Source organism: Pyrus communis, chromosome 9 (assembly GCF_963583255.1).
Source record: "Pyrus communis chromosome 9, drPyrComm1.1, whole genome shotgun sequence".
NCBI lineage: Eukaryota > Viridiplantae > Streptophyta > Magnoliopsida > Rosales > Rosaceae > Pyrus > Pyrus communis.
The window spans coordinates 2,688,608-2,971,789 of record NC_084811.1 but is presented as its reverse complement, the minus strand read 5'-3'; the positions used below and the strand labels follow the sequence as shown (position 1 = coordinate 2,971,789).

General features: G+C 37.6%; 25 protein-coding genes, 4 long non-coding RNA genes, 1 other non-coding gene and 5 pseudogenes across 41 annotated transcripts in view; 17 read left to right on the top strand and 18 right to left on the bottom strand.

Moving 5' to 3' along the window:
* Positions 1-14,640: 14,640 nt before the first annotated feature.
* LOC137745900 (uncharacterized) lies at positions 14,641-17,962 on the bottom strand. 3 transcript variants are annotated; one of them, XR_011069735.1, is made up of 6 exons: positions 17,144-17,764; positions 16,908-17,028; positions 16,340-16,370; positions 16,152-16,220; positions 15,114-15,175; positions 14,641-14,842 (listed from the first exon to the last, which is right to left on the bottom strand). It is a non-coding gene; the product is annotated as an uncharacterized lncRNA (long non-coding RNA). The 3 variants fall into 3 exon arrangements; XR_011069733.1 differs by having other exon boundaries at positions 16,908-17,962; XR_011069734.1 differs by lacking the exon at positions 15,114-15,175 and having other exon boundaries at positions 14,641-14,835; positions 16,908-17,764.
* Positions 17,963-21,096: 3,134 nt separating this feature from the next.
* On the top strand, positions 21,097-24,884 carry LOC137745485 (uncharacterized; annotated as a pseudogene).
* A 14,958-nt stretch (positions 24,885-39,842) lies between these two features.
* Positions 39,843-41,876, top strand: LOC137744120 (uncharacterized). The gene is made up of 6 exons (XR_011069588.1): positions 39,843-39,889; positions 40,062-40,401; positions 40,970-41,029; positions 41,184-41,245; positions 41,630-41,716; positions 41,809-41,876. It is a non-coding gene; the product is annotated as an uncharacterized lncRNA (long non-coding RNA).
* A 3,727-nt stretch (positions 41,877-45,603) lies between these two features.
* Positions 45,604-46,730, top strand: LOC137745484 (zinc finger BED domain-containing protein DAYSLEEPER-like). The gene is made up of 2 exons (XM_068485440.1): positions 45,604-46,564; positions 46,651-46,730. Exons 1-2 carry the CDS (start codon positions 45,604-45,606, stop codon positions 46,728-46,730), a joined length of 1,041 nt encoding a protein of 346 aa, XP_068341541.1.
* Positions 46,731-48,846: 2,116 nt separating this feature from the next.
* On the top strand, positions 48,847-57,644 carry LOC137744073 (ankyrin repeat-containing protein ITN1-like). Its single transcript, XM_068483936.1, has 2 exons — positions 48,847-49,515; positions 56,447-57,644. The coding sequence occupies exons 1-2, from the start codon at positions 48,913-48,915 to the stop codon at positions 57,443-57,445; spliced, it is 1,602 nt and encodes a 533-aa protein (XP_068340037.1). The 5' UTR covers positions 48,847-48,912; the 3' UTR covers positions 57,446-57,644.
* Positions 57,645-79,378: 21,734 nt separating this feature from the next.
* Positions 79,379-82,592, top strand: LOC137744222 (ankyrin repeat-containing protein ITN1-like). Its single transcript, XM_068484083.1, has 2 exons — positions 79,379-80,110; positions 81,599-82,592. Exons 1-2 carry the CDS (start codon positions 79,505-79,507, stop codon positions 82,580-82,582), a joined length of 1,590 nt encoding a protein of 529 aa, XP_068340184.1. The 5' UTR covers positions 79,379-79,504; the 3' UTR covers positions 82,583-82,592.
* A 19,600-nt stretch (positions 82,593-102,192) lies between these two features.
* On the top strand, positions 102,193-104,921 carry LOC137745479 (ankyrin repeat-containing protein ITN1-like; annotated as a pseudogene).
* A 348-nt stretch (positions 104,922-105,269) lies between these two features.
* On the bottom strand, positions 105,270-107,481 carry LOC137746295 (uncharacterized). The gene is made up of 4 exons (XR_011069801.1): positions 107,200-107,481; positions 106,772-106,855; positions 106,122-106,190; positions 105,270-105,619 (listed from the first exon to the last, which is right to left on the bottom strand). It is a non-coding gene; the product is annotated as an uncharacterized lncRNA (long non-coding RNA).
* A 4,797-nt stretch (positions 107,482-112,278) lies between these two features.
* On the top strand, positions 112,279-119,991 carry LOC137744869 (ankyrin repeat-containing protein BDA1-like). The gene is made up of 2 exons (XM_068484678.1): positions 112,279-112,892; positions 118,831-119,991. The coding sequence occupies exons 1-2, from the start codon at positions 112,296-112,298 to the stop codon at positions 119,764-119,766; spliced, it is 1,533 nt and encodes a 510-aa protein (XP_068340779.1). The 5' UTR covers positions 112,279-112,295; the 3' UTR covers positions 119,767-119,991.
* Positions 119,992-123,869: 3,878 nt separating this feature from the next.
* On the top strand, positions 123,870-127,025 carry LOC137744138 (formin-like protein 11). Its single transcript, XM_068484003.1, has 4 exons — positions 123,870-125,491; positions 125,568-125,758; positions 125,878-126,113; positions 126,266-127,025. The coding sequence occupies exons 1-4, from the start codon at positions 123,870-123,872 to the stop codon at positions 126,992-126,994; spliced, it is 2,778 nt and encodes a 925-aa protein (XP_068340104.1). The 3' UTR covers positions 126,995-127,025.
* A 1,545-nt stretch (positions 127,026-128,570) lies between these two features.
* Positions 128,571-131,960, top strand: LOC137744868 (luminal-binding protein 5-like). Its single transcript, XM_068484677.1, has 7 exons — positions 128,571-128,714; positions 129,028-129,295; positions 129,725-129,936; positions 130,071-130,790; positions 130,878-131,032; positions 131,142-131,224; positions 131,319-131,960. Exons 1-7 carry the CDS (start codon positions 128,657-128,659, stop codon positions 131,809-131,811), a joined length of 1,989 nt encoding a protein of 662 aa, XP_068340778.1. The 5' UTR covers positions 128,571-128,656; the 3' UTR covers positions 131,812-131,960.
* Positions 131,961-133,716: 1,756 nt separating this feature from the next.
* Positions 133,717-133,787, top strand: TRNAG-CCC (transfer RNA glycine (anticodon CCC)). The gene has a single exon. It is a non-coding gene; the product is annotated as a tRNA-Gly (tRNA).
* Positions 133,788-136,566: 2,779 nt separating this feature from the next.
* On the top strand, positions 136,567-137,381 carry LOC137744870 (histone H2A.1-like). Its single transcript, XM_068484679.1, has 2 exons — positions 136,567-136,835; positions 136,941-137,381. The coding sequence occupies exons 1-2, from the start codon at positions 136,632-136,634 to the stop codon at positions 137,184-137,186; spliced, it is 450 nt and encodes a 149-aa protein (XP_068340780.1). The 5' UTR covers positions 136,567-136,631; the 3' UTR covers positions 137,187-137,381.
* Positions 137,382-137,722: 341 nt separating this feature from the next.
* On the top strand, positions 137,723-138,670 carry LOC137746140 (histone H2A.1-like). The gene is made up of 2 exons (XM_068486221.1): positions 137,723-137,978; positions 138,157-138,670. The coding sequence occupies exons 1-2, from the start codon at positions 137,781-137,783 to the stop codon at positions 138,547-138,549; spliced, it is 591 nt and encodes a 196-aa protein (XP_068342322.1). The 5' UTR covers positions 137,723-137,780; the 3' UTR covers positions 138,550-138,670.
* A 960-nt stretch (positions 138,671-139,630) lies between these two features.
* Positions 139,631-142,949, top strand: LOC137745543 (putative protease Do-like 14). The gene is made up of 10 exons (XM_068485501.1): positions 139,631-139,756; positions 139,838-139,922; positions 140,215-140,469; positions 140,585-140,712; positions 140,919-141,130; positions 141,341-141,422; positions 141,524-141,666; positions 141,773-141,893; positions 142,322-142,414; positions 142,608-142,949. The coding sequence occupies exons 1-10, from the start codon at positions 139,742-139,744 to the stop codon at positions 142,722-142,724; spliced, it is 1,251 nt and encodes a 416-aa protein (XP_068341602.1). The 5' UTR covers positions 139,631-139,741; the 3' UTR covers positions 142,725-142,949.
* A 61-nt stretch (positions 142,950-143,010) lies between these two features.
* On the bottom strand, positions 143,011-145,676 carry LOC137745542 (autophagy-related protein 18a-like). Its single transcript, XM_068485500.1, has 4 exons — positions 144,741-145,676; positions 143,736-143,943; positions 143,397-143,538; positions 143,011-143,311 (listed from the first exon to the last, which is right to left on the bottom strand). The coding sequence occupies exons 1-4, from the start codon at positions 145,575-145,577 to the stop codon at positions 143,221-143,223; spliced, it is 1,278 nt and encodes a 425-aa protein (XP_068341601.1). The 5' UTR covers positions 145,578-145,676; the 3' UTR covers positions 143,011-143,220.
* Positions 145,677-148,283: 2,607 nt separating this feature from the next.
* On the top strand, positions 148,284-149,448 carry LOC137745868 (uncharacterized; annotated as a pseudogene).
* A 1,347-nt stretch (positions 149,449-150,795) lies between these two features.
* On the bottom strand, positions 150,796-151,894 carry LOC137745870 (protein SRC2-like). The gene has a single exon (XM_068485903.1). The coding sequence runs from the start codon at positions 151,718-151,720 to the stop codon at positions 150,908-150,910; it is 813 nt and encodes a 270-aa protein (XP_068342004.1). The 5' UTR covers positions 151,721-151,894; the 3' UTR covers positions 150,796-150,907.
* Positions 151,895-154,315: 2,421 nt separating this feature from the next.
* Positions 154,316-159,087, bottom strand: LOC137744853 (PWWP domain-containing protein 1-like). Its single transcript, XM_068484661.1, has 2 exons — positions 157,758-159,087; positions 154,316-157,164 (listed from the first exon to the last, which is right to left on the bottom strand). Exons 1-2 carry the CDS (start codon positions 158,824-158,826, stop codon positions 154,748-154,750), a joined length of 3,486 nt encoding a protein of 1,161 aa, XP_068340762.1. The 5' UTR covers positions 158,827-159,087; the 3' UTR covers positions 154,316-154,747.
* Positions 159,088-159,977: 890 nt separating this feature from the next.
* Positions 159,978-165,914, bottom strand: LOC137745173 (acyl-CoA-binding domain-containing protein 4-like). Its single transcript, XM_068485077.1, has 18 exons — positions 165,666-165,914; positions 165,063-165,133; positions 164,245-164,308; positions 164,084-164,155; positions 163,716-163,910; positions 163,559-163,636; positions 163,295-163,405; positions 163,091-163,157; positions 162,746-162,807; positions 162,496-162,635; positions 162,094-162,220; positions 161,894-162,008; positions 161,673-161,761; positions 161,395-161,478; positions 161,136-161,315; positions 160,894-161,049; positions 160,625-160,684; positions 159,978-160,470 (listed from the first exon to the last, which is right to left on the bottom strand). The coding sequence occupies exons 1-18, from the start codon at positions 165,825-165,827 to the stop codon at positions 160,285-160,287; spliced, it is 2,019 nt and encodes a 672-aa protein (XP_068341178.1). The 5' UTR covers positions 165,828-165,914; the 3' UTR covers positions 159,978-160,284.
* A 1,064-nt stretch (positions 165,915-166,978) lies between these two features.
* Positions 166,979-174,678, top strand: LOC137745058 (E3 ubiquitin-protein ligase JMJ24-like). 6 transcript variants are annotated; one of them, XM_068484928.1, is made up of 14 exons: positions 166,979-167,150; positions 168,006-168,577; positions 168,947-169,089; positions 169,183-169,282; positions 169,412-169,544; positions 169,643-169,697; positions 170,168-170,855; positions 171,032-171,361; positions 171,927-172,355; positions 172,448-172,520; positions 173,108-173,193; positions 173,511-173,657; positions 173,803-173,873; positions 174,410-174,678. In XM_068484928.1, exons 2-14 carry the CDS (start codon positions 168,062-168,064, stop codon positions 174,507-174,509), a joined length of 2,871 nt encoding a protein of 956 aa, XP_068341029.1. In that variant the 5' UTR covers positions 166,979-167,150; positions 168,006-168,061; the 3' UTR covers positions 174,510-174,678. The 6 variants fall into 6 exon arrangements, with proteins under 6 accessions (XP_068341029.1, XP_068341026.1, XP_068341028.1 ...); XM_068484925.1 differs by having other exon boundaries at positions 168,002-168,577; XM_068484927.1 differs by having other exon boundaries at positions 167,990-168,577.
* On the bottom strand, positions 174,618-176,039 carry LOC137745059 (psbP domain-containing protein 7, chloroplastic). Its single transcript, XM_068484931.1, has 3 exons — positions 175,618-176,039; positions 175,157-175,388; positions 174,618-175,073 (listed from the first exon to the last, which is right to left on the bottom strand). Exons 1-3 carry the CDS (start codon positions 175,967-175,969, stop codon positions 174,761-174,763), a joined length of 897 nt encoding a protein of 298 aa, XP_068341032.1. The 5' UTR covers positions 175,970-176,039; the 3' UTR covers positions 174,618-174,760.
* A 1,664-nt stretch (positions 176,040-177,703) lies between these two features.
* On the bottom strand, positions 177,704-181,707 carry LOC137745815 (zinc finger protein GAI-ASSOCIATED FACTOR 1-like). The gene is made up of 3 exons (XM_068485827.1): positions 181,164-181,707; positions 179,723-180,119; positions 177,704-178,790 (listed from the first exon to the last, which is right to left on the bottom strand). Exons 1-3 carry the CDS (start codon positions 181,390-181,392, stop codon positions 177,845-177,847), a joined length of 1,572 nt encoding a protein of 523 aa, XP_068341928.1. The 5' UTR covers positions 181,393-181,707; the 3' UTR covers positions 177,704-177,844.
* Positions 181,708-184,637: 2,930 nt separating this feature from the next.
* Positions 184,638-186,129, bottom strand: LOC137745478 (uncharacterized). Its single transcript, XM_068485434.1, has 3 exons — positions 185,943-186,129; positions 185,537-185,599; positions 184,638-185,446 (listed from the first exon to the last, which is right to left on the bottom strand). The coding sequence occupies exons 1-3, from the start codon at positions 186,127-186,129 to the stop codon at positions 184,638-184,640; spliced, it is 1,059 nt and encodes a 352-aa protein (XP_068341535.1).
* Positions 186,130-194,803: 8,674 nt separating this feature from the next.
* LOC137746046 (uncharacterized) lies at positions 194,804-199,719 on the bottom strand. Of its 2 annotated transcripts, XM_068486098.1 has the most exons (4): positions 199,610-199,719; positions 199,399-199,444; positions 197,898-198,734; positions 194,804-197,254 (listed from the first exon to the last, which is right to left on the bottom strand). In XM_068486098.1, exons 2-4 carry the CDS (start codon positions 199,402-199,404, stop codon positions 195,293-195,295), a joined length of 2,805 nt encoding a protein of 934 aa, XP_068342199.1. In that variant the 5' UTR covers positions 199,405-199,444; positions 199,610-199,719; the 3' UTR covers positions 194,804-195,292. The 2 variants fall into 2 exon arrangements, with proteins under 2 accessions (XP_068342199.1, XP_068342198.1); XM_068486097.1 differs by lacking the exons at positions 199,399-199,444; positions 199,610-199,719 and having other exon boundaries at positions 197,898-198,882.
* A 3,009-nt stretch (positions 199,720-202,728) lies between these two features.
* Positions 202,729-205,326, top strand: LOC137745477 (uncharacterized; annotated as a pseudogene).
* Positions 205,327-213,877: 8,551 nt separating this feature from the next.
* On the bottom strand, positions 213,878-215,560 carry LOC137745066 (uncharacterized). The gene is made up of 3 exons (XR_011069661.1): positions 215,467-215,560; positions 215,326-215,389; positions 213,878-214,088 (listed from the first exon to the last, which is right to left on the bottom strand). It is a non-coding gene; the product is annotated as an uncharacterized lncRNA (long non-coding RNA).
* Positions 215,561-216,516: 956 nt separating this feature from the next.
* LOC137745065 (cyclin-H1-1) lies at positions 216,517-220,284 on the bottom strand. The gene is made up of 14 exons (XM_068484939.1): positions 220,128-220,284; positions 219,723-219,773; positions 219,288-219,354; positions 218,947-219,059; positions 218,752-218,825; positions 218,428-218,548; positions 218,276-218,344; positions 217,987-218,028; positions 217,722-217,790; positions 217,582-217,640; positions 217,350-217,434; positions 217,144-217,232; positions 216,943-217,026; positions 216,517-216,709 (listed from the first exon to the last, which is right to left on the bottom strand). Exons 1-14 carry the CDS (start codon positions 220,185-220,187, stop codon positions 216,706-216,708), a joined length of 987 nt encoding a protein of 328 aa, XP_068341040.1. The 5' UTR covers positions 220,188-220,284; the 3' UTR covers positions 216,517-216,705.
* Positions 220,285-224,353: 4,069 nt separating this feature from the next.
* On the top strand, positions 224,354-229,803 carry LOC137744726 (sucrose nonfermenting 4-like protein). The gene is made up of 13 exons (XM_068484516.1): positions 224,354-225,111; positions 225,241-225,328; positions 226,144-226,320; positions 226,406-226,513; positions 226,626-226,685; positions 226,891-226,980; positions 227,612-227,746; positions 227,876-228,020; positions 228,087-228,260; positions 228,409-228,472; positions 228,570-228,639; positions 228,999-229,116; positions 229,211-229,803. Exons 1-13 carry the CDS (start codon positions 224,987-224,989, stop codon positions 229,300-229,302), a joined length of 1,446 nt encoding a protein of 481 aa, XP_068340617.1. The 5' UTR covers positions 224,354-224,986; the 3' UTR covers positions 229,303-229,803.
* Positions 229,804-230,098: 295 nt separating this feature from the next.
* On the bottom strand, positions 230,099-240,378 carry LOC137744725 (protein ALWAYS EARLY 2-like). 4 transcript variants are annotated; one of them, XM_068484511.1, is made up of 20 exons: positions 240,150-240,378; positions 239,347-239,464; positions 239,150-239,248; positions 238,832-238,894; positions 238,648-238,725; positions 238,152-238,323; positions 237,119-237,378; positions 236,668-237,025; positions 235,904-235,978; positions 235,263-235,546; positions 235,113-235,169; positions 234,260-234,583; positions 233,998-234,176; positions 233,629-233,911; positions 232,765-232,971; positions 231,927-232,091; positions 231,420-231,563; positions 231,106-231,315; positions 230,609-230,899; positions 230,099-230,521 (listed from the first exon to the last, which is right to left on the bottom strand). In XM_068484511.1, exons 2-20 carry the CDS (start codon positions 239,446-239,448, stop codon positions 230,357-230,359), a joined length of 3,516 nt encoding a protein of 1,171 aa, XP_068340612.1. In that variant the 5' UTR covers positions 239,449-239,464; positions 240,150-240,378; the 3' UTR covers positions 230,099-230,356. The 4 variants fall into 4 exon arrangements, with proteins under 4 accessions (XP_068340612.1, XP_068340614.1, XP_068340613.1 ...); XM_068484513.1 differs by having other exon boundaries at positions 231,453-231,563; XM_068484512.1 differs by having other exon boundaries at positions 239,150-239,245.
* Positions 240,379-249,983: 9,605 nt separating this feature from the next.
* Positions 249,984-253,041, bottom strand: LOC137746174 (receptor-like protein EIX2; annotated as a pseudogene).
* Positions 253,042-257,851: 4,810 nt separating this feature from the next.
* On the bottom strand, positions 257,852-262,166 carry LOC137745339 (uncharacterized). Its single transcript, XM_068485283.1, has 5 exons — positions 261,485-262,166; positions 261,083-261,200; positions 260,529-260,881; positions 259,997-260,095; positions 257,852-259,822 (listed from the first exon to the last, which is right to left on the bottom strand). Exons 1-5 carry the CDS (start codon positions 262,108-262,110, stop codon positions 258,400-258,402), a joined length of 2,619 nt encoding a protein of 872 aa, XP_068341384.1. The 5' UTR covers positions 262,111-262,166; the 3' UTR covers positions 257,852-258,399.
* Positions 262,167-265,347: 3,181 nt separating this feature from the next.
* Positions 265,348-266,190, bottom strand: LOC137745476 (uncharacterized). Its single transcript, XM_068485433.1, has one exon. The coding sequence runs from the start codon at positions 266,188-266,190 to the stop codon at positions 265,348-265,350; it is 843 nt and encodes a 280-aa protein (XP_068341534.1).
* A 4,682-nt stretch (positions 266,191-270,872) lies between these two features.
* On the bottom strand, positions 270,873-273,604 carry LOC137746329 (F-box/FBD/LRR-repeat protein At5g53840-like). The gene is made up of 4 exons (XM_068486414.1): positions 273,464-273,604; positions 272,513-273,377; positions 272,253-272,426; positions 270,873-272,164 (listed from the first exon to the last, which is right to left on the bottom strand). Exons 2-4 carry the CDS (start codon positions 273,317-273,319, stop codon positions 271,904-271,906), a joined length of 1,242 nt encoding a protein of 413 aa, XP_068342515.1. The 5' UTR covers positions 273,320-273,377; positions 273,464-273,604; the 3' UTR covers positions 270,873-271,903.
* A 460-nt stretch (positions 273,605-274,064) lies between these two features.
* LOC137745856 (DNA polymerase zeta catalytic subunit) overlaps positions 274,065-283,182 on the bottom strand; it is a 12,201-nt gene continuing 3,083 nt past the window's right edge. The window contains exons 10-23 of the mRNA XM_068485886.1: positions 283,074-283,165; positions 282,623-282,991; positions 280,934-282,326; positions 280,444-280,668; positions 279,901-280,169; positions 279,460-279,602; positions 278,556-279,147; positions 277,989-278,135; positions 277,565-277,840; positions 277,323-277,430; positions 276,593-276,798; positions 276,087-276,390; positions 275,198-275,815; positions 274,065-275,026 (exon numbers count right to left, since the gene is read on the bottom strand). Of these exons, the coding sequence (XP_068341987.1) occupies positions 274,853-275,026; positions 275,198-275,815; positions 276,087-276,390; positions 276,593-276,798; positions 277,323-277,430; positions 277,565-277,840; positions 277,989-278,135; positions 278,556-279,147; positions 279,460-279,602; positions 279,901-280,169; positions 280,444-280,668; positions 280,934-282,326; positions 282,623-282,991; positions 283,074-283,165 (4,916 nt within the window). The 3' untranslated portion in view covers positions 274,065-274,852. The remainder of the gene's footprint in view (positions 275,027-275,197; positions 275,816-276,086; positions 276,391-276,592; positions 276,799-277,322; positions 277,431-277,564; positions 277,841-277,988; positions 278,136-278,555; positions 279,148-279,459; positions 279,603-279,900; positions 280,170-280,443; positions 280,669-280,933; positions 282,327-282,622; positions 282,992-283,073; positions 283,166-283,182) is intronic.

Genomic DNA, 283,182 nt, shown 5'->3' with positions numbered 1-283,182 from the left:
ATTTTTTAAAATTTCATTTGTACTCATAATTTTTTAATCTTTTATGTGTACCCTAATTTATTTATAATGTACCCATTCTTCTTTATTAATGTACCACTTTGTTATATGTGAAATGTACCAATTTTTTTAACACTATGGCTACATTCTTTTTGCCATTTATTATTTCTTATTGTTACATAGTTTTTATCCATTTATTCAATTAAAATGTTTGAATTTTTTTATTGTAGCCATTTCTAATAGTATTATAATGAGAGATTTTAAATTTATAGGATTATAAATCTTATAAAATATCAAAAAATTATGTCAAAACTATAAAAATATAAATATTAATAGTAATATAATGAGGTGTACAAAGTCAAGGGACTTTGATCAAACTTTGAATACCATTAAGGTTTTAGTCAAAGAGTGTTAAAGACTAATGACTGCATCCAAAGTATTCCTCAATTAAAATAGCCATTCATAAGCACCATCGCATCATAAGTTCATAACCATTAAAATATTTTTCTTGCAGCTGTTGAGATGTTTCTAATGCTTTGTCTTGCAGATTCATCTCTTCCATTGTCAAGCGATGAGTCATGACTTCAACAGCAAAGTACATTTAAGCCGCTTCAATTTCCGACCAAAACGAAACTACATTGATCAGTTTTTTCTTTTTTTTTTTTTCTTTCTGTTTTTTACTTGATTGTTCATTGTTCCTTTCCATGTTCACAACAAAGTGGTACATGAAGTAACATGGTAAGGTAAGGTCCACCGTTGCACAGTGTTTATTAAATTCTAAGCAACCACTAAGGTTAGCCACATCACGTAGTCTCTATGTTGTCGGTTTGAGTCCTCTCTCTCTCAGGTTAGGTGAAGGTGACAACACAGAAGCTAATGCGCATAGTGAATTAGGTCATGAAAACCAACTTTAATCCTACCAAAATTTGGATGCAAGTTCAAAAAGGTTAACAACTAGTGAGCAGTACGATTTAGCCATTAGTGCTTTTTTGTACCAGATTATCTCGAAGTGTAACAAATTTAGAGATTATCCTGAACAGGTGCTACACTCACCATGAAGGTGGTACAAATGATGGACCAACACTCACTGATTTTTATTTCAAAGACCAAGCTCCAATTGTCGAATCAAGGACTATTTTTCTAATTTTCTCTTTCATACAATACAAAACAACTATTATATCATTCTCTCTCTAAAATTCATTTTCTCTACCTTTCTCTATTATTTCAATAAAATAATAGATAGCAAGTTCAATATCAATTTATTCATCTATCCTTTTAATATAATATTCGTTGTGTCAAAAAAAAAAAAAAAAAAAAAAAAGTACTCAATCCCCCTAAAGGTACATTTACAAGTCAGTTCACAAGGAATTGAATCCCCTCATGAGCAAATGGTGGGGATCCTCATGACCACACAACACGGGCCGTTAGATTTTGATCCAACGGCTACAAACAGGGGGCCCCTCTAAAGTTATAATAATTATAGCCGTTGGATCAAAATCCAACGGCCCGTGTTGTGTGGTCATAAGGATCCCCACCATTTGCTCAGGAGGGGATCCAATTCCAGTTCACAAAATCGAGTTGTTCCCTTAGACATTTTTGTCAACCATTCGTACATTGGATCATCGTCTTTTGCATTTGGGATGACACTTAGAGCAGTTCCACCCCTAAAAAAATGCGGCAGCACCCATCCCATTTAATCCACTCAGTGAACAGTGATAGACCCCAATGAACAGTAATAGGCCAAATGTATATCCACCCCTAAAAAAATGCGCTGGCACCCAGCCCATTTAAAATATTTTAAATTTTTTATAAAAGAATAAATAAATAAAATATTTTAATTTTGGATAGGATTTTTAACCAATCTCGTCAAGCCACATGTCATGATCTGAACGTACTATTTTGTGAATAGATTTTCGCTAAGATTTTCAACCAATCCCGGCCACGTGTCACTATCTGTTTACAATAATTTAGCCAAGATTACGATAAGATTTTCAACCAATCTTGTCACGCCATGTGTCATTATTCGAACGTACTATTTTGTGGATAGATTTCCAATAAGATTTTCAACCAATTTCAACTCGCCACGTGTCACTTCCTGTTTACAATAATTTAGTCAAGATTTCAATAAGATTTTCAACCAATCACGTAATGCCACGTGGCATTGTCCAGAACCTCATTGTTTCTTTTTTTGTCCATATAAACCCTACATCCCTACATCCATCCTTTCTTTTTTTATGAAAAGTCAATTAATATTTATATCCAGAATTCCCTAATTAGTAGTAATAAACATTGAAAATGTCAAAAAAACAAAAACAAAAATACAAGATATCTAATTATATTATGAGTTAACTTCAATTTACTACTCTGAACTTTTTTGATTTTCAATATTTTCTAATCAATTTTTTTTTTAGTACTAAAGTGAATTTTGGAACAGTTTCATACATCGGTTAAGTTTTTTGTTAGTTGTTAACCTATAATGTGACATCCATGTAATAATGTCTGGGCTTCACGTATCAATTTGTGTCTAGTGGATATTAAAATATTGAAAATTAAAAAAAAACAAAAAGAATAAAAAAAACAAAAAGAAAAATAATTGATAACCCATAATATACGAAGAGGGAGGGAGACCTGAGGTCGGGGAGTTGGAAATCCAATCAATTTCTCTTTCCTTCCGATTAATCCCTCCGTCTTTATCTTTCCTTCTGCAGCTCAATCAATTTCTTGACTTGAAAATTCAATACGAAGTCAGTATACTTAGCGCATCACCGCAACTTGAGGAGTTTGACTTAGTTCAAACTCCTTATTCTTATCCTTTCAGCCATTCCTAGTTTATAGGACTTGTTTTTGAATCTCTATTGTAATCTGAAGCTGCGCATGCAATCTGTTTGTGTTTTTGTTTTTCAAAAGCTCCTTGTATCTTGGGTTTTCAAACCCAAACTGTAATCATGAAACTACTATAAATACATGCATCCCACGATTGTTTGGGTATGCATTTGAAGTGAAACACTGAGTTAGTAAGTTTTGCAGTTCTTCCTTTCTTGTTTCTGTTTTTAGAGAGAGAGTTGTTTTCTGCTTGGTTGATGGGAAAGTTGAGGGGAGTGACAGAAAATGGGAGGAATGAAATTGAAAATGGTCTTTATTAGTTGGGTGTTTCGGGAAAAATGTGGATAAAGTCAGGTATCCGAAATTTGTGATTTTGAATTTTGGGTTTCAAGATTTGAGGCAGCTTGTTCTATCTTTTAGAGAGAGAGGAGAAAGCAAGATTTGTTTAATGTCCACGGGATGCTCTGCAGGCTTAGGTCGCCGCCGTCAAATCTGGAAATGGGTCCGCTTGGGGTAGGGTGGAGAGGGAAGAGGTGGGTCGTCGTAAATCCCTAATTGCTCGAAGATTTCAGAGAGCTTGGAATGGTCAGGGACGATCTCGCTTCTGAGGCGGTCGAGCATGGAGCAAAACTCGGGGCGGAGGGCATCGTCTCTCGGATCGACGAACGATTCTGTAGTGCTGCATGAAGACGAGCTCCTCACCACCACCTCCCAACTTGAAGAGAAATTTTATTAATTTTTTAGTTTTTTAATTGACACGTGGCGTGTAATTATTGTCCACATGGACGTTAACGACTGTTTTATATTTTAACCTAAAATTTAACAGATGTATGAAAATGTCTCAGAATTATCACTTTAGGCTAGACCAAAAAAAAAAAAAGGTATGAAATCTTTGAAAACCAAGAAACTTCATAATAAACTGAGATTTAACTCTTATATTATTAATAGAGTATAAAAACTTGGGAAAAATATGAATAGAAAACCTCCAGGTTTGCATAGAAAACCTCCAGGTTTGCATAATCAAGCCAAAGAAAATTGTGACGAGAAATTTTATAAATTTTTTAGTTTTTTAATTGACACGTGACGTCTAGTTACTGTCCACATAGGTGTCCCGTCAAAAGTTAATGGTTGTTTTAACAAAAAACTTAACATATGTATGAAAATGTTCCAAAATTATCACTTTAAGTACATATGTATGAAAATATTCCAAAATTATCACTTTAAGTACCATACTAAGATGAAAAAACTTGAGATTTGAAATGTTGAAAACCAAAAAAAAATTAGATTAGTAAACTAAACTTAACCCTTATATCATTTAAAGAGTATAAAAATTTGGGAAAAATATGTCCAGGAAACCTCCAGGTTTACATAATCAAGCCAAAGAAAACTGTTATAAAATGGGGAAAAAAAGGATTAACAAATAATCGGCCCATGCATGATTGCACTAGATTAAAAGCCATTAAAAACGACAGGAACTTCAAAGTTTGTTCTTAGAGCAGTTCCAGTGTTCAAAGGCTCCTTAGAAAATAGACAACTCAATCCTCTTTATAAACAATGACTGTCTGTAGTGAACAGTAGATATTCAAGTGTATCTCCACCCAAAATTAAATAACCCAAGCAATTCGTATTAAAATATTAATATTTTTTATTTATTTTATAAAATAATAAAAAATATTTTTATTCTTATTTTTAAAAAGGATTTTTTATCAATCTCGTCGCGCCAAGTGTTATTATTCTTAAAGTACAATTTTTGTAGATAGATTTTCGACAAAATTTTTAACTAATCACGTCGCACTACATGTCACTAACTGTTTAGAATCCTTGGGAATAGATTTTGATAAGATTTTTAACCAATCATAACGTGCCACATGACATTATCTACAACCACATTCTTTTTTTTTCCCTCCATATAACCCATCATCCATCGTAAGAAACACACACCAAAATCAAAATCTCTTTGAATCCTTCTTCATAGTTTATAAATCTTGAGTCCTTACAGTATCTTCTTTAAGGATATTGTGGGAAATTGATGAGCAAGGGAAATAATTATTTGAGCAAGGGGAAGAAATGTTCAATCTCCAGGAGGGATAAAATGAGGTGGAAGAAATGGAAGAGGATGAGGATGAAGAACATAGAAAGAGAGATGAAGAAGCGAATAAGCCTCACATTCCCGTTGTGTCATGCAAGTTGTGGCTGAGAACTCCAAGCGCAAGCGTTCAATAGAATGAGGCAATAACGAGGTAATGGTCTCTTGGACGATCATTTTGTCCATAACAATGCATACCTTGAGCGTACCTTAGGCATCGTTTTAGAATGCAACGACATTTATTTAACAAAATCATTATTGATGTTTGCAACCATGATTCATACTTTGTGCAAAAGAAAGATGCTTTTAGTGTTATGGGTCTCTTTGCTGAGCAAAAAATTATAATTACCTTGTAGATGCTTGCATATGGAGCATCTACAAACCAATTGGATGAGATAGCGAGGATGGCGAAATCAACCATTCTTGGTTTACGATGGAGTAGCTCTTGCATTTTGCATGGGAGAACTTAATGAGTTTTGACAATCCAAGTCTCCAATCTTGTGGACACACTCCCAATTTCAAGTCCCTCAAAGTTTTTCACTTGCAACAATTAGGGTCGATGATGAAGTTCTTGAGTACCTTTTATCTAATTGTTCAGTTCCTAAACGACAAGTTAGAGTGATTGTTGAGATCTTTGGGGTTTTGATTGTGGGTGGTAGGGGAGGTGGCAATGGGGAGTTGGGGAGGGGTAGAAATTGGGGGTGGTTATGGTTTGGAGAGATAAAGTGGTCGGAATTTTCTCTGAAATTTTATTTTTGACTTTGTGTTCATTTTCATTTTGGATGTAGAAGGAGAATTGTTGGGCACATTCGGAATTTCAAGATAAAAAAAGATAAGTTTGCTATAGAAAGAAGATAAGTGGGTATGAATAGAATTTCCCTAAATATACCCAGAACTCACTAATTAGTAATATTTAACAAATGTCACACACATTATAATTAATTACAGACACAAGATCTAATTATATTGTTAAACAAACATGGACTGGAGCTGATCTTAAAATTCATTTATCACTAGTAGAAAAATATGTTTGCGCGACGGAAACTTGCGCGACGAAGCAAACTTTGTCGCGCAAAGTATGTTTGCGCGACGTAAAACACAAAACGTCGGGCAAAAGACCTTTGCGCGACCAAACTTTGCGCGACGAAGGTTGGCGTCGCGCAAAATCGCTTTGCGCGACGCAGATACATTTGGGTCGCTCAAAACATCTTTGCGCGATGCCAACCTTCGTCGCGCAAAGTTTGGTCGCGCAAAGGTCTTTTGCGCGACGCCAATCTTCGTCGCGCAAAGTTTGGTCGCGCAAAGGTCTTTTGCGCGACGTTTTGTGCGTCACGCAAGATTTTGGCGGCAAAACATGAATGTTTTACCATTTTTTCCTATTTTTAATTTATTTATTTTGTACTCATAAGCAAAAGGGCAAAAAGAAAAAAAAAAAAAAAAAAAAAAAACACACACACACACACACACACTTTTTTTTTTTTTTTTCTTTGCTTTTCTTTTGGGTTTCTTCTATTGCATTTTTCTCTTGTGGTATCCACTTGTGTAAATGTTTTAAATTGACGATCGAATTAGTTCATTGTATTCATGTAGGTTTAAAGAGTGTAGCTGTAAAAAATCATCAAAATCAAAGTTAAAATGACCGTTAAATCATGATTTTTCGTTTATACCCATCGAAAAGGTTTGTCCCATTACATAATCTCTGAATATTTGTTTTTTGCGATTTTTGACGTATGCGATCTCGAAGCATATACAAACAAGTTTTACGGTTGGATCGTTGAAACTAGTTTCATACAATGGGTATCCCATCAAAACAATAGATTCACCAACACTTGGAGTTTATTTATACTTTCATTAAGTATAACATAAGATTTTCTAGTATCCATTTGTTTAAATATTTTAAATTGATGATCAAATTTGTTTATTGTATTCATATAGGATCAAGGAATGTACGTGTAAAAAATCATCAAAATCGGAGTTAAAATAACCGTTAAATCGTGATTTTTTGTTTATACCCGTCGAAAAGGTTTGCCCCGTTACTTGATATCTGAATGTTTTTTTTTTTCAATTTTTGGCGTATGCGATCTCGAAGCATATACAAACAAGTTTGACGGTTAGATCGTTGAAACTAGTTTTGTACAATGAGTTTCCTATCAAAACGATAGATTCACTAACACTTAGAGTTTATTTATACTTTCATTAAGTGTAACATAAGATTTTGTAGTATCCACTTGTAATATTTTAAATTGACGATCGAATTCATTCGTTGTATTCATATAAGGTCAAGGAGTGTAGCTGTAAAAAATCATCAAAATCAGAGTTAAAATAATCGTTAAATCGTGATTTTTCATTTATAACCGTCGAAAAGTTTTATCATGTTACTTGATCTTTGAATGTTTTTTTTTTTTTGTGATTTTTGACATGTACGATCTCGAAGTATATCCTAACAAATTTGACGGTTGGATTGTGAAAACTAATTTTGTACAATGTGTTTCCTATTTTTAATTTATTTCTTTTGTACTCATAAGCAAAAGGGCAGGAAAAAAGAAAACACAAGTTTGCGCGACGTAGGTTCAACTGCGTCGCGCAAAACAGCTGCGCGACGCAGTTGTACCTACGTCGCGCAAAGTTGTTTTTTTTTTTTCCTGCCCTTTTGCTTTTCTTTTGGGTTTCTTCCATTGCATTTTTCTTTTGTGGTATCCACTTGTGTGAATGTTTTAAATTAACGATCGAATTAGTTCATTGTATTCATATAGGTTTAAAGAGTATAGCTGTAAAAAATCATCAAAATCAAAGTTAAAATGACCGTTAAATCGTGATTTTTCGTTTATACCCGTCGATAAGGTTTGTCCCGTTACATAATCTTTGATTTTTTTTTTTTGCGATTTTTGGCGTATGCGATCTCGAAGCATATACAAACAAGTTTGCGATTTTTGACGTATAAGATCTCCAAGTATATACAAACAAGTTTGACGGTTGGGGTTCTTGCATTGCCTTTTTCTTTTGTGGTATCCACTTGTGTAAATGTTTTAAATTGACGATCAAATCAATTCATTGTTTTCATATATGTATTTACTGAGTAGATTTTAATTTATTTATTTTGTACTTATAAGCAAAACGGGTTTTAGTGTTTTAGGTGATGTTTGAGTCTTTTGGTTTGTTTTAGTGTTTTAAGCGTTTAGTTTCGCATTCTTTGAGTCTAGTTTAGTGTTTTAAACTTTATTTTATTCCAGATTCTTAATCTTGTTTTGTTTCTTGTTTTAGGTACTAGTTTATGACTCGGAGTTCTCATCCGATTCGTGAACATACCCTGGAGTAAAAATAAAAAAAATAAAACAAAACATGTTCATAAAAAATAAAACAAAATAAAAAATAAAACAATACACTGAATAAAACAAAACATGTTCATAAAAAAAAAAAAAAAAAAAAAAAAAAAAAAAAAAAAAAACATGGCAGAATGATGGAGCCTTCACAAAGGTTGTTTATGTGAAGCCCCACTACGTGGCAAAACTCTAGAAGCGGAAGGCATCGGAGCGGAAGGCATCGGAGCAGGAGGCATCGGAGCGGGAGGCATCGAAGATAGAGCATTCGAGGCCTCAATACTAGGTGGAACGCTAGATGACCCAGGAAAAAGGTGCCTCTGGAGATAAGCCGCAAACCTTTGACGGTCACTTTGAATTCGACCTTCAGATTCTTGCAGCTCATCAAGCTTCCTCTTCATACCCGTCGAATAGTTATTTGCAAGCACATGCAAACTTCTATTCTCGTACTTAAGCTGTTTGATCTCTTGCTTAAGATTTTCCACCTCTGCCATCAATGATTCCACTTGACGGGATCGAGCAAGCAGGCGTTGGCCCATGTTGGACACAGAGCCCGCACACTGAACACTGAGAGCGAGGGACTCTTGAACGACCAACTCATCGGACCGTCCTGAAAGCAGCCTACTATCTTTGGGAGTAAGGAGGTTCCTAGCTACTATCGTAGCTGTTGTTGCATCCGTCATCATGGAGTCTTCACCTGTAAAAGGGCCATTAGAAGATAAGAAAGACGGGCACCATACATTACCTTGACGCGGCGCAACCGGATCACTGCTGAGACTCAAATCTAAGCAAATGTTAGATGGGTTAGCCATTTTCAAAGATGTTAAAAGAGAAGGGTTGGATGGAGTAAAATCTCAAAGGGCCGGAGACGATTTTCACGGATGGGCAATCTTCAAAGTGTGCATGTTAGAGGTGATCGATCACCTCTATAAAGACTTTGCGACACAACCACCGGATTTTCCTGCGTAAATTTCGTCAACACTCTTCAGACACAATCTCGGCTTTTCATATCTCTGACAAAGTTGAAGACGCGTGGAGGTTTGAAATGAGAGTAGTGAGAGATGTCTCTCATTTTTCTAGAGAGAACAAAGGGCTTCGGGGTTTACAACAAATAATATTATTATCCTTCTGCACAGGGGATGTGAATGGACAGAAGAGAGCCGTTTGGCTCTGGGCTCGAGAAATCGAAGGGCCGCTTATTCAGAAATCGAAGGGCCGCTTATTCAAAGATCGAAGAGTCATCACTATTTGAAGTTCAGAAATCGAAGAGGCGTCGTTCAGAAATCGAAGAGGCGTTGTTCAGAACTTTTGTCGACAAGGGTAAAAGAACAGTACCACCACTTGCTATTGAGAAATCCCTATATATGTCGACCTTCATCTTTTATGGCAAGGCAGACCTGAAGAAAATGCCCAACTCTTCCTCACCTTTGAAGGCGCACTCCCAGCAAAGCCTTTCGAAATACTCAATTTTTTCTTCTTCCCCAAAGAAGATACCAGATGCCTGGAGTACAGATGACCCAGGAGGAAACGGTAGATTGAAGCATGTAGAGACAAGCACAACAAATATATGTGCTGATTCATTCACCGCTTCTTCAAAAGCAAAGGTATCTCATATCATCAAGGTCAAAAGCAAAAGTATCTCATATCATGCTCTTTCCCTGTCTTTTTCTTTGTCCTTGTTCTTACTTGCATGGCAAAGTGAAAGAAGCAATCAGCCGGCACTTGGAGTCAGTCTTCCGATCTGGGTCCGACTGCCTGGAATCTATTCCCTGGTTGCTTACCTAGCGTTGCTCTCGAGTAGTCATCTTCAACGGTTGATACACTTCCAGAGAAGGGACCACTTCTGCAAAGGGGAGCAAGTAAGGCAAGTGAAAATGTTCAGTTGTAGCATGTGGAGACAAGCAACAACTGCATATGCTGAGCTATCCTCTAACCCTCTTCAATACGAATTGGAAAGGTTGAACAAAGAAACAGATAAAAGGAGGAAGCTCAGACCTTCGGGGGAGACCAAAAGAATCCTGCTACCCAGTTCAAGAGTAGCACAAAGGAAAATCAACGAGTGGAGGAGACCAAAAGAATCTTCCAGCCCAGTTCAAGAGTAGCCTGTGGAAAATCAACGATTGGAGGAAACCAAAAGAATCTTCCAGCCCAGTTCAAGAGTAGCCTGTGGAAAATTAACGATTGGAGGAAACCAAAAGAATCTTCCAGCCCAGTTCACGAGTAAGCCTGTGGAATCACCAAGATCAAGCCTCAATGCAATCACCAAGGAGAAGATGGAATTGAATAATATATGTAAAAAAAATTATTATGGGTTTATGTGAAATAAAAATTGAACTTGAAAGGAGTATCACATTTTTGGTAATTTTTTTAAAGTTAATTCAATTAACTAAAGTTGATTCAATTAACTAAAGTTGATTCAATTAACTAAAGTTGATTCAATTAACTAAAGTTGATTCAATTAAAAGTTGATTCAATTAACTAAAGTTGATTCAATTAACTAAAGTTGATTCAATTAACTAAAGTTGATTCAATTAACTAAAGTTTTTCTACAAATGTTGTCCCAAAGGTTGGACATAATCATTACTTCCTATTACAATTATTAAAGTTAATTCAATTAACTAAAGTTGATTTGAATGTGATGATGATGGAGATATTTGCATAGGTGATAGAATCTTGCTGACAACTTTCGATATTCAGATGGAATTTGCGATTAGCATCTAATATATTTTGAGATTAGCATCTAATATCTTCTTTAAGACAATTTTTTATATTATATTATCAAAAGCTGTAATATCTTCATGTTCTTTAAGACAATTCTGCTTCTCTCAGGTTGAAGAAGATTTCTCAAGCAGCTATAATTTATTTTGAGATTAGCATCTAATATCTTCTTTAAGACAATTTTTTATATTATATTATCAAAAGCTGTAATATCTTCATGTTCGTTTATCTAATTTGAATTAGCAGCAATGCGATTTTGTTTCTGGTTTCTTCGTTTACATTTTTGTGTTGGTTTGGCTGTTTGATGATCCTCTTGTCTGATGCTTGATTTGATTTCCCGAGAAAATTATATTTAGAAAGCTAATTAATCGAGTTATATATGGTTTGGATGATTGTGTGAGCCCTTGACAACTGTAACCGGACATGAAGCACTTGATTTTCCCTCTTTCTTTCCCTCTTTCCCTCCCGTATAAACCTCTTTCCTTCTTCCCTTTTTCCCTTTTTCTTTCCCTCTTTCCCTCTTTCCCTCTTTCCCATATATTGAATCCGAATTTGATTTTTAAGACTCATCTTTCTCCCTCTCGTTCGCAAGGCAGTGACGCCAAACTCGAAGCCGACGCAAATTAAGTGTATAGATGTCGCATTTGATCACTCGTCGTCGGAGCGTGACCAATGAGCCTCCTACACCCCTTACTGAGGCTACTCCTATGGGGCCCCAGGTGCCTGTCTCATCGACGTCATCAATATCCATTCACCCGCTCAGTGCACGACGACCTCACCGACGTCGTCGTGAGCCGGACCCTTCTGATCACACTTCCGCAGCATCCAGAGCCGAGGGTGAGGCCTCCCATCCAGGTAGTTTTTTTTCTAATTCTTGATGACTACGTTGTATTTTTTTTTTTTCATTTTAAAATTATTATTTTTATGATGCTAAAAATTTGTTGGATTGTGAAATGCTATATTATCATTTTGGGAAATGCTATACTATTAGGGGAAGTTATGTTGGATTGTGAAATGCTATATTATCATTTTGGGAAATGCTATACTATTAGGGGAAGTTATGTTGAATTTTTTGTGAAAATTTAAGCTTTGGGTTTTCACCATTTAAGTATTTTTGGCTAGCTAAAAAAAAAACTAGGGGGCCTAGTCGAATGCTGAAGCCGGCACAGAGTGTACGTTTGACTGGCTCCAAGATCAAGATTGAGTATGACCCACTACATCGTGGAGCGGCTACAGCTCAACAACATAGCATCATCGCTAGTAGCTGTGGTGTTGTTATTAAACAAATTTGTCCTATGCAGTGGGAGAAATGGGCAGAAATTCCAGATTGTACGAAGGATTTGGTGCGAGACAAGTTGTCGGTTAGTGTATTAATTTTTAACCTTTAACTACTTGGTTCTGCATAAAAATATTGTTCTTCTTGATGTTCTGTATATTCATTTTGACTCACTGGATTACTTAGGTATGTATCGAATCTAGTAATGAAATTAAATCATCCAACTCTTGTATCTCGTTATTTAATTCATTTTGATCTATTTCATCAATTTTTGAAATTACCTCTTCTGTTTCTTTTTCAAATTCATAAGCTAATCTTATCGATTCTTGTTTATTATAATCTTGTACTTTATGCCATGTCTGAGTTGCTTGTTCATGAATGTCATTGGGTTCATAAATTATTTTTCCGATTCTTGCATTCTTTTCTTCATCTAAATAAACAAATTCGGATTCAATATCATTTTTTTAGTTTTGTTTACAAATATTAAAAACCAAAATATATTATCTTAATATTATTATATTTCTTACTATTATTTTATTGTTTTTCATATTCGTAGGTAATTTTCGATCTTGATGATATATTTCCCGAGGTCAAGGCCTACTTAGATGAGACCTTAGCAATCCGGTACAAACATTGGAAGAACTATCTTCACACGCATTTTAAGCTATGGGATACTCCGGAGATTGCTCGCCTACATGGTTGCCCAAGCGAGTTGAAGGACCGGCCAGAGGATTGGGAATGGCTTTGCAATCATTTTACGGACCCAAAATTTGTGGTATGTACATAATATTTGAATAATAATTTATTATTGCTTTAGTTATTTTTTAAATCTTTTTTTATTAATTTATTTCAAATAGTCGCATTAACATGTATATTGTGTGTTTAACAGAAGAAATCTGTTGCTGGCAAGATAGCTCGGGAGTCAAAGACACTGCTCCACCATTCTGGTTCGAAGCCCTTTTCATATAGGCTTCAGACACGACGTCAGGTAAAAGTATATTAATTTAGAAATTTTATACAATTTATTTATTATTATTGATTAATAAAATTTTCTTAAATGTTTTTTTTTCTTTCTTCAGGAGGGTTCTAAGTTCCCAGAGATCGACATGTTCGAGGACGTTTACGTTCGACCTGGAGATGAGACCGATGGGCAGCTTCATGTAAGTATATGTAATTGTTATTATTCTTATATGTATGAATCGTTCAAATATTATTTATATATATGTTTTTTCTTTATTATTACAGGCTCTTATGGTGGAAAAGAGCACTACTGTTCTCCAAGAAGCAACATCGCAACTTCCCCCGGAGACCCCAATTGAGGACGTCACAGTACCTGATGATGCAGGTTTTCAGATTTTGACTGATGTCCTAGATCAGAACTTCGGTCCTTGTCACGGCAAGGTTGTTCGGTGCATGGGGAAAGCGCGACTTCGTGAGACTGGTGCCTCTTCTTCCAGATCAAACACCACAGAGGTCGATTCATTGAAGGAGGAAGTGATAACCCTAAAGGGTCAGCTTGAGGTCCAGGGCGAGCAGATGAGGGCCCAGGGTGAGCAGATGAAGGAGCAGATAAGGGCCCAGGGCGAGCAGCTGCATAGTTATGACGGACAGATGAGAGATCTTATACGAGCCATACAGATGACCGGCCTCCAAATCTCACTACCAATACTTGATCTTGCTACACCTTCAACCTCCGAGCCACTTCACCCTGCCGATACCCAGTAGCCACTTCACCTAGAAGATTACTTGTAGGTTTTTCTTTTTTATTTGGACATCTTGTATGTACATTTTCATATATTGTATAATTAAATACTTTTCTTTGGTTAATTATTATTTAGAATTTAATTACAATATTATTAAAAATTAAGAAAGTAATATTTTTTACCAAAACCAAATTTCCACTTTGCGCGACATACAATACATCGTGCAAAGCATGTTCCCAAGTTACGCAAAGTATCTTTGCGTGACGTAGACTGCGTCGCGCAAAGTATCTTTGCGCAACTTGGGAACATGCGTTGCGCAAAGACACTTTGAGCAACTATAGTCTACGTCGCGCAAGGATCTTGAGTGACGTAGGTTGGGTCGCGCAAAATACGTCGCGCAAGATCCTGAGTGACGTAGGTTGAGTCGCGCAAAATACATCGCGCAAGGATCTTGGGTGACGTAGGTTGAGTCGCGCAAAATACGTCGCGCAAAGACACTTTGCGCGACGAAGCCTTTACATGCGTCGTGCAAAGAAACTTGCGCGACGGATGTTGAGTCGCGCAAAATACGTCGCGCAAAGTGTCTTTGCGCGACGATGGGGTTACTTGCGTCGCGCAAAGCCTTCTGTCACTGCCTTGCCGCGACGGTTTATGCGCGACGTTTTTTGATTTTGCGCGACGAAGGACCTGCGTTGCGCAAAGTGTTTTTTGTACTAGTGTTAAAAGAGAAGTGGCAAATACAGTTCACTTGAGATGCTAACTTAATGTTTCATCATTCAAATGATATTGCTTTTGAACCAAAGTATGTGGAAAAAAGAGTGGAAATCTGATTAGCAATTACCACTTTCGGCGGTACCGCACTGCTAAGTTTTACTCTTCAAATCTCCAACAAATAAGCTCCTCTGTAATTTCTACCTGAGCACTAAAATAAAAAAAATTGGTACATAGACGAAGAGTTAAGACTACCTACCATAAATCAATTGAGAACTACAACAATGTGACAATCCGCATGTATAACCTATGTGTCCATCGTCATAGGTTTAATAAAAATACCATTATTTTAAAATCATGGATGATTCAATTTTAACCTTAAAATCGAGACCATCTCCAGTTCTTGACAAATCAAATTTCAATAAATAGCCACACATGTGAAATAAACAAAAAGAAACAGATCTCAGAGAATAATAGCTTACCATCAACAAAGATCTTGCTACTGTCTTTGGAGGTTTGGGGGCATTTTTTTTATGTTCGTATACTATTAAAAACAAAAAAACATATGTTATTAAGGAGTGCGTTCTAAAGCTTTTATTTCTCCTGTCATACGAAATTGATAGTGTATCAGATCTTAGTGTTTTTCCCTGATATAAGATGTACTGTTATTCACTAAGACAAAGATCCAACCTTGACAACCATTAAATAGTGCCTGACCATTTTGTTATCATGGGTAATCTCTATCAGAAACATTCTATTCATCTTTCTATTTCAACACAATTTTAACACGTATTGGTCTATAATGTGATTTGTTTTCTTTTCAGTGGACATCTGATTAGAGTGTTCCTTCTTTTTTTATTTCACATATAATATAGGAATTGATCATGATATCTAGCAACTGATAATATATGCATGCTCTAACCCAAAAATAAAATAAGAACATAGAGTGTTGTGCGCAAGATGCTCTGGTACAGATCCATTTGATCTGCACCAATCGTGCTCTCAGGATGACACAACAATAATTATTCAAAGATTAGAAACAAATTATATAAGGTTTATTATTTACTTTAATAATTTTATTTTCATCTTTGACTGAATTATTTTCCCTAGATTACCAGTGACAACTGCCTATTTTGTAGAGAAACGGATTTTCTACTTGTCTTGACATTGTTCCGACTTTTAATTAGAGAAAACTCAAAGACAAACAGAGACATGCTTATTTTCGTTCACAAAACTATCCAGAGGGGTGATAAGAGAAACTTTACAAGTTAAATCACACATGGTTTCTAGTTCACATAACTGAAAATTATTGTACACAACCAAGAACATTAAAAGAGATTAGCTTCTTAAACCGGTTCTATTTTTATATTTTCATTTTCATGTACCAGTAAGGAAATGATAATATATTCCAAAATTAGCAGGTTACAGAGAAATATAAATATTGTGTTCAAGGAATTAATATGATTGCAAATGTAATAGTTCCATATATAGTGAGGTTGGAGAAATGATGGAAGACGCACTGAGATTTGAGGTCCATAGGTTGCGAAGAGTCCATTGCACTGATCCATATATGGATATTTTGCACAGATCTACGGTTCAAGTTTTTAAACAAAGAATCAATTTATCAGCAATTCCGACATTCATTATTTGCCAAAAAGTTATTGATTCACATATAAACAAATGAAAGCAATTGAAAATAAAGGCTTACCACAGGCTGGCTGAATCCGAGTTCAAAATGACTGCGGATTTGAAAATTGTATTAAACATTGTGTTTGAAAGATGTAAAAATGGTATCAAAAAATATTAACATTATTGAGAACATAGGGGTTAGAAAACACAATCACACAGTTGGTATTTGGCGGAGAAACTTAAAAACCAAAAATACACTTAAACATCCTAGAGAGAACAGAATTGTAAGCAAAATGTAGAATATTGAAAGAATATTGTGATAGTCACGAAATAAGTTTATAGGTTTGCTAATATTGATTTATTAGGTTTCAAGTTTGTCTCAATTTATCATTTTCTGTTAAACTGAAAGTGTAAACGTTTAAGTACTCACCAAGAAAAAAGCAATTGATTGATGCTAAATACAAAACCGGCTGACCTTGAAATATAAACCAGAGAAACTAATTGAAATAATCAAAACCCAAATTCAATTTCAAAGGTATATAAGAGTCATGCAAAGGTGTGGCAGATGACTACAGACCATAGTGAAGCTACTTTTATAGTTATTTACTTCCTTACATGATAATCAAGGTCTAGCTAAGCTTCTATACCTTTTTAGTAGGAATTAACTCTACTTCCAAGGCATCCACCCGACAAATAACAGCATTCGGCAATTCCAAAGGGAGTCCTACCACAAAATCCTTAAAACAACTCAATCAAAATGAACGTAGACTGAAAGTCAAAAGTAAAATCAAAATGAATGTAGAATCAAAATAAAACATTGGATTTAACATTATAGAGTCTAAAAACTGAAAGGGTTAAAATAGTCCAACTTCGAACTGATTACCTGAGTATAGGTTGAGCAGTGAAATTTGTGAAGTGTAAGATTGTGAATTTAGGACAATAAATTGTATACCAGTATACCACTCAAATAGAAGGAGATCGAAAGTGTTAAAATAAAAAAAAATAAAAAAAACACAGTCAGTAACAAAAACTGACCCAGCAAAATTGTTAACGTATTAAAAACTAAATATTTCAACAAATTATATACCCTCAGCAAAACCCCAAAATAAGAACACTAGCGTTTGCTGAAAGCAAAAAAAGAGCGAAATCAGACTGCCACACACAGCATCCGAGCACATAAACAAAACCCCCCAAAATTATAAAATCAAAATTTAAACACAAAATCCATCTGTAAATCGAAAACAACCGAAAAAAAAAAAATTTAAATCAGACACACTAAGAACGACGAAAAACTCATCAGGCGACTCTAGGTTATGTGGGTAAGAAATGGATTTCGATCAAATTAAGAAAAAAGGCAAAAACTTCTAGGAGCTCAACGATTTCCAATGAAAAGTAAATTAATTTCTAACAGAAAATAGAAAAAATAAAGTACATGCATAAAATCAAACATATCAACTTCCACACTAATCGAAAGCACAATTAATTGCATGAATATTAAATTAAAAATGCAAATAATGAGATTGAATGTGCGAACCTGAACAAAACAACGAAATTGACGGCGGCGTGAGCATGGCTGAGATGGCTGAGATCACAGGCGGTAATTCCACAGAACTACATGCTGACCTTGCCGGGTTCTATCGGCCTGCCGATCTGGAGAAAGATGGCAACGCTAAACAGCAAGTAAAACGACAATGCAGGAGAGAAAAAAACCTAGATTCCAAAATACCCAAAAGGTGAGAATGGCGTGAGAAGCGAAATTGGGAAGAAGTCGAACTGAAAGGGCCATCGATGATGGACGCGTGGGCTAGAAGGGAAACGTCGTCCGAATCAAACCACACGGACAAAGGATGATCAACGCGTGGCAATCAGGGCCATAACTAGGGGTGGTTCGGTATGGGATCCCATACCGAAACCCTTGTCCCGATTCCCAAACCGAAATTTTTGGGAATCCCAAATTCAATACCAATCCCAAACCAAATTTTCGGGAATCCCAATTTTCGGGAATCCCAAAATAATTTCGGGATTTCGGGACAAATCGGGAATCCCGAAATGTTTTTGGGCTTTTGGACTAAAATTTGACATATTATGTTTTTGGGCTAAAATTTGACATATTATGTTTTTGGGCTAAAATTAAGTTTCAATCTACCCACTACCCATTTGTGCACAAAGTTTTTGGGCTAATGCCATCTCACCCCACATTCCAACTTTGATTCCTCCTCCACATAGTTGTAATTAAATGAAAATTTTGGCGGCGCCCATGTCTGAAAGAACAACTACATAGTGTACTCGAAAAAAAAAAAAAAAAATTTGAGCTCAACTAATTGCATGCCCTGTACCCACCTTGTCCGTGTATATATATACAATATATGTATACTGATATGTTCATGCATGCATAATGGTCTTTGCTCCTTTGTTTTCTTGATTTGCCTAGGTATGCAAGAAACTAATATCTACATATTAATCACACTAGTGGCTAGGTATGCAGGAAACTAATATCCAAAGATTAATCACACTAGTGGCTAGGTATGCAGGAAACTAATATCCAAAGATTAATCACATTAGTTGAGACAACTGGAATATAGAAACAAACAAATTGAACAAACAAACATTAGTTATTTAGTTGAGACAAAGATTAATCACACTAGTGGCTACCAATACCATTAATTAAAAAATAATTCTCTTATAATTAAAAAATAATATATATATATAATATTTATTTCTATTCGGTATGGGAATACCGAAAAAATGGAGATGTAATCCCGAATCCCATACCGAAAATTTCGGTTTGGTTCGGGATGACAGATACATTAAGTATTTTTGGGATTTTTGGGATTTCGGTTTGGTTCGGTTTGGTTTGGTTTGGGATTTTTGGGATTTTTTTCCAGCCCTAGCCATAACAGATATTTAAATGTGCAAAGCAGCAGCAAAACGGCTAAGCAAACAAAAAATTAGGAGCATTACTGCTCTTTTACTATTGCTGAACAGTGCCGGAACCAAACTGGGTTTTAGTATATATAATAATAATGTGGTGTAATGGTTAAGAAGAGTTTGGTTATACATGAGGTCCCCTCTTCGAAACGTGCTGACGCTAATGATTTTTCAAACTCCCAATAATAGATGTCCATAGCCAACAACCTTTTATCCTTCTTCTGTTTTTTTAAAACTCCCAATAATATGTTCACAGCCAAAAACCTTCTGTCTTTTTATCAGTTCATATAAAATAAGGTTTATACATTCGAGAGTAAGATCCAGTTATGTTGAAAGAAATATCTTATAATATTTTTAAGCTAGTCATAACCTTAAATTTTTACGTTATGTTGAAAGAAATATCTTACAATATTTTTGAGCTAGTCATAACCTTAATTTTTACTTGAATCTAACATATGAAATCTTTTTTTACCAAAACTTGTAAACATGCTCTATTTTTAGAACATAACCATCTCAATACTAAATTTTATCTAAATTTTAAGGCTCTGGCTTTAACTAAAAAGCTAGAAAAATTAACTTTTAATTGTTCTCCAATTAACTATATTACTATATGTTTTTTTTTTTAATTTCTTTCATTTAGCTTAAAGGCCCCTCCTAACATAGATTTCTAGCTTTGTCATTGTCACAATGATATCTGAAATCATAATTTTAGGACACTTTCATACATCTATTAAGGTTAGTGTTAAATCAGCCATTAATTGGTGACATACAATGACTGAGCAGTGAGCACTACGTGGCAAAATGGAGCCCCTCCCCTCATGAGAATCATAGCCACACATCATAGTGCATACGTGGACAATGACTGAGCACTACGTGTCAAAATGGAGCCTCTCCCCTCATGAGAATCATAGCCACACATCCCTTAATCAACAAACCAAACCTCCAATTTCTCTGATACAAAACCTAACCATGCTGCTGATAAAGCTTCGATAAAAGCTCAAACCTTCACACTTTGGTTTTAAGAAGACTAAACCTAGAAACTTCAAAGCCAGCCCCAGATTTGCTAAAATCGTCATTGCTCCGGTGGTTCAGGAACTTGGCGTTATCCAACAGCCTAGCAACGACTGCCATGGAAATGCAACGATGTTGTTCCGGGCATCGCCCACACTACCGACCACCGATCTCACTGCGATCCTGTTCATCTTCGCCGGTCCATGAGGGTTATAGATCGTGCAGGTTTTAGAGAGGGAGGGTTGGGTGAGCGCAGAGGAAAGAATGGAGGGAAGGTTGGTTGGGATTCGGGGAGGTAGAAGACGATGGGATTTTTCAAAATTTTCTATTTTTAAAATTTTTAATTTTCACATGGGCTCCATTGACACGTGGCCTAGTCATTGTCCACATGATATCACGTCACTAGTTAACAATTGATTTAACAACAACCTTAACGGATTTATGAAAGTATTCCTAAATGATAACTTCATGTACAATTTTGAGTTCAATTAATAGGTAATGGTAATTTTATACATATCTTCATGTGTATATTTTCTTTTGTTTGTTCCTCTTTTTATATACTTTATGAGAATAATCTCAGTTTACTACTCTAAAGTTTTTTTTGTTTTCAACATTTGATACATTAAGTATTTTTCGTCTCAACTTGATACCTAAAATCATAATTCGAGGACACTTTAACATATCCATTAAGTTTTCGTAAAAATCTCCGTTAACTGATGATGCAGCATTCATGTGAATAATGACTAAGCGCTACATGTCAATATATCACATGTGGATATTAAATAAATTAAAAAAAAAAAAAACTAAGTTATCTGATAAACATTGAGGATGAATTGCAAATGAGCAAATTTGAGCATCTATCTCCCTCCGTTCGACTGCACATGGGGTAGCGGTAGAATGAATCCACTCATTTTTGTGCTGCATATGGGTTTCCGTTCCCCAGATCTGCAACCTACTCCCTTCCCTTACCTCCCCTTCAACTGGAATAAAAGAGAATTGCGTCCATCTGCATCTCAAAAAGTTGCAAGACGTATTAGCAGCAGAACTGTTGCCAGTCATCGTTTCGGCATCTTCCGCCATCACCAACTTTGAATCCGAAGACAACCCATCGTAGCCAAAGCCTAATCTGAAAACCCCAGTTGGCTGGCCGGCCAATGGAAAGCTTAGTCTCGAATGGGTTAGGAACCTCAGGTTCGTTTTTTATTAGGCATCTAGAAATCTGGACCCGACCCAATTGCCCGACGTGTTTCCCGTAAGAGCAAGCCCAGCGTTGGGTTTGGCTCGGGGGACAAGGGAGAAAACAAGGGCCTGAGGGCCAGGGGATCAGCTCCAGCGTGGGCCAGCCCGACCGAAGGTGGAGGCCAGAGCTCCGGGCCCGTGGGGGATTGCTAGCCCGAGAGCCCGAGGTGGACGTGACGTCAGGCTGACGCCAGGGAGGCGTCAGCGCAATATTTAAATTTTTTTGTGTCAAGCGCGTGCACCCCACCCGCGCGTGGGGGTGCGTCGCCGACACAAAAATCAGAAGAAAAAAAAAGGCTGTCAGTTACCGTTGGGAAGCCACGTGGCTTCCCACGGTGCGTTAGATCTCAACGGTCACTTAATTTGGACCGTTCGATCTCAACGGTAAAAAAAAAAAAAAAAAAAGTCAGATTTAATATCCACCGTTCGATCTGAGATCAACGGTGGATATTAAAATGCTTTATAAATAAAAAAATTAATGAAAAAATAGTTTTAAAAATCTGAAAAGTTACCGTTGTGACACGTGGCACAATCTGGAGTGTTGGAATTCAAATTTTTTTATATCCAACGGCAGAGATTAATTAATTGAATAAAAATTAAAAAAAAATTGTAAAAAATTCAAAAAAATTCAAAAAAAAATCTGAAAAAAATTGTTTTTACTTTTCTATAAATACCTTCTTATTATCATCTACCTTACACAACAATTTCATATTTTACTTTCAATCACATTCCTTTCTTTGTCTCAACTATGAATAATGATAGAGATCTTGAGAAAATTGGTGTGAGATTTGTGAGGATGGATGGTGGATTATATAGAGGATTCAGAAAGGATTAGGTTGTACATAATGCCACGTGGCATGCCGTCATTCGTTAAAAATCTGATGGAAATCTATCCTCAAAGATTGTGAACAGATTATGACATGTGGCGCGACGTGATTGGTTAATAATCTTATCAGAAATCCATCACCAATAATTGTATTTTCAGATAATGACACGTGGCATAACGAGTACGATTAAAAAATTTATAGGAAATCCATCCCCAATAATTGTCTTTTCGGATTTTATGACAAGTGGCGTAACGACAACGATTAAAAATCTTATCCGAAATTACAAATAAAATTATTTTGTATTATTTAATAATACTTCAGATAATGACACGTGGCGCAACGAGAACGATTAAAAATCTTATCCGATATTACAATTAAAATTATTTTGTATTATTTTATAAATAAATAAAATACTAATATTTTATTGCCTATTGTCATGGCTATTGAAGTGTAACGGTGGAGATGCAAATTCTATTGCCAGGGCTATTTACTGTTCATTAAGGGCAGTTACTGTTCATTAGGTGGATTGAATAGTGCATTGCCAGGGGTAGGGCTCCAACGCTGGAGTTGCTCTAAAGGTTGTCGATAGCGTGGTCCTCTGCACATCCAAGATCCTTCACAAAGAGGCAAACGTCGATCAGCTAGGCCTGGAATCTACCATGGTGGTCGTCGGAAACCTTCATGGTCAGCTGCACGACCTCCTTTTTCTTTTAAATGATCTTCACCCTCTTACCATCTCCAATGGTTGGGTTAAAAGTCAAATTTTTTAACCTGAAAAATTTAGCTTTTAACCCAGAAACAGCTTTTCTGCTCCAACCATTTTAGCCTAAAATTTTAGCCCAGGATTATTAAAGAATTAACTTTGGCTATTTTTTTTTTGTTAAATTAATTTTTTTTAAAAATTAAATACGTAGATTATCGTAAATTAATTTTAAGAACATTTTAATCTAAAAAAATTTAAATTCCGATAAATATTGGGTGGAGTCCACTCCGATTTTTGGGCTAAATTTTGGGGAGAATTTGACATTGGTTTAGCATTTAGCATTTAGGCCAAAATTTCTTCTTGGGTTGGAGTGGGTTTGGGGGAAAATTTTGGTGGGTAATTTAGCTTTTAGCACACCATTGGAGTTGGTCTTAGGTTTTTAGGTTAGATAATGGAAATCAATTTTTTTTTAAATCAAAATGATGATTGAATAATTAATTAAGTATCGATGAACGTGTTTGTTTCTTATTGATAACATATTATTTGGTTTAAAAAAATTTGTCTCCTTAGCATTATTCTTTTAGGTTTGTACGATTTTAGTATTTAAATTTTTTTGTTTTTTTATAAATTTTTTAAATATCTATATGGACCTATATGGACATGTGACATCCAATCAATTTTCACATAGAGGTCATGTCATCAGTTAACGGAACTTTTGACGAAAAACTTCACAAATCTATAAAAGTGTTCCAGAATTATGACTTTAATTAAGGACCAAACTGAGACGAAAAAATATTAGATGCATCAAATATTGAAAATCAAGAAAATTCAAAGTAGTAACTTTCTCTTGTTTGTTTCCCTAGCAGCATAATTTCCACCATATTAATAAAGCGTATATATTATTTACAGACTATACGTTACCTGCTTTCCGTTGATGCTATAAGAGCAGAAGCAACTGGTGTACATGGAATGTCTCTGACCATGTTAGATATCTTAGAGTACAGCAGCGTTGCAAGAGAGGACTTTAGCAGAAGCTTAGAAATTCAACAGATTTTGATGGACGCAGGAGTAATCAGGAGAGAAAATAATGAAAATGATAATCCTAACTCAGCTGTTGCCGCTGCTGCTGCCGTTGTATCACCAAATCCAAGAAGGGTAAAGAAGAAAAAGAAGCTTCACAAACAAGTAGCACCATCGGAAAAGGGATCAAAGCCAGCAAGGTGGTGGATGAAATGGTTGAGATATCCGAATAATTGGGTGGTCGAGACACGTGGCATGCTGATGGTTGTGGCTACGATGATCTCGACCATGACTTTTCAAGCCGCAGTTAAACCACCCGGTGGCGTTTGGGAAGATAATAATACCAACTCTAGTTACTCTACACGTTTTTCTCCTCGAGTCCCATCTTCTTTAACAGTTTGCACTGAAGAGAGGACGTTTATAGCTGGAACTGCAGTGTTAGACTACGTTCGGCAAGCTGGGTTCCTCACTTTCATAGAATACAACACCGTCTCGTTCCTTGCTTCTTTGTGTGTCACCCTTTTGCTAGTTAGTGGATTTCCTCTCCACAATCCGTTCTTCACGTGGCTCTTATCGACGTCCATGGGCGTCACTCTCACATTCATGGCATACACCTACCTAAGTGTGCTGTCTCTGATCGTCCCTTGGTACACTAGTTCGGGTTTTTCAACATTTCCTATACGCATTTACGGGATATCCTTTTATATTTGGTTTCCCTTGCTGGCCATAGTCGGTGCAATACACACAGTATTCGGTTTCTTATTTGGGTGATGACGTGGTTGAGGCCCATGTACTTCAGGTCAAAATCAGGTCTCAAGAACATGATCACTACTGGCTCCTTTTCATATAACGATCCAACGCGTTTTGAAGAGATTGATGCGCCTGCAATTGTGTGATTACTCCGCCGCAGTGTGTTTACTTGAGAAAATAATTAATTTCGTTAGACACCCTGGATGCATGTAGCAATTAGGGTTTGGGGTAATGAACTAGGTCAATGACGCTTTCTCAATCTCTATTGGGTTGGTAATTCAAGAGTGTCGCTTAGTTATGATAAATAATCCATCTGCTATGCAAAGTGGAAGTGTTTGTTGTCATTGATGCAAGATACTAGCTACTTATAGAAGTAGTCTTGTCTAAGGAAATAATCTCTCTTAAGGTTTAGGAATTAATATTGTAACTTGATTTTGATTGTATTTCTGATTTGTAGAGATCTTTAACTGTTAAGTATAAATGCTTGTATATATAATCCTTTGTGATATGAATAGAATTATCACTAGCAAAAATGCCCGCACTTCGCAAGCGGGTTTTGGAATTGTAACCCACAATCTATCAAAGCCACTTCTAAATAATTTAGAAATTAATCAAAGCAACTTAATTCACATGGTATAATAAGTCTTTCAGTTTCATCTAGATTTTATTGGATTTGCATTAAGAGCCTATGTACCATCAAAATAACTAATTTCTAAGTCTTAACTGACATGCCCCGACCCCGATGTCCTCGGGACATCGGGATGGTCACGTGCTGGCCAACACCCGAGGGGTGACGAAAACCATTTAATTAATGCAAATGCTAAGAATATGTGAAACATGCATATAAATTGAGATTAATCGTGCAATAGGGACGAATAACACAATACTAAAGTTCAACTGCTAACAATTTAATATTAAAATAATGCATGACATGTTCAGAGCATACGTCTAATATAGAGTACAAGTGGAAATTTAAGGTAGAGAAGTGTTATTACAATAGATGCCAAATAAGAAAGAATATAGCACGATATCATTGATAGAGGAATGCCTCGTAGCTCAGATTGTAATCCTCGTTCCTAGGTCCTGAAGGGGGTGCAAAACAAACATGAATGGACCAAATTTATATATATAGTCAAACAATTATCAACATACTAACCCTAGACTCTGATCTAGGTATTGAAACATTGGTAAGTTCGAGGGGAAGAAAGGATTACCTGAGTTTTGCTGTGAAACGGCCGAGAATGGCCGTGATTCCTTTTGACACCCACGGGCTTGCCGGAGCTGGGTTTTACTTCCCTGAGCCGATATTGTGTTAAACCTTGCCAACAACGAGTGTATATCTCAACAATCAAACCCAAACATCAACCTAAAATAGAGAGAATGAATCCAGAGGCTTACCTAGCTGGAAAGACAAGGAATCTCACTGGAATGTTTCTTGGGTTTCATCGTGCCTCACAACGACGAGAGAGAGAGACGACGGGGTGATGATGATGATGATGATGATGTCGTTGACGTCGGGGAGGGTGTGGATGCTCGAGTGTGTGTGGGTTGAGGGGTGAGAGAGTGAGAGGGTTTTGAGAGAATGAGAGTGAGTGCGAAGAGAGAAAGTTGAAAGTGAGGGTGAGAGAGAGATCTCAGGGTGGGGGAAAGCGAGAGAAAAGTGGGGACTGTTGGGGTGCTGCCATGTGGCAGCTTGAGGGTGGAGAAAAATCCCACTTTTAGATCCGGATTAGGTAATAAACTAAGGACTAAATTGATAATTCCATTAAACTTTTGGGAAAATTACGGAATTATACATATAATTAGGGGTGGAGTATAACACTAACTATATACGATTTACATGATTTTTTATGGATTCTACAACGTGCTTGTTTAATTGTCCCTAATGTGTAGTAATAGCTGCTAGTGATGTGGCAAAATGCACCTGCACAGAAATTCAAAACTAAATCCTGATTTGAGATTGTGCTTGTTTAATTTCTAAGTTGTAAGATCCCACATCGATTAATGGAGATGGGGTGATGTGCCTTATATGTACATGCCCCTCCTTATAGCACAAGGCCTATTGGGGACTCACTGGTTTCAAATTCCATCAGAACTTCGAAGTTAAGCAAGTTCGGGCGAAAGCAATCCTATGATGGGTGACCCACTGAGAAGTTCTCATATGAGTTCCCAGAAAAAGAAAAAAAAAACCGTATTGGTGTGGCTGGGGCCCAAAATGGACAATATCGTGCTACGACAGAGCCGAGACTGGGATGTGACAGAATGGTATTAGAGCCACTCAGCCGTTCGGTACGGATGTGTCAGCGAGGACACCGGGTTCCCTTTAAGTGGGGTGGATTGTAAGATCCCACATTGACCAATGGAAAGAGGGTGATGTGCCTTATATGTACATGCTCCCCTCCCTATAACACGAGGCTTTTTGGGGACTCACTGGCTTCGGATTCCATCTGAACTTCAAAGTTAAACAAGTTCGGGCGAGAGCAATCCTAGGATGGGTGACCCACTGGGAAGTTCTCGTCTGAGTTCCCAGAAACAAAACCTTAAGGGCGTGGCTAGGGCCCAAAACGGACAATATCGTGCTACGGCAAAGCCGAGACTGGGATGTGACATAAGTTCTTCCAGTTAAATCATGGTGAATCAATATGACAATATCATAAATACCTTTTTTAAACCTCTTGGGATTGAAGTCAAGTCGAGTCATTTGTGACGTTGCATAAAATTCTTGCAGTTTCAGCAATCTAAACAAAGCATGTATAAGCAAGGTTCTACAAGACGCTAGACGCTAGTCGGACGGTAGGCTGGGCCTTAACGCTTAGACGGCTAGGTGGGGTCTAGGCGGATTTAATTAAATCTATTATATTTCGTGTAAATAAGTGTCTATTTATACTAAAATATATATAATTTCATCATAAACTACAAAATAGAATGACATATATATTATGAGCTATTGAAACATAATGAAAATATGGGCAACAAGCCTATAATGTGTGTTCATTTAAGTATTCAACAAGTCTTTTACAATTTATTAAAAAAATAAAATGCAAAATGAAAGTTATCTATTTTCGTTTTAAGTGAGTCGCAACCTAGCCGGGTGCTTAGGCGGGTCTTGGCGGGTTAAGTGGGTGCCTCATTAGGTCTAGACACCCTTTCTTAATTTTCAAATGCCTAGGCATTAATTGGGCGGTGACCAAACGCCTAGCGCCTAGGCAGGGCCTTGTTGGGTTTTTTCCAGCCCATGATAAGTTGTCTTACGTCTATAAGGAATTATATTCTTAGAGGATTAAATTGTTTTCCCAATTGGAGTTGTTTTCCCGATTGGAGTTGTTTTCCCAATTGGAGTTAGCTTCTCAATTGGAGAAGGATTCATAACTAGATTCCAATTAGGATTAGTAATCCTTATTGAAGAAGACCTTTCTTATGTATACATAAAGGGACTATTGTACTAGTTTTGAGAAGGGAGCAAAACAATAAATTGTATACCACCCAAGGGATTAGAGTGAGAGAATATTGTAAAGTGTGTGCGAGAGAAAAGAAAAGAGATAGTGTATTTCTTGTTCTTGTTCTTTTAGGTTTTTCGTCAATTCCTAGTTCTAGAGATATGGCAAGATTATTAGTTGTACTCATTATTGATATAATGAAAGATTGTTGTTGCTATCCCATGGACGTAGGCACATATTGCCGAACCACATAAATTCTTGGTGTTATTTACCTTGGTTATTTGTTTTTCGATTTCCGGAGTTTGTTCTTGTTTTTCCCATTCTTAAACACGATATTCTCAACAGGCCTAGGTGGGGATTTTAGAACAGTGTGTATAAGCATAAATAATAAAGTATTTGGGATCAAAAAAAGTTTGTTCACACTTACAACGAGGCCACGGGAGCCAAGTCAAAAAAGAGCAATTGATGATTCTTTTTTGGTTTTGTTACATTTAAAGTGGCACCCAAACCTGATGTTGGAAAAAAATAATTCAGTATTACATTAGAATTGGTTTTAATAAATATGTATGTTACAGGTAAGATTATTAGGTAGTTACGCGATAAATAATTAGAATCGATTTTAAGTCAACTAATATTTTATGTGACTTGTATTCAACTGTATGAAAGTGAAAGTACGGAAAGCAACATAGATAGTATAACTACACGATTTTCTCACCATATCATTAAGTAATATGCTTAGAAAACCACCTATTCGATCATGAGATCCGATTACTTTGGGTCTCAAAATCTTCATACTTGTACTCTAATCTTCTTGTTCGAGTGAAAAGGTTTTAAATAGTGAATCGCAATTGTAAGATGTACATTGTTAATATATAAATGTGTGCATGTATGTATCGAAATTAAAGTTTGTTCTAACTTATAATGAAGCCAACATTGTCAAATCCAAAAACAGCAACTGAAGATCCTTTTTTCCAATTTTCCTACATTTAAAGTGGCACCCAACCTGATGTTTGGATAATTAGAATTGTTTCTAGTTCAACTAATATTCTATTTCATTGCATTGTATGCAAGTGAAAGTATTATAACTAAATATAGATAGTATAATGAAAGGATCTTCTGACCATTTAAGCAAAGCAATATATGCACTGGAAACCACCAAATTGATTATGAGATCCATTTACTTTGGGTTTCCAACTTCATCACACTCGGTTTCTAATCTACTTGTTTGAGTAAAAAGATTCCAAATAGTGGATCGAAATACGCTCATTGTATTGCAAACGTGAAAGTAAAATATACTTATTGTTAGTACATAAAAGTGTGCATGTGTGTATTGAAATTAAAGTTTGTCCAAACTTATAGCGAGGCCAACAACAACTGAATATCTTTTTTTCAATCTCCTACATTTAAGTAGCATCCAAACCTAATTTTGGAAAAGAAAATGTTCTTTAGTTTTGCATTGAACTAAATGTTCGTAATGAAGAATAAATTGTCTACCTTGTACTTAATATTTCTACAAAACAAAAGGATTGCAACAAATATGTAAGTTAAAGGTGGGATTATTAAGTATTTACGTGTTGGATTATTAGGAACCTACTCAAAGTCGACTAATATTGAGTTGGATTAAGTTCGATGAAAGGGAAACTACTATAACTGAATTTAAGTAATATGATAAAACAAATGTAACCTATCAGTAATAGAACAAAACAGTTATAAGTTAATAGACAAACTGTAAGCGAAAATGATGACATTCTTACCCTGCTTCTGTGAAAGAAGGCTTGACCACCCCTATCCATCTGATTAAAATTGTCATTGGATCTCATCTACAGTTGCTTCAGCTGTATTCATATTGCTGCAGGATGCGTTTTCTTTCTCTTTATTTTTTTTTTTTTTTTTTTTTTTGTCTTTTGTTTTAGGCTTCAGAAAATTTTTTAAGGCCTTCTATATGACCTCCAGTGGAACTGGTACCCTTTGTAATTATGTAGTTGGTATATGATTTATCACCTCAGATTTTGTTTGTTGACATTATGCTCACTTAAGCTCCGAAGACATCCATCAGATTTATCACCTCAAATGAGAAGGGTGACTCAATGGACAGGACACCAACAGGGACCACGACAAACACGTACCCAGGAACATTATTTGTAATTGCTGCAATATGGATTGATTCCAAAACTTTTTCAGCTCTTGAGCCATCAATGCCCTTGTCTCTTAAATTCACCAACACTAAATGGTTCTCTGTTCCAACAGAAACAATATCATAGCCCTTCTTGAACAAGCTCTCTGCAAGTTTTGAGAAATTACTAGGTGACTTGTGGGTTGTGGTTTTAACCATATCTGCATACTCAAAAGGAGAAATGTCCCCTGTATACAGAGTCTTGAAGTGGAAACACGCAGCAGAGTCTTCGCCATCACAATGCTTTCCTGAATTGTTGTGATTGTTGACATCCTGAAAAATGACTTCCAAGAAATTAAGGGTCTGTGCAATCAGTGACTTCCTCTGATTAAGTGGCAAGGCATCAGACAAATTGGCATTATCAACATAATATTGTTTCGTCTCTGCCAAACGCACCACCTCCTTGAAAAGCATTCCATGAATTAATAGAAGTAAGATTGAAGCAGGTGGTAGTGCTATCCATCTGACCCCTACTCAATTGCCTTCGCAACATGATAGAACTCCACATTTTGAAAATGGGAAAGCTCATTCCATTTGTATTTAGAATTTGGGGTTGGCTTCTAGGGAATAGCAAAGGCAATTGGTGGTATACTTGTAGCACATTGGTGAAAAGTAGCAGACCTTCCTTGTAATTTACTTACAAAAAGCTCAACAAAAAGCGTCCTCCAAATGAATCCCTTCAAAGAATGGTCTAGCCTACTCAGAAATGGACCAAGCATCGGAGGAAGAATGGTAATTTGAAAGATACTCCCACAAGAATATATATCAGGAAAATGATGGTCAACCCAACTCAGAAACTTATCGCTGCTAGCAACTTGGATATAGTCTATAGGGGTTGATTCATCCCTAATCCGAACAATGTTCCACAAAGGCTTGAGCAGCTGCAACAACGTGGCAGTCTGAAACTCAAAGTTTCCACGAATAATCAAGTCCAAGAACTTAGACAACATACGTTCTGCATAATCTTCTCCTAATTGCATCATATGTGGTTGCTTTTCCGAGAAGAGTTCTCTGCCCAAATTATCACATGGTTGTCCTCCATGGGTCTGCAACTCATCCATGAACTGCGAGACCATAATTGTTCCATCACCCGACCTCAACTTTGCAAGCTGGGACACATACTTCTCATGAGCATAATGGGATGACCCCAACACCGTAATAGAAGAACCTGCAGCAAGCCCACAAGGAAGATACATCAACTTATTGTAAATCTTAAGAATGCTCAAGAGTTTACGTTAATTGCATACCCCTTTAATGAGAGGCTGCATGTATTTATATTCATTTCAAAGTACATCAGGGAAAGCAATCCCTATTTACAAGGCTTTTCAAAATTCAAAGATTACAACAAACTGGAGGAAAGATATATATCCGAGAGCCAACAAACATTTGTGGGAGTTGTAACCTAAGCTAACTCTTCATGGATAAGAGTTTAGATCAATCACAACTTCCTGAAGTCTCGGAAGTGAGAGTCACAGACTGACGTGGTCTATCATCCCCCCGCAAGCTAACAGGTGGAGGAACAACGGAAAGCTTGGAAACAAGAAGCTTGAATCTTGTTGATGACAATCCTTTTGTGAACAGATCAGCAACCTGATCTTGAGAACAAATATAATTAACAAGTAACTGACGACGTACCACCTTCTCTCGAACGTAATGATAATCAACCTCCAAGTGCTTTGTCCGAGAGTGAAAAACGGGATTAGATGCAAGAGCAATGGAGGAAATATTATCACACCAAATTGTGGGTATGTCAAGATGCAAGTACAAGTCTCTAAATAAAGACCTGAGCCACGAAATTTCTGCAGCAGTGTAAGCAAGTTGCCTATATTCAGCTTCAGAACTGGACCTACTAACAGTCTTTTGTTTCTTCGAACTCCAGGACACGAGATTGGACCCAAAATAAATACAGAAACCACCCGTTGAATGTCGAGTATCGGGATTTCCAGCATAATCAGCGTCAGAATAAGCCGTGAGATTAGTAGAACCAGGTTTGTAGACAAGGCCATGATTGTATGTGGCCTTTACATACCGAAGAATCCTCTTGACTGCCTGCCAATGTGTAGTTTTGGGAGACTGCATGAACTGACATACCTGGTTTACAGCATAAGAAAGGTCTGGTCTCGTGATAGTCAAGTATTGTAGGGCACCCACAACACTCTTGTACATCTCGGGATTGTTGTGTGGCTCACCATCATACGCACTAAGTTTGTGACCACTAGGAACTGGAGTAGAAACTGGTTTTACATCCAAAAAATTTGTGCGTGTCAGCAGATCCAAGGCATACTTTGCTTGATTGAGATGCATTTGTTGACCAAAATAATGAACTTCGACCCCCAAAAAATAATGCAGAGGACCTAAGTCCTTCATTGAGAATAAAGTACCCAATTTCTTGATCAACCTGGACATATGGCAAGGGCTATTTCCTGTCAACAGGATGTCATCCACATAAATCAATAAAATCAAATAGACCCCACGGTGATTGAAAACAAATAAACTGTAATCACAAGTTGACCCGTGAAACCCTAATTGAAGAAGAAACTCTGAAAACCGAGTGAACCACGCTCGAGGAGCTTGTTTCAAGCCATAGATGCTTCGTTGTAATTTACACACATGATTAGGATACTGCTGATCAACAAAGCCAGTAGGTTGCCGCATATATACATCTTCCTGTAAAAAACCATGCAAAAATGCATTTTGGACATCTAGTTGTCTTACATGCCACCTTTTGGAAACTGCTAAACTGAGAATAAGTCGAATAGTGCTGTGCTTGACCACAGGACTAAAAGTCTCTGTATAATCAAGACCAGACTGTTGATGAAATCCATTTGCAACTAACCTGGCCTTGTGCCTCTCCACCGAGCCATCTGCCTTCTTTTTGATCTTGAACACCCATTTATTGGGCAACAAATTCATAGTAGGTTGATAAGGAACAAGTTTCCACGTACCACAACGTTGCAATGCATTAAACTCTTGGACCATGGCATCACGCCATGCTTTTGTCTTGACTGCTTGACTATAGCACGGGGGTTCAACAAAAGAAAAATCAGTAGAAACATGCAATGCATATTTGGGATTAGGTTTGAGTATTCCTGACTGCGAACGAGTGGTCATACGTGACAATGGCTCAGAGAGCGGACGGATCTGAGTATGGGCAGTATCTGAAGATGATACGGACGGATGGTAGTGTGGTTCAGAAACTGCTGCTTGCTCATTTAAATTAGGGTGAGGAGAGACAGGGGTAGGTGAAGATAAAGTAAGTGGCAGGTTTGTAGGGAGTGAGAGGTTTGGACTTTGGGGAGGGTTAGTCAATGGAGTAGCAGCGGGATGTGATGGAGGCAAACTGTCTAAGGTATGGGATAAAGGCAGTGAGTTGGTGGAAGATATTAAATTAGGAAAAGTAAACAAAAGATCAGGAGATGTAACAATACCTATTTGATCAACGTTTTCCAGTGGAGATGTGAGTTCCTTAAATGGAAATGAGTCCTCATCGAATAGAACATGGCGAGACAAATAGATTCGCCTCGTGGACAAGTCCAAACATTTGTACCCTTGATGATTCAGTGAGTACCCTAGAAACACACACGGTTTTGACTTGGGTTGAAGTTTATGTTGGGAATAAGGCACAAGCCAAGGAAAACACTTACAACCAAAGACCTTAAATGTCTCGTATTTGGGAAGTTTGCCAAATAATTTTTCATATGGTGATTGATAAGACAAAAGCCGAGTGGGCAGCCTGTTGATTAAATAAGTGGCTGTTAAACAAGCATCAGGCCAATATTTGTTGGAAATATGAGAATGAGAAAGCATGACAATTCCAGTTTCGACAATGTGGCGATGTTTTCTTTCGGCAATACCATTTTGCTCAGGATGTTTAGGGCATGAAAATCTTTGAGAAATTCCATGTTTGGCAAGAAAAGTTTGAAACACACGACTCTTATACTCTCCTCCTTCATCACACTGAAAAATTTTAATGGAAGTATTGAACATATTTTCCACTTTAGATTTAAATGTGACAAATATTTCAAACACTTCAGATTTGTTTTTAATGGGAAAGATCCAAGAGTATCTAGAATAGTCATCCACAAATAAGACATAATATTTAAAACCTTCATGAGAAACAACGGGAGAACACCAAACATCCGAATGAAAATTTGCAAAGGAAATTGGGAAACAGACTCAGAAGCACGAAAGGGGAGTTTAGTACTCTTTCCTAATGGACATGATTGACAAAACATTGCATCAGAAGTACCATGAATTGGTACTCGCTTATTTGAAACTAAATACTTAATAATAGACGATGAAGGGTGACCAAGGCGTGAATGCCATTTTTCGGCCGAGACTCGGACGCCTACACACACTGAAATAGGGTAATTGGACTGTCCACCGCCACCAGAAAATGGGTATAAGCCATTCTCACATCTCCCGTGGAAAAGCGTCTTCTAGGTCTTGAGGTCCTTAACAAGGAAAAAATGAGGAAATATGAGTAAATAACAATTATTATCTAGGGTAAACCTATGGGCAGAAATAATATTGGTTGAGGCAGTGGGACATCTTAGAATATTTTGTAATTCAAATGAGCAAGACGGAGTTTGAATTGTATTTGAACCAAGATGAGAGATAGAGAGACCAGTATCGTTACCTACACCACCAACATTTTCATTACCATGATACTCTTTTGGATTGATCAAGCTTTGAAGATCTGGGGTGACATGTGCATTAGCACCGCTGTCAAGCAACCACTGTCCATTAGATTGCTTGTTGATGGTGACCGGTGATGTTGCCATAGCAGTAAGTCTCTTAGCTGGAATGCGCCCTTCATATGCTACATTCATCCTTTGATAACAATCTAGGGCAGGATGCCCTTGTTTTCCACATATTTGACAGGTGAGTTTTTCACATGTAGCCGTGAACTTCTCACCATTGCAAGCCGAGTTTAGGCGTTGAGTATTACTGCGAGGAAAGAAACCTCGCTGGTTGGCAGCACCACCACCTCGTGCAGACGGAGACACACCACGTCCAGCACCTCGAAATCGTCCACCACGACCTCGAGTAGTCACAAATGCAGTCACAGGAGCAACCTCCATAGTAGGAGCAGTTTGCTCAGCCATCCTTCTCTCCGTTGTCAGTAAGAGAGCCTCAAGTGTAGGGTACGTGATTGGAGTATCACGTGCCTGTGCAGCACTCACAATCATTTCATAAGCAGCACCTAGATTGTTCAGAATAATCTGGACAAGCTCATCATCATTCACTGGTTGCCCAGCAAGGGCAAGGTTGTCAGAAATCGAGTTCATGCGATCAAGATAGTCTGCAATAGCCATATCTCCTTTTTTGGTTTGCATCAGTTCATTCCGAAGGAACAAGATACGATTTTGGGACGAGGAAGCATACCTTTGCTCGAGAGCCTCCCAGGTATCATGAGAGCATCTCTTGCTTGCCACAACCGATAGCACAGATGGCGTGAGGGAGCCATTTATCCAACTCAATATCATTTGATCATGATGAACCCAGGTTGTGTATGCAGGATTGATGTCAGTTGCACCAGGAAGCTGTTTGGGAGGACATGCAATGGACCCATCTACATAACCCATCAAGTCACGACTCCTGAGAATGGGGAGAATCTGAGCCAACCATAGAGGATAGTTGGTTCGATCCAGTTTGATATTGACGACTGTCGTCATGGACGAGAAGGAGTTCGTAGCAGGTAATGCTGGGTTGGGACTGGAGATGTTTGGGGTTGCAGCACCGTTGGAACTATCAGCCATTAGGAAAAAAAAATTGGATCTGTGTCGTTGGACTTGCTAAGGCTCGTATACCATGTAAATCTTAAGAATGCTCAAGAGTTTACGTTAATTGCATACCCCTTTAATGAGAGGCTGTATGTATTTATATTCATTTCAAAGTACATCAGGGAAAGCAATCCCTATTTACAAGGCTTTTCAAAATTCAAAGATTACAACAAACTGGAGGAAAGATATATATCCGAGAGCCAACAAACATTTGTGGGAGTTGTAACCTAAGCTAACTCTTCATGGATAAGAGTTTAGATCAATCACAACTTCCTGAAGTCTCGGAAGTGAGAGTCACAGATTGACGTGGTCTATCACTTATCTCTTATTGCCAATACTTCCCCACTCATTGATAACCATGAGGGACATGACTCTGGGTTTCCTCTCAAATCTCCTTCAACTTAGCCACATCTTTATCATCTTTATAGCTTGACATTGGCAAGATTTCTTTCCACGAACCCAGTATGAATGTCAAGACCTCGGTAAACCCATTCCTTGCAATCTCTAATCTGATGAGTTTAGTGTATTCATAAGCAATTGCAACATCCTCCACAATATCCCAAGCATCCAGGTTGCTACTCAAAGATATTATCTGTATTCAGTCTCTTAGACATGTCCTCAAACAGTTCCAGTATAGCATGCAATTACACCAAACAAAAGCAATACCTCAGATCCAGTTTTTGTGGTATCGGGGAACGAGTGCTTAAGGATTGGCCACGGATCAATGGTCATCGTAGAAGCATGAATCACTGTCTTCGATGCCGGAAGAGAAAATGTGGTTGCAATAGAATCGTTCGACTGTGGCTTGACAGTCGAAGTTGCCAGTGCTCGTAACAACGGTGAAGATGAGAGCAGCGGTGAAGCTTCGATTGTCGCCGGAATACGTTGCGCTTGGACTCCTCCAACACAAATTGGGCTCCGAGGTAGCTGGATAGGCTCAATCACAGGAGAAACATAATGATCGGTGGCAAGAGGGGCAGAGATGCCTTCCCCGACGCTTCGAGAGTGCAGCTCATTACGAAATTTATCGAAATAGGCAGGAAGCTTGGTTGCAAAGGCCTTTTCGATATCAGCGTCAATGAGAGAAGGTAATGAGGCCATCGTAGCCTATAAGGAAGCAACACGATCTTCCAGGGAAGAGAAACGAGGGGCAGCGGATCCAAGAATCGATATGGGTGATACCATTGTTAAAACCCAAATCTCAACCCTAGCTCAACCTTAACCATTGCACATAGAAGAAAGGGAAGGAGGAAGATACAAGGAGCAGAGCTCCAATATTTTTGTACTGATTTCTTTTGTAAAATTCTGATCTGTTTACAAACCAAAGAGCATGTGCTCCAATACATGAAGTGTGACTACTGCCGGCTGCCATTTATAACAAATCCCCCTAATGACAAGTAAAACACTCAATTACACTCTTAATTAGAGCATAAACCTCAATTACAAATTGTGTACATAAAAGAAGACAAAACTTAAAAAAATTGAATTTCATGAAAATTTTGATAAGTAAAGAGATTGAAACTAAAACGAGAAAAAAAAAATTAAAATTGAACAAAACCCTAACCCAATTTAAGGCCCTTTTCGAAATTCCTCATACCTTAAAATTTAAATTTCAAAAGTAAAAGAGGAAGGCAAGTTATGGGTATATTCAAGATTTCTTGGCAAATAAACGGGAATTAAACAACCAATTTCAAATTAGAAATGTATGCAATCATTGGAGAAAATTTACTCAGTCTTTTTCCTGTAAATACGTTTACTAACTTGTACCATGTACAAAAACTAATCACATAAGATATGACTTGAAAATATAATAATATTCAGATTTACGTTATAGAATTGAAAGAGAGTTAAACTCTCCTTTTACCCAATAAACAATCCCTCTCTCTTTGTAAACCAATCCAACCAAACCTTTCTTATTTATCTTAAACATATAAAACCAACACATTGTGTGATAGTAAAGATAAAATTTTTTTTTTTTTTTTTTTTTTTAATTTTATGAAATGATATGGGTTTGTCAAGTCAAATTATATATAAGACTTTGTTGTCGGACTATATTATAGATGAATGATAATTTATTAAAGTTAATTGGTGTGGGTACTAAACACGGCGAAAGAACATGAATTTTTTTTAAAATGAAGGTACAAAGTGTTCTTGGTGCTTGAAGATGATACGAGTGAAATCAATGTTCTAATCATTGACAAATCAGGTAAAAAGGGTTTTTAGCATGGCCTGTAAAGATTTGGTCTTCAATCGATCATCAGATCAAAAACAATTGCCAAGTGAGTTTCTCAGACTAATAGGCCAAAGAAAAAATTTTCACCTCCAGTTTGGAAGCAAGAGAAATTCATTGAACTCAAACGATTTCCTCATCTACAACATTTCTGAAGACCTTAGCATCCAGCCAGCAACTCCACAGTCCATTAGCAGAGAAATTGCAATCTCTTCTATAACAGTTTCATCTTCCACTACACCTATTGAGACAACTGGGGAATCACATAAAAGAAAAAGAGAACCAATTAGAAGAACTCTTTTTACAGATTCTGAAAAAAGGTTATACAACTTATGCTCTGTATAACATTATTTTTAACTACATCTAAAATTAATCTCAATCTAATCCAAATTTAATTTTCTGATTTTTTTGATATCTTAACACAGTGAAACAGAAGAGATCTCTGAAGCAAATGTGCAAGATTTCGATCAAGTTCCGATTAAACTGTTGAAAAAAAAAATCCTCCCCAACTAGCTCAAAAACAGACGTTGCTGCACAGAAAAAAAATTAGTTTTCTTACTGCTTCTTTCATACTATAAATCTATTCATGTACAAACCGTATTCCATGTGTATTAACATTTGCTTCTGCTTTTGTATTTTTTTTCCAATTACCCAAATTTTTTATCTGCAGTGACTGCTCCAAGGAAAAAAAAAAAACTTTCGCTGCTCTACAGAGGATATTATCATCTGTTGTCCAAAACAGAACAGTGTTGACTAATATTTTTTGTCTGTAAATAGTCCTTGCTAACATGAATTCCCCATTTTTTGGTGTATAGAAACAATCTGGTGATACCAATCAGCATCTAGGGTAGTTATCAAGGGGGAATATCAGGATAACCACTTTTGTATGTGTATGTGGAAGAAATTTTAACAATCCGAATGCTTGGGTTTCCTGGTGAGTTCTTTGATATATTTGTTTCGAGTTTGGTTTTTGAATTCTCTTTTCTTTGTTGAAATTTTTGTGATTTTAATTTTAAAAATCTGGGTTTTTTTGTTCAATGGTTTGGTCCATCTTATTAGCTTTCTCACTAGAGATCTCTGCCATTGTTGCTCCACCAAACTTCCGTCCGCTCCTTCGAATCAGGTACAGCTTCTTTCATTTTCTTTTGTTTCCGGGCAAATTTAGGGCTCCAAAGTTATGTTGGTCTGTATACAATGAAATTGAATTTTGATTTTGTGTTTCGGCATACCCTTACTGGAATTTTGTGATTTGGGATTTGTAGAAGTTAGTGGCGATTCAAAACTGTTAACTGGGATGAGAATTAGAGTGATTTGAAATCGGAGAGCAAGGAATTGCAGGTGGGTAGTGATAAATGATAATGGTGAGGATACTATGATGATAACACAAATTCACTATTTTGCAGAGTTTTGAAGGTTGATTTTTTTTCTTTTCCTTTGTCATTTTGATTTTTGATTTTTGTATTTTTTGTATTTTTGAACAGGTGGTGTTCTGGTTTTTCATTCCTTCTCATCACTTCTACAAGAGGTTAGTTTTCTTTTCTGCATTTAAAGAGTGTTTACAAAAAAATTGTATGTAACTGATTTTCTGCTATAATGTTTTGAAATTCCTTATTTTACTTGAATGTATTAGTGCTTGCTTTTGCTTTCACCCAACTACCAAATTCAGTTTTGTTTGTATGGTAACATGGATTGCTCAGGTTAGGTAGGAGAGGATGGAGGTGAGAAATACAATTGAGAAAGATATGCTGAGAGGTTTACAAAACACCTTTGAAGCTGTCAGTGAGGATTCTTCTGTTTAAAAGTAGGAATTTTTGAATTTTTTGTGGAATCGATGTTTTGTTTTCGACCGAGTTTATAAAGGATTGCTTGGACAAGTACAAGGTGTTTGGGATTGAAAGGTTGGGAGAGGCCACAGATGGGTTCAGAGAGAGTAGCTTGATTGAAGGGTTTGTGTATAAAGTTTTCATTAATGGGGATTTCTATGCCATCAAGAAGATGAAGTGGGACGTGTGTGAGGAGCTCAAGATCTTATAAAAGGTATTTTCAGCTTCTTCTTCTCTTTTTTTCCTCTGTTTTTTGTTTCTTAATTTTTCGGTCTTTCGTAAAACTTTCATCTTTTGTGTAGCACACCATTTGTGGACTTAATTTTGACTGTTTATAATTTCCTTTCCAAATATCTGATTATGTTTTCAATTTTTTTACTACAATGTGTTAATATTTCTAATTACTAAATCAAATGATCACCATTCTATTTAACTGAAGAAAAAAAAAATTCCAACATTAAATTATCCTTATCATTCACAGAAGTGTGCTTCTCAAGCTTTGTTCTATGCAAATTTTAATGCACTTGACACTCACTTCAGGATCACTGGCATTAATCAAATAAGGTGACCAAATTCTTATTATTGATCATTCAATACCTTCTCTCTTTGCTAAGTTTTTTTCACCCCTCTTAAAACTTAATAACTTTGATATGCTTCAAGTTATTCCTTGGTATAGAACCCATCTCATCTGCTTTCAAAATTATAAGATGTTGTTTTACATAATTATGTGAATTATTGAATTTTCGAGAGAAATTGATTTTAATTTTTTTTATTTTATTTAGGCAGGCAAGAGAAAGGAATTGACAAAGCAGAAAGTTTTAGAGAAAGCTAGAAGGCTTCAGGTAATAATCGTGAATGTATTTTGGGTTATTCTTCTTTTCATAGGCTCGAAATGCAGTGCTTATTTTGTGGTTGACAATTTTCCTCGAAAGGTATTAAGATAGTTTTTTTTGTCAAATTTTCCTTGCTTTGTGGTTAATGGTGGGAATAAAACAGGTAAAAAAACTGCATGCTTCAAAGGAAAAAACACAGCAGCGCACACTTGGAAATAACTGGAGGTATTGGCAAACCTCACTCTGTACATACATGCTTTACAATTCATGGAAAACCACAGCTCCTGAAAATGAAAGTAGCAAATATGATGTATTGGACTAATATTTTAGTAGCATGTTTCTTGCGGTGTTGGAGTTATGTCAGGATGGGTAGTTTACCCTTGGGTGTGGGTTGATGGTTGTACACACATTACATTTGTGTTATGATACTTAAAAATAACATCTTATTTCGGGGATGAATTTATTTCTACTCATCGTTTAGGCATTGAAACTGATGCAATCTTAACTTCTTGATAGAATAGAAGTAGATATCTGTTTTGTATTCTCCACACTTCTGTCTAACTTCTTCTTGAGTGATAGTTTAGTTAATTTTTTATTACTTTCTTGCAGGTTACATACATATGGTTTATATGAACTAAGAGTTTTTGGTGATGGGAATTATCAGACATCTACAATAATGAGGATGCAAAGTAATAGGTTTGTCATTTTTTATTTATAATTTTATATTAATTTCTTATTGTTTCGTAGGTTAATAATTATGCGACTGATTATATTTTATTGTGTTAAAGTGTAGCAAAATAGAGCGGGAGTGAAAAATGAATAAGGGTAAGATTTTCAAGCTATCCAAGGGCTTTAGTATAACAAAAAGTCTTGACATTTTAAACTTTTTTTCCTATTTACTTTTAAATTTTTTCAGCCTCTCAAATCCATTTTGTGCATTAGTTTTAAATTTTCGCTTTAACTTCATTAGTTTGATTCTAATTCAATAAATTTGTGCAACATACAATTTTCTATTAGCAAAAGAATTGACATTTGAATAGAAGCTGTAGTCTTGCTTGATATTACTAGACTCGCAGGTAAAAAACTCAACCTTTTCCTATCTCTAAATGTTGATTCCTCACCATTCAACTTGGAGTAATTCCTTTTTATTTCCAAGCCTTGAATGTTATAAACCATTACATTTTTAAAACTGTAAGTTGATGATTACATCGGTCCATTTCTTGAAAAATTTAAATTATCAGATGATGTCTCATGATACCAACTCCGCTAATAAGGGCATTATGAATCCACCCAAATGTAACCTTCTTATTCCCTTTTTCCAACATTTAGAATATATATTTTTTTTATCATGCATATTACCGTTCTTCATTCTAGATTTGATTCGTTTAGTATTAAAGCTGATGCAAGGATTAATATCTCGTTGTACCACTGCAGCTTCTGGGGTGTGAATATTTTCCATTTTTAGCTTATCCTTGAGTAGGGAATTTTGATGAATTTATATTTACTCCTCTGTTTTTTGGTGTTTTCAGGCGATTAGAGCTGAATATGGAGAAGTTTTTGAGACTTTAAGAATTAATGGACCTCTCAAGGTTGACGTGGTAAAAGAGTTTATGGATTTACACGTATAGTATTCAAATTGTTCTCTATGTTCTGTTGAATATAATTTACTGGTAATACTTTCTGCTGGTATGACTTATTACTATTAATTTTACTCTGAGTAGGAGTTTTTGAACGATAAACTGTAAGAAGGTTTTCTTAAATGAATACGATGTGCCATGAAACGAGATGAAGTTTATGGTCTTGTATTCTTTTTTGACGATGTCATTATAAGTTTCTATAACACTTGTTATTTAAACAGCATTTGATGGTCTTATATTCTTTTTTGACGATGTCATTATAAGTTTTTCCGGTTAGGGTTTTCAAGTTACTTGACGATGTCAATATAAACTTACACGAATTTTGTTTTTTCATTGTTAATCTACTGATGCTAGGGATAATTTGAGTTGAGCTTTTACATTCTTTTGAACATTTTTCATTTCTAACTTGCAGGGTCAATGTCATTGTACAACTTTCAACAATTGTTTGTTCTGTCCTTCTCCCTTTTGTGTAATTTTAGTCAATTGAACTACTCTTTTTAGCTTAAGATTGAACTGAAGTGCTAAGAACTTAGTTAAATAAAAATTTAATTTGGTTTGATGACATTTTGGTGTTTGGTGTTGAATGCATGGTTATTAGTTACACAGACATTGGATACATGATCTTTCATATGTTTTTACCATAATATATTATAGTCTCGCAACAACGCGTGGGTCACATTTTCTATTTACAACTACACGATCGCAAGGACAACATTTGGAACAGCAGGACCACAAGGACTAATCAATTCCAGTCCAGCTGGCTTGGTAAGTACCAAACGACGGATATTACTCCAATCAATCAAGTCCCATTCAGTCCAGCACTACAAGTCATATTCATGCCAGTCTATGGCCCACCATCGTACCCCTCTCTCTTCTGTGTCTCTCTGCGCAATGCCACACCTTCATTGCACACCACCTTCTTGGTCTTTAGTTATTATTGTTCAATAATTAAGATCTTATTAATTTTTAGATTTTAATCGTAGCTCTTAATATTAATGAATTTACATGTTTTTGGTTGGAGCAGAAGCAATTTGCTTAGCTTTACACTAGTCCCAAGTATCGTTTCTAATACATTTTGCTTTCCGTACAAATTTCTCCAGCAAAAAATAATTTTGCTACGTGTATGGGGTCTGATCATGGTCGTCAATAATTTGCGAGCTCCCCACAAGCGTCGAACTGTTAGAAATTTAGCAGCAGTCCATGCAAATATACGCGAATCACCTTAGAGTCTGTTTGTAATTGCTTTTTTAAATTGATGTGAGCATGGGATGTTTATAAAAAAAAAAATTTTGGAAAGGTTAGAGCATCTCCAACAGGGCCTAACTAAATGAAGTTCTTTGCTATTTTAACAAAAAAAAATTGCAGAAAAAAGTTCTATTAAACTACTTAATTGACTAGCTAAATATATTTAGAAAATTTCATTTTAATCTTTAAAAATTGTGAGTTTTAAAATCTTTTATATATAAAGCCAGAGCCTCAAATTAGGGTCACGACCTCAACAAAAATGATTAAGATCAGAATGCCCCTCAACCAAAAAAATAAAATAAAAAGAAACAAAGAAGAATGCGTAAAATAATATAAGGGTAATTTTGTAAATTTACTTTTTAATAATTTTGTCTTAGGACAAGTGAGTAGGCAATCTGACAGAGGTAGGAGCAATTAAGTGTGAACGGTCATTGTTGAATATATCACTGCCAACTCATCTCTGCCAGCTCATCAAAACAGTTGTAAAGGATTGGATGATGTAATAGTTAGTTGAAAGAGTTAGTCCTCTAGTCAGCTATATATAGCTATTGTAAACAGATAGTAAAGTGAGTTCATTGAGTTTAATACAAAAGCTTCATTCATTTCTTTCTCACATTTCTCTTCTCTCTGTAAAACTTCATTTCTTGATTTTATAATTGTTCATCTCTGCTACTTCTCCAATGTAGGTAACACATATCATCAAAATATACGAACATAACATCTTAAGAGGCGTGTAATGTCAGTTATAAAAAAAAAAGTTTTTCGCACGTGGATAATAATGTGATTAAATTAGTTATCAAATGATTGTTTTTTTTTTTGACAAACGATATTATCTACACTAAGGGGTGAGGTTGGGCTTAGCCTCACAATGAGCTAGTAATATTGTGATTCAATCAATTGTTTATTCAATATTATTTTCTTTATTTTTAATATAAATTCTATAGAGATCAATTTTATTATGTGAATTCAATTGCTTTAATTGGTTTATGAGAGATTTTTTCTAGCATGATATAATATTATTTATTTATCATGTAAATGATTACTTTCTTCTCTGGGCTTTGGCTAACATGTGGCTAAAACAGTGGGCCTAGATACAAGCTCTCAACTCTCGATCATTAACTGCAACTTCAATGACTCACATGTATGCAGTGCAAGTTCTCTGAGTGATTACGTTTGGTGTGAATTTGTTGCCGGAGGTTCTCGCTCACTGTGCCTTTGTGTTAGTCCACACAAATCCAACAGGATTTTTTTTCAGATTCTTTTGGTGAGGATCCAAATCATAAAGGAGAATCCATCGCTCAACTTTTGGAGGAGTGTTTAGTGGAGTGGGGTATAGAGAAGGTGTTAACCATTACGGTTGACAATGCTTCCGCAAATGATTCCGGTTTAAGGGACTTGGTGCACCGAATAAGTGGGTGGGGGATTCCTAATGCATTCTTGCATGATGGAAAATATTTGCATATGAGGTGTGTTGCTCATATCCTCAATTTGGTTGTGAATGATGGGATAAAATTGTTGAATACGGCTATACAAAGCATTCGTAATGCGGTTAGGTACGTAAGATCTTCCCCTCAAAGGTTGGAAAGCTTTAAAAGGTGTGTTGAGAAAGTGAGAATAGAGAGCAAAGGGCTTGTGATTTTGGATGTCCCTACTAGGTGGAATTCCACATTTTTAATGTTGGAATCGGCTTTAAAGTTCAAGATGGCTTTTGATAGATTAAAAGTAGATGATGGTCATTACCTTCCGTACTTTGTTAAAGACAATCATGATAATATGAGGGAGGGGCCACCTTCGATGGATGATTGGAGTGAGGCGGGGATATTTGCAATCTTTTTGAGACCTTTTTATGAAGTCACTTTAAAAGTATGTTGTTCTAATACTCCAACCGTTCATACTACTTTTGGTGATTTGTTTAAGATCAAAAGTCTCTTGCATGAAAACAAAGATGATGAACTTTTGTCTATGATCTCCAAGGTGATGCAAGAAAAATATGACAAGTATTGGGGTTCACTTAAGGACATGAATCGATATCTTTTTATAGCACTTGTGCTTGATCCTCGCCACAAATTAGATAAAGTTGTTGATTATTTTGAGATACAATTTGGTGAGGATGAAGAAAAGGTTGAAAGTGCCACAAATGGGGTGAAGGACTTATTGATTGATCTTTACAAGATTCATGAAAATATGTCTTTGAGTACACAACAAAGTATAAGTGGTGGTGGTAGTTCTCAAACGACAAGTGGAGACTCTTCATCAAGCATGACCGAAATAGAAAGAAAGTTGAAAGAAAAAAGTGAAATGAGAAGAGCAAAGAGAGCCCGGGTTGTGCATAATGATGTTGACAAGTATCTTTCCGATCCTAATGAAGGAGAAGAAGAGGAGAACTTTGATGTATTGAATTGGTGGAGAGTGAATGGGGTTTCTAAGTACCCTATTTTGGCACGTGTTGCAAGAGAGATCTTAGCTATTCCCATATCAACCATTGCTTCGGAATCCTCCTTTAGTACAAGTGGACGGATAATTGATCCATATCGTAGTTCTTTAAGTCCAAAAATGGTGGAGGCTTTGATATGTACTCAAAATTGGCTTAGGTCCATTCATGTTGCATTACATCATGAGCCAACCATTGAGGAGATGGAGTTTTGTGAAGAAGTTGAGAAAGGTAATTTTATTTATTGCATTTGATTTTGTTAGATTATTTTAAATAATATTTTAATTAATATCTTTTCTTTTATTATTTGTATGTAGAAATGGCAAGTGGAAGTTCAAAAAAAAGTGATATGTTGCCCCCTAAGCCACCCAAGCGTTTGCAAGCAAATTATCATTGAAAAAGTTGGTGGATCACTCTCATACCATTAAGGCATAAGAAGACTTTTGGAGGCTTTGAACTTTGATGTTTATTTTAAGTTTGGACTTTTGGAAGCTTTGAACTTTGATGTTTATTTAACTTTGGACTTTGGAAAACTTGATTATAATTGAACTTTGAATTGAATGTTTATTTTCATTGTCTTTGACGATTATGTTTGAATGATTATATTAGAAATTTGGATGATTATATTAGAAATTTGAATGATTATTTCATTGTCTTTGAATGATTATATTAGAAATTTGGAATGTTTATTTTGACGATTATGTTGAAATGGGACTTATTACAAAATGGCTGCAAGTTGGTTTCATACAATTGTTTTTAGCTACTTGGAAGAGAAAAAAAAAAAAAAAAAAACCGAACCGGGCCGAAACCGAACCGAGAAAAACCGAACCGAACACAAACCGAGAGAAAACCGGACCGAACCGAACCGAACAGTAATTTCGGTTCGGTTTCTGATTTTGGCAAAAAACCGAACCGAACCCACCCCTATTCTAAAGTGCATACAAAAGCACTTTACCAAATCGGTGAATTTGTTAATTATATTTTTTGAAAGCAGAATCAAGAAAAATGTAGTTCAAGTGTTCTGTGATGTGTAAAGGTTGTCAGCAAGTACTGATGTTCACGTGACAATATTACTTCTTAATTCATTTGAATGTTAATAGATTGTAAGTTAATTGCAAATACTGTTGTATCAATGCAACAGAAGGACTTCACCTACTTAAAAAATAGTTGCCCAAAAGCATGTAAAGTTTTTAATATATTTGTGCATATATTTAAAACTATACAGAAACATGCTTTCAAACTAATTTCCAAATGCCAGAATCCAATTTTGCAAATTAATTTCATTTGTTTATTAGCTACAGTATTTGAATGAGAAGATTCATGTATGGTTTTATATCAATCAGGGAAAGCGTACACTGAAGAATTGTATAGCTAGAGTAGACAATCTAACTTACGATTTTTGAAATACAGAGTAGGATAAATTTGCTATATGGAGATCCACAACAGAACCAACTTATAAATATTCTAAACTCTCATTCAAAATTCAAACGGTCTGCAATTCTACTCAAAAATATTTACGTGTATGACAATTACTACAATTTGAAGTAAAATTTAACATATGCAATAGTCGAATTTAATAACTAACAACAATATTAATATTATCATGAGAAAAAAAAAACGCAGAAAAAAAGAAACCCCACATAAAAATCCAAGACTTTGTACAAAAAGGTAGCAGCTATACCTTTCTTCATTGCATTTGTTGGGGAGGAGTACAAATTTGGGGTGGTAGGGGTTTGGAGAGATGGGGTGGCCGGAGTTTCCTCTGAAATTTTATTTTTGATTTTTTGTTTTTTTTTTCACTTTTGAATGTAGAAAAAGAATTGGTGGGCACATTAGCAATTTCAAGATAAAAAAAAAGATAAGTTGGGTGTAGAAAGAGAATAAGTAGGTCTGAATAAAATTTCCCTAAATATACCCAAAACTCACTAATTACTAATTAGTAGTATTCAACACGGAAATGTCACACAAATTATAATTAATTACAAACACAAGATCTAACTATATTATAGAAAATCAAAATCTGGGGAAAATGAGAACGAAAACTTTGAGGTTTGCATAAAAGAGCCAAAGAAAATTGTCATAAGGAAAAAAATTTAACTAAGAATCTGCTCATGCATGGTTGCACAGTAAAAACAACAGGAAAACTTCAAAAGCTTGTTTTTGGTACTACCAGCTCCGGTCTATCATGAACAAAGACTTGTTGGACGACTTCTGGAGATGCAGACGGCTACCTTTATTGTTTTCCGTACAAATTTCTCCGCGAAAATAATTTTGTTACGTGTACGTAACAGATTTTAGCCACTCGCATGCAGGATGGGGACTGGTCTTGGTCGTCGATAATTTGCGAGCTCCACACAAGCTTCAACGTACGGTTAGAATCAATCCATGCGGACATACGCGAATCACCTTAGAGTCGTTTTGTAATTGCTTTTATATTTAACCTTATAAGAGTCCTTTTGATATACGCGCATTTTGTTCGCTATTACAAATAATCGATTGCTCTCTGAAAATTTTTCTAAGTGAAGCAAAGTTCAGAAAGAGAGAGAGAGAAAAACAAAAAAAAAAACAAAAAAAAAACAATGGAGATCACACGGCATGATGAAGATGAAGTGTACGAGGCATCACGGACCGGGAGTGTAGAATCCTTAAACAGGTTGATCGAAAAAGACCCAGACATTCTATGGAGAATATCCCTGCAGACCAGCAAAACCGGAACCCCCTTGCATGTTTCGGCTTTGCACGGCCACGCTGAGTTTACCAAAGCCCTTTGCACTAACAATCCCAAACTTGCAGAGCGGGTAGACGCCGATAGACGCACGCCCTTGCACTTGGCTTCTGCTGAGGGCCACAAGGAAACCGTCAAAGCTTTGTTATGTGTGTATGCTGATGCGTGCTTGCGTTATGATGAAAACGGAAGAATCCCTCTTCACTATGCAGCCATGAGAGGAGAAGTTGAGGTGCTCCAGAAGTTGATTGATAAAAATCCTGAGTCCATTTATGTCAAAGTTGAAAACAAATCGAAAGAAACAGTTTTGCACTTGTGTATTAAACACAACCAGTTAGAGTGCTTGAAAATGTTGGTTGAAAGAGACGACAGCAATGGTGAGTTCCTCAACTCAAGAGCTGGCTGTGATGGTGGTGTGACCATACTGCACTTAGCTTTGATGCTAAGGCAAATTAAGGTACGTATATATATTTCCATTTTCTATACTGGATATTCTTAGTTTTTTACTATATTAATTAATACTAGCAGATGCCCACACTGCGTGAACAATTTTATTTTGTTTAGTTTTTTATTATGAAGTGTAACTTGTTTTTTAAATTTAAATAAAAAATTAGTTACGAAAATTAGGATAATAATGAGCAGTTTTTTTTTATTATTTTATTTTATTTTTAAGTTTTTTTTTAACAAATTTTATTTTTGAATTTTAAATACATCATGCTATACTAACTTGGATGTGAGGTTGCTGTAAAAAAGAGAAAAATTTATATTTATGTAATTACTAAATTGTCCAAATTTGAGTTAATCTCAGTTTACTAACCCAGAAATTTCTTAGTTTTTAAAATTTGGTATATGACGTTTTTTCATCCCAAAGTACAGTGGCGGAGGTAGAGCCCATCCTGGAATTGCAGTCTTATAACTGTTGTCCACTTAACCTTAATTATTACTTGAATCTAACATATGAAATCCTTTTTTACCAAAACTTATAAACAAGCTCTATTTTTATAACATAATCGTCGCAATACTAAATTTTATCTAAATTTTAAAGCTCTAACTTTAACTAAAAAGCTAGAAAAATTAACTTTTAATTGTTCTCCAATTAACTACATTACTATATGTTTTTTTTTTTAAATTTCTTTCATTTAGTTTAAAGGCCCCTCCTGTGACATCCCAAATCGCCCAAGGGAGTGATTCGTAAATGTATATTCTCATCCCTACCTAGCACGAGACCTTTTGGGAGCTCACTGGCTTCGGGTTCCATAGGAACTCCGAAGTTAAGCGAGAAGGGGGCTAGAGCAATCCCATGATGGGTGACCCACTGGGAAGTTGCTCGTGAGTTCCTAAAAAACAAAACCGTGAGGGAATGGTAAGCCTAAAGCGAACAATATCGTGCTACGATGGTGGAGCGGGCCCGGGAAGTGATCCACCCCGGGCGGGGATGTGACATTTTCGTCGGCATACACGCGGTCAGGGTTAGGCTCTGATACCAAATGTCACATCCCGGCTCGAGGTGGATCACTTCCCGAGCCCGCTCCACCACCGTAGCACAATATTGTCCGCTTTAGGCTTACCATTCCTTCAAGGTTTTGTTTTTTGGGAACTCACGAGCAACTTCCCAGTTGGCCACCCATCATGGGAGTGCTCTAGCCCCCTTCTCGCTTAACTTCGGAGTTCCCATGGAACCCAAAGCCAGTGAACTCCCAAAAGGCCTCGTGCTAGGTAGGGATGAGAATATACATTTAAGGATCACTCCCCTAGGCGATGTGGGATGTCACACCTCCTAACATAAATTTCTAACTCCGTCACTGCCAAAGTGGTATATGAAATTATAGTTTTAGGACACTTTCATACATCATTAAGGTTAGTGTTAAATCAGCCGTTAATTCGTGACGTGGTGCATACGTGGATAATAACTGGGCACCATGTGTCAAAATGCACCCACGTGGAAATTAAAAAAAAAACCACCATCTCCTATCTCTTTCCCCGAAAAGGGATCATCTCCAGATCCCTTCCTCCTAAGACCATCTCCAAAGGAGATGTCAAATATGCCAAATAGGATTAAAAGACATTTAAGTGCTCTCTAGTGGATATGCCATATATGACGTGGCATGTGGGTCATTTGTGTAACATCTCACATCACCCAGGGGAGTGATCTTTATATGTATATTCTCATCCCTACCTAGGACGAGGCCTTTTGGGAGCTCACTGGCTTTGGGTTCCATAGGAACTCCGGGCTTACCATTCCCTCACGGTTTTGTTTTCGGGAACTCACGAGCAACTTCCCAGTGGGTCACCCATCATGGGATTGCTCTAGCCCCCTGCTCACTTAACTTCGAAGTTCCTACGAAACCCGAAGCCAGTGAGCTCCCAAAAGGCCTCGTGCTAGGTAGGGATGAGAATATACATATAAGGATCACTCCCCTGGGCGATGTGGGATGTTACAATCCACCCCCCTTAGGGGCCCGACGTCCTCGTCGGTACACACGCGGCCAGGGTTAGGCTCTGATACCAAATTGTCACATCCTAGCCTGGGGGGGATCACTTCCCGGGCCGGACTCCACCGTAGCACGATATTGTCCGCTTTGGGCCCCGACCACGCCCTCACGGTTTTGTTTTTGGGAACTCACACGAGAACTTCCCAATGGGTTACCCATCCTGGGAATGCTCTCGCACGCTACTCGCTTAACTTCAGAATTCTCATGGAACCCGAAGCCAGTGAGCTCCCAAAAGGCCTCGTGCTAGGTAGGGATGAGAATATATGTCACATCCCGACCTGGGCGGGACCACTTCCCGGGCCCGACTCCACCGTAGCACGATATTGTCCGCTTTGGGCCCCGACCAAGCCCTCACGGTTTTGTTTCTGGGAACTCACACGAGAACTTCCCGATGGGTCACCCATCCTGGGAATGCTCTCGCGCGCTACTCGCTTAACTTCGGAGTTCCTACGGAACCCGAAGCCAGTGAGCTCCCAAAAGGCCTCGTGCTAAGTAGGGATGAGAATATACATATAAGGATCACTTCCCCTGGGCGATGTGGGATGTCACAATCCACCCCCTTAAGGGCCCGACGTCCTCGTCGGCACACCACGGCCAGGGTTAGGCTCTGATACCAAATTGTCACATCCCAACCCGGGCGGGACCACTTCCTGGGCCCGACTCCACCGTAGCACGATATTGTCCGCTTTGGGCCCCTACCACGCCCTCACGGTTTTGTTTCTGGGAACTCACACGAGAACTTCCCGATGAGTCACCCATCCTGGGAATGCTCTCGCGCGCTACTCGCTTAACTTTGGAGTTCCTACGGAACCCGAAGCCAGTGAGCTCCCAAAATGCCTCGTGCTAAGTAGGGATGGGAATATACATATAAGGATCACTTCCCCTGGGCGATGTGGGATGTCACAATATACATATAAGGATCACTCCCCTGGGCGATGTGGGATATTACAATTTGACTCATTGCTTTCTAGCTGCCTTTTTTGACATCAAATAAAGAAGGAGTCAAATATATTTAATTTAATTTTTAATGCATAGATCTCATTAACAACCAATAAAATAAAAACTAAAACTAATTTTGATTATTTCTTAATAGTTAATGTAACTCTAGGCCCAATAAAATAATAAAATAAATATTTGACACATCCATTGGAAAAGAAGATAATTTAGCACTTGTATTCAATTTGCCACATCAGCCATTAAATAATATTTTGACATACTATATTTGACATCTCCTTTGGAGATGCTCTAATACACCAAATCAAGGGATCCGGACCATTGAAATTTGATCCAACAGTTGAAGTTATTATAACTTTTAAAGTGAGCCCCTGTTTGTAACCGTTTGATCAAATTTCAACAGCAAGGATTCCTTGATTTGGTGGATTAGGAGGAAGGGATCCAAAGAGGATCCCTTTCCATTTTCCCTCACCCCCACCCCAATCCCAGCCAACCTTCCTTCATTCTCTCTTACCTTACCCCCTCCCCTCATGAGAATCATAACCATACATCCCTTAATCAACAAACCAAACCTCCAATTTCTCTAATACAAAACCTAGCCATGCCGCCGACAGAGCTCCGATTGAAGCTCAAACCTTCACACTTTGGTTTTAAGAAGACAAAACCCAAAAACTTCGAAGCCAGCCCCAGATTTGCCAAAATCGTCGTTACTTCGGTGGTTCAGGAACTCGGCGCTGTCCAACAGCCTAGTAACGACCGCTATGGAAATGCAGCGACGTAGTTCTGGGCTCCGCGCAGACCACCGACCACCAATCTCACCGCGATCCTGTTCATCTTGGCTGGTCCATGAGGGTTCTAAATCGTGCACGTTTTAAGGAGGGAGGTTTGGGTGAGCGTAGAAGAGATAATGGAGGAAAGGTTGGGTGGGATCGGGGGAGGTAGAAGACGATGGGTTTTTTTTAAAAATTTTCTACTTTTTATTTTTTTTTTTAATTTTCATGTGGCGCCTAGTCATTATCTACATGGATGCCACGTCATTAGTTAACGACTGATTTAACAACCTTAACGGATATATGAAAGTATTCCTAAATTATGACTTCATGTACCACTTTGAGACGAAAAAAACTTGTTATACCAAATGTTGAAACCAATAAATTTCAAAGTAGTAAACTGAGATTAACCCTTTTATTTTTGTTTAGTTTTTATAAGTGGGTTAAAATAGTAATTTCATAGAATTTTGGTGGACAACTAGGGTTCTATTAATAGGTAGTTTAGGTAAGTTCACGTGTAAATTTTCTTTTGTTTGTTCCCCTTTTTATATAGTTTATGGGAATAATCTCAATTTACTACTCTGAAGTTTTTTTAATTTTCAACATTTGATACATCACGTATTTTTCGTCTCAATTTGATACCTAAAATCATAATTCTATGACACTTTAACACATCCATTAAGTTTTTCGTAAAAACCTTTATTAACTGATGATGCGGCACTCACGTGAATACTGACTGAGCGCTACATGTCAATATGGCACACATGGATATTAAAAAAATTCAAAAAAATAAAAACTAAAATATTAAAAAATAAAAAATTAAGGGGGTGTAGTCAATTTGGATTTCAAAGGATTTTAAAGAATTTTTTTAAGTGACAAATTTCAAAAGATTTTAATAGATTCTACAATTCCATATGAATTATGACAAATTATTATGAATTTCTATTATAGATTTTTATGGATTTATGAGGATTTCTTTCATGTATTTCTTAGGATTTCTTTTTTGACTCCTACAATATAAATTCTTTTCTCAGTGCACAATCTGAAAAAGACATAAACATATATATATGGAAATATAAACCAATCAAATATGTGTTTTATTTCCCTTTCTCATTTGAATTGTGATTTCTTTATGAAAAATAATTTTAACTAACCAAAACAAGTGATGCTTCTTAAATCAAATGTCTCAAAATTAATCATTTTTCCCCAACAATTGATTAGTTCATAATGTTTTGTTTCTAAGTACAACTACCAATATAAGTACAAATATAAATAGGCTTTGGAAGACGCTTGCACCCTTACACTAATATGATCACACGAAAAAGACCAGAAAGCTTGAATTGATAATAAGATTCTTAGTAGTAATTTCGAAGAGTTCAATTAACATGGTAAAAAATAAACACCTTCAGATAGAACGCATAATCATTACAAGAACGGTTAGTAGCCATTAACACTTCCCATCAAAGCATTACAAGAAATACTATTACACAATCCAAAATAAAGAAAATATAAAATTTTACAAGTGTTGTAGTTTGCCACTGGGACGGTGACGGGTAAACATGAAAGGAAATCAGATTGGCAGGTTCTATGTCTGGAAGAAAATAGAGAGTGAGAAAGAAAGATCGAGTTGCAGAATGGAGAGAGAGAAAGAGAGAGAGGGGATTGAAAAGAAATCCTAGGGTGGAGGTAGGATTTTGTTATGCTTATAATCCCTTTTCAAATCCTACAAAATCTCTTATTGAAAGAAATTCTTCAAAATTTATGAATTTTTTAATACTTATAGATTTGCATAGACTCTATAAAAATCTTTTAAAATCCTAGTTAACTACATTAGGATTCTAAAGTCTTTTAAAATTATTTAATTGACTACCCTGTATTTGAATGAATTCTTTGAAAATCTTTTAAAATTCTAGTTAACTACACCATAATTTTAAAATCTTTTAAAATTCCTTAAAATTCGAACTAGGATTCTCTTACAACCTTTTTCCATCTCTTTCTTTGACATTCTCTATTTTATCATTTTATTTTAACAAAAAATTAATATAAGATATTATCATGAATAACCGTAACGGTTTAATTAGGAGAAGAGGCAAAGGAAAAAAATAAAATAAAGGGATGATCCCTACTCCTTAAAATCCTGATTTGATTACACCCCATAAGTTCTCTGATAAACATTGAGGAGGAATCGCAAATGACCAAATTTGAGCCTCTATCTCCCTTTGACCAAAAAAACAAAAGCCTTTATCTCCCTCCCTTCGACTGCACATGCGGCAGCGGTAGAATGAATCCACTCCTTTTTGTGCTGCATATGGGTTTCCGTTCCCCAGATCTGCAACCCACTCCCTTCCCTTACCTCCCTTTCAACTGGAATAAAAGAGAATTCCGTCCATCTGCATCTCAAAAAGTTGCAAGAAGTATTAGCAGCAGAACTGTTGCCGGTCATCGATTCGGCATCTTCCGCTATCACCAACTTCGAATCCGAAGACAACCCATCGTAGCCAAAGCCTAATCCGAAAACCCCAGTTGGCTGGCCGGCCGACGGAAAGCTTAGTCTCGAATGGGTTAGGAACCTCAGGTTTGTTTTTTATTGGGCATCTAGAAATCTGAACCCGACCCAATTGCCCGACGTGTTTCCTGTAGAGGTTGTCGATAGCTTGATCCTCTGCACATCCAACATCCTTCACAAAGAGGCAAACGTCGATCAGCTAGGCCTGGAATCTACCGTGGTGGTCGTCGGAGACCTTCATGGTCAGCTGAACGACTTCCTTTTTCTTTTAACTGATCTTCACCCTTTCAGGTTTTTAGGTTTGTAGGTTTATATTATTTTAAATTTTATTTTTCTAATTTTAGTTCTTTTGTTAATTTTTATTTTTTTTAATAACCAAGTGGGCTCATACATGGTATTCAGTTATTATTCATATGAATGCCACATCATCAGTTAACAAAATTTTTGCCGGAAAACTTAACGGATCTGTGAAACTGTTTTAGAATTATGACTTTAATTAAGGATCAAATTGAGACAAAAAAATTTTAGATATATCAAATGTAGAAAATCAAGAAAATTCAAATTACTAAATTGAGATTAACCTAAATTTATGTGTACTTTCTTTTGTTTGCTCCCCTTAGGAGCATAATTTCCACAAAATTAATAAAGTGTATATATTATTTACAGACTATACGTTACCTGCTTTCTGTTGATGCTATAAGAGCAGAAGCAACTGGTGTGAATGGGATATCTCTGACCATGTCAGATATCTTAGAGTACAGCAGCGTTACAAGAGAGGACTTTAGCAGAAGCTTAGAAATTCAACGGATTTTGATGGACGCAGGATTAATCAGAAGGGAGAATAATGAAAATGATAATCCTAACTCAGATGTTGCCGCCGCTGCTGTTGTAGCACCAAATCCAAGAAGGGTAAAGAAGAAAAAGAAGCTTCACAAACGAGTAGCATCATCGGAAAAGGGATCAACGCCAGCAAGGAGGTGCTGGATAAAATTGATGGAATGGTTGAGATATCCGAGTAATTGGGTGGTCGATACACGTGGCATGCTGATGGTTGTGGCTACGATGATCTCGACGATGACTTTTCAAGCCATAGTCAACCCACCAGGTGGTGTTTGGGAAACTAATAATACAGACACTACCATTGATTCTAAAACAATTTGCACTGAACAGAGAACATGCATAGCTGGAACAGCAGTGTTAGGCTACATTTGGGGAGATGACTTCGTCCCTTTCATAAAGTACAATACCATCTCGTTCCTTGCTTCTTTGAGTGTCACCCTTTTGCTCGTTAGTGGATTTCCTCTCCACAATCGATTGTGCATGTGGCTCTTATCGATGTTCATGTGCGTCACTCTCACATTCCTGGCATTGACCTACCTACAAGTGCTGCTCATGATTGTCCCTCCTTATTTCGATTTTTCATATATAAGCATTTACTTTAACTCTAATATAAGCATTTACAGGAATTCCATCTATCTTTGGACTGGGTTGCTGGCCATAGTCGGTGTAATACACACTATTCGGTTTCTTATTTGGGTGACGAAGTGGTTGCGGTGCATGTACTTCAGGTCAAGATCATGTCTCAAGAACATGACCACTACTGGCTCCTTTTCATGTAACGATGCAACCCGTTTTGAAGAGATTGATGCGACTGCAGTTGTGTAATTACTCCGCCGCGGTGTGTTGGCTTGAGAAAATAATTAACTAGGTCAGACACCCTGTTTGCATGTAGCAATTAGGATTCGGGGTAATGAACGAGGTCAATGACGCTTTCTCGATCTTACCTGGGTTGGTAATTCAAGAGCGTCGGTTAGTTATGATAAATAATCCATCTGCTATGCAAAGTGGAAGTGTTTGTTGTCATTGATGCACGATGGTAGCTACTTAGAGAAGTAGTATTGTCTAAGGAAATACTCTCTCAAGGTTTAAGAATTAATATTGTAACTTGATTTTGATTGTATTTCTGATTTGTAGAGATCTTTAATTGTCAAGTATACATGCTTGTATATAAAATCCTTTGTGGTATGAATAGAATTATCGCTAGCAAAAATACCCACACCAGAAATTAATCAAAGCAACTTAATTCACATGGTATAATAAGTCTTTCAGTTTCATCTAGATTCTATTGGATTTGCATTAAGAGCCTATGTACCAACAAAATAGCTGATTTCTAAGTCCTAACTATATACAATTTACATATTTTTTATGGATTCTACAACGTGCTTGTTTAATTGTCCCTAATGTGTAGTAGTAACTGTTGGTGATGTTGCAAAATGCACCTGCACAGAAATTCAAAACTAAATCCTGATTTGAGATTGTGCTTGTTTAATCTCTAAGTTCTACCTGTTAAATCATGGTGAATCAATATGATAATATCATAAATACCTTTTTTAAACCTCTTAGGATTTAAGTCAAGCCGAGTCATCTGTGACGCTGCATAAAATTCTTGCAGTTTCAACAATCTAAACAAAGCATGTATAAGCATAAATAATAAAGTATTTGGGATCAAAAAAATTTGTTCACACTTACAACTGTAAGAATTGCAGAAACCTTAAAGATGAAGAAAGAAGAAATGACGCAAAAGAAAGAAGAAGAAATGAGAGAGAGAGAGTTAGGAGGGAAAACAGATTTAGAGAGAAGAAAAGATTTGTTATTTTTCACACACTTTTCTGTTTACAAAAAGGACTGTTATATGTAGTTACAACACCTTCTTACTAAGCTTAGGACTAACTGCTATCTAACAACCTTATAACAAACTATGTAGGATCTTGACAAGTGTCATTTGTTTCTGCCATAGATTTATCTTTCACTTGGGGGTTGGTATTTCTTACTTCACTATTCTTACATCCCCCCTCAAGCTCATGCGTGTAGGAGATGAGCATGAGATTGCCACAATGCAACTGGAACAAGGGCGCAGATAGACCCTTAGTCAAAATGTCAGCTGACTGATCAGAGGAAGAAACATGTTGAATTTGGAGATCTCCTCGTGTGACACGTTCTCGCACAAAGTGGTAATCGATTTCAATGTGTTTAGACTTAGCATGAAACACTGGATTGGTGGATAGAGCGATGGCAGAAACATTGTCACAATGTATCATGGGAGGCAAAGGTAAAAGAATGTGAAGATCACATAACAATTGGCGTATCCAGGCAAGCTCAGCTGTAGTGATGGCAAAGGCTCGATATTCAGCCTCTGTGGAAGACCGAGAAACAGTGTGTTGCTTCTTTGAAGCCCAAGAAATGGGATTGGAACCAAGAAATACAATGAAACCAGATGTAGATCTGCGATCGTTGGGATCGCCGGCCTAATCTGCATCACTATAGGATTGCAGATAGAGTGGTCCTGATTGAAATCGAATCCCATACCCCGAAGTGCCTTTGAGATATCGAATTATGCGTTTGACTGCAACTACATGGGATTCCATAGGATTGTGCATAAACTGGCAAGCTTGATTAACTGAAAACGCGATATCAGGTCAAGTAAACGTGAGGTATTGCAGTGCACCTACAATACTGCGATACTAGTCAGGACTGTGATAAGGTTTCCCATCATCTTTGATCAGTCTGTGATAGGGAAGACAAGGAGTGGCACAAGGTTTACAATCTTGAAGATCAACCTTGTCAATCAACTCCTTGGTGTATTTGGATTGAGAAACAAAGAGACCATCAGAAGTGTATTGAATCTGAAGCCATAAGAAATAGTTCAGAACTCCCAAATCCTTCATATCAAATTCCATAGTGAGAGCTGAAATAACATTGGAAACCAACTGGGAATCACTCCCTGTGAGAATCACATCATCCACATAAAGCAAGAGAATAACCGTGCCATCTGATGTATGTTTAACAAACAAAGAAGGATCGGCTGGAGACTGTCGAAACCCCAATCCAGGCAAAAAACTTGTAAACCGTTCATTCCAGGCTCGAGGAGCCTGTTTTAGACCATATAGAGATTTTTGAAGCTTGCATACATAAGTAGAGGGATGACTAGAACTTTGAAAGCCTGGAGGTTGTTCCATATACACCTCTTCATTGAGTAAACCATGTAAGAATGCATTTTTAACATCCAGTTGGCGAAGAGGCCAATGAAATTGTGCTGCCAATGCTAGGATTAATCGAATAGTTGTAGGTTTAACCACTGGACTGAACGTTTCACCATAATCAATGCCTTCCTCCTGACTGTACCTATTTGCAACAAGCCTGGCTTTGTATCGGGAGATGGAACCATCTGCATTTCGTTTGATTTTGTATACCCACTTACAACCAACCAGATTTTTATGGGGTGGAAGAGGAACAAGGGACCAAGTTTGCTGAGAATTTAAAGCAGCAATTTCCTCTTGCATAGCAGACTGCCACTCTTTCACTTTTGCAGCTGCTTTGAATGTTTTGGGTTCTAAAAGTGGTGAGGGGTGAGCCACTGATGCAGAATAAGCCTTTCTTTTGACAATGCCACTTTTGGAACGAGTCTGCATTGGATGCAGATTCATATGGATAGGAAGATCAACAATTAGATAGTCTTGTTGGAAATCAGGATCAGCAGGGATAGGGAACTGTGTAACAGCATGAGGGCTAGACACTATGGGTGAAGAGGGTGACAGTGACATGGAATTATGCAGTGAAGATGATTGAACAGATGCTGAAGCTGTACATGATTGTGGTTGAAAACACTCTGAGGTTGTAGATGCAGACAAGGAATCTGTGGCACTAGATGAAATTGGACTCAAGGACTCTGAGGCTTGAGATGAAGATGAATGAAGATGTGATGATGGTAAAGTGACATGATTATGCAATGAAACTGATGGTATGAGTGGTGCAGATGAAGGAAGGAAGGACTTGGATGTGGATGAAGGCATTGGAGATATAGCAGATAGTGTGGTGGAGTATGGGAACAGTGTTTCATCAAAGAGAACATGTCTAGAAATATAGATTTTGTTTGTGATTCCATCTAGACAGATAAAACCTTTGTAGTTGGCTGGATATCCCAAAAATGTACAGGTTGTGGTTTTGGGTTGGAGTTTGGAGGTGTTATAAGGTTTTAAGAGAGGGTAACAAGCACACCCAAATACTTTGAGGTGTGTAAGAGGTGGAGAGTGACCAAATAATAACTGGTAAGGAGATTGCATTTGTAAGGAAATACAAGGTATTCGATTTATCAGATAAATGGCTGTGGAACAAGCAAAAAACCAGAATTTGGAAGAAAGTGTAGCTGTTTGCAATAAGGTGATGGCAGTTTCCAAAATATGTCTGTGCTTCCTTTCTGCCAAGCCATTTTGCTCTGGAGTGTAGGGGCAGGATTTTTGATGCAAAATACCTTTGGTTGTGAGAAAATGTTGAAATTGATGACTTATGAATTCACCACCACCATCACTTTGGAAGATTTTAATATGTGTAGAAAACTGGGTATGTAAGTAGGCATGAAACTTAACAAAGATTTGAAAAACTTCTGCTTTATTTCTTAATGGAAAAATCCATGTATATCGAGTACATTCATCCACAAAACTAACATAGTACCTATACCCTTCAAATGATATCACAGGGGCAGGGCCCTATACATCACTATGAATAACCTCTAATGGAGTTACAGACTTAGTTGCAGGAAAAGAAAAAGACAACTTTGTAAATTTGCCTTCCAAACAAGGAGTACAAATGCTGTGACAGGTATCTGTGAATGCAGAAGGGTTGATGTGTTGAAGCATTGCAGAGGTGACTTTATTGAAGGGATGCCCTAATCGTTGATGCCATAAGCTTGTAGTAACTGGTTTGGCTAGATAACATGCATGAAATGTGGATGATGCAGGTGATTTCTGCTGTGGAGACTTAAACGGGATGGGGTAATAGCCAGCTTTACACAGCCCCTTGAGAAGAATTTTCCCTGTGATTTTGTCCTGCATCCAAAAGGAAATATCATCACATATGAATCTACACTTGTTATCCTTGCAGAGTTGATATATGGATAATAAATGTTGTGAAAGTTTAGGAACGTGCAACACATTGTTCAGTGTAAAGATGTGGCTGGGAGCTTGCAGTGTAGATGTACCAATATTAGAAATTGTCAAACCTGCACCACTGGCAGTGGTTATTGTATATGTGCCTTGGTAATGAGTAGCCATGTCAAGATTCGCAAGTTCTGAAGTCATATGAGACGTGGCACCAGTATCCGCAACCCAGAACTGTTCAGATGATGAAGAAGGATTGTGACTTGCTTGCATCGCAGTGAGATTAACTGAGGGTGGTCTCCCTTGATATGCAAAGTTGTTTCTGTGATAACATTGAGTAGCAGAGTGTCCAAACTTCCAACAAATTTGACATTGAATAGCTGCTCCATGTCCAGCAGTTGATGTATTATGCCTTTGAAAGCAATCTGCAGCCACATGACCTTTCTTGTTACAGATTTGACAAGTGGGAATCGCATTTGGATGATCAGAACAGGTGTGTTGAAAAGCCTTTGGGGCGCCAAGAATTCCAGGACTCGAATTGTATGATGGAGAGTGAAATCTGGGACCATTGTTATACTGGAATCTGCCTCTTCCTTTACCTCTGTAATGTGTCCCCTTGTATCCCCCAGAAGACATTGTATTGCCATAACTACCATTAATATGTTCAGAGCCATTTGAAGAAGATGACCCTTGTCCAGAGTGAAATCCATTAGAAGTAGATCCACCATTAAAGCTGTAGTCTTGGCTTGAACTGTGATCAAGACTAAGAGCTTTGCCTTTTTCAGACTGAGTGCTTGCAACCATTGCAGTTCCAAAAGACAAGGAAGATTCACAAGATTGTCCAATTATAACTTCTTTAGCAAGAAGCTGTGATCGAAATTCTTTCAGAGAGATCCTATTCTCTCGGCCTCTAATAACACACCGAAATGTATTATAATCAGCAAACAATCCTTTTAGAGCAAGGATGATTATGTCATCATCATCAAATCGAACACCAGCTGCAGCAAGATGATCTCTAGCATCCTTGATCCTTTGCAGATAGACAGACACTGAATCAGACCCTTTATGTATGTTCTGAAGCTCTGTCTTTATCTGAAAGATGGTTGTTTTTGTAACTGTAGAGAACCTTTCTTTGAGATTTGTCCACATGGAATGAGAAGTTGTACTGCCAAGCACACAGGAGATCGCAGTGGAGGACAATGTAGCGATGAGAAGCTGCATAAGAGCCCGATCATGCATTTTCCAAACCTGATAGGCATCAGTTTCAACCCCTTCAATATTCGCTTCATCAAGAAACCTTGGTGGACATTACTTGGACCCATCAACAAACCCAAGAATTCCATGACTGTCAAGCAGAAGATTGATCTGAAAACTCCATACAAGATAGTTTGAATCATCCAACTTGACTGTAACAGAAGACGACACTGTAGAGATGAGACTTGTAATGGGTGACTGCACAATATGCAATTGCGCTGCTGTAACCATTGGTGAAACAACAAGAGAGTATTTGACTTCGAACTTTTATCGAACAGTTGGTGGGCAACTGTATAGGAGACGAGGATCTTGAGTATCGGGACTTTGATGAGCCCAGAAATCTCAGAAAAGTTTACAAATTAGAGGATTGAGAGAAAGAAATATATGTATTAGATAGTATGCGGAAGCTTTGGATCGACCTACAGCGAGGATACCATGTAAGAATTGCAGAAACCTTAAAGATGAAGAAAGAAGAAATGACGCAGAAGAAAGAAGAAGAAATGAGAGAGAGAGAGTTAGGAGGGAAAACAGATTTAGAGAGAAGAAAAGACTTGTTATTTTTCACACACTTTTCTGTTTACAAAAAGGACTGTTATATGTAGTTACAACACCTTCTTACTAAGCTTAGGACTAACTGCTATCTAACAACCTTATAACAAACTATGTAGGATCTTGACAAGTGTCATTTGTTTCTGCCATAGATTTATCTTTCACTTGGAGGTTGGTATTTCTTACTTCACTATTCTTACAACAACGAGGCCACCGGAGCCAAGTCAAAAAAGAGCAATTGATGATTCTTTTTCGGTTTTGTTACATTTAAAGTGGCACCCAAACCTGATGTTGGGAAAAAATAATTCAGCATTACAATAGAATCGGTTTTAATAAATATGCATGTTACAGGTAAGATTATTAGGTAGTTCTGCGTTGAATAATTAGAATCGGTTTTAAGTCAACTGATATTCTGACTTGTATTCAACTGTGTGAAAGTGAAAGTATTGTAAGTCAACATAGATAGTATAACTGAACGATATTCTCACCATATCATTAAGTAATATGCTTAGAAAACCACCAATTCGATCATGAGATCCGATTACTTTGGGTCTCAAAATCTTCATATTTGGACTCTAATCTTCTTGTTCGACTGAAAATTTTCAAATAGTGAATCGTAAATGTAAGATGTACATTGTTAGTATATAAATGTGTGCATGTATGTATCGAAATTAAAGTTTGTTATAACTTACAGTGAAGCCAACATTGTCAAATCCAAAAACAGCAACTCAAGATCCTTTTTTTTCAATTTTCCAACATTTAAAGTGGCACCCAACCTGATGTTTGGATAATTAGAATCGTTTCTAGTTCAACTAATATTCTATTTCATTGCATCGTATGCAAGTGAAAGTATTATAACTGAATATAGATAATATAATGAAAGGATTTTCTGACCATTTAAGCAAAGCAATATGCACTGGAAACCACCAAATTGTTTATGAGATCCATTTACTTTGGGTTACAAACTTCATCGCACTCGGTTTCTAATCTACTTGTTCGAGTAAAAAGATTCCAAACGGTGGATCGAAATACGCTCATTCTATTGCAAACGTGAAAGTAAAATATACATATTGTTAGTATATAAAAGTATGCATGTGTGTATCGAAATTAAAGTGTTTCCAAACTTAAAGCAAGGCCAATAGTAACTGAATATTCTTTTTCACACTCCTCCATTTAAGTAGCATCCAAACCTAATTTTGGAAAAGAAAATATTCAACATTACATTAGCTTCGGATACATAAGTAAAGATAGTAATGTTCTTTAGTTTTGGATTGAACCAAATGTTCGTAATGAAGAATAAATTGTCTACCTTGTACTTAATATTTCTACAAAACAGAAGGATTGTAACAAATGTGTAAGTTAAAGGTGGGATTATTAAGTATTTACGTGTTGCATTATTAGGACCTACTCAAAGTCGACTAATATTAAGTTGGATTAAATTGTATGAAAGGGAAACTACTATAACTGAATTTAAGTAATATAATAAAACAAATGTAATCTATCAGTAATAGAACAAAACAATTATAAGTTAATAGAAAAACTGTAAGCGAAAAAGATGACATACTTACCCTGCTTCTCTGAAAGAAGGCTTGACCACCCCCATCCATCTGATTAAAATCGTCCAATTCGATCTCATCTACAGTTGCTTCCCTGCGTTTTCTTTTCCTTTTTATTTTTTTTTTTTTATTTTTTTTATTTTTATTTTTTTTTGGGCTTCAGAAATTTTTTTAAGGCCATCTATATCTGAAACGTGAGAATCGCACTCTTGTTGCATCACAAAACTTTGTTCGGCAAATGTAAGGCTTTCAGGTAACATATGCTCATCATCAGTATGACAAACATTTTCAGTAAACATTTCAATTCCAATTGGAGTGCCAAAATTACTATCATTTTGTGGCATCTGATTCCGTTTGTTATTCCTAGTTCTTTTTTTGCATCATGTGTAGGAATTGTAAAATCCAAAGAACAAATCGATAGCTACACCAGCCGAAAACCGATAGATTGATATTTGAGAAGAAAAAAAATGAAACACACATAAATCAAATTTAAAATTTTCCATCAAACCTAAATTATAATTAAATAAAGCGAATACCCAGTATCATATCAGAGTCACGGAAGTAAGGACTTTAAAATGCCACAGTATTTAACAAATACTATGCATAGTTTATAAAAAATGAGTATACGGTTAACCTGTACAACGCATCTATGAGTTGCTTCTAAAAAGAGATGCACAAAATTTGACAAAAGCACCCATTCAAATAAATAAAAAAACAAATTAAATAACAATTAGGCAAGAACCACAAAATGCAACCCAAAAAAAATTGAACCAAATCCACAATCCAAAAGCAAATAAATCACAAAAACACTGACTAATTTATGCTAGTTATTGATTTGACATACTAATCTGTGATCATAATTCTATCACTCAGAATGGTGACGTCAGTCACCTATCATAATGGTCTGGAAAATATAAAGATTTTTGCTCTCATATTTTTCAGTGTTATACCTGCTCTGCATACGAAAGTTAGTTCTGATACAGTTCTTATTATCTCTTCTGTTTCTTTAGGAAGAAAAAAAGTTATTTCATTCCAAAACCTTGAAAAACAACCTAAAAGCATCGGTATGACCTCCAGTGGAACTGGTACCCTTTGTAATAATGTAGTTGGTATATGATTTATCACCTCAGATTTTGCTTGTTGACATTATGCTCACTTAAGCTCCGAAGACATCCATCAGTCCCAAACCACATATTTCTAGGTACTTAAGGTTTTTAAACCCTGCAAATTGAAAATACAATGGAAAAATAATGAATCTTGGTAAAAACCAAACTACAAACTGTTTTCGGAACTTAATCCTCTACACTATGACCAACAGCCTCTACGATGAAAATTTAGAAGACCAGGCAATATTGTTTCCACGTTCTGCAAATATTATCAGTACAATTTAGCATGTTAGTTATATACTTTATCTAACATAATAATGCAACTATCATACCCAAGAAACGTAGAAATCCAAGTTATCTCTATAATTACATTCTCCAGTATTTCTCATCTAATTTTCAATCCAAAAAACACATTAAGGTCAGTTACATGACCTTTCAAATGCCACAACTATTTAACAACTACTATGCATAATTCTTGAAAGATGAGTACAAAATTAACCTCTTTTGAAAAAAGAAGGAAGAAAGATGAAAGCTTAAGCCAAGGAATATAACTATGTTGAACTCAATTATATGCCCACTGAGAGGGAAACGCTTCTGCAAGTGAAAAAAATGTATTTATATAAAACAGGCCTGTAGCTTTAGCTTAAGGTCGTGCACCATCTAAAAGAAACTCTTGTATCCATTCCAATTATAATCATGTGTACCATATCCCTCTACAATTCCCCACCACCAATCAACCATAACTGGTTTCAAATTATACTCGTATACCATATCCCTCTACAATCACCCTTGCTGAGTAATGATTCACGTACTTCCTCATACTTGTTTATGGGTTCCTATCCAACAAAATTTCGGCTAAGTGCCCAAAAACTGTATTAGCTCACGAACCCAGAGAGGTTTATCAAATTCAAAGCAAAACTCACATATATTCTGAAGATTCTAGAATTAAAGAGGAGCAAGGAGGTTCGGTTACGGAACCCAAAACGCCATTTTAATGAGTAAATGAATATCTAAACAGAGGTTAACAATTTTCAGCAATAAAAACCATGGCTTTCGATCAAATTTGTATAAATTACAGAACTTTGGATAAGGACGTATAAAAAGCCCATATTCCAATCAAGAAAAATTAAAAAAATTGTATGTAAATTTAACCTTTACCTATAGATTGGCAGCAGCTAAAGCATACTGAATACAACGGGAGCCACCTGATCGATCATAACACCATCGCAAATATGAAAAACATAAACAATTAAGTCAGCAACATGATATGCCATCCCTTTCATACAAACACAGATTGCAATTCAAATATGTCACATTAATTACAAACAATTACGAATCGAGAAACAATTAAAGCATCATCATGAATCGCAGTGTAACATGAACACTCATCAATTAGAAAAGGCAGAACTACATGGCAATAAGCATACAGAGAGTAAACTTACAGAGAGGAATTGCTTTAGATCCTTCCCAAAAGCAATCTTCCGCATGATAACAAAAGATCGGTTGATCTTTGATCTAATTGCAGACACAATCTGCAGAACCGACTTCTATGGAATTTGAACTTGTTAAATGTGGAGTGGACCTGAATGTAACAAATTGGTGTTTAGTGAATAATTCCAAACATATAAAATTTAGATCATCACACCCGAATGCAAACAGAACAATTAAATAAAGAATTGAAGGCATACACAATCTAATTAGAGAAATAAGTGAACTTTCGCATGCCGAAATCCGAAAGGCCAATAGAAATCTCCCATTACAGCACAGAAGATGTTGGAACCTAAATCTCAACCCTAGCTCAACCTTAACTATTGCACATAGAAGAGAGGGAAGGAGGAAGATAAGGAGCAGAGCTCCAATATTTTTATATTGATTTCTTTTGTAAAATTCTGATCTGTTTACAAACCAAGGAGCTGGTGCTCTTATACACGAAGTGTGACTACTGCCAGCTGACATTTCTAACAAATTCCCCTAATAACAAGTAAAACACTCAATTACACTCTTAATTAGAGCATAAACCTCAATTACAAATTGGGTACATAACAATACTTCCCCCTTGAAAATTAGCCTTGTCCTCAAGGCTTAAAAAAGAAATTGTGGGGACTTGTTTGAACGCAGCAGCACTCTCCTTCAGCTCTAGAAGCACCTCAGTTCCAGAAATGGCCATTAAAATCCCGATATCAGCAAGCTTCAAAGTAGATGCACCATTCATTCCATCAACAGTTATAGCAGCAACCTCACCATCCTCTTTAAGCAACCTCACAATGTGCTTTGGTTCGACCCTTGAAAACAGAAGGCCATCATCTTGTCTCAGATGGGCTTTTGGATCACGTATAGTACTCATAAACTCTTTTCTTGTAAGGCTTCTTGAATGTACGTCTTCATCAGTACTAAACACACCTATTTCACGGCATATTGCTTCTGCAATGTTCTGGTTATCTCCCGTGATTACCATAACAAGAATTCCAGCTGCTCGGCAGTCTTCCACTACTTTAAACATCCTTGAAATCTTCTGGTCAGTGATCGGAACTCCAGCATTCTCGAATTCAACAAACAATTTCTCAGGGTTTGTAGCAAATTGAGGGAAGATATATCCTTTGTCAATCTCCAATCCTTCCACCCCGACGATAGTCTCAAATGAGAAGGGTGACTCAATGGACAGAACACCAACAGGGACCATGACAAACACGTACCCAGGAACATTATTTGTAATTGCTGCAATATGGACTGATTCCAAAACTTTTTCAGCTCTTGAGCCATCAATGCCCTTGTCTCTTAAATTCACCAACACTAAATGGTTCTCTGTTCCAACAGAAACAATATCATAGCCCTTCTTGAACAAGCTCTCTGCAAGTTTTGAGAAATTACTAGGTGACTTTTGGGTTGTGGTTTTAACCATATCTGCATACTCAAAAGGAGAAATGTCCCCTGTATACAGAGTCTTGAAGTGGAAACACGCAGCAGAGTCTTCGCCATCACAATGCTTTCCTGAATTGTTGTGACTGTTGACATCCCGAAAAATGACTTCCAAGAAATTAAGGGTCTGTGCAATCAGTGACTTCCTCTGATTAAGTGGCAAGGCATCAGACAAATTGGCATTATCAACATAATATTGTTTCGTCTCTGCCAAACGCACCACCTCCTTGAAAAGCATTCCATGAATTAATAGAAATAAGATTGAAGCAGGTGGTAGTGCTATCCATCTGACCCCTACCTTCTCAATTGCCTTCGCAACATGATAGAACTCCACATTTTGAAAATGGGAAAGCTCATTCCATTTGTATTTAGAATTTGGGGTTGGCTTCTAGGGAATAGCAAAGGCAATTGGTGGTATACTTGTAGCATATTGGTGAAAAGTAGCAGACCTTCCTTGTAATTTACTTACAAAAAGCTCAACAAAAAGTGTCCTCCAAATGAATCCCTTCAAAGAATGGTCTAGCCTACTCAGAAATGGACCAAGCGTCGGAGGAAGAATGGTAATTTGAAAGATACTCCCACAAGAATATATATCAGGAAAATGATGGTCAACCCAACTCAGAAACTTATCGCTGCTAGCAACTTGGATATAGTCTATAGGGGTTGATTCATCCCTAATCCGAACAATGTTCCACAAAGGCTTGAGCAGCTGCAACAAAGTGGCAGTCTGAAACTCAAAGTTTCCACGAATAATCAAGTGCAAGAACTTAGACAACATACGTTCTGCATAATCTTCTCCTAATTGCATCATATGTGGTTGCTTTTCCCAGAAGAGTTCTCTGCCCAAATTATCACATGGTTGTCCTCCATGGGTTTGCAACTCATCCATGAACTGTGAGACCATAACTGCTCTATCACCCCACCTCAACTTTGCAAGCTGGGACACATACTCCTCATGAGCATAATGGGATGACCCCACCACCGTAATAGAAGAACCTGCAGCAAGCCCACAAGGAAGATACGTCAACTTATCTCTTATTGCCAATACTTCCCCACTCATTGATAACCATGAGGGATGTGACTCTGGGTTTCCCTCAATTATAAAACTCTCTCAAATCTCCTTCAACTTAGCCACATCTTTATCATCTCTATAGCTTGACATTGGCAAGATTTCTTTCCACGAACCCAGTATGAATGTCAAGACCTCGGTAAACCCGTTCCTTGCAATCTCTAATCTGATGAGTTTAGTGTATTCATAAGCAATTGCAACATCCTCCACAATATCCCAAGCATCCAGGTTGCTACTCAAAGACATATTATATGTATTCAGTCTCTTAGACATGTCCTCAAACAGTTCCAGTATAGCATGCAATTACACCAAATAAAAGCAGTACCTCAGATCCAGTTTTTGTGGTATCGGAGAACGAGTGCTTAAGGATTGGCCACGGAGCAATGGTCATCGTAGAAGCATGAATCACAGTCTTCGATGCCGGAAGAGAAAATGTGGTTGCAACAGAATCGTTCGACTGTGGCTTGACGGTCGAAGTTGCCAGTGCTCGTAACAACGGTGAAGATGAGAGCAGCGGTGGAGCCTGGATTGCTGCCGGAATAAGTTGCGATTGGACTCCTCCAACACAAATTGGGCTCCGAGGTAGCTGGATAGGCTCAATCGCAGGAGAAACATAATGATCGGTGGCAAGAGGGGCAGAGATGCCTTCCCCAACGCTTCGAGAGTGCAGCTCGTTACGAAATTTGTCGAAATAGGCAGGAAGCTTGGTTGTAAAGGCCTTTTCGATAGCAGCGTGAATGAGAGAAGGTAACGAGGTCATCGTAGCCTCCAAGGAAGCAACACGATCTTCCAGGGAAGAGAAACGAGGGGCAGCGAATCCAAGAATCGATATGGGTGATACCATTGTTAAAACCCAAATCTCAACCCTAGCTCAACCTTAACTATTGCACATAGAAGAAAGGGAAGGCGGAAGATACAAGGAGCAGAGCTCCAATACATGAAGTGTGACTACTGCCGGCTGGCATTTCTAACAAATCCCCCTAATAACAAGTAAAACACTCAATTACACTCTTAATTAGAGCATAAACCTCAATTAAAAATTGGGTACATAACAGAAGACAAAACTTAAAAAATTTGAATTTCATGAAAATTTTGATAAGTAAAGAGATTGAAACTAAAACGAGAAAAAAAAAATTAAAATTGAACAAAACCCTAACCCAATTTAAGGCCCTTTTCGAAATCCCTCGTACCTTAAAATTTAAATGTCAAAAGTAAAAGAGGAAGGCAAGTTATGGGTATATTCAAGATTTCTTGGCAAATAAACAGGAATTAAACAACCAATTTCAAATTGAGGACAAAAATCTTACCAGGCAAAGGAGCTATCTAGCTCGTTGATGTCGGAGTTGTAGAAGACACACCAGAGGCAGTTGCGGGAATCGTGTTCGCCCATAAGTGGTTGCAGGAACCGGGAATGGTCTAATATACATCGGATTAGAATAGAAGCAAAAATGTATGCAATCATTAGAGAAAATTTACAGTCTTCTTCTAGTACATTTATTAACTTATACCGTGTACAAAAACTAATCACATAAGATATGACCTGAAAATATAATAATAATCAGATTTACGTTATAGAATTGAGAGTTAAACTCTCCTTTTACGCAACAAACAATCCTTCTCTCTTTGTAAACCAATCCAACCAAACCTTTCTTATTTATCTTAAACATATAAAACCAACACATTGTGTGATAGTAAAGATAAAATTGCTTCTTTTTTTTTTTTTGTCTTTTTTTTCATTTGTTATGAAATGATTTGCCTTAGTCAATTCAAATTATATATAAGACTTTGTTGTCGGATTATATTATAGGTGAATGATAATTTATCAAAGTTAATTGGTGTGGGTACTAAACACGGCGAAAGAACGGGAATTTTTTTTTAAATGAAGGTACAAAGTGTTCTTGGTGCTTGAAGATGATACGAGTGAAATCAATGCGCTAATCATTGGCAAATTAGGTGAAAAGGTTTTTGACATGGCCTGTAAAGATTTGGTCTTCAATCAATCAACAGATCAAAAACAGTTGCCAAGTTAGTTTCTCAAACTAAGAGGCCAGAGAAAAAAATTTCACCTCTGGTTTGGAAGCAAGAGAAATTCATTGAACTCAAACGATTTCCTCATCTACAACATTTTTGAAGACCTTAGCATCCAGCCAGCAACTCCACAGTCCATTAGTAGAGAAATTGCAATATCTTCTATAACAGTTTCATCTTCCGCTGCACCTATTGAGACAGCTGGGGAATCACATAAAAGAAAAAAAGAACCAATTAGAAGAACGCTTTTTACAGATTCTGAAAAATTGTTATACTCTGTATAACAATATTTTTAGGAAGTTTTAGCGAAAAGCCAGCGGTACTGTTCACTTTAACAAAAAACCACATTTTAACACTAAAAAGTCAATTCTGATACTATTTACTTTACTCTTGATTTTGTCCTTATCATTAAAACTCAAAGTTTTCAAGCATTTTTCATTAGTTTTCCTTTATTTTTAACTACATCTCAAATTAATCTCAATCTAATCCAAATTTAATTTTCTGATTTTTTTGATATCTTAACACAGTGAAACAGAAGAGATCTCTGAAGCAAATGTGCAAGATTTCGATCAAGTTCCGATTAAACTGTTGAAAAAAAAATCCTCCCCAACTAGCTCAAAAACAGACGTTGCTGCACAGAAAAAAAAAAAATTAGGTGACTTTGTTTTCTTACTGCTTCTTTCATACTATAAATCTATTCATGTACAAACCGTATTCCATGTGTATTAACATTTGCTTCTCTTTTTGTATTTTTTTCCAATTATCCAAATTTTTTATCTGCAGTGACTGCTCCAAGGAAAAAAAAAAAAACTTTTGCTGCTCTACAGAGGATATTATCATCTGTTGTCCAAAACAGAACAGTGTTGACTAATATTTTTTGTCTGTAAATAGTCCTTTGCTAACATGAATTCCCCATTTTTTGGTGTATAGAAACAATCTGCCGTTTTGAAACATTTTATCTTCCAATGGTGATACAAATCAGCATCTAGGGTAGTTATCAAAGGGGAATAACAGGATAACTACTTTTGTATGTGGATGACAGAATAGTTGATAATGCCTTCTATGTATGTTGTATAAATTTAGACAACTATGTACAAATATTTGCTATATTTCTATCCAATGTTTATTTCAATCTCTACATATTTATATGTTAATGACATAATCTATAGCTATATTTTCTTTTTGCTTCCGCAACAACGTGCGGGTAAAATTTACTAGTTATTTTATGTACTAAAACCTGGTGGAAAAGTACTGTGCATTAATAGTGTTGTTCCGGTTTCGTCCCTCATTTTCTTCATGGTTTTCCGGCTTTAGTGGGATTGTGTTGTTAAGTGGCGATTTTGCCCTTCTAAATGCGTGTTCCCCGCGTCCTCATCGTGCGCCTTTTCGTTGGATTTCCTTCCTCCTATACTGTTATACACGTGTTGCTCATCATGGAAGGGAAGAAATGGACCCGGCTTCTCTGCCCTTCCAATTTCCATACACTCTCATCCCCTCCTATTTTGTGCGGTCACGGTTAAGCTACGTCAACATTTTGTATTGATTTTTTTATAGAGATAATAAGACAAAAAACAATAGTGATATAAAATGTTGACGTGACTTAACCATTACCTCACAGATAGGAGGGGATGAAAGTGCATGGGAACTAGAGGGCAGAGAAGCCAGGTCCCTTACATGGAAAAGCATGCTCTTCCAGTTGCTTCCACAAATTTGTCAAGCTCTCTCTCAAGCTTCGAATCTCTGGCCTCCGCAAGAAGGTATGTCTCTCCCCCTCTCTCATTTTTTTTTTTTTCCAATTCGAATTTTCTTTGAATGAATGTTGGATCTGTTGCCGGGAAGAAATTTTAAACCTAGAAAAGCTTGATTTTTAGGAAATCGGTAATCCGAAAGCTTAGGTTTCCTGGTGAGTTCTCCGACATATTTGTTTCGAGTTCTTTTTTTTTTGTTGAAATTTTTGTGATTTTAATTTTAAAAATTTGGGTTTTTTATTTGAACCAGGTACAGCTTCTTTCATTTTCTTTTGTTTCCGGGAAAATTTAGGGTTCCAAAGTGTGTAGAATTGTAGAAGTTAAAACATGTCTCAATCTTGATGTTGGTCTGTATACAATGAAATTGAATTTTGATTTTGTGTTTCGGCATACCCTTACTGAAATTTTGTGATTTGGGATTTGCAGAAGTTAGTGGCAACTCAAAACCATTAATTGGGATGAGAATTAAAGTGATTTGAAATCGGAGAGCAAGGAATTGCAGGTGGGTAGTGATAAATGATAATGGTGAGGATACTATGATGATAACACAAATTCACTATTTTGCACAGGTGGTGTTCTGGTTTTTCAATTTGATAAATGATGATAAATGTTGACGTGATTTAGCCGTGACCACATAAATATGAGGGGATGGGAAGGGTATGGGATGGGGAGGGCAGACAATCCAGGTCCCTAAGTGTACAACTCTGCACTTTATACTGGTTGACAAAAGGTGAGCAATCATTATTTAATGATTTTAATTAATAAACCTTTAGTATTGCCCATTGAAAATTTGTTAATTGTTTTAATGCATATGATATAACGTTTCTGCTTTTTGTAATAAACACTATCTAGGATCTGATTATCATCTTTAGACATTGCTTGATTTTGTATTGTCAAATGATATATATTTTCATACCCACTGTGTCTATAGTATATGGATTTCTTTTTATAATATTCAGAGCCTTCTATTCTTTGTATTAGATTTTTGTATACGTAAACAATTTTTTAAAAGTGTTAATTAAAATGGTTAATTGATAGTTACTATTTACCTATGCATATTCTTTCTTAGTATTTACCATCCACATGCATATTCATGTTATACTAAATCTAAATGTAATGTTCACTGTTATTCACCGGATATTTAACAATATTTTTTTCCTTGCATTTTTTTCTCACGCTTAATTGTCAAGCAACAAGCAATATAAACTTATACAAATTTTGTTTTTTCATTGTTAATCAACTGATGCTAGGGATAATTTGAGTTGAGCTTTTACATTCTTTTGAACATTTTTCATATTTAACTTGCAGGGTCAGTGTCATTGTACAACTTTCCACAATTGTTTGTTCTGTCCTTCTCCCTTTTGTGTAATTTTAGTCAATTGAACTACTCTTTTTAGCTTAAGATTGAACTGAAGTGCTAAGAACTTAGTTAAATAAAAAATTAATTTGGTTTGATGACATTTTGGTGTTTGGTGTTGAATGCATGATTATTAGTTCCACAATCATTGGATACATGATCTTTCATATGTTTTTTTACCATAATATATCATAGTTCCGCATCCACATGTGGATCACACTTTCTGTTTACAACTATACGATCGAGACAATGATTGTCTATCCTCCCATTTTCGGTGCCCTACCGTGCCTTTATATTTGTGTGGTCACAGTTGCCACATCAATATTTTATATTACCATTTATTTTTGTCTTATTATCTCTATAAAAAAATAATATAAAATATTAACGTGATTTAACCATGATCACATAAAACAGAAGTAAAAAAATAAACAATCCTTGTTCATGCGATCGCAGGGACAAATTTTGGAACAGTGGACCACAAGGACTAATCAATTCGAGTCCAGCTGGCTTAGTGAATACCAAACGAAGGATATTAATCCAATCAAGTCACATTCAGTCGAATCAGTCCAGCGCTGCAAATCATATTCATGCCAGTCTATGGCCCACCAAACGCACCCCTCTCTCTTCTCTCTATCTCTCTCTCTGCGCAATGCCACACCTTTATTGCACATCACCTTCTCTGGTTCTTAGTTATTAATGTTTAATAATTAAGATCTTTTTAATTCAATACAAAGACCAACGAAGATGGAAGCCTTTCGACCCATACAACATCTCCTTGGTGGGGGGGGGGGGGTCTTTGTGGTATCTCCATTATCACTGCTTGGCTTTGTTTCTGCTGTTTGCCTCTTGTAGGCTTCTTTATAATATTTGGTTCATTGGTTTTCAAAAAAAAAAAAAAAAGATCTTTTTAATTTTTAGATTTTAATCGTAACTCATAACATTAATGTACATATTTTTGATTTGGTTGGAGCAGAAGCAATTTGCTTAGCTTTACACCTGCCCCAAGTTTCGTTTCTGATACATTTTGCTTTCCGTACAAATTTCTCCAGCAACAAATAATTTTGCTACGTGTACGAATCAGATTTTGGCTACTTGCATGCAGGATGGGGTCTGATCATGGTCGTCAATAATTTGCGAGCTCCCCACAAGCTTTGAACAGTTAGAGATTTAGCGGCAGTCCATGCAAATATACGCGAATCACCTTAAGAGTCTGTTTGTAATTGCTTTTTTAATCTCATGTGAGCATGGGGTGTTTATAAAAAAAAATAAAAAATTGGAGAGGTTAGAGCATCTCTAGCAGGGCCTAACTATATGAAGTTCTTTGCTATTTTAACTAAAAATTGCAGAAAAAAAAAATCTATTAAGCTACCTAATTGACTGTCTAAATATATTTAGACAATTTTATTTTTATCTTGAAAAACGGTGAGTTTTAAAATCTCTTATATAAAGCCAGACCCTCATTTTGGGGTCACGGCCTCGACAAAAATAAATAGGACCAGAATGCTCCTCAACCAAAAAAAATCAAAAGCAACAAAGAAGAATGCATAAAATAATACAAGGGTAATTTTGTAAATTTACTTTTTAATAATTTTGTCATAGGACAAGTGGGTGGGCAATCTGACCGAGGTAGGAGCAATTAAGTATGAACGGTCATTGTTGAATATATCACTGCCAACTCATCTTTGTCAGCTCATCAAAACAGTTATAAAGGATTGGATGATGTAATAGTTAGTTGAAATAGTGAAGTGAGTTCATTGAGTTTAATACAAAAACTTCATTCATTTATTTCTCACATTTCTCTTCTCTATTTAAAACTTCATTTCTTGATTTTATAATTGTTCATCTCTGATACTTCTCTAATGTAGTTAACACATATCACCAAAATATACGAACATAACATCTTAAGAGGCGTGTAATGTCGATTATAAAAAAAAGTTTTTCGCACGCGGATAATAATGTGATTAAATTAGTTATGAAATGATTGTTTGTTTTGACAAACGATATTATCTACACTATAAGGAGAGGTTGGACTTAACCTCACAATAGACTACCAATATTGTGATTCAATCAATTGTTTATTAAATATTATTTTCTCTATTCTTAATGTAAATTCTATAGAAATCGATTTTATTATGTAAATTCAATTACTTTAATTGGTTTACAAGGGGTTTATTTGATATAAGATTATTCTTTTATTATATGAATGATTACTTTCTTCTCCGGGCTTTGGCTAACACGTGGCTAAAACAGTGGGCCTAGATACAAGCTCTCAACTCTCAAGCACTGCAACTTCAATGACTCACATGTGTGCAGTCCAAGTTCTCTGAGTGATTACGTTGGAAGTTTGGTGTGAATTTGTTGCCGGAGGTTCTCGCTCATTGTGCCCTTGTGTTAGTCCACACAAATCCAACAAGATTTTTTTTCGCATTGTTTTAGTGGGGATTCTAAAAATTCGTAAATTGTATTCGTTTATCATACATTGTACAATCAGTTTTTATCAAATTTTAAATAAAAATTTTAAATCGTATTCTGTTTGTGTTTAATTTTAAATAAAAATATTTAAAATAATTTTTAATCACATAATGTACGATAAACGAACATAATTCACAAATCTCTGAATCCTCACAAAAAAAATCGGACGATAATCCAGATTCCACACAAATAGTCATGATACATAATTAAAATTTTCTCTACCTTCTGAACACAAAAAAAAAAAAAAAAAAAAAAAGCCGAGCCCTGTTGCCGTGTAGCACTTGCAATAGGAAAGTCTGCTGAGAAAGTCAGTCATTGTCTTCATCAAATTGAGGTCGAAGAATTAAGGTTTTAGATCTGCGAAGATCCTAACTTAATCAGACTCTCCGAAATTAATCAGAGAAATGGAAGCTCAAGCAAAAGAAGGAGACTCTCTAGAGAAGCGGCCCGGCATCGTCTTCCTTGGTTCCCCCGGCGTCGGCAAACGCTCTCTTATTTCTCGTAATTAATAAAGCTAATGGAAATGATTGAGGCAATAATAATAATTAGACATGTAATTAATTTTTCCTATATTTTGTTTGGTATGTCTTAGCTGTATATGCTCATGATTAATTTGTTCGAGGAAAAAACAAATCTCATATTTAATTTGTGTAGTATGATTGTGGTGGGTACGTTAGTACTATAAAATATGATATTTGTCAAAACGGTCTTTTGTCTTTTTCGTCTTCCTAATAATTATTGAAAGCGTTGTTAAAAAAAAAATTTTTGAAGTTTTAAAAGTATTTTCTACGAGAAGTTAATATGTTTTTTTTAAAAAGTATTTTAAGTGTTTTTTTTTTCAGAAATTACTTGTATTTTCATCAAAAAGCTTTCAGCAATTTTAGAAATACTTCCAAATGATCTCCTATATTAAGATTCGTATTTTTTATCTTGAGTCTTGATATATATATATATTTTATTTATTTATTTATTTATAAATATATATAAAGAAGATGTGTTGTGATCCAAGAAGGTAAGAAATTCTAAGAGAAGATGCAAGTCCTATATACGTTCAAATCACCCCAAAGGAGGATGGAAACTTTTGCACTTCGTATTTGGATAAAATATATAATGCATATCTTTTGATACGCTTATCAGTTCGGGGTGCTAGTGTAACTTTATGCTCCTGATACATTTAATCATCTCATTGATTAATTGTATTTTAATGTTTTATTTCTCTTTTTCTTCCTATTTTTATTGTATTAATTACATTTAAATTTTCATTTTCATTTTCATTTTATTCATCATAATATATTTTGATTACATTTAGGTAAACTAATTTTTTTAATATAATATATTCCCGTGCAATTTGTATGTTCTTCATTCAGGTACATTAATTCATTTGATGGGGTAACACTGCGGAGACTAAATTTATGGATAATGCTTGGGAGACCAAATTTTTTAAACCAAATTGCAAACCAAATTTTTTAAACTAAATTTATAGACTCTGTGTCACCTCATATTTTGGCACAATATTTTATAATGTTAGCACAAAAATCGATATTAAATTGTAAGATAATAGAGAGTCCATGCATTTCACTTTTGAGAGACTCCCCCCTAGTGTTTCTCAACTATAAATTTGCATGGTTTGGTGACTCCAATTGCTACCTGTTGTCTGCGTTTGTTTTGGCATTTAATTTCTTCTAAGTGAAGCAAAGTTCAGAGAGAGAGAGAGAGAGAGAGAGAGAGAGAAAATAATGGAGATCAGACCGCACAATGAAGATGAAGTGTACAAGGCATCACGGACCGGGAGTGTAGAATCCTTAAACGGGTTGATCAAAAATGACCCAGACATTCTATGGAGAATATCCCTGCAGACCGGCAAAACCGGAACCCCCTTACATGTGTCGGCTTTGCACGGCCACACTGAGTTTACCGAAGCCCTTTGCACTAAAAATCCCAAACTTGCAGAGCGGATGGACGCCGATGGACGCACGCCCCTGCACTTGGCTTCTGCTGACGGCCACAAGGAGACTGTCGAAGCTTTGTTATCTGTGTATGCTGATGCGTGCTTGCGTTGCGATGAAAAGGGAAGAATCCCTCTTCACTATGCAGCCATGAATGGAGAAGTTGAGGTGCTGCAGAAGTTGATTGATAAAAATCCTGAGTCCATGTATGTCAAAGTTGAAAACAGATCGAAGGAAACAGTTTTGCACTTGTGTATTATACACAACCAGTTAGAGTGCTTGAAACTGTTGGTTGAAAGAGACGACAGCAATGGCGAGTTCCTCAACTCAAGAGCTGGCTGCTGTGATGGTAGTGTGACCATCCTGCACTTAGCTTTGATGCTAAGGCAAATTAAGGTACGTATATATAGGTTTCTATACTGGATATTCTTAGTTTTTTACTATATTAATTAAATATGTTCATGTGTAAATTTTCTTTTGTTTGTTCCCCTTTATATATAGTTTATGGCATTAATCTCAGTTATTATTATAAAGTTTTTGGTTTTTTAGTTTTCAACATTTAATGCATTAAGTTTTTTTTGTCCCAATTTAGTACTTAAGTCATAATTAATTCTGAAATATTTTTATACATTCTTTAAATTTTTTGTCAGAATTTACGTTGATGCATCTACGTAGACAATAATTAGACGCCGGCAGGGCCCACCCACGTGAATATTAAAAAAGCTAAAATATTAAAAAATTAAAAACAGAGTTATCTGGAATCGCATATGAGGAGGTATTGCAGAGCTCTATCTCCCTCCCTTCGACTGCACATGGGCGGCGGTGGAATGAATCAACTCCCTTTTTGTGCTGCATATGGGTTTCCCTTCCCCAGATCTGCAACCCACTCCCTTCCCTTACCTCCCGTTCAACTGGAATAAAAGAAAGAATCCCGTCCATCTGCATCTCAAGAAGTTGTAGAAGTATTAGCAGTAGCACCGCTGCCGGTCATCGGTTCGGCGTCTTCAGCCGTCACCAACTCCGAATCCGAAGACAACCCATTGTCGCTGCGGGCTAATACGGATACTCCAGTTGGCTGGCCAGCCTACGGAAAGTTCAGTCTCGAATGGCTTAGGAACCTCGTGTTTGTTTTTTTATTGGGCATCTAGAAATCTGGACCCGAGCCAAGTGCCCGTGTTTCCCGTAGTGGTTGTCGATAGCTTGGTCGTCTGCCCATCCAAAATCCTCCCCAAAGATGCCAAACGTTGATCAGCTAGGCCTGGAATCTACCGTGGTGGTCGTCGGAGACCTTCGTGGACCTCCTTTTTCTTTTAAATGATCTTCACCCTTTTAGGTTTTTAGTATTTTAGTTTTTAAAAATTTTAATTTTTTTAGTTTTTAAAATTTTTTATTTTAATTTCTTAAAACGTTTTAATATCCACGTGCGCCCATATTGACACGTGACGTTCATTTATTGTCTATGCAGCTGCAATATCATTAGGAGGTTCTGATGAAAAACTTAACGAATGTATAAAAGTGTTCCAAAATTAATTATGACTTTAAGTACCAAACTAAGACGTAAAAACTTGATGTATCAAATGTTAAAAACTAAGAAACTTCAAAGTAGGAAACTGAGATTAATCCTAGTTTATATGCGCTTTCCCTTGTTGTTCCCCCTAGGAGCATAATTTCCATCATATTAATGAGAAATTTTTTAGTGTGACCGAAATACGCATAGTACACCATGTGTTTTTATATAAGTGATGAGAAATTATATTTTCTAAGTTATTAACTTTTTAACACACTTATTCCACTATTTATATAGTGATACGTGGTGTACCACTCCGTGTTCCAGTCACATTAAAAAATCTCCCCATATTAATGAAGTGTATATATTATTTACAGATTATACGTTACCTGCTTTCCGTTGATACTATAAGAGCAGAAGCAGTTGGTGTGAATGGGATGTCTCTGACCATGTCAGATGTCTTAGAGTACAGCAGCGTTGCAAGAGAGGACTTTAGCAGAAGCTTAGAAATTCAACAAATTTTGGTGGACGCAGGATTAATCAGAAGAGAAAATAATGAAAATGACAATCCTAACTCTGCTGTTGCCGCTGCCGCTGTTGTTGTATCACCAAATCCAAGAAGGGTAGAGAAGAAAAAGAAGCTTCACAAACGAGTAGCACCATCGGAAAAGGGATCAAAGCCAGCAAGGTGGTTCTTGACAAAATTGATGAAATGGTTAAGATATCCGGATGATTGGGTGAAGGACACACGTGGCTTGCTGATGGTTGTGGCTACGGTGATCTCGACCATGACTTTTCAAGCCGTAGTCAACCCACCTGGTGGTGTATGGGAACATAATGATACAAACACTACCTTTAATAATATAACAGTTTGCAGTGAAGAGAGTGTATGTAGAGTTGGAACTGCAGTGTTCGGCTACGGTAATGATCCCGATGATTACTTCCGCACTTTCATAGCATTCAATACCATCACGTTCCTTGCTTCTTTGAGTGTCACCCTTTTGCTCGTTAGTGGATTTCCTCTCCACAATCGGTTGTGCACGTGGCTCTTATCGATGTCCATGTGCGTCACTCTCGCATTCTTGGCACTCACCTATCTAATTGTGCTGTACGTGATGGTCCCTAATTACCGTTGTTTCGTTTCATCAAGCTTGTACCGGATATTCTTTATTCTTTGGATTACGTTGCTGGTCATAGGCAGCGTACTTCAGACTATCCGGTTTCTTATGTGGGTGATGAAGCGGTTGCGACCCATGTACTTCAGGTCAACATCAGGTCTCAAGAACATGGTCACCACTGGCTCCTTTTCACGTAAAGATCCAACGTGTTTTGAAGAGAATGATGTGCCTACAGTTGTGTGATTACTCTGCCGCGGTGTGTTTGCTTGAAACGATAATTATCTGGGTCATACACCCTTTATGCATGTAGCAATTAGGGTTTTAAGGTAATGAACTAGGTCAGTGACGCTTTCTGGATCCGGGTTGGTAATTCAAGAGTGTTGCTTAGCTATGATAAGTAATCCATCTGCTATGTAAATTAGAAGTGTTTGTTGTCTTTAATTTGATGCTGAACGCTAGCTACTTTATTATTATTATTCATTTATGTCATTTGTTATCACATTAGCAAACTAACAACTGTTCTCATTCTCTCTGCTAGTAGTTTGTTATTAGTTAATACAGTATAAATGGCTTCCCCCCCCCCCCCCCCCCGCGGCCTCCCCCCAAAAAAAAAAAACAGCATAAATAGCTAAACATTGTCTCAGGATTTGTTTGTAAGTGAGTGCTTTTAAAATGATTAAAAGTGTTTTTAGAGAAAAAATTTTGAGTTCCAAAAGTAATTGAAGTGCTTCATGCTTCTTCCAAAAAGCACTTCATGCGTTTTTCCAAAATTCACTTGCGTTTTTATTAATGATTAATTTCTAAAACACTTACAAACGAACGCTTTCACAAATATTCGCTTTTAAAGGACACTACTCGACTCAAGTAACAAGACATTCCTACTCACCGTCTGAAATTAGAATCTTAACATATATAAAATAACTCATTAAACTCACATAAAATAAAGGTAATGCACACACGTTAAACTACATATAATTTGTCTACGAATATAAATAACTTCTTACGTGTAACAATTTCTATGTTAATTTCAATAACTTAGGTTAAAAAGTCGGTTGCAGCCTTGCAGGCTAATTGTTCACAAAAAAGTGGTACATGAAAGTAACATGGTAAGGAAAGGTCCCCCATTGCACAGTGTTAGATTCTAAGCAACCACTAAGGTTAGCCAATTGCTAACGACATGCAGGTAGTCTCTGTGTTGTCGGTTTGGAGAAATTTTTAATTGTGATGGGAATACAAATGGTACATCACGTGTTTTAATAGAAGTGGTAGAAAATTTTACTTTTCAAGTTATTAACTTTTAGCACATGTATTACACCATTTGTATAATGACATGCGGTGTACCACTCCGTGTATCAGTCACACCGAAAAATCTCTTGTCGGTTTGAGTCTCCTCTCTCTCTTTCTCTCTCTCTCTCTCTCTCTGTGGTTAGGTGAAGGGGACAACACAGAAGCTTATGACATGGTGAATTAGGTCATGAAAAACCAACATTAATCCCACCAAAATTTGGATGCAAGTCCAAAAGGTTAACAACTACTGAGCAGTGCGATTTAGCCACTAAAAGTATGAGAGAGGGACACGCAATCGCTAATCAACTTTTAAGCATCCCATAACTTCGCACGCATCAAGATCTTATGATTCTTCACTTTCTTTATGTTTTGCTTTTGGCTTCCGAATATCACATGGGAAAGTGATGGTCCCCTCTCGTTGTACATTCCTCTCTGCAATTATGTCGGTTGGAGATCTGGTGCCATCACCCTCTACATTGGGTAAGACACTCGCATGAAATGAGGACGCTAAGATATCGATGTCCCAAATTCGTCACGTAATGGTTTATTTCATATAAGTCATTCTTTATTACTGATTTAAACGATTTAGATTAAAGAATTCCACAAAGAAATGTAGCAATACATTGAAGTTATGTTCTCTAGGTCACTTGATAACTAACGGTTTATGGTCATCCATCCTTAAATTTGATATTAAGAATTGAGATTAAAACATTAAACGCACATTCATTTATTATCCACCATGCATAACCCAAGGATAACTAACCATACATTCTTTTTAATCACTTGAGGACCTATTCAACATTTCTACAATAAGTGATGCCATGGAGATCATATTTTGCAGACAATATCTAAAGTCCACAATACAAGTAAGTCTACCTCTACTCGAGAAATGATTTTGATGTGTTCTACAAGATATAGTTTTCTTAGCATTTTCCTTCTAGACTACATCAATGCTTAATAGAATCTTTACTCTATAGAGAGTTAGGTAGGGGGCAACCAAAATGGAACCCACCAAGACTTGTTTGATTTGATCACTTTTATGTACTAAAAAAGCCACATTCAACTGCAAATCCCATTGACTCATTTATCGTGTAGAGTGGCATTCATAACTCATAAATCATCACAAAAACTTTGACGAAAAGAATGATGATCTTCATGATTGGCAATTGATGAGTATATGGCAGAAAACATCTTCAACTTTCCTCACATAAAAGACAGTTAAGGAGAGGAAAAAAAAAAAAAGACAAAATAAATGGTGTCAAATTAGGGTTTAGATTGAACATTGTTTGTGAGACATATGGGAAGCAAATTAAAGGTGTTTTTGCAGAGGGATTAATGGAGGTGAGGAGAGATAAGTGTGCATGAACAGAGAGGTAAAGAATGGCCAGTCCAACTTCAACTACCAGGCTCAGGGGTTCCTCGGAATGGCTTCAAAGTCTCTCTCTCTGCAATACCTTCATTGCACACCACCCATTCTGCTACACCCACCCAAAGAACATTTTCTTTTTCCTTTTCTTTTCCAAATAAGTGAACAAAAAGAAGATGATTTATAAACAGAAAGTTAGATTGCTGCTTTGATGATTTTTGGGTTGAGAGAGAGAAAAATGGGATAAATTTTCTCTCAGATTCTCCTCCTTATGATTTTTTTCATCATATCTTTTCTCCTATCATTACACAATGCAGAGGAGGACTACTTAAATGTTCATGGCCTACAACACCACCTGCATTTCATGGAGGACAATGCCAAGCTCCCCAAAACCTACATAATCACAAAGGTTCCAGGGAATATGAAGTGAATGCAGCTTCAGTTGTCTAAAATTTCAGAGCTTTACTTGGTTTGAACAGCTTCCACAAGGGAACGCCGTCGGTTGGTGACAGTAGAAACGTTTCTCCTTCTCCTTCTCCAATTCCCTACAGCGAGGAGGACGCTCCTAGTCCAGCTCCTGCTCCTGCTCCGGCGCCTCACATCCACGCGGGTTCGCATCATCTGCATCGCTTGCGCTCGATCCCAAAGCCTCAAAACATTCACAGAGAACATAGAGGGGGAATCACGAGGATACTTGTGGCTGTTCTTGTTTCAACAGGAGCTGCAGTAGTTATCTGTGTGTTCGGAATTATTTGGGGTTGCAAAAAGCACAGAAAGCATAAGAAGAAACCCACGAGAGTGATTTCTGTAGAAAATGATTTTCCCTTATTTTATTCATTCCCAGAATTACATGATATATAGAACACATTTGATACAATAATTAATTACAACTGAAATCACCAAGTCAACCCTATGCAATCATTCTAAATTTAATGCAATCAAGAGGATTGGGGAGAGATATGTGGAGATGATGGAATCTCGCTAACACCCCCCCCCCCCCCCGGGAAACTGGACGGCCTCGGTTGTACAAGTTTGGAGCAAAGAAAGGTGTGACGCGGCTTGTGCAGCGTTTTAGTAAGAACATCAGCTGGCTGATCGATGGATGGCACAAAGAATACGCGATGATTACCAACAACAACCTTTTCACGAACGAAGTGGTAGTCAAGTTCAATGTGACGAGTGCGAGCATGGAAGACGGGGTTGGCAGCCATGTAGGTGGCGCTAAGATTGTCGCAGTAAAGATGAACGGGAAACTGTATAGAGACACCTAGCTCATAGAGAAGATAGGATAACCATGTTGTTTCTGCACAAGAGTGAGAAAGGGACCTGTACTCGGACTCGGCACTGGATCTAGCAATAGTGGGCTGTTTCTTTGAGCACCATGAGACAAGGTTCGAACCCAAGTAAATTAAGTAACCACTTGTAGAGCGGCGTGTATCAGGGCACCCCGCCCAATCGGCATCGGAATAAGCACAAAGGCGTGCGGTTCGTAATTGAGGAGTAAATACAAGACCATGATCGAGAGTCCCTTTGACGTACCGAAGAATACGTTTGGCGGCAACAAGATGAGGAGCACGAGGGGCACTCATAAATTGAGAAACTGTATTCACCGCATAAGCAATGTCGGGACGTGTCAAGGTGAGATATTGAAGGCAGCCAACAAGTTCGCGAAACTCCGTGGGAGAAGAGAGGAGAGGACCATTAGTATTGGACAAAACCACCTTTGCAGCGATGGGTGTAGTGACGGGCTTGCAATGTTCAAGATTGTGCTTTTGTAACAAATCATGAGCATATTTTAATTGATTGATGTGTAGGGAATCACCATGAGTAAGAACCTGCAATCCCAAAAAATATTGAAGTGGACTAAGATCTTTGATGTCGAAACCACTGCCCAATGCATCAATAAAACGTTGTAGCAAAACATTATCACTACCAGTGAGAACAATGTCATCAACATATAGGAGCAAAAATATGGTGTGATGACCAAACCGATAATTGAAGAGGGATGGATCAGCAACACTTTGTGTGAAACCGGCAGTGATGAGGAAGGAGCTAATGCGATGGAACCATGCTCGGGGCGCTTGTTTGAGACCGTAGAGAGATTTGTATAACTTGCATACATAATGGGGACGATCAGGGTCAACGAAACCAGGAGGTTGAGTCATGTAAACATCTTCTTGGAGGAACCCGTGAAGAAATGCATTTTTGACATCGAGTTGGCGTAGTGGCCAACCATGAGAAATGGCAACACTTAGAACCGTTCGAATGGTGGTAGGTTTTACAACGGGGCTAAAGGTCTCCCCATAATCAACTCCGGGCTGTTAATGAAAACCCTTGGTGACTAAACGAGCTTTATAACGCTCAATAGATCCATCAGGCTTTCGTTTTATCCGGAACACCCACTTAGAACCAACTGTGTTATGATGAGGTGAAGGAGGAACGAGAGACCATGTATTATTTTTAAGTAGAGCATTAATCTTTTCGGACATTGCAGAGCGCCACTCATGACTCTTGGAGGCTTGAGAGAAGCAGGTGGGCTCAAGGTCAGAGAGTGTTGTGATAAGGGCTTTGGGCAGAGGATAGCGTACGGTGCCATCGATGAGATGCTTGGGCTTGGTGATGCCAAGTCGGAGACGTGTTACCATTGGATGCATAGATGGGGCAGTGGTGACATGTGTTTCGTGGGCCATGGGACTAGCATGGGAAGGCACCATGGGATCTGCATGGGTTGCATGCGGTGAGACAATGGACGGTGCAGTTAGTGCATCATCATATGATGCTTGCGGTGGAAGTGGTGTTGTCGGTGAAGGGGGCAAGATATTTGAAGTCTGTGGAGCTGCAATAGAGGCAGCAACTGGGGCCTGCGAGTTGGGTGGTGAGCTCGGCAGATCACTGGGGGGAGAAGTAACCTGCGGAGGAGGAGAAGACAATGGTATATGAGGGCTCGGCAGCGGGGGCTGCAGAGGTGCGATAGGTTGAATGTCCAACAAAACTGTTGGAGATTCATGAGTGACCTGCAAATTAGTAAAAGGAAAATAATCTTCTTGAAAAATTACATGACGGGAGATATAGACACGACCGGTGGAAGGGTGGAGACACCTATAACCTTTATGACTCGGACTGTAACCAATGAAGACACATTCTAAAGAACGAGGGGAAATTTTTGTGGGATGTATAAAGACTGAGGTTAGGAAAGCATGAACAACCGAAGACACAGAGATGAGAGTAAGAAGGAGAGCGATGGAAGAGTTTGGCATATGGGGATTCCCAATTTATGAGGGGTGTAGGAAGAAGGTTAATGAGATGAACCGCGGTGAGAGCCGCTTCAGTCGAATAGGAAGATGGTAAATGAGCAGTATGAAGAAGAGTGCGAATCATGTCTGCAATATGGCGATGTTTGCATTCGGCGACACCATTTTGTTGAGGGGTGTGAGGACATGAGAACCGTTGTTGGATACCTAAGGTGGTACAAAAATTGGCGAAGGCATTGTTCACATATTCGGTACCATTGTCACTTTGTAAGATTTTAATACTAGAGTTGAAGAGATTATGTGCCATGGAACAAATGTTTGAAAGTGTGTAAACACTTCCGATTTACGGCACATGGGATAAATCCAAGAGTAACGCGAAAAATCATCCGTAAAAAGAACATAATACCGAAAACCACTAATAGATGGCACAAGAGACATCCAAACATCGGAGTGAATGAGTTGAAAAGAAAATGAGACTGAAATAATACGGTTCGAAAACGGTAGTTGAGTGGATTTGCTTATAGCACAATCCGTACAGAATGTCTTATTAAATTTTATTTCTTTGCCTAACAATGGTCCTAGGTGGGAAAGAACAGAAGATGACGAGTGACCGAGACGACGATGCCAAGTAGTGGAGTGAAGAGTGGAAAGAGCGTGAGGAGCAAGGGGTTGACGGATGGAGGAAAGTTTAAGAGGATACAAGCCATCTTCACATGGGCCCTGAAATAATAGTGCACCGGTGAGCAAATCATAAATTTGATAAATCTGGGGCAAAAAGGAAAAATACAAGATTATCTTTGGTGAAATGAGCAACGGAAAGTAAATTTTTGCGAATGGCGGGAATGCGAAAAACATCACAAAGAGTGAATTTAGAAGAGCCCAAAGAAAATGGAAGAGTACCGGTGTGGGTAACATTCATGGAATCTCCATTACCCATAAATACATGTTGATTACCATGGCAGGGATACGGGTTTTGAAGAGATGTGTCGGGACTCGTCATGTGATGAGTGGCGTCAGTATCAGGATACCAAACGGGATCGGCCGCAGTAGCGGATTGGGCCATATGTGCACCAGCAAATGGAGGGAATTGGGCAGAGCCAGTGTACCTGTGTGGGCAGTGGGCCTGGTTATGTTGATTGGTGTTGCAATTGGGACACCAGGTTGGAGGAGGGCCCAACAAGCCGTGAGTTGAAGCAGACCAAGGAGGGGGGCGTGGAAGCCATGGTTGCTGACCTTGCGTCGGGGGAAGAGGAAAGCCATGATTATTGTTGTATCGGCGTTAGAGATCCGGTTGTTGCGGTAATTACCACCACGTCCAGTATGATTTCGATGGAAACCCTTTGGATTATGAGGCTTATATCCAGGGAATTGTTGAGGTGGGGTTGGGTTTTGAGGAGCCGATGGTGGGGGGTGGTTATTAAAGAGAGCATGGGAGGATGGAGATGATGCGGTGAAGTTGGGGTCTTGGGCTTCAAATGCGAGAATGCGAGAGCGAAGTTCAGTGAAGGTTAGAAGGGAAGAACTTTGAAGAATGGCGGTTCGAAGCATGAGATATTCGGGACCAAGGCCTCGAAGAGTGAGAGTGACTAAATACTCAGGATCCACGGGTTTGTTGATTGCAGCCAAGGAGTCAGCAATGTGTTTGACTTGGAGCAAGTATTCATTAAGGGATTTGGTCCCTTTTGTGATGTCGAGGAGTTGAAACTGGAGGGATGCGGAGCTAGCAATAGAAGTTTGGGAAAAGTGGTGATGAAGACATTCCCAGATGGCCTGGGCTGTCTCACAACCAATGGTAAGAGAAATAATTGGCTTGGTCAATGTAGTAGTTATGTAACTGACCACAAGTTGGTCTTGTTGAATCCATGTGAGCAAAGCCGGATTAGGTATAGGAACAGTAGCAGCAGGAACATCGGTGGGGGAAGGAGGGGTGAGGGGCACGGCAAGAATGGTAGCTGGAGGTTTTGGGTAAGAGCCATCAACGAACTTGTAAAGTCCTTGGCCAATAAGGAATGGTTTCATCTGGCGAAGCCATTCAGGATAATTGTCTTCATCTAATTTCAGGAAGCTAGCAATACTAGGGCCAGAAGAAGGAACAGAGGTAGCCATGGGAGAAGAGGCAGGGATCGGCTAGGATTTTTCGAGAAAAAGGAGCCTAGACCTAGGTGATACCATGTAGAAAATGATTTTCCCTTATTTTATTCATTCCCAGAATTACATGATATATAGAACACATTTGATACAATAATTAATTACAATTGAAATCACCAAGTCAACCCTATACAATCATTCTAAATTTAACGCAATCAAGAGGATTGGGGAGAGATATGTGGAGATGATGGAATGATATGTGGAGATGATGGAATCTCGCTAACAATTTCAGTTGTCGGCAAAAAGGGAGGAGCTAAATCAGCAAGCAAGGTGAGGTTAAATCGTGCCACTGCTGCTACTGGTCTCATTTATCTTGAATCGTTAGCGATGGATTTAGAGCAGCAACATCAGCAGATTTCTTGTTCCAAAGAAACTTGTGAAACTGTAATTTCATCACAGAATCATACATTGCTTGAGAGGGAAGAAACAAATCAAGAAATGATAAAATCGGAATTCAATGATGCTAGTAGTAGTTCTTCCACTAGGGAAATTATGTCCATTCATGAGGATATGATTGCAGAGTTAGTGAAATATGACTCTGATTGTGCTAATTCCGCAACCGGTGACAAAATTACTCTCGTTAATTCTTATTCTTCCGATGATGAATCTATCCATTCTTTCGGAGATTCGAATTCATCAAATGTCCGCCTTTCGAATGCTTCAGCTGGTAGCCTAGATGAGTCATCAGACATTCTCTCCACAAATGTGTCAAATATAGAACCAACCAACAACCCTAAACAAAAAATCAATTCCGGCTCTTGAATTGCAGTCTCCGAGAAATGGAGAGCGGCGGAGCGCGAAATTCTGAACGCACTGCGATCTTCCAATTGCGAAAGAATGTCACTTTCCCCTCCAGCACCACCTCCTCCACCCCCACCACCAATCAAACACTTTCCTCATTTCCATTCTTTTCCTAGTTCAGCTAGAATTGCGTCTAAAGCCTTCTACATTCCGAAATCTGTCACCGCCAAGAAAATCAGATTCTTCTTGTGAATCAAACCAAACCCAAGAAGGGGGATTTTCTGCTTCGCCTCAAAACTCCTCTAGGGCTTCAAAACATATATACTTACCTATATATCTTCTTGTTTAAAATAACATTTTATTCAAGGTTTATTTATATATTATATAATAAATTCAATTAATTTTATATGATATACTTAAATCCCTTTCGGTGCTAAACTCTTGCTTGCTACTGGACTAGCGGTTAGCGTTTTTAGAACCTTGTATTATCGAAGGGATCTACAAATCCTAACTTGGTCTTGGCCCTTAGGCAAGTAATGGTATTTCCAGTTTATCTATGTATACACTCGTAGAAGAATTGAGGCCATGTTGAACTTGACGATGCCTTGAGGAGGCCCGTAGTGAAACAATCGTTTGGAGGCGAACAATCATAAAAGTCCAAGAGCTGAGCCTTTGGTCTCATCGTGTCTTTAGGCCTCATATCTTCTTTAATTAAAGGAGAAATTAGATTTACATCCCTTCTTTTGCTACTACATTAACTAAAACTTTATTTCTTTTCAATTTTTGATCAAGGTTTTTGGGTATTAATAACATCATTAATTATTTCAATAATAAAATATTTTACCTAAAAATATTCATTTAGTTCTAAAAGTGTTACAATTAGTATATTTATATTTATGGCTAAATTTTTCATCATATATTTTTATTTTTAGTTTGTACCCATTTTTAATTTGCAAACCATTTTTTATTTGTACCAATTTTTTTTTCAGTATTAATTTGTACCCATATATTAATTTCTTTTTGTGCCCATATTTTTTAAAGTTTTATTTGTATTTGTGCCCATGTGTTTACCGTCACGTGACATTGTATAATTAAATCAATGATAGAAAAATTACATATGGTATATTTATTTTTTATGGCCAAACTTTCTATCATATATTTATATTTTTAGTCTGTACCCACTTTTAATTTGCAACCTTTTTTTTTTTTTTTTTTTTTTTTTTAATTTGTAGTATTTTATTTTTAGTTTTAATTTGTACCCATGTATTAATTTCTTTTTGCGCCCATATTTTTTAAAATTTCATTTGTACTCATAATTTTTTAATCTTTTATGCGTACCCTAATTTATTTATAATGTACCCATTCTTCTTTATTAATGTACCACTTTGTTATATGTGAAATGTACCAATTTTTTTAACACTATGGCTTCATTCTTTTTGCCATTTATTATTTCTTATTGTTACATAGTTTTTATCCATTTATTCAATTAAAATGTTTGAACTTTTTATTGTAGCCATTTCTAATAGTATTATAATGAGAGATTTTAAATTTATAGGATTATAAATCTTATAAAATATCAAAAAATTAATGTCAAAACTATAAAAATATAAATATTAATAGTAATATAATGAGGTGTACAAAGTCATGGAACTTTGATCAAACTTTGAATACCATTAGGGGGCGTTTGTTGCGCCGGACTATCTCGGACTGGATTAGCTTCAAGGACTAAGCTGGACTGGCTTAGACTAGACTAAACTGGACTAACTTAGTGAAGCGTTTGGTGCATTATTGGACTAAGAAGCTGTGACAACCCGTTCCAAATTTTACGTTTTTATTTTATTTTAAAAGCGTGAATTTACAAAATTGCCCTAGAGGCAAGGACTTTGACTTCTGTTGACCATCGACTCGAGAGATGTGGGACTTATTCTTTTAGCATATTCTCGTAGTACTTATTGGTACGAACGTATAGGCGAAAGCTGTTTGCGAGTCCGGATTATAACGGTATAGTTACGGACGTTCGAAATTGGTTATTCAAGGTTTAGCATTTATTTAAATTAAATTCCCCCTTGTGGGGAAAGCCCAATCAGAATTGGAAGAAAGAAAAAAAAAAAAAAAAAAAAAAAAAAAAAGTGGGTTTTCGTCCACCCGCACCCACCGCGGGTGCCCATTTTCCAAGGCCGATTCCGGCCAACTCCGGTGGATTTTTTCGATGCCACCACCACCATCTTGAAGCTCTCATTCCCCTCTACAAAACCCACCTAAGAACCACCTTGATTAACCATGGTATGGGGCGGTTTGAGGCCACGAAAGTTGACGAAAATCAATGGTGCTCCGGCCACCCTTTTCGATTTTCCGGCAAATCGGCAAAGCAATGGCCGATGCCACCACTTGGGCTTTGTAGCCCATCACCCCAGGAGCAAAACCCAACCAACCTTGACCCCGTTGGACCACCGTAGACGACGAATCGACGTCGGGAAGTTTTAGGCACCCGCCGGCTTCGTGGGCAAAATTGACCATCTTCCGTCCACTTTTGGACTTCGTGGCAGGTATGAAAGTTGCTCCACTCACTGAGATCTTCATTTCTGTGAAGTTTGAGAATTTTTGGAAATAGTTGAATTTTCCGGCGAGTCGGGGCGGCCGACCGCCACCCGCAGCGGCGCGTTCGGCGGCGCGTGCGGCGGCGCGTGGCCAGTGGGCCTCCAATGCTATTTTTAGGCTATGTCAAATGTCTTGAATTCAGTTTTGTCTGACGTAGGTTGATAGTTGGAACCTAAATTCGTTACGATACTTTACTTGATAAAAATGTGAATCGACGATCTGACCGTTGGATCGTTGATGCGAGAATTATACGCACACAAATTAAACCCTCTTTTTATCAATTGTAGTGAAGAATGTAAGTAGGGATCGTTCTGGACCGGGGATTAGGAGGGATTGTTAATCACTTGGAAACTGACTCAAATACGTAAAAACAAGTTTAAAACACTATACTAGACTCAAAGAATGCAAAACTAAACTTTAAAACACCAAAACAAACCAAAAGACTCAAAACAGCACCAAAACACTCAAAACTGCCTTAAAAACACAATCTGGGCAGTTTTGAACACTAGACACAACTTTGGACGAAAATTGGTTTTAACTTGACCTAAGACACTTAAAAACACAAACTAAAGTGATTTCTAACTACTATGACTCAACAAAGTAAAGGGGGATTGGTTTTGGACGAATTTAAAAACAAAACAAATTTTTTAAATTAGAACAGATTGTAAAAACGAATTTTGATGGAATTGAATGGATGGGAAGCTAGCTAGGGGGTTCATCTCCACACATGTTATACTTGCATATAAAACGATTTCCAATTGCTTTTCAATTACCCATGAATTCTCAACGCCCCAAGTTAATTAGGTTCGCTTAAATTAACCTTCAGATTTTCCTAACGTTATTGAATTGGATGATTGCATACGACAACCCAAAACATTCCCCACAAGTCCCCTACATGATTGCATAATAGAGATACAAGCAAGAATCATTAAGTTCTATGAAAACCATAAGCATTGACGAGGCACTTGTTACTATGATTGCATGAAACTTATGCCAAGAATTTACTTAACGCGATTGAGATCATCAACCTTTACTACTTGTGAATATAATTCCATAACGATTAGGTGAAATTTCCTTATATCCTAGCATCCAATTTATGCATGATAATTAAGCGTGCACTCTCAACCAACACACACAAATCAATGTAATTCACATAGATAAGTAAATTGAATTCACAACTTATGAAACGCAATTAGAAGTAATCAATTCATATAGCAAGTATGTTCATGGTTTCGAATCCCCCCCTAGCCAAGGGGGGGTTTAGTTCCTCATACGCACAAAACAAAGAGAATTGAATTTAAACATTGAAATTAAAGGAAAAGAAACACCTAGAAATTCCAGCGACGCGAACTTGAATTGCATGAACTCCCGAGCTTCCTTCTCCTCCTCCTTGGTGCGGCAAGGGTCTAGGGACAGTTTTAGGGCCTTAGGTGTATGGATGTATGGTTATGGAGGGATGTAGTCGTGTTTAGGGGAAGGGGATGGTGCGGCAAAGCTTAAAACTAAGGAGAAAGGTGTTTGGTGGCTGCGGCAAAGGTGTGGAGAGGTTTGGACGAATTTCTGGAATTAATGAATGTGTATGAGAGGTGGTGATCTGATCTAGGGGTTAATATGAGTATATATAGGCACTCAAAACCCTAGGGTAATCAGATATGGACTTGAATAACCCAAATCCACAAGGAAATAAGCTTAGAAATCAGAAATAGAAAGGGATAATAATGCTTCCTAGGTGCGGCAGGTAAGGAGATAAGGTGATAAGGCTTCTAGAATGCCTTGCAAGGCAAGGGAAATCAGCTTTCTAGAAGGATTTGGGGCGCCACTTTTGTAGGAGATAAGATAAGGTTCCTAGAATCATGTTTTAAGGGCCAAATTTGTAGGGAAAAAGGGATAAGGGTGCGGCACCTTTGTAGGGATAATGTTAGGCTTCTAGAAAGCCTAAAAACTAAGGGGATTTGGATAAAACCCACGGCAAAGATAGGATAGGGCATCTAAGGCTTCTAGAAACCCTCCAAGATAAGGTAAAGTGCATGACATCCCTGTAGGATTAGGATAAGGTGTCCTAAAGTGTTTAGGACTCCTCTTTGTGGCTGAAAACCTTGTGCATTAGGATTAGGAAAGCTAATCCTTCTTCATCTTGGACTTCTTCTCCTTCTTGGACTTGGAAAGCTTCTTTGTTGCTTCACTTGAGACCATATGGATTTTGACTTTCCTTCATCAAGTAGGAAACCTTATTTGAGTAGGAATCTTCATTCTTTTAGGAATCCTAATTCAACTAGGAAACCCATCTTCTATTTAGGGACTTTCCTACTTCAACTAGGAAACCTTGCTCAAGTAGGAATCATCATCTTCAAGTCTTCAATTTCGTCCATCCTCTTGGCTCCAAGCATATGATGTCCATTCCAAGCTCTAATTTGCTCCAAAAGGCTCCAAAATGCATCCTTTTGCATACTTTGCCCTTAAAACCTGAAAACACATAGAACTAGCTTAAAAGACTACTTTACTAAGGAAAAACACTATAAATGCACAAAAACAAGCTAAACTAAGGTGCGTAAATATGCTCCTATCAATCGTCACCAAAATTGGATACATTATAATACGTAATATTTAAAGATCATATGAATTTACGGATCGGGAATCCGACTTACGGATCTTCCTAAATTGGATTTGTAAGTTAGTAAGATAAATGTTCACGGCCACTTGTTTTAGGCAATTGGCGAAGATCTGATCGTTGGATCGTAATGAAATTTTAATATGTTATTCTAGAAACATATTGTGGATCGTTGGAAGTTGCGGATTGGAAATCTGATATGCGGATCTTCCGGGTCAAGTTATACAGGGTTGCAAACCCAACCGTCGATCTTTGATCGACGGTTGACTTGTGATCAATGGGTCTCAAACTATTTTAAAATGTCGTTGAGGTTGTGTTTTATGTGAATCACGTATTCTTCGGATAAGAGTTCTGAGATGTGATTTGATAATTGGTCATAGGGACCAATCATTCAGGACGCCTCGATGTGTGCGCTAGAGAATCATAGCGTGGACTTCAGGTAAGTGGATCTTTTCCTTTTTATCGTACATATTGTTGAGAGTTCTATCGACACTTTTAAATTGATTAGGCATATTACTTTCATATATAATTATTGTGAATGTTTGAAGTACCTATATGAACTACGAATGGCTTGATCCCTATTTAGGGTACGTAGGCAGTCTAACGAGACGTTAGATGCAGCCATAAAATATTTGAGACAAAAGCCTTGCTTGGGAAATTGAGTAATGCGAGGGAAATTGGTAAAGGCAAGTTTTAGTTTTATGAATTAGTTAGCTAAATTAGTGTTAATTGGGTTGTCATGGATAATTATCCCTGAAAATAAGTAGTTCGGGAGTAGGACGTTATTGATTGTACACTTCACACCGTATTGTTTATAATTGAGAATGTTACGACATGGTTGAGTGTTAGATTGCATCATGGTATATCAATATGTATATTACTTGCGTATAATTATTGGGAATGCTTTCAAGTGCAAAGGTGAACTCAGGACACCCAGGTAAGTTCAGGTGAGTTTATGGTACTAGTTGAATCGATTGCGTTATAGCATGACTACAGTTATGTGTTAGGCAACTTCGATACTGTCGTACTGGTTGCCATGAGTTGCACATGTTATATTGAGATGCATTGAGAGCTCATAAACCTGCACCCCGGTGTTAGTGCTCCCGCCCGTGGCCAGGGCACAGTCCTTCACGTGATGTTCACCTCCCGCACCTTACGCTCACCTTGGATCCAAGGTAGGTGCACAGTCCTGTCGTACAGACCACTTTAGGTGGTTCCGACTCGTAGGTGACCCGCGATTATTCGCCCAGTCTTCACGTGATCGTAGCACTTGAGCGTATTTATTTACACCAAGTCCTGTCGTACAGACCACTTTAGGTGGTTCCGACTCGTGTGCAGGTATACTTATTGACTTATATGCTAGCCAGGATTGATGAGATATGGATAAGTCGTACAGGTCATTATAGGTGACTCCGACTTATATGCTAGCCAGGATTGATGAGATATGGATAAGTCGTACAGGTCACTAGAGGTGACTCCGACTTATATGCTAGCCAGGATTGATGAGATATGGATAAGTCGTACAGGTCACTAGAGGTGACTCCGACTTATATGCTAGCCATGATTGATGAGATACGGATAAGTTGTACATGTCATTTTAGATGACTCTGACTGATATATCACTTTGTATTGATTTAGTTCATTTGGCCTACTTATTAATGTATGGTGGAGTTAATGGCAAACCGTGGTTTTGGTCATTTCTGAGTATGGTTTGGATATATGTATATATGTTGTACTGTCTTATGGAAAACGATACGAGTTTTACATTTAGGGGCATTACTTTTAGAGAGGTAATAACTTTGGGAAGCTTGGTTTTATTGCTTACTCACACCTTCTGTTTGGTGCCCTCCAGGTTTTAGCTGCTGAATTTGTATCGACAAGAATCTGTGGCGAATCTAAGTATTGATGGATATTTTTGTGGGTATGATTCTTACCCACATCACTGTACCTTACTTATGCTCTGACATCGCGTGTGAAATGGGTTCGCTCCCACTCGTAGCGCACTCTGGTATTTTGACACTTTTAGATTCAAATTTATTCACTTTTTGTGCACTATCACATTTTATGGCTTCGTCACCTTCCAGGTGTCGGCCAGCACAGCTCGATTCAGGGTCCAAGTGGACTTTCTGGGTCGGGGTGTGTCATTTAGGTAAACTAATTTTTTTTTATATATATAATATATTCTTGTGCAATTTGTATGTTCTTTATTTAGATACGGGGTAACGTTAGGGAGACTAAATTTATGGATAATACTAGGGAGACCAATTTTTTTAAACCAAATGATATGTCATCAATAAGAAAGAAGCACGTTAATCGACACTTAATTAATAATCCAATCATCTTCATCCACAACCACATCATTTCGTTTAAAAAAATTGGTCTCCCTAGCATTACCCCTAAATTTATAGATAAAATTTTCAAACTTAATGATGTTCTACTAATAGGAAATGAGCACGTTTACCAACACTTAAACAATAATCTAATCGTCAACTTCTATGTCTTTTAGTTTACAAAATTTTGTCCACAAATTTAGTCTCCCTAGCATTATCTCATTGATATATTTCAGTATATAGATCGATACAAATAAATAGGTACATTAATGCAATCGTATACATTTTGGTACGCATATTTCGGTATAAACTTTTAAGTATATTAATTCAATATAAATATATTTTGGTCATACATTTTGGTATTGACTTTTACGTACATTAACTCAACATAATACATTTCAGTATTCGGTACAAAGAAGTCAATGTTATATATTTTAGTACAGTCATTTATGTACACTTATGTATATACATATTTCTATGTCACTAATTTCTTTTAATATTTTCTCATTTATGTTCATTAATTGATAATTGAAAGAACTAACATGTGCATATTAATAAAATTTTAATTTTAAACATTAAATAAAAATACACATTAAATAATCAAAGAGTGCTACTAGACCCACTTCATTGTCTTATTTCTCCACACACCTTATAATTTTACGCACTATAAAAAGTTAAAAAATTAAAATGTTATTTCTTCACCCACTATCATTCCTAAAATATCCTCTAATTTATATCTAAACTCATTCTATTTTATTTCATCAGAATGTCATCACTCTGGCCACACCAACCCCCTCAAAACGTCACCCACCCTTGTCAACAATGAAAACATTTACACTTGCTTGGCGGCATCTCCTTTAGGAAGGAAGAAAGAAAAACGGGAGAGGGAAGTAGAGAGAGAAACGGGAGTGGAAGGAAGATAGAAACAGAATGGGAGGAAGAGAGAGAAGCATGGGGAGAGAGAGGATTAAGACTCCCTCTCTTTTAGTGACAAAGCCAAAAATTCATGTTAGGAGGAGCACGCTTTAAATCAAAATGGACATAATATATGTAGAAACTATCTCATTCTTTTGGTCGCCTTGGTATCAAATTTAAAGGTGAGTGACCATGCATTTATGCTTCATTATAAATGATCAACTATATCAAGAGTTGAAAATAAAACATTATTAAAAGTACATCCATTTATTCTTCGTTCTTGATATCAAATTCAAAAGTGACTGGCCATGCATTCATTTTCTCATAGTGACCAAGGGAACATTTTTCTAAAAACATGAAGGTATGAGAGCATTTGAAGGGTTTTTTGTGCTAATTTGGAAAAAGGAAATATTTTTCTCTTCTTGATTTTATAGACGATCTAACAGAGGTCAATGAGATTAACCAAAATAATAGTCTACAAGCAAAGGAAAGAAATGTAGATAGGCAAGAAACAGAGAATATGATAAACTAATATTAGTATAGAACTATAATTTCGAATCTTTAATGCAAAAAAACTTAAGGCTTTGTATTTGTTGGGTTGAAGTTAATTGGACTAATCAATACAATTACAAATTCAAGTTGATAGCGGTATTATAAAACTAATTAATGATAGTAGATGTCATTAGGAAAAAATAATTTGAGGATAGGCCCGAGCCTATCCTAGTCTAAAAGTGGCTCAGCCACTGCTCTCTTTGTTAGTGATGGTTGAAATTAATGCAATTTTGATGGAAAATGGGTGGACAACAGTGGTGTAGGGGCCGGGTTATGGAGTGGTGGTGCGTGATGAGGAGGGAGATTTTGTTGTAGGGCCAACTGGGAAAAAGGAAGAAATTAGTGTCCATTTTGAGTGGAGATTGTGGCGATGAAAGAATCAGCTAAATTGGTAAAGGGTTGGGTTTGATCTTTTTGTTGGCATGGTGGCTCAAGTTATTGACCTATTTCAGTTTTCCTAGTTTGCGAGGGAGATAGAGAGACGGTGGGGGGAGAGAGAAACGGGGTGGAGGTAGGGGAAAGGTAGCTGGTTTATTTTTATACGTTTTTTTTTCTTTTTTAAGCTATATTATAATAAAATAAATAAGGGTTAAAAAGTTGTTTTATAAAAGGATAAACATGTCATTAATATTTTTACTAAAATGTGGGTGAAAATAGGATTTTTTTTTTTTTTTTTTTAACATTTAATCTTTTGCAAGTACTAAGTCTCAAAACTGCTAATTTTAAATAGGAGGAGAGAGATAGTTACATTTTTTTGCTAAAGGAACTTTCTCAAAAGTGAGACTTCCAAAAGTGGGACTCTTCATGTACTATGTGTTACCTCATGTTTTAGCATAATATTTTATAATGTTAGAATAGAAATCGATTAAATTGTGAGATGAAGAGAGTCCATGAGAAGTTCTATTTTGAGAGAGTCCCCTAATTTTTCTTAACTATAAAATTGCATGGTTTGGCGACTCCAATTGCAACATGTTGTCTGCGTTTGTTTCGGTATTTAATTTCTTCTAAGTGAAGCAAAGTTCAGAAAGAGAGAAAATAATGGAGATCATACCGCACGATGAAGATGAAGTGTACGAGGCATCACGGACCGGGAGTGTAGAATCCTTAAATTATAAGATGAAGCAAAGTTCGGTATTTAATTTCTTCTAAGTGAAGCAAAGTTCAGAAAGAGAGAAAATAATGGAGATCGGACCGCACGATGAAGATGAAGTGTACGAGGCATCACGGACCGGGAGTGTAGAATCCTTAAATTATAAGATGAAGCAAAGTTCGGTATTTAATTTCTTCTAAGTGAAGCAAAGTTCAGAAAGAGAGAAAATAATGGAGATCAGACCGCACGATGAAGATGAAGTGTATGAGGCATCACGGACCAGGAGTGTAGAATCCTTAAATTATAAGATGAAGCAAAGTTCGGAATTTAATTTCCTCTAAATGAAGCAAAGTTCAGAAAGAGAGAAAATAATGGAGATCAGACCGCACGATGAAGATGAAGTGTACGAGGCATCACGGACCGGGAGTGTAGAATCCTTAAATTATAAGATGAAGCAAAGTTCGGTATTTAATTTCTTCTAAGTGAAGCAAAGTTCAGAAAGAGAGAAAATAATGGAGATCAGACCGCACGATGAAGATGAAGTGTACGAGGCATCACGGACCGGGAGTGTAGAATCCTTAAATTATAAGATGAAGCAAAGTTCGGTATTTAATTTCTTCTAAGTGAAGCAAAGTTCAGAAAGAGAGAAAATAATGGAGATCAGACCGCACGATGAAGATGAAGTGTACGAGGCATCACAGACCGGGAGTGTAGAATCCTTAAATTATAAGATGAAGCAAAGTTCGGAATTTAATTTCTTCTAAGTGAAGCAAAGTTCAGAAAGAGAGAAAATAATGGAGATCAGACCGCACGATGAAGATGAAGTGTACGAGGCATCATGGACCGGGAGTGTAGAATCCTTAAATTATAAGATGAAGCAAAGTTCGGTATTTAATCCTTAAACAGGTTGATCGAAAAAGACCCAGACATTTTTCTAAGCAAATTTCTGAAAGAGAGAAAAAAAACAATGGAGATCACACGGCATGATGAAGATGAAGTGTACGAGGCATCACGGACTGGGGATGTGGAATACTTAAACAGATTGATTGAAAAAGACCCAGAAATTCTAAGGAGAATATCCCTGCAGACCGGGAAAACCGGAACCCCCTTGCATGTTTCGGCTTTGCTCGGCCACGCTGAGTTTACCAAAGCCCTTTGCACTAAAAATCCCAAACTTGCAGAGGGGGTGGACGCCGATGGACGCACGCCCTTGCACTTGGCTTCTGCTGAGGGCCACAAGGAGACCGTCGAAGCTTTGTTATCTGTGTATGCTGGTGCGTGCTCGGATTTTGATGAAAATGGAAGAATCCCTCTTCACTACGCAGCCATGAGAGGAGAAGTTGAGGTGCTCCAGAAGTTAATTGATGAAAATCCTCGGTCCATTTATGCCAAAGTTGAAAACAGATCGAAAGAAACAGTTTTGCACTTGTGTATTAAACACAACCAGTTAGAGTGCTTGAAACTGTTGGTTAAAAGAGACGACAGTAATCGCGAGTTCCTCAACTCAAGAGCTGGCTGTGATGGTGGTGTGACCATCCTGCACTTAGCTTTGATGCTAAGGCAAATTAAGGTACGTACATATATTTCCATTTCTATACTGGATATTCTTAGATTTTTTACTATATTAATTAATAATAGCAGATGCCCACACTATGTTAAAAAATTAAAAACTGAGTTACCGCATATGAGGAGGTATTGCAGAGCAAATTTGAGACTCTATCTCCCTCCCTTCGACTGCACATGGGCGGCGGTGGAATGAATCCACTCCCTTCTTGTGCTGCATATGGGTTTCCCTTCCCCAGATCTGCAACCCACTCCATTCCCTTACCTCCCGTTCAACTGGAACAAAAGAAAGAATCCCGCCCATCTGCATCTCAAGAAGTTGTAGAAGTATTAGCAGCAGCACCGCTGGCGGTCATCGGTTCGGCGTCTTCAGCCGTCACCAAGTCCGAATCCGAAGACAACCCATTGTCGCTGCGGCCTAATCCGGATACTCCAGTTGGCTGTTCAGTCTCGAATGGATTAGGAACCTCGTGTTTGTTTTTTTATTGGGCATCTAGAAATCTGGACCCGACCCAATTGCCCGTGTTTCCCGTCGTGGTTGTCGATAGATTGGTCGTCTGCCCATCTAAGATTCTCCGCAAAGAGGCCTAACGTCGATCTGTTAGGCCTGGAATCTACCGTGGTGGTCGTCGGAGACCTTCGTGGACCTCCTTTTTCTTTTAAATGATCTTCACCCTTTTATGTTTTTAGTATTTTAGTTTTTTAGTTTTTTAAATTTTTAAATTTTTAGTTTTTTAAATTTTAAAAAAAAAATTATTTAAATTTCTTAAAATGTTTTAATATACACGTGCGGCCATATTGACATGTGGCGTTCAGTTATTATCTATATGGTTGCAACATCATCAGGAAATTCTAATAGAAAACTTAACAAATGTATGAAAGTATTCCAAAATTAATTATGACTTTAAGTATCAAACTGGGACGAAAAAAATTTGATGTATCAAATGTTAAAAACTAGAAACTTCAAAGTAGTAAATTGATATTAATCCTAGTTTATGTGCAATTTCTCTTGTTTTTCCCCCTAGGAGCATAATTTTCCACCATATTAATGAGAAATTTTTTAGTGTAAACGAACACGGATGATACATCACGTGTTTTTATATAAGTGGGGAGAAATTATAGTTTTTAAGTTATTAACTTTTTGACATACTTATCCTACTATTTGTACAGTAACACGTGGTGTACCACCCGTATTCCTGTCACATTAAAAAATTTCTCTATATTAATGAAGTGTATATTTTATTTACAGACTATACGTTACCTCCTTTCCGTTGATGCTATAAGAGCAGAAGCAGTTGGTGTGAATGGGATGTCTCTGACCATGTCAGATATCTTAGAGTACAGCAGCGTTGCAAGAGAGGACTTTAGCAGAAGCTTAGAAATTCAACAGATGTTGATGGACGCAGGATTAACCAGAAGAGAAAATAATGAAAATGATAATCCTAACTCAGCTGTCGCCACTGCTGCTGATGTTGTATCACCAAGTCCAAGAAGGGTTGCGAAGAAATGCTGGTTCTTGACAAATTGAAGCACTGGCATGGATATCCGCTTGATTGGGTGAAGGACTTACGTGGCTTGCTGATGGTTGTGACTACGATGATCTCGACCATGACTTTTCAAGCCGTAGTCAACCCACCTGGAGGTGTTTGGGACCATAATGATACAAACACTACCCTTGGTAATATAACAATTTGCAGTGAATCGAGAGTATGTAAAGCTGGAACTGCAGTGTTAAGCTACCACGGTAATGCTTCCCACGTTGACTTCGCCGATTTCATAGCATACAATACCATCTCGTTCTTTGCTTCTGTGAGTGTCACCATTTTGCTCGTTAGTGGACTTCCTCTCCACAATCGGCTCTCAACGTGGCTCTTACCGATGTTCATGTGCTACGCTCTCTTATTCTTGGCATGCACCTACCTAGCGGCGCTGTCCATAATCGACCCTAAATACTCTTGGGTTTCTTGGGTCGCGCCATTCAGTTTTCTTTCGGCTGCGTTGGTGGTCAGCGGTCTACTTCTGGGTACCCGGTACGGGTCCTGGTTAACATCAGTTCGCAATAATACGATCGGCTTTTTTTCACGTATCGATCCAACGCGTTTTGAAGAGAATGATGCGCCTGCAGTTGTATGATTACTCTGCCGCAGTATGTTTGCTTGAAAAAAATAATTTACTAGGTTATACACCTTGTATGCATGTAGCAATTAGGGTTTAGGGTAATGAACTAGGTCAACGACGCTTTCTGTATCGGGGTTGGTAATTCAAGAGTGCTGCTTAGTTATGATAAATAATCCATCTGCTATGCAAATTAAAAGTGTTTGTTGTCTTTGATTTGATGCTGAACGGTAGCTACTTTTTCTATTATTATTCATTTATGTCATTTGTTATCACATTAGCAAACTAACAACTGTTCTCATTCTCTCTGCTAGTAGTTTGTTATTAGTTAATACAGTATAAATGGCATTCAAACATTCAACATTCACGTAAAAAAAATGATAACATGTTATCCATCAATGTTTTGGTAACAAATTCCCAAATTGCTCTATCTACCAAACATTTGCAAATCTATAGTACAGATGTTCGCTTTTATGATATTCAACCCAATGGGCCAATACCCACATTATTGGCAAAATCATATTGTATAGATCTTTTGAGCACCCGAGCCAATGACAATAACATTGAAGGCAACTACAAAAATTGTTCGTTATATAAAGAGGCAATCTCAGAATCAGAATGCATTTAAAAGAAAAGTAAAAAGAAAAAAATAGTGGTTTTTGTCTAACCTCCATGTGAGGATCAAATTTTTAGTCACAATTCACAACCCAAGAGCCCTATAAATCAAATTTACATGAAAAGATAAAATAAGAAAGGTAAATTACAGTTCTCAAGTCAAAAAGTAACATTTATTTGAAAAGATAATTATGGAAATAGATAAACAAACAATGACATTAAAAACCAAATTGATAAGGCATTCAACAATCAACATAACCCCCGAACCCAAAAACACCAAACCATCAATCATGGATCTTTACAAATCATACAACCTTTTTCTAAATAAACAAAAATGTCAAAATCAATAATTTATGGCAACATTTTTTCATCAGTCAATCAATACACACACAACATAGAATCACATACCCGACAAAACTTCAAACCCATAAATCCAAAATTAGCAATGTTATTTCTTACCTCCCAAAAACAATCCAAATCTTAGTGGTTACATTCATTAGTCAAACACTCAACCACTCGGGCACATCAACTACAACTTGGGAATGTTATGCAAATCTTAGGCAGCTTGAATCATTAAATTTGAGTTGGAAGAAGCTCTGTTACCTGCTCTGCTAGTTGAGAAGTGTCACTAAATTCGGCACTATCATCAGCATCAACACATTTCACGTACTCCTGCTTCCAAAACATTTCACAAAATCGAAAACCAAATGAGATTATGTAGCATAAAAGAGTGACGGAAAAATAGATTAACAAAAGCAATTAATATGAAATATAGAGGCTGAATGATGTTGTCCAATAAATAAGACAGCTGTATATATTTCTCGACCATAAGAAAACATCAAATTAATAGAGGCATTAATCCTAAGTTTGCCATTCATTGTTGTCGGTCTAAACTTGATGACATATTGTAAAGTCCTCTTACATACAGATTAATCAAATATTAATTTATTTCCATGAGTTATTTGATTTTGCAAATTCAAAATAATTGAAGAATACTGAAAATTACTAAACCCCATCACAACATCCCATTAGTGAAAAATCAAAGCCAAAAGTAAATTACAGTTTCTTATAGAGCATATCCATATCTTTCTAAGCATCCACAGATAGCATACCCAAAATACCAAATTCAACTCCAATATAATAAAAAATTAAAAAACAAATTAGCCAAATTGGAATAGTTAGATCAAATAAAGATTTAAGTCAACAAATTACACAAAATAATTCATGCAAAGTAGGCTCCTAAAAAAATATACCACTATGGTTGGGGAGGAGGCCCAGGCTCAAACAGTGGAGGACAATATCATTTAAATATACCGCAGCAGCACAGAATCCACGAACTGCATAATCAAATCCGAAATTTTAAAATTTATATTTAAATTTAAATTTGAAAAAAAAAATATAGTGGAATTGTATAATGAGAAATTCTCCAATGAGGATAAATTAATCTTGTAGGATGAGATCAGTTGTATTGGGCTGGCAACCAGCTTATGCTCAAATCCCACTAAATTTATCATACACCCTTCCAAGTACAATTCAAAGGTAGAAGTTCCAAGTCCATGCGTAATGTTTGCTCAACTAAAATAAATTGCTTTTCATGATTAAAATAGCCAACCAACCAACACTCATTTGATAAAATTGAACATTTGGAGTTACACATCCACATATTTAAGATCGAACAAACCTTCTCATGAAGACCACCCAAAGGTCCATTACTGAGTTGTGTGACCAAAGGATTTACTGCACTTGAGTTTCCTCGTGCAGCTGCAAGAGCTATAAGCTTACGTTGACCGTCAGCCACTTCTCCGCTTAAGGTTTGAGTCACTGATGATGCAGAATTAATAGCTTCCTGCAAAGAAGTGAAATAAGAAACCTTAATTTGTTAAAATGTGAGTAATTACAGTTTTCTCAATTGATTAAAACATCATACGATGGTGTTTTCTAGGCTTTTTTTTCCTTCCTTTCGCAGGCCTTTATTTCATTAGCCATCTGCAGAATTGCAATTGATAGAATCGGTGTTCTTTGAAATAATCATAACACTTCACAACACAATGGCAGCAATTTATACAAATTCTAACAACAAATTGTCAAAAACACTGAGAACAATTACCAGAAATTTCAGATCTTTTGGGAGTTCAGAGTAATTACCAGAGAAACGAAAGCTAAAATCAACAGTAGTCCAATAAGAACAGCTCCGATCTGAGAAATACAGTGCAATTTCTGAAGGAAAAAAAAAGAGCGAGAAAACCCTAAAATCCCTAAGAACCCTAATTTATAAACCCTAAACAAACGCAAAAGGAGAGGAAAACAAATAAAGGGAAAATCGAGAAATTCAACATACCATAATTGGGGCGATGACGCTTTCCGACGGCCAAATTCATCGACACTGGAGGCGGTTGTCGACCGTCACTGTACGTCCATTTCACCACCGCCATGTTTGAGGCTTTCGACCGTCACTACTTGGTCTGTGGGCTTGATATCGAGATATATGCGGAGCTAAGAAAGAGGAAAAGCAGAGGAAGATGAAAGATTGTGGGTTTTCCAATAGAGAAAAACAGAAACAGGAAGAGAGAGAGATGAGAGACGTCCTAAACCATATGGACAAAATTCCCCTCTCAACTTTTGAGAATTACCCTCCCAACCCACCCCCATTTGGCTGGCATTGTTGTAAATAGAGTGAATAGACTAGAAAATACACCCAGACGTTGCTGCGGAAACCAAATGTTTCAAGCATAATCGGATAAGTTGAATAAATTCAATACAATTATGAATAAATGGAGGGATACATGAATGAATGAGGTCGATAAGATAAGCAGTTTTGCTTTTATATACATTCAAGTAAGCTGGCATATAAACACATTGTACAATGAGTGAGAAGAAACTAAACATCTTCGCTTAGAAACAGATGGTTTCCAAAAAAAATTTGTTTCCTTAAGAAACATGTAGTTCACACAAAGAATATGTATCATGCAGTGTAGGTAGCCATTTCAACAAGTAATTAAAAACAAAAAATGTTGAGGACTTGTTCAATTAGCTAATTTTGTAACCAGACCGCCTCATATCATGCCCCCACCCTGCAAAGGCACCGACACCAGACCACCTCCCTAGAAACCGGCCTTAAAAGCCCATACCCATACTTTAAACATCAACTTTAGATTCTAGACTGCACAGGTCAACCTGTGTGAACTAGCTTTGAAGCGATTGATCCGTAATGTGAACACCCACATAACTTTAGATTCAGGATTTATCCTTCTTCATCATAAAAATTGCTCAGAACTGCAATTTTCAATACAATTTGAGCCAAAATCCAATTTAGTATCTGTCATCATCAAAATCTTCTTCCGAGTCAAAACTCATGATTGGGGGAGTTCAATAAGCAACAGATAATTACCGAAATGGTTCATCCACCAACAACAATCCCTTCCTTAATAGCCGAATGAAAAGAAAAAAAAGTTTAAATTTTGATGGTGCTTTATGTGCCAAAGATAAGATATGAAAGAAAACTTAACATGTGTACATGTTCAAGTAAAGTGAACAAAGATTTTATACAAAACAAAAAAAAATTAGCAATTTGTAAATTTATTTTGTCATGCCATACAGTTTTTTTAAGAATCGAGTAACATATATTTTTGGACATACTGGTTCTTTGCGCGAATAAACTGAAGGTGTAGCCTCGCCTTCTTCTGTGGAATGCTTCTCTAACTGCAATAGCAGACAAACTGATGATGATGCGGACTACTGAATTCCTGAAAAAAAACATGAAATTTTGAAGCTTTACAAAGTGTAACAATAAAACTGCACCCCGTGGATTCACTGACTCATAATACATTCCAATTCTAACAAATATATATGATAACTATACTGCAAAAAAAAAAAATGAACTTCAATGAAAAACAAAAGCAACACAACGAAAAATCACCTTCGACAAACAATCGATCAAGTAAGGTCAAACCGAATCAAAACCTTCAAAACTAAAAAACAATGACTGCAAAAAAGAAGAACAAAGTCTAAACCAAAATAAATTCAAAAATACACAACACTTCAAAAATCTAAATCGGAACACATAAAATTCAGATAGATAAACTTGAGAGAAACACTTCGAAGAAAACTTGAATGATTCGAATAGAAATTATGGCAAGAGATAATTGAGGGAGATGGCGAAATATAAATCAGAACATATAAACTTCAAAGAGAAAGAAAAACAGCAGAGAAACGAAAATATAATTTGAATGATTCGAATCACCGCCGATCGCTAGTTAACAGAATACATAACTCCGTTTCTAACGAAAAAACTGGACATGATGTCATCTTTCGCGGATTTAAAAAATGTCCTTTCTTGAAATGTTTAAAAAGTGTTGTCTTAATATATAATTAAGTATTGAAAGTATACTCTAAGTGTAATTTTTCCCTAAATATATGAGTACAAATTTAATTAACAAGAAAATTGGTAAAGATTAAAAAATAGGTGCAAATTAAAAATACAAATATATGATACAAAAACTTATCCATGTAAATATACCAAAGTGTAACGTTTTGGAAATGTTTAATAATTTTAAATTATAAAATTTAAATATGCTAACATGTAAATCTATTATTATTCAAATTATAACACGATAACAACTAAGGGACTTTGATCAAAAGTTGAAAAAGAATAAGGTTTCAATTACTAAATTGGAAAAATGATATATTGAAACCTATTTCTTTTTTTTCTTTTTTTTTTTTTGTATGATTTTTATCACATATGGTCTCTGAAATTGGATATTTTAATCAAAATGTTACCTGAAACAAAAAATCCATCAATTTGGTATTTGAAACGAAACCAACAGATCAAATTGATCTTTTTGTCAATTTTTTTGTTATGTGTTAATGTGACATGCAAATGGATCCTACATGTCCAATCATATCAAGCAACATGGATTAATAATAAAAACTAAACTTCTATAAATATTTAGAAACTAAAATTAACAAAGTGTACATGATATCATTTGTTAGAAAAAAAAATAACAAAACTAGGGTTTAGGGTACCCTCTCCTTTTAAGTGACTGACGATTAAAAGCTAGGGTTTTTTTTAGGAAGTTTTAATGAAAAGTCCTCTATACTGTTCACTTTAATGAAAAATCATATTTTTACACTAAAAAATCAAACTTGGTACTATTAACTTTACCCTTTATTTTGTCCTTATCGTTAAAACTCAAAGTTTTCAAACCTTTTTCATTAGTTTTCCTTTTTTTTTTTTTTTATCTTTGCTGCCGATCCAAGAAGAAGGCTCTTGAGAGTCGTTGTATCAAACATACCATAAAGTGAAGCCAAAAAGCCATACTGGGAAGGAGATTGCCACCAAGATCGATGTTGCAACAACGAACTGCGGCAGTAGGATAGCCGGAATAGCTGATGGAGGATAAAAGAGGGAGAACACACGAGATTGAGTGCCCGCACTGCAGCATTATGGCGTCCATGGAAGCCTGAAGAAGTGAAATTTACAGCAAAATCAAATCTTCTAAATAGAGTTGCGAGCACTCTCTCTATCTCTCTCACTGCTCTTTCTTCGATCCGACAATGAAATTGCCGATGCTTACACTTTTAGAGATCCTTTACAGAAGAACTAAAATAATTAACGATAGACAAATTCAAAAACCAAATATCAAAGTAAAGAGTTATATTAATTTCAATAACTATTTTACCTAAAAAAAAAAAATACACTTTATCAGCGCATGTTTGGCGCGTCTTTCAAAGCTGCAGGGTAGCTTCCCATCCATTTCACGTGGTGATATTGTTTCCCACTCAAAAATTCGTCTGGGCTCCACTCCATTTTGAGTCACTTACCGATCCTTATCTGTGGGAATTTTTATTAGGCCACGTCCTGTCGATTTTCTGACCCATTGGAAGGCTTCGGACATTTATACGATTGCAGGGACAAAATAGAGAACACCATTAGAGATGCTCTCAGTGTCAGTGCTACCAGCATACATGTAGGATGGGGACTGGTCTTGTTCGTCCATAATTTGAAAGTGAGAAGTATCAGATTATGGCACTTTGCATGCAGGATGGGGACCGGTCTTGATCGTCCATAATTTAAAAGCTCCACACAAGCTTTAGTGGTTAGAAATTTAGCATCAATCGTACGCGAATCATCTTAAAGAGTCTTTTTGTGATTGCCTCTGAAATAGCTACACGTATTAAGTCATGTGAGAATGCACGAATCACCTTAGGCTGGGTGTTATAAAAAATTATTTTTTTGGAGGGTTAGACAATCTCTAACAATCTAGATGAATGAGATTTTTTGGCTACTTTAACAAAACAATGCAGAAAAAATAGCTAGCTAAATTTAGCAAGAGGAGAATAAAGACTTAACTGGATTGTTAAGTTTAGGGGTAAGATTAATTTTTTAAATCAAATTTGTAAAATATGTGATATGTCATCAATAAGAAATAAATAAGTTAATTAACATTAAATAATAATCTAATAATTAACAACCACGTCATATAATTTATAAAATTTGATCTAAATAGATGGTCACCCTAGCATTACTCCAAGATTTAGAAATATTTTACCATAAGTTAAAATAGCTAATATTATTGGAAGTGGTGACTAGCCAAATTAATATTTGAGTCATTTAATTAACTACAATAACAAAAATTTAACTAGCATTATTGGAAATACTTTTAGAAGTGCTCTTCTAACAACCAAAAAGGCGTTTTGTTCGCTATTATAAATAATTGCTCTCTAAAAATTTTTACAAGCGAAGCAGAGTTCAGAGAGAGAGAGAGAGGGAGAGAGATAATGGAGATCAGACGGCATGATGAAGAAGAAGTGTACGAGGCATCACGGACTGGGAGTGTAGAGTACTTAAACAGATTGATCGAAAAGGACCCAGACATTCTAAGGAGAGTATCCCTGCAGACCGGAAAAACCCCCTTGCATGTATCGGCTTTGCTCGGACACGCTGAGTTTACCAAAGCCCTTTGCACTAACAATCCCAAACTTGCAAAGCGGTTGGACGCCGATGGACGCACGCCCCTCCACTTGGCTTCTGCTGAGGGCCACAAGGAGACCGTCGAAGCTTTGTTATCCGTGTATGTTGATGCGTGCTTGCGTTATGATGAAAAGGGAAGAATCCCTCTTCACTATGCAGCCATGAATGGAGAAGTTGAGGTGCTCCAGAAGTTAATTGATAAAAATCCTGAGTCCATTTATGTCAAAGTTGAAAAGAAATCGAAAGAAACAGTTTTGCACTTGTGTATCATACACAAGAAGTTAGAGTGCTTGAAACTGTTGGTTGAAAGAGTCGACAACAATGGTGAGTTCCTCAACTCAAGAGCTGGCTGTGATGGTGGTGTGACCATCCTGCACTTAGCTTTGATGCTAAGGCAAATTAAGGTACGTATATATATTTCCATTTTCTATACTGGATATTCTTAGTTTTTCACTATATTAATTAATATATGTTCATGTGTAAATTTTTTTTTTTTTTGTTTCTTCCTCTTTATACATAGTTTATGGGATTAATCTCAATTTACTACGTAGTTTTTTTGTTTTCAACATTTGATATATTAAGTTTTTTTCGTCCTAATTGGATAAAGTCATAATTAATTCTGAGATATTTTCATACATCTTTTAAGTTTTATGTTAAAACATCCGTTAACTGGTAACGTGTCACTCAAGTAGATAATGATTGAACGTCACGTGTCAATATGAGCCCACGTTGATATTACTATCTCCCTCCCTTCGACTGCACATGGGCGGCGGTGGAATGAATCTACTCCCTTTTTGTGCTGCATACGGGTTTCCCTTCCCCAGATCTGCAACCCACTCCCTTCCCTTACCTCCCGTGTTTCCCGTGTCGATAGCTTGGTCCTCTGCACATCCAGATCCCCCACAAAAGGCCAACGTTGATCAGTTAGGCCTGGAATCTACCGTGGTGGTCGTCGGAGACCTTCATGGTCAGCTGCACAGACCTCCTTTTTCTTTTAAATGATCTTTATTAGGTTTTTAGGATTTTATTTTTTTAATTTTTTTAATTTCTTAATTTTTAGTTTTTAATTTTTTTAATATTCATGTGCGCCCATATTGACACGTAGCACTTAATCATTGTCTATGCGGGTGCCACGTCATCAGTTAATGGAGGTTCTGATGGAAAATTTAAAAGATGTATGAAAGTCTCCGAGAATTAATTATAACATTAAGTACCAAACTGGGATGAAAAAAACTTAATGTATCAAGTGTTAAAAACCAAGAAACTTCATAATAGTAAACTGAGATTAACCTGTTGGAAATTCAAATCAAAACAGGTTGCTATTGTTGAAAATCAATGTCAAAGTTAGGCATGGAAAGTTAGGCAATGTTAGGTATGGTTGAATAAAAATTATTAGGTGAAATTAATGTGTTTTGTGTGGTAATAAATAATCTTAGTTTAATCATTTGGTTTGCTATAAATACCCAAGTTCTCAAGCATTGTAAATCATCCCATCCGAATCCCACTTCCAATTGTGAAGAAGCTTGTAAGCTTTCTTATTCCAACAGTTTGTAAACCTTTCTCATATATCAAAGTCCAAGTGTTTTGCCAAAGCTTGTTGCTTCCCTCCTTTCTCTATTTCTTTCTTTGTCCAATTTTATTTGAGAGTGCAAAGTGAAAGAGGTGTGATAGAGTTTGTAAACTTATCACCCACATATTTTGGTATTGAGTTAGTAAACTGTCAAATACCAACAATTGGTATCAGAGCCAGAATACCATTCTGGCAGGTGCAGCAGTTATGGCGTCCAACTTAGTGCAACTCCAAGTTCCCACATTGAAGAAAGAAAATTATGAAAGATGGTGCATCCAATTCAAAGCATTGTTTGGATCACAGGAGCTATGGGAAGTTGTCAGTAGTGGGTATGTTGTACCCACTGCCGAGCAAGAAGCCGTATATACTGCGGATCAAAGGAACACTCTCAAGGACTTACGAAAGAAGGACCAAAAGGCGCTGTATCTTCTATACCAGGGTTTGGAAGATTCAACGTTCGAGAAGGTTGCAGAAGCAACAACGAGCAAGCAAGTATGGGATACACTCAGTACAATCTACAAAGGAGTAGATCGAGTCAAGAAAGTGAGGTTACAATCACTTCGAGCAGATTTTGAAACTGCTCATATGAATGAAGGGGAGAGCATCTCCGACTATCACTCAAGGCTCATTGTGATAGTAAATCAGATGAGGAGAAATGGCGAGAGACTCGATAAAGTACGAGTTGTGGAGAAGGTACTCCGGTCACTCACATCTAAGTTTGAGCATGTGGTGACTGTCATTGAGGAATCCAAGGATTTGGAGGTGATGAGCGCAGAAGAGCTACTAGGATCCCTCCTAGTTCACGAGCAACGCATTCAGAAGAATGCAAGCCCCACAACGCTAGAGCAAGCTTTGGAGTCAAAGTTGAATATTGACAAACCAAATAAAGGTCGTGGGCAGTGGAACTCACGTCGTGGGAGCTCATCCAACCGTAGCCGAGGACGAGCCCGAGGAAGAGGTCGAGGCTATGCACAAAATCAAGGTCAGTCTCAGGAGTGGAGATCTACTCGAGGAAAGACGCATATCCAGTGTCACAACTGTAAGCAATATGGACATTATGCCAATGAATGTTCACATAAAAATGGTGAGCATGTCAACATGGCAGAATCAAGTGGAAATACTGATGAAGAACTTACAGTCTTACTAGCACACCATGATTCCAGTAGCCAACAAGATGTTTGGTATTTGGACTCTGGTGCAAGCAATCACATGTGTGGAAAGAAGGAGTTTTTTGCCGAACTCAAAGAAGGGGCCTATGGATCTGTAAGTCTTGGTGACTCCTCAAAGTTGCCAGTTGAAGGCAAAGGGAAGATCAAGATCATCCAGAAGGATGGAAGAGAAGAATACATCTCCGATACCTACTACATACCAGGTATGAAGAGCAACATTCTGAGCATTGGTCAACTGCTCCAGAAAGGGTACATTATACATATGGAGAACATGCTTCTCACTCTCAGGAATGCAAGGAGAAAGCTTATTGCACGTGTTCGAATGTCAAAGAACCGGATGTTTCCGTTGAATTTGAACACAAAGATTGGAAGCTGCAACATCGGTGTAATGGAAGATGGGTCATGGAAATGGCATCTTCGATTTGGCCATCTTAATTTCAATGGCCTAAAGTTGCTGTCAAGTGGAGGAATGGTTCGTGGTCTACCCCAGATTGAAGCCACACGCCAAGTATGTGAAGGTTGTGTGCTTGGCAAGTAAGCACGACTATCGTTCCCTGTTGGTGATACATGGAGAGCAAAGGCACCACTGCAGTTGGTGCACACAGATATATGTGGTCCATTGGATCCCATGTCTTATGGAGGTAATAGGTATTTTATTACCTTCATTGATGATTTCAGTAGAAAGACTTGGGTCTATTTTCTCAATGAGAAGTCAGCTGCCCTAAAAATTTTCAAGGAGTTCAAGGCACTCACAGAGGCAGAAAGTAACCACAAGCTTGTGGCTGTGAGATCAGATAGAGGTGGAGAGTACACCTCCAATGCTTTCCAAGCATACTGCAAGGAGCAAGGAATTAGGCATCAACTTACTGCTGCCTATACCCCACAGCAAAATGGGATAGCCGAAAGAAAGAATCGAACCATCCTTGACATGACAAGGTCCATGCTTAAGGAGAAGAATTTGCCAAAAGAGTTATGGGCAGAAGCTGTAGCTTGTTCGATTTATTTGTTGAATCGATGTCCAACAAAGAGTGTCAAGAGGATGACACCACAAGAGGCTTGGAGTGGATACAAGCCGAATGTTACACACCTAAGAATTTTTGGGTGTGTTGCATATGCTCAAGTTCCAGAAGCCAAGAGGAGGAAACTTGATGATAGAGGTGAGAAGTGTGTGTTTGTGGGCTATAGTGAAGAGTCCAAGGCATACAAGCTCTACAACCCACTAACTGGCAAACTAGTGGTTAGTAGAGATGTCATCTTCAGTGAGGAAGAGACATGGACGTGGAACAACAAAGAAGTCAGTAAAGAGAAGATCGTCTCCACTGATTTTGAAGAACCAGAAGTTGTACCACCGATTGAGCAACAGCCTGCTCAAACAATCACAACAACTCTAGTGCACATAATTGCAAGGAGTGGTCCTACATCTAGTGAGGAAAGCAGCTCCTCAACTCCAGTGAGGTTAAGGAGTCTCACAGAGATTTATGGACAAGAAGAAGAAGAAGAAACCAACCTTTTCTGCTTGTATGCAGACCACGAGCCTTTCTCATTCAATGAAGCTGTGGAAGAAGATTGTTGGAAGAAAGCCATGGAAGAAGAGATCCATGCCATCGAGAAGAATGACACTTGGGAGCTGACAAAGCTCCCACCAAATCAGAAGGCTATTGGTGTCAAGTGGGTTTACAAGATCAAACGCACTGCAGATGGGAGTGTGGATCGATACAAATCAAGGCTTGTAGCAAAGGACTACAAACAGAAGTATGGAGTGGACTATGATAGTCTATGCTCCAGTTGCGAGACTTGACACGGTAAGATTGCTAATCTCTCTTGCCGCACATCATAAATGGAAAATTTATCAACTAGATGTCAAGTCAGCCTTCCTTAATGGAGTACTTGAGGAAGATGTGTACGTGGAACAACCGGAAGGCTTCCAAGTACAAGGAGAAGAAGATAAGGTGTATCGTTTGAAGAAGGCTTTGTACGGCCTCAAGCAAGCACCACGAGCTTGGAACTCAAGGATCGACAACTACCTTCACCAAAATGGATTTCAGAAATGTCCATACGAGCATTCAGTTTACATGAAGAATGGTGAAAAAGGGGAGTTCTTAATTATTTGTCTCTATGTAGATGATTTATTGTTTACAGGAAACAATGAGGCAATGTTCCATGAGTTCAAGCAATCCATGTTCAGTGAATTCGAGATGACTGACAATGGATTAATGTCATACTTTCTTGGCATAGAAGTGAAGCAAGAAAGTGATGGTATCTACATCTCTCAACAAAGGTACATGAGAGACATATTGAAGAAGTTCAATATGGACAAGTGCAACACTGTCAATACCCCAGTCGCAACTGGATTGAAGCTGTCCAAAGGAGGAGAGGGTGAGTTTGTAAACTCAACAGTGTACAAAAGCCTCGTTGGAAGCCTAAGGTACCTTACAATCACAAGACCTGATATAGTTTATGGTGTTGGACTCGTGAGTCGATACATGGAAACACCAAGGGAGTCTCATTGGCTGGCCGCCAAGAGAATTTTGAGGTACATAAGAGGTACTCTAAACTATGGTCTATTTTATAATTTTGGTGAAGATGCAAAATTATTTGGTTATTCAGATAGTGATTGGGGAGGTGACCAAGATGAAAGGAAAAGCACAACTGGCTATGTGTTTTTTCTAGGATCAACAGCTTTCTCATGGACTTCAAAGAAGCAATCAATTGTTGCTTTGTCATCATGTGAAGCCGAGTATGTTGCTGTAGCCTCAACCGTGTGTGAGGCAATTTGGTTAAGAAATCTGTTGAAGTCAGTGTGTCATCCACAAGTGGAATCGACTGTGATTCACGTAGATAACGTGTCTGCAATCAAACTTGCAAAGAATCCTGTTCAACATGGAAGGAGCAAGCACATTGATACCAGGTTCCATTTTCTAAGGGACCATGTGAAGCAAAAGACAATTGAACTTGTCTACTGTCACACCAAGGAACAAGTGGCAGACATCTTCACAAAGCCATTGCCAATTGAAACATTCCGGCTACTGCGTGAAATGCTAGGAATGAAGGCGTTTTGATTTGAGGAGGTGTGTTGGAAATTCAAATCAAAACAGGTTGCTATTGTTGAAAATCAATGTCAAAGTTAGGCATGGAAAGTTAGGCAATGTTAGGTATGGTTGGATAAAAATTATTAGGTGAAATTAATGTGTTTTGTGTGGTAATAAATAATCTTAGTTTAATCATTTGGTTTGCTATAAATACCCAAGTTCTCAAGCATTGTAAATCATCCCATCCGAATCCCACTTCCAATTGTGAAGAAGCTTGTAAGCTTTCTTATTCCAACAGTTTGTAAACCTTTCTCATATATCAAAGTCCAAGTGTTTTGCCAAAGCTTGTTGCTTCCCTCCTTTCTCTATTTCTTTCTTTGTCCAATTTTATTTGAGAGTGCAAAGTGAAAGAGGTGTGATAGAGTTTGTAAACTTATCACCCACATATTTTGGTATTGAGTTAGTAAACTGTCAAATACCAACATAACCTTGGTTTATGTGTGCGCTTTCTCTTGTTTGTTCCCCTAGGAGCATAATTTCCACTATGTTAATAGAGTGTGTATATTATTTACAGACGATACGTTACCTGCTTTCCGTTGATGCTGTAAGAGCAGAAGCAATTGGTGTGAATGGGATGTCTCTGACCATGTTAGATATCTTAGAGTACAGTAGCGTTGCAAGAGAGGACTTTAGCAGAAGCTTAGAAATTCAACAGATTTTGATGGACGCAGGATTAATCAGAAGACAAAGTAATGAAAATGATAATCCTAACTCAGCTGTTGCCGCTGCTGCTGTTGTTGTATCGCCAAGTCCAAGAACGGTAAAGAAGAAAAAGAAGGGATCAAAGCCACCAGGGTGGTTCTGGAGAAAATTGATGATCTGGTTAGAGTATCCGCATGAATGGGTGAAGGAGACACGTGGCTCTCTGATGGTTGTGGCTACGGTGATCTCGACCATGACTTTTCAAGACGTTGTCAACGCAGCTGGTCATCTTTGGGTTGATAGTCTTACAAAAACTTCTAGAACAGTTTGGAGGGAAAATAAAGATACAGTCACTACCTTAGGCCAAGGTAAGGATCCCATGGATTTTTTCCCCAGTTTCATAGCATACAACACCGTCTCGTTCCTAGCTTCTTTGACTGTCACCCTTTTGCTCATTAGTCGATTTCCTCTCCACGATCGGTTGTCCACGTGGCTTTTATCGATGTCCGTATGCGTCACTCTCGCATTCTTGGCACTCACCTACCTAAAGGTGCTGTCCATGATCGGCCCTAATTACGGTATTCAGGAACCATGGAGCTTGTCAGCAATATTCATAATTCTTTGGATTGTGTTGCTGGTCATAGGCGGTGTACTTCACACTCTCAGGCTTCTTATTTGGGTGATGAAGTGGTTGCAGCCCATGTACTTCAAGTCAACATCAGGTCTCAAGAACATGATCACTACTGGCTCCTTTTCACGTAAAGATCCAACGCGTTTTGAAGAGAATGATGCGCCTGCAGTTGTGTGATTAATCTGCCGCGGTGTGTGTGCTTGAAAAAATCATTAACTAGGCCATACACCTATATGTATGTAGCGATTAGGGCTTAGGGAAATGAACTAGCTCAATGACACTTACTGGATCCGGGTTGGTAATTCAAGAGTGTTGCTTAGTTATGATAAGTAATCCATCTGCTATGCAAATTAGAAGTGTTTGTTGTCTTTGATGCTGGACGGTAGCTACTTTTTTATTAGTATTCATTTATGTCATATGTTATCACATTAGCAAACTAACAACTGTTCTCATTCTCTCTGCTAGTAGTTTGTTACTAGTTAATGCAGTATAAATGGCTTTCTCAAACAAAACAAAAAAAATACAGCATAAATAGCTAAACATATGGGTTGGTTTGGTATTGATGTGCTTTGAAAAAAAGCTGCTTCTGCTGTGCTGTGAGAATAAGCAGCTGTGAAATAAAGCAGTAGAGTGTTTGGTAAACTTTTTTGTAAAAGTGTTTTTGAAAAGAAAAAAAAGCAGTATTAGAGTGTTTGGTAAACATTTATGTAAAACAGATGTGAAAAAAAGCCGGTTTTTCAAAGCTGGGTTTTGCAGCTTCTTGTTTTTGGCTTTTTTCACCCAAAACTGTGAAAAAAAGCTGAAGCTGAGTGTTTACCAAACACAAAAACAGCTCCCAGCTTTTTTTGATAGCAGCTTTTTTCAGAATCACCTCAGTACCAAACCAGGTCATAGTCTCATGATTGTTTGTAAGTGCTTTTAAAATGATTAAAAACGCCTTTAGAGAAAAATTTGTGAGTTCAAGAGTATTTGAAGTGCTTCATGTGTTTCTTTCAACAAGTACTTCATGCACTTTCCCAAAATTCACTTGTGTTTTTACTAAGAATTAGTTCCTAAAACATTCACAAAAAACGCTTTCAGCAATTTTAAAAGCACTTCCAAATAAGCGCTTTCACAAATATTCACTTCTCTTGTATGGTCACTGAAATTCCAAGAGATCACCTAAAAATTTTCACAACATATCACATTGATTACATAATAGCATGTATACTTACTCATTAGATTGTTCATTAAACAACTTCCTACTACTTAATTAAGAAAATCGATAATATCATCAACGGAAACTACAAGCCCTAACTTGGTCTTGCTCCTTAGCCAAGTAATACTACTTCTAGTTCTAGTTTCTGTACGTAGTACACACCGGTAGAAGAATTTTGGGCCATGTTGAACTTGAGGATGACTTGAGGCCGGCCCGTGGTGAAAGAGCTGAGCCTTTGGTCTCACAGTGTCTTTATGCCTTATATCATGGATAACCACATCACACGATTTATAAAATATTGTTTAAATATATAGTTTTTATAGCATTACCCATTATTTTGTAGGGTATATGTCCTTATTTTCCTTATATTATTTTCTTTAAAATAGCCATTCATAAGTACCATCATATAATAAATTCATAACCATACAAACTTCATTTTTCTTGCATTGTTGAGATGTTTCTAATGCCTTGAATCTTGCAGATTCATCTTTTCCAGCTCAAGCAATCAGTCATTGCTTCAACAACAAGGTACATTTGAGCTACATCATCTTTCCGACCAAAACTAAACTACATTCATCAGTTTCTTTTTGTTTTTATACGTTGTTTGAGCAAAAGAATAGTGATTCGTATTCTAAGTAAAAGTTGTGACCGTACATCATGTTTATCTTGAAGGACAGACGTGATATGGCCTAGGGGACAATAATGGTGGAATATGCAATGTAGATATAGGTGAAGCCACCAGTCTAAATTGCTCGAGAGTAGAGGAAATATGTTCAAGATCAAATCACATTGAGCTGAGGACAAGAGCTAAAACGCAACTTGAAATTTCGACTAAACTTCGTTTTTGAAGGATACTGCTCGAATCAACTAAGGGCTGGTTTGGTATTTTTGTGCTTTGAAAAAAAATTGTTTCTGCTGTGCTGTGAGAATAAGCAGCTATGAAATAAAGCAGCAGAGTGTTTGGTAAATTTTTTTGTAAAAGTGCTTTTGAAAGAGGAAAAAAAAAACAGTATTATAGTGTTTGATAAACTTTTATGTAAAACAAGTGTGAAAAAAAGATGGGTTTTGCAGCTTTGTGTTTTGGCTTTTTTTCACCCAAAACTGTGAAAAAAAACTGAGGTTGAATGTTTACCAAACATAAAAAAGCTCCCAGCTTTTTTTTATAGCCACTCTTTTCAGAATCACCTTAGTATCAAACTAGGACTAACAAGACATTCATACTCACCTTCCAAAATTAGAATCTTAACATATATAAAATAACTCATTAAAATCACATAAAGTAAAAGTAATACACAGTTAAACTATATATAATTTGTCTCTGAATATAATTAACTTCTTACATGTAACAATTTCTATGTTAATTTCAATAACTTAGGTTAAAAAGTCGGTTGCAGCCTTGCAGGCTAATTGTTCACAAAAAAGTGGTACATGAAAGTAACATGGTAAGGTAAGGTCCCTCATTGCACAGTATTAGATTCTAAGCAACCACTAAGGTTAGCCAATTGCTAACGACATGCAGGTAGTCTCTGTGTTGTCGGTTTGAGTCTCCTTTCTTCTCTCTCTCTCTCTCTCTCTCTCTCTCTCGCTGTGGTTAGGTGAAGGGGACAACACAAGCTCATGACATGGTGAATTAGGTCATGAAAATCCAACATTAATCCCACCAAAATTTGGATGCAAGTCCAAAAGTTTAACAACTACTGAGCAGTACGATTTAGCCACTAAAAGTATGAGAGAGGGACATGCAGTCGCTAATCAACTTTTAAGCATCCCATAACTTCGCACGCATCAAGATCTTATGATTCTTTCACTTTCTTGATGCTTTGCTTTTGGCTTCAGAAGATCACATGGGAAAGTAATGGTCCCCTCTCTTTGTACATTCCTCTCTGCAATTATGACGGTTGGAGATCTGGTGCCATCACCCCCTACATTGGGGAAGAGACTCGTATGAAATGAGGACGCTAAGATATTGATGTTTCAAATTCGTCACATAATAGTTTATTTCATATAAGTCATTTTTCATTGCTGATTTAAACGATTTAGATTAAAGAATCCCACAAAGAAATGTAGCAATGCATTGAAATTACGTTCTCTAGGTCACTTGATAACTAAGGATTTATGGTCATCCACCCTTAAATTTGATATTAAGGGTTGAGATTAAAACATTAAACGCACATTCATTTATTATCCACCATGAATAACCCAAGGATAAGTAACCATACATTCTTTTTAATCATCTGAGGACCTATTCAACATTTCTACAATAAGTGATGCCATGGAGATCATATTTTGCAGACAATATCTAAAGTCCACAATACAAGTAAGTCTACCTCTACTCGAGAAATGATTTTGATGTGTTCTACAAAATATAGTTTTCTTAGCATTTTCCTTCTAGACTACACCAATGCTCAGTAGAATCTTTACTCTATAGAGAGTTAGGTAGGGGGCAACCAAAATGGAACCCACCAAGACTTGTTTGATTTGATCACTTTTATCTACTAAAAAAGCCACATTCAACTGCAAATCCCATTGACTCACTTATCATGTAGAGTGGCCTTCATAACTCATAAATCATCACTAAAACTTTGACGAAAAAAATGATGAGCTTCATGATTGGCAATTGATGAATATATAGCAGAAAACATCTTCAACTTTCCTCACATAAAGACAGTTAAAGAGAGAAAAAAATAAGACAAAATAAAAAGGTGTCAAATTAGGGTTTAGATTAAACATTGTTTGTGAGACATATGGGAAGCAAATTAAAGGTGTTTTTGCAGAGGGATTAATGGAGGTGAGGATAGATAAGAGTGCATGAGCAGAGAGGTAAAGAATGGCCAGTCCAACTTCAACTACCAGGCTCAGGGGTTCCTTGGAGTAGCCTTAAAGTCTCTCTCTCTCTCTCTCTCTCTCTCTCTCTCTCTCTCTCTGCAATACCTTCATTGCACACCACCTATTCTGCTACACCCACCCAAAGAACTATTCTTTTTCCTTTTCTTTTCCAAAGAAATGAACAAAAAGAAGAGGATTTATAAACAGAAAGTTAGATTGCTGCTTTGATGATTTTTGGGTTGAGAGAGAGAGAAAAATGGGATACATTTTCTCTCAGATTCTCCACCTCATGATCTTTTTCGTCATATCTTTTCTCCTATCATTACACAATGCAGGGGAGGACTACTTGAATGTTCATGGCCTACAACACCACCTGCATTTCATGGAGGACAATGCCGAGGCTCCCCAAAACCTACAAATTCACAAAGGTTCCGGGGAAGATGAAGAGAAAGCAGTTTCAGTTGTCGAAAATTTCAGAGCTTTACTTGGTTTGAGCAGCTTCCACAAGCGAACGCCGTCGGTTGGCGACAGTAGAAACGTTTCTCCTTCTCCTTCTCCAATTCCCTACAGCGAGGAGGAAGCTCCTAGTCCAGCTTCTGCTCCTGCTCCGGCGCCTCACATCCACGCGGGTTCGCATCATCCGCATTGCTTGCGTTCGATCACAAAGCCTCAAAACATTCACAGAGAAGATAGAGGGGGAATCACGAGGATACTTGTGGCGGTTCTTGCTTCCACAGGTGCTGCAGTTGTTATCTGTGTGTTCGGAATTATTTGGGGTTGCAGGAAGCATAGAAAGCATAAGAAGAAACCCACGAGAGTGATTTCAGTTGTCGGCAAAAAGGGAGGAGCTAAATCAGCAAGCAAGGTGAGGTTAAACCCTGCCACTAATACTTCTGATCTCATTTATCTTGAATCGTTAGGGTTGGACTTAGAGCAGCAACATCAGCAGATTTCTTGTTCCAAAGAAACTTGTGAAACTGTAACTTCTTCACGAAATCATACATTGCTTGAGAGGGAAGAAACAAATCAAGAAGTGATAAAATCAGAATTCAATGATGCTAGTTGCAGTTCTTCCACTAGGGAAATTATGTCTATTCATGAGGATATGATTGCAGAGTCAGTGAAATATGACTCCGATTGTGCTAATTCCGCAACCGGTGACAAAATTACTCTCGTTAATTCGTATTCTTCCGATGATGAATCTTTCCATTCTTTCGGAGATTCAAATTCATCAAATGTCCGCCCTTCGAATGCTTCAGCTGGTAGCCTAGATGAGTCATCAGACATTCTCTCCACAAATGTGTCAAATATAGAACCATATCAACCAACAACCCTAAACCAAAAATCAATTCGGGCTCTTGAATTGCAGTCTCCGAGAAATGGAGAGCGCGAAATTCTGAATGCACCGCGATCTTCCAATTGTGAAAAGAATGTCACAATCCCTCCAGCACCACCTCCTCCACCCCCACCACCAATCAAACACTTTCCTCATTTCCATTCTTCTCCTAGTTCAGCTAGAATTGGGTCTAAAGCTTTGTGCTCTTCTTCTACATTGCGAAATCTATCACCGCCAAGAAAATCAGATTCTTCTTCTGGATCAAACCAGACCCCAGAAGGTCAACTTTCTATTTCACCTCAAAACTCCTCTAGACCTTCAGAAACTCCACCTCCTGTTCCTCCACCACCCAGCCCACCTCCCTTTCTGAAAGCGAATAATAGCTTTTTAAAGGGTCCACCTCCTCCACCCCTCCCTCAAGCTACGCCATTGGGAAAAGATGGAACTCCGTTGCCTAAACTGAAGCCGTTACATTGGGACAAAGTCAGAGCTGCACCGGATAATTCCATGGTGTGGGACAAGCTGAGATCAAGCTCATTTGAGTAAGTTACTTATGTTTTCAGATGTGTCTTTTTTTTTTTCTTTTTTTCTGTTTAAAACTGTACTAATCATGAACAGGCTGGACGAGGAAATGATTGAATCGCTTTTCGGATACAATCTACAAAGCTCAATGAAGAATGATGAAGCAAAATGCAAGAGCCCTTCTCCAAGCAAGCATGTTCTTGAGCCAAAGCGACTACAGAACATAACCATACTCTCAAAAGCCCTGAATTCTACTGCTGAGCAAGTATGCGAAGCACTAGTACAAGGTATATATGAAACTCCTTAAATGTATAACTTGTATACTTTTAGAAAGACATGACATCCTGCAGAAAGTGGGACTAGTACTCTAACCAACGAAAACCTAACAAGATTAATACATTAACAGGAAATGGCTTGTGTTTGCAACAATTGGAAGCACTTGTAAGGATGGAACCCACCAAGGAAGAAGAGGCTAAACTCACCGGCTACAAAGGAGACATCAACGAACTAGGGTCTGCAGAGAGGTTTGTGAAGGCGTTGCTTAAAGTGCCTTGCGCCTTCCAACGAGTTGAAGCAATGCTTTACAGAGAAACATTTGAAGATGAGGTGGTTCATCTCAGGAACTCCTTTTCAGTGCTAGAGGTAGGGCATGTTCAGGAATGCTTAAACATGAAGCACTTCTGTTTACAAGCGTTTCTGCCAGATCTGTTTTTATCGTACATCAAGAAGCATATTTGAAACGAAATTCTAATCTCGTTCTTTTTGTAAAAATTATGGTTTAATTTGTACTACAGGAGGCCTGCAAGGAACTGCGATCAAGCAGGCTCTTCTTGAAGCTACTTGAAGCCGTGTTGAAAACAGGAAATCGAATGAATGTAGGAACAATCCGAGGAGGAGCTAAAGCATTCAAGCTAGACACACTGCTCAAGCTCTCCGACATAAAAGGAACAGATGGAAAAACCACCTTGCTACATTTTGTTGTGCAAGAAATTATTAGGACAGAAGGGATTCGAGTTTCGCATAGCATCATGGGGAGGATCAGCCAGAAGAACAAAACCAAAACCGTAGAAGAAAAGGAAGAAAACTATAGAAGAATGGGGCTTGACCTAGTTTCCGGCCTCAGCACCGAGCTCTACAACGCGAAGAAAACAGCCACATTGGACTTGGATGTTCTTGCAAGCAGTGTTTCAAATCTCTCAGATGGAATGGAAAAAACCAAACATCTGGTGCACAAGGAGTTGTGCATGGATGAGAAGAGTGGCAATTTGGTCGATTCGATGAAATCGTTCATATCTTATGCAGAGAAGGGTTTGAGAGAGTTGCAGGGTGATGAGAGTAGGGTTTTGTCACAGGTGAAGGAGATTACAGAGTATTTTCATGGAAATGTGAGCAAGGAAGAAGCTAATCCGCTTCGGATTTTCGTGATTGTTAGGGACTTTTTGGGAATGTTGGATCATGTTTGTAAAGAGCTTAGAAGCTCAAAAGCTTCACGCACTCCAAATCCTCTTGCTCCATTCAAATAGGCTGTAGATTTTATGAGGTTGTTTTGGTGTGTTTATATGATGGATTTTCATTCACTAAGCAAGAATGTATAAGCTGGTTTTGAATTTTGTACGTAGGGTTTTGGCCTTCAGGCTGTGCTGGGTTGAATTTCATGGAAAGGGATGCTCTCCGGATCTCTTCCACCAAATCCACCTAATCAACCCATCCGAACGTTTGAAATTTGATCCAACGGCTAAAAACAGGGGGCCTTTAAATGTTATAATAACTTTAGCCGTTTGATCAAATTTAAAGGGTCCAAATGGGGTGATTAGGGGGATTTGGTAGAAGGGATCTGGAGAGGATCCTTTTCCGAATTTCATTACCTAATTAAAAATGTGTCAATTCATATTGTCATATCTAGGGATGGTCGCAGGCTGAGTGGGGTCTATTTTTAGTGGATGTGGACTTGACTATTTTGTTTGTAAATGAGTTCAAGCCCGTCCGAGTTAATATATTTTTATTAGTGGAACCAGCTCATTTGGATCCATTTGATATGGTCTAGTTCTTATGAGTCAAACAGATCTGTTTTCAATCATATGTAGTATAACAAAACAACAATATAAAACAATCTCTATATGTCTCCGTTAGGAAAGAATTACGTCTAACAAAGTCAATACCAACAAATGTTCTAAAAGAAGTTTGATAGTTGTCGTACTTCTTAGGGTTTGATAGATATGTTATTAGATCATGAGCTTCATTGTGGACCATTAATAAAATGGCAAGTGCTAAAACAACTCTTAAAACAGTCCTGACCAGGGTACTCGCACATGAGAAATATAGACTTAGTTTTACAGAAGTTAGGTCCAACTCAAACCGCTTTGAAAATTAAAGATAAAGACGGAATTGTTTTACATCGGTTCAAGTAACACGGGTCCAAAGATCTGTATGCCCATCCTTGGTCAAATCTACTCTGCTTTATGGTGTGTGTCATATTGACACGTTTTAAAATATTAGAGGAGTTCATAATGAAATAAAAAGCCAAACTGAAAAATCAAAAGAAAATCTTCGGTGACGCCACTAAAACTAAAGCTTGATTAAGAGAATCTCTCCTTCATTGGGCTTCCACATGGTCTCATTTTGGTAGACCCGAATGCTGGGGTCCCATGTGTCTTGAGAAGACGGATTACTTGGACGACTGCCGGCAACCCGTCATGTTGGATGGGCTTGGCCGCGAGGTCATAGTGATAATGGACCAAAACAAAGCAACTGTGGTCCAGAATAGCCCAGACTCTGAAACAAAGAGTCAAATTACCATCTCACCCTCGTTCGTTTATTGAATACCCGATCTACCCTCCAACCGCCACGAATCCCCGCGCGCCTTTTTCCCCTTCTTCACAATTCAAGAAGCATCCGGATTCCAACAGAATCCACGCGGCAAACGCATACGGGCTTTGACATCATGTCCCAGTAAGTAGCCAACAACGAGCTCTGACGCAAAACTGCCGACGTGGCGCATCACCATTGGACGGAAATACCAACGAACAAACATTAACCGAACGGAGCCAAACAGTATATAAATAACCCCCTCACCCTCAGCTGCTTCACTCAGAAATCAAATTCACAAGCTCACAAAAATCTCAACAAAAAAGGAGAAGATTTACAGAAAAAGCTCAAATTACAGAGGAACTTCGAGAAGGAAATCAATGGAGGTGAAGAGGATCCATGCATTGTCGTTCGCGTTTCTGCTTCTCTTTGTTTCAGGTACCAAATCATCAAATATAGTCCGACTATGGAACGAATGTCTGTTTGTTATTAAATGGCGAATACTAATACACCAACGTTAATTCTATCACCGATAATGTGTCACATATTATTGTCGTCATCGATAATGTGTCACATGTGATTGATTTCAAAGTCTTGATCAATATATGCTCGATTTTAAGAATATACGTACGGAAATTTTTAGTTCATTTATTTAATCAATAATTTTCGACCTTGAGTTTGAACTTTGGATTATTTTTTATTCGTATAATTTGCTGAAGAATTTGGTGTTTTTAATTTTTGTTTTGGGTAGAATTCCTGTGTGGAATAGCAGTAGCAGCCGAAGATTCACCGAAGGTGGGGACGGTGATAGGAATCGATCTCGGAACAACGTATTCTTGTGTGGCAGTTTATAAGAACGGTCATGTGGAAATCATAGCGAACGATCAAGGCAACAGAATCACACCCTCCTGGGTCGCATTCACTGATACGGAGCGTTTGATCGGAGAGGCGGCGAAGAATCAAGCTCCTCTCAACGCCGAACGCACCATTTTTGACGTCAAGCGACTCATTGGGAGAAAGTAAGCAAATTTACTTAGTAATTTGGCTGCTAAGAGACTTTTTTTTTTCTTTTTTCTTTTTTTTTTGTTTTTTTTTTTTTTGTTTTTTTTTTGTTTTTAATTCGGATTATTAACTTTTAAATGGGGAAAGTAAGCAAATTTTTTACTTGCTAAATTGGATTAATTGGAAGGGGATGTGGTTTATCTATGTGTTTAATTTGGATTATGAAATTAGATGGATAAAATTAAGAAACTTTACTTCATGTTTGGGCTGGAAGGAGTTGTGGCTTATCTGTGTGTTTAATTTGGATTATGAAATTAAATGGGAAATTTAAGAAAGTTTACATGATAATTGCGTTGGAAGGGGATGTGGAATTGTAGATTATCTGTGTGTTTAATTGGATCATGAACTCAATTGGGTTCTGTTCGATTCGGTGTTTTGATCTGTAGGTTTGATGATCCAGAGGTGCAGAGAGATATTAAGTATTTACCCTATAAGGTTGTGAACAAAGATGGGAAGCCTTACATTCAGGTGAAGGTTAAAGGTGAAACCAAGGTTTTTAGCCCTGAGGAAATCAGTGCTATGATTTTGGGGAAGATGAAGGAAACCGCCGAGGCCTATCTCGGGAAGAAGATCAAAGACGCCGTGGTAACTGTTCCAGGTAACGCTCGAAAATCTCTTTTACAAATCTTATATAGCCCTGTGGATGGTTGTTAGATAATACAATGAGAAAACCTAGTGTTCATGTTATTGTGTTCATTGGTCTGATGGGTTTGGTTTGATTGGTTCTTGTAGCGTATTTCAATGATGCGCAGAGGCAGGCTACCAAGGATGCAGGCATCATTGCCGGGCTCAATGTGGCTCGGATAATCAATGAGCCCACGGCCGCAGCCATTGCCTATGGTCTAGACAAGAAAGGAGAGAAGAACATACTGGTTTATGATCTTGGTGGCGGTACATTTGATGTTAGCATCTTGACCATTGACAATGGCGTGTTTGAGGTGAGGTCTACAAGTGGAGACACTCACTTGGGAGGAGAGGACTTTGACCATAGAGTGATGGACTACTTCATCAAGTTGATCAAGAAGAAATATAACAAAGATATTAGCAAGGACAACAAAGCTCTTGGGAAACTTCGAAAGGAATGTGAGAGAGCTAAGAGAGCGTTGAGTAGCCAGCATCAGGTTCGAGTGGAGATTGAATCTCTTTTTGACGGCATTGATTTTTCGGAGCCATTGACAAGGGCTAGATTCGAGGAGTTGAATATGGACTTGTTCAAGAAAACCATGGGGCCGGTGAAAAAGGCTATGGAAGATGCAGGCTTGAAGAAGAAAGATATTCACGAGATTGTCCTGGTTGGAGGGAGTACCCGAATTCCTAAGGTGCAACAGATGTTGAAGGACTACTTCGATGGGAAAGAGCCAAGCAAGGGGATCAATCCTGATGAGGCTGTTGCATATGGTGCTGCAGTTCAAGGTGGAGTTCTCAGTGGCGAAGGCGGAGAAGAAACCAAAGGTAATCATATAGTGAGAGCACTTATTTTGAATTTAGTTTGCTGATCTCAACATAATTTGCAACGGACTAAAATTTGTTTTTCCGCAGATCTTCTTTTGCTTGACGTCGCTCCATTGAGTCTTGGTATCGAAACAGTTGGTGGCGTCATGACAAAATTGATTCCAAGGAACACTGTCATCCCGACAAAGAAGTCTCAAGTCTTCACCACTTATCAGGACCAGCAAACCACAGTAACCATCAAGGTGTGTTTAACAGATAAATGCAGAGACTAGTTAGATGGGAATTTCGATATTTTGCATAGCGTGTGCTTTTCTAGTACTTTAACTAGTGTATGTGTTTGAAATTAATCAGGTGTACGAAGGTGAAAGAAGCTTGACGAAGGATTGTCGTGAGCTTGGAAAGTTTGATCTCACCGGCATTCCACCTGCTCCAAGGTAGTTAATTGTTTAGGGTAAATTTGGTCTTGTCCAACATTTGCAAAGACGAATTGTGTACTGAAAGCTGCATGGTTTAACTTTTTTGTTGCAGGGGAGTGCCCCAAATTGAGGTGACATTTGAGGTCGATGCAAATGGCATACTACACGTAAGGGCTGAGGACAAGGCCGCGAAGAAGTCTCAATCCATAACGATCACAAATGACAAAGGGCGTCTAAGCCAGGAAGAAATAGAGAGAATGGTGAAGGAGGCTGAGGAGTTTGCCGAGGAGGATAACAAAGTGAGGGAAAAAATAGATGCCAGGAACAAACTTGAGACCTACATTTACAGCATGAAGAGCACTGTCAATGACAAGGAGAAGCTGGCGGATAAGATTGATTCGGATGACAAGGAGAAGATCGAAAGCACGCTAAAGGAGGCGCTCGAGTGGCTGGATGACAACCAAAATGCCGATAAGGATGATTTCGACGAGAAGCTGAAGGAGGTGGAGGCAGTGTGCAATCCGGTGATAAAGCAAGTGTATGAGAAGAGCGGTGGAAGTTCTGGTGGTTCACAGGATGAGGAAGAACCAAATGATGAGCTGTAGAAACTATGAAACGCCGAATGTTTGAGAGTTTCATTGTCTTTTTTCTTCTCCTTTTCTTTTTTGGCGGGTGTTAGAGCTTAAAATGTAGCATGATTGATAGTGTCCATATAATTGTATGTGTATTTGAACATTAATTTCGAACTTTTAATTCCGAATGAAAATTAAGAGGTTTTTTGGTTTCAAGTTTCGTTGTTCAAGGATAAACACGAGAAAACATAACAACCCGTGCGATGGTTAAATCAAGAGAACTGTGGCCCTCAAGAAAATTAACACAAGACCACAATTTAAGAAGTAATGAGTGAGAGGCAATGGATCGTGTTCGAGTTTACCTAGCTATATTTGTATAATTTTCGTTTTAATTCACAAGTTGATCAGTACATTGAACAATATTACAAATAATGACTTATAAACTAATTTATCTTTAGCAGTCGTTATTTAATTTATTTTATCCATTGAAACTTATTTTATCTCACTTTGTTATGTGAAGCTATTATTTTTATATTTTTATTTATTTATGGAGTGTTTTCGCACCAACAAATCCTTTCCAAATCATTTTGGTGAGGATCTTGGAGATCCGTAAATCGTGGGGTTAGTTTTTGTCAAGTACTATTTTTATTTAATTTTAAATAAAAATTTAAAACGAATTCTTACTGCACGATGTACAATAAACGGATGTGATTCACGGATCTTCCGGATCCTCACAAAGAGGATCCAACAAGGTTTTGGATTTGTTTTCGCATATTTTGGTATGATAGATTGTACGAAATATTCTTAAATAATGGAGAAATTTTGGTCCATAAGTTCGATTGGACGTTGCATGGTGGAGCAAAAGTAGAGGATTTAGACATGACTGAGGTTTAACCAGACACCTTAGTTAAGGCCATCTCCAACCAAAGGCTGGCCAGAGGGTTCGTTTTGGCCCTCTGGCTCTCCAAGAAATTAATATTTTAATGAACAGTGTAGGGCCATATTCCTTACCATGTCCAACCGAGGGCCAAAAGGCCATAGGGCTCGTTTTAGCCCTGTCACAAAAAAACCGTCTCCAACCGAGGGCCAAAGGGCTATAGTATGGAATGTGAATAATTGAAATAAAATGAGGTAAGAACGGAAAAATGTGAAAAATGGTGTAGGAAAAAAAATAGAAATTAAAAAAAAATGCCTCCAAAAAAAAAATGATGTTGGGCATAAAAACAAAAAGTGGGCAGGGACCATAAAAATAAAAATAAAAAAGTAAGCCCTAAGCCCTAAAGTGGGATGGGCAATGGAAAAGAACAAAAAAAAAAAAAAAAAAAAAGAGGTCTGGGATAATGGAAAAGAACAAAAAATAAAAAATTGAAATTGGGCTAGCCAGCGAGCTGGCTGAAAGTGACCAGCGAGTTGGCCCTTTTAAATTATGTGGGGCCCACGAGCCCTCTGACCTAGCCCTCGGTTGGAGACGTTTTTCGAGCCTTTGGCTCTCTGGACTCTTCAGTTGTAGATAGCATAAGTACCCTCTCGAGACCATTGTCATCCCTTCCATCTTTTGTTCTTTAATTATTAATTTATTACACACAATTATGATTGGTATACATGAGAGATTCTCTCCATGAGCTCTTGCCTGCTCCAGAAACCGAGATATTGATAACATAGTTGAAAAAACATCTATGTTCTTAGGTGTACTAGGTGATTTGTACGTTATAAATTTAAGGGGACTATAACGAAAAGCTCCCGGTATTTTTTACTTTAACGAAAAACCATATTTTTACACTAAAAATTCAATCATGGTACTATTCACTTTACCCATTATTTTGTTCTTATCGTTAAAACTCAAAGTTTTCAAGCCATTTTCAATAGTTTTCCTTAAATTTTATTAGCCACAGTTTTTATAGAGGTTATGTATAAACTGGAGAACTTAAAAAACAACAAGCGCATCTGGTGTAGTGGTATCATAGTACCCTCCCACGGTACTGACCAGGGTTCGATTCCCTGGATGCGCACCAGTGTTTTACATTTTTCACATTTATTCATTGCCACTTAGTATTACGTTTTAATAGTATTCTCTTTTACTTGTAAATTAGGCGTTTTGGACAGATCGAATATAAAATAACAACCAGTGGAAGCGGAACTTTTAGAGAAAAATTATGTCGAGATTTTCAATGCATTTCAAAGAATAAAAAGGCTTCGCATAATTTCAAAGATAGTGTCACACATTATTTGTCTTAAGAGATGGTGGGCAGTTTTCTTAAAATGCAAGGCAAAACAAAAGGAAAGGTTAAATTTAGGCTAATTTTTTTAAGTAATTTAAAAATAAAAAAAAATTATGTACACTATCCTAAATTAATTTCATGAATATTTTAATTTAAAAATATTTAAATTTCGATAAATATTGAAAAATCACTAAATTTGGATGAATTTTGAGTTAAATAAATTTTTTTTTAATTATTTTAGGAGTTAGATTTAAATTTGGGCTGTTAGATTTTTTTTATACCATTTGATTTGATCATGTTAGATATTAGCTGTTGGATTCAACGAAATTATAAGTATATAAAAAAAAACAAATATAAACATGGACCGTTAATCCATTTGAATTGTGGTCGTTGGATCAGAAATAAAAGTTGTTGGGCTCATTGTTACAATCGATAAGAAGGGGACATGCCCACGTGAGTGGGGTTTGGCTACTGTTGGGCTAGCGCGTCCGAGCGTGGGTCTTGGGCAACTGGGCTTCACATACCGTTTTCCACTCTCACATGTGGGCTCCACCACTAACCTTGGTCTAAATCTAACCTTTTTTTTTAGTTTTAAAACTTAACTCCATTTTAGAACAAGCATTGGAATGATTTTTTTTTTTTGGGGGGGGGGGGGGGGGGGGAGGGGGAATAGAAGGAAAATTTTATAACTTACTCCAAGGATTGGAGTTAGTCTAATAACCTCGGGCTAAAAAATTTAGGGCATAAGATATGTGGCAGAAAAACTGTTTCTGAGTTAAAACCTAAACTTTATGGGCTTAAAATTGTAGGTTTTACTCTAAAGGTTGGAGATGGTCTTAAGGTAAAAAAATGTTTAATTATGTTCCTTCTTTCTTCCATTGTTCTCATATCTCCTCTTCAATTATTTAGAAATCCAACTCCATGGATTTCGGTCGTGTAATTTTCCCCCTAATAGGCTTCTCTTCCTTACTCTTCTTCTTCTTCGTGCTGAATGCAACGAGTTTTGCACATTAACTAGCGAACTCAATGGGGAAAAATATAAATTCGGGACATTATTTACTTTTATTTTCGGCTAAATAGCCAAAATGGTCATTGAGATATGCATAACACATTACTTTGGTCCCTGAGATTGAAAATCAATAGAAATGGTCCTTGAGATTGTCCACCATCCATCATTTTGGTCATTCCGTTAAAAACTCTTTAGGCAATTTTCAAAGCTTCGTAATTCAATTGTTTCTTAACCAAATTCGACCTATAATATATCAAAATGAAGATAGGAAAGTGTAGAACAATTTTATATCTATTTGGAAGGCCAATGGTTGCCGGAGATAGCCGGAAAATAGCCTCAAAGTTGATTGGTCCGTGAAAAAACTGGAAAACTCGCTGGAAACTAGATAAACTTTAAACGTTCATAACTTCTTCAATACTCAACGAAATCGAGTGATTCAATACCAAAAATCATACTTCTCGACGATACGAAGAGAATGGTACCTTTCTTGATGGCTGACTCACAATGGTTTGCCCGGAAAACGGCTTGAAAATGGTTAGCCAATTTCGAGCCATTTTTTAGGCAAATTACGGCGAATTAGCCATCAAGAAAAATACCATTCTCTTCGTCTTGTCGACAATTATGATCTTTGTTTTTTAATCACTTGATTTCGTTAAGTATTGAAGAAGTTATGAACGTTTAAAGTTTATCCAGTTTTTGACGAATTTTCCAGTTTTTCCGCAGACCAGTCAACTTTGAGGCTATTTTTCAGTCATCTCTGGCAACTATTGGCCTTCCAAATAGATATAAAATTGTTCTACACTTTCCTATCTTCATTTTGATATATTATAGGTCGAATTTGGTTGAGAAACGATTGAGTTACGAAGCTTTGAAAATTGCCCAAAGAGTTTTTAACGGAATAACCAAAATGATGGATGGTGGACAATTTAAGGGACCAAAGTGATGCATTATGCATATATTATGGACCATTTTGGCTATTTAGCCTTTATTTTTTGAACAAGCGAGATGTACCTCATAAAATGTAAGTTTCATATACATTTTACATCTTTCGTTAAAAATAACTAGATGAAACAAACACACTATGCGTGTGCAATTAAGTACTAGCCTAAACGCGTACATTTTGTATGAAACAATTTTTTTTTGGAAAAGCGGGAGCGACTTATATTTTTATCTTTTAAATTAGACATATGTTATGATCATATATGAACGATGAACGTTAAAAAGTTAGCAAAATTTTAATTTATGCGAAATTACATAAATTGTTCATAATTTTTTTCTGTGACATGGACTAAATTGTCATTTAATGAAAGACAAAAAAAGTCTCACAGCATTGATCTAAAAGCGTATGCAGTGCTCCAACTAGTCGCCACACCCAAAAGGACTTGGATCGCCAGCATGTCATTAACTCACAGCCGTTGATCGTCATAAACATCATAACCATTCCCTTCAATTAAAACTCATCTCATTGGCCGCACCAAATCCGCACGGATTGCCAGCGTGGCACACCCCCATTATAAACACCACGCACCGAATCAGTCCTGACCAAATTCAAATCCAAGAGCGTCGAAACATCCACTTTCCCTCCTAAACGCATCGTTTTCGTTTCCCCAGAAAACTCAGAGAGAATGGAGACCACGAAAGTCACCAAGGGCGCCGGCGGAAGAAGAGGCGGAGAGAGGAAGAAGTCGGTGTCTAAGTCAGTAAAAGCCGGCCTCCAGTTCCCCGTCGGTCGTATCGCACGTTTCCTCAAAAAGGGCCGCTACGCCCAGCGCACCGGTACCGGCGCTCCCATTTACCTCGCCGCAGTCCTCGAATACCTCGCAGCCGAGGTAATTTCACAATCCACATTTTTCAGATCTAAACCTTTTCCGTTGATATATGTGTATGTATATTCAATTTTCGCTAATTAATTTACGGTGCCGGATCGAAATCAGGTGCTGGAGTTGGCGGGAAACGCGGCGCGTGACAACAAGAAGACGCGGATCAACCCGAGGCACGTGCTCCTGGCCGTGAGAAACGACGAGGAGCTTGGAAAGCTCCTCGCCGGAGTGACCATCGCAAGTGGCGGCGTGCTCCCGAACATCAACCCAGTCTTGCTTCCGAAGAAGACCTCCGGCTCCCAGGAAGGCGAGAAGGCGCCCAAATCTCCCAAGGCAGCAAAGTCGCCCAAGAAGGCATAAAATGCATGCCGTTCTTAGAGCTATTAATTAATCTAGCAGGAATATCTACAAAGCCTAGGGGTATTTTGGTCTTTTGGTTAATCTGTGTAACCATGTGTGTAGTTTGTTGTGCAAAAGTGCAGTAGGGGTATATCTGGAATTCAATGGAACAATTCTGGTTTTGTGATTAAAATTCGGTTTCCCATCCTAACTTGGAATTTCATTTTATTTATTTAAACGCAAAATTCCAGCAGTGCCCTTCAAAATTTATTAGGAAAAAGAGATGTTTATCTTGATTTATTTGCAAGATAATTGGGTTAATCCGGGAAGAAAATACGGAAATTGGTTCCTAAATGTCTTTTTACCAAAAAAAACCCTTGGAAGGCACCCATGAACCCTAACTCCTCCAAATCCGCTCACAGTAAATCTGGATTGCTACGTGTCTGTTTTTCAGCCGTTGATCGTATAAAATCACGGATCGCCCAGGTGGCGCATTTCCCTATAAGAACCACCGGCCAAATTCCGCAATTCCGAAATTCAAAATCATAGCGCTGCGAAGCCCTTGAACTTTCCCTCCAAAACGATCGTTTCACTTGTAAACCCGTGAGCGAAGAAATGGTCGCCGCGATCAGCGGAGGCTTCGGTGGCAGGAAAGGCGGAGGGAGGAAGAAGGTGACTAAGTCGTCCCGGGCTGGCCTGCAATTTCCGGTGGGTCGGATCGGCCGTTTTCTGAAAGCCGGTCGCTACGCCCAGCGCATCGGCGCCGGGGCTCCGATTTATCTGGCTGCTGTTCTCGAATACCTCGCTGCTGAGGTAGCCTTACATCTAATTTACATTTTTTATCTCAAAAATCAAAATATTTTTAGTCTGGTATGGTTATTGTGTGAAAAATTCTCTTGAAATCGTTCTGTTTCTATTTGCTGTTTGGTTGCCGAGAAAATTCGGGAAACGAAAATGAGAGCTGAGATTTTTGGGTTGGGTGTCGAATCAGGTTCTGGAATTGGCTGGGAATGCGGCACGTGACAACAAGAAGAGTCGAATCACCCCGCGGCACGTGCAATTGGCAGTGAGGAACGACGAGGAGTTGGGAAAGCTTTTGAAAGGAGTGACCATCGCCAGCGGCGGTGTGCTTCCACATATAAACCCCGTTTTGCTTCCGAAGCCGACCTTCAACGGCGGTGATGCCAAAAAGAAGGCTGCCAAGTCTCCCAAACCCGCCAAGATCGTCGCCGATATCTCTTCCGCTCCCGCCGCTGAAATTGCTCTCAACCCGCCTGCGGCGGTTGCCGATTCAGCTTCTGATGTTGCGGAAAATGTCCCCAATTCCCCCAACGCCCCGAGGAGCCCGTCCTCTGGTGTTTCTGGTTTATCAACAACTACATGATCATGAATGTCAGTGACTGAGTAGGGAAGTTAGGTAATTTGGTCTGTGTTTTGGATTTTGGTTAATGGGTAATCACTGGTTTAGTGAGTAGTGCTCAAATGGGACTTGTAGAGGGTTGGATATACTCCGGGCAGCCTCCAATGGATTTTTCTTGCTTTTGTGAATGGAAATGGTGATCAAAATGCAACCTTTTTGGTGAAAAGTTGACTTTTCGAAGTGCAAGTGGTTGGACACATTGCCCTGTCAAATTAGCCTACCTCACATATGCAACTAATAACGTTCTTCTAATTTCTCCTTTGTCTTTGAATTTGGCTTCGAGACCCAATTTTCTAAACATGCCAATATGTTTCAATGGTCAATTTGATCTCTTTTTTGTTATTTTCTCCTTGTGAATAGATGAAAATAGAATTCAGATCCTCTTCGGATCTCGCAGTCCAGAGCCGACTGATAGTGTAATAGGGCCCGTTCAATAGATTAGAGAGATTCGAACCCTTATGTTTTGTAAAGTGAGCTAGTGAGATGAACTAGTGGGGGTCGTAAGATTTGAAATGTGTGGTTGGGATTACTCGCTTTGTCGACTCCAAACTGCGAGATGCAGATAAAATCTTGATTCATAAAAATAACCTTTAATGTGATATAAAAAAATTGACAGTTGTAATGGTAGATGATTGATTGACGCATCTTAAAGGACTCAAGAATAGCGTAGGCAAATCCAAAGGATGTAATTAATTTAAAATCATTGCTCAACTGAAGCGGCGGGAAGAAAAAAATCGTGCATGGGTCAATATTTCAAAAGAAGTAACATTTTTCTAAAAATTGTTGTAGATGGAGCTTTACCGTAGTAGCGAAAGAAATCATGTTTATGCAAAATAGTGTGGATTCGATTCCTACTAATAACTAACAACTAACTAACTAACTAACTATTTAACCCACCTAAGCTTTCGTTCATTTAAAAGAAAAAATATTTGAAGAGGGGGTAGAGAAGTTTGTTGTCTTGGGCTTCATATGGGAAAAAAACCCATTTAAACTTGATTGTTGGTTTGTAGAGCCCATTTAAAACTTCTAGTACGGTCTCTGAGATTTAAGGCGCCGTCAACAAAAGCGAAAGGGCGGGTTTATCGCGGGGTTTTGGTGTATTTTGCGTTCCACAACTTCCATCCACATTCCAGAAGCATTCTTCTTCCCTCTACTCATGAGCCATTTTCTGGTATTCTCGCACATTAATTCAAATTAATTTCAAATTTTGTTACTTCCAAGAAACTTATGAATTTCCATCTGATTTCGGCAGAGAAAATTTTCAACTCGGAACCGGATTGCCGCCATCGCCGCTGCAGGGTCTGCTTTTTTGTACACCAACGGCAGCAGAAACTCCGGTGAGCTCCAAGTTCTTTTTTTTAGTTTGTTCCAAATAGAATTTTGATCTTTGCTTGTAGTCAAACACTTTTTGCTTGCTGGGCAATTGAGGACATGAGAAATCAAATGTTGGGTTTTGATTGATCAAAATTTGAAGTGAGATCGTGATTCGTTTGAGATGTTTTTGCGCTTAGCATTTATAAACTTTGATTTGAGGCTAAAAATTAGTGTGTTTTTAATCGATTAACTGTGATTGTAGACCATTATTTGTAGCTGTAATACTCATATCATTGCTCATGAATTGGGTTTTAGACTATACGGCTTCAGTGTCAATCCCTGCGCCATTGCCCGAATCGCTGCGGCTTCCATGGCAAACGGAGGTATTGGCTCCGCTATTTTCTGTGGGAAGTAGACCAGTTCCACCATCAGATATAAGGAAGGATATTTATGGTGTTTCCCCATCTGAAGAGACCCCAAAGCCATGTTCTGGATGTTTGGGCAGAGATTCTTTCGCAAAGGCGGCTGCGAAGGTTGGTCCTGCTGTTGTCAACATCTCTGCTCCACAGGGTAAGCGTACATTTGTGGATGTTTGTTTTTCCTCTTTTGCATTTTTATTTTTGAGGTAGTTGTGTATTATATTGTGAGATCGACGATGATCATAATTGTCAACTGAGTCTTGTAGGTGCATATGGGATCACTCCGGGAAAGAGTATAGGCTCTGGAACTATTATTGGCGAGGACGGTACAATTTTAACATGTGCTCATACTGTAGTTGATTTTTATGGCCTGAGAGCTTCATCAAAGGGGAAGGTTAGAAACTGCTTCCCAGTTTTCGTCATTTAAAATATCACATTGTTACATATACGAAGGGCATGTATTTCAAAGTTTAAAATCATATTTGAAATTGAAAATAATTCATGTTAGGACATTATTAAGGATGTTGTAAAATGGGGTAAGAGTCGTAAGACTGAGTTATGAAATGCAATAGGTTTGATGTTTGGTGTAACTTGGTACAGGTTCATATCACTTTGCAAGATGGTAGAACATTTGAGGGCACTGTGGTCAATGCAGATTTACAATCCGATGTGGCTATAGTAAAGATCAATTCTAAAACCGCACTGCCAACAGCAAAGCTCGGCAGTTCGCGTAAACTTCAACCTGGGGATTGGGTGATTGCTGTTGGTTGTCCACTTTCACTTCAGAATACTGTCACAGCTGGTATTATAAGGTAAGTTATAATAATTTTGAGTAATAAGGAGTTGTTCTTTTCTTTTACCAGTTATGAAGTGGAACTTCTAGCAACACGAACAATTTCAAGCCTTCCATGTGATGTAGATGATAGATGTTGAGTAAGAAAAGCTAGCGTTGTGTCTTAAATTGACAATGGTAAGCACTAGTTCTTGCCTTTTCCTCATTTTGTTTTCTTCCTGAAATCTAGTTGTGTTGACCGAAAGAGCACTGATTTGGGTCTTGGTGGAGTGCGGAGAGAGTATTTACAGACAGATTGCGCAATCAATCCGGTATCTCTCTCACTCTTCATTGTGTGTGTCCCTTAATAATGACTATGAAATGTGTCTAAGACTCGGCTCCTTTTTTCTGGTCTCTCACTTGCGTGGTGCAGGGCAATTCTGGGGGGCCTTTGGTGAATATTGACGGAGAAGTTATTGGTGTTAATATTATGAAAGTACTTGCTGCTGATGGATTGAGTTTTGCCTTCCCAATTGATTCAGTCACCAAAATCATGGAGCACTTCAAGAAAAGCGGGTATACTTGTTTCAGCATGAAACTCATGAGTCTTAAGTCATAAGTCTTTGACAATTTGGTTTCCTTTATCACAATATCTGTGAAGCTAATCGGTCACCTTTGGCAGGAGGGTTGTTCGGCCTTGGGTTGGACTAAAGATGATCGATCTCAATGAGATGATCATCAATCAGCTTAAAGAAAGAGATCCTACATTCCCAAATGTGAAGAAAGGCATTCTAGTGCCTATGGTACGTATATAGTTGCTTCCTTCCTTTATGCACATTTATCCAAATAGTAGCTGAATCTACCCGTGTAGAAAATATATCAGTAGATTCCATCCTATGGCAGTTTCTGAATTGCAAGATTTTTGAATGGCTTCCTAGCCAATCTGGTAATGTACCTCAGTTGTTTTCCCTACCTTGATATGCATCAGGATTGTCCAAAAGGGTATGTGATGTACAAACACAGACACGAGGCTGTTATAGAACGTTGGAATTCAACAAATAACACATTTATTTTCACTGGGTGCTATGAAACGATGAATAAGATTAATGCACCATGCTCTTACTTTTACTTCATCATGAATACCTTGACATTGTACATCCAGAGGAACGAACGTATTCCTGCTTGAGATGGCTGGATCGCTTGTCTGATAATCTGCCCAATGTTCGTGTAGGTAACTCCTGGATCGCCTGCTGAACGAGCTGGGTTCTGTCCTGGTGATGTTGTTATTGAATTTGATGGAAACGCTGTTGAGAGCATCAAGGAGGTATTGCCATATTGGAACCCGTACAATAATATCGTTACAGTTTGGATTGAAAGTGAATGCTGTAGTGTGAAATATTTAAGAGTCAGTTTTTTGTTGCTGAAATTTGTCTGAGTAGACATCGATAGTATTTGCTCCAAATTTTAGCATATGACTTGGTTAATGATGGTTCATATTATTGGTGAAACCGTGACAGATCATTGAAATAATGGGAGACCGGGTTGGGGTGCCCATCAAGGCAGTCGTTATACGAGCAAGAGACGAGATAGTGACTTTAACGGTGATCCCAGAGGAGTCCAATTCAGATATGTGATTGGAAAGCGTTTAGGTTTTATACAGCCGATCTCATTTAGCGGTTTAAAGCTTTATTGTTGTTGAATGAAAAGCGTTTGTGTACAAGATGTTTGCTGTGTCCGATTCCTGTAAGCCCGTGACTAAAAAGTACAAGAGTGTATGCATTAGCCAGCCAGTTTGTACGTGTTCATGTAAGCTCGAAAAAACACTCTCTATATTGATGCGAATCGTTTTGTCACTCAAATATCGTCTATTTCTTCCTTCATTGGACGAAGAACGTAGCGTGGACTTGTATCTAATCTTACGTATGTAAATCTGGCAGAAACGTACAGTAAGGTCAAAATCGAACTAATCAACGCTGCGAACCAGAAGTTTGGAGACAAGTTTATTTACAATGTTGAAATGTTGAACAATCTCTAGCACATTCCTTATTTCCTCAGATATTTACAATGAACTAATTTCAACCCTAAGCAATGTAAGGGACAAAAGGACGTAATGTAACAATTTAGACTACTTCAGGAGGTTTCTTCTGGCTTAAGAAAGTTATGGTATTCAATCTGAGTCATCCCTCCTCCGTTTACGGGGTCAAACTGGCATCGGTAGAAGCTGCAACGGTAATCCGATAACTGGATTAGACGAGTAGTATTCAGAAGCGGGAAAGAAAAGAACAAACAATATCAAAATCGCTTACCTTCCGTCCATGCCAAGAATCACCACCGTGTTCTTCTGGTGGCCAAAGGCAACAGTGTACCTCAGACCTTCCGGCAAGTGATATTTAGCTACTGACCACTCTGAGGTGAAATACTTTGGCAGCACACCGGAGAAGGATAAACCTAGAATGAAACCGAAAGAGACCACGATCAGAATCCGCAACTGCTATTCATTTACAAATTTACGTTAATCTAAAGCTCCTGCGGATTTTGGAACAAATTTCCTTGCCACCAATGCAGCAGGCATAGGATATTCCGAGCGACAGCCTCTGCAAGTTAACCGAAGAGCCCTCCAGTATAAACTATGCAAAGTATATTACCTTTCATGAAAGAGAGAGATGAAATGCCCAACGGACTCGGGTGACTGGATTCTGATGAACTGCTTGATCTCTCACCCCCCAAGGATCCCGAATCAACCTTAACGCTGAAAACATGGACGGTGCCCTTGTCACTTGACGCAGCTAGCCATTGTGCACCAGAGGAGAAGGCAAGACTGAAAATCTCCGCTCTCTCGGCTCCTCTCCTTACCTACACAAGATACCAAGTAAGCTCTCAAATATAGCACACAGCTCCACAGCTTGTAATGCCACAGATAACACCTAAATTTATGACAAATCGGTTCCCGAATCATGCTTGGTTTTCGGGCTTCGCTCAAACTTCGGTTGCAAGGAAACCGCTACCATGTCGACTTTGAGCCTAAACCCTTAATCAAGCATGAACCAAATCCTATCAATCATGAATGTCAGACTCATTACTGAGACAAATTGTTCCCAAAAACGAAACTTTGACAAAACTTGATAGGACAGTAATTCGATTCGGATTCGAATAAACTTTATAGGCATGAACAATGGCACCCAAAAACACATTAATTTGAAAACATTGAGGGGGTGTATTCAATTGAGAATTTGAGAGACTTTAATGGATTTATAAATCCATGGATTTTTATAGAGTTTAATTGATTTGTAGAGATTCCATATAAAATTTTGATTCAATTCTTTCGAAATCTCATAGGAGAGGTGGGATTTGTGGATCCTTAAAATACACTATGAAATCTCTCTAATTCCTCAACTTTCTCAAATTCTTTAAAATCAATTTCTAATTGAATACATTTGGAATGTTATAACTTCTTTAAAATCCTATTTGAACGCACCTAGATTTCTAAAGATTTTAATAAATTATCTTAAAATTTTAATTGAATACACCTTAAATTTCAGATAATCACTTAAAATCTTGATTGAATACTTCTAAATTCATTAAAATAAATAAAAGCGCTCAAAATCCCAATTGAATACAGCTCCTAAGAAAAATAATTGAAATTTAAATACCTCTTGCAGTAATGAACCATCCAAAGCATTGAAAATCCGAATCAATGTCCCTTTACTGCTGGCCGTAGCGAGCAGCCGGCCGTCCTGCGTGAGCCCCAAGCAAGAGAGCACAGAATCGTGGGCGGCAATAACCTTGGTCCGCTTTGACCCGTAATGGTCGACCCGAACTTGACCCTTATGGAGCCCCGGGCACACCAGCACGGGGTGACCCGAACCCTGCGAGACCTCGCAGAGTCCTTTGGGGTTCGAGATGGTCATGATCTGATGCTCGAGCGTTAAGCCGGTGATACTGTAGAGAAAGATTTTGTGCTCCAAAACGACGACGATTCGGTCGTGGCGGAGCCTGACGCTTCTGACCTCCGATCGGAAAGCGAGCTCGGCGTAGCACCGCGACTCGTTGTCGTCCCACATCATGACTTTGTTGGGCGGGTAAATCGGGTCGGGACCGCCGCCGACAAGGGCGAGGATTTGGTAGCGGAATAGCATTTGGACCATTCCGACGCCCCGCTGACCGGAATCGCGGCGGAAGAGCTCGCTGACGGGATCGCAGTTATAGACGCGGAAGCCGGAGTCCGTGGCGACGGAGAAGCAGCAGTGGTCCTGGTTGAAGGACAGGTGGTGGAGCTTGGGGATTTGGTTCGGGTTCAGGTTCAGGTTCGGGCCTGGGCTTGGGTATCGGGTGGAGACAGAGTGGGCGTCGCCGGGTTCGGAATCGGGGGCCGAATTGGGAGGCTGCTGTGACTGAGGCTGCGGGTGCGCCATGTTGGGTGTGTTGAGTAAATCAGGAGTCCAGTCTAGAAGGACGAATTGAAAAGGCGGGGAGGAGACGGCGGTCATGGATTAATCAAATTACGGTGGCCGGCGAAGTGTTGGAAATTTGGGATTTTTATACAAATTTTAGGACAACTGAAGATTTTAGTCTGGTTTTTGCTGTAAAGCTTTGAACTTTGAAGTGTGGAAGGAAATATTTATAGCTCATGCAAAATAAATAATTTTTAAAATCCGAATTTGCTATGAACAATATTTGCTTTACCTTCTCAGTTTATGACACGTAAAATGTTTTGACAACAAACCTTGTTTTCAATTTTTTCAAGGAGACTAGCTGCTACCTTCACTGAGGTAGTTAATTATTACGAGGATTGCAAAGTCTTACAAAGGCATTTCAGTCTTTCTCTGATCATCATCGAGTGATTCACGAGGGTCAAAAATTAAACAAAAAAAATGTGTTGGTGTGAAATACAAGCCTGAAATTTATCCTCAAATATTGGATCACCTATGCCTATTTGGTTTAAAAATTATTAGCAGTGCATATTTTATAATACAAGAGATTATATTCACATACCTCAAATTACTTCTCCCACATCTTTTTAATTTTTTAATATTTTCTACACACCACTAACATTTGATAAAAAATATTAAAAAATTAAAAGGGTATGGAAGAAGTAATTTGGGATGTGTGAATATAATCTGTCAAATTATTACATTATGAAAGTTACTAAAGAGTATTTTAGGTATAAATTAGAATAAAATAAAGAGCTGGTTCGTTGGTTACGGGTTTGTAATTACGTGCTAAATTAGCAAAAGACATTATCTATGTCGTAGGCTCTATAGCGATAAAGAGAGATCTATCAACTACCAACTAATTATTTAATCAAGTATCTCACAGTGGGTTTTATATTCAAACGGTCCAAGACATCCACTGTTACGTGGTTTCGTTTTGTTTTTTTTTAATTTTTTTATTAAAAGGATCAGCTGATGGTTTGGTCACAATAATTTATTTTTTTAGAAACGGAGAAGACTCACAGATGTATTTCAGTTTTTCTCTAGTCACTATCGTGTAATTCACCAGCTACAAGAATCGAACTCAGGACATGCAGTGTGAAATAGGAGTAAGAAATTCGTCTATAACCACTGAGTCACTTCGTAGGGGTTCTATCACGTGGGTTAATTATTTGAGATTTTCCTTTTGAAAAAAAATATTATTATAATAATTTTCCTACTTTTACTAGGAAATTCTCACTTTCATGGATCTAAATCCTACACGAGTTGGGAATTATATAAGTATTCAATTTTGAGGGTAATATATAGATAATATATGAGACTGATAATATGTGCATAAGCAATTTAGGGTAGAGATTATATTATATTTAGGTTGAAACTTGATATGGATGGGCAAACCATCAACCAAATCTAACTGAATAAATAATGGGGTTGAGGTAGGGTTGGGTTTGGACGAATTTTTAGTTTGTTCTAACTCGTCTGTTTAGATTTAAAATCAAGTTAGGCATAGATGGATTCAAGTTGACACAACCCAAAGTTGCACCCTTAGTGAGGAGCATATTTTTACTAGGAAATATCCTCTACGAATTTCGCAAAAGATGATAATAGGCAGACCAATTTTTTAGAACAAATTTGCAAATTATATGATGTGTCACCTCTTTGAAAGAGAATTATTATTAACACTTCTAAAATGTTTTTATTTTATTTTTGAATATAGAGAGTTTTAAACGAACATAAGATTTTTAAAATACTAATAATAATTTCTATATGAAATTAGCACGTTAAAACACTTAATTCAATTATTAATAATCACGTCATATAATTTATGCAATATAATTTAAGGGGCTTTTAGATCCTGGTCCAAAAACATAGATGGTTTTTGAGAGTGAGTCCAATTACCTAATTATATGTATTTATTTTTTTAATGCTCATTTTATATTTTCTAAAAATATTAAAAATCAATTAAAATCTTCTAATATTATGCATTTTCAACCCCAAAAAATATAATTAATATCATATAACAAATATATATATATATATATATACATATATATATATTGTCATAAATCTATCTGCAAATCATTCTATCCTAACTCAAGTAACAAAAATATGAATGTATATCATACCTATAAGTAAGATATGAAAATTAACTAAAAGGTAGAAAAAAACATAATATATCTACAAGCAAGACACATGAATCTTATTTGATTATAAAAAAGAATATGTCATATAGGTAGATAAATATAATTAACCTATGATATAGGTTGATTATAAAAATAAAAAATAAAATCTATAAATGGAGTTTAAAACGAGATAAAGAACAAGAAAGAACAAAAATAAATAAATAAATAAATAAAATAATAATCAAAGAGATAATTAGGAAGAAATTTGATTTTATAATAAATATTATCATTGAAGAGATAATTATTGATAATAAAATAATAAGATTTAAGGAATTAAATTTATTTTAATAAATTAGACTATTCCTATTATTGGCTCAAAAAATAGGACATATATCAAGTTTCCCCTTAATTTAAATAGGATAGGACCTCCAACATTACCCGCTTGACAAATATGTCTAACACTTATGCAAGCGACCATTTTTTACCGTGGTGAAAATGTATTGAGCCCCTTGTATAATAACATGGTTCAAATCTCGTCGGTAACTAATCAAATATCTAATATGACAAAATCTATCATTTAACCAAAAAAAAAAAAAATGTCCAACACTAACAAATTTTCACGTAACAGCCACTATTTCACTCTCGAGGTTGAACAAAAAATCCCAAATTCTCCAAAACTATCTCCATCTAGGGGTTTTTTAGGGTTTAATCAAATTCCATCGACGCTTCTCGCCTGAATCAATCTCTACTGCAAATCAATCGCAATGGCTCGTAACGAAGAGAAAGCGCAGTCGATGCTCAATCGATTCATTACCCTCAAAGCCGAAGAGAAGAAGAAGCCAAAAGAGCGACGCCCATACCTCGCCTCCGAGTGCCGCGATCTCGCCGAGGCCTCCAGATGGCGGCAGCAAATCATGGGGGAGATCGGCCGGAAAGTTGCCGAGATCCAGAACGAAGCCCTCGGGGAGCACCGGACCCGCGACCTCAACGACGAGATCAACAAGCTAATTCGAGAGAAGGTCCATTGGGAGCGGCGGATTGTGGAGCTGGGAGGCCCAAATTATGCCAAAAACGCCCCTAAGATGACCGACCTCGACGGTAATATTGTCGATGTTCCAAACCCCAGCGGCCGCGGCCCAGGGTATCGGTACTTTGGAGCGGCGAAGAAGCTGCCCGGAGTCAGAGAGCTTTTCGAGAAGCCTCCGGAGCTGAGAAAGCGGAGGACGAGGTATGATATATACAAGAGGATTGATGCTAGTTATTATGGGTATAGGGACGATGAGGATGGGATTTTGGAGAAGCTCGAGGTGGAGGCGGAGGAGAAGATGAGGGCGGAGGCGGTGGCGGAGTGGAAGAGGATGGAGGAGATAAGACGTGAGGCGAGGAGGGCGGTGAAGAGCGGGGAGGTGGTGTCTGCAGCAAAGGTGAAGGAGGTTTTGTTTGAGGAGGAAGAGGAGGTGGTGGAGGAGGAGAGGCAGAGGGAGAAGGAATTGAAAGAGAGGAGTGAGCAGGAGAGGGAGTTTGTGGTGCACGTGCCGCTGCCGGATGATAAGGAGATTGAGAAGATGGTGCTGGAGAAGAAGAAGAGGGAGCTGCTGAGTAAGTATACCAGTGATGAATTGATGGAGGAGCAGACTGAGGCTAAGGAGATGCTTAACATTAAGCGCTAGACTTTCGACCGCCAAGACAGAGTATGTTACTCATTCACTGATAGAAAGTTGTTACCTTTTCGCTTATCAAATAGTTGTTGCCTGTGTTAAGTATTTGTAAAATTTTTAGATGATGAAACATGTTCAATTTGTCACCGAGGAATTATTTTTCGAGAAGCTGCAGTAGTTGTTCATCCGCTGACCACTTTCGTTCTATGCTATAAGAAGCTCCGGAAACCAAGAGCATATCGAATGTTTAGTTTATATGAATGTAGTTTAGGAGTACAAGTATAAGGTTTAGAGTGTCTAAAAGTGTGTAGGTTTGGGTGCAAGTTCTTTGAAGAAGCAACTACATTATACTCATGTCAGGCATGGTCTCTGCTTTAACTATGTAGGTTATATAGGTGTTCTGATGGTTGAGAAACTTCGTTTCCTCTATCGGACTTAAGACCTTACGAGCTTCTTGAAACAGTCCAACCTCTGAAATAGAGCAGTAGAGTCGGAACACCTTTGCGGTTTCTATGTAAGTTGAGGAATATGCGTTTGAGATTACCGTGTTTTGGAACTTGAAATAGCATATGCTTGGAACCAAAATGGAGGTTTTATGAATTGTTTAAACTATTGTGTTGGATTGACAATTTTACAACTGCAAGGCATGATGATAGTCGTTGCCGATTTCATCATTTACCTTGTTAATTGGTTCTGTTACACTCTACTCCCTAATAAACTGGGTGGTTAACAGATAGACTGACGGGTAAACCGGGTGGTTAACAGATAGACTGACGAGTAACTGAGTGGTTAACAGATAGACTGATGAGTATGCGGTTACTAATCTTCCGTATTGTTTATCACCATGTGAACTTAGTTTAAGTTGTGGTTGGTTAAGTTATGTTGTAATTGATAGAAACCGATTCGGTTTCTTTGTGCGTTGCTGTTAATTTTACGCGTATGAGGTTATTTTGTTGAAATTGTACATTGCATCGGTAGTTCGTAGCCAAAGAAAGATGTAAATAACATTCTCTGCTTCTTGATCCCCAGCTCCGCAAGAAATAAGTCTTTAATCTTTCTGCTCAGATTGCTACCGCATGCATCACAGAGACGCTGTACATTGGCAGCAGTCCTTCGTTTCACATCTTTCGGAGAAGACCGGCCTTGGCCTGCATCGAATCCTGCTCACCGGCGATGCGATTGTATGCCTGATCGTACTGATCCTTTGATTGATTCAATCTAATGGCTAAAAAATATATACAGCTAAATGCGAAAATCATTCACCAGCAGAAGAATTAAAGAAAGAATTGGTCCAACGATGAATAAATAGGGAAATGAGTAAGCCTGATAATTTCTTGCACGATTTGGCAATTTGACAAGAACAATAGGTTTCTGGTCAATCTATTAACGAATCGAGTCATTATTAAGTCACTTGTTAAGAACTCGTTAATGATTTGGATCGTTATCAGGTAAACCCGTTGGGATAAGGAGAGTAAAAATACGCTTTGTTCGGCATCACAGACGTTAAACGCTAAAACCTCCCCAAAAAAAACAAAACTACAAGAAAAAAGAAAAAAACAAAAAAAGTTACAAATTAAACAAATTTAAAACACCAACAAAAAAATTACTAGAAATCAAAGCCTCCACCAAAGTCACCACCACCGAACCCGTCACCCACATCACTAATCATATCCCCAATCAACAATCCACCCAGCAACCCAGCTCCTACACCCAGCGCCATGTTTCCTCCTCCCCTCTTAGGCTTCTGCGGCCGCACAACTTGCTGCGGCGGGTACCCATACCCGGGCTGAGGCGGGTATCCGTACGCGGCCTGTGGCGGTGGTGCGTACCCGTAACCCGGTTGCTGATGAGGCGGTGGTGGGTACGCACCGGGTTGCGGGTATGAGTAAGCTTGGGCAGGTACCCGGGAGCTTGACCCGGGGTGTCCGACAGGGTAAGCCATCACGGGCTCATGGGATTTCTTCTGGGGCTCCGGAACCGAAAACTTGTCACCAAATTTGTACCCGAAATTGATGGTCCCCTTGGGCTTTCCGCTTGACGATCGGACGCTGTAGCTGACGTGGTTGCTCTGCTTCTTCTGAGCATCGCCGCCGCCCATGCTGTCGAGCAGCTCCTTGAGCGGAATCTTGACCTTGCCGATCTTGGTGTCTCCCAAAGTGCGCTCGGAGACGAGCTTGATGTTGAGGGTGAGGCGGTTGTGGAGGAGGGCGGCTTCGTCGACGGTGAACTTGATGGGGTAGCTGTTCCATTTGGGGTTGGTGCCGCCGTCCTTGACGACGGGGGTCTTGGTCTTCTGCTTCCTGTTGCGGGGGTCGCCGGCGACCGAAACGACGGCGTAGACGTCCATCTTGGAGAAGAGGTTGACGTCCTTGAGGCCGTTGGCCGAGTCGATGATTACCTCCAGAGGCCTGCAATCCATGGCGATGGTTCGATTGAACTGAATTTCTTGAGAGCTGTAGGAAATTGGAAGAAGAAAATTGAATTTATGGAATTGAGAAATTGGAAATTGTGAATCGCTGGATACAAATCCTGAATTTATATAGGGAGGGAGAGAGGTTAAAGACGAGCAAGGGAAGTTTCTACGAGCAAGGGAGTAAAGGAATTTAGAACGTTGTAATATTTGTTTAATTGCTGTTTCTGGTATTTCCTAGAATATTTGTTTACGCGGATCTTGAGTTTCTCCGATGCGCGTGGCCCGCGTGGGGTGTTGATTTCTTTCTTTCTTTAATTTCAAGGAAGCGTGACAAAACATTAAAAACAAGTATTTTCATCAAGATTATCGGATCAAGTGATTCAGATTTTTAAAATTTCATCCAATGATAAAAAATTATTATAGTTTTTAAGATATCTAAACAGATAGATTGTTAGATAAAATTTTAAAGGTTCGGATCACTTGATCTGATAACCTTGGTGAAAGAGATCCATAAAGGATCTCTTTCCTTTCCAATCTAAGTTGTTTTATGGCGTGCCATTTGGCTAAGATTCATAGAAAAGGGTTCATGTGATTTTTTTTGTTTTTTTTCGATCAAGCAAGGTTCATGTGATTAGTAGTGAGGAGATTGGACTCGAACTCCGTAACAAATCGCTATTCTGATCATTTGTGGAAATTTGAACATGTAATTAGAGAAAAATTTGAATGGAATGAATGAAAAACTAACGGTATGCGGGAAATTGGCCAAAAAAATTAGTTTAAATCTTTAAATTTTCAATTGAAAAGTTTAGAGGGAAAATTAAAAGCTGAGTGAAAGTTCAGGGAAAATCGACAGTATACAAAAAAATTATGAAATGACATTATAACTTAACATATCGGGTGGACAAAAAAATTATACAGAATGTCAAATTACCACATAAATAACAAATGTTATTTTGGTGTTTAAAATTTAACGTATTATTTGAAAATGCTCTAAATAGAGAAATCATTTTTCACTGATAATCATAATATAATATTATTAAAATTGAACATCGCATTATGATAAATCCGTTTTATATAAATCCTCAATTCATGAAAATAATAAATCAAATACAAAAAATCCCCATTGGAAGGCCATAACTTAAAAGTGAAAACACATAAAATAGAACCATGAGCTGGTGATCCAGTAATAAAGGACGGATTGTGAGACTTCCTTCAAATTAAAAACTAGAGGTTTTGGGTTAAAAATCTGCTGCTGGTGTGAAAGCTAGACTTATGACCATGAGAGGTTGAAATGTCTCTGTGAGTCTTTCTGATTTCTAAAAATGATGAATAACGTAGCTTAAAAAACACGTAAAATGGGGACGTGGGAGTCGCTTTGGTCGATGCTATCGTCATATATCATCGTCATCCAAATTCAAAGGATATTTTGATGATATGGCTGCTGAATGGAACTGGAATACAATTCTATGCTATAAAAAGACAAAAAAATGGTATTTAGGATAAGCTTTCACCTCCACCGCCCACGCGTAATGTGATGTTGGTCCTTTTCTCATTATTCTACCCTTTTCCACATCTCCAACTTTACAACTTGCACCTTTCAATTTATAAGCACCAAGTAATTCAAATTGTTTGGAAAAATAATTTTTAAGCTTCCATTTTCTTTTTTGCATTCTTATTTTTATTTTTATTTAATTTATTCAATACAATGGTAAAAAAAAAAAAAAAAAAAAAAAACAAAACTAATAGAAGGATTTGCAAATACCAAGGCTTCGTTAAGAATACTCATTATCGCATTCGAGCACTTTTGAGTTTTATTTCCTTTCCCCTATATCACCTGTACTCCACAAAAAAAAAAAAAAAAAAAATAGTAAACCATAACGCATACCACGTAAAAAACACCCTTATCCATCAACATGTAACATCTAAGAATCTCTTTATATAATGGCATCCACTATGTCCTCTTCAAGTTTCTCCTTTTGTCCACCCAAATATAAAAGTTGGTGATGGGGTATGACCAAAAGTAAAGAATTTGGTGGATGCTAAGATATTAGAAACTAGTACTGTACTAATTAATTATTAATTGAGCATCTTTAATAATATAAGCAATCAAAATGCATAAAATTGTATTGTAGACGTAGACGTGGCCTGTTATACACTCAATTGTCTCGTGAAAAAAATTTGTCACTTTAGTGATCTTAACATTTATTTTACCTTTTAATTTTGTCATCCTCATCTACATAGAATATTTTACTATAAAAAGAGACGTAAAGCTCCATTTGCTTACTCATGGCATTGTAGGCAACATTGTTTACTTTAGCAACATAGGCAAAATCTGTAAACTCAATTACCTATACTATACCATTAGGGCTATTTTTTGTCTATGTGACTCGTCAAAATAGATCTGCCTACTCGATTGCCTGCATCATTTGCGATGCTTAGAGCTATTTGGAATAATCCCAAGTCCACAATGTATAGCTTAATTGGTAACCATATATTTTAATCAAGTCACTTTCTTTCGTACAAGAAATTTTCTTCTCCTTTTGTTGTCTTTTACTAAGTTCTATACACTTCTATGCCACTAAAAAGTGCAGAGAAAATTCCTTGGTTAGTCATTTTGCAAAACGCTTCAACCAAATTGTCAAAATCATTACACGCATGAACAAACTTTCGACCACACACACAAAGCATCCGACCCCTTTGTATTTTGGTCCCACGCAATCCTCTGTGTCGGGTGCCTAATACGACATTCGGACACAAAGCTCTTTCGTTGGCCGGAATGCTATATTCCGGCAACGGACCAAAAGGCAAACCCACCCTACCCAAAAAAATGCAAACAAGATGGCACTATCAATATCATATCATCAGTACAATAGAGTATTCAACTTGCAAAAACTACATGTAAAGTTGACGCTGAGTCTACAATTCGCTTCGTATCGTTGGCTTCTCCCCCTCTAACAGCTTTCGAGCCTTAACGCTGCGTTCAAATCTCGTTGTTGCGGTCTTATAGCGTAATAATTTTTCGAGGCTTCTTCGTCAAAGAGGATGGTACGGCAAATAGCCAAGCAAGCCCTGCACGTTGGATACAACGTCGCTGCACCTTATCAACAAGCTAAGCATCTGCTGCGAAATATCGACGGTGCTGGTGGGTGTGCTTGGAAATGCGGTGGGTGGTGCGTTAAGATTGTAACTAGTATTTCTGGGTGGTGCCATTTCGGAATGCTGCGGAAAATTACTATGGGGTGGGGGTTTTGCATATTGTGGAGGTGGACCTGGAGGATTAGGGAGGAGAGGAGGCAATGGTGATGAAAAAGTTGGAGGAGGATTGGCCTTTTGAAAGTTCCTAGAAGTATCAAAATCCATAGCAACAGAAGTAGAAGACGGTGCACCGTCGACGTCCGCAAAACTAGCACTGTTGTTGTTCTTGTTGAAGTTGTTATTTCTATTACCAGGCATCATGAATTGATCAGAAGTAGTAGTCCTACTAGTTTCTTCCCTACCCAACATGAATTTTACACGTGCAGTCCCTTTACTATTTCCATTCCCACCGGTTACCTGCCCTCCTGCCGACTCCTCGCCCGACGACTTCTTCAGAATCGACTTCAGCTGCACTGCACTCTGTTGAGCCTGCCGCTGCTGCTGTCTGAGTGCCGATGCCAATGCTGGTGATTGCCCAACCAATGGATCCTTGGCCCGTGGGGTGTCCCTGGGATTGTCCCCCTTGTCGAACTCTGGAACTTCAGGACCGCCCACTTCTCGAATTTGACACCTCACACTGAAGTTGCCGAAAAGGGAGCTGTTTGCGGTAGCAAACTTAAATGCTGCATGTGCATCAGATTTGTACAGAAAGACAACCCGGCATGTCGAGGACTTCCAAAAGACACGGAGACCAGACTGATCCATCGGCCCAAATCGAGCAAACTTTGCCTTCAGTTCTGCAGGTGATGGGAGAGAGATTTTGGGAGGGAACTTCAACACCAGTATCGTGGGCTCAACTGCCTTTGATGCAGGGTCCGCTTTCTTTGCAAAACCTGGCTTGAGTGACTTCCGCATAACCGGTGTTGCTGATTCCTTTGCCTCTACACGCTTGGAGTCTATAGGAGGTCTCTGAATGGCCTTCTTTTCTGCAGCCAATGTTCTTATATCAGTAATTTTCTTGTTCCTCTTAGCTGCAATATCTCCTTGACGGTCAGATGGAGCACGTTTCCGCCCAGCTATGGTAGGATCGTCAGATCTGAACATGGGTTTTGCTGGCTTTGAGGACGATAAATCTCTAACTTGCTCAGTAGGAGATATATCAGAGGCTTTGACACCAGATGAAGATTTAGAGGAGCGACCTTCAACAGGTTCAGTCTCTGAGGGTGGTGACAGAACCAAACTTTTCTGGTAGACAAGGGACCGGAAGTGCAGAAAGAACTGCCGAACGATTGTAGGGCTGTTTGTCTCAATACCGTGAAAAGGATCAAGAGCAAGGGCTTTCAAATCACTTACCAGTTGTGATAGTTCAAGCTGCACATTTTCCAAGCCATGAATTGGCAATTTTCCAGCAGATTCAGACAAGTTACCACTGGAAGTGACATCTTTCTTATGTTCAACCTGGGTATCCTCTCTCGGAGCCAAACCTACATGGTTGGCATTTCCTGCTTCTTTACTCCCTGAGGGCAGTGCCTTTCCAGAAGTCAAAGGCTTCTGCTGATTTCTAATGCTTGCTTCCGCACTTAACTCTTTCTTCTTTTTCTTCTTCTTTTTATCCCCCATCATAGAGTCCTTGGTGTCCAAGTCCTCTGCAGGCCGTTTAAGAACCTTCAGTTTTTTCACTCCACCAGCAGCTTTCTTCCCACCTAAACTCTTTGCCTCAATTGGCAAGGGATCTCCAACACCACGTTCATAGCCTCCTTCCACTTTTTTCAAAGAATTTGAAGGTTGTTTAAGTTTTTCAAATGATCCAGACAATTTTTCACTCTCTTCATATTTAAACTCAAACACACCCTCACCTTCCTGCTTTAACGGTTGTGATGTACCATCTATTGTACGTTGCTTGGTCCCCTCCCCCAATAAATCAACATATCCTGTAGTTGTAGGACCTACATCTCCATCTCCCTCTTTTACTTCCTGCAGAGCCCCCCTTCCCTTTGCAAGAGATGGCTTTGCATCAACGGTAACATCTTGGGTGGTGAGAGAGCTATTTGGTGCCTGATCAATGATTACAGCTTCTTTTCCAGATACATCTGGAACCCTCTTTTGTAACATATAATTATCATCCGCTAATGCTATTGATCCCTCCAAGACAGCAGATGGGGCTGAGGAACTAGCTTGGCCCGAGTTCCCAGGTTCATCTCTCCGTTTAAATAGGTATTTGTCTCTCTTTGAATGGTCCTTGACTTTCATCGGTTTTGTGGCAGTCTTCCGCCCACCCAGAACTTCAGCAATCACCAAAGGACCACTCAAAGCAGCTGGTTAAGGAAACAATCCAATTAGAAAAGCATGTTCAATGAATTCAACTTGCATTACAAATAGGAAATCATCTAATTTTGCTTTTGCAAAATCTAAAACTAAAAAGATGGGCAAAAGTTTCAGCGAAGTTGTAAATTTTACTACTCAATTATTCACTAGTGCAAATGGTACTTTGTTTCAATATTTGCACAATGTTATGGGTCAAACCAAATTCCAGGTTTAAGATAAATCATCCCACAAATACCAATCAACAAAACAAATAGTTCGGGTTTAGGTCCCATACTTCACTTAAATACCACTACAACGGCACTTCCTGTGAAGAACGTATCACAACACATCACCCTAAACTGATTAAGCATTTCATTATCCACTTAAACCAACAAATATACGCATTAAAAGCTACAGCTACAAATACAAATGGAGATTAAGGTAACTGATAAATTTGAGTTCAACATCTAAAATCCAAATTACTAAACCTATTTATTGAAAGTTTTGGCTACAATGTGGTCGCACCCTACTCAGGCATTCCTTGGACTAGCACAGACACAAGTTACAACACGAAGGTCCAAAAATGATAACATTATTAATATACCTCGTGTTGGAGCTGGAGCCAGAGTACGAGAAGGGCGTCCTGGAAACGCACCAAATGCCTGAGCGTACGTCTCATCATACTCTTCAAAAACAGCCTTGCGAAACGAAAAAGCAGTAGACTTGCTCTTATTAAAGCTGAGGCTCTTCTGATCATCACGGAGTGGTGACAAAGCCAACTGCTTTACAAATGACAGGATCTCAATCGGCTTAAAACTTTCTCTCGCCTTCCTAATCTGATTCTCCGAATACACTGCTCCTGGCTCATAATCCGGCACATCAACAACAAAGTACCCTTGCACACTTGTGTTCCGAAAATTATAGGCATTCCTACATTTACAAGCCAGACCAACTCCACACCTACGATTCGCCTCATCAACAGCCTCCTCCACAGCCTTCAGAAAACCCCTGTGACTTGTCTGCCGAGATTTCTCAGCATAATGGGGATCAAATGGTATGAGTTCAGCCGGGTCGAACCACCCGTAACTATTATCACCAAAGAAGGCAACCAAAACATGACCTTCCCTCCGTGTCCGCCGCACCTGAGACGTTGCTAACGCCTCGTTAAATATGTGCCCCGGCCACCATGGATGAGATTTTACCTTCCCCCACACCATATCACCCACTTCGAACCCGTAGCTAAGCGCCCTCGTGGTTCCAAGCGCCATCCCACTCTTCTCATTAGCCACGAACTCATCAAACTCAGATAACAAAGACGGGTGCTCACCATTGTGAGCCTCAAATTTATCAGAATCGTCATCAATTTCGACCCGCGAAATGTCGAAAACATCATCTTCATCATCGTTGAATGAAATCTCCACCCTAGTTCTGTCGACCTGAATTCCAGAACCCTTCGATTCCATCACTTTATCTACATTTCCAACTTCACTCTCCGTACTAACCCTAGCCCTATCCTCCTCAGATCTTCCGCCAGTCTCACTCCCCGAATCGAGCTCCATTGGCGAAACCCTAGCTCCATCTTTACCGACGCCGCCTTCGGAAACCCTAGCTCTAGCTTCCTCGGCCTCTCCAGTGGCATCCGATTTTCCGTCCAATCCGAAATCGCTGTTCATCACAGAGATCTCCTTCTCCGAACCGGCTGCGATTGAAATCCTTTGGAAGCACTAGACGAACGGAGTTGGCGGGTCCCAATGAGGCGGCATACCTTTCTATGCTGAAGATTTGAAAGTGAAAATTTCCAGGAAAGCGCGAGAAAGTGTGGGATATGAGGGATACAAATAAAACCCCAGAGAGAGGGGGAAGGAGAGGGTGTTTGGATGATAAGAAAATTTGGGGGGAAATTTGTGATTTTTTCTGGGTTTCGAGAAATGAAATAATACTTCGGTTCACTCTACTCTCGTGAAGGAGAAAGGGGAATATTATACAATACAACAACAGTGCAACGTATAGCCATTAGGATGCTGCCACGTCAATAAAATAATGTTTCTTTTTTGTTTTTGCTTAACCAATTTTCACTTGTTTCAGGAATTAAATCGACTCTAGATTTGCCAGGAGTATGCGAACCGAAAGATTTTGACCGCTCAATTCTAATTATATGGTCCATATTTCAATGGCCCACTTTACAAAAACCGTAAAACCGAACGGTTTGTATCTCTTGATCTCGCTCTTGAACGATTTAGATCTTTCGATTCCAGGACTGAGGATATAAAAATCCAGAGTGAATTTTATTCCAGTTTTAGCCCATTTCTATCGAAGAAAGATATTTGAACTTTTAAAATGCAAAATAATATAAGTATTGTCAAATTAACTAGCTACTTACTACTATGATTTACTGGTATTCTTCTTTATATGTAAGTGAGAGGTCTTAGGTTTGATTCTCATTAAAATCGAATTTGAATCACATTATTGCTAGCCCATTGTGAGGCTAAGCCTACTCCCTCTCCTTTCGTGCAAATAATATCGTTTGTTAAAAAAATAAAAAACTAGGCTAAGTCACATCTGTAAGAAAATTCTTTGAGAATACTGCCTTAAAAGTTTTTGTTTTTCTTTGACAACCGTTAAATTGGATCCAAGAGCTTTAAGTGGAGTATTATAGAACAATTACAATGAGCAGAAAGTAACTCAAAAGCCTCTAGGGAAGAAAGATTAGAAGGTAGCTCAACTATATTTTCATTAGACGATGACAACAACAAAGCTTTATCCCATTAAGTGGGATCGGCTGTATGAATCTTAGAATGGCAATACGCTTGGTTTTGCATACAAATTATAACAAATGAGATCTACACTTCCATTTAATATGTATTCACTTGAATACAGACTCCAACAAAAATTTGTGACCCAAAAGAATAATATAAGCACTCAGACATGAAACTACATGTATGTATTCATGCAAAACCCCCGAAGGGGGTTCCCGATTCCGTCCCTCTCTCGCCGACAACAACCTCGTAACCTATTTCTTCTATCCCAGGAAAGAACTTTTGGTTGAGTATATCAAAAATATGTCGAATGGTACTAAGAGGTCTGAATCTAACAAGTAACAAACCCTATTTCCAATTGGTTTCGAAATCTACTTAGGCGTCATCAGCTTTTTCATTAGCAGGGGTTCCCGCGAGCCAGCCCCAGACGCCACCTGAGCCCTGCCTTTTAGCATTTAACGCTGCTTGTTCGGATGCAGCCTTCTGTCGCTGGAGGAGTTCGAGTTCTTTCTGCAATGTCTCCATTGTTTGGAGCTTCTGTCGTAGTTCTGCAAGTTCAACCTGCAGGTTCAAAGAGTAATTAGCAGAAAATTTGAACCAGAAGTGCAGCAAATCTTGTTTGGCGACGGAAACATCTTGATGAACCAAGAATCAAGTGATAGTTGTCCACATTTGCGAGCCAAAAGGTAAACTCAGTTCAAACAGAAAAACATACCTCGAGTTTGAAACATCTTGACTGCTCAGATCCAAGTTGACCACGCACCGATTGAAGCTCCTACAAAATCAGTATGAGAAGATCAATGGCAATTCATAAGAGGAAAGATATACAAGAATTATGTGTGCCCTCGAATAATTGGACAATCACAACTGCCAGTGGACAATAAAAAAAATCTCCATCTAATCTTAAACGTGGAGAGAATTGTACAAGAATTACAAGTGCCGTTGAAAATGAACAATCATAATTTCTTTGTGAACATAAAGTACCTTGTACAGGTCAGTGTTACGAGTCTCTGCTTCGGCTAAATCTTCCTTTAATTGGAGCGTTTGCACTTTCTCCTTGCTGAGTAATGACTCTAATTCTTCTTTCTCTGCTTTGAGGGTTGCCATAAGATGTTCATTGGTAACCTTGCCTCTTGATTTCTGCATGAGTCCAGATGTTTAAGTAAAATAATACGTAAGACGCAACATTCTGGCTAAAACTCTACATGATTTTTAATAATACGTACCATGGGATCTGAGTCAACATCGTCCATAACAATTTCCCTAATTTTTCCTTCTTGCCCTATTTCAGACTCCACATCTCTGGTAGCACTTTGATTAAGCACAGCAGAAATACTGTCAGGAACAGGAGTTTCCATCATCTTCGATTGCAAGGTTGACTTGTGGCTTGGTTTAAGAACATTAACCTAACAGGAAGAAGCAAATTTAAGATGACAATAGAACAGAAGCAGTGTACGCTACAAAAGTATGAAACCTGATCCTCACCTCATTGTTGTAACACCCATTGTATCCTCCAAATGATACAAGAACATCTTCACCATTGTATGAACCTACGGCCAAACTTAGTCCCTGAAAAAGGAGACAATGAGATCGTCGTTCTGCTACATTACTGCTGGCGGTGAATAGTCTCAACTATTACATGGTATTAATCGCTCATGGATGCAAAGATCTTATCATGATTTATAATTAATATGATACGAAGAAATGTAGCTCAAAGCCATTCAAGCTAGGTTAACTATACAGAGTTCCCAAGAATAGAATACCTCACTAGCAACAGGAATGCGCCCTTCAACGGTAGTTACAACAGACCAAACAAGTGTGGACATATTTAGGACAACAGTTTCTGAAGCGCCTGCAAAAGTAAAAATTGAAGAGATCAATACCTAAGTGCATAGAGTACAGTGGAGTCCAGTTAAAAAGTAGATCAACCAGAAATTTTATGAATTCCAAAACAAGCCAGATGCAAAAATTATAGCTTACATACCACTCTTGTTGTCACCACCACCAACTATGAACCAATTCTCTCCAACAGTAACACCTGCATGTCCAGCCCGTGGAGTTGGTATTTCACCTTGTTGTGTGGGTCTTGACCACTCCATCTATACAGTCCAAATATATGAAAGACGTGAGTGATATTTTTTAGTAAACACAAAAAGAAATTTCAGAATAGACAACTTGTCTTACACTTTGCAAATCAAGGACATGGAGATCATTGTAACAAGTGGCATGAGAACCACCACCAAATATAAGAAGATAGCGGTCAGCATGGACAGCAGCAGCATGATCAGACCTTGGAGAAGGAGGCACCCCTCTGTGAAAGATTGAAATAATATTAACAATTTAACATCAAAAGTTGATCAAAGAACATGCATGTCTTGAACATATATTTTCTAGTCTAGCCCATTCCAAACCCTAATAGAAATATGTGCCAACATTTGTCATTATCATTAATGCAGAAAAATGACTTTTTTCACATACCGCAGTATACATCCTTTTAACAAAATTTGCCAATTATGTGAGTACTACCATCAAAAGAGAAAAAACAAAATGTTACTAGTGCTTCTAAAGTTTCAAGATAAATCTTACACAGCATCAATCTCATCCCACGTCATTGTTTCTAGGTCAAGAATATGCAGGTCATTCAAGAGAGATCTCTTTGCATCTTGTCCCCCGAAAATCACCAAGCTGCCTCCAACAAGAGACACGGATTGACCTCCACGTGATGCCTGTAAAACATGAATGGGAAAGGACCATGATTCCTAAAATTCAAACCCCACCCTGGTGCTAACACACAGATTTTCACAAATACGAAACAGAATAGCAAATAAATAAATACCGGTGGTTTCCCATAAGTCTTTAAGAATGACCACGAGCAAGTTTGTAGATCGAATGCCTTCACTGTCATGCCAAAACATGGGGAAAAGCATAAGAAAGCAGTAACCGAATCAAGGTAAAGAAAATATGGCAAAATAATAAGTCTGCACGAATGTGAAATGAGTTTTTCTTACTACTTTGAAAGCACACATTCAATACAAAAATGGAACAGTCCTGAAAAGCTTTAATTGAATGTAGACAGAGGTTCTATTAAGCAATGGTTAAAGCAGAAAGACCGAGATATCACCCAAGGTTTGATGTCATTAGAAAACGAAAGAGCACCATGATAATAGTTATTATTTCTTACCCTGAATAGAATCACTAGGATTCTTTGTATGTCCAGCAATTGAAATAAGTTTATTATCCCAAGGTATCTACAGAAACAGAGACATGATTGCACATTAATGTAGGTATTCATAATCATTACAGGAAAAGTCAGCAAAAAAAGAGGGATATTCATGTGTTTGTAATAGAGCCTTGACTCTAATATTAACTAAGGGGCAATACTAACCAACGAATGACCCGCACATGGGGTTACTGTTACTGGTGAGGGTGCCTCAGCTGACTCAGCCACAGATTTGGCGTCGATCTTTGACCAACTCCAACTCCTCAAATCCAAGACCTGTATTGTACTTCCAATTAGCAAGAACAAGAAAAAGTATCTATAAAACAAAAACCCAAATTACACCATAGTAAGATTTGGCCAACCATCCAATGTAGATCACTAATGATTTGTAAATTTGTATAGGTGTATGCATGCAAATATGTTGCTTACATGGAGATCATTTAGGTAACGACCATTGTGGTTTCCACCATAGATGTACATCTTGTCTTGAATAACTGCCGCTCCATGCTGAAAAGGTGAGAACACTATGCTCAAAAAGAAGAAGGCAGAGAAGATGAAGAAAATGAAGATACAGATAACCGAATACCTCGTATCGGGATTTTGGACGATGGCCAGATATTGGAGGTGCAATCCATTGATCATAGACAACAACTGATCCAAAGCCTTCGGAGACAACATCTTTATCCTGAGCTTCCACTATGCTTCCGTTTTCAGTGGAGATTGTCTTGGTCTCGGGAAAAGTGTTACCATTCTCAACGACTGGCTGAATACTTGAATATTGCTATAACCAACCAAAAACAATAAAACACAGAGAGAAACACTAAATACAAAAGACAGACGAACCCTTTAAGTCTCTAAACGATTTGCAGATTATGCAAGTTCTTTTAGTTTATGATCAGTTGGCAATGGACGAAGAAGAAAATAGAATATCATAGAAATAATTTCCATACTCACGTTCATTTGTACATCTACCACAGGCTCTGAAACAAAGTTTGACGCTCTTGAATACCAACCTGGATCTTCCTCCTACTCAAAAATAATGCAAATCAAGATATATCGGTGAAGCTTTTGGTTAAAAGACAAAAACATGGACCAGAAAATCTTATTGCACATACCTCTAATATTTTCACAAAAAGACGCATTGCTTCAGTGGAAGCCATGTCTGAAATCTTCTTCCAGCTGGAAATTGTTTATGTGAAACACCATTAAAAAAAAAAATCAACTGTGGGAATAAATGCATGACATTGCAGATATAAAATACAATGTGCAGCTGAGGTATAACACAATTGCACAATCTATTACCCAAAGACTTGTATAGGATTGTACCAAAGGAGAGGTTCCTAGAGAAAAGAACTAAATGAAATGCAACAATGGGGAGAGAGAGATTCAGCCAGCATTTTCAAAGCTGGTTTCATTTCAGGGAAACTATTCCTATCAGTCATAATTAGCTTATGCATATTCTCTCAAATCTAGCAATAATAGGCCCAAAAATGCCACAGATAACTTGTGGGTTCTATATCCAATATTTGTATACTGATACACCCAATCCCCCTCCCTCCACGGTTCCTTATTTATGGACCAGAACATGCTATTCACTGGTAAGTTCAAGATTCTAAACAGCAACTACTGAGTACCAATTAGCACCTGAAGTATTATAGGGGAAGACCTTAATATAGTATTTGAATGAAATTGATTAAATTTATTTAATTAATTAGTAAATTGTTTATCTATCACGTATATATCTTTAATAATTCATAAATAAAAAAAAAAGAATTCATAAATATTAAAAAATTCAGAAAAAAAGAAAAAGATTTCCAATCGAACTAGAATCACGACATATGCAATTTGTGTCTAGTGCAAATCTCATAGAAACCTCCGGACACAAGTATGCCATCTTAAAATGAGAATAAGGAAGCGGTAACTAGCAGTGTACCTGCTCCATTTGCTTTTCTCAACAGCATTCCAAGCACTAGGTTCCGGTACGTTACAAGGCCCTACGGTAGCCTGCAATTGCAATTGCAAAACCACTCAAATGCGTACAGTGACACACATTACATTGACGTAATTCACATACATGCATCCATAATTACACATAGGTACATACACAACTGCATAGATAAAGAGAATTCAATCCAAGTATTAGATCACCATCCAAAATATACAAATCTGGAATTCGATAAACCAGATCTACCTAAATCACACATCATCATTGCAGAAAGTAAACACGAACGAATCAACGCAAAATTCAAGCACTCCACTGAACAATCAAAATCCACATCACCAATCAAAACCACATCAAAACGCAAATAAAGCACTCCATGCAACAAAATCCGAGCAAAAATGATCAGAAATGGGATTGCCAATCAGTAAAATTCCAAAACGCAAAATGTTGCGGCAGAGTGAAAAAAATCAGATTAGCCGCGCAATTCGCATTTGTACGAGCAATGCGATCGAGAATCAAGGAAGATAAAATTGAGATCGAATTTTCAGAAATGTGAGAGGAATGGGGATCGGAGGAGGCAGTGGAGGGATGTACCTGCTGGTACAAGGCGTAGAGTATGAGTGCGGACTCGGAGCTGAACTTGGCGCGAACGGCTTTGGAGGTGGAGCGAGGAGATCCGTCGAAGCCGGCATAGGAGGCCGCCGCGTAAAACCGCTCGGGGTACTGGAGCCCCGAGCTCGCCCGAGCCATAGCCATTTTTTCTCTGTTTTCTCTCTAACAGGCCTACGCTTGCGTTGTGCCCTTTTTTTGTAAGAGAAAGAGAAACGTATTATTTCTGGGATTTGTGGGGGTTTTTTTTATAATTAAAATTTAAAATGGAGGGCGTGCTTGTTTGGCAGGGGTTTTGAGAAGTACGACTGAAGGAACTGAATTGTTTTATCGCCAACGAGATCCTCCCCGTGGTAAGAATTTTTAGCATACGTGAATTGTATTCGTTCATCGCATAATCAATTTTTATGAGGAATTATTTGTATTTAATTAAATAAAAATATTTAAAATAATTTTATAATATACGACAAACAGATAAGATTCACAAATCTTCAAAATTCTGACAAAATTGATCCGGCAAGAATCCGGATTCCCACGAACGTGGGCATCGTGTGACGTCAAAGTGTTGCTTTTGTGAGTCAAATTAGGTTGGGATCTTAGTCCTACTCAAACATTTGTTTTTAGAAAACTTTATTTAAATTGACATTAGTTTTTTAACGCTCAACGTAAAACTTGAAAGTGTTGAAAACAAATGTAAATTCAAATAAAAAGAAATATTATTGGACTGATGTACAAAGTGATAATTGTTTGATTTATTTTAATATTTAGATTCAAATACATTTTTTTGTGTAAGTAGGATTACTAAATAACGATTAAAAATTAAACAGTTCTTGTCACTTAATATTACGATTTGGTAGTATTTTTTTTCACTTGAAAGTGATATGTCTTATGTTCGAATCTCGTGGATAACGAATATGATACTAAATTAGACTACCCATTGTGTGATTTGACTAAACTCTTCCTTCTCTTAATATAAAAATATCGATGTAATCAAAAAATTAAATAGTTCTTGTTACTTAGTATTACGGTTTGATAATATTCTTTCTCACTTGAAAGTGAGATGTTTTAGGTTTGAATCTCGTGGATGACGAATTTGACAAATTAAACTGCTTATTATGTAATTTTACTGAACTCTCCATTCTCTTAATATAAAAATATGGATGTACTCGAAGAATTAAACAGGTATAGGCTTTGAGCCTCTAGAAGCTTAAAAAAATAAAATAAAATAAATAAAAAGTCTGGGTTTTCTGGTATAGTTTCACAGATGTCGGAGAATAGCCGGAAGAGCAAAAAGAGAAAACACAAGATAAAAGGTAAAATCGAAATTAAACCCAAACACAACACTAGAACGACACGGACAGCTAGAGAGAGAAAGAGACAGAGAGAGTCACCGTTTCCTTCCATTGAATTTATATGCTTCACTGCCTTCGTCCGCTGCCGTCTCAATGAAACCCTAATTTCAGCATTCAGGTACTTTCTCTCTCTAAAAATACCTCAAATTCTCCTTCTATGATCTGAATTCTGCCTGGAATTTTGAGCTCAGGAAATTCTGTCGTTGAAGAACGAAGAAACTCGATACGTGTATAAATTTTTCTCTACCTCTTGTTTGATCATAGGTTCCCTACTTAATTATAGTTTAATTATTCTCTCTTAATTTTGTTGCTTCTTGTTTGGTAGAATTAGAGTAGGTTTTAGCGTTGATAAGAACAAACACACAATTGAATTTGAATGGTTCAACTTTTTAATTGAGATTTTTCAAGTTTACTGTTTGTCAACAGTAAAATTTTAATTTTGAGGAAAAAAATGCAGGATTTGGGTCATTAACTTAGGGAGGGGAAGGGAGAAACTTTTTTATTTATTTATTTATTTATTTTTTACTTAAATACCGTGCCTTGGCGCAACGGAAAGGTTGCTAAAGACCAAAAGGTCACGGGTTCAAGTTGTGGAAACAGCCTCTTTGCAAAGCAAGGTAAGGCTGCATATGATAGACGTCACCCCTTTTAATTACGTTGCCCTGGCATTAGTGGTGACAATTTTATTGCTTGGCCCTTTAACTCAAACTGATCTGCAAGGATTTGAAAAACCGCATTAGAATTCACGGAACCTATGTATGATTCTAGGAGTTTAGTAGGGTAGTTTGTTGCTTTCGGATCTGTTTAGGCGAAAAAGCTTTAATTTTGTCGTAGGCACCATGATTCGGCTCGTGCATTGCCAATATTTGTGTGAGTTGACCAACATTGTTGCAAGCTAGTGTTTGTCTAATTCGTTGGAGTCTGAGGCACTCTTTGATGGAATTACATTGATTAAAGGGCTTTTTGTAGGTAGGTATTGCGAGCATAACACCATAAGCAGTGTAAAAGAACTGTGAAGAGATCGCTGTAATGGATCAACCACGTTTGGCCCTTGGGAATGGTGACGATAATGTCGGGATTCCGGATGATTTGCGATGCAAGAGATCAGATGGGAAACAGTGGAGGTGCACTGCCATGTCTATGCCAGATAAAACGGTATGTGAAAAACATTACATCCAGGCAAAGAAGAGGGCAGCTAATTCTGCAATGCGAGCAAATTTGAAAAAGGCCAAGAGGAAGTCGTTAGGTGAAAGTGATATTTACTTGGAGAGTAAGAGTGATGATTTGGATGTACCACTTGCTAGTGTGAAGTCACAGGAGAGAAAGTACATGGAGAAGGTATCAAAAAATCATTTTCGTTATTCACTTGAGAGACCACCCGTGAAGGGTTTATCCGTGCGTAATTCTCCAAAACCAAAGGACGAGATGGACTTGGAGGAGTATGAGGAAAATTGGAGGTCTAATAAGTCACCACCTGCTAATGCTTTGGACTCATCCAGGAACAGACCGCAGAGGAGTTTTGATGTTAATGCTATGACAGTTTCGGTATGTTGGTTTTACAATGTCTTCGCTGCATCTGTTAGTTTTTATAAGTTGATCTTGCTATCTATTGTTGCTAGTATAGTTTCCATACTGACGCATGACAAAGAGAGCTTTTTCCCCTGCAGGGTAATAATGCTCTGTAAAACGAGTGTGCTTAAATAGACAGTTATACTTGTTGATTTTTAGTACATTTCAGTATCGCTTAGATAGTTAGATTATAGTTCATCAACATCAAATGTAGGGATTCAAGAGTAAAGACTGAAACGTCCCATTTGCTAGTCTGTTTGTCATTCAGCTGTATGTTTCGATTTAGAATTGGATAATCACTACTTTTATGTTTTCTAATACTGAGGCAAAACCTTTATCTTGCAGGAAGACTCTGATGGAAGATCAGAATCCTCTGAAGAAACTGGTGGCCAAACTTGCCATCAGTGTCGGAGGAATGACAGAGAGACAGTCATTTGGTGCCTCAAATGTGATAGAAGAGGATACTGTGACAGCTGTATTTCAACATGGTGAGGTTGAGTGTCTTGAAAAGTCACAATACGCATATGTTTAAGTGATTCAGTTTCATGTCCGTACTGTGTATTCATGCTTTAACTTTTTAGGTACTCGGACATTCCATTAGAAGACATTCAGAGGTCCTGTCCGGCATGTCGTGGCACTTGTAATTGCAGAGTGTGCCTACGCAGAGATAATTTGGTAAAGGTAATTCATACAAAGGAGTCTTGAACTAGTTACATGATTGAGTTTAAATTTTCCGAAAACTTGTGACAAATTTTCTGTTGAGATGATCAGCTTAGGTGAATGAGTATTTCTGATGTTTCTGTTTTGCAGGTAAGGATAAGAGAGATACCAGTGCTAGATAAGTTGAAATATCTCCACTGTCTGCTGTCTTCAGTGCTTCCTATAGTTAAGCAAATCCATCAAGTACAATGCTTTGAAGTTGAACTGGAAAAAAAGCTTCGCGGTAAGATGATCTAATATGTTCATGGCATGTTGAATTCAATATCTTTGTGTGTCTTTTGTACATTGTTTGACCATTCTGTTTGCATATGTATTTTGCAGGAACCGATATAGATCTTGCCCGGACAAAATTGAATGCAGATGAGCAGATGTGCTGGTAATTCAATTACTTTACCCCTTCATATCATAGAATAATGTTCTTAATAAAAAAATAAGTATAATAAACTATTAAACATTTTAAATCGTGCCTACTCACGTGGTCCTACAGAGTTCAGGCTGTTCAGCCATGTTTGTCATAAATAAACTGACCCAAACTCCATATTCTCAATTTGATGGAACTATGTTTCTGTCATGTTTTTCATAAATAGAGCGATTCAAAATCCAGATTTCCCTGAAACTGAAAGAACTTGCTGTTGCCGTCATACTTGTTGTAAGGGGATAAACTAATCAAAACTCCAGTTTCTCCTGAAACCGAAGAAAACTTGATGTTTCTGTAGATTATTAGTTTTTGTTTTAATTTATTTTTGTGGATGTGTCTGCCATTTTAGGTCTATTTATTGCAGCTGTACTGTCACAAAAATTTTCTTCCTGTTCTGAAGAACATTTCCTTTTGATGGTTTTATGCAGCAATTTCTGTAGAATTCCCATCATTGATTATCATTGGCACTGTTCCCGCTGCGCGTATGATCTCTGCCTTAACTGTTGTCGAGATCTTCGAGAAGCATCCATGCCTGGTGTTAAAGGAGAGGTGGTAGAGAATCAGATTGGTGAGGATAGGCGAGAAAAAGAAACCAAGGTGGAGCAACCAAAATCGTCCAAAGTCAGTGTAAATTTAGCAGACAAGTTTTCCAACTGGAAAGCCCACAGTGATGGAAGTATCCCTTGCCCTCCAAAGGAGTATGGTGGCTGTGGCCATTCATCATTGAATTTAAGCCGTATCTTTAAGATGAACTGGGTTGCAAAACTAGTAAAAAATGCAGAGGAAATGGTTAGTGGCTGTAGAGTTAATGATGCTGTCAATCTAGAGAAAACTGGGCTTAACGATCCAAGACTTAGCCAGTATGCTCATAGAGAGGATAGCGATAATTTCTTGTACTGTGCTGCATCTGAAGATATCAAATCTGATGGGATTGGCAGTTTTAAAATGCATTGGCATAGGGGTGAGCCCATCATTGTTAAGGAGGTGTTTGATAGCTCATCAATTTCAAGCTGGGATCCAACGGTTATATGGAGAGGGATTCGGGAGACCACAGATGAGAAATTAAAGGATGAGAACAGAAGGGTGAAGGCCATAAATTGCTGTGACTGGTCTGAGGTTCGCTCTAAACGGCTATTTCTTGTATTTACCTCTATTGCCTTTCTTTCCTCCTTATATTATGTATCAGCTGTTTATAACCAACTCTTGTTGTAATGAAATAATTCTTTAGTTGATTTGTAATATATTGTGTTGTAAAACCTAAAGTATACCTCTGTGCTTTGACATGATGGCAGGTTGATATTGAACTTACTGAATTCATGAAAGGCTACTCTGAGGGAAGAGTTAATGAAAATGGTATGCCAGAAATGTTGAAACTCAAAGACTGGCCTTCTCCTAGTGCATCTGAAGAGTTTTTATTATATCAGAGACCTGAATTTATCAGCAGACTGCCTTTACTTGAGTATATTCACTCCAAGTTTGGTCTTTTAAATGTTACTGCAAAACTGCCACACTATTCTTTGCAAAACGAGGTTGGACCTAAGATTTTTATTTCTTATGGGACCTATGAGGAACTTGGTAGACACGACTCCTTGACCAATCTCCATTTCAACATGCGTGACATGGTTAGTTGTTCTTCATTCTTGTTGACTTATTGCCATTGATGTTGAAGTTGCGAATCACTTATTCTAATGTAGATTTTGTTTTTGCTTTGCTTTGCAAACATGGCTTTTAATTTTGTAATTCATATGTTTGATGTAAGACGATATACATTTAAATAAAGGGCTGTCATGGACCACCATGGACTGTTGATGGAGTTGACCACATAGTGAAGTAAATGTGATCAACTCTGTCGAGGGGAGTCATGCTTTTATGCTGTGCAAGTGAAACCTCCTCTACATGTGTGCATATTACATACACACACACTCACGTGCACACATAAAGCATTTTTTGGTACTATGATGTATCCATGTCAGAACATTTAGCTAATGGTATGCAATTTTGTGCATAAGTATTGGTGCAACTGCAACATTAAGTTTAGGTATTAAACTTAAGACCTTGATATTTTTTTTATATCTTTGGCGTTGGATTGTTTTGATATGGATGAACATTTGATTTGCATGTTTCATGAACTAATTTTTTATCTGAATCAAATAAACATATTTTCACCTATCAAACTGCTGTGGTCAGGTATACCTGCTGGTGCACGCATGTGAGGTAAAGCTAAAAGGTTTGCAGAAGACAAAGATTGAGAACACACAAAAATCCTTCGAGGAATCTGAGGTTGAAGAATCATTCGGGGATCTTCAAATGGGTATGGGAGAGGATAAAAGGTCTGATGTATCACTTCTTGGTCAGAATGTGGAGAATGAATATGGGGCAACGTTGGCCTCAGATAAAGATGAGAGTACGGCAGAGCATGGACATGAATCCACTCCTATGGTTGAAGATGACACCGCCAACTGTGAACAGTCAGAGAGAGACGGTAAAGATGTCTCTGAAAAAATTCATATGGGAGTTCTTTGGGATGTTTTCCGTCGACAGGATGTTCCAAAGCTGACTGAGTATTTGAGAATACATTGGCAAGAATTTGGGAAGCTCAATGAAACAAATATTTTTGTAAGTTTATCTCTGAAGTCTTTAATACCTGTACCTTTCCCCAATTGGCTTGCATACCATGCAAATAATTGATACTACATTTTGGATATCAGGTAACATCACCTCTTTATGATGGGACATTGTTCCTGAATGGGGATCATAAAAGAAAATTGAAGGAGGAATTTGGTAAGGATGACTAACTATATCCCTTTTCTTTATTGTGTAGAGAGAACACCCACCCACACCCTTCCCTCCTCTTTTTTTTTTTATACATTTCCCACTAAGATGATTTAGGGAAAACATTCTGTTGATAGTTATGCTAGTAGCCATCCATTGTACCAATTTCTGGTGTACCATTTTGGTTTAATTAGCAAAAATCCTCAAAATGTCCATGGGCAAGTTGCAGCTGTCTACTCTGCTACTGTTTTTTACTGGATTTCCAGGTCGTTACCATGACTTCTGTTGAAAATTGAAGAATGCACATGTTTCGTAAACAGAAACATGTGTTCTTTGAATTTGACTTTTACAATTGAAGTCAAATTGACTCTGGCTGAACTATATTTGTGAATTCCCTGTTCTGCAAATTACTTCACACACCGCGACCTGCATTTCTAACTGGTTACTGGTCTATACTTCAGTGATAATGTACTTCATTTTACTTTTTGTAGTGCATGTGGCTGTGATCTTGATATTTAGCATTCTTTGAGATTTTCAGCGTTCAAGTTATAAAAATTCTGAACTTAATACTTTTGCTTTTCTTCCTGTTTTATCAGGAATTGAGCCATGGTCCTTTGAACAACATTTGGGGCAAGCTGTTTTTATCCCCGCTGGATGCCCTTTTCAAGTCAGAAGTCTTCAGGTAGTTTTCTTTGTAGCTAAATTAATATTTTTGAGGTACCAATTCCGGGTTATTGAATGAAATTGTGAAGGGTTTAGATTGGCTTGACAAGTAGTTTATTTAAAGTGTACAATTCTACTTGCGTCTGAACTATTTTTATTTCTTGGTCGTTCGAGGATGTCACGTAGCAAAACAATCTGGCTCTGTTGCTTGAGATTTTGTTTGCTCTTCTATGCATATTATTCTTTTCTCTGGGACATTAGATATCCTAAATCTTTAGTGCATTTATTTCTAGCATATAATCCAATAAGTCATACTCTTTATGTATTTTTTTTCAGTCAACTGTTCAGCTGGGTCTTGATTTCTTATCTCCCGAAAGCCTCAGTGAGGCTGCACGACTAGCTGATGAGATTCGCTGTCTTCCAAATGACCATGAAGCAAAGCTACAAGTGTTGGAGGTTGGACAACGGAAATTTTCCTTAGAAGTATTCCGTGCCTTCCTTCTTTTTCCTTTTTTATTTTTTATCAGTTCTGGAAGTGTTGTGCCCTATCTTGTCTGGTGCGCTAATCTAGACTAGACTTATTTCTTTTGCTGGTATTCTCAATTCCCGCGGTTGGGTTCTAATGCAGGTAGGAAAGATATCACTTTATGCGGCAAGTTCAGCCATTAAAGAGATTCAGAAGTTGGTACTCGATCCAAAGTAAGCAAATCAAACATTATATTCTTCTTATTGCTTTTGTTGATGTTCAATCCCGCATTTTTATCCATTAGGAAAAACAAAAGGGAAGTGTTATTGACACTCCAAAAATCTCATTCTACACTCCTCACGATTGTATTTTTCTTTCCTAATATAGAAAGTTTGGAGTGTAGAATGAGATTTTTGGAGTGCTAATAATAATTCCCAAACAAAATTTATACAAAGATATGTGGCCACTTGCATTGTGTTCCGCTGGCATCGAGCTGCCTTATGTGCATGGATTGAGGGAAGTGTAGGGCAGGGGATAATATAACATTAGTAGATTCTAATTTGAACTGGAAATTGGAATTGGATTTCTCTTCCCTTGCACATGGTTCACCATATTAAGTAGAGGATCCGAGCATTGACAATGGGGTAGACCGAGGTTTTCCTGGACTACTCTTAACCTTCCAAGCTTTGTTTTCATTTCTTTTTGTAAATATTAAGGCCTTTTCGTTCTAGACAAATTTAAAGGCTTCTGCTTTATGCTTCTGCTGCAGACTTGGAGCAGAACTTGGATTTGAAGACCCAAATTTGACCGCGGCAGTTTCTGAGAATTTGGAGAAAATGACTAAACGAAGACAGATAACTTGTGCTTGATTCCGTCTGCACGGTTTAGATGAAGAAAATCTCATTTGAGGCGTGGCTAGACGCCTTGACGTGTTTTCGATGTATAAATGTGCTTATATGCTGCACTTGAAGAATTTGTCGAACAACAATGTAGCACGTGTGCCCTTAGTTAATGAAAAAGTGAGAGTAAACGCCAACACTTCACAAAGTTTTCTTCTGTATCCTTGTGATTGACGACCCGAGAATTGCCGAACACGAAATGGCAATGCACTCTCTTCATATCAAGAGGTGAGGCTAAACGATTCAGCAATTCTATGGAAGTCGGACTTCACATCCGGCCATGCTGATTCCGGTGCCTGAGCATTAAGTGTAAACAACCGACCACCACGAACGCAACATACTGCGATGTTATGCCGGTGAAACAAGGGGCTCTCAACTCTGAATTCAAGCTCGTAGTATTTAACATTGCTTGCACTATCCTCCCTCAATTTTGATTCGATCAAAGTTCCCTGGATGTCGGGGCGTTTGCCGGATCCTGTGACGGTCCTAACCACGGCTTCTCCTACCTCTTTTGGTCCTCCAAATGCTTCAATTCTACGAAAAACAACGTCAAAAATCAGCTGCAAATCGAAATGCCATGAAGGTGCAGAAACCATAAACTTCCTTCATTTGCTTACTTGAAATCAAGAGCAACTGGCGACACAATGACGCTAACATTGAGCTCGCCGGTGGTCGCGGGCGGGCCAAATGCAACAACGGGTTCACTGACATTTCGTCGGCGGCCATCGGTCCTGGATTTGGTATTGAAGTTCAAAGGAGGAGGATCAAGTGATCTTTCAAATTCCTTTTTCTCTGCTGCTCGATACAGAAGTGTTTGATCTCCAACCCAACTTGCTGGGTATATAAATTCTGCCACGTCCAAAATTAATTCAAAAAAAATTAATTCATCAATTTATCTAAACGCAAAATCAGGTGATTCAATTTAGACGCTCAATATTGACATGCTGACATACTCTTTAATACATGTTAGACACCCAACTGCACTAGAGAGTGTGTCAGCAAACGTGTCAGTTTTGTGTGTCCAAATAACTTTATCGATGAAACTACATCAAACATGATAGCATAATACATAACTGACCAAATCCTTCATTTGTGTCAATGCACCTACTGTAGCCTCCTATGGGATAAACCACATCCAGCTTAAGACTCCTACTACTTTCCGGCGACAACCCGAGAAGAAAACTTGTGACTCCGAGAAAATCAGCACCAAGAGCAACCACAGAAGCTGTCCCTAAACCGAGCAGAAGCCGCCTCCTAAACCCGGATTGTAGTGAAGCAAATTGGTCCGCCGGAGGCCTTTCTGCCCGGGTTATTGTCACCTCTCGCAAATCCCTTTTCCGGCAGCCGGAGGACGGTGTGATTATGCATATCTGGTTCAGGTTGAGGCATATATGTTTGCATGCATGAAAGTATTGTGGCAATGCCGGCATTGTCTTATCTTTTTGTTGAAGCACTGGTGCCGGCTTATTTAGTTCAACGCAGGTTTATCCAAACGAGTGGTTGCGGTAGAATTAGTACTCCCTTCATATTTCTAAAACTCGTAAGGAGCATTTTCAACAGTTGCCTTTGGGCAAGGGAAATGGCAATTGCCCAAAACACCTCCAGCGGGCCAAAAAAAAGGGCCAGTGGTGGGCCAAGTCATGCCCGTCCAAATGCCTGTGCAATTTAAGCTCGGCCTTCCGTCAATAGCTACGGTTGATGTCCGCATGATGTCAGCCACGATCTTTTTTTTTTTTTTTGCAACTGGCGCCTGTAACCCGCGCTTGGAATCAGGATGCGAGCTGACAAAACCTGCAACAATGGGCCCGCTGGAGCAAGTCCAACAAAAGAGCCTAATGGTTGTGGATTTTCAACGATAAAAAAAATTTGAAAAAGTTTTTGTTATACACGTTTTGGTGTGTCGGAATAAACAGTAAGAAAAATCAAACAGTTAGAATTAATTCGATCGTTAAAAAAAAATGAAAAATGAAAAAAAAAAGAAGAATTTTATTTTATATATACCCAACCATCTTCTTCATTTCTCCCACTACAACTTAATATTTATTTTTCCTACAAACTCCTATATTTGTTTTCTGACTTTCCAAATCTGTTTTGTTACCCAAAAAAAAAGAGAGAAAAAGAGTGATAGGACAAATTGATCGATCATGGAAGATGTTGCTTAGCTTGGGGCTTGTGTGCGTGTTTGCTCATCACCTAATCACAGGAAATGAGATGAGGATGCAACAAATGTGGAACAAGATTCATGCACAATTTATTGGAAAATGATCCTCTCCGGATCCCTTTCTCTTAATCCACCAAATCAATGAATCTGTGTCATTGAAATTTGATCCAACGGCTACAAACAGGGGCCCAATTTAAAAGTTATAATAACTTCAGCCATTGGATCAAATTTCAATGGCACGTATCTATTGATTTGGTGGATTAGGAGGAAGGGATCCAGAGAGGATCGCTTTCCCAATTTATTAAGCATATTCAAGGCACATCTCGGTCCAAGCAATCTCTTTCGAGTAGGTTCAAACATCTACACAAAGAGTTGAAATCTTGACAAGAAGCCCTCACAAAAGCAGAAGAAATTTTATTGAAGTGGCACTAGTCTAGCCAATGAGGTAGTAACAATATATTATTAATTAATTTTCAAATATAATTAAGTAAAATTTAGGATTTTTCCCTAAATTTTCACTCTAGTTTAAATTTCATCCTCGAACTAAAAATTATTTAATTTAGGTCCTTAAGTTTGACAAAATGTGTAGCATCGGTCCCTCATGTTAGCTTCTGTTAAATTTTTTTGTTAGTTTGTTTATGTGACACATGTATGGGTCACACATATGTAATTCTATAATTAAAAATTATTTAATTTGGGATCATTCAGTTATTCATATAAATCAAATAAATGGATGATTCATCATGAGGATGCTACTTGTTCCCAAAGCCATCTATCTATCTGGTTGATGCATATGAATGGCTAAATGGCCTCCATATTGAATGATTTTTAATAGATATGATATTTGGATGATGATAAAGAGAATAAACAGTTCCGATAAGATGTTCCTATGATAAAGAGACATTACATGTAAATGAAGAGACAAGTAGGTTTCTCATGGGAGAACAGAAGCATTATAAATAAATATATATTAAAAATAAAAAATAAAACTTGAAAAAGAAGATCAATCGAAACAATTCATTTACTAAAACTAAATTTTATGACATGGAGATCATAGCATCTAAAACCTAATAGTACAAAAAGTAAAACTTAAAAACTACACTGAATCAGCCATCTCATTCCTTCATGATGAAACTGATCATGATCAGCCAAACCTTTGCATTATTAGGTGATCATCATCATCAAATTCTCCAAACCCCAACTGATCTTGTTGACCATGTTGTTGTTTCTGCTGATCATGAAAATTTTCTGGTCTATTAATATCACCCGATCCTCCAAGCCCTAAAAAGTCAACTGTCAATGTATCACCACTACCCACATTACTAGCACCCCTCAACCCTATTTTATTTGGAGTCCCATTGTTTTCATGTTCCATGTTCTTCAAGAAACCATTGTTCTGATGATGATCGAATACCACGTTAAATATCCCCATTTCCGCACAATTAGCGCTGAAAAACTGTGGCGAGGTCTCTAATTGCGGAATGTTATGATCTCTCTGCTGCATAAAGTGGTTCATGTTGTACCCACCAGTAGTTGTACCATAGGTTGAGGGTGCCATGCTTGTTATGGTTGTACTACCAGGGTTAGGGTTAGGACCACCACTCAGAGTTGCACCCATTTGAGCCGCTTTTTGTAGCAGTTGCGTGGCGGATAAGTGGCCTGATGAGCTGGGGATGAGTGATTGACTGTGCCGGCCGTGATTTAATTCGAAGAGTAATGACGATGGTGATGGTGATGATGATGAAGTGTTGTTGTTGAGGGATCTCGGTGACATGTTTAAGGGTTTTGCGGGTATTGGGAAGGGTCGTTGGGTTTCTAGGGTCAAAGGGGTATTTTTGGCATCAAAAATATGATGAAATTGACCAGATGTAGTAATATCTGATCTTGCTGATGGTGGGTTATCGGTGATTTTGTTGTTGTTCATGGGCATTGATGTGGGGATGATGAGCTCACTGTTGGAAAGTTGGCCTTGTTGTAAGTTTGGTGCTCCCATAGTATTGTTGGACATTAGTACTACTCCTTGGTTTCTTGCGTTGTTCTCTTCAGCTATGGTATCACAAAAAGCTCTGTGGGTGATGAAGCTATCTCTTCTGCACAATATATAGACAGCCAATAGTAATCGTAAGCTAAACTGTATAAAGTTCATTTATGAGACTCAATTCAGACATATTTAACAAAATGAAAACTGTGTGCCGTCTAATTTATTATTGCTATAAGCCAAAAAGCACTACCTGTTAAGGGAAACAATAAACATAATACGTCTCTTGATTAATGGCCGGCGTTGTAGAGGACAGACAAAATTAAACAAGATTAATGTCTTAAGTACCATATACAATTATTCTATTGCATAGAAGGTTTAATAACAAATGTTTTTTTTAAATAAGAATGCTTAGAACTTTCAATAATAAATTTTTGAAAGATTAGTTTCAGTCATTCAAGTTGACAATATTAACGATATATAAATATATATATATATATATGTATGTATGTATGTACGTTAATTTTAAATGTTCATGCATGCACAAGCGGCACAACTTATCTATCCAAAACGTCTGTCGTCGTAGTTGTTCAAATTGTGTAATTATCGAGAACACTTTTGCTCACCACTGTAATGTATACTTTTTATACACCTGATTATTTGTTATGTGACCTTTTACTTAATTCTAGTTAACTTTTATATTAAATGTTTTTTTTATTATTATTTTGAAAAAAAATTAACCAAGATTCATGTGACAAAAGATTAAGCGTATGGTAAGCATACATCAAAGTTTAGGATGGTGAGCAAAAATGCTCCCGTAATTATATAGACATTACTATAAGTTTTCTCTATAAAAATGCTAAGGAGACTCTCTCAAAAGTAGGATTTTCCATGGACTCTTTGTCATCTCACGTTTAACGTTAATTCCCGTGCAAACACTATAAAGTATTGTGCTAAAAATATGAGGTGGTAAAAAATCCATAGATAGTCTCAAGTTTGAGAGAGAGCCCCCTTAACAATTCTCTTTCTAGAATACTAATTTACCTGGAGAAGATGGTTCCACAGTCACATTTGTATTGTCTAGTACCACAGATCTTTGAATGAGCTTTCCAGTCCGATTGCACCGCGTACTTCTTGGAGCACTTCTCACATTTCCACTTTTTCTCACCATGCTTCCGGCAAAAGTGCTTTTTGATGCCCGTAAGATCCCCGAGTGCCCGCGATGGACCGTGATGGACGCAGGAGGGTTCTGGGCAGACATAGACTCGCTTAATGATTTCACTGCTTGTTCTTTGCTTAAGCTTCCACGGCAAGTTGTGACCTCTTCTGTGCAATTGGAGGTTTTGGTCCCTTTGGAACCCCTTCTTGCAAATTTCACACACAAACCGGTTTGTGGCCATCAGGGTCTTTGGTGATAAGGCAATCACTTCAGCACTTGGGTCTGCATTTGGATGGAGTTTTAAACAATTAGTACATATGTTTGAAATTAATTAAATTAGCATTTAGAAGTGTAAATGCATTAAGAAATTTGGAGCATTTTTATTGTGGATGGGGAAGCTTAATAGTAAAAGACTATAAAAAAAAAACACTCGATTACAAGGCAGATTTGATCAAGACAGAAAATCGTCAGCAACACGAGGGAAAGGGAAATGAGATGGTTCGCAGACAACTGAGAATGTATTTATGAAGATCTTTTACTTGAAATAGTTGAGCGCACAAATAAAGAAACAAAGGAGGGAGACCCTAGTCAAGGCAAAACCAAGGGTATACATCATTACTGATTGAGATCCACTTCGGATCTCACACTCAGGAGTCCATAAATTGAATAATTCGGAGCGTTCAATCAATCCCCATTAGCCTATCTCACTGACCCACCTTACACACAATCTCTCTCTCCAACACCCAAATGATGACTCTCACTTGAACGCTTTGGATTGCTTAATCCGTAAGCTCCAGAATGTGAGATCCGGAGAGAATCTCAATCTCTTTATTACAATAATCGTAAAACACTGAACCAATAATTGAACCCTTTCAAACTACTCAGAGATATATCAATAAGATATATAGTTCATGTTTTGTGACCCCATCAATATTTTTTTTGTCTGGAAACAAAATAATCCACGGCTCTCCTTCAAGAACTGAATCAAATCTGTTTGAAGATAGCTAGCTAGCTAGCTATCTAAGAACTAAATAATTGAACTAATTATTAAATATATGCAAGCATGCATATTTTGACCAAAAGGATACATAGAATGAAGATTATTACTCATAGACCAAACTCGCGAAAATAATTAGAAGATAAGAATAACATGTATTGAAGAAATTAAAATGAAAGTTTTTTAAACATCTATGAAGCTCGATTAAGCATATTCAAGTTACAAAAGATTAGGCGAGCCATACTACACATCACGGTCCTGTCTGCAGCTGACAAGCAGACTAAATTGGTGAACGTCAACAGAAAAGTAAGAAGTTTGAATTGATCTACCTGGAGTTCCTGGTAGGTTTCTTTTCTTCTTAGCCGGTGGAGGTTGCTTTTGTACTTGAGCAGTGGAGATACCATTGCTATCGATATTAGTTGTTGGAAGGAAGGAGTTGGAGCCATGGAAGTTTGCATGGTGATTTAATAGCTCTTGTTGTTGCTGTTGAACTTCTTCTCCGCCTGTATTTCCTGAAGAGAAGCTCCCAGTAGCTGCACTACCTGCGATATTTGACATTGAAGGAAGATAGATTTTTATTCACTCTTGTTTGTCTTACTTCCAAACTCTCCTTTGTTTCTTTCCCCACTTATCTTGTTCTTGGTGCTCTCTCTCTCTCTCTCTCTCTCTCTCTCTCTCTCTCTCTCTCTCTCTCTCTCTCTCTCTCTCAAGCAAGGCTATAGCTACTACTTCAAAAATTGATAAATTAATGAGAAACTGAACAGAAAATATGGGATTTTTTGAAGTCTAGAGAAGACAAAACCCAGAAAATTCTCCTTCAATTGTGGTGAAGAGAGTTTTTGTTGGCATAATATGAACACAAGAACCAGGTCTTCTTTTGCCCCTAAACTGTTATCTTTGACGTAGATTATATATATGCCCCTAAAAGTAACTTTGTTGATTTTAATGATATTACATTTAAAGGATGCCATCCTCACACTTCCTTTTATCTTCACATATTATTTGTTAATTTTTATTATTTGATTCTCTTTGATTCATTTAATTCGACAGTTAAAAATTAAAAATATTATATAAAAATGTTCAAAATATTAATATAAGTAGAAATATTAATATGCTAATTTACAAAAATATCAATATATATATATAAATTTATATAAGTTATCTTCCATGAAAATTATAAAAATTTTGATTTTCCTGTATCTTATCAATACTGGCTAAAGTTTGCATATCACCACACCTTTTCTATATATGGATTCTTGATTTTTGAAATATTTTAATAAAAAAAAATCGACAATTCTATGAATATTTTAAACAACAATGAAAATTAAAAAAAGAATGCATGAATAGTATAAACTTTTTAAATAATTCGGGCAGTGGCAGACAAGGGCTTCTCGCCGAGAACTTGTCCGTTTGTGTTGTGAGGAGATTTATTAATAAAGGAATTTTTGTTCCCAAAAGGTCAATTTCAATGAGACAAAACCACAAGATTGCCACTGCACAATTAGCCGCCTTAATGGGCAAAAGGACCACACTACCCTAACGCTCACGGGTGGGCGCTCTGGACGTGTTCTACTTGAAAAGGACACGACATGAACACAAAAATTCTTATTGACGTGGCACATGGTGTAGATCACGAGGTCAATTTGTCAAGGGGTATTTTTCATATCAAAGACAATTGATGGCCATTTTGGTCATTCAACGTGGCCTGCTTCAAAGGTGATAGGTTTATGACGTGTCGTCAACCCACTATCGTGGTAGTAAACAAAGTAGATTAGTAGACACGAGAACCCTAGAATTGACCAGCTCGTAGCATAAACAAGAATGTATGATTGTTGAATCGTTTCAATGGATATTTTTTTTGTTAAACAAAGGGGTTGATTGTTGAATCTTAGTAGCATCGCATGAAGCTTGAATCAATTCACCGAGAAGATTATCTATGGCATCATGTGATATCAACTATACAGCAATTACTGAATCAGACTCCACCGAAAGATGTTGAACTCATTTATTTCAACCTCCAAGTAAGTTGTAATCCCAAAAAAATGCCCCAAATTTCAGCGTTGAGAATCTCTCTACGCCCTAGATTAACACAAAACCCAACATCCCAAGCTTCAAAAGAAAACATAATATGGGAAAATTTTAGTGGACAAATTTTAGTAGATGCATAACCAGGTATTAGCTACAAAAGAAAAACATAACATGGGATAAATTTTATACCTTATATAAATTGGAGAAAAACTTATGCTGAAGTGTTTCATATCATTCGTAAAGTACCTCTCACAAAAACAAAAACAAAACAAAAAAAAAAAAAATCAGTATTTTTATTTCACTAGACCTTATACAATTTTCATTCGATTTAAGAGTACGTTGGCCGGATCAGAAAACCCTCCAGAGTATAATCTTTTTCTCTCATATAGATAAAGGATTGCATGGAGATAGAGCCGTACTTTTATATTAAGGTTTAATTAGTTAATCATCAATTCTTTTTGGTTTGAGAACGATCGCTGGTGATGAAACAAAACTTTTAATAGGGCTCAAGTTTATGATTTCAAATATTCCATTTTTTAAAAGGTGCATTCTATTACTTTTGATCTTTACAAGTTTTTGTTTTATGAAAGTTCTTTAAAAAGGTTGAATGTTACTGAATATAACAACCCAGAAGGGAGATAAGTGTACGAAAATAGATATGAACGCCAAATCTCAACCGTACGTTCTGCAAGTGCTATGCAGCTCAGCTTGCTTTTTGGTCAAAATTCAGCTACGCATGCGGATGATGGGACTTTTGCATGGCCACGGATTTAGTTAACTGTTATATCTTTATTTGAATTTTCTCTGCATTTTTTGTTTGTTTTCCTTTTTAAAGTTATAATTAATGATACTTGGATATTTGAAACTGCAGCCATGCATGCGAGTCTCTGTTATATGTGCGTACGATCGCCGCCAAATTCAGTCCATCACATTATAGAGGACTACATTTGGCTCGTTATGCGATGAGAATGACTTGCAGCAGAAATGTGCTGATAACGTATTGTTTAATGCTAACTAAATAACGTATAAGCTTTATCTTATCCAAAACTAAACCTAAGGTTTTTGCAATCTTAGTCGCTAGCCCCTTGCTCCAACTTGGGGTCAGCTGCAATCACTCCCCACCTTCCTCCCAGCCTCACTCTCCCCTTCCCTGACCCTCTGCCAACCCATTCATTGCTTTTATTCCATTCAATCCCTCCCCCTTGCCAATGTCGTCCCTCCCCCCCCTCCGGGGTCTCCCCTTTCCCTACCCTTTCTTAGCTTTTATAGTGCCTCCCCTCTTCCCCTCCATAGCCCTTTTCCACCATTTTGTGAGTAACTCGTCCTTGGCTGTGTGCCTTTACCCAGATCCAAGTCATTCCCATTTCAAGGTTCCTCAAATTGAGGCTGGTTTGTGGTTTGGGAAGGTTTTGTGGTTGTTGATGGTTGGTTCCACTTCCATCAGCTTGTTTCCATGGCAGTGACGTTCCCCTTAACCGATTTGGTGGTTGCACATCCTTGCACATTTAGATCTGGCAGACATGCTGCCTGAGTGTTCAAATCTGACAGCGTCGCTGTCTTAGGTTTGGTCTTGGTTCATGACCTGCTCACTGAGATGAGCTGACTTGTGGTCCTTTCTTAGAGTAGTGGTTGATTTCGTTGCCTTGACCTACAGTGGCGAAGCCAGGAATTGACGGAGGAGGGGCGAAGTTAAAAGATTGCAAGGTTCAAAAGAATAGCAACAACCAAATCCTTTTATATAGTAATGTCTTCCATAATTTATCAATACAAACAAATTACAATTGTTGCCGGCGATGTTTCATATCATGAAAACGTTGCATAATAGGCTCATTATCAATAAAAGCAAATACATCTCTCTCAATGTAAACAAATATGCTATCACTCAACCATTTATCCCCCATTTTGTTAAGCAATGGTGTTTTCACAATCTTAATAGCAGAAAAAGCTCTCTCTACCAAAGCGGTTGCAACCGGTAACACCAAAGTCAATGCAATAAGCTTATACACTAACATATAGCTTGCACACCTTCCGGTCTTCACCAACTCCTTTGCAAGATCACCAATTCCTCTTAATGATGAAAACTCACTATGCATCTTCATATCGTGAATGTAATTGTCAAGTTGATTTGGAAGATTTATGAGGTCCATATGATCAAAATCTTGAGGATAAAGTTGGGCTATACGAACAATTTTTGCTTTGTCAAAAGATGCAAAATTATGCACCGGACTCAAACATGTCATCCAAAGAAGCAATTCGGTTTCGGTGTTTACCTCATCAAAGCGATCATTCAATTCCTTTAATTGCGTATCAAGGACTTGAAAATAGAGGTCCACACGATAGTAATGGAAGTTTATGAGTCTTTGAGCTTTACGCCTTGATTTTCCGGGTACGAAATGCAAATCCTCCATGTTAGGAACAACAATATCATGATCTTCACAAAACTTTTGTACATCATCAAGCAAGTCCCCAAAATCATCATCTCTCAAGGATTGTAGTCTTTGCTTGCATACTTCCACTAACGCCATCGCATTCACAATATCTTGATCTTTCTTTTGTAATGCTTGTGATAACTCGTTTGTAATTCCTAATATCAGTCTCATCAAAAAAAGGTGAAACACAAAATCAAAAGTTTGTATGTCATGGAATAACTTTTGTATGTCATGGAATAACTTACTTGCTTCTCCAAAATTGTCTTGGTTGGTATCATCTTTAATCCATTCAAGCACCTCCACCATGGCTTCAAACATGACAATAATACTCACTATAGTACCATAATGTGAGTTCTTATGTGTATCACAAGGACGCATGAGACTACTCTCTTGATTTAACCCTCTACCCGTTTCAAGATCACCAATATCAAGAGTTTTCTAAATTTGTTCTAGTTGTTTCTCTCTAAATACATCACGACGCTTACATGATGATCCAATAGTATTGACCAAGATACTAACATTGTTAAAGAAAATGGCGACACCGCTTTGCAACGGCTACAAGAGCTAGTTGAAGTTGGTGTGCAAAACAATGAACATAAAATGCTTGAGGATACTTGTTTAAAATCTTTGTTTTAAGGCCATTTAGCTTACCTTTCATATTGCTAGCTCCATCATAGTCTTGTCCCCGTAACTTAGACATACTCAAATTTGTTGTAGCAAAGAATCTCTTGATAGCCTCTTCAAGCGAGCTACTAGTTGTAAAGGTGACATGTTGCACACCCAAAAACTTTTCAATTGCTTCTCCTTTTTTGTTCACATAACGCAATACCACCACCATTTGCTCTTTAGTTGAAGAATCAAGTGATCCATCAACCAAAATAGAAAAAAATGCACATTCCATATCTTTAGTGATTGCATCTATAGTTTCAATGGCACAAGCACGGACAAGATCTTTTTGAATATCGGAAGAAGTATACTTAAGATTCTTGGGAGCATTCTCAAACACAACTTTCCTAACTTGCTCATTATGCTTGGAAAGAAATTGCATAAGCTCCAAATAATTACCTCTATTGCTTGATTTGAACGATTCATCATGGCCACGAAAAGGCAAACCTTGTCCCAACAACCATCTTGTACACTCAAGTGAGGCATTCAATAAAGTACGATAATTAGTGCGAGCTTCATCAATTTTTTGATATACTATACTCCAACCACTTAAACTTATCAAACCAACTGATGATAAAACATCTTTTGTCACTAACTTTTCTTGGCATGATGTGGTCTCTAGGTTGGCAAGGATCATTTCGGAGATAATGTCTACGAATTGCTTCACGATAATTAGGTGGATAATCAAGCATTCAACGTCTATGTCCAGGGCCTGCAGGAAGATTAGCCAATATTTCATCCAACTCAGTGGCCTCACTTTGTTGTGACCTACTAGGAATATTCGAAGGAGAACTTCTTGGAATATTTGAAGGAGGACTTCTTAGAATATTCGAAGGAGAACTTCTTGGAATATTTTACCCTAAAAAATAATTTCATAATTTCATATCAATAATCAATAACCAATAACCATATTAGTGCATTAAGTGCTTTACTATATGATTCTATACCAATTAAACAAAATTCATTTTAAATAATTAATTAGGGTTAGGGTTTATAAATTTAGGAATTAAAAAATTTACCTAAATAGTGGGTTTGATGGTTGGAAGCTAGGCCCTGGTGGTGCTGCTAAGTGATGATTGGTTTGATGCCAAATGGTGCTGCTGTGCTAAGTGCTGACTGGTTCCGTTCCGTTTTCTACTTCAAAAGGGAGAGCAGCAGCTGCACTTTGCTGCTCTGATTGGAGGATGAAAAAGGGAAAACGACACAGAGAGAAGAAACTGAGAGATTGAATGAATGGGGGACACGTGGTCCCCCCATATAATTTTTTTTTTCTTCTTCCAACTTATCAAAACGACGCCGTTTCATTTTTTCTTTTTTCTTTTTTTTTTTAAATTTTTTTACCAAGACCAAAACGACGTCGTTTTGGCCTGGTTGTTTTTAAAAAAAATTAAGTCAGCTTTGCTGCGCGCAGAGCAGAACCAGGCAGACCACTGAAGACGAAGAGCAATGGTAGCAGAACCGGTGGGTTTTCCGACAGGGGAGGGGCAAAATCAGCACTCTAGTCTTGTTTTTCCGGCTAGGGGAGTGGCAGCTGCCATTCCTCGCCCTCACGTGGCTTCGCCACTGTCGATGTATGAATGTTGTGGTCGTGTTTGCAGTGGTTAGATGTTGTCTTCGATTTATGTGTTGAGTTTGTGGTCTCGTTTTTCAACGATGACTTTTTGTGGTCTCGCTCTATTGGGATGATTTTATGTGACCTTGCATTTATACGATGACCTATGCGGACGCCGATATAAGTCTTGCATCTATCGTGTTTTTGTAACAGATTTGTATTAATGACGTTTTGTATGGTTAGGACAGTGTTTATGGTAACCGTATAGGGGTTTACTATTGCTTGTTTTACTGTGCAAATTTACTCCATATCAATTTCTCGGTCACTAGAGCTTATGTACCCAATTAACAACCTCTATAATTATTTGTGAAGTTTAATGAAATATCACCCTGCCGTTTCGTTTCAAAAATCAGCGTATAAGCTTTTATTTTATGTACGTTGTTCAATGCTAACTATATCGTTTTGACACATCCTGTCTCACAATATTAGAGTCATCATGCCATGAAAATTGCTCTATATTTGTTCATGTGTTGTACGTTACCGACTTCCAGTTTCAGGTTACGTTATCAACATGTCGATGTCAGTTACAGTTAAACAGTTACAGACTTTGGTATTCCTACGCAAGAGCTAGCCCGAAAGGAAAATAATTAAAGAGGATTATATTCATTATATTATTTGCTTGGCTTAAACTAACAATAATATAATTCTAATGATCTGATTAATTAGCTAGCGGTCGGGACGTAGCTACCTAGCTAGCTTGTCTTATATATGTAGGGTTTGTAGTTCAATTCGGATTTATCACTAATCAAGTATTAATATTCTATACAGAAACAAATATTGTATTAGTTAGTACGTGCGTGTGATTACAGCTATCTAGCTAGTCAAATTACGTGTTTGTAAATATATACTAAATAATGTATGATTATATGGTTGTAATCTTAAGTGCAATGTAACCATATATATATATATGTCCAAACGGTCTCTGTCAAACTAACTCTCCGCCAACTGTGGAGTTTTTTAACGTAACGGTCACACTGTTAAGTGATATTTTTATTTCTTGTGTTATAAACTTATAATACAAAGTGATGAGATAGTTAATATAGTTGATATTTCATTAATCTAAGACATAATATTATGAATAAATATGTTATAACACAAGTAAACTGATAAAAGTACGTGACGGTAGTTTTATATGGTCTACATGACAGTGTTGTATGGTCATACGGAAAAACCCAAATGAACACAAATACAGGACGACTGAAGCAACGATAATCACACATGGTTGAGGTATAAAATACTATTGTCCATATCAATAAGATACTGCATATACTATACGTCTTGCATTTTGTAGTCTTATTGCTCAACAGCCTCTACTCTTACATATACACACATCGTCAATTACTATTCATGACGCAAAGCAAAACAATAATTAGGCTTCCACATACATATAGTAATATATACCTATATTTGTCGGACTCGTAACACACAACATTTAATTCTCATATCAAGACTTATTCTCTGTTCTCAAATCATAGGTCCCCTTAAAAAAAACTTAAAAACACCGATACTATGATCGAGTTGTATTTCTCTTCATTTGTAATTAAAATCTCTTAAATTAACTATTATTTGTAATTAGAATGCAAATCATTGTGTGGCATATCGTAAATCTCTCACCGCTTTAAAAATATTATTATACTAGAAAATATAAATAACTAAATAAACTTGTAATATTGGTCCATATAAGTGGAGGCATATGCATGCATTTACCTCAGTTAAACTTTCCATCGCCCATGTCAATACTGATCCGCAATCATTGGGGCAAAAGGTCGATCCATCGAATTTTTAGTCAAGATTCGTGGTTATTGGAGCTAGTAAAAGCAAAAATAGTTGAGAAGATTCGTAGCTATATATTAGATTTAAAATGATGAACATTCATACACGTAGACTTAGATAAAAGTGATTAATCATTAGTTGTACACTTACAGAAAATCATTTGGAATGGTTACCGACTGACCGCCATTTTTATTTGAATAAAGACTAGTTTTTCCCGATCCCATAAATAATATAAAAGGGACCAATTAATGTATTAAAAATAGCTTGTTCTTAGGAGCTTCTAATTTAGCAAGTGAATGAATTTAGCTATCAACTAGGTAAGCAAAACTTGAAGATTAGGAACTGTTTTTAAGTTGACATTGACCCATGCACGTTCGCCATTTTACAGAGAAATGATGCGCTTGTTGGAAAGGGATCCTCTCCGGATCCCTTCCACCAAGTTAAGGAATTCAAGCTTTTGAAATGTGATCCAACAGGGACCCCTTTAAAGTTATAGTAACTTTAGTTGTTAGATCAAATTTCAAGGGTCCGGATTCCTTAACTTGGTGGATTTGGTGGAAGGGATCCGAAGAGGATCCCTTTCCGTGTTTGTTCTTGTCGCTCAACTCGCTTTTGCCTATCCAAAGCCAAAATATATAAAAGTATGCGTAAAGAGAAAAAACTATGTGAAATTTATTTCTCTTTTAAATATTTTGGAACTCGTTTAGAAGTGCTTTTAAAATGACTGAAAATGTTTTTAGTGAAAATGATTTTGAAATTAATCCTTAGTAAAACCCAAGTAATCCTGAAAAAGAAAACACTTTAACTACTTTGTATAAAAAGCACATATATGGTAATTCTTTCAAAAATCACTTAAAATGCTTTTAAAACCCAAAATCAATTTCACCAATAAATGCTTTTAAAACTCAAAATCTATTTCACTAAAAACATTTTCTTCATTTTAAAAGTACTTTCAAACGATCTTTTTATAGTTTATATATTTTCAAATAAATTGGCCATTGAAAATTCATAAAAGGTCTTGGTAGCCCTTCCAAAAGCGAAAAAAAAAAATTATTCACTTTCTAGCTTTTTTTGTTATTGGGATCGGGGTAATAGTTGGAAATCTACTTTCAAAACAGAACCCAAGATTTTGCTGTCTCATTTCGGGATGAATTAGAAAGTGGGGTGTCATCAAATCATCAAATCATCAAATCATGAATCAAAAGGCCAAAAGGTTTTCATCCATGGAATGAGATCCACTTTGAGTCTTTATGTTTGAAGTATGCGGACTGATACATTCCCACCGTTCAAGAGAAAAGAAAATGATCTAAGTCGTTTAAGTTTTTGGGTTTTTGTGATGTGGGTTAATATGATGAGTTAATAGAAGTTGTACGATTGAAATTGAGTGGTCTAAATCTCTCAAATTGAGTGGTCTAAACACAAAGAACCATAATAGATCTCAAATTCTCAATCCTTCATCTACAATGGTTGGTAGAATCATAGAACAAGAGATTGCTTTGCCCTACGACATTTACGATGATCATTTAGTCTTGCGGCTTTTGTATTTACTTTTTTAGACGAAATTCTTTGTTCAAATTCCATAAACGAAAATGGTTGAATTAATAAACAAGAATGAAAAATTTCTTGATGGTAGACAATTAGCTAGGATATATAAGAAACAAGACACGAGTCTATTAGATGGATAGTGATGTGAAAACTCGGGAAGAATATCTTGCAAAGCTAAAGATCCCAAGAACATGCTAAAATTAACATATTTGCCAAAAACAAATATATTAGTATTTTAAACTAGGAAGGTGCATGCATGGGCCCGAAGTACCGAAGTTACTTACAAGCATCGTCGATCGACTCGATCTGAGTCATTCTCTTCTTTTATCTCCTGTCGTCCTTGAATTTTTGGCAAAATGTTGACATTTTGTTCTCAGTTAGAGAGAATGTCACGCTTTTTTTAATTTTTGACGTATAGGGAAATTCTGAATCAAAATTATTGATTGTGATTGATTTTGATTTTACTAATTCTCTATTTGTGAATTAAGTTGATTATATTTTCTTAATTATTGGCGCCAAAGGTGTCCCATTAGCGCCAAAATGTGTGGCCAAAGATGAAAGATGCATCATTTTTTCTTTTCAAAACCCAACTTTTTGATGAAAAGAAGAAAAACACGTAAAATGATTACAGGAAAGTTCCCAGGCAATAGGGCATATAGGTCCAACTCAACATTATAAGACCATCTCCAATCCTGAAAATTTAAGTTAGAAAAGTTTAAGTCATAACCCATAAATTGTTGGAAAATATTAGTATTTATGTTTATTTTAATTTTGGGTTTTGCTTGTTAGTTTAGGAATTGAGCCTAGCCCATCCGAGTTAGGGTTTCTTAAGTTTAGTTCTCTATAAATATTGCTTGTAATATAGTTTGAAAATCAAGTTACTCATGATGTAGCTTTTGGTGTCTTGTAGCTGTTTCAGCATTCTTGTTTGTTTAATAAATTCTTATTATTTTGTAATTTTTATTGTCACTCACATTGATATTCAACTTGGTATCAGAGCAGGTTCTGTGCCCTTGCTTCTTCTTGGTCACTTTGTTTATTTTTTTATTTTTTATTTTTATTTTTTGTCTTTGGATATCCGGTATTGAAAGTCGTGGTAGTCTGGAAAAAAAAAAAAAAAAAAAGGGTTGTCATTGTTCATCGTTCGTTCTTGTCCTGTACTCTAGCATCTGACCTGCATCCCTAGAAATCTCACACCAGCGGGTTTTTTGAGTTTCTGCGCTTGTTCACTGGAGTTCTGCAATTGCTAGCAAAGAAGAAAAAAACAGGAAAAGAAAAGAGGAGAGAAAAAACGAAAAAAAAAAAATAGCGGTTTGTTTTTTAGAGGCCCACACGGGCATGAAAGAAATATTGGTGGTTTGGTTGTTTTTAAGGCCGACATGGGTGACTTGAGAAGGTGGTTGTTTGGCTTGTATTGGGAAGACCCTTTTTGCAACAATCGCTCGAGTGTTTGAACTGGTGATCACTCGAGTGACGTTGTGTACACGGTAAACTGGATTTTTTGTTGGTTTATTCGGAAGTTCGCAATTGGCACCGGGAAAGTTTGCACTAGCATTGGTATTTGTCTTCCACTGGCACTGGCATTAGCATTAACATGGGAATCTTGCACGGGCATTGGCATTAGCATGGGAATCTTGCACTTGCACCAATGGAATTTCGTATTGAAATTGGCATTGGAAGTTAGCATAATAAAGCTTGCATCCACATTGTCCGTTGGCAAACTCATGTTGTGTACAGCCATGAGTTTGATGGGTGTGTTGGAAAATATTAGTATTTATGTTTCTTTTAGTATTTGGGTTTTGCTTGTTAGTTTTGGAATTGAGCCTAGCCCATCCGAGTTATGGTTTTTTAGGTTTTGGTTCTCTATTAATATTGATTGTAATTTAGTTTGAGAAGTAAGTTACTCACAATGTAGCTCTTGGAGTTTTGTAGCTGTTTTGGCATTCTTGTTTGTTTAATAAAATTCTAATTATTTTGTAATTTCTATCGTCACGCACTCTGATATTCAACTGAAACTGCTTTTTTCATCCAATGTTTATGGCTTAAATTTTAGCCCGAGAGTATTAAATTATGATTTTAGTCTTTTTTTTTTTTGGTAACTTTTTGAAAATAAAATTTTTGTAGATTTTTCTAATTTATTTTCATGAACATTTTAACTTAAAAATATTTAAATTCTAATAAATAATTAAAAATCATACAAATACATAGGTATTTATAAAGTTTTATGTGAGATTTGACTTAAATAAATTCTTTAAATTATTTTAGACGTTTGATTTAATTTTGGGTCATCAAATTTATTTTATTTTATTTTTTTAACATTAGATTTGATCTCATTTGATCACAACCATTGAATTATAGGTAAAAAACAAAAAAATGTTTGAAATATGACAGTTTGGTGGGTCCAAAATAATTTAAGCCACACTAATATTTGGGGAAAATCTAGCCCAAAAATATACTTTTTGTCCAAGACTTATTTTAGCCCAATGGTTGGAGATGGTTTGGGGGAGGGGGTTTGAAATTTTATATTTTAAGTTTTATCCCATGAATTGGAGATAGTCTAAAGAAACCAATATGCAAATTGGAATTAAGTATGGACCATTTTTTTGTTTTACAAGCGATATTCTACCTTAAACTAATCTAAATTGTGAGAAGAGAGCTTCAACTCGATCAAATACATACGAGCAGTGGCGAATGTACATTGGGACCAAGTGAAGGTCTTCCGATGACTCAAACTAATCTAAATTGTGAGAAGAGAGATTCGAACTCGATCAAATACATACGAGCAGTGGCGTTTGTACATTGGGACCAAGTGAAGGTCTTCCGATGACTCTTCGAATGTTTGGTACTGATCCCTTTTGTGCCTATCAAGTGTTTGATATAATATCTGCTAGGCATATCTTGACAAGTTGCGTCGAAAACACTCGATAAATTCTCTCGATATCACTCATCATATTGAATCGGCTTATGTCAATATTTGTTTACATGTGCGCAACATGATTTGGCTAATGACAATAAGCTCGCCAAAGTGTTCGACAAAATTACTCAGTGAATAAATTGAATTTGTTTTGCACGCTTCTATCTAAAAAACTTGTATTTTAACATTGGGACTCCTGAAGGTCCGAGCCCTAGATCCATCACTGCATAAGAGGAGCATATTCGCTTTAGCTAATGTATTATGTAACTATACCCACGTATGGAGGAACCAAATATATATTTTTCTGTTCTTTGGTACGAGTAGGAAAAAGTATAAATTTTTCCAATTAACATGACAAAACCGTGTTTATACAAAAACATGTAATCCAGTATCCTGTTAGATAGGGCTTTGTGTTTCTACATATACGTTCTATGTTTAAAACCCCCTCCCAATATGTTCACACTCTTCTGCCTCCCCTTAATATTAGTTTTTATTTTTTATTTTTAAGCAAAGGGTAATCACTATAGTCAACGAAATTATAGCAACGGTCAAATGGGTCAACTAATAAGGCATTTCAATCTAAGCAGGCCCATGTTTGGAAGCCATCTAATATTTGAAGGCTTGAAGCCCTAACATACAAGACCCAACAGACCAAAGCCTATTTCAAGCCCTAAACATTTAAGGCCCAAAGACTAACCAAATGACTTATAACATCAAGGTTTTGAAAGCAAATGCAAAACCCACTTCCATTTGATATGTCACGTTGGGGCCAATGACACATTAACGGCTGAAGCCACCGTCTTGTGTCTAGGCGACTAACCTTAGCATTTCTCATGTGTGGAATCAGGTGTGCTGGGCAAGAAATATGATATAACAGGACAACCAAAGGACTAGGGAATAGAAACCAAATTATAGGGCACAAAATAGCAGTGAGATTATGAGATGTTCTATATAGGATATAGAACTAACTTTCTATCAACAAAAAAAAGGGCCCACCAAACCTTAAAACCCTGCTGAAATAGAAAAAGTGCCAACAAAAAGGTCATCAAAACCAGCCTCGGATCTTTTTCTGAATACATGTTTAACTTACAACCATGATGAGTTCATAAGAGATTATTAGAAATTAAAGTTCTGTTCATCATGTCAGACTATATTATCTATGCAAACCCACTAACTAAACAGTTTTGGAAGAAACTTGAACAGCAAGTGACCCCTTGAAACAGTCATCCATAGCTCAGACGAGAAATTTCTTAGTTACCCCAAAAACCATGAATAGCCATCAAAAGTGCTGTCAAATTCGCCTAGTTTAATCTCCTATCATTGAATTTTCGAAAATATTTGACAATATTCTTGTCCATCTGGAAGACTTCACAGTTACTACTTTGTGCAGTTTTGAAACCACTTAACAAATCAAAAGAGAGATTAGTACCTTACCAGGGTTAATTCTTCCGAAAATCACAACTTCAAGATGACATGAGTCTTCAAACACACCTAGAGGCTAGTTGGCCACTTTTCTCCAGTTTGATCAAGAGGTTTGCTATCCGTATCTTTGCTAACATTCAAACCTTCGTTCACCTCGCTTTCTTCTGAAGCCACAATTCCACTAACAGTATCAGCATGGCTTGAAGTTACCCTGACTCTCTTCCGGGCCTTGCGGGAGGGTCTTGAGACTTGATTTTCCCCAAGGATATCTTCTGAGCTGTTTTTTCTCTTTTTAATGCCTAATAACCCGTCTGCAAGAGCTTCCAATGCTCTAGCTGTTAGCGGTCGGTTTCTTGTGCTTTGCCTCCTGGAGATCATGTTAAAGGTACTCAAAGTGTCTACAACATGTGCTTCACTTGATGGGAGGCACAGGCTGTCTACATTTGTTTCCAAGTTGACCACAACAACTTTTTCACTGTTTCTACTGTCCATCAAATCCTGATGTAAGTTTAGGATGGATGATTCCTGGTCTTGATGATTCTCATTCTTCTCATGCGACATGCGCTCACCTGAACAATTCCCACCATGAGTTTCAGAACTACTCTCCTTTACTGGACTACCTTCAGCAAGAGAAGCAATTGATGGCTCCCTTTCAAGAGGACCCGCTAGAGAAACAACAAGCTCGCCTGCATCTAGAGAATTCAATGGGCCATGGGATCCCACTTGTTCTGACTGCAAACCTTGAGAGCTACTGTTGACGAGGCAACCTGTTTCTGACTTAGCACAAGCAGCTAATCGTCGGCGTTTGGGGAGAGAACCTACAGAATTTGAATGTCTATGTTTCTCTTTCCGACTAAACTTATGTAATGTAGTCCTCTTCGGCTTCTTGTCATCAGACATCCCCTTTTTTTTATTCGGGTGGCCTTCCATTTTTTCTGTAGAATCTGAGCTATTTTTTACTTCCATTTGGTTTGTACCACCAATATCAGATATATCCCTACGGCAGTTGTCGCTGAAATTATTCACTTCACCATCCAATGAAATATCAGCAGCATCAGGCTTATGCTTGCCCAGTAAATCCGCAAACGAATTTTCTTCAGTTTCTCGTAAAAGACCAGTTGACTTAGAAAAACTTTCAAACACAGTTGGCGAGCATCTCAGTTCTGTAACTGTTGATGATTTTCCTCTATGAACTAGACTGGTATCGACAATTGTGAACCTCTTACGCTTCAGGTGCTTGGCCATATTGGTTTTACTGTTCAATTGCATTTCAACAGTATCATTTCCATGTCCATTTAATTTATTCTCACAAGAGTCCCCTTCATTTTCTCTTGAACAATTGGGTTGTTCCGAATTACTTTGGAGTTCAACTGGTGAGTATTTCAGTTCCACTATGCCACGTGATTTTGCTCCATGGACCAAACTGGTATCGACAACAGTGAACTGCATGCGGTTTGGTTTGCTAGTAACGACCCTTGGTTTGAGGTAGCAATGGCGTTGATGATTAGATAGATCATCCTGGTCTGATGTCGCCTCTGGAACAAGTTCTTCTTCACCTTGAAGCTGAATAAGTTCTGGTTCAGATGCCACTTTGTTCAGAACATCACTAACAGAATCAAAATACTGATCTCCCCTTGTCAATTTTCTTCTTTTGAACTTCTTTATGCCAGGCATAAGAAAAACCAAAGAAAATGTAGGTTGCTCAGAATGCCATCCATTTGCTAGCAAACGCGGCCAAACAGCCTCCCAAAAGATATCGTTAGATCGCCCTTTGCTCAACCGAACTCCTCCAGTCAAATATTTAATTATTTCACAGAATGTAAGAGAACTAAACGCTTTGCAAGCTGGTAATTTTGGACAAGCTGGAAGCTCCTGATTGTTCTTTCCAGGTTCCAGGGCAAAGCCTGTGAGATCTTCTTTCCCCTTCCCAATTCCTATAGCTTCCACGAGGACACGAATGCCAACAGTGGACTTTAAGAAGGATACATATTCTTCTAGAGACGTTGTCCCCTCTGCAAATAATTTGTAACCCTGCTAATAACAGATCACAGGAGAAACGAGGAGTGAGAATCATAACATTTAGCTCTCAGATAGATAAAGAATATTCAAGCTACAGCGACATTCATAGGAGCGTTTGTAATCCATTTCTCAATCTGAGCTAAGAATATGTTATACAAGAATCAATCTATTCCGAACCATGAAATATTATGCATCTCACTTGTAACAAGAGAACGTCAACATTGTTATTAATTGTCATTGTTAATAGAGAACTATTGAACTGAGGAAAACAAACTTCCATGAATAAAATTCAGCACTAAATACGTTAACTCTCAATTCTGTTGCTATATAACAACTCTCCTATCACCCTTTAAAGAGCAAGAAAAAGTGAATGAACAATACGAAAGAAGAGAGACTGGAGCGGTGAAGCCATGGGAGTACAAAACGGTATCAACATGCATTAAGTGCACTGTCAAACAAAATATACTTTTCTGGAATCTACAGCATAATAGCAAGGTTTCCTTTTCGACTTCATTGCAAGATGAAAAAAGAAATGATGGTAAATTTCAGTGACATACAACAAGTATGTACACTATTATAATTATTGATCCTATTAAATTATGTTCCAGGGCAAAAAAATATCACATATATACTTAAATAGCGAATCATGAAGTACCTCTGATAAAGATTTTTGAGATTCTTCTGAGACATGAGGAATTATACGAGATAACAGCTCCCGTTGCCTCCACCCTGTGAAAATTTTCTCCCCGAGTATACATTTCTTTCTTCTACTTTTCCGGCACTCTGACCATCTGCGGTATGCATCAGACCTATAAAACTTCCCATAATAAAATGACAGTATTTCTCCCATGGCTTTGTTCTCCATGAATCTCTTCACCTGGTAAAAGCTCTTCCCGAAAATGTATAAACCCAGAAGAAAGCCATCCACTTCAGCATCACTCCAAGCGCTTCTTGATGAACCGGGAACTGGGTAACAGCACTTGCTTCTCAGCGACTGATTCGCATTCTCTTCCACCACCATCAGCTCAATATTTTCTGCTTTTGATTCATCTACCTCGTCCAACCCAAATAACAAGGGTGCAACTTTGAGTTTTGAACTTTTCTTCCTCAGTCTAGTAGGATCCTTTTTTCTCTTTCTAGCTTCCTTAGAACTCTTTCCATTAACCACATTATCAGGGTTAATTGGAGATTCCAGCCTGTGATCTTCAATGTTATTCACTTCGTCAGAATATACAATTGGTACGGGCAAACCAACTAGAAAGTAATGGGAACCATCAACAACTTTTGAATGAGCGGGATTAGTCAAAAGCTTATACTGCTCAGCGTCCATAGTCATGGAAGGGATTTCCACTTGGTACGCATCACCAACTCGGGGAGCCACCTGCTGCTCTCCGAACATATTGCTTATGTCAGGACTACCTGGATCAAATAAATGCTGAACAGATGTCTCTTCGATGCAATTACCAACATCATCTGGCTGATCTGATTCCATCTGCCAAAGTTTATAGAAACATAACAATAAACACTTAGGATTGGAAAAAGGCATTAAACCTTCACCATGAAACCTTCAGCATACTGCATTGGGTTTTATTTGTCACTATCATCATCTCTCCCGAAGCCAACGCGGTCTATTAATTATAAACTTGGGGATGCAGATCCTAACGAAAAATGAAACCCAAATAAAGATATCTACAAAGAGAAAACGACCCCTGAATGAAAAAAAAAAAAACACATAAAAGCAGATAATTTCAAGATCACCAAACCAAATTCAGATAACCAACCTAGATCTATATCGATAAAGGACACAACAACAAATGCTATCAAGCATGTCGAAACAATCGACACAACAGTTTCACGAAAACAAAAGCCAACAAATAACGAAAATCAAACGTGTACAGCACTCTCTGAGACAAAAACGCAGAAGCTTATGCAAATTGCAACCAAAATATTACAAATTTACAGCCAAAGCAAATAGCATTCAAACCAAACTTTCATAGCCAAACCCTGATCGGATTCTTGTATTAACCCACAAAATTTAGCTCATATAAAACTCCAGAAAAATGCAAACAATAACAACAAGCAGAGAGTTGTTTCACAAGCGTTACAAACAGTATGCAAAAGAGTATTTAGAGAGAGAGAATTCAGTAGTGGCTAACCTCCATGGAAGAGCTTGAAGTCAAGAACCCACGTGAAAAACAAGACCTGCGCAAATGGGTTTTCGCGTTAAGCTTTGATTCACATCTATTACCAAACTTTACTATAATATCAAACACATCGACAAAAAAGTAGAGGAAATAAATAAGAACAAACCAAACACAGCCTTAAGAGTTAAGAGAGAGAAAGAGACAGGAGAGAGCGAGAGAGTACCTGGTTCAAAAGAGATAAACTTTCGTATGGGTTCGCAGAGATGAATTCACAGGCTCTGAAGGGAAGGACAGAGTGGAGAAGTGAGAACCAGAAAAATCAAAGTATCGTTTGGTGTTTGCATAGAGAGGAAGGAAGGCTTTATAGGCTAGGAGGAGGAGGAGAATATGTATGTCTCGTGTCAACAAAGAGTTTTCATGAAAAAATAAATGAAAAATAAAAAATAAAGACTCCAAAAATCCAATTGACAAATCAAACACTTCATTTTAAGTTGTCGCCAATGACTATTCGGCCCAGCAACACCAATATTTTCATTATCGGTTAAAAAGAAGATTTGAGTGTGAATCTCATGAAAACTTTAAGTTGTCGCCAATGACTATATGGTTCATTACAGTCAATATTTTCATTGTGTTAAACAAGATATCTGAGTATTATATTTGTCGTATGAACCTAAAAAAGTAAAAACGGATAAGATTTGAGCAAACTAGCGTAAATGGGAAATTACAACGTTGTCCCTTCGTGATTTGACCAAAATACTCAAATTATGAAGCCTTATGAGATAAAAGAAATTACAACTTTTTCTGTGTCCTCATAATACTCAAATTTCGTTAGATATGTTTTCTTTGTTATTAGTGGAAAGTGGAGATTTGAACTTATAACCTCTTACAAGGTTGAGAAAAAAAACACCGTCGAACACAAGCACTAGTTGAACAACATTAACTCAATCTAAAAGTGCTCATTTAACAAGTGAAAGAAAAAAAATTATGACCAATATAATATCTGGGTTTAAATCTAGTGAATTTGTTGAGTTTAAACCAAAAAAAAAAAAATCTCATGAGTTTGTTGAGTTTAAACAAAAAAAAAAAGGATAATCTTCGAGCAAACTTGTGTAAATGAGGACTGAGAAATTACATAATTATCCCTTTATAATTTGATTGAAAAACTCAAATTATGACGCTTTCTTTAAAATAAAAAAAATAAATTAGGACTTATTCGTGTCCTCCTAAATACTCGACTCTCATACGAACATTAGCCATTGTATAAATTATTTTAAACAACCTTAAGTCGATCTTATGGAAATACCCATTTAGCAATCGAAAGTGAAAAAATATTAAGACCAAAAGTAATAGAGGTGAAAGAAATGCCAGAAAAATATTGATAATATCGGCAAGATAGAAAGGATATTATTGCTTTTTTATGTTCGAATTTTCTTATTGTAGCATGAATTGATCACAAATTTTTCAAATTTATAATAAAAAATATCAAAAATTTATTGATTTTTTTTATTCTGTTGGACAGGGTTGCAAACTCTGAACGTAGTTTGCTCTTGGTCATTACTTCACACTTACCCTCACCCCTAAACTAACCCAAGTGACATCTTGTCACTACAATTTTATATCATTGGAAGTGTCTAAAAGATAAGATGCATGCTTAAAGGTTGGTGTAAAAGTTGAGTAGTGAAACATGCAAAATGTTTATCTTCAAGTGCATGATGTGTTGGCAATTACATGATACTTTTGGATGCTGAAAAGTAGACACGTTTGTGTGCCAAGTATATATGAAACATTGGCTACAAACTCATATGTATGCAAATCATGTAAAACCTAGAACCTACCTTATAAATCTTGTTCCATCACTTAAAAAAACGACATGAAAAAGCTTATCGAGATATACTTCGGATCGTTTCTTTTCCCTACCAAGTGTCTCAAAATTTTCATCTTTGAAATGTGACCAGATTTAAGTCTCACGTGAATAAGTTTGATCTTCTTGTTAATTTTTATATTTGAAATGCGAGAAAATTTAACTGTTCACACACTTATTTTTATCTTTTACATATTTGTTAATTTTGTCATTTGATCTTCTTCAGTTCATTCGATCAGACGACCAAACATTAAGAGGAGTGTGTGAGAAATAAAAATAGGTGTAGATAGCAACATCCTAACATTAAAGGGAGTGGTTATTGAGACTTCAAATTTTGTCACATTTTGTCAAATATTTATGTGATATGCACTAAAGTTGAGTTAATTGTTCGACCAGATGAAACGTCGAATAGCGTAATAATTTGTATCGAGGTTCTCTCCTGCGCAGTTTTTACATGAGTGAATGGTTAAAATTTAACTAGCTGAAATTTAGTTAAATCTCAACTGTTCACTCATGAAAAAAAAATGTGCAGGTGAGCAAAACTCATAACTTGTAACTTCTAAGATTTGTCTTTTTAAATTCTTCACATTGCCAAAACTTATTGATGCCAAATAGTGTCATGTAAAAGAATAACAGCTGCTAACTTATTGTGAGGCTAAGTCTATTCCTCATCTTTAATGTAACAGCTAAACTAATAGTCCAATGGATAAAATGTTTAATAATGTAAATAAAAATCAAATTTTGAAGAACAAAAGCCAAAATATTTACCCTAAATCATGAGAAATTGTTTAGGGCGCTGGAAACACAGTCTGATACACTAGGTGTTACAAAACAAGTGAATGGATATTTGAAAAAAAAAAAAAAAAGTCCAACCACTTGTATCATGATACTTGGTATAACAATATCAGACCGTATTACCAACCCATGAAAAAAGTTTCTCCTAAACCAAAGGAAGGCAAAATATAATGCGATATGCATTTATCTTACCCTACCAAAAACACAAATAAATTCAAATTCGAAAAATATCATCCCATAGCACGATAACTTCGTCAACCGTTTTACTGTTAGGTCACACGACAGCTACAGTAATATTCCGATCTCGGTAAACACCAGTGCATGTGATAAAACGACGTCACGTTTCCCTCCTCTCCCGCCATTTTAGGGTTCTCGCCCTCCATCCATCACATGGAAATTAAACAGGCCCAAATCGGGTTGACCCGGCACACAGCTACCATCCAACTGGTCACCGCTGTTCTTCTTTCAGCTCCAAATTTGTAAAGTCAACTCCTTTTTTAATATATTAAACAACCAAGTGTGCAGAAGATTTAGTAATTAATTATATATATTTTTTTTTTTGGCCTGAATTTAATTATATAAATTGATTTCTGATCAGGGTTCTTCTTCTGGAGATTCGTGCTTCAATGCCTGTTGAGTAAGAAGAATGCTGCTAAATAAATTAAATAACAAAAAGGGAATAAATAATGGGGAGTTTTGTGGATTTTGTGAGTTGGGTAAGCTTGAAAAATACGAATTTACAGCTCTTAATGCTCAATTGGGAAGTGTATTATTTGGAGTAAATTTGAAGTATTACTAAAAGATTCAATCTTTTTTATCTTTCAGATATTGGGTTTAGAAGATATGTTAAGTTTATGCACAGGAAGATTGATTTGGCTTCAGTTTGATCATGGAGATTCTTCATCTGAGTAAGTTTAAATTTGGAAATTTTTTATTTAATTTATGGTTAAGTGGGTTGTTTTCAGCTTCATTTGCTACGTTTCTTTTGTTAAATGTTGTTTGGATGCTGGGAAAATATGAGGGAAAAGAAAGTTTAAAATGTTTTAACTTGTGTTTGATGTTTTGGCTTCAGTTTGATATATGTTCCTGGAGATTATGGTTGTGGTTCTGTTTAAATTTCGGTTATTTATTTCAGTTATGGTTTGAGTAGCTTACTTTCAGCTTCATTTGGCTATCTTTCTTTTGTTAGATGTTGTTTGGATGCTGAGAAAATCTGAGGAAATGAAAGGAAATTCTGAGTCTTTTAACTTGTGTTTGATGTTATGGCTTTTGGGAATGAAATGTAGAAGGTTTAGAACTAATGGAAATTGGCTCTTCTGTGAAATTTTAGAGAAAATTTGGCTTTTCCTTTGTTATAAATTATTTTCAGAGAAAATTCTTATGTTTTGCTTTTGTATTGTGAGAGAAAATTATAAATTGATGTAAAATCGAAGTTGCAAATGTTTGGCCTTGATTCATGTTGTTTGAAATTTACACATTTCTGAACCTTGGAGTTTCTGTGTTCTGGTTTTTACATTATATAAGACTGGATGCTCATCTTACGAATCGCAATCTGTTGTGAGTTCATACATTTTCTTGGTAAAATGATCCGTTGTTTTAATTGTGTAAGTTCGATTGTGGCTTGTGCTGAACATTTTATTTTCCGATCATTTTGTAATCACTATGATTTGTTTTTTCAACTAGGTTGAAAATCCGAAAAAAGGAAGTACAGAATTAGTGTTTGGTTAAAAGGAAAGTTGAGGTTTTGTGCTTTATTCAGGTGGTAAGGTGGTGTCATCCGAAATGTAGGCTGCGTAAATTAATGGGTTGGATTCAGATGCTATTGGGAGGCCTTGGTATAATTTTCAGCATATGCAGTCTGTTCAAGTTCTACTCTGCAGGCTTTTTCTTTCACAATGAAGACATATCCTGACAATTTACTGGCATCAAAGATGCGTACGAAGGTTTTGACATAAAAGCTTTGTCTGATCGAGTAGGGGAAGTTCTAAATAAACTAGAAAGCTTACAAGAAAAGCTCGAGTCAGCGGTGCAGCAAATTGAGAAGGACAAGGAGGCCTTGCATACAACTAACATTACTAAATTTGAGTACAGGAAGTATCTGGAGGAGAAAGTAATCAGGCCTCTTTATACCGCTCAAATTTCTCTGAGGCTGATTCGGTTACCTAAAGCCGAAGGTATTCACAACTCAATGATGAAAGAAGAGCCTTTGATTAACACTTTTGTGATCGAAGAGTTAAGGAAGTATATAACCCCAAAGGAGAGTAGAACCGGGAAGATTAGTATATACGGAATAGAGAGGATATATAATACAATTGGACATGCTTGTGTGTTGTACAAGAAAGAGTTGGAAGAGTACATGAGCTATGACATCGGGTCTTATTGCAACGATTATTGGAACTTAGCTAAGAAGCTGATGCTTAACGGTTGTGATCCTTTGCCCAGGAGGCGGTGCTTGACAAGGGCGTCCATGGTCTACCAGAAGCCTTACCCTATAAACGAGTCTCTGTGGAAACTTCCGGATGATAGAAATGTGCGGTGGAGCAATTATCATTGCAGGAACTTTGAGTGCTTGATGGAAAATAACACCAAGAGGGGCTATTCCAAGTGTGTTGGGTGCTTTGAAATGGAGAAGGAAAAGCTTAAATGGGTTACCAATAGCTCACTTACTGTAGATTTTCGGATCAGTGATGTTCTGGCTATTAAGCCTGGGGAGATGAGGATTGGTCTTGACTTTGGCATTGGCACAGGAACATTCGCTGCAAGGATGAGAGAACATAACGTTACAGTAGTCTCTACTGCTCTTAACCTCAGGGCGCCTTTCAACGAGATGATTGCACTGAGAGGTTTGGTTCCATTGTTGATAACATTGAATCAACGCCTACCGTTCTTTGACAACACAATGGACATGATTCACACCGCTGGATTGACCTGCAGCTGCTGGATTTTATCCTGTTTGATTGGGATCGAATTCTGAGGCCTGGCGGATTGTTATGGATTGACCGGTTCTTCTGTGTTAGAAAGGGTTTGGATGATTTCATGTACATGTTTCTGCAGCTGAGATACAAGCAACACAAGGGGGCTATTTCCCCCAAATCAAAGGATGAAGTCTACTTTTCTGCATTGTTGGAGAAACCTCCAAGAGCAATATGGTTACTGACATACATGTTTGTACTCAGAAACCATGAGGCTTTTTGTTTTCTTTTTGCAGTGAGAGGTTTGGTGATTTTAACGCTCGTCTTTTAGTCTCCTGCACTCCATTGTGATCGGCCAAAAGATTGCAAAATATTCGGGTTGAAATACATAAACTCTATGTACTAAAACCCCATGGAAAAAATAACATTGTTCTTAAGCACGGTAAAAGAAGAAAATACCCCTCTCTTACTGTTTGATTCCTCTTTATTTTTAAGCCGGTACAATAAAATGTCAAAAATGCCCTTTGAGTTCATGAGTTGTCGAAAAAGAGAATGACATCAAAGTGTACCCCTCCAATGTTGAGTTCTTTATGTAAGAGTCCGACGGCCAATGAGACTTTTGTATTCAAGTATCATGTACATAGACATCAAGTATTATATTTTAGGAAAACTAATAAAAACAAGTTTGAAAATTTTGAGTTTTAACGATAAGGACAAAATAAAGGGTAAAGTGAATAGTACCAGGATTGACTTTTTAGTGTAAAGATGTGGTTTTTCGTTAAAGTGAACAGTACCGCGAATTTTTTTGTTAAAACTCTCTTATATTTTATATGTAAACAGTACTATATATATAAATTTCGTGCGGTTTTCAATCGCACGCGATGCTGTAGGCATCCCTTGCTATTTGTGCCTGAATCCCTACTTTTACCTATGACCCCAAGCTAAGCGAGGCCCAAATACAAGCGTAGAATCCAGGCTAGAAAACACAGATGAAAACCCAATATTTAAAGGTCGGTAATGTTAGAAGACGACTGTCGATATCTGATGGTAAGATACCTATGGTCGGTATATCTTTGAAAGCTTAGACAGAGAGAATAAACAGACTCTTCGGGGGCTACTTAAGGCACTTTAGTGCAAATCAGAATGGGATTGTTGGATGTTGCTCAGTACTACTATAAATTAACAACCAAAAAGCACTACGTCGAACTTCAGCCCCTTTGAGTTGGCCGCAGAGTAACAGCCTCTGCTGAGCCTCTTAGCTCCTGGACTTATCAGTGCAGGCTTCAAACTAAATTGCAACCCATTTTTCAATCTCGTTTTGGGCTTGTTGATAACAAACCAAATCCCACATTTGAGCATAACATTTTGAAGAGGAGAAATTCTGAGGTCCAACAACCAAACACCAAAAGCACCCCTTATCCCACCATCTGTGATCTGTCATGCTAATTCTGACCCACCATTGACCTTACCCCCTCTAATAATCCTTCTGATCCGGCACGCGTACAAAAGACTTTCTCGTTGAAGAGTGTACCTATACTGATTGGTTTTATTTCTAATTTATCAAAGTTTTTTGTGCTACTTTCACACACTTTGGTCTAATAGGTGGTGGAATTGAAGACAGTATCAGTGCTTGACCTTTTAGTAGTGGATTCATGACCTTCTATTTAAAGTTTTGATACAATAAAGTAGGGCTGGGCATTTTAAAGAAAAAACCGATTGAACCGTCCGCACCGCGCAAACGGGTTTGGTTTTTTTATTTTTTTATGAGTGATTAAACCGAACCGCACTAACCTTAATTGGTTCCCAAAATTCTTAGGACGCGGTTAACCAAATCGACCTGCATATATTTATTTTTTAATCATAATTAATATGTATAGTAATATAAATGGTTAGTTACTTACGAGTGTTTCCACCACATGAAAACAAAACCTAATTAGTTTAAGAGTCCCCTTGGAGAAGAACAAGGGCACCATTTGGAGAACGCAGCAGCTACTGCTTTGGTGCTCTCCTTGGGCTGCTTCATTTGTGCTTTCCTTTGAGCAATCAATCATATTGGTGTTATGTTTTGTAACTTTTGGAAGAGAAATTTATTACGTATTTTCGTCTCCACATAAACCGAGAACCAATCCAAACCAACCCGCCACAGTTGGTTAATTGAATTAATTAGTTTTAGACCCAACTTGGTCGGTTTTGGTTGCAATTTTGGCCAAACCAACCCGCACCCACCCATACAATAAAGTTTACTATTGATCAAGACAATTGAACGAATCATGTAAGAGTATTGAGCGGAAGTCTTGATCGAATCATGTAAGAGTATTGAGCGGAAGGCCACACTAGGTCTCCATCAATAACAAGAGAACTATGTACTTAAAAACGAGAAAACCTCCAATTGCGAATCATTATTTTCATATAACTTTAGAGAGAATGTGTATACATATGTGGTCTTGTTAAAAAAACAGTAGAACATCATCACAAAAGGAAGTCATAAAAATATCCACTTGTCGGCTGGAATATTTGATCTAGCTAGAATATATAGTACATATATGTCTATTTTTGGCCGAGTAGGATTATCTCCAATCCAAATCCCCTCATCTTCTCCCCTTTCACTTTCTTCTTTGTCTTTCTCATTCTATAAAGAAAACAAAAGATATTGACGTAACTTAATCGTCACCGTTTAAATAAAAAAGGAAGAAAGCGGAGAATTTGAAGAAGGGACTCCATTTTTAGCTGGCTAGGTAGTAGCTAGGTATCCAATATCTGCTCCTGCTGGACATCAACAATAATATTTCTCTCTAAAGCAAGTCCAGAACTTTCCATGCAAAGGATTGACTGAAGAAGATTAAAAAGTACTTCTTCATTTCCCGTCTTAATCGAATGCCACCCATCAGATAGTAAGGTATAAAAGAGAAAGAAAGGAATCAAAACAAAGTCGGATTATGGCCTCCACAAAGAGGTAAGTACAAGATGTGTTTTATTCTTCTACGTTTGCAAGTCAATTAGTTAAGAGCATTTTTTCTTGTACTTGAAGTTCCGAGTACTTAGGATTTTTGTGTCATGGGTTGTGCCCACCCATCTCCATTTGTTTATTACCATATCACCAGTGCACCATACGTTTTTTTAGAACCTTGACGGTATGAGGAAATTTTATTGATATGAAAAAATGAAGTTATACTTATTCAGGGAGAACGTCAACCTTCCCCCTCTTAAATAAAATACAAAAAAAACAAAAGAATAAAAAAAGAAAAAGAAAGAAGGAACATAGGAACAAACTCCTCTACTTAATAGCCAAATAATTAATTTTTCAAAGCCTAGGTTTTCTTAATGGAATTGAAGAATCTTTTGTACAAGTTGGTTCGTATTTAATTCAAAGCATATATGCTTTATAGGCCTAACCCGATCTTATTTGTAAGCGAAGTTTTAGTTTGCTACTAACCAGTCTAATGGAGATCGGATATCTCGATTGATGAATAAACAATGGAATTATGTGGATCGTTAATGTAACATCCCACATCGACTAACGGAGAGGGGGTGATGTGCCTTATATGCACATGCCCACCTCCATATAGCACGAGGCTTTTTGGGAATTTACTGGCTTCAGAGTTCAGCGAGTTGGCGAGAGAGCAATCCCAGGATGGGTGACCCTTCTCGTGTGAGTTCTCAGAAACAAAACCGTGAGGGCGTGCTTGGGGCCCAAAGCGGACAATATCGTGCTACAGCAGAGCCGATCTGGGATGTGATAGAATGGTATTAGAGCCACTTTGCCGTTTGGTGTGAGTGTGCCGACGAGGACATCGGGCCCTTAAAGGAGGTGGATTGTAACATCCCACATCGACCAATAGAGAGGGGGTGATGTGCCTTATGTACATGCTCACCTCCATATAGCACAAGGCTTTTTGGGAACTCACTAGCTTCGGAGTTCATCGGAACTCACTAGCTTCGGAGTTCATCGGAACTCCGAAGTTAAGCGAGTTCGCGCGAGAGCAATCCTAGGATGGGTGACCCACTGGGAAGTTCTCATGTGAGTTCCCAGTAACAAAAACGAGTTCGCGCGAGAGCAATCCCAGGATTTTCAAGTCAAGCATGTTAGCTTTCAGGAAGTGTTTTGATATGTGTATGTACACTCTATGGACTCTTGTGATTGTTCATGGAGCATGTGAATTTTAGTGTTGGGTTATCCGAGGAATATGTATGGCACACGGGGACGTTAGGAGTCATGTGGTGAGCTACATTTTATGATGGATAACCAACACACGAAGAGATGATGTGATGTGGAATTACATGGTTAAAGCTTGATATTATTATCATATTTTATAGTATATGTAAAACGACACATTTGATTGGCATATTACATATTCTACTTATCAACGATGGTTGTTGCTTATCATCCTCACTTTTCATTTTACATGTGAGTTATTTGGCAAGACAAGGATTAGACGGGCTGAGATTGTGTTAGATATGAGATTTGAGAGTTATATTATTTTATGTACACTAGTAAGGAATTTTGGGTTATTTTTTCAAGAGAAGTTTTATATCGTGTTTATTTTAATTTCTCTTCTCACACAAGACTCAATGCTAATTTTCCACCGACCCCAGATCCGAGATGTGCCAAATACCATGTGGCCTTAGGCCCCATTTCTACTAGTGAGTTGGAGGATCGACCTGACCAAAACCTAACATACTTGCATCATTCACAGCTAAAATTAAGGAAATGCATTGCCTGTTTGTTACCAAATAGAGTGACAAACTCATTATTTAACCTAATGCATGAGCTAATCAAACACTAAGGTTTTTTTTTTTTAGGTAGGTTTTGGTAGGATCCATCCCTAAACGGCTAGACAAGAAACGTGCACAAACGCCATCCACTCAACTGATCAGGAGTACGAACTACAAGAACACTTTAGGATTAATTAATTTTAGATTAGTAAGAGAGATTAGAGGTTTGGTGGGGACCATTGTACTTTAAATCTTAGATTGGGCTTAAAGGCTTAAAACCACCGTCTACATATGTTGAAAACTACTTCTCTTTCTCAAATACGGCTTCAGATGCTACGGACTGATTAAAATATATATTGTAGAAATAATGTAAAGAATTAGTGGTTCTTTCTTGCTAATTAGATCAATTAGTTACTTAAAAGTCATCCTAAGCTCTATTTTGACCATCATATTATTTGGACAGGTTGGACTTTATTAGTAATACTTCATTAAAATTTGAAAATTTATTTTGATTAGTAGTTAAAAACAAATATTTTTCTTATTTTAATATAGAATAGTTAGGGTACGTATCATCAAATACTAAACCACTTATAGAATTAATTAATATTGGTGAATGACTTATGACGTCGACACATATGTACATACACACACATATACATAAACATCTATAAAAAAACAAGCGTGAATTCTGATCTAGAGCAATGTGTCTGTCTCAGAAGAGATCAAATTAACTCCTCCAAAATCTAATTGTATGGATCGATCAATCAACATGGTAGATCAGGAACAAGATGGAATGCTCCCAATTGCAAACGTGGGTCGAATCATGAAACAAATTCTTCCCCCAAGAGCCAAAATTTCCAGGGAAGCCAAACAAACAATGCAAGAATGTGCAACTGAGTTCCTAAGTTTTGTAACTGGCGAGGCTTCTGACTAGTGTCACAAGGAGAATCGCAAGACCGTCAATGGAGACGACATCTGCTGGGCTCTGAGTGCTCTAGGGTTTGATAACCATGCCCAGGCTACTACAAGGTACTTGCACAAATACAGGGAAGCTGAAAGAGACAAAGCTGCAGCTAACAACCAAAACACAGCACATATTAAAAGTCATGGAGGCCTGCAGGTAGCGCAGCAAAATCAAACTTCAAATCTGGAGTTTCTGGTGCTTGGGAAAGTTGACAACTCCCTTGTTACCAAGCCATGACCTTGATCAAGAATGCAGTTCCGATCGATGGGATCTGGGGCCAAATAAAGTTTCATTTGAAACTTAAAAAAGTTTCCGGATGATGTTTTAGGTCAGATTTTTCATCATACCACTCGATGTTTGAGTTTGGCTGGCATTAGTTATGCCTGCACTTTTTCCGTCAGTGAACTGTCAGGTTTGATATGAACTGGCTTAATTTACTTGCTAGTAAGAGGAAAATAATCCAAGTTTCTACTCAAATATTCATGCTTAATTTCTTCAGGTGTTTTCCGCTTAAGTTTAATTTTTCTTTCCTTTTTTTCTCTTAGTTAAGGAGTGGTATAGCTTTCGGATAATGAGAAGAAAAAACAGTATTGCATCTGCGTTTAACAGTGTATTACGGGTTCGCTCGATTTCTCTTTCAAGATCTGGCTATATATCAACCTGAAAAAGAAAATATATATATTTGAGCTATCTATATATATATATATATATATATGTATGTATGTATGTATATGATTGGGATTAAGAATTTCTTCTCTTCTTTCTTTGATTGCATTTATTAGTGCTAATTTGCACTAATTGATTTCAGATTTAAGGATTAAGACAGAATTATAAGGTAAAATTGTTTGTTTAGACTATTACAATTCATAGATTCATGTCAGGATTTTGACAGAAGAAAGAAAGTGACGAAACAAAGAAGGTAGATTTCAAATGATTCCTAGTCATTTAAATTCTATTTCAAATGTGTATATATCATCTAGCTAGTTGTATATTTCAAATGTGTATATATCATCTAGCTAGTTATATATTTCAAATTTAATCTAATCTTTTCTCTGGTTTTTGTAGCAAATTATCTTTTGTCATCAAATTTTTCCTTTGGTCCATTCGAGCCTTGAATAAATTTCCTCCATGACTATATCTTATGAGCTGTACTGTATCTCATTCCCTTATCCATCTTAGAAATTTCCTCCTAAACCATATATAGGTGTTCTTGGAGATTTGCAATTACAGTTTACTTGTCTAATAAATTATGCCAAATATTTACGGGCTAATTATGCATGATTTCTTGATGATATAAGAATCTTGAACTGAATAATTAACTAGCATGTCTAGTCCATCAAATAGCACAACCTAGCATATCCATGAGAGTTAATTAACTAAGTGCTTGTTTGATAACCATTTCGGTTTTTGCGTTTGGTTTTCACTTTTTTGTTAGCGATATAGAGAAAATATAGAAAAATGAGGGATGGAGAAGAAAGATAAGGATGATGGGAGAGATTCGAAGAAATAGATAAGCAATGAGATACAAAATGAAAGCAAAAAACGCAAAACCAAAAACTATTATAAGTTGTTTCGCTTTGTTTACATTCATTTTTCCTTATTTCTTCTCCTCTCTCTCATCTCATCACCTTTTTCATCTCATCTTCACCATATATGTACTTTTCTTATATCTCAAATATAAAAAGTGAAAACTCAAAAAACCGAAAAAGAAATGGTTAGCAAACATAACCGAACTACTATCAAAGTGAAGCTTTCCTATATATATATATATAATTGCAGATTAATTAGTCATTAAGAATCGAATACAAGTATACTGAATTAACAATGCAGTATGCAGTACTAGGTTTAGGGTTTGCTCTTAACCCTAGGATTAGGACCACTAATCTATTGTGGCTTTAGATAACATGAGTTACTGTGAAATTAAAGTAGTCTGATAGAATCTCAAGCATGCTTAATATAGTTTACTATATGCTTCTGGAATATGGATTAGGGTAATCTTCCCGTTAAAGATTAGTGCAAAAACCCTACTCTATGTACTAATAAAATTGGAGTAGGATTATCTTCCCTCTTTTTTTCCCTCTCCTTCCCTCTCCTCCTATTTGAACGGTCACGGTTAAGCCACATCAACATCTTATATTAATTTTTTATAGCAAGAGAAAGACAAAATAAGAGAATGAGAAAGGAGGGGATGGAAGAGGATGAAAAGAGGAGGTAAGAGAATCATAATCCAATAAAATTACAAGCCGTCAGAGTTAGGGCTCAATTAACATGCTTCCTAGGGTTTCCATTTATAAGGTCATATAGCTAGGGGACCACTGATCAACCATCACAAACTCTCTCTGATTTGTCTCACCATATCATTAAACAAGTACATATATGAACTCTTACGCACAAGGTTAATCAATATATAAATTAAAGGAATAACGATCTTAGTAATGACGTACGTTACTAGTACTATGTCATGGTTTTACTCATAAATAATATGATCATATGGTACATTCGCAACAGTGAGTTCTTATTCAAGTTTGACTCCCAATCAACTCTAAATGGATCGGTTCTCAATGCCTTTGTCTTTATTTCGCAATTGCACGTATTGTGGACCCAAGTTACCTAATTCGAAACACAATCTCCAAAAGACTTAGCGGTCACAACATTTGTCTTCATTTAACTGTTGGACAAGTTGTGGGACCAGTTCTTGGTTTGTCTTCTTTCCTCATTGGTGTACACCAACTCCGGAATTGTTTAAGAGCGCAAAGCAAGAGGAGATTCATGTATAACAGAAATAGTAAATTCCATTTAATAAGAATTGTAAGAATCCATATTTCATTTTCCATGAGAAAGGGCTACGAGATCATGGGTTATCTGTGTGAGTTGCAGCTGTGTTCAACTTTACCTATGAAAAAGGTGACCAAATTAGTGTCTAGAGTTACAATCCGTCCTAATCAAGACACATTTCGAAGGCTACATTTATCTTGTTAGGATTAATAAACAGCACAACATCAGACCATGTTTCTGAGGCATCAGCCTACACCAGCTTCCAGCACAATTCCGGCCAATGTTTGCTCTTATGTACCTTGCTGGTTTTTGAGCCTCACATATTAAAATTTGAACAATTTTTACGCATTTTCATCGACAAATTGGACGTTGTTAACACATACAAAAAGTGTTTCTCGAATGAATCTATGAAATATCCCAAAACATAAGGAGAAAAAACATGGAATATTGAAAAATACTTAAGTGATTGGATTAATAAAAGCTTCCACATAGCCCCATCCATGATCAATATCAGGTCCAACCCAATAACCAAATATGATCGTGTGGCTACAAGAGTGTACATTCCTATAACAAGACATAATTTTCAAAAGAGGTTTTGAGGGCGCCCGAAGATGATCTTGACAACTCCGATTTGAACATGGTATGGTTTTATTTGTACTGCTGGAGGCAGAAGGCTTTGCGGCTGCAAAGGTAATTCATACAGTTAGCTTAAACAGAGCAAGAAGGAACAATAAATGTATGGGGGTTCAATGCAAATGCCCTAACGCTTAAGTTCTTGATAGGCTTGTCAGCTTACCATGAAAAAATGGAACGCCTTTGAAGTGTTGAAGAAGAAAGTATTACTTTTTTTTCATTTTCTCTGTTTTTTTTTTTTAATTTTCGTTTCTTCCCTAATCTGTTATATTCAGTTAACATATCATCGAACGGAATGCTAACTTCCGGAAAATCAGCAAACTCAGGCAGAAGTTTCTACCTTCACAATGGACTCATGCTGGAACACCCCAACCTGGCAGATGATTTGGAGCCTTTGAGGTTGTAGTGAAACAAATCCATCCTCAGTCTAAACATTATCGATGCAGTGGATCATTAGGTGCACGCCTAAAACCCTATTTCCGTTGACATTGTATTTCATCTCTAATCGTAATACATTTTATACCTTTTGACGCACCTAATCACTTGACTAAGTACAGTTTTAACATAATGATGAATACAGATGAAGATCATCGTATTTCATCATCCTCTAGAGAATAGGCCACTAAGTCCTCAAGGACGAAACAGATTCAATAGAATCTCAACTTTCAGACTCCCTAACCCCTTTTGGGTTTTTTGTTCCGCCCATCTCTTTCTATGATTTTATCTTCTCTGTGTCCTCTCAAGCAACATAAAGACTCAAGGTTTTACAGTTAATATGCTAAAGATGCCACATTAGGACGCCAAGTGAACGAAAACCAACATCAAGGCTTAATTGATTCCACCATGAAAAACTCATTCATGTTATACAAATCGGGTTTAGGTACCACAGTTACAAGGTAGGACTGGTTTCAGCTATCAGTAGGCCAAATTTCCGGACATGTATGGTCAAGCACGGTATCAGTATTGTACATTACTAGTATGATACCTGATGCAAACTAACCAGTGAACTAAGCGTAACTGGATACGAAAACATGGGCTTACTAACTTATACACTGGCATTGTATTTCATCTCTAATTTTTACGCAATAGTCGGTTTTAAGCAAAGTTCTCGGGTGTCCGGAACAGCCATGAGTTCATCTGAATGAAATTGTCAAAGCTGATTTCACAGACAATTAAACAGGATGGAACTTTAAATTAAATAAGTGAAAAAAAAACCGATTCCGGTTCAAATTCTCTACCAAAAGCACAAATGGAAGAAATCGAGAAACGAGATTGAAGAACAAAACCTGCTTCTGAAATTGGTTGGCATGAAAGCCTGACCAGAAGTGATAAATTTCTTGGAGGCATTTCCTGTTTGTTTTCCATAGCAAAATATAAAAAAAGCAGAAAAAATAACAATCTGTATTTTACAGTAATGAAACACTTACTTCCTGTTTGGTTTCCGAGAAAATACGGGCAAAAGCTAGGGTTTCTTTCTTGCTGCCTTTCAGGGTATAGCAGTGGGAAGTAAGGAGATGAAGGGTTAAACGGCGACGTTTGTTGAACTGCTCTGAGCTAACGGTGTGGTTTCTGTTTTTGTCCGAGACTAGGGAGCAAAATACGTACCCAAACCCAAAATACGAATAGGATTTAGAATAAATACGAGTAGGGGTGCAAAATCAGAATAAATACGAATAGGATTTAGAATAAATACGAGTAGGGGTGCAAAATCAGAATAAATACGAATAGGGTGCTAATTTAGAATAAATTTTGTCGAGTACGAGGAAACCGTTGCGGATTTCATGAAGAAACAGTTGCCGGTGTTACCAACTTTCAACTTAATTACGAAACTGTTACTGTGCCCAAGCTTTAATTTATTTACAATATTAGCACCGCCACTTGTACTAATGATTAAAGAAAGTTTATAAAGTGTTTTTGAATTAAAAAAATAAAACTGTGGAACCCTTTTCAATGACTTTTCTCGAAAATCCCAAAAATACTCTCTAAGTAAAATCAAGATGATTCTCTCCTTTCATATTCTCGTCTCATTCCATCCCTTCCTTTTACGCATTGCTTTTGTTTTATTATTTTTATAAAAAAATCAATATAAAACGTTGGCATAACTTAACTATGACCATTCAAATAGAACACATAGAAGCATAGAGAGATTAGGAGGATAAAGAACCCTTCTCAAAACCATTCATGAACTCTGTAACCTTACTATTTAACATTAATTCTCGTATCAATATTATAATACACTAAAGAGTCGCACTTTTGAAAATATCATTTGCATTTCTCTATCATCTTTCCAGCGCTTCCAAATAGAAGCCCTATTTGTTAATGATTATGGTCGAAACCAAAAAGCTTTGCATTCTTTTATGGAAAAAAACACACATTTTGTTGAATACAATGGAAGTTACTTTCATTACTGTGAAATGCAGGGTTCTTTTTTCCTTTTTTTTTTTTTTTTTTTTTGGCAGATAAAATTCTTCATCGCATTCAAACTCAAAGTCATAAATTAGATTAATTTGACAACAGAACACAAACGAAGATAGCAAGATAAGGAGAAAGAAAACATTAGTTAAAGCACGGGTAAAAATTCTCGTCGTCCGTAAGGTACAGGATGACTGGTTGGAGTATTTTTCCGAGCCTGACGAACTGAATCCCAGGGAAAGACCGAGATAAATTTACCTGAAACCATACAAAAGGTGTTAATACGGTAAGAAAGTAAATTTGGCTCTCTCCAACTGTTCAGACACCAGTAGCACCAGTAGCAGTGTATCAACAATCTCTAAGGGACAAGCACATGAAATTGCCCAGAAACCGAGATAAGATGGCAAATTTCACAAAACTAAGCCGCCAAATGGTAGCCTCACTCGCACTAGACCTTCGATTAAAACAACAGAAAACAAAAATGGGCATACATTTGAGCGCGAGATGGTAGAATTTGTGCTTCATTTGAACTCCTCTTTGACTTGTGCTTTGATTTCTTATCCCGCTTCTTGCTCCTGAAAAGTAGTCAATGTATGGCAATGATACAAAAGGAAAAGGTAACCAGATTAAACGTGATTCAAAGGGAAAAGGTAACCGGATTAAACGTGATTATCTCAAGATAAGGAGCATACTCGTCATGTGTACTAAGTCCCCAACAAGATTTCAGTTTCCGGTTGATGTGCTTGAGATCTTTGTCTGAAGGAAACTTGTATCTTTTTGCCTACATACATAAGACATGAAGAAAAGAGATTGGAAATTTTCACAAACGTTCGTGCCACTATCAGAGAGCCTATGAAGTTTGCAACACACTTATATGCTGATTGCAATGAATTTATACCCAAGAATCAATTGCATTGAGGAATTCGACTAGCTCTGAAATGGTATGTGCAGAACTCTGCCGAGAGAGAATGCTACTCAGGTATCTGAAAATGAGCATTCATGTAAGAAACTTTTTTAGTGTCGTCCAACAACAAACCCTATAGGAAAGTTGGCAGGAAGGCATAAGTAGAACTATACAGGAAAGAAAACTATTAACAAAAACGATAGGAAACCCGAGTGCAAATGATAACCTCTCAAAGTCAGCAACTCTGCATACATGATTTGCACTACGCAATGCAGCCAATGCCAACTACATCAAATTAAGATAGCTTGAAATTAATAACAAAATTCTGAGCTGTAAACAGCAAGAAGCTTGACTGACAAATCATACCTGCCCAGGAGGGAAAAGGAGTAGTGCATCTGTGAGCATGATTTTATCAACTTGCATCTTTGCCGCATCCTGCAATCTCATCAAAACATCCATCAACATATGTGTAGCGGTTAAGAAACATACATGAAGCAATACATTGCCTGTGACTGGTTATTCAAAATGCAGCATCTCAACAATGAATGACTTTTAAAGATTCAGTCGTGTAGATACAGATACTCAACATGCTATTCAGCCAAATAACAATTAACATAAAGCCAACAATTACCTTGAGATGTTGGAGCTGGTTATCCTCTAATCCGCAGAATTCCTAGAAATCAACACTAATTGTCACCAAGTGCGTGGAAGGAACTTCTAAGAAAACTTAAAAGTGCATTATGAAAAAAAAAAAATATATATATATACATACACACACACACACACACACACATACCAGGCCCTTTAACAAGAGGGATCCCCATTTTTCAAAAAAAAATGGGGACACCTTTAAAGGATTCCTAAATATATAAATATATATATATTAAAGTTGCACTAGAGAAAACCGTAAGAAACTTTACCTCCATATCATTGACAAATCCTTCAATTGAGCGGTACGGTGCATAAACGATAAGATCAAATTCCAAAGTCTGCAAGATAAAGGTTTATTATATTTAACAAAGAAAACAGAAACAAAATAAAAACAACAAAGAAATGTGTGGCACATCCATGCCTGATAAACTATCATCTCATTATTGAGTATCATTTGATGATCCTGTGAGATCCCCTTACCAAGCTCCTCCGCTGATACGTGGTTTTCCTCTATTTTACAAGCTGCATATATACAGGTTAACCTGTGCACAAGTCAATCAATTTAAATTGAAAATCCACAAACAATTAGGTACATGTACAAACACAATAAACATTAGAAATATGACCTGATTTTCTACAATGTCTCAACATCTTAGTGAATTTCTACCTAGAAGAACCAAAATTCCACACAATCACGTATGCTGACAATTGACAGAGATACTTAATAGAGATAAGCCAACCTTACATTATATTTTTGGGATGATGTTGCATCACCGACCAGTGTAAATAAAACCTCTTGAAATATATGAGAGCCGTTGCCTGCAAATGAAACCAATTAGACATGGATAGTGCCAAAATTAATAATAAAAAAAAAATTAGTTTCATTCTTCCTAAATAATTATTACTATTTTTTTTTCTGTCAAAAGAGGAGACCACATACCTGAACTTTATGCGGAAAGTGAAAGTTGGTACACACTTCTTGAAGTTTGTTCTCATAAAATACTCGCATAAATTGCTCCTCATCAATGTTAATGGGTTTTGGACGGGAATCGTCTGTATTTAAAGACAACAAAAAAAAAATTAAAGCCATTGAAAACCAGCTCCGTGTGCGTGTGTTTGGGTGGGTGGGGGAAGAGTGGGGGTGGGGGGGGGGGGGGGGGGGAGGGGGGTGGGGGAGGGGGTGGCGGGAGGGGGGGGGGTGAGGGGGGTGGCGGGAGGGGGGGGGGGGGGAGGGGGTGGCGGGAGGGGAGGTTGGGGAGGGGTTCCTCGAAAGAACATTACCATTTACTTGGGGTTTAGGGTATGATAATGTTCCATCAACATCCACTTCCATTAGTGTCGCTCCATACTACACAAGAAATTATTTGTTATAAAAATTGAAAACAATTCAAGCCACTTTGCGGAAAGATAACTATTTTCCTATGGGTCAAAATGTGGACATCTTCGACATGTAATACTTCAAATGACATACAAATCACATGCATTAGTAGAAAGGTATAATTATATCCTTAAACCAATATGTCAAGACATTGCCCTAATTTCATCACATCCTCTGCTAGTCCGCTTAGCCAGTAAACATCTCCTAAAACCATCAAATAAGGTACACTCGATGCATTAGTACATACACTCTCACTCCAACAGACAAGTGAAACAATCAGCTATCAACGAGAGTTGCATGAAGATATCAGTTACTTGTTTCGATCAAACAATACGTACCTTCTCCAATGTTTGCACTGCTCTTTGATTAGCAGCCTTGTATTTACCAACCTATAACATTGAAAAATCAAATCAATAAACGCATACGAAATTTCAATTCAACTTCAAAGCCTTGCAAACATCAATGCCCCAAAGAAAACAAGCTTCTTCATTTAATTTCATCTAAAATTCCTCCAATTTATAACTTGGCCACCACTTCAATTTTTTCACAGAGGAAATCAAACAGAGAGCGAAAGCAAAAGCAACAGTTAAATTTTCGGCACAATCGAAGCCAAAATCAACGACGGAAATAATAAACCTAGAAAGTTAGAAATTATATTCTCCTTCATTTTCTCGGCAACCAAACAGGCCTTCGCTGAACACCAAAAAAAAAAAAAAGGCGAAAATACGGAGGAGGCGAATTACCAGTTCTTCGGGAGTAAAGATCCACCTGGCTCGGTGAGTCGAGCTCTGGAAATCGGCCATGGCGACTCCGAAACCCTAGCTCAGTTGATTGCAGAAAGTCAGTAGAGGAGAGAGAGAGACGGAGAAAAGGGTCTCGTGTGCCTTCCTTATTTTGCGTTTTTCTATAGGGGCGACATGTCGTTTCTTTCAGACTCGTGCAAACGGTACTTCACTCTTTCCCGCCTATATAATCTTGTCCGGACGTGGCCCAATATGATTTTAAGTCAGAAGCCCATTCAAAGAAAGAACAAAAGCCCAATATGACTTTAAGGTAAATACCCCAACCGGCATAAGCTTTTAGACCATTTCCAACTTTTGGGCTAAAAGTCAAATTTTTTAGCTTGAAAAAATTTAGTTTTTAGCCCAAAAACTGTTTTTCTGCTTTAACATTTATGGCCTAAAATTTAGCTCGGAATTATTAAAGAATGAACTTAGGCTAATTTTTTTCTTAAATCAATTTTTTTTAAATAAATATGTAGACTATCGTAAATTAATTTTATGAACATTCTAATTTAAAAATATTTAAATTTCGATAAATATTGAAAAATCACTCAATTTTTCACAAAACAAGCCTTCAACTTTCACCAACCGTTCAACACCAAACTTTCAACTCTCAGCAACCGTTTAACTTTCATCAATCATCCTCTATATAAACATAGGTCCAATATTAGTTGATCACACAATTTTTCAACCTTCAATCATCCTCTATATTCACAAATCTTTCAACTTTCAAAGAGTTTTTGTTTCCTAAAAATCCTTAATATCTCATCAAAGGGTGATGGAAGAAGGTGTAGCAGGGCAATGCAAATGGCACAATACCAAGCAACTAATATTGATTTGCGCCAACTGCACCATCTTCGCTAACTGAAACTCATGCCAAGCATAAAACAACATCTTCTTCACAAGTCCAATTACAACCTCGAATATGTTCTCTTGCCATGTTGAACAATTTGGAAATGGAAATAAGTGGTAAAAAGATAAATTGGAAGAATTGTAGGAGAAATTTGAGTTTTGTGTGGATGTTTGAACAAATACATAGGTATTTATAGAGTTTTTAGGTGAATTTTGAGTTAAATAATTTTTTTTAATTATTTTAGTCGTTGGATTTAAATTTAGACCGTTAGATCTTTTTTGTTTTTACCGTTAGATTTGATTATATTTGATCTCAGCCGTTGGATTCAATGTATTTTAAAATAACATATTTTAAAAATAAAATTTGAATATGGACTATTGGATCAACCAACGGTCCTTAAATGCTAGTCATTCGATGAGGAAAAGAGCCGTTGGGCTTGGGGAAGTGGACGACAGGGGCCCTGAGAGTGGGCCCTCAGCTGTCGAGAGCTAAATGGAGGCGGGCCACGTGGGGGGCGTCAACGAGTGGGCGGGCCGAGACTAGCCCAAAGTTTGGCGAGTCCATGCGTTTTTTTTGGGGGGGGGGGGGGGGACTTGGGGGGTATTTGACCCAACTTTAGCATTTGGCTTTTAGCCCAATGTTTAGCTTGGGTTAGGTGGTGTTTTGGGGGGAGGGAGGGATAAATGGGTTAATTTGGGATTTAGTCCAAGGTTGGAAGCCTGGTATATACTCACAATGATATTATTTGCGCGTTGAAAGCCTCAATTTTTGTTGACATTAACGAAACTAACCGAGCGCAAATGCATTTATCGGTAAGAAGTAAGCTTTTGGCACTTTCTAGTTTATATATAAATGAGTTGCACATTAAAATCGTGTGTTCTCTTGTCAATATTATGAAAAATGATGGGACGCAAATGTCGTTAAAGTGAGAAATAAAGTTTTTGGCATTTTGTAGTCAATAAACAAGTTGAGCGTTGAAAACATGAAATGTTTTGTAGACATACCAAAGGAAATTGTTATTAGCACTAAAAAAAATCTAATTCTACATTTCTAACAAGTGTATTTTTCGTTCTAATTATAGAAGGTTTGAATTACCAAATGAGATTTTTAGAATGCTAATAACAATTCTCATACCAAAAACAACATAATAGTTGAAGTATTTTTCGTTAAATATAAAATAAGTATAAATTAGGTTCTCTCCTCATTTTCATTTTTCATGAACCGAAACCTTACTTCTTGTTCATTTTTTTACCAAAGGTTCTTTGACTTATTCACATCATTATTTCAGTATTAAATAATTTACATGTCATCGTATTTCAATTTTAATATTTAAAACTTATTTAGTCATATTTAAATACATCCCTTTCGATATTTTTCATATATTTCTATCTTTAATATGTACCCATTTTTTTAGTTTTGTACCAATATCTTTTTGGTTTAATTTGTACTGATATATTTTAATTTCTTTTCGTGCCTATCTTTATTTTTTAAATTAATCTTTACCGCATAATTTTGAATTTTAATATGTTTTTATATTTTTTAGATTAATTTGTACCATATATTCATTTTACTAAATGTACACCGTACTAATTATATATATTTATTTTATGATTTAAAATATAATAGTGACCGAAGCTGACAGGGAGTCATCAGTCCTGGGCAGTTGTAGGCTTAACGTCTGATGTGATGTGATTCCGTGGGGTCCAATTTACACATCAAAATCATGATCGTCAAATCCAATTAACCCAATTTACGGCAAATACCCAGCGGGGGCCAACCGCCAACCCATCAAATTTTGGTCTTTTTGTTTTTTGTTTTGTTTTTTTTTTCTTTTTCGAATTGTTGGAAACTTTAGAGATTCATCTAAACTACGAGGAAGAGAATTCGAATACAAAATCTCATGTGTATGGACGAATATTCTTAATCAACTGAGTTACAAGACACTTAATATTACGGTCTAGTGATATTCATATTCCTTTGTAAGTGAGAGGTCTTAGGTTCGATTCTCATCAAAGACGAATTTAACCACATTATTACTAGCTCATTATGAGATTTAGTCCACTACCTTTCCCTCTTAGTGTAAATAATATCGTTTGGAAATACTTTTAAAATAGATGAAGGCGTTTTAAGTGAAAAGAGTTTCTGAACAAATTCTTAGTACAAATGCAACTAAATCTTGGAAAAACACTTCAAGTGCGGTTGGAATCCAAATTTTTTTCTCTAGGCTCTATCAATCATATTAAAAGCATTTTCAAACGAGTTCATATACTGCAATTTCAAGTGTACTTGCAACCTTATTAAAATTTTACATTTTTTTTAGAACAATGCTTGGCTACTCAAGGATGAGCAGGACTTCCTACTCAAAATTCTTCGTGTTTCAAGTAAAGAGTTTTTTGTTTATGATCATAATTATTCATTTTATGGATCACTTTGTAAAGATAATCTTTGCAAAAAATGAATTAAAACTAAGATCATTTAGTCAATCTATTGTAGCAAATACATAGACATTTCGTAATACATTTTCCAATTCCGTTCATTTGTTTTTATATAGTTTGATGACTAAATGACCTCAGTTTTAATTGATTTTTTTTTTTTTACAGATGCGATCTTTATAGAATGATTTATAATATGAACAGGAAATTCCGTGAATCGGCAGCAAATAGTTTTGGATAGGAACTTCTACTTGTTCTTTAAGTAGTAAAGTATTGTTTTTTTTTTTTTAATGATTGTGCAAAGTTATTTGATGATCAGAAACCAAGCGTTGCAAATATGATTCATCTTAGATGAATAATCGATTCAATTTTACTTATGTTTTGCAAAGACAATTCGAACATCAAGTAATGTAATAAGATGATAGTATAAAAATGAGATAGTTGCTAGTATTCATTAAAAGTTTAACAAAAGTCATTTTCTCTCAGATGAAAAAAACCTTTTGTCCTGTTTAGTGAAAAGATGAATAAAGGTAAAGTAGAAAGTTAATCTAACTACTACCCTTTAAATAATGATTTTAGTTCTGGAAATTTGCCATCATTGTCATTAAAAAAAGTAATTAACTGCTAATATAGTAATGATCTTAATTTAGATATTTTGTGTGAATCAGAAAACACTTGTCGTGTTATGTATTTTTTTACGTATTATAATGCAAGTGATTAACGAGATTGATGTCTTACACTAAGCATACATGTTAATTGAAGTAAAATTGTTACTCCACATGCTAGTGTTAAGATACACCGAAAAATTAATTAACTATTTTATTTATTTTTTGCAACTATTAGTTTATATTGGGGAGTGTTTGGATGTTTTCCATCAGATTCTTCACTCAAGAGGACACAGCTTTTGGAGATCCAAACCCAGCTCTCTCTCTCTCTCTCTCTCTCCCCTCTCTCTCTCTCTTCAATATTTCAGTATTAGGGTTTTCTTCCAGTATCTTTCTGTTGCCCCCAAAATATGCACTAAATTACAACACAACCACTAGAGTAGTCGAATTCCTCCACCTAGTTTCAGAGACACAGAGCTCTGGGATGGGATATGGTGGGAAAGTCTCTGACTTGGAGTAGATCACAGATCAAATTGTGGAAAATGCCCCGGCTTTTTGCTGAGTTTTGTGGGTTTTCTTCCTGCCCGCTTATTTGTTGACCTTTTGGACTGAGAATTTGATCAGAGAGTGCTGAGATTGAAACATATCAAAGTTTGTGTTTTGGGTTTTGATTTGGTGGCACTGCATGTGCAAGCATTGAGGGTCCTCTGCTCAGTTGTGGAGGATCCCCATTACTAAGCAAGAACAAAGGAAAAAAACAGAGTGGGGTTTTTTTGAAGTGTGATTTGATAAAAGGGTTCTTAAATTCCAGGAAAAGTAGTGTACTGGGTTGGTGGGATTTGAGTTTTTGTGGCAAATAATCAACTGGGAAGGTGTCGAATTTTGCAGTTTCTGGGATTTTTTGTAAAAGTTAATCTAATTTGGTGGGAAATGTTTGGGTCTGGTTCGGGTGCTGCACATCAAAGCAGTAGACTTTCAGTACCAGTTTTAATTCCGACGCGGTTTGTCTGGCCTTATGGCGGAAGGAGTGTGTTTCTCAGTGGTTCTTTCACAAGGTGTGCCATGACATTGATCAAATTCCAGTAGTAGTTCTTGTTATTTGAGTGAGAGTCGTTTTTCGTGTGTCAATGCTCAATGTATGATTAAAGTTGTGATATATTCCATATATTTTTCTGTATGTACAGGTGGTTAGAACATATACCTATGGCTCCAGTGGAGGGGTGTCCAACTGTTTTTCAAGTTGTTTGGAATTTGACGCCCGGATATCATCAGGTTTATTTCTTACACTTATCAATGCTATTATACTCGGTTCAACTTGCTGAAGTTTAAAATCTTACTTATTGTTCTCAATTTGAGTTCTGTAATCATTGGTATTGCTATTGTTGTGTGGTAACGGTTCAGTTGAGTTTGCTTGCATAAAGGATAAGCAATGTAATATTATGAATCAGGATTCGTGAATGCTGTAACATTGTTTGTTGCGTGCTTATGTTCCGTCTAATACTCAGAAAAGGGAAGAAATTGGCATTTCTTATTTGTTACATTCCAGTAGAGAGTTACGAAAGAAAATTATTTATGTAGGAAACTCTGATTGGTTCAGCATGCACAGGCATCAGGCTTTTATCGTACAATATGCTATTGGCTATAAATAGCACCCTCATAATCAAGGGCATAGCGTGAACATAACCATAAGGGTTGACCTTCTACCACAAATTAGATCGCCGAATGAAGTGAATAAGTATATTTCTGCTAAATAAATGAAACTCGAAGAAATACTCCTAAACTTTTGTCCTGCATCATTAAAATATATAACCTCTGAACCTCTACAAATCAATGTGCTAAGATTATTTACATTTTTTTCTTACCCTATATGCTTTAATGTATGTAAAGGAAAGATAATAATACCATTCCCTACATGCTTGTTGTGGTGGTAGATGCTCCTAATACGCTGATATCGTCTAGTTGCTTTCTCTCTGTGGCATCCATAAGATATTCTCACCCAAGGGCTACATATGCTCGCTTACTGCTACATCATACAATTTCTTTAAGTGTCATGCTGATATTAAATGTGTTATTTCCAATAATTGCAGTACAAATTTTTTGTTGATGGCCAATGGCGACATGATGAGCATCAGCCTTTTGTTAATGCGAATGGTGGAGTAGTGAATACCATCTTTCTAGCCGGAGAAGATATGGTTCCTACAAGTTTCAGTCCTGAGACTTCTGGTGGATCCAGTATGGACTTAGATGTGGTTCCTAGATATGTAGTAAGTTTTTCACTTGTATTTAAGTCAAGGATTTGAGTTATCTTGCAGTACAGAATAGGTCATGTTGTAAGTTGGTCTATTGCAGGAAGCAGTTCCTAGGTTCTCTCAAGCTGATCTCGATATCTCTCGTCATCGTATATCTATTTTCTTGTCTAGACATACTGCTTATGAGTTGCTTCCCGAGTCAGGCAAGGTTTGAATGCTTTACCCTTATGCAGCTGCTGGCTATAGTAGGTAGCTTAGTGGGGTTGACCACCATTGTCTGGTAATTTATCATTCTTATTTTAATCATGTTGCTATCACAGGTCATTGCCTTGGATAATAGTTTACCTGTGAAGCAAGCATTCCATATCCTGCACGAACAGGTGAACGTCTTTTCAAACGCTTTCACTTTAACAAACAAAAAGTGGGAGGGAGCTTTAATTCCCCAGCTTACATAAATTGATTGTCTCTGCTTAATTTTCATCAGTCCCTAGGAAATTTATTCCATTTAAACAGTTTCTGCTTTGGTAATAATTTGCATTTTGTACCTATCTATATGTTTGGTTACTAATTTAAGTTCCTTTTAAGGGATTACCTATGGCTCCTCTGTGGGATTTTGAGAAGGGCCAATTTGTTGGAGTTCTTAGCGCAATGGACTTCATCCTAATCCTGAGAGAGGTGTTTCCCGTGTAAAACTTTTGTCGTTCCTTATTATTAATATATGCTTATGCTAGTTCTGGATGAAACACAGTAATATACACACTTTTATCAATTTATTATATATGTTTGAAAAGTTTTAAAGTTTTGAGGCGTACTTGTAACTAAGAGGCTTCTAAGCTTCAACTATGCTACAAGGTGCATAATGCATACTAATGGTTGTTCTCGTGAATCTCTGAACATTCATATTATAGACAAGTAACATCCTTCCTGCCATCATACTTAATGTTGCGTCTATTTTCTTTTTGCAAACCTTGCTGGAGTCAATTTATGGTGCTTGAGGGAGTCTGCATCCTGAGAAGTTGGTTTATATTTGACGGCCAATACAACACTTGATACGAATTCTCGGCACACAAAAACGGTCTTTAAATTTAGTCTTTTTTCCTTCTTTCCCCATTCCATCTATACGGTTTCCTCTATTACAAATTTCTTGTTTCAAATAACCTTAAGTTCTTTATTATCCTTACCCTGAAAATTGTTTCACGCAGCTCATGAGTTTTCATGGTTGCCAATCTCAGATTGTGGTTCTTAATATAAGTTTATTCTGGAAGTGACATGCTAAATTAATTAAAATGTATGGTTCTTATGAAAGCTTGGGAATCATGGATCGAACTTGACTGAGGAAGAGCTTGAGACTCATACTGTAGCAGCATGGAAAGAGGGAAAAATAAATCTTAACAGACAACTTGATGACAATGGGAGATACCGTCCACCGCGTCTTGTCTCTGTAAGTTCTTCATGAGATGCTAATTTGTATTATATTTTTAAATGACATGTTATCTTTGGCAATTATATAATTCAGAAACTTCTATACCTATCATGATAATGCTTATATTTGTACTGTTTTGACATACAGGCTGGCCCTTATGATTCTCTCAAAGAAGTTGCTATGAAAATTTTGCAAAACAAGGTGGCAACAGTTCCAATTGTCCATTCAACTTCGCAGGATGGTTCATTTCCACAACTATTGCACCTTGCTTCCCTCTGCGGAATACTAAAATGTAAGTATTTCTCTAATATATCGTTAAGGTTACACATTTAGTTACTAATCTGTAATAAAACTTCAGGCATATGCAGGCATTTTAGACATTCTTCTAGCTCCTTGCCCATACTCCTACATCCTATATCTGAGTTTCGTTTAGGCACATGGGTTCCAAATATTGGAGAGTCAGATGGACGGCCACTGGCAATGTTGAGACCAAATTCATCTCTTGCTGATGCCTTTTCTTTGTTGATACAAGGTTATACTTCTTCTCTTTTCTAGCTGTCTGCTTCACATCTTACCTTGTTTTTATTACTTGTCTCCAAAATTAGCCAGATGGTTTTATTTACATCAGTCCTGACTCCTGCTTCTATGTGGCTTATCCTATTTCTTATTTTCTTTTGCAGCTGACGTTAGTTCAATACCTATAGTGGATGGTAATGATTCATTGCTGGATATTTATTCGCGAAGGTAATCTAATGAATTTCATTTATATTTGCATCATACATAGAGCTAATTACCTTGTTCTTTGACCAATTGTTGAATGTGCTTCTTGTATCTTCCTCAGTGATATCACTGCTTTGGCCAGAGATAAAGCTTATACACAGATTCGCCTTGATGAATTGAGCATCCATCAGGTACTTGCTAAATGGTGCAAGTTTGCGTTACCTCTGTTACATTCTATGATCTTTACATGTGGGTGATGTTGTTAGCCTCTTCAGTATGTCTTGAATAGTTTCGGTGTGCAACAAAAAGGTTTATGTGATTATGTGAGTCCACAAATCTTGGAGTTTAGTTGACACAAACACATAATGCAAGCCAACCTATTAGTAGCGAAAATATAGACAGGGAGACAAAATACAAAATCGAAAGACAAAAATACAAAATCGAAAAACAATGAGTGATGAAAAATTTCTCTAGTGCAAATTTTCAGTTTTGAAATGTTTGGTAATGTACACATCTCTGAGAACTGAATGTGCCTGCCTGCATGTTGTAGGCATTGCTACTGGGACAAAGTGAAAATCCTCCTTATGGCTTCTTCAATGGGCAGAGATGTCAGATGTGTTTGCAGTCAGATTCTTTGCATAAAGTGATGGAGCGCTTGGCTAATCCTGGTAAGTTGCTTGCCCATCAGGTAAATAACTTTGCTATGTTTTGTTTGTGTTAGTAACAAGTTTTTTCACACGTCGCTTCCTTGCTAATTTTTAGGGGTTAGGAGACTTGTGATTGTGGAGGCCGGCAGCAAGCGTGTAGAAGGGATTATTTCTTTGAGCGATGTATTCAGGTTCTTGCTAGGCTAGCTTAAACATGTCGGCTGCTATATACCATGACTTGGCTTTTGAGGTGGGATTGGGGGTGATTTTATTTTCGGCACGTTTTTTGTCTTTGCACATGCTGAATGGCTTCATTTAATCACTCAAAAGTCTTTTATGGGTGCCTCGTGTTTCCGAGCCCTGCCTTACTTAAGAATAGAAATTTCAAAGAGAAAAAAAATCTGTAAATTGTGAGGATTCAAATTTTCCCCTTTTCATTTGTATAAACCTTTAATTTATCAACTCTGCTTTGTCTTCCATCTCTTATATTGTGTAAAGTGTATATGGCTGTTCAAGTTTTTGGGTTTTTGTGAAGTGGATTAGTGGGATGGACTAATGGGCGTTATAGGATTGAAATTGAGTGGTCTGGATCTCTCTGTCTGCAAGCTCCGCGCACATAGATTCGGATTGGATCTCAATCCCCTCTCTTATGTTGTGTATAGTGTATACGGCATCCATGATTGTGGTGGGCTACATTTAAAAGTGGGTTTCAATGTTTAGTTATGGTGCACATTTTTGCAAAGCACTTGCGGTACCTTGCATCGCAAGAAACTAACTGCTACAGGTATTGTTACGTTTTATTCTCCGAAATTATATTGGATGTTCTTAATATCAAAACGGTTACAGTTCTTATATGGCTCACCTAAGCAATGGCTCACACCGGCCGTGCCACCGTGGTGTTGCCCAATTCGGGTATTGTGACTACGGTTAGGCGTTATTATAGCTTTAATTGCTTGTAGAATTTTTTCCAAGGTAAATTAGTCATACATTTCACTGGAAAATGAGTGAGAAGCTGTAGAAATTGGCAACCATTAAGCAGAAACATGTACTCGTTTTTCTTTTGGCCAACAGGACATCAGAGAAAACGAGGACCGAAAACCAAGCCCTTATCGACTATATACACGGAACAGCTTCTAATTTACAGGCCTAAGAACCAAGAAACTCAATCCGATGCGCGTAATTGGCAGTCAGTTAAGTTTGTTTGGTCTGGAATAATTTTAGAAATCAAAACAACTCCGGAGAATGGAAGGAAGCATCGGACTCAAGTTGGTACGAGTGCTAATATCTGTGTCTTGATTCTGCCCATGCACATTTGAATTTCTCTGTAAATTCCAACGTTCTGGGGACAGCGTGGATGCAGGCTTGTCACTGCGTAATCTAATACTTGAGCAACAGCGGCCGGAGGAAACTGTCGTTCAGTGCATGTCTGCACATGGACAAGTGAAAAATATTCAGCAAAAGTGAAAACTAGCATTTTTCTCTACCGACCTATCTCGACACTAGCTCAGTTTACCTGTATCATGTGTACGGCCATCACGCATGCAGAGATGACCTCGGAAAGAATCTGAGCCTCATTTTTGTCAGCGTCGGTATGCAACTTCGGGGCAGATGAATCACTGGTCAAGTTGGGATCTGATGTGCCGGAACTTATCTGATTACGTTGGCCCAAACTGCCATTTACTTGCTCTTGAGACCTGTTCACAGGTAATCTAGACTCTGATATGAAATGCTCGTTATCGATGGAATCTAGAGCCTCTCTTATCCCAACGTAAGCATCTTCCCCGCACTTCCCTGACGCCATTACCTGTAATGATAGCATCATTGTGTTACCGCACTAACTGCATTCAATTTCAATACCGAAGAAAACGAAGAAAGAAAAAAGAGCAACTGCTTGGATTTTCCCCAGCGATAAAGAAAACTAATGTTTGGATTTTCAGCCATTTGAAAAAATACCGTCCAAATGTGAAGACCAATATCGTACAAACCCAAAATTACAACAAATCCAGTTACCTGAATAGCAGCATTAACCATCATATGTGCTTTCGATTTTGAAACTTCAACAATGTCAGCAACACTAGATCCTGACTCTTGAGAAATAGAGCTGTCGAAGGAACTTGGGTCACCATAGATGGTGCAATTGGCTGGTTGTTTCATCCAAGGAGGCAGGGAATTTGCAGGGTAAGTATTACGTTGCCTCAAATTAACCAAAGCTGAAGAAACCTGCATGTGGAAGTGATTATTTAGGGTCGCTCCAAGGTCAGAGCAGAATATGGTATACCAAAAACACATGTGAAGCATGATATAAATTCACGGAAGCCACATGCCTGGCCACCGGCTTCCTTTAGCTGTACAAGTACCATGGCGTAATGCTTCTTAAAAGGCTCGCTATCTTTTAAAGTGCATTCTCCACTGTTCTGGTTTTCCAAAATGTTATTATTTGTGTTCCTAAGCTCCATCAACAATGCCTCCTAAAATTTGAAAAACAAAATCAACTCTTTCTGAGCATCGTTACAAATTCAAGGAAGTTTAGCAAAGAAGCTTGATGCCGAAAGATTCACAGGGATGGATAAAGACAACACTAAGACAGCTGACCAAAGTGGGAAAGGGCACCGACAACCATAATGAGGAAATTAGAAGACCTAAGGAATTCAGGAGGGAGTGGCTTAAAGGTTGAAAACAGAAACAGAAGTTTTACATACAGAAGACAGCTTTCAAGCTAACTGAATTTATGATAAGACAACGAAATGCATGCGTAATGCAGCATCAGGATGTTCACAATTTCACAATAAATACATCTATTAATCAGCTTCAAGGGTGAAAAAAAGGATAACCTTCTTATCAAGAGCACGATTCAACTCAGAAAGAGCTCGTATATCAGCTTCCCTTGCTTGATTATGTGCCACCACCATACCAGGTTGACTATATGATGTCTGTTGTGCCCTACCAATATCAGCTGATGCTGCTTTTGGTTGTGCAGTTGTATAAATTGCATTCCCCTGTACAAAATTTTAAGAAAATTAGTTGATTGCTCATGAAAACTAACTAGCATCCAGAATTTTGAGACTGATCTATGTTGCCTGAACATCCCCCCTTTTATTCCTCTTTACAGACATGAAATGCAGTTCAACCGTTAAGAAGAGTTCGTTCAACAATATCAGTTTTTTCCCCTTTCTTCCTAATCTATGCAGGAAAAGGTGCCTACTCAACATATTCACTGGGCGGGCCACTAAATGCCTGTTACCGGTAGAAGAAAGAGAGTACCATTGAACCTATGGGCATTATGACGTTTGGTGCTCCCCAAGCGAAATTGTAGTAAAAAAGCCTGGTCATTGGGGACCTAAGCTCTGTTGTATAGTTAGGTGAAAAGGCAACTGCCCATTTCTCAAATTTATTTTCTCCCAACCACACTATGGTTTCTAGAACCGGCATCCTCATACATTCATCAACTAGATCTTATACCATCAATCATGTCAGGTGGCAACCATAACCATAGGCCGTAAAATGTACAGAAAATGTTAATCAAAATGAAAAGATATAACTGAGGTCAAACGCAACATCTACAGCATGAAAAAAGACTTCCAGAATACAAGATAAGCAGTGGATTTTATGAACTGCAAAGAGTTTTAACAAAAAACAAATTCACAAATTTGCTTTAGTAGAAATGCTGACCTTCTCCTCCTTTATGAAGGCATCCATGGGGCTAGTTGCTTTCACCAAATGCCCACTTGAAGCAAACATCATAGGCCCTCCAAAATTTAGATTTCCATTTTTATTTGGCTCCTTGGATGTACACGAGAATTTGTCAAAAGCAATATCCCGTCCCCTAAGAGCTTCTGGCATATTATCCAATGGGTTCAAAGGCATACAATCAACATCCTGCAAAGAAATTTTCTCATGTCATATCTCAAAATAAGTAGATGGATTTTCTTGATGTAGCATTCTGATTCACTAGCACTTGATAGCACATAAGAAAAGGAAAACAAAAGAATAAAATATCAAATTATCAAGCTGCTAGCGAACAGCAGTGTCATCTGAAATCTTTTGGGTTCATCTTCTTTTATTAGTATATAATCAGTCTGTAACCTTTGAATGCATAACCTAAGGTTTTTATGGTTCGTGTAGCAGCCTTTATTTGAATCAATAGCCACATAATTTTATTTCAATTTCTGATAATAAAACAATTCAGTAAGAGCTAAACAGAAAACTTGAACATAATTCACTAAAAGTAATAACTTGAGTGATATATCTGGTAGAACCCAGTATTTAATTAACAACATAAGGTCAAGCATCTCAATCCAAGAGTCATGCACGCAAATAATCCTCAGATAGGATGGTCAAGGGAAAACAGTTTACCTAGCATTGGTAACTATTGAACTCACTAAAGATCAAATAAGCTAGTATTTGGTGTGTGAAGATGGGTGCAAGAGTGTCAATAAGTAGTTTGTCGAAAATGGGACTAGAAAAAGTTTCCACGATGACAAACGAATACAAAATGGAAAAATGACATGTAGACAAGTTAAAAGGATCCCCTACCATGACAAATTCAACTCCAATATCTGGACGGTCAAACTGAACCCTGCACTTATCATGATCAACGGTGAGCACACTTCCATCGTGAACTTCTCGTGTTTTAGGATGTAGAGCAATCACTCGTTGCCCAACTGATAAAGGTCTTGCTAAATCTGTTGGGAGTCCTTCCCTAACACCAGTACGAAGTTCAGCATAATGTTTCCTCACAGATTCCCGATATTGTTTAAGTTTCTCCCTTTCTTCATGTAGAAAGTGCTCAGAAAACCTCCGAGGTTTGCCAAGGGAACTGCAATGTAAAGAAAACAATGCAACAATATTCAGTTAATATTTTCACAATTTACACACCATATTCTATCTACTTGAAATATGTACCTTCTAATGACTCCCCATTCTACACGAGTTAGTCTTGGAATGTGTCCCAGTCCAACATGATTTAAGTACTCCTCAAACTCCCTTTTGGCAAACCAAGCGTAGTCAAGTGCGCTATAAAACCACTCAAAAGTGCACCATCTACGTAATAAATCTGATGACAAGCAACAAGAGATCTTCTCCTGCAAATTAATTATATGAGAATAGAATACTTTGGTTCTAAACATGGAAAAAAATTAGAGAGAAATAGGACACATGACTGTACCTTTAGATGGAGTGCTCTGTCCTGCACTGAATTTGAGCGTGTGTTAAGTTGATTTTTCAATTTTTCCTCACAAGACTTCTCTTTGGGGTGCAATGTTCTGGGCATATACATTTTACGTCTACTTGTTCGTTTCATTGGCAAATTAAATTGGCTTGATGTGGGCACTTGCGCGGTCGATCCTGTTAAATCAGCCAATGCTCGCCTATGATCGCCATTCAAAGATCCTTCCAGTGATCTGGCTGATTTCCATTGTTTCGAAGGAGTAGAGACTTGACTGGTGCGTTTTCCTTTAGTCACTGGTTTATTTTCTTCTTCACCAAAACCCTACAACATATGGCATGGAAATGAAGTAAAACATAACTCAAACAAAATGACAGGTAAAGAATCATTTACTTCATTCAATATAACGTCCACCTCAAAAGATCCAGAATTTGAAGCCATAATGTACATGTGTATATATCGTCCTAATGGAAATGGAATGTGACTGCATTTGGTGCAGAAAAAGGACCATAAATACAAGTGAAAACTAAAAACATACTAAAATTTATCATGTTCAAAATGATAAACGTCTAATTGGATAACACATATACAATTGTAAAATATCCAATAAACTTACTACCCATTGATAAAATGGTACCAAACATAATACATTTATTTACCGGTTATATCCCTTTTTTTTTTCTTTTCAAGAATGGCTAATTGTTGTACCTTTATCATATGGATATCCGTGCTTCATATATAGCTCATAGCTACAAGACTTGGAATCCAAAAAGTAACCACAAAATATGGGCTCTCTACGGAAGACAGTTAAAAGCATGTTCAAATATAAAGAAAAAGGATCTGCAATACATACCTCAGTCTTTAAAGGTTCATTCATATCAGAATCCATGTGAGCATCAGCATTTGATATCTGAAATGAGAATTGTCGTTCATCACCAAATTAAAGGTAAGAGAGATTCTAAGAGAATTTACATTGATAATCAACCTTCATTGCTATGTTTACCTTCGGCACCAAAGACTTCCGTTTCCTTTTCAATATTTTGGTGGTCGACTGAGACTGTTGTTCCGATTCTGAGACAGTATTAATATCAATTGCCGGATCCCTCCCAACTTTGGACTTTTTGGAATTGGTACCCTCAACTCCAGAAATTGCGCAAGGCACTCTATGTTTTGCACCAGGGAGTTTATTTTTGTTTCTGAATTGGCTTGTAGATGTGGTTTCAGGTACACTAAATTTATCTTCCGCATCTACGTTTGCTCCTCCATCTTTCAACTGGACAGATGATCCTATATCCAACAAATACGGATAACATCATACCTTAAGAGAAAATATTTGATCATTTAACCATGCATAATAGATGTGAAAAATTAACAATTGCACCCAGATAAAAACATGAATCCCAAGAACAAAGTGCAGTTCAAAATGCTGCACTAAACTATTATTTCGTGAGTTCATCTAAAGTCATTTTCTTCAAATTTATCCATCCTCTCAAAATTGTAAATGTAAAATGCGAATGGATGTCTCACTAAAGTTATAAGTTATACCTGGTGATCTATTTTCCCTATATATAGATAAAATGTCTCACTAAAAAGTAAAAAGTAACAATGCCCATCCAGGAAATTTTCTAAGCAACAACTACATACCAGATTCCATTGATTCCGGCATCATCAGAGACAAATCAGCTAAAGTTTGCAGAGCATCCAAGCATGAACTTTTATCTGCAAGAAGAATAATTGCAATATCAATATATCGTTACAAGACATATAAAGCAACTCTCAATACAAATAGCAGGCTGTAAACCCATAGCTGCAGAAGTCAAGATATATAGTTCATGGTACTAAAAATATTTATAAAAAAAAACATGCAATTGATGGAATTCAAAATTAAAATGGTTATTAAAGGTGTCTGTGCAATTAGATATTGTATGTGTCTCTGCAATTAGATATTGTATGCCCCTGATTGTCATATTAATATGCATAAATAATCAGCACAAATAATACGTAAATGTACAAAAATATGGTTGGATTCTGTGTTTGTCCTCTAGGTTCTGAAATCATCTCCACAATCAGCACAATTAATACGTATTTACAGCAATGTGACTGTATTGTACTTCAACAACCACTACTTGTCATAAGTTCAAATAATAAGCACTTGCGTTCCCTTTTTATCGAGTTCCTGTATATGGCAGTGTCTCCTAACAAGTTAAGTTCATTACAGACTTCAAATAGAAAAGAACAAAACAAAATTCCACAACAAAGAAAAAACATATTCCGGAAAATAAAAGATAACATCACACCATTTACTTCAACTTTCAATTGCATGAAAAGAAAAAGAAGAAGTAACAATTAAATAGTCATTATTCTGTCCTGGAATGCCAACAATATATGATGCGCATAAGCAAAATTACCTCCAAAATAAAGTTTTTTGCTCTTCGTCCTTTGCCCTTGTGGAGAAAGTCGTTCCCCTTTTGTATTTGAAACTTCAATATCATCGATTGCCCTAGAACTTAGATTAGATACTTCTTCAGTGCCACTGCACGCTTCACCGCCATCATCAAACTGATGATTCTCACTCTGTTTAACTTTCCCTTTCTTTTTATACAACTTCTTCCCCTTCGAAGACATTTCTACTGTACCTACACCTTCTAACAAATCTCTGGGATAGTCTCCTGTTTCGGCCCCGCCACTTCCTATACTACCTTCCAACCAGTCTCCGTCCATTGAAGCACGACGAAGGTTGGCACGTGCTTTCCCTGGTGGTGGATGCTATATTACATAAACAAAAGAGAATCAAATAATAAATCTCTACGAATAAGACAACAAATGTAGGGCCAGAACAAGTGAACCCATATTATGTACCATTCTTTCTGAGCTCTGAACAGAAGAAGATTTTAAATGCACAGGCCTTCTGTATGGCGTTTGAGAAACTTGGGGAGAGCCTCCTCTTTGCGAAGCTTCAGTCAATAACGCTACCACATGTGAAACATCATCATCATTGTCTCCCTCTGACTTCCGACCTTTTTTAATTGGAGAAACATAAGCTTCCTTATCATCTTTCTTATGCAGATATGAAACTGGGACACGAGGCGTCCTCTTCCCAACTGCACGAGGCTGGTCACCTGATTAAAATTGAAGTCAAAATAACAGAAAGCAAGCTTCGGATGATAATCATATTTCAATTTATTTATACCATCAGAAAATATATTCAAGACAGTTCCATGATCATATAATGACACCAAACAGGAATATATGAACTAACACTGCAACAGGCTACATGCATGTAAACATTTTCTAATTGTTTTTTAATTTCTGTGGATTGTCATGAGCACTGAAAACCCATCGCCTTCCAAGGAATAAATATACTCTACTACTACACTGAAATTTAGGTTTCCAACATGGAAAAGAAATCCTAAACAAATATGACTACATTAGTCACAGTCAAAATCAATCAATCACTGAAACCATTTGAGCATCATTGGGTAGCGATAGGAAGACCTTCCAACCTATAAAAAGAAGTCCCAACCCTCACTCTCCCCCACCAAAACAAGGAAAAAAAAAAGTGCTTCCAAATTCACCCGAAGCACTAAAAGAAAATCTAATATTCATTTACCATGGTAATCTACCATACAAAATTACTTCCCTTTCATTCTTTTTCTCCTTCCACTGAGATATACGCTAACATCTACACACCAACTCTCTTTGTCAATTTCCCATTTGATATTATGGACACTCTGTAGTATCACAAATCCAACAAACCAAACTTCTTATGTTATATTTCTTATTCCTCATCAACTTTAACTCTGCAACCAGAATATTAATCTTCAGCCATGCAAATGTAAAGGATATGAGGTAGAAGAACAATTAGTACAAAGAAATAAATAAGGTATCCTACCATCAAGCTTTCTCCTTTTTACTAATGACAGGCATCCTTCAAGCGATGCACTTGGATGAGTGTGGAAAACATCTTTCGAGACACTGGGCTGATCTTTCCCAAGCTTGTGTTTCTGCAGTTTTTGAGAAAATCCTAAAGCATCATTGCTCTCTCTTTCACTATCGCTGCCTTCCTGTCAATTTAGAGGTAAGAAATTGAGTTACAAAGAGACACCTGGTGAGTAGAAATATTCAAGTTCATACTAATATAGCACATACAAGACTATATAATGTGAAAAAAATGGATAGCTTTAATGACATTCATTCTTTTACGCGTACTGTGACATTGTTAGTAAACTTAAGAGCCCATGATGTGCTTCAAACCATATCAACAGTGACCCTCAGGTAGTAGTTTTGGAAATTAGAATAACATCTCCAAGTAAAAACCCAAACATATTCCAAATAATGTTTTAAATCCAAAACCAGGGGACAAACTTGAAAGAGTACTCCAGTCTCACCATAACATTATAGTGATCTGTCATCATTGCTTTAAGGCCAACTACAGAAGCTGTCCCCTCTGGCAATGACAAATACGCCTGAAATCAGAAGCATAGACAATTCATATTGTCAGAAATGGTCAAAGACCACCTTATAATGAAAGTTTAATGATAAGGTTGAGGTAGCATCATGGAACACACATACTCGGTTCATATTGTAAAGAGCCTCCACCATCTCAATGCTTCTGTTGCGCACTGCAGCAGCCACCTAGAAATCCACAGAAATCAAATATCTAAAAATAAGGGAATAAAGAAAACATAAAGTGAATAAAAGAACAATTCATTTTAGCATAAACTACTATTAGTGTGACATTAAAGTAGGCAAATTGAAATTTGCTTACAATATGCTTCACCAATGCAATTAGCCTAAAGCTGATATATGGCAGTAGCACCACCAAACAGCTTTAGTTGTCAACAAAATTTCCAAAGGCAAATAGAACCAGGAAACCAAATACGAGCATACCTTCCTCCAATCTTTCCCATATTTTCTGTATGCATCATAAAAACGCTGAAGCTCTCCCCTGCTCCACTGCGGTCCCAACTTATCAGACAACTTTCTCTTCTATGCAAAAAAATTGAACAAACAAAACATCAGTTGATTTATGTAAGTAGTCTTCACAAATGCCGAAATGAAAAATAAACAAAGAAACCATGAGTTACCCGTTGCTTCTTTTTGTTTGACCCTCCGCCATATTTCTCCTGAGATGCCTCATTTACAGTTGCATACCGCTTTACACCTTTGGCTTTTCTTGTTGGGGCCATGGCAAGGTTTGCGTATCTGAAGCACATAACAAAAAATTCAGAACTGTATTTGCGCCACTGATTTAAAACATCTCCTACCCAGTGACGCCAACTACAGTTCGACAATCAACTAATCGCAACAATACCACAATCAAAAATCTAAAACAGCATGTTTTCTCTTCAAGAACGAGCCAAAACAGAAAAACCCATTTTTCTCTTAAACAAATTAAGACCGATAACTAAAACCCAAAGCCGGAGATCGAACGAGCATCAAACCACAAGGTACAACCACTTCAAAAAAATTAAAAAGCCCTGTCCTTTTTCATTACAAGTGATGAGGAACACGAACAATTTACAAAACAAACTCCTTCCCCTTTGCTTGCCATCATTTTCTCATGGAAAACTAAATTTTTGAAAACCAAACAGTCTGCAAAATTCAAATTCAACCTCAAGCACAACCCACACACCAAATTCAGATACGGAAAAACCCTCAATTCCTCAAAAGCCCATCACATTTCGAGATCGACTCCCAAGATTCAAAAACCCCCTCCACAATCACTGAAACCTACAATACTCGTTCAAAAGAACCGCTTCCCACCACCACTTCGAAAATCAGCAAAAATTCAGAGTCATTCTCGAATAATTAACTCCCAAAATTTCAAATTATTCAGAGCCGATGACTCTTTTCTAAACCCTAAAAATCAAAGATCGGAGGTACTTACTCTTCGAGAAGTTTATGAAGATCGGAATTGAACCATCAAAAAGAGGACAGCAGCGAGGGAGCCATAGAGAGAGAGAGAGAGAGAGAGAGAGAGAGAGAGAGAGAGAGAGAGAGAGAGAGTGCGTGGTGTAGAGAGAGAATGAGATAGAGAGGAGGCGTTGCCGCGAAACTTGAATATAAAGGTGAGAATGCAGAGCCAATGAAAGCTTTTTGTATTTTGTATTTTTTATTTTTTTGAATTTTATTTTTCATTAGAGTATCACAGAGCGTGTAGAAGATGAGGGCAAAGGAGGGAGAGTACGGAGTTTATTTTTGTGGGGTGGTGATCGCCGTACACGTGGAGACGGTGAGGTATCTGGACGGTCTGAGGTCAGTGTGAGGTTTGGTGTGTGTACGAATGAGTACAGGGGATTGTTTTTGAAAATATTCTGAATGCGTGGTTTATCAAATTTTAGTGTAAATTAAAATATCAGTCAGATTCCTTTCTTTCGGGTTTGGGCCAGGCCCAACTTATGGGATAACGTTGACAGTTCTTGACCCAATACGGTACCACATGCCTTGTAAAACGAAGTGCGACGGGTTTTCTTAGGAGAAGTTAACAAAAAGTTTAACGGGAGAACTAAAATAAAATAAAATAAAAAGTTTTAAGTATGAAACTAAGACGTAAAAAAACTAAGGGTAGAAAATTACGAATTTCATGATATTAGAGGATAGTAAAGCGAGAATTACCTAAAAATTAGATATTGAAGAATAGTGTTTTTGTACTACCAAAATGCACTGTGCTAAATATTAGTCTGACTCCAGACTGCATCAAAATAGCAGTTGCTTGCCTCCAAGTCATAGGGCTAATGGGAAAATCCAAATTCTAGTGGTACAAAACCACGTAAACTCTTCAATGGGTCACCCACCCATTCAATCAAATTCCAAATTCGTTTGAGCCAAATTCGTTTGAAATCAATACAAGGGCTCTAAAACCCTTCCAAATTGTCATACACAAATTCTAATTAATGGGTCATTTTCCTACTAATTATTCAAATCTCAAATGACACAAAGCCACGTCAAATATCAAATGGCAAGAAACTGTAATAAATACCAAATAGCACGAAGTCGCATCAAATTTCAAATTCTTCTTGCCTACACGAGCTGAAACTGCACAAGGCATTAAAGATTCAAAACCTCAACAAATACATCTAGAACTTCGCCAATTTGATTCAGTCAAGGATATGTGGGCAGTCTAGTCTCACATTCTAGACACAACTGCAAAACCCAAACACTAAATAGAATCCCTGGTTCATTTTCAACCAAATTCACATCAAATACAAAATCAAATCCCTGGTTCATTCAAACAAATTCACCCAAATAAACCAAACACCAAATCCTTTTTAGTGGGTCATTCACACACTGAAAATCCAAATACCAAATCAAAAGAACTACGAGTGACTTGATCCCTCAAACGCGTACGTAGGCCATCTAGGGCTCGACCTAGGTGCAGTCGCAAAATCCTCAAATTTCATATTTTTCATGTTAGAATCAAAGGGTATTCTTTTCTTAAAAGAATGGTGGTAATTAATAGGCATGTAGCCTAGAATGAGTCAAACTCAAATTAATAAAATCCTCTTCGTAAAAAATGAACGATGGTGAAATTGTGTCAAGTAAATTATTTGTTCTCGTAACAATACGCCCAATGGGACCCATTCTCCCTTTCATCTCTAAATTTGAAATTAATATACTTGTTATATTTTGTTTTAGAAAACGAAGAAGAACATGGCACCACAAGTAACTGTCTACTTCCACAAGCTTCCTGCAACTCAAGCCGAACTTGGATATGCAGGGCATGCTGGTCACTGAGTCTCATTCATCGTCGATCAAGCGCCAACCATTTGCAGCGTGGTGACGATGAAAGTGGCAGCAAAGGCCAGCAAGGTGGCTGTCAAGATCATCAAGGTTGGATCAATGAAAAGCCCGCCCAAGAACGCTATAAAGAATGCAAGGAAGAGAGCCGGACGAGCTCTTAGGAAGAAGATGACTAAGGATAAGTTACTCGAAGACATCGAGTATTTATGAAGGGAGATTGCCAAAGCTGTTTCATCCAAGGACGCCAACATGCCTCGACACAAGATCGTCAAAGTGATGTCATCACTGCCTACCAGGGTTCCCTTCATCACTCAAATCATTATTAGAACAATCCCGATCACTCTACCTACAACAGAGTCCGTCATGATGACCGCCGTCAAGGAGGATGAAGAAGTCCTGTTAACAGCGTCTGGAAATGTTTAACAAAAGGCCAAGGCTTACAAACTTGTCGAGGAAGGTGACAACATTCAATTCGATAGGCCTATCATGCGTGCAAAGGCCCGAGCATTGGCAATCCACTTTCCCGAGAGTTCATATTCCCTTGAAGACAATCATGGAGGAAATGAATCTCTTCCCCAAAAAGAGATTCCCAGAGTCATGACTCAACTCCAAAGGTTGAAGATAGGTGAAGACGTCGAGTCTAGAGACATGTAAGTTCTGATGACCGGCGCATCAAACGCAGAAGAACAATTGCAGGAAATGCAACAGAAATTAGTGGAAAGAAAGCCTAAATGGCAGCTCTGGTGGCCAATAAAGAAGCAGAGATCGCAACCTCGGCCACTCAATTAGCCGCTCAAGTTAGCATGAATAATGCTGGTGTAAAAGAGAGACAAGGAAAGAAATGGAAGGAGAAAGTTTTGGTAGTCCGCTCACGCATCAAGATATCGACGTGATAATCGCTGAGAAGATCCGTGAATTCTAAATGTCTTTAACACCAAAATTAAAGCATGTTATGTGCCTCGACTCAAAGTGACACCAAAAATTTCCTGCAATGGGTTCTGTTTTCTGCAGGGAACAATCTAAGAATTAAAGCATGTTATGTGTCTATGCATCATAAGAACTAGTGAGAGTCTGTAGATGTAAGTTATTAGTTTGAAATACAACACCCTTTGTATAAGTTGACCATTGATCATGCCCATTTTGTTCTCGAGTCAAGTGGATTTGAGTAGTTGGGTTCCATGTATTGGACTCATCCTTTGTGCTGACTGTTAGAGTCTATTATGGTGGACCATTGTTTGCAGCTGCTACCCATGCTCGTGGTCTTGAGTTTCATCCTATTTTTGTTCTTGTTGATGTTTTTTTGTTTTTTCTTCGCGGGTTTAGGCCTTGTTCACCCCCCTCCCCAAAAAAAAACCCCGGCTTGTTTTCTTTTATTATCGCTTTTAATCATTTAATAATTTTGGAGATAGGGGACGAGAGGGTCTTTCTTTCGGAGGAGTTGGTCCTTTTTAATAACTATAAGCGGGAAGGAAGTAGTCTACTCTGTAGTTGGTGGATATTCCCCGTCTTGGGTTCTTTCTAACCGTCTTATGCAGGTTTAAAGAGTAAGGCTACAAGTTTAGTCAATGACCAAGTCTTATGTGTAGTTTAACTTGTCTATTCCATTATCATCATTTCGTTTAAAAATGCTAAAATTGTTATAAGTTGGATGAAAGAACCATACATTCAACATTTTTTCCGTTCTTGAGACAATTCTTTTATCAGTTGGATGTAACCAACCATTCCTAATTAGTTATTGTTCTTAGGCAAAATTGTAGATCTCATTGTTCTCTTCAAATCCATATATATGTTATGAGTCTAAAATTGACATGTCAAATGAAAGTAGCGCTAATTCAAACAATTTGAAAAATTCAAAATGCCCACTTACACAATATGACAATAACAAATAACCTGTAAATTACTAATTTTTCAATCACTTTTTAATTAAATGGCGGTTAAAAAAAAAAAAAAAACACTTTCTGCGGTTAATATAACACCAATCTCGTCCTCCGTTAGCGCACAAGACGGAATTTAATTCAAAAAGAGGAAGTGAATTCATTGAACGGTAGATTTGATTTTTTTCCTCCATTTGAGAGTGGGTTTTGTTTTGATTTCAGAAACTGGTGGAGTTCAGAAGACACAAGTCCTTCTTCAACATTTTTCTCACTTTAGGTGGGAAAGAGGGAGTATGATTTTTTCTCCTCCTTTTGTTCTCCCTTTTTTCTCTCATTTTATTTGAACGGTCATTGTTAAATTATGTCATTATTTTATATTAATTTTTATAAAAAGAGAAAGATAAAATAAAAAATGTGAGAAGATAAAATGAAATGAGATGAAAAGAAGAAATGAGAAAATCTTAATCCGGAGAGACGAGCAAAAAGCTGCTGTGACTCCCAACTCCTCCAAGTCTCGATCATGTCAGAGGTGGGCTCATGTGCGTCATCCATGTTTGACTGTTAGTGTTCCCCTATGAATCCGAATCTAGCTAACCACAAAAGCTGAGAGGTTAAATTAAGAGAGTGTTAACGAAAAGCTCGTAATATTGTTTATTTTAACGAAAAATTATATTTTTATATAAAATATCAAACCTAATACTATTTATTTTACTCTTTATTTTATCCTTATCATTAAAACTCAAAGTTTTTAAGCCCTTTTTATTAATTTTCTTTTAAATTAAACTACTGAGACCACAGGTAGAAACGCCATCTCCACGTGGGATGGTTATAGGATTATAGGCCAAAGAATAGTTATTTTTGACACAAAATTGATCTCTAATAGAGGTCTGAGCCGAAAAACTTTGAAATCCACAGGGTCAAAATCCAGCTATATGGCCAATGGGCTTGCCATTCTTAGCCAGCCAGCTAGCCCGTTTAATTGGTCCATCTAGATTTTTTCTTCTTCTTTTTAAGACGAAATTTAAAAAAAAAAATTTAATTCTAATTTTCTTCGATAAATATCTAAGACATTTCTACACAATTTCTCATATCTTTTTCACCCTTCCATACTATCTCACCTCATTTTATTTCAATTCTTCACATTTTATTCACCTCAAACATTCTTTTCTACACACCCCTCTCTTACCTCTTCCAATAATCTTTCCTTTAACTTTTTCAATAATTTTCAAATGGTCACATCTTCAAGTGGCAGCTAAAATTTGTAAGGAGGCTTATTCATTTGGCGACAAGTGGCACTCAAAATATGTCAGGAGACTTATTTTAATATGATAGTTTAATTCAATTAACCAATAAAATTAAAGAACAAACTTAAAATAATAAATTATTGAGGGAGCTAAAAAATAGGTTCATTCGGTTGGAGATGTTATATAAATATGGTATGGTACTGTTCATTAAAAAATAATTTCTTGCAGTGCTATAATCTGGACGGGGGCTAAACATAACCCCTTCGATTAGAGATGCCTTACTATCATGTTCACGAACCAAACTGTTTTTCTTCAAACCAGAACTTGTAAGGCACATTCGTTATTAGTTCCAAGTCCCTTGCCAATACCTTAGTGAGTGACTATTGCGAAAATTAAACTAATCAAAATTAGTCCAATTTAGTTTCAAATTTTATGATTGCAAGTGTATGAATCATCAAACTAAACTTTATGCTCGAAAGTGTATGAATTGCTCTACACTGTACACTTTATATCATCCCACATAAATCAATCTAATTCTCATCGTCAAACTCAATTCAATTTGCAACTTAGTTTTAGCAAATGTTCAACCTCATTGCTAGTCAAATTCTCCTAACTCATGTAATATCTATACCATATGGATTATTACATATATTTCAATATAAACTCTTCATTGCATCTCAATTAGTTTAATATAACAAAATTCATCATAATCGATGAGAATTTATATAAAAACTACACAAATCCTAGAGAATGGCATTTACTAGGTGAGTCGTGGTATCCATTTGCAAGACCTCTAACTCAAGTTGAAAACATGGCATTTGCACAACTTGCATCAAATTACTAAGTAAAAATCAAGATGGTATCTAATACTAAAACTTAGCATATAAACACATCAAAAGATACTCGATGAACTTGAAAATAATCCACGTCAGATTCTAAGCAATCATGGTCATGGCTACATGTAGCCCTAGCTAAGAAAAAATAGTTCTGAAACATCATGTAAAACATTCCAAACAATCATGAAAACAAGAAATTTAAAGTTCAGAAAACCCTAAAATTCTCCTTTCTCTGCTGCACCTTGCCGCTGCTCTCTGTACAGTTGAATATCCTCTTCATTTGCCACACCCAATCCTTCTGGGCCGCGGGTTTGTTGTCTCCATTTTAGTGTCTCCTCTCTAACTTTTTGGCACTTTTTGCCACAGCATTACTGATTATGTCTGTGGAGATACGGGTTAAGACGATTTCAATTATTGGCCGCAACCCACTTCTCTGATTTGAAGAGCGAGGAAGAGAGAGAAAGGGCAAAGAGATCAGCTTCGCTGTCGATGAGGAGCTTTGCGCCGAAGGGTCGGACTGGTTAAGGGTATGTGGTTGTGGGGTTCGGGGGATACTATTGTTTTTCTTTAATCCTAGTTTTTATTGGAAGTTTTAACGAAAAGTCCACGGTACTGTTCACTTTAACGAAAAATCAAATTTTTACAATAAAAGTCAATTCTAGTACTATTCATTTTATTATTTATTTTGTCTTTATCATTAAAATTCAAAGTTTTCAAATTATTTTCATTAGTTTTTTTTTTGTTTTTTTTAATTTTTAATTTTTAATTTTTAATTCTAACACTGTTAAATCGTGTTAAGTTGAAGCACATGTGTCACAAAGTTAGAAATGAGACATTATGGAGACACTAGTTTAGGGACAAAAGACCTCTGGCCATCCTTTTGTATTGCTGCCAAAGACTCTCCTAATGTGTAGGATAGAAAGCCCATCACACCAACGCCCATAAGAGCATATCCACCCGTCAGTGAAAAGCAAAGGCATGTAAGTTTCTCTTGCTATTCACTTTGAATAGTACTTACCTTTGTACAACTTCATCCATCTAAAAAGAGTAAGGGCAAAGGCAAGTACTATTCACAAATATTTTTATTATTTTTGTGCTTAGAAAATAAAACGTTTAATTCTAATAAATTATTTCAAATGTAAGGCAAAAGTTTAACATTACCTTAAAATTTTTTTTTATCGTTGAAACATAGTTGGGTATTGATAGAATAATATTAAATATAAATTTTTTTTTTTGTAATTTTGTACATTTCTTAACCGTTGATTTTCAACTCATCTAAAATCGATGCCCCAAAGCGCGCCACGTGTCCAACGATAACATTTTCAAATTTTTTTACCGTTGGAAGTTTAATGGTCCAGATCTTCTAGCTGTTGGAAATTCACAGTTTTCATTTGGCCATGTGTCCCAGCCGTTGAAAAAGTCTGAGTGCTTTGCTGTACTGGGCTTCATCGCTGCAGTGTTGTCGGCCACTCTCCTTTGCTCGTGGTGTGTTACATACACCAGACATAAAAAATAATAAAATAGTGGCTAACGTCAGCCTTCTGTTGGGGAGTTGCACGGGCTTGAGAAGCTCGGGCTTTTGGGCGGGCAATAGTTGGCCCACCACTTGCCCTTGATTTTATGGACTACTGGAAGGGTTTTTTGGGCTGGAGGGCAACATTTTTGCCTTTGCCCTTACCTTCACCAACAATAACATTTTTAAATATGTACAGTTGATTTTTGCAACGTTAAAAAATAAAACGCAGTGGCACATATTTGTGAGACTCGTGCTTTGACGTGTTGTCATCATGGTTGCTCTGCAGCTTGCACATGGTGACCTTGTTTTCGAAACTGGATCCCCTCCAGATCTCAATAATTTGAGCCTAATGATCAATGAATCTGGTCCGTTGAAATTTGATCCAACGGCTACAAACAGGTGGCCCCTCTAAAAGTTATAATAATTGTAGCCATTGGATCAAATTCCAACGTCCCAGATTCATTGATTTGTGGCTCAGATTATTGGGATCTGGAGGGGATTCGGTTCCCTTGTTTTCCACTGAAAATTGGATTGGGTCCTACCCAACTTAGTCTCTATGTAGTCCTCACACGTGCGGGTTTCTTTGAGATCCAGCAAGTCACTATACTTGGGATATTTTGCGCTCTTTGTTTCTGCCCATTGAAAGCCTTTGTCCCTATATTTAAAGTTAGGCTAAATAGCCAAAATGGTTCATGAGATTTGCATAATCAATAGAAATGGTCCCTGAAATTGAAAATCAATAGAAATGGTCTCTAAGATTGTCCACCATCCATGATTTTGGTTATTCCGTTAAAAACTCATTGGGCAATTTTCAAAGCTTCATAACTCAATCGATTTTTAACCAAATCCGACCCATAATATATCAAAATGAAGATAGGAAAATGTAGAACAAGATTATACCTATTTGGAAGCCCAATGGTTGTCGGAGATGGCCGGAAAATAGCCTGAAAAGTGACTGGTCCACCGGAAAACTGAAAAACTTGCTGAAAACTGAGTAAACTTTAAACGTTCATAACTTCTTCAATACTCAACGAAGTCGAGTGATTCAAAAACGAAAATCATTCTTCTTGACGAGATGAAGATAATGGTACCTTTCTCGATGGCTAACTCGCCATGATTTGGCCGGAAAAAGGCTTGAAATTGGCTAACTATTTTCGAGTTAGCCACTTTCGAGCCCTTTTTCGGCCAAACCATGACGTGTTAGCCGTCAAGAAAGACAACATTCTCTTAGTCTCGTCAATAAGTATGATTTTTGTTTTTGAATCACTCGATTGCGTTGAGTATTGAAGAAGTTATGAACGTTTAAAATTTACCCAGTCCGGCGAGTTTTCCAGTTTTTCCGCGGACCAGTCACCTTTCATGCTATTTTTTGGCTATCTCCGGCAACCATTGGGCTTCCAAATAGTATAATCTTGTTCTACACTTTCCTATCTTCATTTTGATATATTATGGGTCGAATTTGGTTAAGAATCAATTGAGTTACGAAGTTTTGAAAATTGCCCAAAGAGTTTTTAACGGAATTACCAAAATCATGGATGGTGGACAATCTCAGTGACCATTTTTATTGATTTTCAATCTCAGGGACCATTTATATTGATTATGTGAATCTTAGGGACCATTTTGGCTATTTAGCCTTAAAGTTATATGGTTGTAAGGACTCCATTTAGGATCCCCATTGAAACGCTCTTAAGGAATGTCTAAGCTCCAGCAACTCCAATTGACTAGAAATTAAATAAATGATATAAAACCTCCATCTCATTCCACTAGCCCCAAAAATATAAAAACATGTAATTATAATTCACACCAGCAATTGTACACACATGCTTATTAAAATCTTAAAAACAAAATTTACAAAGAGAGAAAATATAAAATAGTTGTTAAAATTTTTTGGTAACGACCTTCGAACGGTTTTTTGTCGTTGAAGAGGTTGTTCATATCTTTAGCGACTGTTTCTGAATAACTATTTTGTCACTAAATATTTATTTTATTTGAGAGAAAAATAATAAAAACCTGATTGTGAGGTTTTGGAAAAACAGTAAAATTATTTTGTGTTTAATTTACTTTATTGCCCATAACTTTTAATTATTACTACCAATTATAATAACTATGTACTCATTAATGACTGTTGATAGAGTTGAAGTAGCTAGCGTGATAGCTAGTCTGTTGGAGCTGCAATTTTCTAAAGTTTTCGTTAAAAATTGCCAAACAAGCTAATTTAGCGGGTTTGTTGGAGAAGCTCTTAGGAGCACATATTTTGGTCAAGATTGGGATTTAACAAGGCGCATTAGTTGTGCTCGAAGTTTTGGATCAAGAATTAATGGTGAGTTTATCAAACAAAAGAGACAGCTCCTCAATGATTACAGATGGTCAGGAACTTCAGCAAGTCTCCCAAGAAGGAAGCAAATGGCTCATGCAGCATATATGCTTGAGAAAATTGCATATCTGCGAGAGAGATCATAATTAAACTCATCTAACTTAAGGTTATATATATATAGATCTTCATGACTCGTATTTGGAATTTATAAAGTAAATCTTACATTTTTATGCTGTAAAAGAAAAACAAAGGAAAAGATAAAATAAATTGGCACAAAGAAGCATACAACATAGTAACATTCTATCTGCATAGCAAAAAAATAGAAACGAACCACACAAACTCGCTCTATCTGCACCAAAAAGTTAATAACGTTCAATGATTGCAGTATAGAGCTTCTTCACAATGCGATTTTGGAATTGACACAATGCATTGCTCCATGGCACATTAGATAACAATGAACCAAGAACAATCCAAAACCCTAATGCAAATCCAAGCCCCAAGCTCAGATAGAACCCACCGTCTTTAAGTAAATGACCTTCTCCGTGTTTCTCATCACCTGCCGGTGGCATGGCCTCATTTGTATTGCAACGCTATTCCAATGGAGGTCCACAAAGTTTATTACCAACAAAACTGGACAGATCAAAGCTCTGGAGTTGAGTGCTTTTCGGAATCGGACCAATCAGATTGTTATAGGACAAATTCAGATAACTGAGAAATGTCAAATTTGAGATGCTTGGAGAAATTTCACCAAAAAGTTGGTTTACAGACAAATCAAGCGATTCTAACGATCCCATATCACCAATCTTCGAAGGGATCCTCCACTCAGAAGATTATCAGATAAATTCAACGTTTGTATGCCATCGAGGCTGGCCAGCTCTTTAGGGATTTCTCCAGATAACATGTTGCTTGAAAGGTCCAGAGTAACTACCAACCCAAGCTTTGTGTCATATTTCACTTCTCTGCCCTTGGTCACAAATACTACATACTCCATGTATGTCTCCTCAAAATAATCAAAACCATCAAAACGATCAAACTCAACACTGAAAACTCCAATACGGGTAAATCCGCTAGCACCTAAAGAGGTAGTGGCCATGGATGACAAATTTTGAAAACATCTTGGTATTGTTCCTGAGAGATTGTTATGCGCAAGGTCCAAGATTTGGAGAGATGTGAGACTACATAGTTCATCTGGAATGGCGCCATGGAACTTATTTGAATGAAGACTAAGAACTACCAATCTTTGGCTGAACCATATTGGAATGCTTCCAACGAACTTGTTTCCACCAAGGTCAAGAAGTACCAACTTCTCACAGTTTTGTAAGGACACCGGTAATTCTCCAGATAGGTTATTATTTCGCAAGTGCAATGATCGAAGGGAAAGTAAGTCTCCAATAGAGCTTGGAATTTTCCCCATCAAATTGTTGTTTTCTAAGTTCACAGCTGTCAAATTTCGCCAGAGTAACCAACATTCAGGAATTTCTCCAGTGAGGAGATTGTTGCCAAGATGAAGAAGTTGAAGGTATTTAGGTACTTCACTCCTATCACAAAAGAAGTGAGAGAGAGTTCCCGAAAATGATGAATTGGAAAGATCTAGTGTAGTCACTGAAGAAGACACAAGAGGCAATGAACCGTTGAACTGGTTAGATCCTAAGTCAATTACAACCTTTGACATAAAGGGATCAAAATGCTTTTGTTTTGGCCAGTTGGCGGAAACTATGTTTGGAACCTCCCCAGATAACTGATTATGCGAAAGATCCACAAAGGTATATGAAATTATGCTGTGTTGGTTTTCACCATGCGAAGAAATGTTCCACAACCAAGGCGAAATGGTACCTGAAATTCCTGTATTGGACATGTTAAGACTGGACAAATGTTTTTGACTCTTAAGCCACCCAGGCAACTCTGATGGGTATAGACACCAAGAACCTAAACTCAAGATCGAAAGTTGAAAAGGAGGAACCCAGTTTGGGCTGGTTTTAAGAGTCAAGGAGTTCTCATGTGCAGAAAAGATATTCAATCTTGTAAGATTAGCAAAATGAACTTCAGAGACAACACCCTCGAATGAATTGGTATGAATGACCAGATCCTCTAAGTGTGATAGATTTCCTAAGGACATTGGAATGGGGCCTGATATAGAATTCCTTGAAAGAACAAGATAGCGTAAATTTGTAAGACTTCCTAGTTGATCAGATAAATGACCCGAAAAATTATTCTGCGAAAGATATAAATTATCTATTTGACCAGAACTACACCAAGACAAACTGTCAAAGATTTTTGATACCCTCCCTCTAAAATTGTTCAAACGTAGATCAACAAAAGTCAACTTACAAAGATTTCCCAATGAATTTGGGATTTCCCCTTCAAGCTGATTTCTACCTAAGTTAAGATAAACAAGCGCTGTCAAGTTTCCAAGGGAACTCGAAATTTCACCTTGGAAAGCATTGAGAGAAAGATCTAGGAACTCAAGATGGCCCAAACTGTACAACCATTTAGGTATGGTAGAGTTGAAATGGTTCAAGGGTAGATCAAGAACTTTAAGACTAGTCAAGTTTGCAATACCACTTGGTATGTGATAAAGTTCGCAGCTAGACAAATGTAACTCCACCAGCAGAGAAGGGAGTGTGTTTACTTGTAACCAATGAGATGCGTTGGTAAGATCTACATAACTCATGTCTAGATGTTTCAAGAGAAAAAGACCAGAGAGCCATTCGAGATTGTCAACCATCGAATCAAAGTTGTAAGAAAGGTCGAGATAACGTAGACTCGAGATATTTCCCAATTGATGAGGAATGGTTCCCTCGAACCCTGCATGCGAGAGGTTAAGATATCTTAAACCTTCAATAGAACCTAGAAAGCTAGGAATCTGTAGTCCTTCAAAATTATTGTAGCTTAAGTCCAAGTAGCTGAGATGCTTTAAATTGAGCAGAGAAGGATTTATCTTACCACTCAACCCATGTGTCTCACCAGTTACTTGATCATAATAACCAGCAAGGTGGAGCTCACGGACATGACCGGTTAAATTATCGCTGGCAACACCGGTCCAGTTGCAGCAATCGCCTTCACCAACCCAAGAGGGAAGCAGATTTGAGGGATCATCAATATCTTTCTTGAACATAAGAAGTGTTTGTCTGTCATTTTCTTTGCAAGGCACATTCTGGTTTCCTTTGCATAAGCTAACTGTGATAGACGCGATGCATAAAAACCTGACTAGTGAAACAACTCTCATGACTCTCTCCATAGATATCAAGTGATGGATGTGAGTAATGAGTACTTTAGAGTGCTATATATACACATTAGTAAGAGTATAGGGCCAACCTTTTATATTAATCATTTTCCAACCTTTTCTCGCAAACCTTACTTCGAGATCTCAAGACTTACAATATATACGTAAATACATATATAAATTATATAAAAAAAAAATTGCATTACAAGCGATATTATTATTCTAAGCTAAACTACGAGAAAGGAGAAACTACGAGAAAGGAGAATGAATTAAATGTGGAACGCGGTGGGACAAGGAGAAAGACCTTATTCATCAGAGCAATCCACCAATTGCATATATAATTATATATCTCATAATATTTTGTAGCTCTCTCTTCTTTCTTTTTTTTATTCTTTTTTTCTAGTGAAAAATATAATTTTATGAAAAGAGCTTCATTTTTCTCCATCCACACCCACTAGGATGGTAGACAAAGTCGTTATGGAAAAATTGCATGTCAATCAAGAGATATAAGACAACAAGGTCGGTCCATCCCCAAGACTAATTCCAGACAGTGATGGTTCAAATTTCAACCCCAAAAGAAAAGTCATCTAGAAGACAAATCATGTATCAGACTGGTGCCTACACTTAATTAGTATTATATAGGAATTTTTAAGGGAAGTGATCTCCATTTTTGTTAAAAAAATGGGAAGTGTTAACTTGTGTTGACCATCGTGTCGAGACACTATGAAGGATTAGCTGAGTATGTTCTTATAGTGCTCATTAATACGAACAAGTGGACGCAAACAAAATATAATTTGAAGTTAAAACGAATATTCTACGGATCATTAAATTTGAGGTATTTTTGGTAATTTTATCCATTTATGAAGAATTCTATAGGATTGTTTAGGGTTCACAGGGATCCACATGAAATTATTTTTATTATTTTTATTTCTCTCTTTGGATGATCTCCACCTCATCGACTCTTCCCCTCTCCGTCACACTCACAGTCTAACACCTCTCAATATTCTCATAATATTCCGTAGCTCTCATTTTTTTTTTCCAGTGAAAAATATAATTTTATGAAAAAGCTTCATTTTTCTCCATCCACCCCCACTAGGATGGTAGACAAAGTCGTTACGGAAAAATTGCATGTCAGTCAAGAGATATAAGACAACAAGGTCGGTCCATCCCCAAGACTAATTCCAGACAGTGATTGTTCAAATTTCAACCCCAAAGAAAAGTCATCTGGAAGACAAATCATGTATCAGACCGGTGCCTACACTTAATTAGTATTATATAGGAATATTAAGGAAGGAGATCTCTATTGTTGTTAAAAAATAGGAATTAGTTATGGGATCTACATCGCATCGAATTTTAACGATCCGAATCGTTTATTTTTCAAGTTGCACCTCATAGATCATTCTTACAAAATATTAACCAAATTGAAAAATTTTAAGACATCTAATTGAATTCAAATAAATTAACGAATACTTTGTTATATAAGAAACAATGAAATTTTATCTTGATAATTAAATAGGCAAATGATTTTGGATTGAATTGAATTTTTGCAAGGATGATTTATGAATCAATACTTACAAAATAGGCATTTTGAATTGTTGAAGTTCGATGTGAAGTGAATCTCACACTTAATCTCCATTTTTTGAAAATATAAGAATCCTTTTTCATAAAGGGTCTGAGTATTAAAAATCATTTTTAAGAAGAGAATTGAACTGTTGACTGACAAATTATTCTTGAAATTGAAGGATTTATTTGTTTTCAGTGGAGATTAGTTCATCATCAAACTTTTTTATTAATTATATCTTGGTCGGTTTGAAAATTGTCCACGCTGCATTGAAGATAACAACTACCCTTTGAAAATAAAATAACATTCATCATTTCTTCATCATTCAAATCTTTTAGGTAAACACTGTTCCTCCCTAATTTATTACAGTCAGTCAAGAGGAGAGAAAAAAACAAGATGTTTGTGTAGACATGTAAATTTCGTTGCATACAAATGATGCATTACAAGGCTCCAGGTGACATATAACTCATCACAAATGGACAAGTTATCAATAACATGTGACACAAATCAAGCAAGGGAAGAATAAAACTTCCCCAAAATTCGGCAAAAGGGGGAATCTCTCCTTAAAATTGGTCAGGGATCCAAAGTGCTCCTAAAACCGAAAAGCAAGCTAAAGCATTTTCATAAAACAAACAAGAATTGAAGATTGCGCACAAAATAGGCAACAAGCCCTATAGATTTTGGCCAAGCAAGGGAAAGTGGTTGAAATTAAGACACAAAACATGTCTAAATTCTCCCATGGACGAATCAAGACACAAATCAAAGCCAAATGCAAGCTTTGAGTCTATAAATACAAGATCCTCATACACACAAAAAGGTCGACAATTTTCTACATTCAAGGTCGAAATTCTCACATTGAGAAGAACCTCTGCACAAATCTTTGAAGACTAATATGCTGCCAAAGCTCTCTTCAAAGAATGTACAACCAAAGTCGAAGCTTTCTTTAGACCAAAGTCGAAGCATTCCCTTGAAGAATCAACAAACACTTGTGCCGATTCATTCAAGACTTTGTTACAAGCTCAAAACTTGTAACGACGTTCGATTCAAGATCAAGTAGCCAAGACCCTTGAATCAACGAAAGCTAACATCCACATCATCTTTTCCGCAGCCCTAAACCTGAGGTGAAGACTATCCACTTATTGTTTCAAGCTCAAAACTTGAAGCAATCGTTCAATTGTTCGTCTGAGATCAAGTTATTGTGACCCTTGGATCGACAATCAACCATCTACATCAAATTTGAAGATTGAATCAAAGGAAACGTTGTAAACAGAAATTGTAACCTACAAATTCATTAATACAAATCTACTTTGTACATGTGTTCTCGTCTCATTCGTTATAGAATTTTCATGTTTACAGTTTAGACCTAAAATAAGTTCGGGCCTATACAAGGCCAAATGCCTTTATTATGTTACGACTAGTCCTGAAAATATTTCTATTTTATTCTTGAAGGTGTGAAACGACCAAAATGCCCCCTAGAAGGAAAAGTATTAACTTGTGTTGACTATCGTGTCGAGACATTATGACGGATTAGCTGAGTATATTCTTATAGTGCTCATTAATACGAACGCGTGGGCGCAAACAAAATATAATTTGAAGTCAAAACAAAAATTCTACAGAACATTAAATTTGAGGTATTTTTGGTAATTTTATCCATTTATGAAGAATTCTATTGGATTGTATGGGGTTCACAGGGATCCACATGAAATTATTTTTTTTCTTTTTATTTCTCTCTTTGGATGATCTCTACCTCATCGACTCTTCCCCTCTCGGTCACACACAGTCAACAACTCTTAATATTCTCGAGGAATCGAACCACATCACCACCATTATCTTCTTCTCCTCGTCATCTTTCCAATGGGTCACCCATCCTGTAATTGCTCTCGCGCAAACTCGTTTAACTTCAGAGTTCCTACAGAACCCGAAGCCAATGAGCTCCCAAAAAGCCTCGTGCTAGGTAGATATGAGAATATACATATAAGGCATAGAAGATCCACTTCCTTGGACAATGTGGAATGTTACATCTAACCTAATTAAACTAAACAAAACAATTCCTAACAATTAAACTAAAACATAAAACCTCAATTTAAACCCCTAATTGGTGATTAAGACAATCACAATTCAATTATATATTGGGTTCATAACAATATTTCCCCCTTGAAAATTAGTCTTGTCCTCAAGGCTTAAAAAATGAACCATGGGAACTTGTTTGAACGAGCAGCACTTGAACATGTCTTCAACGAAAGATCGCACCAATTGGCAGCTAGGATTTTCTTTGCTACAGAGAGCCATTGGCCTTACCCACGATACCCTTCCTTCGTCATCGCCCATCCCTTTTGTATCTATTCATTCGTTAACAACATTTGCTTCACCAAATTAATATCAATGGTGTCGTGAATTCCGGTATCGAAAGCAAGCTTAAGCTTCGTCCAACACCATCTGTGCAAACATATAGTGAGAGAATCCCAATCAAGACTACTTGTTCTTAAATTTTAATTAATTATTTCTTATTTTGATTTTGAAAATTCCAATAAGATTGGCATGCAGCAAGCCAAAGCAAAGTTTCTTCTTCCAAATTTTCCAAAAACTATTTGGTCCTATTACAACTATTGATTCATGTAATTGATTTAGTAGCATATGATACTCTTACTATTTATGTAAAATGGTTTTTAGAAGCAAGATTATATGGTACTATTAACAAAAGCTTTGCATTCGTGATGGACTTTGTAGTTTCCTTATGACCTTACAATGATTTTGAACCTCCAATTTGATCCAACATGTACTTAGTGTTCGGTATCGGTCTTGGGAGGGTGATTGAATTTAACTATGCCTTTAATCAAATTAAAGTGTGTTTTCCTATTGGGGGTTGTACCTAACTACTCAAATTTCCATGCATATCCAACAAGACATAAAGGAGTACATAAAGTAAAGAAGGACTTATACCCTTTTACAACATATTTGATTTGATCAAATGATTCAAATTACAACCAAAATCAAATCTACGAATTCTCATAGTTCAAAAAAATTTGATGACGGCCAATCACATAACTCAATCATCGTAGGCTTAGGTTCATAATCACCATTTCTATAATTAACCAATCACATTAATCGATTAAACTATAATGACACAAATCAATTGGTTTTTGGACTCATGGATATAATCTTAAGGGAACTAAGTACAAGAATCAAATTCTCATCAAATGAGAAACAATTTGTCCCTCATCAAAGTTATGGCTTAGGTCTTAAAACTATATGCATACTACCTGAAGCTTTGTAATGTTCGATATTTGGTAAGAATTCATACGTTTAAATTTCTTAAATGATTAGTGTTCAGGGAACTTATTCAACAAATATGCACTTGTAGTAGCACGAGACCATGCTAACCTTAATGCGCTACCAACCATTCTTGATGGTCAATGTCCAGTTACTGTGCATTCTTGATGCTACCCCTACTAGTAATTCCAACCGCAAGCAAAACTTGCCATGGTAAGATGCAGAAGTTACCATTGAAATTTACAAAATCAGAAACTAAAATCGGAAGAACTTGGATCGAAGTAACGTTGATTCAGTGTACAAAACAAGATTATTGTCAGAACAGCTCAACTTGAAACCCTGCTCGGGGGAAGAGACTCGAGAATTCCGTCTGATACATGGATTAAAGGTAAACCTGATTCCGGTATGTGCTGCCAGTTGTAAACTGACCCGATGTCCACCTTCGATTGCTGGCACTCCTTTCCATCTGTATAAGTTGCAACCGTTTGCCTGAGGAACCAACAATCGAAGCCTCAGCAAAGCAAACCAAGCACTGCCATTCCAATCATGGAAAATGGATCTATCTTTCAATAACGCGTCTGCTGTTTCTAAATTCTTCAGGCCCCCTGTCCTTGTCCCTCCCATAGTCATTAACCCTTCCACGCTCCTGCTTTCCCAATCCTTCTCTTCTAGGTCCCTTAAATTTATGTGTATCGGCCCCTCTGTTACTCATTCTTTGCCCATCAAAATTGTTCCCCCGAAATTCTTTGTTACTGCCGCGAGATCCTCGTGCTGATCTATCAAAATCATCATTGAACGAGTTCCTCCCACCACCCTTTCCAAATCCTTCTCTTTTAGGACCGTTGAATCTCCGTGTATCACTACCTCTGTTACTCATTCTCGGCCCATCAAAATCATTCCCTCGAAACCCACTACTATTACTACGAGACCCTCGTGTTGATCCATCAAAATCATCGTTGAAGGAGTTTCTCCTACCCTTCATTCCATTGGATTCAAATTGCGTCTCTCTGGTAAAGTTAGGGCCGCCACGACCTTTGAAATTGTTTTCTTTATTCCTTCTTGGCCTATTTTTATGAGATTGAAAATCATTGTCTGATTCTGAACCAGAAACTGAATCATCTTCAAAATCTAAATTTCCTCTCCTCTGAAAACCTTTTTTCTTAGAATCCAAATTATTTGATTTACCTCGCCTGGCTCCAAAGTTTTGATCTAGATCATCATCCGACAGCCCAAGTTCATCATCAGAACCGAAGCTTAATCTCTTGGATGGACCAGGTTTAGTTCTACCCCTGCCTCTTGATCTAGAATCAGCAACATGACTAGATTTCCAGTTGGGATGGACTGAAAGCTCTTTGTCAAAATCTACATCAAGTTCATCATCATCCGAAACAGAGAATGCTGCCCTTTGACGTGTAGGCTTAGATGGCTTATTGTATGGCGATTTTTTTCTTTGACGACCTTGCAAGCTATTGTCAGAATTTTCAATGTCTTCTGATTCGGGCCCTTCAAACTCAGAAAAATCAATTGAAGCATCCTGTGCTGAAGTTTTATTGCGAGTGTCTAACTCGTAATTGTCAACATCATCATCTTCATCATCAAAATCATCAAACCCTCTCCCTGGCCTAATAGTATCAGCATCGGAGTATTCTTCATTGTTGACCCTTGGTACTCTGCTATCTTTACTCAAATTGTATTCACGGTGTCCAAAATCTTGTCCTTGAGCCTGGTTACCAAGAGAATTTTCATCCCTAACAGAAGAATCTGCAAACTCAAAAGCAGCAACATCTGCTCCATCTGACTCATTGTCATCAAAATTAAAATTCCAGGCATTAGCATCCCCATGAAGAACAGCCGTCTTCTCCATTCTTGTCCTAGGGCCACGTTGCACTTCTTGCACTTTGTTCTCCAGGTATTCATCCGGTGGACGCTTGCAATCACAATGAAAACATGCCATATTTCTCCTGTAATTTAAGAAGTTGCACCTGCCATGTAACAAGACATAAGAAAATCAATAATCTCATAAACTAAAAATAGAATAATTTGTATTTGGGAGCAGATCTAAAGGATCGTGGGAGAGGCCAAAGGTGAAAAAATGCCAGGTGACGATGACAGCCAAGTATAATCGATATCTGAAATTTAAAAATACTAGAATGTACCCAGGGCATTCCCATTCTCCTGGAAGCAGTTGTCTCTTAGGACGTTTGGCATCACATTGAAGGCAGATGTTGTTCTTGGCAAAATTCATGAAGTCACACCTGATACCAACATTCAACATCGTGAGCAAATTGTAGAAATCATAACTTTCATTACAACAAAGTTTTGGAGAACATATTTAGCTAATTCAATTCAACTTTACTTCTTAACAAAAAAAAAAAAAAAAAAAAAATTATCAATGAGATAAGTCAATGGAAAGCCATTTATGGGATCTAAACAACGTAACTATTAACGATTCCTCAATGAAAGTCAACACTACAGTCCCATTATTCTGGTCCGAAGAACTTCTAATGATGCCTAAAAGCTTGAAATGTAAAATATTAGACCTGGCAGAGAGAGATTTTTCCCAAGGAAAGTGGCATATAAAAATATATGTATTTTCCACAAAATCACCACCGGAGTATTAATTGAACAAAACAAATAAATTGGCCATGATCCAGAAGAATAAAACTAAAGAAATTAGAAGAAACATACTTCGAGCATAGCCAGTCCCCTTTTTTCATCTCAATGTCATCCCGTCCAACTCGTCTTCTTGGAGGCGGAGGAGGCTGCTTTACTTTTGGTGGTGGCTTTTTGATTACTGGAGGTGGAAGATTAGGATCGATTGGAACTGCACTCAGCTTGACAACCTGATGAAGCAACTTACGGACCACAGTCTTAACAGATTTTTGTTTCAGAAGTGACTTATTGGCCACTGATCCATTAACAGGATCAAATCCATAAGTCAATAAAACACGCATTACATCAATAGTCCGTGCCTCGTCCTCTTTGTTAGTAATCAGATATGCTCTTTCACAAGAACTCCTTAAACTACAGGAACTGCAAACCTGGCATATGAATGAAATACTCATTACTTAAAAAGAAATCATATGTATGAGCCAAAATAAATATGAGGGCTGGGGCAAAGAAACTAGACCCTTCAGAGAAGCATAATTTACAAAATGCCAGCAACAAGGAATGAGATGTCAGTGGTTAGACACAAGTTATATAAGCAAGCGATACCAGGAAATATTCGAAGTAAAACTCACATCTCCTTCATCAAGGTGGGTATGCTTCCTTAATAGTTTTGAAGAGAAAACCACCTTCTTGTCTGTACTCGGGCATCCAAAACCCACCAAAACTTGAATATCCTGTCTCGACAAGGACCTGAAATTACTCTACCGTCTCAGAATTTGTCAACCATACTAGCATTAAGCCCAACATACGAAACTGATCACATACATAAGCAACAGCTATCTATAGAGAAGAGAGCACATTGTGATCTTATGGAATCAGTCAATCGATTAGTCGAAAAGAACAGAGTTTTAATCATATCACTACTCCATTCACCCTCCTATCAGTCACTGAAGAAACTACGAAGGATATCGAATTACAGTTCAGTATTTCTTTTTCATAAAACCAAACTCAAACACCATTTTCTTTAGCATTACCTTATGATATCGAATCGGTCCTTCCCGAAATTAAGACACACTGTGTGAACAGCCTTGAAATCTTTGAAATCAATACCTGGGGCATCCTCCTCTGCCGCCAAAGCATATTCAGTTGGATCAAAGCCGATATCTTGGACCATTCTGTCCTCGTCCACCCTCCTATGATCAAAGTAATTCTGCTGTACCAGCCTCTCCATCAGTTCAATCCACTCTGGCCACGGGTGTACCACCTCCACCTCCTTCTTAGCCGCCACCGGCTTCTCCAGCCTCTCCGACCGGGCCAAAACAGATACAGAATCAACCAAATTATCATCAATTCCACTGTGATTGGCAACTCTCAACCCTAATTCCGGGTCAATTTGGGATTTTTTCGATTCGCGCCAAGCTCTGATTTTCTGGAGGGTCTGATCCTTCTCGGAGCGTTCTTTCTCGATGGCGTCAATTTGGTCGAAGACGAAGCTCAGGCGGGCGGAGAGGGAGGAGGGTTTTGGGTCCGGGGAGGAGGTTGGGGTCGGGGAGGTGGAGAATGGTTTTAGGAGAGAGAGGAGAGATGGAGGGGGTTTAGGGTTTGGGGAGCAGCGAGAGAGGCGTTTGAGGAGGAGCAGGGAGTATGGAGTCTGCGCCATTTTAAGAGATAGAGAGAGAGAGAGAGAGAGAGAGAGAGAGAGTAAGCTCAAATCCTTAAACCCTCCATGGATGGTGAGGGAAGCGAGAGCAAGGAGAGGACGAAGGTAAGCTTAAACCCTACATTGGGCTATATTTTTGGACAATATACAATGGGCTCTTTTAGGGGAATAAGAAGCGATTTGGGCTTCTATTTTCATGTGCAACTTTGAGGTCCATGTTAGTCCATTTTGACTATTAGAAACCCTTGGGGCACGATTGGTGAAACAGTGTGGTTATTCATAACGTTATAAAAGTGTATACAATTTTCGAGGAGGACATCCTGGATTAACTCCGGGGTTCCTCAAACCAACAACTAGCAAAAATAGAAATTAAGGCCAATTTAGTCATTCTATGCGCTGCAACATCGACGAATCTACAAACATAACAAATTATTGAGGCAAAAAAATCTGTCCTAAACTTGTCCTTAACTTATGATTACCTTACATGGTGCACACATGCGATATTTAATGGAAATTTAGATGGAGTGTGGAGAAAATAGACAGTATTGAAAAATTGTCCAAAAAACATTAGTTTAAGTTCTTAATTTTGTAAACGATAAGTTATGCGATGTTGGAAGTCAGGGACAAGTTTTTAGGGATAAGTTATGATAATTTACTCTTTAGTGAACCATACTCATCGTGTTGATAATGAGACTGTAGTTAATTTCCTTGTACATCCTTATTAACAGAATTGAATCCGCTCCGGACCTTAGTGTCTGGAGCCTAAGGATCAATTCATCTGGACCGCTGATTGATGTGTAAAAGAAATCAGAGCCGTTGGTTTTGTGTGGTGGGCTAGGAAAATGAGTTAATGGAGACCGTTGGATTGCATTCGTGCTGCCCAGATGAATCAATCCCTAAGCTTCAGACACTAAAGTCCGGAGCGGATCCAATTCCCCTATTAACCTCCATCTTCTTCTCTGTTTCACTGTGATTTAGGGCCCTACAGAGTGGAGGCCCTAGGTGGCTGGTCTACTCCGGTCACTTTCAGGGCCAGGCCTATTTTGTGAAAAAGTATAAATAGCAAACTCTCCCATTTTCTGTAATCTATTCAACTTAGAAGATATCAACTTAGAAGATCTCCTCCAGAGATATCATACAAACTAAAGAAAGCTTTACCGTCCAACCAAAGAAAACCCAAAACCCTAGAGACCATCTCTCCATCCTATCCTGGCATATAGCTTTGCAGGAAGCACTTGTATAAATAACCAAAGGAAGGAAAAGTCGGATTTTCAACGTCGTTCTTCCACCGCTGAAAGAGTCAGCGGTGGACAGTTTTCTACAATCAGTTTCATAAACAGGGTTCTCCCCAATGCTACTTTTGCAGTCAACAGCTTTCAAGTCTGCGACCAATACAACTCCGGATGGAGAATTTGAAGTCAACCTTCCTTTCCATTAAGCACCACTCTGAGCTGAGAATTCGGGTGCTCGGCCTAGGGGTAATATACGATCCTTGGTAAGCTCGTAGCATTCTGCAGTCATCTGGGAACCATCCATCACCTATTTGGCCAAAACCAAAACCAAAACCAAAGCCACATGTACAGGTTAACGTTTTTGAAAAAGCTCGTGAATATACAATGTATAAAACTCAAGAACCAATGGTTAATACGTCAATTACTACAGTCTAAGCATGCCTAGATTTCGCTGATAAGAAAATCGAAGCACATTTTTGTCTAAATCTTCTTCTGTAGATCCATTTTTGTTCTCTTGTGTGTAAAATAAATAAGTTCACGAGACAAAGTAAAAGAAACATATATCGGGCCTTACCTTGTGAAACAGCGTCCTTCTATCCGGCATGCATGCGTGGACCGAGTTCAGGAATCCTGCAAACAGCAAGACACAGTTTGCACAGTACGTGACTCAAATGAAGAATAATTCCTTGGGCGAGGAGAGCACAGCCTGTCGGGACCCAATGGTTCAGTCTGGCTGAATGACCCTGTAATCGCAGACAGAAGAAAAATGAGTTCCGAGTCTTGCACATGCTAAGCACTGAATATACAAATCAGAGACTTAACCTTCATATGTATAAGCACATGTCCGAAATGCACTCCCATAATCATGGAGAGAATTGCAGATATAGAGCTGCAGGTGGAAACAAATCCACATAAAACTTCTTAAAAGTGTCTCATTATTAACATCTATCGGATTATCATGAAGCAAAGGACTAATATGATGTCTTGATTGTCCGAAACCAGTAAAGGACCGAGTGGTTAAACTCCGTCACAGGCAAGGGTTATATTTACCTTAAAGTTCCTTTGGGTTCAAAAGGAGCAGGCATTATTTCGGAATGGTCCTGCATATGGGGAATTCTCAGTCCAAGCCTGCAGCATTTCAGTGTCCTCGTATCCGGTATGCGAGGACCGAGGGCAGGAATCCTGCAAACAGAGAGACTCAAGGAAAAGAAGAACACCCGAATCTGCGGTTTGCTCTTTTCTTGGATCTTCAACTTGGAAATCCCGAATCTCCCCCAACCCCACTTCGCCTTTGTCAAAACCCATATCCCCAAAAGCCCTCAAGACCCTCTTAACTTGGAGGCTGAGCAGGTGGGGCTTGTGAATCTGCACTAGACTGCTTAAGTCGAAATCCAGGAAAACATGTCTGAGCGTTTGGTAGGGAAGCTGGTGATTACTTGAACCTGCGATAGACTATGCGAGCATTGGAAGTCTTCTCGCTTTCATTCAAATTCTTCAGATGCCCCTTCCCAAGGCCTAATGGATGAATAATCACCATTTTCCTCAGGCTTTGAGCATCCTCAAGGATAAACCTTATGAACTCGATTTGGTTGGTCCCGTAGAAGTGTCGATTAAGGGCTACGGTTACCTCCTTAAGCTGAGAGAGGAAAGGAAGCTTGCTTGACCTCCAGTATTCCATAGTAAGACCTGAACACTGAGAAGGAAGCAGGTAGATCAATTGCAAAGTTCCAAAAACATATCAAGAAACTAATGATAATCGTCAAAACGAACATTTTACTTACTTCATTTAGAAGGCAACGGGGTGGCGTTGAAGACTTCACGTCCAAGATAGTTAAATTAGGCATTGCCCTAAGAATAGGGACCAATGCCAACACCAATTCACTACTAAGGTTTCCGATTTTCATAGAGAAATCACAAACTTTCTCTAAGGGTGGTATTCCTTTCCTGAACAAAGCCTGCAGTTTATTTAAAAAGAAGAATTAAACATCTCACTCTAAATTATGTTTCATATAACACTTTGCCAGAAGAGTAGTGTCTTTACCTTGATGGTGTTGTGATTTAGAGTTAAAGCTTTAACCCGGTGCACGCTGGTAAGGAAGTCAACTGCCTTCACATCAGGTGACAGATCTCTACGTATGACATCGGCCAAAGAAAGCTCGGCCCTTTCTAAGGTCCCGAGCTGGTGGTTGACAGTAATCCCATCCCACTCCAAATTCTCAACATCTGAAGCAAATATGCTTACTGTTGTACACCACTCCGAACGCCAATCTATGCGTACATCTTCAAGCTTATGACCGATGATTTTCAGTCGACGAACTGTCCAACTGTTGCTCGAAATACTGAGTGATTTTAGTGATGAGCTCTCAATGGTGATATCACCTACCCCATTCGCTAGATGGATCCTACGGATATCAAGGTCAAGTATTTCAACCTTGCACCTTAAAGCATTTTCGATCCACGAAATAAACCGACGTCCTACCCCCTCACAAATGCATGGGGTTTCATTTCCAAAAGTATGTTCGCGGACGTCGAACCTAATACCTAAGTGAAGGATTCTGTTCTCCCCACGATGGTCTAAGAACCTATCCACAGCATTTGCGAACCTAGACCACTTATCACAAGTTGATATATCAACTTTAGACAAATCTAATCTGAAAGTGGGAGTTGACAAATGGAGCTCCCTGTAGCGTTTGGATAAACTCCCAAAGCGAGAGAGGTCTCCAAATGGAAGCAACGAGAGGATTCCATGAGTAATTTCGTCTGGAAGACTACTCAGCCTATCCACCCTGAACTCTAGACTAACTCTGGGAACTTTTTCACTACTCGTACTTGCCCTACAAGTCTCCATTTACCTGCTCGACAAAATAACACAGTATAAGGATGCCTTTGCTAGCCGGAGGAGAGATACAGAGAGAAAGAGAGGGGAAGAAAAGCTTACCTTTGCTTAACGGCTGCAAGAGGGTGAAGAGGATGAGCTTGTTTTGAAGGATTTGCAATGAGAGGGGTTGTCTTTCGGTAGTTAAAATGTCAAAGGTGAATAAATAATAAATATGTATTAAATAATATAAAAAATATTACTATGTATGTATTAATTAATATAATATTATAATTGCTTAATTATTATTATTTTTTTATAGTCCGATACTGTATTAAATATTTCATTAAATTAGTTTAGTTTATGCCTGGTTTGGTACTGAGGTGATTCTGAAAAAAACTGGTATAAAAAAAAGATGGGAGCTGTTTTTGTGTTTGGTAAACATTCAGCTTCAGTTTTTTTTTCACGGTTTTGGGTGAAAAAAAAGCCAAAAACAAGAAGCTGCAAAACCCAGCTTTGAAAAACCTTTTTTTTTTCACATCTGTTTTACATAAAAGTTTACCAAACACTATAATACTGTTTTTTTTTTTTTTCAAAAGCACTTTTACAAAAAAGTTTACCAAACACTCTGTTGCTTTATTTCACAGCTGCTTATTCTCACAGCACATCAGAAACAGTTTTTTTTCAAAGCAAAGCAATACCAAACCAGCCCTTAGTCTAGTCTAAAGCCAATAACCAAGCTGCAAAGGGTCTGCAAGGTGAAGTCATGGCTGCTGCAGGCTGCATATCTATGCAGGGGCTGCGTTTTCTTTTGTTATAAACAAGTCCATGAAAATGACGCATCGTTTCGTTTGCCTTTAACACTGTAAAAATAATAGACGTTGGAAGACGTTGTTTGGGCATAAAAAATAACAAAAAAATAAACACAATAGAAGGGGGACCACTCGTCCCCATTAACCCTCGCATGTCCACTTCCCCAATTCCCACCCCACTGTCGAGCCTTTGTGCCTTTTTAAAATTTAAATGGTTAATTCCTAATTTAACATAAATGTTTGCTTAATTGGCTTTCTTTATAAGAATTAACATAATATGTGTATTGATTATTGATATGAATCATATGATTATTGATATGAATCATATGATTATTGATGAATAAGTGGATATGTTTGTTCTTGCTTGGAATTTAAAGAATTGAATCATGAAGCATTTTTTACCTGATTTTTATTGTAATTTGATATTTGATTTAGACTAGCTTTTTCACCAGTTTGATCCTTCATTTTTGCTGCTAATTTCACTGTGGGAATCAGATGGTGCCTCCAACTCGTAGATGTTTAGGCAAAATTTAGCTACCAATTTTCGAAAGGGTGTAGCTTTTGCCAAAATTTAATGCTTGAAAAGGGTTGATGCATTAACTATTGGTTAAAGTTGCAGTTTTTATTTTGAAAAAAAAAAGTTAATTTTTATTAGGTAAATATGTTTGCAAAAAACTCAAATTGGTATGATAAATCACTGTTTTCACATTTGGCATATCACACTAAAGTTGCTTGTATAGGCTTCGTTTGGATTATAGGATTTTATTTGAATGGACAAACCTGTAAATTCAATCCTCTTGACCAAACGAGGCCATATAGTAATATGATCAAGGAGATGGACATCACTACAATGCCCCCCTTCCCTTAAAGCTACTGAACAAGTAGCAAATTTACATCATAAAATTTCATCAGCACTTGTTTGTCTTGATAAATATATGAACAAAATTAATTTTGTCTATTATATAAAAGAATTTTTGGTTGTCTACATTTATTTTGGAACCCTTTACTCTTTTAAATTTCGCCTATTCCTCAAAAATTAGTTCAGTGTAAGATAGTCCGGTACAACAAAAACATGTTAATAAGTGGATGCCACGTGTTGTATTTTAGAGAGGCTACATAGACAAGGTGGCTTTTTGGGTGCAGAAGATTTTCATCTCCCTAAAATTCATTACTTACACGCACACTTGAGTTCACTCGCTTGCCAAGATCCACTACGGCCATACCAGCACCTCTCTCAGCTCTCCGATCTCGATGCTTTCCTCTTCTGCTTCCTCAATTCTTCCACCGCGATCTCACACTGACTAATCACGCAACGCTGCAATCCATTCCTCCCCCGAGGAACTCTATCCGGCGAAGGCTTTCATGGCGGTTTTGGATATAAGAAATGTGCTCGATAGTTTGAGCGTATTGTATTTGATGTTTATATAGAGATTACAAGTAGTGTTTGAGTGAAGAACAAACTATTCAAAGCAAACTAAAGATAATTGACAGGTAATACAAATAATAAATAATCTATTTAAATTCATGTTGGATTTGTGACCAAGTGGACAACAAGACAATATAACTTTCAGCTATTAAAATATGAAAAAGGTGGACAACACCTTACCTTGTTTTAGGGAAGAAAAAAGGGAAAAGGTTTTCTTTCTCTTCTACACCCGTGGGTTTTGGTCCTTTATGTTTTGGTGGTTGCCTTTGCAGCCTAATAATAGAGAAGAGAAAGAGATAGAAAGCTACGGAGGGTGAGTAGAAAGAGTGGAGCTCATTTTATGTTTTGAGCTGAATACAGAGAGCAAGGAGAGCAGAGGAGAGAGCATTCGGCTCTCCCATTTGAAACAGTGCTGCTCCTTCCCATTTGTTTGTAATCCCCTTTTGTTAGTGATCACTCAATCAAAGATATTTGTGCTACATTTTGTGGCTTTTGGGAGAGAAGGAATTTGGTATATGTTTCCATCTTCTCCATTTGTTCTTTGTGAGAGTGAGAGCTATTGGGTGTATGTGGGCTATTGGGTTTGAGAGTTAAAACTCTATTTGTAATCTCCTTTTGACATTAGTGGAATTTCCTCCTATCGTCTCGGAACTGGATGTAGGCTTACGCCGAACCAGTATAAATCCTTGTGTTTTTTTTGGATTATTTGTCTTGTCATATTTTGCCGTATTAGCTTTGGTTTCATATTTGAAGCTTCCGCACAACAATTCAAACATCATTCAACAGCCAAAGGATTTGACTGTTGAGAAGTTTTAGCTAAGTCTTCCTTTTGACTGATTCGGTTTTGATCTTCAGTGAGTGTTGTGGCGGGAAGATTAGATTTCGAACTTTGTTTATCACACCCCCGCAAGCTGAGCGGTCACCGGCGAACGGGAAGCTTGGACAGAAGATGATTAAACCGATGAGTAGACAGCCCTTTTGTCAAGAAGTCTGCAACCTGATCTTGGGTAGCGACGTAGCCCACCTGAAGTTCACGGCGAGTCACCTTCTTGCGGATGTAATGGTAGTCCACTTCAACGTGGCAGGTCCGAGCGTGGAAAACTGGATTGGAGGCCATGGAAATTGCAGGAATGTTGTCACACCAGGCCTTTAGTGGAGAAAGCCGTAGATGAAGGTCATTGAATAGCTGGCGAAACCATGAAATTGTGGCGGCAGTAATAGCAAGCTGGTGATACTTTCTACACCGAAGGAGGTAAGTTCATGTTAATATCTCATGACGCTGTTGCTCCGCCAGCACTGAACGAGATTCTTTCTACGCCGAAGGAGGTAAGTTCATGTTAAAGAGTATTTTTCTTGCTCATTATGCTAATCCCATTACCGTCTTAAAGTTATTATTTTTGCATTTTCTGACAGCAAGCCGAAATGGCTGATGAAAGTGTTCAACTTAAGACCCTGCAGACTGTATTAATCATATTGCAGTCACCATTACACAATTCCATCTTCCTAATACGGACGAGTTTTACATATTATGCTGAGGCAGTAATTCATAGTATATGCTATAGCTGGATTTATCCTTTAACATAGATTGGATTAAGGGGGGCAATAAGGAAAAGGTGAAATGTCATTATGCAACGGTCATAGTTTCAGACAAACCAGTGAAAAAAGTAGGGTTTTATAATCTTATATATAATCATCTCATCAAATTTCTCCTTGAGTACTTACTACTACTTACTAATGTGTCAGTGGGTGTTGGTCTATGTGATTGCTCAAAAAAGTTTGTCTTTTGAACTTTTCTACTGGATTTGGTAATGCCATACCATTTATGGGCACTGAGAGATATTTCTGACCATGTTACAAGAAAGACATTTCACTTCATCCATTAACTCAGCTTTATTTTCCATTTTGTCATTGAATTCTTATTATCTTCTGTTTTAAATAGTGGTTGGGCATTGTATTCTTAATTGTTCAAGCTCTTGGTATCTGCCTTCGGCTCCTGGAAAACAACCAGTCCTCTGATGGTTTGCTGTCCCTAGTCATATTACGTTGTTAGCGATTATAGCTGGCATTTGAATCTGTTGGTATGTCCTGAGATGGATCGATTGGACTCCATACGGTAATCCTATGTGTTTGCGTATCAAGGAAGACTCACCTAGTTTGTATAATATTTTCGACAGCATGCCATACGTTGATCATGGATCATGTTTTGAAACAGACCTCAGAGATTTTACATTCAAAGTCATATTTTCATTCCTACAGTTATGGGCATGTTCTATTCCTGAAACTTGCTGCTACCAAAGGATGCATGTCACATCTTGTTAGTAATTCTTTTCTAGCGAGATTACTCGGCAGCTTTCAGTGCTCTATCTTGTCAGCTTGCATCTACCCTCAACTAAAACGTGAACGATCTTTATGCTTTTTATGACAATAAGGCACATTTTTCTGTTTGGAGAAGTAATTTCATAATGTAATCACTTTCTAGGTTGTATTTTTTACAATTGAATTGACATTAACCAGAACGTGCATGGATAGCTATGGTTTTCTTTGAAACCGAATATAAGTAAATAAAATACATGTAAGATCAACACATGGAAAGTAGCCCCTATGAACTAAATAGTTGAAAAGATATATTTTCCAGTCCTGGTTTATCACGCATCATAGAACCTACTAAATACATTTAAACCAAACAATGACATACCAGCACCATTGACATCAGATTCTCCAGATGCAACAGCTTCTGCTGCCTGCCTCAATTCCATGGCCAAGAATTCTGCAGATTCCAAACGTTCATCATCTTGCCATTACAAATTTTCTAATATACCAGAACCCTCTTTGGCACCTTGCACTTCTCTAACCTCGCAAACATTTTTACTCTTGGTGCTATCAATCTTCTCATCAGACCCAGTAACAGAGCAACCGACTTCATTTTCCGCTGAAGGTTTAAGAAAAGGTTTGTGGATACCGCCAAATGTATCATAACCATTCATTCTATGTTCCACCTTCTCGTCAGCCCAAGTAACGGAGTGAATAAGTTTTTTTCCCCCGAAGGTTTAAGAGAGGATCTCAGCATTGGCTCATTTGATTTATCAGCCTTCTCACCATGGAATTCCTCTCTTGCTTCTTTAGGACTTCTATTCATAAAAGTTTGAGAAGACTCTGAAGTTGAAGATGCCTCCCGAATGCCAACATCATCTTCCTTGGAAATCTTACTTTTCCCCCCTCTTGAGTGTCTTGATTTCTTTTCAGAATCATTCTTATCTGCACTTCACTCTTTTCTTGAATCTTCAACTTAGAAATCCCCAATCTGCACTTTGCTCTTTTCTTGGATCTTGAACTTGGAAATGCCGAATCTCTCCCAACCCCACTTCGCCTTTGTAAAACCATATCCCCAAAAGCCCTCAAGACCCTCTCAACGTGGAGGCTGAGCAGGTGGGGCTTGTGAATCTGCACTAGACTGCTTACGTCAAAATCCAGGAAAACATATCTGAGCGTTTGGTAGGGAAGCTGGTGATTACTTGAACCTGCGATAGACTATGCGAACATTGGAAGTCTTCTCGCTTTCATTCAAATTCTTCAGATGCCCCTTCCCAAGGCCTAATGGATGAATAATCACCATTTTCCTCAGGCTTTGAGCATCCTCAAGAATAAACCTTATGAACTCGATTTGGTTGGTCCCGTAGAAGTGTCGATTAAGGGCTACGGTTACCTCCTTAAGCTGAGAGAGGAAAGGAAGCTTGCTTGACCTCCAGTATTCCATAGTAAGACATGAACACTGAGAAGGAAGCAGGTAGATCAATTGCAAAGTTTCAAAAACATATCAAGAAACTAATGATAATTGTCAAACCGAACATTTTACTTACTTCATTTAGAAGGCAACGGGGCGGCGTTGAAGACTTCACGTCCAAGATAGTTAAATTAGGCATTGCCCTAAGAATAGGGACCAATGCCAACACCAATTCACTACTAAAGTTTCCGATTTTCATAGAGAAATCAAAAACGTTCTCTAAGGGTGGTATTCCTTTCCTGAACAAAGCCTGCAGTTTATTTAAAAAGAAGAATTAAACATCTCGCTCTAAATTATGTTTCATATAACACTTTGCCAGAAGAGTAGTGTCTTTACCTTGATGGTATTGTGATTTAGAGTTAAAGCTTTAACCCGGTGCACGCTGGTAAGGAAGTCAACTGCCTTCGCATCAGGTGACAGATCTCTACGTATGACATCGGCCAAAGAAAGCTCGGCCCTTTCTAAGGTCCCGAGCTGGTGGTTGACAGTAATCCCATCCCACTCCAAATTCTCAACATCTGAAGCAAATATGCTTACTGTTGTACACCACTCCGAACGCCAATCTATGCGTACATCTTCAAGCTTATGACCGATGATTTTCAGTCGACGAACTGTCCAACTGTTGCTCGAAATACTAAATGATTTTAGTGATGAGCTCTCAATGGTGATATCACCTACCCCATTCGCTAGATGGATCCTACTGATATCAAGGTCAAGTATTTCAACCTTGCACCTTAAAGCATTTTCGATCCATGAAACAAACCGACGTCCTACCCCCTCACAAATGCATGGGGTTTCATTTCCAAAAATATGTTCGCGGACGTCGAATCTAATACCTAAGTGAAGGATTCTGTTCTCCCCACGATGGTCTAAGAACCTATCCACAGAATTTGCGAACCTGGACCACTTATCACAAGTTGATATATCAACTTTAGACAAATCTAATCTGAAACTGGGAGTTGACCAAAGGAGCTCCCTGCAGCGTTTGGATAAACTCCCAAAGCGAGAGAGGTCTCCAAATGGAAGCAACGAGAGGATTCCATGAGTAATTTCGTCTGGAAGACTACTCAGCCTATCCACCCTAAACTCTAGACAAACTCTCGGAACTGTTTCACTACTCTTACTTGCCCTACAAGTCTCCATTACAAAGAGAATCAGAGATTTTAGCAGATGTATACGATATATTTGGCTCTCCTTTTACCTGCTCGGCAAAATAACACAGTATAAGGATACCTTTGCTAGCCGGAGGAGAGATACAGAGAGAAAGAGGGGGGAAGAAAAGCTTACCTTTGCTTAACGGCGGCAAGAGGGTGAAGAGGATGAGCTTGTTTTGAAGGATTTGTGATGAGCTTTACACCTGCGTTTTGTGGAAAAAAGAGGGAGGAAAGAAGAAATGCGGCGGAGCCAGAGGGAGAAGAAACGAAAAGATGCTTTGAGTAGAGATATTTTTCAATGCATACTTCGTGATACATTGTATTATTATACAAATGATAAAATATGTCCGTTAAAAAATTAATAATTTAAATATTAATTCCGATTTTCTTCCACTGTCACCCTCAAGTCTATAAATGGGGGAGGAAGCACAGAGGAGATTGACGGCAAAAGCACACAGAAATTGACAAAAATTAAAAGAGGACGAGGAGAAGGGAGAAAAAGCAGTAAAAGTTATTTAACTCTTTCTTTTCTTTAGAACTTCGCAGGTGGACATTTTATATTTATCTTCTTCAAAATAAGAAGAGACAAGGGTGGGCTCCGCAAATCCATTTCAGCGAATTCAAATTGTATTATATTATTCAGAAATTCAGAAATTATATTCGTTCATTGTATCGTAAATTATTTTAAATATTTTTATTTAAAATTAAATATAAATAATATTTAATAAAAATTAACCACACTCACGAAGTACAATGAACGAATTCAATTTACAGATGCTAAGAATCCTCGCCAAAAGATCCAGAGAGGATCCTGTTGGCTTCTCGGCAGCTCCTCCTTCCTCATCAAACTTCCAGGGACTCTTTCCCTCTCTTTTCTCGGCAAAAATGGAGTAAAACAAGAGGAAGGCTTCCTTGCTTCTCCCGTGAATCAGCACCACCGTCTCGGTTCTCTCTCTTTCTTCTCTGTCGACAACAACAACATCAACAACGGGGTATCCATCATGGTGATTTCGAACCAGAGTATAAAGCCGTAGGCCCTTGGAGTTCGGCAACTGAAGGAAGGTTCAAACCAAGCCCTTGGAGTTCGGCAACTGAAGGAATCCCTGAATCAGCTTCATCATCGTTGCAATTCGGAACCAGATTATAAAGCCGTAGGCCACTGGAGATCCGTGACCTGCACCCGCAACCGAATGGTACAAAGCCGGTCTCAAATGGCACGAAGCCTCGTCAACTTTCAAATGGGACGAAGCCATGTCTAGATTCAAATAGCACGAAGTCACGTCAAATGTCAAATAGCACGAAGCGGCGACAAGTATGGGATTGCTAATCCCGTCTTTGCGGGCCCATTAGTATTTTACTAAAAAACATGTTACTTGACACATTTGGACCCTACTAATATTCTACCACATCATGGCTAAACACATAAATACACTAAAACTAAAATAAAAAAAACTGATACGACCATACAACAACAACATAGCCTTCGGCCAAAGAGTAGAAGAAATAGATTTTCTTGCAGTCTTCAAAACCACTCCACCATGCATTTTGGGTAGAAACCGGTTTCTGCAGCAACAGAAGCGAGCCCTTGTAATTCTTTCTGAACCTTACGCCTCTCGTAGAACACCGAGCATCCAAGAGAAGTGCATTTAATGCCACTTCCTATGACCCAGTCCCCTCCTCCACAATGTCGACAGATCTGCAAGAGAAGAGAAGTGATATCCGTAAAAGCGAATTTCAATAATATATGTCAAACAATGTAACAATTCATTTGAAGGATACAAAAGCAAAGGTTATAAGAATGAAAAATTGGAGAGGTTATGTGTCGTAAACGAAAAACTAATTAAAAAAAACTGATCAAAGAACTTACAGCAGCAAGCTGCTGCATCTCTCTCTCCAGTTTCGAAGTTCTTCCAATTACAGCTACAGCAGCACAACTTTTGTTTTCAGAACATTGATTGCACAGATGGGCTGATCCCTGGACCAGCTCCCCGCACAAGATACAATGCCTCGAAAGATAATAATAATCAATTCTGGTTCGGTGTGGATTGGAAGCATAAAAGGCGCGTTTACCAAAGGCTTCCCTGGCTGGCCGGGGCATATCTGAAAACCACTCGTTCAAGTCAGCCCCAAGAAGCCCAAACACTCGCTGCAAAGCTGGGATTATCTGTTTATGGATGTAATAAAGATCATTTAATCTGTATGGTGAATCAATAGCCAAGAGATTCAATGGATCCACCACCATGTCAACCAGACGAGCCCCAGGCTCCCCGTGGATCACAACGTAAGGTATTCGCTCTGCATAACGTGGTTCTGCCCTAGGGTCAGTTTTCATAGCTTTTGTGGCAACAACTGCAGCTGGTGGAAGTGCCGAAATAGAACTTGCCCGATAGGTGCCTAGGCGAACTTCCTTTGCAAATACAAAATCCTGAAGAGACACCCTTCCCGATATGATTCGCTTCCACTGACGCTGTAAGTATTTTTTGACCTACGCACAAAAACAGCGGTGATCACCCAACCATGGAAAGTAAAGTCAACAAAACAATATTTCAGGCAAAATGCTCCGGCAAATACAAGATAACCATGAAACTAAAGAAGTAACATGGGAGCATGGATTGACTTGCAATCAATGGATGTCTCACCACACAGAGTATTTCTAATTTATTAGGCATCTTGTTCTTTTTCCTTTTTGGCCTTGATTCTTATCAAACCAGTTGAAATATAATACGAAAAGGAATTCATGACGCATGTGCTTGTACCTCATACATGTCCTGATGTTCAAAGAAAAGTCTCAAAGACTGCTCCATTGTCTTGGCAACAGCCGCACATGTATCCCTACGAACTGTCTCAATACCTTTAGCATCAAAAATAGGTTCGATCTGTTCAGGGCTTTCATAACTGTAACCAACATAACGCTTCTTGGTAAGCAGGAAGCACGGGCTGTAAACTTTTTCCATCTTCAAAGCAACTGGATTTGGATTCCTAGCACTAATTTCAGATGCAATCTCGCGTCCAATCTTAAAAGAATCTTCAATAGTGCGTCCTTTTAGGAGGACAAACATGCTACAAACATAAGGCCAGTTAATTTTCCCATCTCAGCACAAATAAAAGAGAAAGAACTGGTACAAAAATCTCCATTGACCCATAAGCAATCACACAAATAGACCAAATCACACCGAACTAAACTCATGATGTGTCATGATGCATAATCAAGAAAAACTGATCGTAATTTTCATCTAATTCATCATAAGAAATTGACTGATACCTGTCTGTGTCGCCATAAATAACTTTTGCCTTCCACTTGTCATGTGCATTTATGAATGAAATAGCCTTTTCCAGTGTACTACGGCCACATTGAACAATACTGTCTGCAATCTCGGCACAAGGCATGCGGCCACTAAACCCAGCAGCAGTATAGCCATACGTTACGTTTGATATCAACTTCAGAGCAAGCTGTCTTGCATTAAAAATCTGGAAAAGAATGTGATGCTTGTAAAAATGATAAATTCAACCTTTACGTACTTAAAAGAGCACAATCGATGGAAAAAGGAATTTCCAAAATGTCAAAACTTATATCTTTGAGAATCAATTCTTTCAAAAAGCACTAATGAAGTTGTAAATTTGCATCATATTTTGAGGCTCCCTTGATAAATTATGGACCCACAACATGTTCCACTGAAAGACATTTGTCGCTTCTCATTCAACAACACATTTCAACTGAACCACATCCACACCAGACATGCATTCCAAGGAAGGATGACAAAATTAATAACAGAATATAAATCTAAGCTTCGAAACTTTGCGATTGAATAAAACTTCTTTTGTTTATCTTGGTATGGGTCACAAAAGATCAAACGTTGGAATTCAGAAGAGTATGAATCAGTTAACAATTGAAGCATATGCATACATTGTAAGGGACAATACCATATATCAAACAACTAGTGTTGAGAACTAAGAGGAACCACACAAACTTTATATTCTATAACGCAACGTACCCTGTGAAGAACTTGCTGTGAAGAAGACAGCTTTTTCATAGCTTGTTTAACCATTATTCTCGTTGACAGTATTTCATCTAACAAACGGGGTAATACACCTTTGCGAACCTGTATCACATGATTCACAGCAAGAAATGGAAGTTATTCTCTCCTCCCTCTTCTGAGTACATGATCAACTTGTAATGCATGCTCCATACGATTGCATTAAATCTGTAAAACAGAAACAAATACGAAAAGAGTACCTTCTCGGGGACATACATGACACCATTTGGAGTAAGCAGAATCTGATCTTTTAAAATATGAAGGTCATGGGGATCTGGTGAAAACGAACTGACTCCAAGTGTATTTGCCTCTGAAGGTACAACTTTTCCAAGGCATGTAGAATAGCAAAGGTTGTATGCAATAATCATTGACGGATAAAGAGACTGAAAATCCAATACGACAACTGGATCTGCATAAAAACCAGACTCTGGTTCCATGACAAGAGGTATGCACTCCATCGCTGGTTGAGAAGCAACCTACATAAGATCAATCATCAGAGTCATCAAATGGTCTAATATATCATCCACGGCTGCATAAGAATCCAATGCAACAACAGAAAAATGCAATCCACCAACGGGCATCATTAGGAGAGAAATGAAAGAGTAAAAGATAACTCGTAAGAACCTGTTTACTCCCAGGGGATATGGCAACATAGTTTTGTGCATGGGCTAGTCTCAGAAACATGGATTCGACACGGTATTGTGAACCTCTAGAGAGAACTGAAAAAAAGTCAATGCCAAAGACACGTGCAAGTTCTGATGTTCGATTTATCTGCAAAAGCAGTCATGATGAACTTAATAAAAAAGGCAGTGGAATAGAAAAATATAAAAGAGAGTAAACATTACTCTGACGAATTACGAGCTCAATAAAGCTAATCAGATACACATTTATTTAGAAGACTAATCAGATAAGCATAAAAATAAAAAGTTTAATCTCAAAAGACCAAATGGAAGAACTATTGGGACGATTGAAATACTTTAATCATGCCCAAATGGAAAGAAAGGACATAGAAGTTATATAAGAATAGGCCAATCTAACCAATGAAATGCAGGCTTGAAAAAAAGGATAAAGGGCACCTAAAAAGCAACCTCTTAATATCATCGCTGAATGCTCATCATATGAAACACACATACAAGCGCACACAGAGGAAGCAAGCTAGAAATTAATTACCAAAGCAAGAAGTTATCATACCATGTCTAACTGATTCATTATTTCAAGGCTCAGCTTCGCTCTCTCATTTACATATTCAATACATCGATATCTGGCTTGTCCAGGGCCACTTGAAAACCATTTTTCCAGTACTTTATTAGACATATATGGGACTTTTCGCCTCAACACAGCTTGAGCAACAGCCTCAACTGTGTACATATTGAGCTTGACCTCACCACGGATCAGCCGCCATACATTAAGGATAATTCTACCACAAACATGGACACCGCTGGCATGAGTTCTTCCCCATTCATCCTCAATTACTGGATCTTCTCTTACAACTGAATTGGCAATGACCACCTCAGGAATTATTTTATCTTGTATTGCTTTCTCCAAAACTTCTAAATCTTCACCCTCCACCTTGGATTCAGACGGTGCCCGAGATATTTTGTTGAGTAAACCTATACCAAGATATGAAGCCCTTTCTGCCAAAAAGCCAAGGGAACCACTTTGTATATCCCAACCCATCAAAACATCTGGGTCCAATGAGCACACAATTTTCATAAAATGATCGAATAAGTACTTCTCCTCATAAAAAACCAACACCTTGCAGCCAGAAATTCCATCAAGACTCCTGCAAAAGAAACACAGAATAAGCTACTGTAAAATGCCAGCCAACACTACCTAGAAAATGGTATTGATATGTATATCTTCATTGTTCTTAAATATTACAAAAGGTTTTATAATGTTCCAGTTATTTAAGCATATTGCCCGAAAAATTTAAGGCCACAAATTCCACTGTATATAAAACATCCAAATTGTCACTACCAAATGAAACAATCATTACAAATATCCCAACCAGGATGATGCACCATCATACTCATTGTAGAAGAAAGATTCGAAGAAAGATAAGTATTTAAATTTCAGTGTAAATATAAGATTTTACCTCTGAGAACCTTCAGCTTTACTGTGCAAAAGCACATGAACTTCAACAATAGGATCACTATCATTCTGAATAGCAAGAGAGATAAAATTGATGGCATCAAACCGAGGATTAGGTCGAAGATCTCCTCTTGATTGTGCTTGAACCTGTCACCAATGTTGCATTCAAGTTGTATCAATGCAAATGCTAATAAACATTTGAACTAGTGAAAGTTTCAAGGAAACTTAATACACAAAATTTAATCACAATATTCTTATGAACCTTTATACATAAAGCAACAAAAAGAATTGTTGACAATATTGCAACCCACTAAACCTAAAACATAGGCACAAATCATTCCAGAAAAATCATTGTGATTTTCTAAATCAGATAGAGCTAGAAAAATAAAAGTGGACACTAGTACTGCTATCTGTTTTGATAAGACGAGACTACTACTTTATATACCTCTATGCTTAGCAATGTCAGCTGTTGGCCTGCGCCAACACTTGCAGGGTCCCTGAATCCAATTTGACTAAGAGGAGTGGGCTTTGATCTCCCATCTGGGCCAGAAATCTGAGAATTATCTTGTGAGCATTCGGAGTTTGTTTGAACTTTAACAGCATCTCCTTCTCTTTGCGCTATTCCCGTCCTGTCAGTGCATAAATGGTTCCTTTCTTCTTCATGATTTTCATGATTCTCTTGAGGTCCTTGGGGCAGAATAGGTGGAATGTCATCTACAGAACCACATCCAGGTGAACTTTAGTCCCAATCATTAAGCAAAGAACTCTGTAAACTAGTCAGATTCCTAGAAGATCGTAGAAAATGTTTACACATGAGAAAACATTTGTACTTTCTAAGGTCTAATATCTTTCAAGAAAAGAAATAATTTATCATTTTCAGATTCAAATTGATAGTGGCACATTGCTATCAGAAGTAGCAGCTAGAAGTCCATAACAAAAATTTAGAGCTAATTGTAATAGCCTCAATCTGCAAAATTCTAGCAAATACCTTTTTCATCACTTGACAACCATCTATTCACCTTTTCGGCAGAAGGGGGTGAAGTTGCAGGTGTTAACAAATACAAGTAAGAGCCATCAGTTTGATAGTGAGTAGGGACACCCATAACAGATTCTTCATGAGAGCTAGATTCACTTCTAACACACTTGTTCTGAATTTCTTTCTCGTCTGGGACATCTCCCACAAAGAAGGGGAAATAGTCATCCGTAGCTCTTCCTTGAATAGAAAACATAGGCTGGTCAGCAATAATTTCTAGCAAAGCACTACAGCATGACATCAGAACCCAACCAAATCAACAGAATAATTCCTAAAACCTAAGCATGATGAATGAACCAACTTAATGTCAGAGATAGGATCAATGGTAACAATATTAAAGGATGCAAAGCACAAGGCATTTATGCTAATATCATCGGTCAATATTTAAAAGTTTTCAACTTCCACTCTTTGAAAAACATATTTCTTAACCAAATGCTAGTAATACCATCGTATAAAGATGAAGCGTCTTTAGATGCCCTGTCCTTCCAGTCTGGAACAGGAGGCTTCTTGTGGAATGTCAATCCAATTAAGTCCTCATCATCTGGATAGATGACCTCAGATGGTGGGTGTCTGAGCCCAGATGAAACAGAGTCCCTACCCAGTTTTAGGACACCAGACCTCTCATTGTTTAGAACAGCACTGACAGTTGTGGCATTTGCATCCATGGGATTCTCAAAAGACATTTCATATACTCCACCCTTGGAAGATAAGCTTTCAAAGCCACTTTCAACATAACCATCTCCATCAGCCACTTCATGCTCAGCAGACCAAGTCTGCATTCTTTTGTTCACAGAAGGAACTTGAGAAGGGCCTGTAATCAAGGAGTTCCGAAATTGAGCCATTGCACCAGCACCAACTTCTTCACCAATCAACACATTGGAATCCAATTTTCCATCTAACGTACTTGCATGTAAAATGTTGTCATTACTAGAACACAGTGGAAGTTTACCATACATTGAACAACCAGGATTGGTTGGTTTAGCATCATATTTATAAGCCTTATAACTTCCTGATTGTTGGTCAGCTAACGATAGCCTGAAGTTAGATGACTCGTGAGGCTTTCTGTCATGCTCATCAGTACCTGACACTCGAAAATCTAAACGCTTTGCGCAGAGAAGTGTGTCTTCGTTTTCCTGCCTCCCACTACTTTCAGGTGGCTCAACTCGGTAGGATCTCTTTCTCCTCATCAAGTCCCTCACAGAGCATCTTGCCAACATACTACTGTCTTTTGCGTCACAAGTTCCAGTGCCTGCACGTTTTCCCACTTCATTTTCAGAAGAACTTGTACCACTAGGGTCCTTTGTTTCTATGTGTAAACGGGCATGTTCCCCTTCTGTCTTCATCTTTGAGGTCTCAGAGAAAGGTAAAGAGCCCCATAATTTTTTCTTTTTGTGCTTATGATTGAAGCTGGAGCTAGCATCTTGCACCTGATGGCCGGAGGTCCTAAATTCACTCTTCCCCTCTATTTCAGAAAAGCCTCCAACTGATCCATCACAAGGAGTTGAGAAATCGTCATCCCCACAACCATCCACCTGGTGAATCACATACTCAGACGAACTTTTTGAAGAATTCTTTCGATCTGAAGGGTAAGAATCTCTTGCTTGCAATCTTTCAAAGTCAATCATATCACCAACCGAATCAAGTATGTCCTGACACTCCTTTTGGGATTCAGTCTCATAATCCACATTAGCTTTGTTTAGAACATTGTCAATGGTTGTTGCCGGCAACAAGGGACTAAGAATTGTCTCACAAACAAGTTCGTCATCAGAGTTTATATCATCAGCGGCCTGAGAAGTAGCAAGCCATCTAAGAAGACCTAATGCTTCACTATCTGTAACCTGAGAGAAAACATATGATTCCTATCATTGCCAAGACACAAAATATATCAGAAGGAAAGGCTTCACCTAAGAATCTAACCTCTAACAACATACAAAAGACATCACAGCTATGCAGGTTGAATCATTAGTTGTTAAGAGTTACACGGTTCCAAATAACTTGCAGTAATAAGTTCCATAAAAGGAAACGCAATAAACTAGCCAAGCCCCTGTAAATTCACAGGGCCAAGAAAAGAATTTCCCAAGAGTGAAAAATCTGCATCAGCGATAAAAGAGATGCATAATCAGGATTTTTATACCTTCATGTTTACTGTCGGGATTACTTGTGATGATGGAAGTTCCTTATTCAATGATAGTTTGGCATTTGGAACACTATCTTTAGTAGAATCTTGTGTTGGCAGAGATCCAATTATTTCTCCATCAATAAGATTATCAGTTTGGGGTCCAGCAAAGTTTCCTTCATCTTTTCGAGATGCCATCTGCTCCACAGACCTTACATCTTTCCTTAATTGAGTTCGACACAGAGAACTTTCAGCTTCACTGTGCACTTTAATAAGCTTGTTGTCAAATTCAAGATTAACCGAGAGAGTTTTCAAAGCATCTTCAGGAAGTGGTTTGGCAGGATCAGGTGGTATTGCTGCCTCATGTATTCCAGTCCTTTCACACTCCTAAGGACCAAAAAAGAAAGGAACAAATGTAAGACGCATAACAATAAATTAAATATAGCAATTGAATGAGATGAAGACAAACCTCCAAAATTGGTATAAGTGACTGAACCATCTTCACATCTGAACAAGTTTGTGAGAGAGAAGTATACATCTTAAGCTGCTGATTAAGAATCTCTGTGAAACCATAAAGT

Excerpts from the sequence above, each read along its gene's own strand:
- LOC137745870 (XM_068485903.1), bottom strand. The coding sequence starts at position 151,720 with ATGGATTGCAGGCCTCTGGAGGTAATCATCGACTCGGCCAACGGCCTC.
- LOC137746329 (XM_068486414.1), bottom strand. The coding sequence starts at position 273,319 with ATGGAGACTTGTAGGGCAAGTAAGAGTAGTGAAACAGTTCCGAGAGTT. Across the intron at positions 272,427-272,512 it reads TAAATCACAATACCATCAAG|GCTTTGTTCAGGAAAGGAAT; the intron begins GTAAAGACACTA and ends AATAAACTGCAG. Across the intron at positions 272,165-272,252 it reads CCCGTTGCCTTCTAAATGAA|TGTTCATGTCTTACTATGGA; the intron begins GTAAGTAAAATG and ends CTTCCTTCTCAG.
- LOC137744870 (XM_068484679.1), top strand. The coding sequence starts at position 136,632 with ATGGAGACCACGAAAGTCACCAAGGGCGCCGGCGGAAGAAGAGGCGGA. Across the intron at positions 136,836-136,940 it reads TCGAATACCTCGCAGCCGAG|GTGCTGGAGTTGGCGGGAAA; the intron begins GTAATTTCACAA and ends GATCGAAATCAG.
- LOC137744869 (XM_068484678.1), top strand. The coding sequence starts at position 112,296 with ATGGAGATCAGACGGCATGATGAAGAAGAAGTGTACGAGGCATCACGG. Across the intron at positions 112,893-118,830 it reads TGATGCTAAGGCAAATTAAG|ACGATACGTTACCTGCTTTC; the intron begins GTACGTATATAT and ends TATTATTTACAG.
- LOC137745478 (XM_068485434.1), bottom strand. The coding sequence starts at position 186,129 with ATGGTGGTGGTATTGCGTTATGTGAACAAAAAAGGAGAAGCAATTGAA. Across the intron at positions 185,600-185,942 it reads TGGAGCTAGCAATATGAAAG|CCATGGTGGAGGTGCTTGAA; the intron begins GTAAGCTAAATG and ends TCATGTTTGAAG. Across the intron at positions 185,447-185,536 it reads AGACAATTTTGGAGAAGCAA|GAATTACAAACGAGTTATCA; the intron begins GTAAGTTATTCC and ends GACTGATATTAG.
- LOC137745058 (XM_068484928.1), top strand. The coding sequence starts at position 168,062 with ATGGATCAACCACGTTTGGCCCTTGGGAATGGTGACGATAATGTCGGG. Across the intron at positions 173,658-173,802 it reads AACGGAAATTTTCCTTAGAA|GTAGGAAAGATATCACTTTA; the intron begins GTATTCCGTGCC and ends GTTCTAATGCAG. Across the intron at positions 173,874-174,409 it reads AAGTTGGTACTCGATCCAAA|ACTTGGAGCAGAACTTGGAT; the intron begins GTAAGCAAATCA and ends CTTCTGCTGCAG.
- LOC137745815 (XM_068485827.1), bottom strand. The coding sequence starts at position 181,392 with ATGTCAAATATCGCAGGTAGTGCAGCTACTGGGAGCTTCTCTTCAGGA. Across the intron at positions 180,120-181,163 it reads AAACCTACCAGGAACTCCAG|ACCCAAGTGCTGAAGTGATT; the intron begins GTAGATCAATTC and ends ATCCAAATGCAG. Across the intron at positions 178,791-179,722 it reads TGTGGAACCATCTTCTCCAG|AAGAGATAGCTTCATCACCC; the intron begins GTAAATTAGTAT and ends TATATTGTGCAG.
- LOC137744138 (XM_068484003.1), top strand. The coding sequence starts at position 123,870 with ATGGGATACATTTTCTCTCAGATTCTCCACCTCATGATCTTTTTCGTC. Across the intron at positions 125,759-125,877 it reads ATGCGAAGCACTAGTACAAG|GAAATGGCTTGTGTTTGCAA; the intron begins GTATATATGAAA and ends ATACATTAACAG. Across the intron at positions 126,114-126,265 it reads ACTCCTTTTCAGTGCTAGAG|GAGGCCTGCAAGGAACTGCG; the intron begins GTAGGGCATGTT and ends TTTGTACTACAG.
- LOC137745543 (XM_068485501.1), top strand. Across the intron at positions 139,923-140,214 it reads CAACGGCAGCAGAAACTCCG|ACTATACGGCTTCAGTGTCA; the intron begins GTGAGCTCCAAG and ends ATTGGGTTTTAG. Across the intron at positions 140,713-140,918 it reads GAGCTTCATCAAAGGGGAAG|GTTCATATCACTTTGCAAGA; the intron begins GTTAGAAACTGC and ends AACTTGGTACAG.
- LOC137745339 (XM_068485283.1), bottom strand. The coding sequence starts at position 262,110 with ATGGCGCAGACTCCATACTCCCTGCTCCTCCTCAAACGCCTCTCTCGC. Across the intron at positions 261,201-261,484 it reads GACCGATTCGATATCATAAG|GTCCTTGTCGAGACAGGATA; the intron begins GTAATGCTAAAG and ends GAGTAATTTCAG. Across the intron at positions 260,096-260,528 it reads GGGGACTGGCTATGCTCGAA|GTGTGACTTCATGAATTTTG; the intron begins GTATGTTTCTTC and ends TGTTGGTATCAG.
- LOC137744726 (XM_068484516.1), top strand. The coding sequence starts at position 224,987 with ATGTTTGGGTCTGGTTCGGGTGCTGCACATCAAAGCAGTAGACTTTCA. Across the intron at positions 225,112-225,240 it reads CTCAGTGGTTCTTTCACAAG|GTGGTTAGAACATATACCTA; the intron begins GTGTGCCATGAC and ends CTGTATGTACAG. Across the intron at positions 228,473-228,569 it reads CTGGATATTTATTCGCGAAG|TGATATCACTGCTTTGGCCA; the intron begins GTAATCTAATGA and ends TATCTTCCTCAG.
- LOC137745065 (XM_068484939.1), bottom strand. The coding sequence starts at position 220,187 with ATGGCCGATTTCCAGAGCTCGACTCACCGAGCCAGGTGGATCTTTACT. Across the intron at positions 218,345-218,427 it reads ATGAGATGATAGTTTATCAG|ACTTTGGAATTTGATCTTAT; the intron begins GCATGGATGTGC and ends TTTATCTTGCAG. Across the intron at positions 217,791-217,986 it reads ACCAGCTCCAACATCTCAAG|GATGCGGCAAAGATGCAAGT; the intron begins GTAATTGTTGGC and ends ATGAGATTGCAG.
- LOC137746140 (XM_068486221.1), top strand. The coding sequence starts at position 137,781 with ATGGTCGCCGCGATCAGCGGAGGCTTCGGTGGCAGGAAAGGCGGAGGG. Across the intron at positions 137,979-138,156 it reads TCGAATACCTCGCTGCTGAG|GTTCTGGAATTGGCTGGGAA; the intron begins GTAGCCTTACAT and ends GTGTCGAATCAG.
- LOC137744725 (XM_068484511.1), bottom strand. The coding sequence starts at position 239,448 with ATGGCCCCAACAAGAAAAGCCAAAGGTGTAAAGCGGTATGCAACTGTA. Across the intron at positions 238,324-238,647 it reads CAGATCACTATAATGTTATG|GAAGGCAGCGATAGTGAAAG; the intron begins GTGAGACTGGAG and ends CTAAATTGACAG. Across the intron at positions 234,177-234,259 it reads ACAGAGCACTCCATCTAAAG|GAGAAGATCTCTTGTTGCTT; the intron begins GTACAGTCATGT and ends ATTAATTTGCAG.
- LOC137744073 (XM_068483936.1), top strand. The coding sequence starts at position 48,913 with ATGGAGATCACACGGCATGATGAAGATGAAGTGTACGAGGCATCACGG. Across the intron at positions 49,516-56,446 it reads TGATGCTAAGGCAAATTAAG|ACTATACGTTACCTGCTTTC; the intron begins GTACGTATATAT and ends TATTATTTACAG.
- LOC137745173 (XM_068485077.1), bottom strand. The coding sequence starts at position 165,827 with ATGGCTATGGCTCGGGCGAGCTCGGGGCTCCAGTACCCCGAGCGGTTT. Across the intron at positions 162,221-162,495 it reads TGGGATGAGATTGATGCTGT|AGGGGTGCCTCCTTCTCCAA; the intron begins GTAAGATTTATC and ends AATCTTTCACAG. Across the intron at positions 160,685-160,893 it reads GTAACACTGACCTGTACAAG|GAGCTTCAATCGGTGCGTGG; the intron begins GTACTTTATGTT and ends CTGATTTTGTAG.
- LOC137745059 (XM_068484931.1), bottom strand. The coding sequence starts at position 175,969 with ATGCCGGCATTGCCACAATACTTTCATGCATGCAAACATATATGCCTC. Across the intron at positions 175,389-175,617 it reads TGACACAAATGAAGGATTTG|AATTTATATACCCAGCAAGT; the intron begins GTCAGTTATGTA and ends TGGACGTGGCAG. Across the intron at positions 175,074-175,156 it reads CCAGTTGCTCTTGATTTCAA|AATTGAAGCATTTGGAGGAC; the intron begins GTAAGCAAATGA and ends TGTTTTTCGTAG.
- LOC137745476 (XM_068485433.1), bottom strand. The coding sequence starts at position 266,190 with ATGGAGACTTGTAGGGCAAGTACGAGTAGTGAAAAAGTTCCCAGAGTT.
- LOC137745484 (XM_068485440.1), top strand. The coding sequence starts at position 45,604 with ATGGCTTTTGATAGATTAAAAGTAGATGATGGTCATTACCTTCCGTAC. Across the intron at positions 46,565-46,650 it reads TTGTGAAGAAGTTGAGAAAG|AAATGGCAAGTGGAAGTTCA; the intron begins GTAATTTTATTT and ends ATTTGTATGTAG.
- LOC137745542 (XM_068485500.1), bottom strand. The coding sequence starts at position 145,577 with ATGACCGCCGTCTCCTCCCCGCCTTTTCAATTCGTCCTTCTAGACTGG. Across the intron at positions 143,539-143,735 it reads ATCTCTCTCTTTCATGAAAG|GTTTATCCTTCTCCGGTGTG; the intron begins GTAATATACTTT and ends GTTTCATTCTAG. Across the intron at positions 143,312-143,396 it reads ATTCTTGGCATGGACGGAAG|CTTCTACCGATGCCAGTTTG; the intron begins GTAAGCGATTTT and ends TTACCGTTGCAG.
- LOC137744222 (XM_068484083.1), top strand. The coding sequence starts at position 79,505 with ATGGAGATCAGACCGCACAATGAAGATGAAGTGTACAAGGCATCACGG. Across the intron at positions 80,111-81,598 it reads TGATGCTAAGGCAAATTAAG|ATTATACGTTACCTGCTTTC; the intron begins GTACGTATATAT and ends TATTATTTACAG.
- LOC137746046 (XM_068486097.1), bottom strand. The coding sequence starts at position 198,788 with ATGCCTTTTTCCAATCCTAAGTGTTTATTGTTATGTTTCTATAAACTT. Across the intron at positions 197,255-197,897 it reads CTCAAAAATCTTTATCAGAG|GGTTACAAATTATTTGCAGA; the intron begins GTACTTCATGAT and ends TGTTATTAGCAG.
- LOC137744853 (XM_068484661.1), bottom strand. The coding sequence starts at position 158,826 with ATGAACAGCGATTTCGGATTGGACGGAAAATCGGATGCCACTGGAGAG. Across the intron at positions 157,165-157,757 it reads GGCTCCAGCTCCAACACGAG|CTGCTTTGAGTGGTCCTTTG; the intron begins GTATATTAATAA and ends TTCCTTAACCAG.
- LOC137744868 (XM_068484677.1), top strand. The coding sequence starts at position 128,657 with ATGGAGGTGAAGAGGATCCATGCATTGTCGTTCGCGTTTCTGCTTCTC. Across the intron at positions 129,937-130,070 it reads CGCCGTGGTAACTGTTCCAG|CGTATTTCAATGATGCGCAG; the intron begins GTAACGCTCGAA and ends TGGTTCTTGTAG. Across the intron at positions 131,033-131,141 it reads AAACCACAGTAACCATCAAG|GTGTACGAAGGTGAAAGAAG; the intron begins GTGTGTTTAACA and ends GAAATTAATCAG.